Source organism: Lissotriton vulgaris, chromosome 1_1 (genome assembly GCF_964263255.1).
Source record: "Lissotriton vulgaris chromosome 1_1, aLisVul1.2, whole genome shotgun sequence".
In the NCBI taxonomy this organism is placed as follows: Eukaryota; Metazoa; Chordata; class Amphibia; order Caudata; family Salamandridae; genus Lissotriton; species Lissotriton vulgaris.
In genome coordinates, this window is record NC_141685.1 from 46,978,988 (window position 1) to 47,234,611 (window position 255,624).

Sequence of the window (255,624 nt, forward strand, 5' to 3'; positions counted from 1 at the left end):
TTTAACTTTGAAACTGCTGCTAATTAGAAGTGAAGAAAGTAATGTATCAATCTTGCGTCCGGTCCCGACATAGAATTATTCAGGTGCATCCCTGGTCTCCTGGGGTGGGCCAGGGGTGCTCGGGGAGAATATGTGGGTGCATCTCTGCGTGCTAGCGGTGCGCCAGGGGGTGCTTCGGAGACAATATTCAAGTGCACCAATGTCTCCCGCGCTATTGCTCCAGCTCGTGTCTTGGACTCACCGGGACCGGTCTTGTGCCTCTGTACATAAGGATCCAGAAGCAGATAAATCAAGGGAACTATTTATTTGAATTAATAAAGATCCACTATCAAATGCAGGTAGATGCTGCAGAGATAATGATGGCAGTTAAGGTTACTGGTGCCCCAGGTCTCTCTGGCAGCCCCGCCTGCTGGCCAAGTGAACAGTGCCTGGGAGCGCCCACAAGTGATCTCCTCACACCCCACAAGTGCATCACCGTGCTGCGAAGAGGACATGCACCTACAGCATTCACAATTCTATTAGGAACGATTAAACTGATCAATCCTTACTGCAAAAATGACAACAATCAATGAAACCTTTACATTCACAGCTGCCAAGGTTTCAGATTGCTTATGTGTGACATTTTCATAGTTTCAGTGTACTTATGAGTGACATTCAATGACCACATGAAGAGCACCTGAAGTGACCCTTACTCGCATGCCCGGCTTTTGGGCATTGCGACCGATACGGACACACTGGACACAGACCTGGAGGGGGGCACTGACCTCTGGAGTACACTGTGTTTAGTAACAACTTAAGATTTAAATGCACCTCCTGCAGAGTTTCTTGTGCTTCCAGTTTTCAGGCAGCAATAACAATGACAAGATAACTCTTGTGATCAATGTTCCTGCTGCAAAGAACAGGTCTGTATTTTATGTGGATAGCTGAGTGGATTAGTAAAGCCACCCTTTACCAGCACTTTAAAACACATTAAATGTATGTGAGAGATGGGCTATGGGGCGATGAGGGGCACTTTTGCCGGGTGGTAGTGAGGGGATTTGAGGAGGAAGTCGTGCTGAGGGGAGCCATAAACGTCTGTCGCACCACAAGTGTTAGAGCCGCCCCTGCTTTCTCATGAGCAAAATTAAGCAGTGAAGCCCAGGGAAACAGGCAACTAACAGAAATGACACCCATTTGAGCAATGAAAAACTCTAAGAAGATCTTTAAAACTGCGGAAAAACACCAGAAATGGAAGGGCACTAACCCGGTGTCCTTGTAAGTTGAACCAGGCATATTAACTCTGCGCTATTTCATCATGAGTGAAAACTGCCTCTTGACAAAACGCTGATTTTGCTGCAGCAATAACATTATTCAGCAGAGTTAACTTGACATTTTTATTGTTGCGCAAGCAATTCAGCACCACTGCCCCTTTCCCCCCTTCAGCTCAGCGCAAATGGCTGTGAGGCAGACGTATCACAATTAAACAAAAGAATCTCTGTGCGAAAAGCAATAACTCACTGCTATCCTCATAAAATACAGTTTTGCGAATATGCGCGGTGTCGCAAGTCATCACATTATACACAGGATCACATAGTATGATATGATTGATATGTTCATTGAAGCGACTCCCCCACAGCAGATGCAACTCACTCCCAAGGCATTCCAATTCTCTCCGCCCAGTGCCTCTCATTCCACAATCCACCCGAGCACTGATGCACGAGATTATAAGACATGTTCCTATTTTACAACAAATGCATTAAAACAAATATATATAAGGGGAACAACAGAACAATGAGAGTGCATTAAATAAACATGCATAACCTATAAATACTGTGAGGTATATAAATTGACCAAATGATAACTAAACAAAACAACAAGAGTGCACTATATACAAGCACAACATAAAAAATGCTGGAAGATCTACTAACTAAACAAATAATAACTTATTTTGCCACTCAATATGCAGAGGAAGAAGTTGATGATGGGGCACCATTCTTGATCCATCCCATCTCCTCTGCTAGGGTATTTGATGAGGCAGATGTCAGTGGCGCACAGAGGGCTCTAGCTGGTGGTAGGGCACCGGGTCTAGATTGCATTCCTGACGATATTTTCTTGTATGACAAGCCCAAATGGTCAATCAATCAATCACAGAATTTGTAGAGCGCACTACTTACCCGCAAGGGTCTCAAGGCGCTGGGGGAGAAAAAAGGGAAGAAAGAGGGGGGGGTGCCGCTGCTCATCAAACAGCCAGGTCTTGAGTAGCCTCCTGAAGGTCAGCAGGTCTTGGGTCTGTCGTAGGCCGAGTGGAAGGGTGTTCCAGGTCTTGGCAGCGAGGTGGGAGAAGGATCTGCCACCTGCAGTGGTTCTTCGGATATGGAGGACGGTGGCGAGGGAGAGGTCGGCGGAGCAGAGCTGGCGATTGGGGATGTAGAAGAAGAGACGTCTGTTGAGATAGGCTGGACCGGTCTTGTGGAGTGCCTTTTGTGCGTGGATGAGGAGTTTAAAGGAGATTCTCCTGTCGACGGGGAGCCAGTGCAGGTTTCTCAGGTGGGGGGTGATGTGGCTGGGGCATGGTACATCGAGGATCAGGCGTGCCGAGGCGTTTTGAATGCATTGCAGTCGTTTGATGAGCTTGGCCAGGGTTCCCGCATAGAGGGCATTTCCATAGTTGAGTCTGCTACTGACGAGGGCCTGGGTGACTGTTCTTCTTGTTGGGATCCACCTGTAGATGTTGCGGAGCATGCAGAAGGTGTTGAAGCAGTAGGAGGAGACTGCGTTGACTTACTTGGCCATGGAGAGCGTTGAGTCGAGGATGACTCCCAGGTTGGGTGCATGGTCGATGGGTGACGGGGCTGCCCCCAGTGTCGTAGGCCACCAGGAGTCATCCCAGGCTGAAGGGTTGGAGCCGAGGAATAGGACCTCCGTCTTGTCTGTGTTCAGCTTTAGTCGGCTGTTCTTCATCCAGTCAGCGACGGACTTCATTCCTTCGTGGAGGTTGGATTTGGAAGTGAGGGTGTCCTTGGTGAGGGAGAGGATCAGTTGAGTGTCGTCGGCGTACATTATGTGGATGTCATGCTGTCGGGCGATGCAGGCCACATAGATGTTAAACAGTATCGGGCTGAGGGATGTTCCCTGGGGTAAGCGGCTAGGCAAACGTCACTGTGGAGTGGAGCTTGGTTGCGGGAGGTCTCGTCCTTGCAGGATTTCTGTCGATGGGATTTAGTCGGGATCTCGCTACTGGAAGACGTGTGGGTGGGAGACCACATTCAGTCCTTTGTGGATTTACAGACACCACGCCCTTCTTCCTTCCCAATTCTATAAGTACCTCCAACTCAGGCACGCCCTACACACTCACATTCCATCCCCTGTCTCTCTCCCAGAATTCAGCCCTTTGGAGGCCCAGGTGATGATGAGGAACCTGGGGAGGGGTGGGGTCTCCTGCATATACCGGGCGCTGGTTAACAATGGTCCTGCGTCCCTAGACAGGCTCTGTGACCGCTGGGAGGGTTGGGTGGGTCCTTTGGAGGAGGCGGACTGGCGCAATGCCCTTATGGCACCCAAAACCTTGACAACATCCTCAAAGTTACGCCTTGTCCAACTTTACTTTCTCTATGCAGCATACCTCACTCCGGCGCGCCTTTTCCGGGCCCATATACGACCCCCCCAGCCTGCGCGCGCTGAGAGTCTGCCTTTAGCAGATTTCTATCACATGGTATGGCAGTGCCTGGCCCTGGCGCCGTTCTGGAGGGGGGTGGAACTCAAACTTACTCAGGCCCTCGGATGGGAGGTTCACCATGACCCGAAGCGCTTGCTGCTGGGAGTGTTCAATGGCCTCGATGGCTCTAGGGCTGATAAGAGATTCCTGGGACCAGCAGTGGCGGTGGCAAAGAGAGATGTAGCCACGTTCTGGTCTCAGGCTAAGGCCCCAACTGTGCAGAGGTGGAGGAAGGGAGTGGACTGGTGTGGAGGATTCTGAGGGTTATGGCCACCTTCGGGGAGGTGAAGAACACAGAAACCTTCTCAGGGGTCTCACTGATACTTGGTCCTGTTAAACCAAAAAAAGAAGAAATTGGCACAGAAGCTGAAATAGAAAAATAATACAATTCACCTCAGATGAGGGAGACTACGTCACACAGAAGCCTTAGCAACTGAATGAGGCAGTCTAAGGAGTACAGAAAACTGGGGTCTTATATATGCTTAGGGTTACATAGTCAGCCTAAGACCAAGGGGCAGTCCTGGAACATGTAAGTATGCAAAATGCCTAATACGGGCATGCAAGATCTGCTTGCTCAAGAAAGTGGGAGGAGAGTCACTTCTCCATATAGCAGCAAAAATAGCCTGACAGTTCTATAGGATGAGCAGGTGCATTCTACTAGCTAGGCCCTTCTGAGCAAGTGCAAAGGTGGAAGATGCTAAATATAGTTAGTTTCTAGGCAGATTACAAGAACAGTCAACACTGAGGGAGGACAGAGCACATGGCGAGCACATGGCTACCAAAAATGGCTGCCAAAATACAAAATGGCTTTCAGCTCATGCTAACCAATCCCTGCAATATTTAACAGAGGGGGTATCGGACCTCTTTATAAGTTCGGGGCGCCTAGGTTTTTTTAAGAAGGTTCGCCTAAAGGTATTAAAATCAGCCCTTGTTGTGTGGCATAAAATTAAGGCGAGATGGGGGATAAAATACTATTCAGACTTCACTCCAATCTGGGACTCCCCGGGACTGCCTGTGTGTCTAGAATGAAAGGGTAATTGTGCCGTCAAGGGTTTTGTTGAACTGTAGAGTATTCAAAATTATATATTATTTTGTGGTCCTAAGCATTTGACACCACTGATGCACAATTTGTGTCAGACAAAGTTTTTAAACAAATAGAGCTAATACCAAACGGTAATAAAAAGAGAGAGCAATAGCAGGGTGTATGGAAAAGTTCTGTTTGTTTTAATTATTCACAAAACAAAAATAAAATATACATGGGTATACCATTTGTTGCAAAAGCTACTATAGGAAAAAATATCAATAAAACAGCCTATTTGCAGCAATTGTTGTAGCTTATCCACCTATTTACAAGTTATATCATTAAAATCAGTGGAATAAGCGCAGTCGACGTTTCGGTCTCTAGACTTGCGTTATGGAGACCATCCTCAGGACAGACAAATCAAATCATGAATACCCTAAAAAACAGTAAAAAGGATAATTAAAAAACTGTTTTATTCCCATTCAAGGGATTTGCATATATTATCCTAAAAACCCTAAGCTCTCTACATGATTTAATAACAAACTATATTGCTTTTTGATTCATAATATTTCATTCAATGACACCTTAATACTCAGAAGAAAGGAGATTGTCAACATAATTCAAGACATATTACGGCATCATTATCTTTTGTACAGATTTCATTATTATTTTTTCATTCTTGATGGTATTGTCAGCTAACCAACAACATTGTTCGGTTATACATTGTAACACTCGATTCATCATATAGTGGATATGGTCTGTATAGAAACACAAAACAATCCAATTGCAATTAAGAAATAAAATTCTAATCCATTTAACCTGGTCACAATTAGTAGATTCAGCGGAAACTTTTACCTTTCTTATAGATAAATGAAGCTCACGGAGTTTTAATGGGCCTCAAATTCAAGTAGATGGTAGCGATGAGTACAATCATCTGTTTTCAGAAAAGCAAAAATAAACCATATGGCTGAGATACCCGCCACCCCCTCTCAACACAATCCCCAAAAGGAGGGAAACCGGAAACAGTTCTTGAAGTTTTTGGAAGTGGAGGGAGTGACCCTCCCGGCCGTATTTATTAAAACAAAATTAAAACATTAAACGTTTCATGTTATGTACAATTTCATTACCACATTGCGATGTTTGGCTAACCTTAACATATTCACTAATACAGAGGTTCTCCTAGCCGAACTAGCATCCTACAAAACATTCTCTAGAAATATTGAAATTGTACATCCTAACGTTTAAGGGCCAACGGCAAGGTCATAACCGGTGTCAAGATCCCTAACCAGACTTACCCCTCCCACTTGGGAGGGGCGACAGCACGGAGGCTTACCTCAAGTGCAACTACTACCAATTTCCCTTGACTTGACGGGGGCACTTAAGAACTCGACGCCAGTTAAAGGTCGTTCGAAGACTCGTGTGAGGTATCTAGAAGGTATCGTAGACCTCCCCCCAACCCCACACAACTTACCGCATCTGCCGTCGCAGATGACACTGGCCCCGGGAAATTCCCCCAGGAGGGGGCTGTAACCCCTCCTACACAGGAAGGGGCCTTGACCGCCTTTCCTTTACTTCCGGCGACCCATCCTTAGAAGGGACCGCCTCCCCATTGAGGGGCCAATGGCCACCTCTCCCGAGCGCTCCCATCCGTGTTGGGTGACGCCCACTCATAGGGATCTTCTAATTAGTGCTCACCGATCATGACCTTACCGCCTACCAAAATAAATACGACAATGCTAATAAAACCTACGAAACATTGGGCACTACGACTGAAAGAGCATGCTTAAAAAATCAACACTATCTGAATCACTTTAATCGCAAAAACCTACGCAACATACACCATTCTTTATTATAATCAACCACAACATGATATTATCACAACCTGTAAACGAGACAGAAACAGAATATTGATCAACTTTAATGCAAACAACTGGCTGTCCTCGGGGGCTGGTGGGTGGGTCAAAATTGGCTCTTCGTTCTGTCCCGAGCTCACGTGTAGCGAGGAGGTGCAGCTTCAGAGCACAAGAACAAGAGGACGTCTTCTGGTCTTGCGTCCCTTTTTATCCGTCTTCAGGGTGGGCGAAAACCCGCCCCTGCCTGCCCCGAGGGCGTGGCTGGCTGCGTCAGTGTCTAGGCCAGCCCACTCTAGGGCGGGAAAAAGCGCGCCCTGGCTACGCCGCTTCGGGCATACCAGCCGAGACGCGCCTCCCGCCCAAAAATGGCTTCCCGGGGGGATCGAGGCACTCCGCCATACGTTCGGGGGGACCGAGTGGTCGCCCCTTTCCATATGGCTGAGATACCCGCCACCCCCTCTCAACACAATCCCCAAAAGGAGGGAAACCGGAAACAGTTCTTGAAGTTTTTGGAAGTGGAGGGAGTGACCCTCCCGGCCGTATTTATTAAAACAAAATTAAAACATTAAACGTTTCATGTTATGTACAATTTCATTACCACATTGCGATGTTTGGCTAACCTTAACATATTCACTAATACAGAGGTTCTCCTAGCCGAACTAGCATCCTACAAAACATTCTCTAGAAATATTGAAATTGTACATCCTAACGTTTAAGGGCCAACGGCAAGGTCATAACCGGTGTCAAGATCCCTAACCAGACTTACCCCTCCCACTTGGGAGGGGCGACAGCACGGAGGCTTACCTCAAGTGCAACTACTACCAATTTCCCTTGACTTGACGGGGGCACTTAAGAACTCGACGCCAGTTAAAGGTCGTTCGAAGACTCGTGTGAGGTATCTAGAAGGTATCGTAGACCTCCCCCCAACCCCACACAACTTACCGCATCTGCCGTCGCAGATGACACTGGCCCCGGGAAATTCCCCCAGGAGGGGGCTGTAACCCCTCCTACACAGGAAGGGGCCTTGACCGCCTTTCCTTTACTTCCGGCGACCCATCCTTAGAAGGGACCGCCTCCCCATTGAGGGGCCAATGGCCACCTCTCCCGAGCGCTCCCATCCGTGTTGGGTGACGCCCACTCATAGGGATCTTCTAATTAGTGCTCACCGATCATGACCTTACCGCCACAGGTCCGGATAGTTGACCGGCTATCCGGACCCCCCACAAAACTCCTACCTAAAGGTCATGTTTTAACGTCTTTAACCATGCTAAGAAGTCTCCTATGAGTAACTCATTTCCCACCCGCGACAAATGCACACCATCCCCCAAATACATACTGTCATCGTTAATACAACCATGCGAGATAGAATGCAATGTCTTGGAACGGAACAACCTACTCACTTTGTTATTAAGTTTCCTAACAGAATGGTTCAAAGCAGGAATCGAGATAGCCCCCCGCCACACTCTCCGTGGGATCATATGAGACCACGCAATTATGCACCCCGGAACTTTCCTCGCCAACCAACTTACAGTGGAAAGCATTGCCTCTAGGAGAAGTCGTCTACCGGTGGTGACCAAATCATTGCCCCCTAAATGTACTATGACTATAGACGGCGGTGACCTCATCCGCCCTAACAAACCCTCAAAGAATATTTGAAACTGGTCAATACAGAGACCGCCTCTTCCGTAGAAGGACACCCTGTACCCGTATTCCCCAGCTACGTGAATCATGTCACCTGCTTTGAATACGTCTGCGGCACGCCTCACGTATGAGTGGCCCACGACCCACACCTCCTTTCTCACAGCCGGTGATGTCTGACCGCTGGCCTGGTGTTGGGTCGACTGCATAGTCCGCCCTGCCTCGTAGGCTTGCGCAACTGAAAACCAAACAAAAAACAAGAAGCGTGAGTACATTATTACAGCTTCACAACATGTGCAACCGCACATATCTCTTATAACAATTGGAGGACCAACGCCCCACTCGTTTTACTTGTTCAACATTAAGACCCCTGGCTGTAGCTTCAGTGGCAGCCCCTATTCGAAAGGAATGGGTCCCGAATTCGCCCGGGTCTAAGCCCGCTGCGGTAATTGACATCGCAAGCACCTGCTGAAACTGAAACCTCGTCAGTGGGGTGGCGTCCGCGTGTCTCAACAATGTCCCCCCCCATGATGCCACCCTACGTGCTAGGTAATCTTCTAAACACTGTACCGGACACATGGAGGACCCGGGAATCCTGCGAATGATCGTGCAGTCTCCCATCCCATCTTGATCGGTCTTGGACCTGACAAAGGAGACAATCATCGCTTCACCCCTGATCTGAACGTGTTCCCGGCACAAACCCCCCACCACATCCTGTTTGTTCCTTGCAACCAGCTCACCTATCCTCATCGCCCCGTGAAATGCCAGCGTAAAAGCAGCTCGGAACAAACACGTCTCGAACTGAGACGAGCATGTGGCAGGGAGTGTGGCCAGCAACTGGGACAACCTATCCAGACCTATCGGGCGCCTCTCATCTACTCTGCGACCCTCAAGGCGTTGCCACCCACGCAGCGCCTTTTGTACCACAAAAGACGCTGTCGGGTCCTGGATATTATGGGCCCTGGCAACAAAGGAAATGGCAGCACGATGCCTCTGGGCCGTAGCCACCGACTTCCCAGCCCTACGCAAGGACATCAGAAAATGTACTACCCATTCCTCTTGACCCCAAAGCCCCTCACTCTCAGACCCCAAAAAGGCTAAATAGGCCCGAAACGCCCCTTCATATGCCTTCCTCGTCCTTGGCGCTAGACTCTCTCCCACGAGGTGACGAAGTTCGGGGCACCGAGAGACCAGAGAGCATCGGGGAAGGGTGCCGGTTCTGGGTCCGCTGAGGGAAGGAAACCCGAGAAAGCCTGCATTTGAAAACGAGACAGTGCATCAGCCGCCTGATTCATCACCCCTGGGACATGTTTTGCTCTGAATATCACGTTCAGTTGCATACACAGTAAAACAATTTCTTTGAGCAGCCTTAAAATCAGTTTACAACGTGCTGCCTGACTATTGATGCATTCTACAACGGTCATATTGTCAGACCAAAACACGACAGAATGATCCTTGAACCCTTCGGGCCAGGTTCTGAGGGCCACCAGGATGGGAAACAGTTCAAGGAAAGCAATATTACTCGTCAGCCCCTCCTCGTGCCACCATGAGGGCCACCTTTGTGCTGACCATTTTGTGCCGAAGATGGCGCCAAAGCCCATGCTTCCTGCTGAATCTGTCCAAAGACCAAGCTCTTCAGAGGACACGGCTGGTTTGTTCCAGACGACTCGACCATTGAAGTCCGCCAAAAATGCTAACCAAATACGCATGTCTTGGCGGACCTCAGCCGATAGTCTCGTGCGATGATGACCCTCCTTTAGGCCAACCATCGCTTGGGCAATTGAACGGGAAAAGGGGCGGGCCATTGGGATCACCCTCAGGGCAAAATTCAACTTCCCGACCAATTGTTGCAATTGATTCAGCGTAACTTTAGATGCATTTATACATACTTGCAGGGCTGCCCTGAATTTCGACACTTTGGCAGCTGGTAAACGAAAACAACCCTCACTAGAGTCCAACTCGATCCCCAGAAACTCGAGGCAAGTCGTGGGACCCACAGTTTTACCTGGTGCCAATGGCACGCCAAATTGACCCATTAACACACAAAATTCAGCCAAGGCCTGGCCGCATTCGTGATTTCCGGCGGGCCCAAGGAACAGAAAGTCATCAAGGTAATGCATTACATTTCGGAAACCCGTTTTCTTCGTGAATACCCATTGCAGAAAAGTACTGAATTTCTCGAAATACGCACAGGATATAGAGCATCCCATCGGCATACACCTATCGATGTAATACGATCCCTGAAACATGAATCCCAGAAGACGCTGGTCGTCTGGGTGTACCGGGAGCAACCGGAACGCTGACTCGATATCTGATTTCGCCATTAACGTCCCGGGCCCCAGGCGATTCAAAATGGCCACTGCTTCATCAAATGATGCGTACCGCACCGAACATACCTCTGGATCAATTGCATCGTTCACCGAAAGACCATGTGGAGCTGACAGATTATGAATTAATCGAAACTCACCTGGGTCCTTCTTGGGGACCACCCCTAACGGAGAACAGACAAAATTCGGTACCGGGGGTACACTAAACGGGCCGGCGACCCGACCCCGGCTAACCTCTTTCCGGATCTTATCTTGCACTACGGTCGTATGCTGCAAGACGGAAAGTTGATTTTTGCACGTCCCTACGCCCCGAAAGTCCCCCACCGGGATGCGGAAACCATATGAAAAACCGTTCCGCAGCATCCCAGCAGAAGTACTATCTGGGTATTCACTGAGCCAGGGAATCATCGCCAAGGTATCAATCGGGGTTGGTAAAGGCGCCCCTCGGACTACATTAGACCTGTTTGGCGCCTCCCCTACCCCCATTCTCACCCGTTCTGGCTCTGCACGAGGACTCCGGATGGGACGACCCGCAACCACTACATTCGTGTTTGAACTTACATGATCCCGGAGGCCTGGTACATTTACCTTTGTTGAAATTGAAGCAGAAACCTCTTTTCCCTGTATTACCGGCAGGTCTCGAGTAATCGTCGGTACTTGTACCTGACCGAAAGGGCGTCCCCGCATTTTGGCGGGAGTATTCACCAACATTGCTCCCCACCAACGGCATTTTCAACATTCCTGACTCTTTCATTTTATCCCATGTCAAAGAATCATAACAGTCCCAGGTTAAACTTTTGTTATGCTCCTTTGCTTTCCTGAAAAGGTTGTCATAACAGAACCAATGGTTACCTTGATGCGATGTCGAGTATCCCATAATTCGTGACTGATAAATTGGAAACTCAGGAAGCAACTCAGGCCTACGTTCCCCCAAAATCGATGTAAAAATACCCCACGCATTGCCCCAGTTGCCAATATTCTCATTTACCTTAAAGGCGGCCATTTTTGCGCGCCAAACACTCGGATGCATTAGGTCCTTCTGACTCTTAACATGCTCCACTTCGTAATGATCGACAAGCAAGGAGAAAATGTTCACATACTCCCCCGCCCAAATCTTTTCCTTTATTGCCAAAGGAACATGCTGCCCCAATTTCTCTCTACGAGAGGGTGCTGACTCATCCCTCGCGATCGGCAATGGCCGCTTACCTGCACTGGACGCTGCTTCCGCCACTTGTGGCTTGTCTATCACCGCAGCCGGCGCGGGCACCTTGGCTGCATCTCTTTTTTCACGCAACTGTTTCATCAGCGCCTGTGCCTCGGCAGCCGTGGCGCCCTCACTACTATCGCCCAACCACGCTGCTAGCTGTGCTGCCAGCTCGGGGGGCATATCCTCATTGGATGTCGGGGTGACGACAACGGGGATCGGATTCCCCTCCATCGGTACCGGGGTCGGCGCCTCGAGCGGGGCAGAGGGAACCGGGACGTCTCCCCCGGCCGGACCCCTTCTTGGCCTCTTGGGTTTCCCTCCAGCCGGTGGACGCCCCGATCCCTCCTCCCCGTCTCGCTCCGCCAGTCGCTTCTTTATTTCGGACATCTCCTTAACGAGGACCCGAACCATCTGGTCAGTCGTCATCTTCTTCGCGCCTTTCTTGGGCATCTTTCCGACAAAGTATCTAGAAGACAAAAGAAAAGATCAAAACGCTCAAAATTGGCTCTTCGTTCTGTCCTAAGCTCACGTGTAGCGAGGAGGTGCAGCTTCAGAGCACAAGAACAAGAGGACGTCTTCTGGTCTTGCGTCCCTTTTTATCCGTCTTCAGGGCGGACGAAAACCCGCCCCTGCCTGCCCCGAGGGCGTGGCTGGCTGCGTCAGTGTCTAGGCCAGCCCACTCTAGGGCGGGAAAAAGCGCGCCCTGGCTACGCCGCTTCGGGCATACCAGCCGAGACGCGCCTCCCGCCCAAAAATGGCTTCCCGGGGGGATCGAGGCACTCCGCCATACGTTCGGGGGGACCGAGTGGTCGCCCCTTTCCATAAGTTGTTTATAGAGCATATATTATATGTAACCCTTGTTCATGGTAGAACAAATATCAGGATAGACTAATTAATGCATTCATATCGATCCTTTAATTGAAGTATAACTTGAATGCATTATTTGAAGATTAGGGCCAAACTATTGCTGATAAAAAGTTATTTTATTTTTTATTAAAGTTGAGTGAAGGAATCAACACATTAGATTCTCAAAAAAAAATCATATTCTTGGCCTTATTTTCTATTTACTGCAACAAGGGTATGGCTACCTCTCGACATTATCATGTGTGTTTAGTCGACCATATATTACATTCTGGTCCAAAGGGTCTTCAATATTTGTCACATCTGTTTGTTATGGTGGGCAAACTGATTACATATCTGTATACATATATGAAACAACGGTGTTGTTGCTGTAAGAGATGCAGAGATTCTCAACTGACACATACGGCTCACATTAAAAATTATCATGTCAGCCATTAATTATATCAGCCACGACATGGGGAACAAAGGTTTACCTGTAAAGACAGGAATCAACTGATTTTATATCTCCCTGTGTGACTTTGGAAGTGGCGCTGCTGATGAAAACGCACGGACAGTCTATACTTCAGTTTTCTAATGGAGATAAATCAAGGAGAACTTGTCACATATCATTTCAACTAAGACTTTTTATCTCAAATGTTAAAGTTACCACATACAGAAAACTAGCCTAGTAAGATATCGATGTTAGAGGACTAACATACCTGTGTATTTAAGTGATTTGCAGGCCCTCGATCACTTTTAAATGAAATTCACTTAAAACGGCGGTCCTACAAATGATAATAAGGAGATCACCATAAATATTATGAGGTGCCCAGGCTTAAACTAGCTCAAAGGACATTAAACTAGTTTCTCAACTATAGATCCTCAGTTGTAAAGATATACCATTTACCTGGTTAAACAAAGGTCAAGGCGATCCTCGCAGTTCAACAGGCAGCAGCAATTCGGCAGAGAACTTGTAATTCTCTCGCCTCATGGTTTTTATACCCTGTTCGTTTGGTAGTGGAAATAGGACTAGCGAGATGTGTCCATTCTTTATCTCCTCTAAAAGGAGAGTAGCGGCCATCTTGTAATATGCAATTTACCGACCTTAACAGTTGTGAATGGAGGTGATGCAGAATATATCATTACTCTGTTTCATTAAAAGGGGGGGAAAAGGCGCGACCAAATCAAATTGTATATTTAACATAGTGAAAAGGACTAGTTTTGTTTGTTTTTATTTTCTAAAGAATCGACTTGAATGACGACCAATAAATAATTAACAAACGGGCGCTTGTGTTATGTTTGTTTCAGGATTGTTTAGTATCCTACTATTTCGCGGTTAAAGTATACATTCAAGAATACTTATTCCTATTATTCTTTACTTATTCTAAGAAACTCGTAAATGAGTAGGTTTACAATTGGAGTTACCTACAATTTATAGAGTAATATCAGCATCTAATAGAAGCATTGATCATGAAATTACAATGTCAGATAGAACAAATTGGTTGGTGATGGTACATGTTTGTCTATAGTTTGTTGAACTCATTTAAATGCTATATATGTTTGTGTGTGTCTAGAAGACAATTTAGCTTTCCCTATTAATAAGGCAGGAATTATGATCTGGTTCGACCTAATATCATCCGACTGAGTTCTTCCTTGGGAGGTTTTAAGATCTAAAATTGGTGACTCCTTCTCTAGATTTAAATATGTGCAATTATGCTCTTGGTTTTCAGCAGAGAAGTAGCATATAGGCGGAAATTGGGAGATTGAGTACAGTCTTCAGAATGCAAATCCAAAAAAGAGGGAGGTTTGATTTTGGTATGGGAGTCTATTAGATGCTGAGGATGTAGAGCTCCCCCCCCTCGCATCTAGTATGGAATTCCTCTGTTTTGGGAGATACATCTGTAAATTTATATGCTTTATCTCTTCAAACCTTATACAACTTTGTTAAACCGGCTTCACTTTACCCGTTGGCCGCGGGGGTAATTCCACGCTGTGCTGGGTGGCGGGGGGCGCACACAGCACCCTGGTGCTCGTGACGAGCTCAACTCGCCATGAGCCACGGTGGCCGTGTGCTTCTAACGAGCTGAGCTCATCACGGCCACACCCATTTCTTCAGAACGTTCAGCACAGTGGGGGAATTAGCCCCGCGTGCGAGGGTTCTGACGGTTATGACGAGCTCAGCTCGTCATGAGCACACGGCCACCGTGGCTCATGATGAGCTGGGCTTGTCATGAGCGTCCAACGGGTTAAAAAGAATCATTTTTATGTAATTAATAGGCTGTATTACACGCCCAAGAAAATTGCAAGGTTTGCTCCCTGCTCACCTCCCAAGTTTCCTAGATGTGATCAAGTTGAGGCGGACAACATACATTTTTTTAATGTGTTTATTTAAGAGACTTTTGGCACAATGTGGAGAGTGCCCTGGAAGGCATTTTTTTTTATTTTAAAACAATTTTTATTATTTTGTCGAGAAAACATAGGGCATACATTCGTTGTACAGTGTGCATGTAGCGTGGAAGGTATTTTTAAGTTCAAGTTGAATTTAAACCTAGCTCAAGTTTGGGTCTGGACTCTGATTTTACAAGCCAGCTTTCAGCCGTGCAAGTGAGATTATTTCTTTGCTCGATCCTGATTGCTCGCAGGGAGATCTGCAAATTGTGGAAGGACCCTAGACCTCCGCTGTATGAGAGCTGGTTGGGTGCGGCATTAGGCATGGCAAGATTGGATCAGGGCCTGGTAAATGACAGTGACAAAAATATCTGGCCACCCTTGACATCTTGGGGCACTGAAAGGAGGCTTGTCTAAGGTCTCAATGGTCCAATGATTACACCAAGCCTCGCACAAAAGAAGCTGGCCTGGTTGGCATAAAGCAAATGCAATAACATAGGCCCAGGGCGCCCAGGTTGGAATGGCTTTTATTGTTAACCTTGAAGACGCTAATGGTGAAATGAGGACTAAAAAGAAAAAAGAAAAGAAAAAAGACCTCTCTGCACCATCGGTCCAACAATGGCTCGCTCGTCTAATGGCTGTTTATCAAATGGAAGTGGCAGTATATGCAAAAAAAAGGCGAGAGGCTAGGAGGAAAGGGTCAAAGGTGTTGCCACCTCTGACGGGTGGGTGGCTACACTTGAAGAGGGATAGAGGAGCATCTTTCTATTCTCTATAAGATGTGGGAATGGGGGTCAGTTGAGTACATTTTTCCACAGGTGTCTTCTACGTGGGAAAGATAGCAATATATGTATACATGTTTGATCAGTGTATAAGACCTGACATGAATTAATCTTAAGAATGGACTGTCCACTTGGAGAGGTACGTTAAAACGTAAGCTATAAAATGTGCAATAAAGATATATTTAAAAGAAAAAAGGAAAACATCAAGTCATTCTCAAAGCTGTTGCACAGGTAACCCATTAACCTTAGAAGAGGGGCTGTGAACTGTGCTTGGTAGAACCAAAGACCGATTTGAGGAATTATCAGCATCAGCTTTTAGAGATTGGTAGTAAACCAGTTTTACTCTTAGTTTAAGTGGTTTACAACCACTGCAATGGATATGACAAGTGCTTCTGGCAAAGGGTATATTTTTAAGGTTTTTTACTCAGTGTGGGTTCTCTCATGTCAAAAGGCATCCATTTTACAACTCAAGTGTTCCTGACATTCAGATCAGTGATAAGGATTTGGCACTGGACGTGTTCTTTCATTTTCATTGAAATTAATTTTATGAATAAAGCTTTGCTGGCATTCAGAACACTAATAAACACTTTTCCTTTATAACATGGATCTTTCAACAGAATCTTTACATGCCTTCATAACACTCATACATTATTTTAGCTAGTATTGGCTTTTACATGTGGATTGAGAATTGTTTTATAACTAAAGCTTCTCTGGAATTCAAAGCACCGAAGAGGTTCTTCCATTGTGTGTTCTCTCATGAACAGTAAGGTGACTTTTCACACTGAAGGTTTTCTGGCAATCAAGGCACTGATTAGGTTTTTCCCCAGTGTGAGTTCTCTGATGTACAATAAGACTGCTTTTATAACTGAACTTTTTTAGGCATTCAGAGCACTGATAAGGTTTTGCCCAGTATGGGTTTGTTCACGGTGAGTGAGACTAGCTCTTTCACTAAAGGTTTGTGACATTCAGAGCACTTTTATGGTTTCTCCCCAGTGTGAGTTCTCTCTTGGAAAATAAGACCAGTTTTCAGCCAATAGCTTTTCTGGCATTCAGAGCAGTGATATGGTTTTTCCCCAGTGTGGGTTCTCTCATGTTGAGTGAGAAGGTATTTACAACTAACGTTTTTGGGGCATTCAGAGCACTGATGGGATTTCTGCCCAGTATGGGTTAACTCATGCCGTGTGAGAACTCTTTTCCGACTGAAGGTTTTCTGGCATTCAGAGCATTTATGAGGTTTTTCTCCAGTGTGAGTTCTCTCGTGTCGACTGAGATGGGATTTTTGAGTGAACCTTTTGGGACATTCAGGGCACTGATAAGGTTTCTCTCCAGTGTGCATTCTCTCATGTTCAATAAGTCTGAATTTACATAGGAAACCTTTGTGGCATTCAGAGCACTTATGAGGTTTTTCTCCAGTGTGAGTTCTCACATGTCGAGTCAGATGGCCTTTGCGAGTGAAGCGTTTCAGGCATTCAGAGCAGTGATGAGGTTTTTCCCCAGTGTGAGTTTTCTCATGCTGACTGAGTCTGGATCGACAAGTAAAGCTCTTCTCACATTCAGAGCATGCATGAGACTTCTTTTTGGTGCTTATATCCCCAAGTTCGGGGTTCTCCTGTATACATTACATTATGAGAGAAGATACCTTTCTGAAGTTAATATCTCCAAGTTGGGATTTTTCTAGCAGAAACGCCATAAGACAATACTAAATCTTATTCAGCATGTGTTTAGCATCACCCACTCAAATGTGCTGCACTTGTTCAACTTAACACATGAAATCTTATTTAGCCAAAGATCACTTCTCTGTGGAGTTCACAGTGTATAACCTCTGTAGGCAACCTAATTCACCCTACAACCTTAATATCAGCAGACCCAGGTACTTATGGGGAAACCTGTCATGGGATTATTGCATGATTACATCCATGTGCATTCTCTAACCCTTTTATCATATTTATTTATGAGTTAATGAGGCACTGATTAGGGCTTTGGTTGGTGTTCAGTATTTCAAAGCTAGGTACATATTCACATAATGTATTGGCATGAACATTCAGAATACTATTGTGTATCAGTAGCAGCACATTGTTTCTTGTCACCCTTCTTACAGATGTCTTCTATGTCTGCATATAAGACTACAATGAGGATATTAAGGATTTTGCAGGTCTTGCCCGGTAACAAATACCTGAGTTCACTTCTAATGGGTGAGAATGGTAGTGGACATGTGGACCCGGACTACAAGCACAATGTGGTCATTGGTCACAGAGGTGCATTTTTTTTCCTTCATTCTCCTTCCCTTGGTCCCAGATATACCCACATCGCTAGTTTGTAACTAGTAGATATCTTAGTCCTAACCTGACTACCTGTCTTTAAAGCAGCTTTGTTTACAATGAATAAGTGACCAACAGATATTTATTTTTGATTTAAAGACAATTCACTGGATATGGTGCTCAAGTTCCATTTTGCTGAGGTCTGTTAAAAGTTCTTCAAGTCCCACTTGTTCTGTGTGTATTATCTTCTCTTGGACTGGATAGAACTTTAGACTGATGCTTGTCCTCGCTGGTTCAGACAGATGGTCTTCCTGCCCTGGGTTAGCATCTCTAGGGCATTCTTCATCTACCATTAGAGCAACAGGAAATCTATTTAGAAACACTGCTTTCACATTCTTTATTTTACTCTAATCCAAGTTTCTCACCACATCTTTTTCCTGGAAACTTTCCTCTTGTTGGAGCTCTGAAGCTACTTTACTTCTTTAGCATCGGTCCTTTAATAGTTTTCAATTATTTGCTTATTACTGATCACCATTTTGTCTTCTACGCCCACTCTTCAATCACCTGTGGATTTAAAACCAGAGATTGTTAAAGAATGCAAACTGGAACAAAGGAATAACATGTATTAGCTAATTCAGACATCCAGAGTCTGAGTTCATTTTGAGAGAGGGATGAGAGGGCTCTAGGCATTCTCGAGAAAGAAAGCTTGAGAACACTTGAACACTAGGTTGACGTCTAAAGATGGAAATTCTGATGAACAGTTTTGTGCACATCAGTAACCATCAGTAAGCTATTCAAGTGTCTGATCAAAACTTCCTCCCACTCACTGTACGGTATACCGCTTTGCAAACTCCCCAAACCAGGCAAGCAATATCTCAAAGAACAAGCATGGCCACCCTCATAAGAGTCTCCCCTTCCCAGCACCACAAACAATGCTACGTCTCCCGGGCAAGCATGTGTTAACAACTTAAAGTCGACAATAGACAAGATAAGACAAGAATTATGGAATATCATGGCCAACCTTAAGCTGGCAGTTGAAATAACTACGGCTCAGGAAACTAGGGGACCGCATAGATCTCCAACCACCACAGACATACAGTATCAAGCACACCTAGATGGATCTCTATGCCTTTGCGAAACACAACTATACGCCTCAACAGGACAACAAACCAGATGTTAGAGGTGGACATTGATGACCTTTCCCAATCTTACATAACATACCCTCACCACACAAAAACAACTTATAAAATACTCACTATAGCTATAAATACTTCTCTGGAGCAACAAATCATATTTTCTACTAAAAACCTCTCAAAATTAAGACCAATCACCTTCTTCCCAGGTAATCAAGACAGAAAAAGAGAGCCTAAAAAGACACTGAAAAGCTTACTGCACAACTGCAATCAGCAGCTTAATATGCCAAAGACATAGCCAACCCCATCCTGTCACATAATCTAGACCAGCGGTGTGGAAATTAATAAAAATATCTACTTTTCCAAGGGGCAGGTTGCTTCATTAATCGACTTGTCCTGTAACAAAATCCACTTGTCCCTTTAGTGCCATGAAGTGTAGAGACAAATTATGGCCGCAATCTCCTTATATAGGAGCTCTGATAGAGCCTCTCTGATTATGCCAGTGCTCTTACCATAGTAATGTTTGAATACTTTTTATAAGAACTTTATTCACAGCTGCATTATATTCAAGAGAACATTACAATAAAGCCATCAATGCAACAGCCGGGTTTTATATTTTCATCCCTGTGCATACTTCCTTATCTCTCAACAGTGGCAGTTAAAAATTACATCAAAATGTTACCCAAATCCTTGTCACATTGTTCCTCAGTACCATCCGGGCCGGCCGCGTTTTAAATAGTGTGGAGCTGTAATGAAAAACAGCAGGAACATAGCAAAATACCAACAAATATTAAACATTGGAGGTCATTTTTCTTTTTTTTTTGGTTGGTTGAACTGTAAACCTCTCGTAGTCGATTGTGAGAACCTAGATAGTTGATCTATGCCTATAGTTGTCCACCATACTTAGTATGTGGCTATGAGGAGCTTGTGGTGCAGCGCAAGGGTGTCTGATTTCCCAATCCTAGGATTTGTGGTCATATTGAGTGGGTGTGCTCTGCCGCTTATGAACCAACATGAAGGTTGTGGGGGGGGATGGAAGTGCCATCTGCGATTCTGTTAGCGCATTAGGTAGAACGCTGCGCGTTTGGAACCATTTGTAGTACGATGTGCGTGTCGCGGGGAGGGGTACAGCGACTGAGCCAGGGGTGGGGGTGGAGGTAGTCCACCTCCCGATCACTCAGAGCTGATGTAGTGCGTCGCTGCGCGTCCGAGTCATTGTGCCCATGCCCATGTGCAGCATCAGTATCAGTGTTGAAACCTACATCCAGTGGTGGAATGAAGGGCCGGAGGGAGGAGGTGTTGCAGCGCCCGACAGGGGGGGATCAGCAACATCTCTGAGGACAGAGGTTGGTGCACTGTGGCCAGCGCCTGTTAGATTGTCCGGCGTGGGTTCATCCCCAGGTAGGGTCTTGAGGAGATAGGCAGTGAGAGGGCCCCAGAGGTCTTTAGGGCGTGATTTATGGGGTAACAGATCGGCATAGTTATGTAGCTGTTCCTGCCAAGTAGACATGGTGGTCAACCAGAGTTTGAATTTAGGGGCTCTCCCTCTGCCCGATCTGCAGGCGATATGACGTTTCGCGATCAGAAATTCGAGCGCGAAGAATTTTCGGTGTTTCTTAAGCGCTGGAGAGGAGTGGCCCAGCAGAGCAATTTTGGGGCAGGGATCAATTGCCACTCCAACCATTTCAGACATGGCTTCGAAAATGTTTATCCAGTAGGAGGCCACAGCGGGGCAGGACCATGCCAGGTGGATGAAGTCCGCTCCCGGCTGTTTGCATCTTGGACAGCGGTCCACGTCACGCAGGCCAAATCGACGGAGTTTGGCAGGGGTGTAATACAGTTGATGCAAGAACTTAAAGTGGACCAGTCTAAGGCCGGGCATTACCCGTTACTGAATTCGTGTGTGCACAGCTTTCCTCCCATTGGTCGTCTGTGAGCGGGGCATCCAGGTCCTCATCCCAGTCGCGTCTCGCACTGAGATCCGGGGGAGTAGAGGCTGTATAAGCATTTTGGTATAACATGGAGACTACATGTTTCGCGGTATCAGTCTGGAGAAGAGAGTGCAAGGGGGCCACGACTTCCGGCTCATCTGGGAAATTGGGAGTGACAGATTTTATGTTTTGTCTCAGTCGTACGTATAGGAACGTGTCCATGACAGAGGGCGCGTGTTCCCCAAAAAATTGAGCTGCAGAGCGAAACTGCCCCTGTGTAAACAAATCGCCCCATGTATGAAGGCCCAGTTTGGTAAGTAGTTGGCGGCCTATCTCTTCACGGGCTATGCTCAATCTGGGGTCATGGGCTAGGATCATGCGCGGGGAGTATAAAAGGGCAACGTCCATTCGTGCAGCTAGTCTTCGCCAGGCTAGTACCGTGCAGTCTACAGTGGTGGGGTCCCGGACCGTGATATGTGCCTCAGAAAAAAGATATCCTGATGGCTTTTCCGGCCTCATGTAACCATCCTCTACGGCCAAATGGGCCATGAAGGGAGGAGGGTGAAGCCAGTAGGCAGCGAAATGACCCTGTGCGCAGTCATAATATAATCGAAAGTTGGGTACCTCGAAACCTTGGTGTTATGGCAACATGAGTGTCTTTAATTTCATCCTGGCTTGTTTCCCCCCCCCAAATCAGTCTAGACAACTGGGAGTCAAGCGCTTGGAAAAAATACGTGCCAGGACTGTATGGAATGGTAGTGAACAGGTATAGCAGTTTGGGGAGGATTACCATCTTTATCAGGGATATGCGTCCAGCCATGGACAGCGGGAGGTGGATCCATTTAGTGACGCTCTCCGTCAGTTTATCGAGGACAGTGCCATAGTTTTGCCCTATTTTGGGTGTCGCGGTCCCTAGTTATATCGATTCCCAAGTACTTTATCTTGTTCTTTTCCCATATTAGAGGGTAGTCAAGTGGGAACTGCAGAGTTTTATCTGTTAGGGGGAACAGGGCAGATTTCGACCAATTTATCTGTATCCCCGCTATGGCTCCAAATTTAGTTATTTCCCGCAAGAGGGGGTTCATATTTTCTTGCGGTTTGTAGATGTAAAGAGTCATGTCATCGGCGTATAGCGAAATGAGCAGTTGTCGCTCGGGGTAAATTAGCGAGCAGTGATTATGATGTTGCCTGAGCTTTGCTGCTAGGGGTTCGGTAGCTATGGCAAAGAGCACTGGGGATAGTGGGCATCCCTGGCGAGTGCCTCTTTGTATTTCAAAGGGGGCGGACCGAGAACCATTCAGTAGAATGGAGGCGCAGGGTTTAGTATATAAGAGCTTGATCCAGTCTAGGAAGCTAAAGGGAGTACCCATCCTCTCCATTAATGACAGTAGATAGTCCCATTCCAGGGAGTCGAACGCCGTGGTGGAGTCTAGGAAGACAGCTGCTGCCTCGCATCTAGGGTCAATGTCTTGAAGTACAGCTTGCAAGGTGCGGAGGTTGTGGGAGGTCGCACAGTTAGGGACAAATCCGGCCTGATCCGGAAGTATCAGTCGGTCCATAAGGAGGTTCAGGCGTGTCGCTAGGACCTTTGCTAGTATTTTGACGTCAGTGTTTAATAAAGAGAGTGGCCTGTAGGAATCGCACAATTCTGGTGGTTTGCCCGGCTTGAGTAGCGACGCTATCAGGGCTTCCCGCATACTGGCTGGTAAGGCGCCTTCCTCGAGTGCTGTATAGTATACCTGGTTAAGTATAGGGGCAAGCAAGTGTATGTAGGTTTTATAGAAGTCTATTGGAAGGCCATCCGACCCAGGCGATTTGCCAGATTTCATGGACATAATAGCATCTTTTATTTCATCCAGTTCTAATTCGAGATGTAAGAATTTTTGTTGTGTTGGTCCTAACCAGGCTATCGCAGTATCTTCCAGGTACGTGAGTAGGGCAAGGGGCGATTGTCTCTGGGAGGTGTAAAGTGATGTGTAATGGTCGGTAAGTACCCGGAGCTGTCCAGGTATGTCGTTCTGTGGTATCTTGTGTTCATCGAGCAGGGTAGTTACGTAGTTGTGGTGCCTGGGGGGTCGAACAGCCGAAGCCAGAGCTCTGCCCGGCCTGTAACCTTCACGAAATGTGCGTGCTGTGTAGGGTTCCCCCAGGAATTTACATTCTCTATCTGCAGCCTCTGTGTATTCGTTAACCTTCTCCCGTATCTGTGCTTGCCTTTCGCGTCCCTCCCGTCCCGAAGGAATATTACGCTCAAGTGTGCGTATTTCAGTTTCGAGCTTATGGAGATCGCTCCGAAGTGATTTAAGGACCCACCCCCCCTTTGGATATACACCATCCCCTCACGGCAAAGAAATCCTGTATGTCTAGCTCAAGTTCTGTCCTAAAGGCCGAGTCTGTGAGGTGCGCAGGGTTGAGGCGCCAGCTTAGGTAGGGAGATACGTCCAAAGGGGCGCGCAGGGTGAGAAGGACAGGAGAGTGGTCCGAGAGGGTGCGGGCCGGGTGCAGAGCCTTGACCACCCAAGGAGTGAGGCCTGCAGTCAGAAAAAAATAATCTATGCGTGCCCAGGTGGAGTGTACCGCCGAGAAGTGTGTACCTTGTCTTTGGATGGGGTGTGTTTGTCTCCAAGCATCAGTCCAGCGCTGGTCCTCCATGATGCCGAGAAGGGTGCGTTGGGTATTATTATTATTATTATTATGTTTCTTATATAGCGCCTGAATCGACCCCCGAAGGGGTATCTCCGCGCTTGCCTTGGGAACCCGTCCTGGCTTTTCCCTGCGAGATAGCCCCTACAGGGTATCCCCAAGGTGAAAGCCAGGCATCCCGCCGTGTAATGTACTGGCTGCGGGTGTGACCTATCCTCAGCAGGCTTCACAGCCGTATTGAAGTCTCCCCCTATTATGACGTGGGCTATACCTAGTGTTTGGATCTTGCCCCACATGGTAAGAAGTGTTGACGGGTCGTCAGTATTGGGACCATAATAGCAGGCAAAGAGTACCACATGAGAGTGTAGTTTCCCCCAGATCATACAGTATCTGCCTCCCAGGTCCGTGTCTGTGCCTGCTGGGGTAAAGCCCACCCCTTTCTTTACCAGGATTGTAACGCCTCTGGCGTAGTTTGAGTAGGATGAGAAGACTCTGTGCGATGCCCATCTGGACGCAAACTAGGGAGGGCAATTAGGCGCTAAGTGTGTTTCTTGCAGCATCGCTATAGACACCCCATGCCTGTCCAAATATCCCAGCACCTGACGTTTTTTCCTAGGATTATTTAGTCCGGGCACGTTCCACGACATCACCTGGAGTTGGAGCGATGGTTGCTCATCCGCTATCCCCCCCATCCCCACATTGAGTGAAAACAATGGCCAACTTTGCAGCATTCGACGTTAAACAGTAATCAAAGCACTTTCCGACTAGAGCATAGTTCAGTCCCCTCCCTCCCTCCCCCCCAGTTCTAGGTATCTGGGGAAATGAGTCCAGCATACTGGAAGCAGTTTATTTTCCTAACTTTCACGGCCTCCCCAACTGGCCGGTATACCATTAGACTATCAACCAAGACATTGAAGTACATCTCCGTTATAAATGGTGTATCTTGTGTTGTAGATTCGGAGCAAAGTGTCATCCCTCCCACACCGGCATCCCCAACTAGCCGGGCAGTCAATGACCCTCCCACCACCCTAAACCCAAATAGAACCAAAGTCAAAACAGTCAATACCGTTGCTCTTGCCCTAGAAGGGAAAGAGGCGGTTAGGGGCTCGCCCATTAGGGACGGAATCTAGGGGCGCCAGACCTGCCCTCCACACTTTCACCCACTTACAGCCAGGACAGAGCCTAGCCGACCTATGTGGGACGGAGGTGGGTGGCCAAGCACTCAACAGTGTCTCCAATCGATGAGAGAATACAACAGAATATGGTACCTCATCGGAGTCTTCATTGTCCAGATGTTATGGGAGCAGCGCACAATACCTTAGCGTTCAGAAAAGTCTTGATGCCAGCTAGTCTTGGTGGGACATCGGGGACTGCGACCTTGAGCGATTCCTCTCCCCTTCATCCCTCGATTGTTCCCGTCTGTGTTGTTTGAGAAAGTCCTCTACTTGTTGCTGGTTGTGAAAGAAATGTGGCGAACCGTGGTATGTTATTTTTAACTTGGCCGGGTGCAACATGGCATAGGTGATTTCCTGGGCTTGTAGTTTCTTCTTGACCACTGCGAATTTGCGCCTGGCGTCTTGGACAGAAGGGGTGAAATCTGGAAAGAAAGAGAGGGTTGTGTTTCCGTACTTCACTGTACCAGTTTCTCGCGCCCGCCGAAGCACTGCATCTCTATCCCTGTAGTTTAGGAAGCGGGCTATGATGGGACGGGGCTGGGCGCCAGGAGGAGGTCGTGCAGCTAGGGATCTGTGGGCCCTTTCAACAATGAGGTGTGAGGAGAAGGGTTCTTTCCCGAAAAGTTCCACGACTAAGGTTTCCATGAAGACCTCCATTTTGCCCGTGTTGGTGGACTCCGCAAGGCCTAGGACGCGGATGTTATTGCGGTGGGACCTCGCTTCTAAATCCTCATTTTTGTCAGCAATTATCTTAAGCAGCCTCTCCATTTGCGTGACTTGCTTAGTGGTAGATGTCGCCCCATCCTCTACCACCGAGATTCTGTCCTCGGTTTTCTTTATGCGGGTATCGTGATGTTCAAGTTTGGCCACAACGCTATCCATGCGAGTATTTATGGCGTCGATTTTGGTGTCTATCGTTGATAGGCTTGGCTTCATACTTAGCAGAATAGATTTTCGTCTTCATCCTGGGGGGTTGAGGCCCCAGGGCTGCCATTCGTCTCCGGCGTAGTTTTGGCAGTCTCTCGAGTTTCGAAGGGTATCTTGGACTGTTTAGCATCGTTGCGGCCCATGTCTCGCCTCGGGGTCCGAGACGACGCCGTGAAAGTGGTCGCCAGGACGGTGTCAAAGGCAGTGGAGGAGATAGCTGACACGGTTGTAGTCGAGCACCAGGGGTAGTTGCTGTCCTTTACTCCGAGTGCGAGGGTGATGTTTAGGCAGTGCCTTTAGCCTCCTGGCTGTGGAGCGCAATGGTCGGGGAGACCGGAGGGCGCAGAGTCTTGTGGTGCTATCGGTCTCGCCGGATGTCTCCTGGGCAAGACAGGGGGGTATCCCGTCGATATGCAATAGAGGTGGCGGGGGGTTCCAGTCTCTTCAGATGGACCTCGGATGCCCTTAATCTTGGGTCAGATGGCTGTAGCTACAAGGGCGTGGGCTTCTTGGCACGATTGGGTCAAGCCCGTCAGTGGGGGGGGTCACGCTGGTATGCCTCCGGCCTCAGAGTATCTCCCGGAGGCCTCTCCGTATCCCCGCGTTAGGGTTGGCTGATAGGGTGATGTCTGTAGGGGCAGCAATGACCTCCACAGGATCGGTGGGGGGCCGAAGAAGCTCCGATTATCGGGGAGGGGCTGGTGGTTGAGCGGGAAGGTAGGCCCTGCGAGATGGCGGCGTTGTTCAGTGCCCCCGGACAGTGTGAAACTCAGAAGCCGTAGGGGTTGCTTCAGAAGGATGTGTGCTGATGGCCGGAATCCTCGTGCGGCAGCCGCTGGAGGGTACCCTTCTTCCCCGGCTCCGTTAATGCACCATTTGCTGTTAGGCCGCAGTTACTTGGAGTGCTGTGATGCGCTGTCCTGCCCAAACGGCCTCAACCCTGCAGAATAAACTTAAGGCTACGCAGGAAAGATGGTGCCCCTTGAAGTCACTAGCTCATGGTGCCCCAGAGCTTCAGGGCGCTATGTCCGAGGGAGTTCCAGCCGCAGGGGGGAGGGGGCGGGGGGGCAAAGCAGCATGGTGGTCTCCGGTGTCCGGGTTAAATATTCGGCGGCTGTTGGCGAAATTCCCACTTCCAGGGCACCAATATGTGCCTTTAGTGAAAGCTTATCATCGAGACATTCTCTCTGAGAAGAAGAGTTATTTCGCGAGGAAAATTGAAGCTGCCTCTAATTCTTGTAAGGAGCTTGTGCGGGAGTTTACGACTCCACGTGCTGCGTCGACTCAGACTTCCCCCCTTGAGCCTTGGGTCAGTGCGATTGCTGACTTTTTTACTTCCAAGATCCGACTGATCCAGGACTCCTTCCCGGTGCAGGAGCCTGAGGTGCACTGCCTGGCAGAGAATGTCTCAGCCATCCTGTCTAGTGCAGGTCCGGCTCTGGCAGTCTTTCCTCCTCTCTCTATGGCCTCTTCGTTGGATTTGATGGCTTGTCTAAAATCAGGTTCTCCTCGGGATGCCTGCCCCGCCAAGTTTATGGCGAAAATGGCAGCAGCCATTAATCCTTATGTGAACCCCCTGCTGAATTGTTCTCTTGTACAGGGTGTGGTTCCTCGGTCCTGGAAGCAGGCGATGATCATTCCCCTGCTCAAAAAGCCCGGATTGGACACGGAGGTGCTGGCGAATTACAGGCCTATTTCGCTTTTGCCCGCTTTCGCTAAGATTATTGAAAAACATGTGCATAAGGTGCTCGCCGATTATCTGGAGTCCCATGATCTACTGCACCCCACTCAATCTGGATTCTGCACCAATCTTAGCACCGAAACAGCACTCCTGGAAGTTTCGGAGGCGATTAAGGATGTGCTGGATTCAGGTGGCAGGGCGATGCTGGTGATGTTAGATCTGTCGGCGGCCTTCGACACCGTCCCCCACGAGGGTCTCCTCGCAAGGCTTTTTGAGATCGGTCTTAGGGGGACGGTGTTCAACTGGTTTCGTTCGTTTCTGGCGGGCCGTCGACAAACGATCTGGGCCTCTGCTTGCTCCGCCGAGATGTCGCCACTTGGTGTCGGAGTCCCTCAGGGCTCAGTATTGAGCCCGACTCTATTCAACATCTTCATGACCCCTCTGGCGGCTCTGGCGGAGTCTTTCGGGGCTCAGATCGTTTCCTACGCTGATGACACCCAGCTCCTCTTCACCTGTGAGAGGGGTGCGGACTTCGACGGAGAGAGGATCCGGGGCTGCCTTGAGGCTGTTTTTCAGTGGTTCCAACATAACAGCCTCAAGTGCAACTCGGATAAATCCGAGGTCCTCTTCTTTGGGTGCAGTTCAGATCCGGACTGGAAGGTGTGGTGACCAGAGAACATGTTTCCACCAGCAAGTTCGTCCCAGGTGGCTAAAAACCTAGGGATTAAGATTGACAACGGCCTAACACTGCGCTCACAGATAATCTGCCTTACCGGCACTTGTTTTGGCCTGCTCCGGATGTTGCGTAAGTTTCTCCCTTTACTATCGGAGGAGCACAGGAAGATCACAGTGCAGGCGATAATTGGCTCGAGAATTGATTATTCAAACATTCTTTATCTCGGCCTGCCAGAATATCTGCTTCAACGGCTACAGGTGGTCCAGAACTCGGCAGCACGGGCAATTTTTGGACTATCTCGCCGTGCCTCCTGCAGGCACTGCACTGGCTTCCTGTCCGGAAGCGGATAATTTTTAAGACCTTGACTCTGGCGCATAAAGCTCTGCATGCCACCGGAGCGAAATACCTTAAAAAAAGGCTGGCTTTTTACCATCCAGCCAGACCCTTGAGGTCAGGATCCTTGTTCCTCGCCGCAGCTCCTCGTGTTAAGAGGGCACGCATTGGAGGCCGTTCCTTTAGATTGCTGGCTCCCCAGCTATGGAATACGTTGCCAGTGGCCTTGCGCAGTACTTCTAACTTGCTGGCCTTTAGGAAGGGGCTTAAAACTTGGCTTTTTACTTCTTAGCTGTTTCCTGTTTTTTTTTTTTCTTTTCTGGATTCTCTGTTTTTATCTGTTCTTTTCTTGTTATGTTATGAGATAGGTGTGCAAACCAAAGCGCCGGGACACTCTTTTGAGTAGCCGCGCGCTATACAAAACCAAGTATAACATAACATAACATAACATAACACGTTTCTAGGCCGCAAAGCCTCGGGGGTCTCGTGATGCTCTGCCGGTCTGGTGAGTGTCAGCAGGTTCGCAGCCCCGGCGGTCGGGCAGTGTGGGCTCCCAGGCAGCTGTAAGTGGCAGGGGGTCATGCTGCAATTATGGAATGCCGCCTGTCGGCCCTGTTGAATTGATCAGAGTGTCCGGCAGTGGGGTGGGCCGCTTGCGGCGGTTACAGGCCTTCCGGAGTGTGCCCTTGGGTTGGGCCTTCGGCACGGGAGGAGAGGGTTTGTGCAGGGGCAGCGCTCACCTCAAACCGTCTGTAAAGGATCGGCCACACCGGATGACTGCAGGAAGGCCACCTATCGGCCCTGCTTAAGTGTTCAGGGTGTCCGGCAGAGGGTGGGCCGCATGCGGCAGTTACCGGCCTTCCGGAGGGTGCCCTTGGGTCGGGTCTTCGGCACGGGAGGAGAGGGTTTGTGCAGGGGCAGCGCTCACCTCAGTAGCCAGTGGGGAGGTTAGTGAAGGATCGGCCACACCGGATGACTGCAGGCCCAAATCAGCGATGTTCGTCTCTCGCGGCCATCACGCAGGCCTCAAAGCAGCGGCCTTTCCTGGCGGGCGTCCCCGGCGTTCAGCAGGTCGCGGTCAGCTCTCCCCTCCCGTTGGCGGTTAGACGGCAATTTGTAAAGTTCCCCACGGGCAAAACTGGACGAATTTGGTGTTGCTCCGATGGACCCAGTGGTGCTGGTTTTGAGTCCGTTCGGTCATTCAGGATACTGCAGGATTTTAATGAGTGCACGGCCTGGCGGGAGCTTCACTCCAGTGCGTCCATCTTGGTTTGGCGCCACCTAGCGCCCCTGTAATGTTTGAATACTTGCAATGCCCTTATGTTGCCACGCTTCTGCAGATTTGGAATTTGGAATTTGGATTGGTATTTGTTAAGCGCAAGCGGTCGCTCCGGAAGGAGCATCATGGCGCTGTAGGACCTGATTCCAGTCAAGGGGAGGAGTGGGGGAAGCTAGATGGCGGCTTTAGACCAATCGTCAGGAAGCGTGAAGATCCAGGTTTTGAGCAGCTTCCGGAAAGGTTTCTCAGATGTTTGAAGCCTGAGATGCCTTGGCATATTATTCCAGGCTTTTATGGCTAAGTTGCTTAAGGTTTTGCCGCCTTTGGATTTAAGGTTGATTTTAGACAAGGTCATGAGGTTGTCTTGTGAAGATCTTAGAGGTCGGCACGGAGTGTAATGGGGGAAACGTTTGGTTAAATAGGAAGGGCCAGTTTTGTTGAAGGCTCGAAAAGCTACAATGAGAATTTTAAAAAGGATTCTCTTGTGTAGGGGGAGCCAGTGAAGTGCCCTAAGGGCTGCGGAGATGGAGGATTTACGTGGGAGTTTCAGGACAAGCCGGGCGGCAGTGTGCAAGACACTTTGCAGTTTGGCGAGGGTCGATTTTTTGGTCCCTGCCATGAGTCCGTTGCAGTAGTCAACTCGGGACAGGATGAGGGTTTTTCTCGCTTCGAGCGGGAGGAAGTCAAAGAATTTCCTTAATGATTTTATTATGCCAAAGCATTTACCTGCCGTGTTTGAGGCGTGGAGGTCGAAGGATAGCTCGGAGTCGAAAAGGACACCAAGGTTCCTAGCTGATGAGACAGTTTGGGGAGGGGCGGCAGAGTTGTCCGGCCACCACAGGGCAGGGCAGAAGGATGCATCCTTTCCGATGGGGAGAATCTCGGTTTTGTTCGAGTTGCAGCGAAGGTGATTGGTGTCCATCCACTGGAAGACTGCTGTAAGGCAGTGTTTCAGGTTGAGCTCGGCCGTGTTGGTATTATCTTCAAGGGGGATGATCAGCTGCGTATCGTCGGCATAAGAAGTGACAGTTATGCCGAACGATTCTATGAGGGTAAGGAGAGGGATAAGATAAATATTGAAGAGGAGGGGACTCAGGATTGAACCCTGGGGGACGCCGCAGAACACCTTTTTCTCCTTGGATTGATAGGGGCCAAGTGAGACGGTCTGGCACCTGTCACTAAGGAAAGAACTGATCCAAGATAGGGCAGTGTTGGAAATGCCGATATCTGAGAGTCTCTTGATCAGGATAGAATGAGAAATAGTGTCGAAAGCTGCCGTGAGGTCGAGAAGGATCAGGATAGCCTTCTTCCTCTGATCTTGAAGGGTTTTAATTGTGTCGGTCAGCTCGATCAGGGCCGTCTCAGTGGAATGTTTCGGCCGGAACCCGGATTGTTGGGGGTGAAGTGAATTATTTGAGTCCAGAAAGGTTTTAAGCTCCTTGTGGACCAGTTGTTCTGTTATTTTACCTAGTGCAGGTAGGAGGGTGATCGGACGAAGGTTGGTCAGGTCGGTGGGGGGTTTGTTCGCCTTTTTCAAGAGCGGCTTGACCACCCCTTGTTTCCAAGAGCATGGTACTAAGCCGGTTGAGAGGGATTGATTGATTATGGTGTTGATGGAGGGGTTAATTTCGTCGATGATAAGGTGGAGAATCCTAGGTGGACAGGGGTCAGAGGGGGAGCCAGATTTGCAAGCAAGGATTGCGTCCTTGGTCTGGGACAAGGTAACCGGAGTAAAGCTTTTGAGACTATTAGTGGGCGGGTTGGAATGGTCAGGGTCCCATGGTAAGGGAACTGGGGATGGGGAAGGGAAATTATTGTGGATGAGAGTGATTTTGTCATCAAAGTAGTCCGAGATTTTATCACAGAATTCTTGGGATGGGGGGATTTCCGGTTGAAGAGCTTTGGGTTTGGTAAAGGATTTAACTATAGAGAAAAGCGTTTTTTGCCTTTGGCTAGCGTTATTAATAGCATTAACGTAGTAGATTTTTTTTGCTATTTTGATAGCTGCAAGATAGGTTTTCCTTTGTAGGATGTAGTTCCTGCGGTCACAGTTGTCGTAGGTACTACGCCATTTCCTCTCAGCTTTTCTGCAAAGGAGATGGGCGGCGGTAAGGTCCGGTGTGTACCAAGGGGCCATGAGTTTAACTGATTTCGTGGCCTTGTCCCGTTTGTTGGGGGGGCAGCGAGTCGAGAATTCGTGAGTGAGCCAGTTGTTGAGGCCTATAGCGTCTCTATCTATATCGCCAGAGGGAGGAGGGGCATTAGATGGGGAAAAGGGGTGGAGAGTGAGGTTTTTCTGGACAGTATTCCAGTTGATGGAACGGGCGGACTGGCGAAAACGTTTATTGCCAGTGGGGATGACGCCATTAGAGATATGAAAGGGGATTAGACAATGGTCGGTCCAGATTAGCGGAATAGGGGATAGGGAGAAGAGGGACGGGAGGTTAGAACAGATACCGTCCAAGGTGTGACCTAGGGAATGTGTGGGAAGCTTGACGCTTTGTTGAAGGTTAAAAACGTCCAGCGACTGTAGAAAATTTCTGGAGTGCGGGTCTGCTATGGATTCAAGATGTATATTAAAGTCTCCAAGGAGGGTGAAGTGTGGGTAGTGAAGGAGGAAACTACCAAGAGCGTCGTCTAGCGAGTCTAGGAATTTCGTGGCATTTCCAGGTGGACGATAGATGAGGCCACCGGTAAAGGAGAGCGTTTTGCTAAGGTTTATGCAGAAACCTAAACCTTCTGCGTCGGTGAGGGGATCGAGGCTGAAGGTGTGGCAGTTAAAGGTGTTCCTAACGATAACTGCAATCCCACCTCCTCTACCCTTCTGTCTATCTTGTCTATGAAAGGCGAAACCCGGAGGGAGGGCAGTGGCAATGTCAGGGTTGCTGTCATCAGTGAGCCAGGTTTCGGTGATCATTAGGCAGTCCAGGTCGTGATCAATGATGAGATCATGGATGTCCTGGCTGTGTTTACACATTGACCTGGCATTTATTAAGGCCCCTGTAAAGAAAGGTCGTGAGGAATTGGGGGGGGTTGACCGTTCTGCTTCTAGGTTGAGGGTCCAGTGGCAATTCATGCAGGTGGAGGAGACTAGTATTGTAGCTAAGTCGAATTTGCAGGGGCAGTCGGGCTTACCTCGGAGTCGGTAGAGGTCGCTAGAGGTGTACCTCAGGATTGTAGGAGTTTGGGCAAGGGGTCTGGCGCCTGGCGCGGTCTTAGCGCGGACGGGCGCAGACGGGCTTGCCTTAGGCGCGCCTTCGGCGCGCAAACGGCGCTCCCGCTGCGCTCGTCCGCTGCGCTTCCTATGCTGGCACATTTCTAGGGAGAGTGGGCGTGGCCTCTAGTGGGCGTGATCGGCGAGCGCGCCAGGTGCAATGGCGGCCGCTTTTGAAATGTTAGCGCGACAGCGTCAACAGCGCTGTAGAGTACAAATGAATGCTTTTTTGAACGTGCCTGGTAGTTTTAAAAGCGGTGCTTACAAATAGTAAAGTGACACTAAACAGTTAAAAAGTTGTTGCAGACAGGGTCTGAATCTAGATCTACCTACTGGGGCTGAAGGTAGTGGTAAGCAATAGTTCTAGGGTTAGAATGCCCTTTTGAGTCTGTGCAAACCTACTAACTAGTATATTTTTAGGGTTTTCAATAACTCTTTTCTGATCTTTTCCCATACTGAGAAATGTTGGAACTTTACTCCTTACAATGGCAGACGTAACCCTTCTTCCATAGTTGGGGAAAAAAGTGGTTGGAGGGAAAGTAAACTTGCAAACACTCAGATGTTCGCTTGAGCAAAGATACACATGCATATTTGCTCATGCCAAAATGGAGTTCAAATATTTTCATGGGGTACTATTTTTTTGTCCTAATTCTTAGGATCTCAGGAAAGCTGTATAGCTGCACTTAATGCAAGGACATAGACTTCCTTTAATAATTGAGCCCCTAATTTGGTCTGGTGTTGACCATGATGTTTTGTGTAATGTTGCCTCTCTCTCTGTATCGGCTGGCTTCACTGTCAGTGACAGCATTCTGCTTTCATAAGGAGCATATCGGCACACAGTAGTTTTGCTCAATGCCAGTAACTACTGTGGCAGTGTATGCTATTTGAGACCAAAAACAATTGTTGCTTTTGCCAAAGTTTGTTATAATGGTGCGGGACAGACAGCTACCAGACCAATAAGGTTTTACAAAAACCATGCCAAAACAATTCGCACATTGACAAAACTAAAAAACTGACCAGGAATTTCAGACCTACTGGCTTTGCCGATGCTTGTTTATTTTTGTTTCCCATAATCTTACTGAAACTGGTTACACTGATTTCCCATAATGAATAGTTTTGGGAAATACTAGCATGCATTAACACGTTACTAAACGATGCTGCAGCTGCAAATAAACGGTACCTGAAATGTTACAGTTATATAGCTAAATGATTTTTTTTCTGCTTTCATTTTTTTATGAAGATTTTATTTTGAAAGCAAATGTAGGACTTGGCCTTTTTGGCTAAAGTTCCATAAACGTTTTGCTTTCCCCCTACACCGTTTTCCTGACATAGAGTTGCCAATTTAGATGCTTTGGGTACTTTGCCACTGCTGATCAGTGTCAAAGTACAAGTGTTCCCTTTGTAAAGTGTAATGGTAATTGACTGGCCATGATTGGAATGTTTGCCTTACTAGTAAAGTCCATAGTGATGTGCACTGTGTGTCAGGGCTAGTAATGCAGAGGTGTGTGGAGAAGGGAACTCAGGCGGCAGTGTAGGGCCTGTGCGCAATTTGCTAAGTTAGCATGTTGTACTGATAAGTGCAACCACTTGTTAGGCCTCATTTTCCCTTTTGTGTACACAGTGGGCACCCCTGTGGTAGGTCCTGGGTAACCCCTGGAAAGAGTGCAGTGTAAGTAAAAGGCAGGACATATACTGAGATGTGTGCTATGTCCTGACAGGGACAAACACTCCATTTCATTTTTCACTGGTGAAAGGCCAACCTGCCCATTGAACTGCATGGGGAAGGCTGGGTATTGTGTTTGTTAGCCTAGTTTCCCATAGGTTTAAAATGGAGAGGTGAAGTTCAGTATGTACGAACTCACAGTGTCATAACACATCTTTCTATGCAAGTGGTTTTGTCACTGTGTGTTCAGAAGCCACTCTTTTAGAAAGTGGCTGAGTTTTGTGCTTTAAACATTTCTGTGTGTCTCTGCTGAATGTGGATTGACTGTCTGGATCTGAGAGGTGAGAGGAGCTGGTAGAGGTCTTGACCCAGGGAGGGGTTGTGATGGCACCAGCTGCCCTGCATCTGGGGAGTCGGTGGAAGAGAAGTACGGGAATTGAAAAGGCCTGGGTTGCTGCTATAAAACAATTGACCCATCTCCTGCTGAGTGATTAAGGATCCAGACCTCAGTATCAAAGGGAGAAAGGTGATATTGGGAGGGAGACACCCAGAACTGATTTAGGCAGGAGTCAGGGACCACTGAGCACACCAAACTTCAAAGACATTTAGGGGTATAACTATGAGAGCTCAAACCCCCGAACGGCGGAATTGAAATGGATTGAGACTGAAAAGGCTTGGACCCATTTTGTGGTCAAAAGGAACCTCTGCTAAGGAAGGAACAACTGAAGAGACTGCTGGGAAGGACCAACCCCTGCTTTGTGATCAGGGGCTGGTCTGCAGTTTGCTGTTTTAACCAATGAAGAGGCTGTTGGGACTGTGCTTTGTGCACTGGGTCCCCCTGCTTGAAGAAGACTGTGCTTTGTGCTGGGTCTTGTTACCCCAAGGGCCCAAGGTGAGCTGGCTCCCTCTTTGTAAACACAGGAATATAAAAGTTTCCGGAAAAGTTTCAAGCAACGCGGTGGGTGCGCGTTGTGGCAGCTTGAGACCCTCAGATGGTGTGCTCTGTGATCTTGGACACACGGAGAAGCAAGAATCGAACGCGCTTGGTGCGTGTCGTGGTGCACTACAGGTGTTGGAAAAGAGCGCCTGGTTAGAGTGTGCATCGGAGAAGTGAGACTCAGACGCGCAGGGTGCGTGTCGTGGTGCACCGCAGGCACTGATGAGAGTGCCTGGTCAGTGTGTGCATCGGGGGTGAAGGGAGTCTCGGACGCGCAGGGTGAGTGTCGTGGTGCACAAGAGGCGTTGGTGAGGAGTGCCTGGGCAACATTTGCACTGGAAGTGGAGTGAGTCTCAGACATGCAGGGTGCGTGTCGGGGTGCACCAGAGGCGCTGGTGAAGAGCGCCTGGTCATCTAGTACACCGGAGGCGAAGTGAGGCTTGGACATCGTGAGCGTGTCTTGGTGCAGCCAAAGGCGTTTGTGAAGAGTGCCTGGATATCGGGGCACCGGAGTTGGAGTAAGTCTTAGTGAAGCAGTGTGCGTGCTTTGGTGCAACCTGGGACTGTGGAGGTGATCGGCTGACATTGTGTGCACAGGAAGAAAGTTAGACTCTGCAGCACGGTTGTTAGACCTGGCACCTTGGCGTGAGTCTCCCTTCCACTTTTTGCTGATGTGCCTCCGATGTTTTGCTGGTTTTCCGATACTCAGGGCACTGCGCCACGGCTGATCCGTGCCGCAGTGCAAGTGCTCCCTACTGTAAATTGTACATGCGATTGGTCTCCATGATTGTTTCTTTGGATTTACTGTTAGTCCCTAGTAAAGTGCACGAGAGAGTGCCGGGGCTTGTAGATGCCAATACTGCTGGTGGGCCTGCAGCGCTGGTTGCGCCACCCACCGAAGCAGCCGTAAAGATGTGTCTGGGAACTGCGACCGCAGAACCCGCGTGCGGTCTCGTACTGTCACGCTAGCTGGGCAAGTGTCCCCACTTGCCAGCACCGACCCTTCCCTTGACTACATGTTAGTCACCCCTATGGTAGGCCTGCGGGCAGGGTGCGTTGTAGGTGTAAGGTAGGACAAGCCCTGATGTGCGTGGCATGTCCTAGTAGTGACTTACAACCAAGACCGTATTTCACTATTGAAGGCTACCTGCTCCATTAGGCCAGACTGAGCTGCTGGAATTATTACACCCTATAATCCCCGCAGGCTCAAGGAGCATGGTAGCGAGTCATGTTTAGTATGCCTGAACTCAGGATGATAAAATATTTCTTGTAGTCAAGTTTATTTTAGTATCCTGGGTTTGCAAATGCTACTTTTAGAAAGTTAGCATTTGCTTGCTTAGCCATTTCAGCCCGCCTCTGCTGGTATGTGTATCTGACTGTCTGGGATGTGTGAGTGACAGGGCTGGAGGGATGACAGGTGGTGAATGCGCAGATTACACCTTAGTGGGAGGTAGGAGTGCCTCTTGACTCGAACTGTAGCTGTGCTCGACCACCACAATGCTGGCTCCACCCTCCTGGGGAGCGGCGGATGACTCTGCCGACGCCTGGCCCAGGAAGGGCGCAGCCCCCATCAACAAGGTACTCTGGCCACCCCTGTCCGGACAATGCTGGCTCCACCTCCTGTGGGGCGTCTGATGCGCCTGCCCCTCCCACTGAAAGCAGAAGCCGGAGTACACCCACTGGGGTACTCAAAGACTGAGAGTGGCTATGCAAAGGCCCCCCTGGCCTGCGAGAACAAAAGAATTGGCCTATAAAAGAAGGAGCCCTGCTCCTTGAAAATTAGATCCGGTTTGGGCCACAGAAGGACTCTGCCCTACGAGAAGGACCGTGAGAGACAAGGAAGGGTGCTGACTCTTGCCTGTGTCTGGTGCCTTGCTGCTGAAGGAGAGGAAGAAGAAAAGACTACGAAAAGACTTTTGCTTTACTTTGTGCCAAACTCTGCTAAAGAGATCTCCAAGGGCTTGCAACCGAACTTGCCCCCTGACCAGCGTCCCAGGACCAGTGGACGCTACCCCCTTGGAAGAAAGCGACTGCGGGTGCTGACCATCGCCGCAGCACCGACGGAGGAATCTCCTCCAAGGCAACGACATCCACCTGACCACCGTGACCGGGGCCCAAAGCACAAGCGAGAGCAAAGTAAGGACCAGCCGCCGCTGGCCCGAACACCGTGACCGCAGCTGCACCGGGAGCCCGAGAGCACAGCGAAGGAGGACCCGTCCGGTCCGAGCTCTCGAGGTGACTGCATAACGAGCAGCCACTCACCTGCAAAGACGGACAGTTGCCCTGGGAGAATCCGCAAGGTCGGTAGCCTGCCCGACAGCCCAGCTGTGACCCCACAGCTGCCCCGGCACTTGGCTGGGTACGTCCTGCACTTGGGGACCGTACTGCCACTTGCCACCGCCGCATAGCCGCCGCCTCCAGGGTCGGAGCGAACGACAAGGAGAGGACCCTGCCGCCACAGAACACTGCTGCCCCGGATGACCAGTGACCTGCTCGGCTGAAGAGCCGCAACGATCAGCGACCCCGGGAAGGCAACACGACGTGGGACAGATCCCCTGGAAGCCGCCGGCTCCACAAGAACTTTGGTTAACACCGGCCTACGGGCCTCAAGAGAACTGCATAAGAACTGTGGTAACCTGAACTGAGTAAACTTGCAACCGTTATCATAAAGTACGTTGACTGTATTCACAAGCCTGCTTAAAATCTATATAAAGATATATATTTTTACAGAATACAGTCTGGTCTCGTTGTGTGGTGGGTTGGTTGTAAAGGTGTACTATTGCAAGTGTTTAACCCTATGTGCCCCAAAGATTAGCCTACGACTGCTTAAGCCACACTACCTAGAGGGTAAGCAGAGGTTTTCTGGAAGGTAACCCTCAGCCCTGACGAGGAAGAGAGAGTCCCTGCTTGTCGCTAGTGTTGCACTGCGCCAACTAGAGCCTCCCCCTTCCTACATTGGACGCAGCGGTGAGGATTTCGAATTTACACTTGCGATATCTATACCTGAGCTTCTGACCACTACACAAGGATTACGGCCCACTTACTTAGCCACAGACTTTGCTTTTTGAATTTTGCCGAAAGAAGATTCCGAGTGCAGGAACCATGCCGGGCACAAAGAGCCTGGATGGAGCGGAGTCCACGACCTCCGAGGTGTTGGAGGTGGAGTGGGACCCCACCAAAGTGGATAAATATTCCAGGGACGAACTGAAGTTCTTTTGCAAGAAACTCAAGGTCCCGCACGCTGGCTGCAAAAATAAGACCCAGCTCTCCAAGACCCTGAAAGCCTGGATAGAGTCCCGGAAAACCCCGGAGGAGCAAGATGTCCTCGCCGAGCAGAATGCGACGGAGGAGCAGAATGCACTTGGGGATCTGATCGACCTCGAGAGGCAAGACAGCGAGCCCAGCTTTGGTAAAGGCCTGTCGCCAGAGGAGCTGGCGGACAGGAAGGAAACAAGGAATCACGAAAGGAAGTTGGCAGAATTGAAAATCCAGCTGGAGCTTGAAACGAAAAGAATGGCGCTGGAAGAGCAGAAGCACCAGATGGATTATGAAGTAAAAATGAGGGAGATAAGTCTCAAGGAGAGGGACTTGGATCGTCCTCCCTCTGGTGGCAGCGCAACGCCAGTGCAGGTAGAGTCAAGAGTGCACATCCCGAAGGACGTAGTCAAGGAGTTCTTTAAGGGGGATGACATAGGACAGTGGTTTAGGGCATACGAGGTAGCCATGTCCTCCCACCGGGTCCCTGACAAGGATTGGGGAGCGGGGTTGTGGGGAAGGTTCCTTAGCGAAGGGAGAGATACCTTGCTAGATTTGCCCGTAGAAAATCAGAGATCCTATGCCCACATGAAAGAAGCTTTACTGAACAGGTACGGGCTTACCCCTGAAATGTATAGACAGAAGTTTAGGGGATGTACTAAGCGGCCTGGGAATACGTATGTGGAGTATGTGACTTACTTTTGCAGAGCACTGGATGGTTGGGTGAAAGGTAACAAAGTTAATGATTTTCAAGGTCTCTTTGATTTAATTGCATGGGAGCACTTGTCTGATCACTGTTTTCCGGAGTTACGCCAACACCTGATCGATAGCAAGCTGTCCAACCCGAGGAAGCTTGCTGAGGAGGCGGACCGCTGGCTCAGCACCAGGGTCCACAAGGGTCCCGTGGGAGACTCCGCCAAGAGTGGGCAGGGTCCCCAGCAGAAGAATGGGGGGGACAAAGGGGGAAAACAGAAAGGGTTCCAAAAAGGCCCCCAAAGTAGTTCCCAAGGGAGCCCGCAGCAGGGTTCTCAGCCTCCCCCACCTCCGAAGCAGAATGGGGCCCCGACAGGTAAACCTGTTCCAAAGGGGCCCTTCAATTGTTTCAAATGTGGCGAGCCTGGGCACATATCCAGTGACCCCAAGTGTCGCCTGTTTGGAAAACCCGCACCCACTGGTGCTCCGCCCCGACAAGTGACTAGCGTTCACCTGGGAGAAGAAATGATGGTCCCGGGGGGTGGAGATCCCGTTCACATGACCCTAGTCTCGCTAGGAGACAGTGAGATGATCCCTACGAACTTCCTGCCCTCTAACACTAAGAAATATGGGCAGGTGGTGATCATCAATGGTAAGGAAGCTGAGGCTCTTAGAGACACAGGAGCCAGTGTGACTGCAGTGAGGCAGCACCTGGTGTCTCAAGAGCAGGTTGTACCCCATGCCTACTGTAGGGTTATCAATGCTGATAATTCAGAGAGTCAGTGTCCGATGGCTCAAGTTCCCTTCGAGTGGGGGGGGGGTCTCTGGTACTCTGCAGGTCTGTGTAAGAAAAACCATGCCTGTTGACTGTTTGCTAGGGAATGACTTGGAGCACTCCCCTTGGGAAAAGGTGGAGAAGACGACTCACCTGCGGATGGTGGGTCTGCCTGACTGGGCGTGCGTGACCACCCGGTCAATGGCAGCCAGTAGGGGTGATCGAGAGGTCCTGGGGCCTGAAGGAGAGGCCCAGGAACCGGCCTTAGGGAGAAGGCGCAGGGGGCGCGGGAAACCGGCTCCTGAAGTTCCCACGGTCCAGGAGGAAGCAGACCTTGAGGGGGATGCCCTGGAGCCTACAGGGGAACAGATCGCCGAACTGGGGGACCTGCCTGAGCTGACCCATTGGAAGCAAGAAGGAGGACCCTCCAGGCAGGAATTCTGCAAGGAGCAGAAAGAATGCCCTTCTCTCGTGGGGATGCGGCAGCAGGCTGCAGACCAGGCCAATGGTGTTCAGGCCAAAACACATTACGTGTACTGGGAGAACGACCTCCTGTATTCGGAGCCTAAGGCTGCTGAACCTGGGTCAGCCCGTGTGCTGGTGGTACCCCAGAAGTTCAGAGCCTTCCTACTGGGTCTGGCTCATGATGTGCCTTTAGCAGGACATTTGGGGATGGACAAGACCTATGACAGGCTTGTCACCCACTTTTACTGGCCCCAAATGCATAAGAGTTCAGATGCGTATTGCAGAACCTGTCCGACTTGCCAGGCAAGTGGGAAGACGGGAGGGAAGAACAAGGCTCCCCTCCAACCCTTCCCTGTGGTCGGTACGCCATTCCAGCGAGTGGGTATTGACATCGTTGGTCCTCTGGACCCCAAGACAGCCATGGGCAACAGGTTCATCCTGGTCTTGGTGGACCATGCCACCCGGTACCCTGAAGCCATCCCTCTGAGGACCGTGACGGCTCCCGTGGTGGGGCGTGCACTGATGGGAATTTTCTCTCGAGTAGGATTCCCTCTAGAGGTGGTGAGCGACAGGGGGACCAATTTCATATCGAAGTATATGAAGTCCCTTTGGCAGGAGTGTGGCGTAACGTATAAGTTCACCACACCCTACCATCCCCAAGGTAACGGGTTGGTTGAAAGATTCAACTGAACCCTAAAAGGCATGATCATGGGCCTGGAAGTTCCGATGAGGCGTAAGTGGGACGTCCTCTTACCATGCCTGCTCTTTGCCTATCGCGAGATGCCACAGAAATCCCTAGGGTTCAGCCCCTTTGAACTGCTGTACGGTCACCCCGTGAGAGGACCACTGAGTTTGGTAAAGGAAGGCTGGGAGCAATCTCCCAGGAAACCTCCCCAGAATGTATATAGCTACATGCTGGCCTTCAGAAACCAGACCAGACGCTTCAGACAACTTGCCGAGGCAAATCTGGAAGCGAGCCAGGAGGAAATGAAGCGGTGGTACGATCAGAATGCCACTCTGGTCGAGCTTCAGCCTGGACAAGAGGTGTATGTCCTGGCCCCAGTGGAGCCCTGTGCCCTTCAAGATAAGTGGACAGGCCCATTTGAGGTTGTGGAGCGCAAGAGCCCCTTGACATACTTGGTGGACATGAAGACGCCCAGGAACCCTTTGCGGGTCCTACATGTCAACCGCCTCAAGCCCCACTTGCGAAGGTCCGAAGTGGGCATGTTGTTGGCAACCGATGACGGAATGGAGGAGGAGTCGGAGCCTCTCCCTGACCTCTTGGTGGCCTGTGAGAAGGATGGGTCAGTGGATGGAGTTAACCTCTCACCCACCCTGACCGCCGAACAACAGGAGGACTGCCGCCAGTTGCTGGGGCAGTTTCCAGACCTGTTTTCCCTGGTTCCGAGTGTCACAGATTGGTGCGTCCATGATGTGGACACTGGAGACAGCTTACCTGTGAAGCACAAGGCTTACAGGGTGACTGACAGGGTCCGGGCCTGCATCAAGGAGGAGGTCTCCAAGATGCTTGCCCTCGGGGTGGTTGAGTCTTCCAGCAGTCCTTGGTCCAGCCCCGTGGTCTTGGTTCCGAAGGCTGCTGCGCCGGGAGCCACACCCGAACTCCGGTTCTGTGTGGACTACAGAGGACTCAATTCAGTCACGAAGACTGACGCGCACCCCATCCCCAGAGCTGACGAGCTCATTGATCGGCTAGGGGCTGCCCGGTTCCTCAGCACGTTTGATTTAACGTCTGGGTACTGGCAGATTGCCTTGACTGATGGGGCAAAGGAGAGGTCGGCATTCTCTACACCAGATGGGCATTTCCAGTTCCGGGTTATGCCATTTGGAATGAAGAATGCCCCTGCCACCTTTCAGAGATTGGTCAACCAGGTGTTGGCTGGACTGGACGAGTTCAGTGCCGCCTACCTGGATGACATCGCGGTGTTCAGCGGCACCTGGCCCGAACACCTGCGACACCTCTGGGAAGTGTTGATGACCCTGCGCAGAGCAGGCCTCACAATCAAGGCAAGCAAGTGCCAGATTGGGCAGGGTTCAGTGGTGTACTTGGGACACCAAGTTGGGAGTGGCAAGGTAGCACCCTTGCAGCCCAAGATCGAAACCATCCTGGCTTGGGAACCCCCCAAGACCCAGACTGCAGTGAGAGCCTTCCTGGGGCTCACTGGGTATTACAGGAGGTTTGTCAAGGGCTATGGCACGATCGTGACCCCCTTGACAGAGCTGACTTCGAAGAAGCAGCCCAGGAATGTGATTTGGACTGACACCTGTCAGAAGGCTTTTGACACCCTGAAGACTGCCATGTGCACGGCGCCCGTGCTCCTGGCTCCTGATTTCTCCAAGGAATTCATAGTGCAAACAGACGCTTCAGAGCATGGTGTAGGGGCTGTTCTTTCACAGATGACTGAGGAGGGCTTTGACCAACCCGTAGCCTTCATAAGTAGGAGGTTACTTCCACGGGAAAGTAGGTGGAGTGCAATAGAGCGTGAAGCATTTGCTGTGGTCTGGGCACTGAAGAAGCTAAGACCCTACTTGTTTGGGTCTCACTTCCGAGTTCAGACGGACCACAGGCCCCTCAGATGGTTGATGCAAATGAGGGGTGAGAACCCGAAACTGTTGAGGTGGTCCATTTCTCTACAGAGTATGGACTTTACGGTGGAACACCGCCCTGGCACCGATCACGCCAACGCTGACGGTCTGTCCAGATTTTTCCGCCTTAGTGATGTGGAACTCCCTGGGGAAGGGTAGTTCCCCCCACATTTCAGCTGGAGGGGACACATGTTAGACCTGGCACCTTGGCGTGAGTCTCCCTTCCACTTTTTGCTGATGTGCCTCCGATGTTTTGCTGGTTTTCCGATACTCAGGGCACTGCGCCACGGCTGATCCGTGCCGCAGTGCAAGTGCTCCCTACTGTAAATTGTACATGCGATTGGTCTCCATGATTGGTTCTTTGGATTTACTGTTAGTCCCTAGTAAAGTGCACGAGAGAGTGCCGGGGCTTGTAGATGCCAATACTGCTGGTGGGCCTGCAGCGCTGGTTGCGCCACCCACCGAAGCAGCCGTAAAGATGTGTCTGGGAACTGCGACCGCAGAACCCGCGTGCGGTCTCGTACTGTCACGCTAGCTGGGCAAGTGTCCCCACTTGCCAGCACCGACCCTTCCCTTGACTACATGTTAGTCACCCCTATGGTAGGCCTGCGGGCAGGGTGCGTTGTAGGTGTAAGGTAGGACAAGCCCTGATGTGCGTGGCATGTCCTAGTAGTGACTTACAACCAAGACCGTATTTCACTATTGAAGGCTACCTGCTCCATTAGGCCAGACTGAGCTGCTGGAATTATTACACCCTATAATCCCCGCAGGCTCAAGGAGCATGGTAGCGAGTCATGTTTAGTATGCCTGAACTCAGGATGATAAAATATTTCTTGTAGTCAAGTTTATTTTAGTATCCTGGGTTTGCAAATGCTACTTTTAGAAAGTTAGCATTTGCTTGCTTAGCCATTTCAGCCCGCCTCTGCTGGTATGTGTATCTGACTGTCTGGGATGTGTGAGTGACAGGGCTGGAGGGATGACAGGTGGTGAATGCGCAGATTACACCTTAGTGGGAGGTAGGAGTGCCTCTTGACTCGAACTGTAGCTGTGCTCGACCACCACAATGCTGGCTCCACCCTCCTGGGGAGCGGCGGATGACTCTGCCGACGCCTGGCCCAGGAAGGGCGCAGCCCCCATCAACAAGGTACTCTGGCCACCCCTGTCCGGACAATGCTGGCTCCACCTCCTGTGGGGCGTCTGATGCGCCTGCCCCTCACACTGAAAGCAGAAGCCGGAGTACACCCACTGGGGTACTCAAAGACTGAGAGTGGCTATGCAAAGGCCCCCCTGGCCTGCGAGAACAAAAGAATTGACCTATAAAAGAAGGAGCCCTGCTCCTTGAAAATTAGATCCGGTTTGGGCCACAGAAGGACTCTGCCCTACGAGAAGGACCGTGAGAGACAAGGAAGGGTGCTGACTCTTGCCTGTGTCTGGTGCCTTGCTGCTGAAGGAGAGGAAGAAGAAAAGACTACGAAAAGACTTTTGCTTTACTTTGTGCCAAACTCTGCTAAAGAGATCTCCAAGGGCTTGCAACCGAACTTGCCCCCTGACCAGCGTCCCAGGACCAGTGGACGCTACCCCCTTGGAAGAAAGCGACTGCGGGTGCTGACCATCGCCGCAGCACCGACGGAGGAATCTCCTCCAAGGCAACGACATCCACCTGACCACCGTGACCGGGGCCCAAAGCACAAGCGAGAGCAAAGTAAGGACCAGCCGCCGCTGGCCCGAACACCGTGACCGCAGCTGCACCGGGAGCCCGAGAGCACAGCGAAGGAGGACCTGTCCGGTCCGAGCTCTCGAGGTGACTGCATAACGAGCAGCCACTCACCTGCAAAGATGGACAGTTGCCCTGGGAGAATCCGCAAGGTCGGTAGCCTGCCCGACAGCCCAGCTGTGAGCCCACAGTTGCCCCGGCACTTGGCTGGGTACGTCCTGCACTTGGGGACCGTACTGCCACTTGCCACCGCCACATAGCCGCCGCCTCCAGGGTCGGAGCGAACGACAAGGAGAGGACCCTGCCGCCACAGAACACCGCTGCCCCGGATGACCAGTGACCTGCTCGGCTGAAGAGCCGCAACGATCAGCGACCCCGGGAAGGCAACGCGACGTGGGACAGATCCCCTGGAAGCCTCCGGCTCCACAAGAACTTTGGTTAACACCGGCCTACGGGCCTCACGAGAACTGCATAAGAACTGTGGTAACCTGAACTGAGTAAACTTGCAACCGTTATCATAAAGTACGTTGACTGTATTCACAAGCCTGCTTAAAATCTATATAAAGATATATATTTTTACAGAATACAGTCTGGTCTCGTTGTGTGGTGGGTTGGTTGTAAAGGTGTACTATTGCAAGTGTTTAACCCTATGTGCCCCAAAGATTAGCCTACGACTGCTTAAGCCACACTACCTAGAGGGTAAGCAGAGGTTGTCTGGAAGGTAACCCTCAGCCCTGACGAGGAAGAGAGAGTCCCTGCTTGTCGCTAGTGTTGCACTGCGCCAACTAGAGCCTCCCCCTTCCTACAACGGTGTGCATGCCTTGGTGCCAACTGAGACCTGCTTACAATATGTAGTATCTACTAAGTAGAATCTTTACCCTGTTGGAATCATTCTCTGTAGAACCAAAAAATGTGAGTCAACTGTCATCTGCACACAGAATTATTCTTCAGTGCAAAGATTTATAAAGTGTTCAATACCTCTACATACCTATGATGTATTAAGAGCACGAGTTTTGTAAACACACCCATTATCTAGATACAGGCTGTACAAAACTGGGTAGAAAATAATATGGTAACTACTCACCACTGTGTGAACCATAAAACAAACTAACATACTTTGAGAGCTGTCATCAGTATTGTCATAAATTATGTTGCAAAACATGTCATGAATGATGTAATATGTGAGGTCATAAGCACTGCATGATGGGGGCACAGGTTATAGTTAGCTGTGCTACCTATAACTGGTGAATTTTGTTGTTTATTTAAAAGTTCAAACGATCTGTTTTGTTTTTTTTTTAAAACAAATTGAAACTTTTGCAGAGTGAACTCGCCCAAGGGGAAAAGAGCTAATTGTCCAAAAAGAATGCTCTATGTTTTAATATTGGGTTCAAGGTACTCTTGCAAGAGTCCCTCAAACCCAACCGTCCAGATATACAACCATTTTTTAACCTTAATTTTTTTTAAACTACTGAATAGATTTACTTTAAATCACAAAGAGCACAGTATGTGGACCAAGGTCTAGCTTCGTGCAGAATTTGGTGTAATTCCATTAAGCAGTTTTTGCTGTAGCCCATCTTAAAGAAGTCTATGAAAAATGCATGGGGATTTTGCGATTTGTGACACTCCCTTTTATCTTGACCACTGCTTGCTGGGTCACCCAAAAACTTTCCAGGAAGGAGCTGAGGTGGATGAAATCTTTTTGTGAAAGTTGGAAATTAGGCCAGAGTTTTTACCAAAACACCCAAAAACATTCTATCTAGGAAAACAGACCTATCTATAACCTCCTAGTGACAACACCGCTAGGTAATATAATATAAATATATATATATATATATATATATATATATATATATATATATATATATATATATACACACACACATTTAAACTAAATGTTTTTAATGAATGCATTTATGTTAAAATTAGCAACTTGAGTTTGTAAAGCTTGTAGATATTACATTTTAGTGCACATAAAGCTTTACTGAAATTATTTGCCAGAAGCGTTATTCAACTTGAACATTAGTGGCACTGTTACACAATACCAGGGCGCAGCCCCTCCAAGTTGATGAATTGATTAAATGCATTGATCAGAAAATTAAATACCAAAAGCAATTTTGACAGGTAGAGCCAAAGCTTCAAGAAACCACTTTTGAAGAAAATATCAGCCAGCAGGAAAGTGCAGTTATGAGAAATACTGATGTGATTACAGGACGTAAAAACCTGTATCAGTTGTGGTGCTGGGTGTGGACACCACAAAGGACTGCAGAGTAACTTGTGACCAAACTTTAGAGTTGTGCCAGAGGCGGTAAGTCTTGAAAAAGCAGTTTATTGTTTCCTGGAATTGCGATTCTCCTATTAACATGACCAGAGAATCTGGATTTCATTAAAGACACGGAGGCTAACATTATGCTTACAACTTTTAATGCAGACCCAAGCAGCCGCATATGTCACAAAGTAAAAGTTCTATACTAGAACACAACAGACCAAACAATAGCAGTAATCACTAGGCAATCAGCCTCTTTTAAATGTGGAGCAAAGGAAGTCCAAGGAGCATCCACGAAGTACAGCTTGAATGAAGATAGAAGAACTTGCAAATCCGAAAAACAGGAAGCAAATCCAAAGGATGTAGAACAGGAGCCATAAAGTAAACTCATGAGAGGTTATCTGAAAAGAAGAAAGGTATAAATGAATTCAGAAATATGAACAATTTTATGCAGTAAATCATAGAGCAATTGAAGGTAAAACCTGTAAAAAGGGATAAAGCAAGCATGTGAGTATAACATGAGAATGAAATACAAATGCAATAGAAAATGAATTAAATACGACCATGAAATTAAACACAACCACCCAAGGGATGGGTGGGAGGGATAATGTTAGCCTCCGTGTCTTTAATGAAATCCAGATTCTCTGGTCATGTTAATAGGAGAATCGCAATTTCATTACAAGACCGGAGGCTACCATTATGCTTGTTGGTAGTCATGTAAAACAGCATCAGACATATGAGTAATACGTTTGCAATAATGATGAGCAAAGGTCCTAGAATTTGACCAATCAGCAGATTTAAGAATGTCTTCTAACTTACCACCACACCAGAAAGACTTACTTGCCATAGCACCTCTAATGGAATGTGGTTTAAAAAGATCCAGATTGACGCCAGCAAGTCCCATAACAATTTTAACCCATCTTGCTATAGAACTGGAAGAAATACCTTTATGAGGTTTAACAAAGGAGATAAGTAATTGATCAACACCCAGAGGACGAAGAGAATTCATCCTTAAATCATATTCTTTCATGCAGTGAACAACACAAAGTTTATTACACATGTCAAAACGTGGATAAAAGATACTATCAGACATAGTTTTGGTTCTCCTATGTAGTTCAAATTTGACCCCAAACATATCATAGCAACTATATGAAATGTCAAGAGCCCTAACATCAGAAACTCTTCAACATGAAATTAAACAAAGAAGAGTTGCCAATTTCAAAGAGAGATTCTTTCTACTTAAAAGAGAGTTCTCAGGCCAGGAGCAGAAAAGGTCAAGGACTAATTTAACATCCCAAAGAGATTGATATCTTGGTTTGGGAGGTCTTCTGATTCTTACACTTTTAAGAATTCTACAAATAATAGGATTCTTACCTACCGTCTTATTGTTGACAAGGGAATGACCAGCAGAAATTGCAGACCTATAGCAGTTGATAGATCTGTAACTCAGACCTCTATCAAATTGTTCTCCCAGAAAATTAACTATATCAACGATAGGTGCCTCCACGGGATCCAGGTGCCTTTCCAAGCACCAACGTAACCATATCTTCCAGATGTTGTTGTACCGGTAATGTGTACCGGGAGCCCAAGATTCTCCAAGGAGAGTAGAAGCTGTTGACGAAAGTCCTGCGAGATGGTTAGATCTCCTGACACCTTCCAGGCAAGAAGGTTCAAACTCCCTGTCTGAACGAGAGGGTGAATTTGACCGTCTACGTCTGTAAGGAGGTCTAAGAGTGAGGGAATCAGGAACGGTAGATCGTAAGTTAGTTCCAGAGTAGTGGGAAACCATGCCTGGGACGGCCAAAACGGAGTTATCAGAATTATTGAGGAGCGTTGTTGTCTCACTTTTTGAAGTACTCTCTGGATCATTGCAAAAGGAGGGAAAGCATAACCGATGATCCCTTCCCAGGATTGGAGAAAGGCGTTCACCGCTAGAGCACCCGGATCGGGCATCCAGCTGTAATAACTTTCCAGTTGGAAAGTTAGTCTGCTGGCAAAAAGGTCTATTTGGAAAGGACCCCAGAAGTGATTGAGGGAATTGAAGACAGAAGTGTTGAGTTTCCAATCGCTGTAATCTATGAGGAACCTCGAGTTCCAATCTGCACAGAGGTTGGATTTCCCTGGAAGGTATTCTGCTCTGAGAGAGATCTTGTGTTCCAGACAGAATATCCAAAGTTTCTTGGCTAGGTTTGACAGATCTTCCGATTTGGTGCCACCTAAGCGGTTTATGTAGGCAACTGCGGACATGTTGTCCATTTTCAGAATGACTGATGTGCCTTGAAGATAGTGTTTGAAACTCATTAGAGCATATAGCCCTGCAGTCAATTCCAGATAATTGATGTGTTGAAAGGATTCTTCTTGAGACCAGATCCCACCAGTGTTTTGATCCTGGAGACAGGCACCCCAGCCATGAAGGCTCGCGTCTGATTCCAAAATAAAGTCTGGAGCTGAACCAAAGATGGCTCTGCCATTCCATGCGTCCAAATTGTCTAACCACCAATTCAGTTCTAAGACCGCTTCTTGGTTCAAAGAAACCCGGTCGCCGTACCAGAGACCTGATCTGAGAGCTTTGGTCTTTATTCTTTGAAGGGCTCGATAATTCAAGGGGCCCGGAAAGATAGCCTGAATGGAAGAAGAGAGAAGGCCCAAGAGTCTGGCTAGTTCTCTCAAGGAGAGATACTGTTGTTTCAGGACATGTTTTATCTCTTTCCTTATTTTTGAGATTTTCTTTTGAGGAAGGAGAAGAAGACAATTCTCTGTGTCTACTGTGAAACCGAGGAATTCCATCGTTTTGGAGGGGGAAAGAATGGATTTCTCCTTGTTTATAATAAAACCCAAACTTTCTAGAAGGTCTACAACAGTTTTGAGATCTTGAATGATCTGATCGTAATCTTGAGAAAGAATAAGGATGTCGTCTAGATAAATGATGAGACGAATACCTTTTTCTCTTAAGGAGGAGGTCACTGCCCTCATCACCTTGGTGAAACACCAAGGGGCTGAGGAGAGGCCGAAAGGAAGGGCCTGGAATTGGTATAGATGGTTTTTCCAAATGAATTGAAGAAAAGGTTGATGAACCTTGGCCATGGGGATTGTAAAGTAGGCATCTTTCAGATCCAGTTTGACTAACCAGTCTCCCTCTAATAAGAGGTCCCTGAGAAGATGGATTTCCTCCATCTTGAAATGTCTGTAAACAAGGTATTTGTTGAGTTCCCTGAGATTTATAACGGGTCTCCAACCTTTGTCCTTCTTTTCTACAAGAAAAAGAGTGCTTACAAACCTCAGAAATTCCATAGGGACTTCTATGATAGCACCTTTTCGAAGCATTGAGGAAATTTCTTCCTCTATTATTTTTTCTTGGTCCAGAGTAAGTGGAATTGCTTTCGGAATTGAATTCTGAACTGGGGTTTGAAAGAAATCTACATGGAAACCAACTACGGTATCTAGAACCCAAGGATCCTGTGTGATAAGTTTCCAGTTGTGGTAAAAGAACTTCAGCCTGCCTCCCACTTTTGGATTCGAAGAAAGGGGAAGAGAAGGAGTACTCACTTTGAGGGTTGGTGTCGGCAGGAGCTCCTCTTGCTCTGAAACCTCTGGAACGAAAGCCTCTTCCTCTGGGGGGATAGAAGGGAGGTTGGCTGGGGGGTTGGTATCCTCTTCCGCCATAACCCCTGGATCTAGAAAAGGGCCGTCGGTTGAAGCGGCCGAAAGATTGGCCCCTTCTTCCGGCCCTTCCAAAAAGGTTATTAGAATTGAAAACTTTCTTCATGTTTTGATGGGCCTTATCCAAGGCGGTAAAGGTATTGACATATTTACCAAGGCTTTTAATCAAGTCTTCACCGAAGAGAAGGCCTTTGGGATTAAGGGAGGGCTCTTTGTCGGCCAAATCGGTTAGTTTTGGGCTAATTTTAGTTAAGACTACTCTTCTCCTCTCGGAGTTGAGTCCTGCGTTAGCATTGCCCAACAAGACTAGAGCTCTTTGACTCCAACCACGGATTGAAATAGTGTCAAGAGGGGAGTCGGTGAGGTAGCTTTCCTCTGCTGCGTTAATTATTTTAGTCCAGTCCTTTACGAGGGTCCCTGCCGAGCTTGAACAGATAAGTGATTAGCTCGGGGTCGAGATTTGGGGTTTGGCAAACCTTACCCCCTATAGAGGGTCTGGAGCATTCGGCTCTCAAAAGGTTTCGAGTCTCCCTCTCCAAAGGATTCCTGATCCACTTAGTAATAAACTTACAAATGTGGTCATGGGGGGTCCATTCAGAACTTCTAGGGTGCTTAATATTAAGAGGGGAAAACATTTCTTCTCCCAAGGGGTCTAAAATACTATCCTTAGAAGATGACGGAAGGTCATCAAAGAGAAGTGAGTCAAAATCTTCATCATTTTCATCTAGGTCAAGGATATATTCATCTTGGACATCTGAGGCATCATCATTGAGATCATCGTTGGTATCATTCTGAGCACTTTGGTAATATGTGTCGCGGGGGACACCCAAAACTTTTGTGCCGCTAAGGACACCTCTTGATTTTGTGCCGCTAGGGACACCTGAGGCAAGTGAGGTGAGATTACCTCCTGTAAAATTTGAGGTGCTAAGACCTCCCGTGCTCTCTGGGGTAAAATTAATATTCTTAGATTTTTTATGCCTCTTACCCCTTATTTCAGTGTTCTCATTTTCAAGGTCATCGCTATTAAAGTCATCTCCTCCGGGAGGGAAAGATCTTTTGGAAGACATGACCTGAGAGAGAGTAGAGAACATGCAAGATCTCATTTCTTTATGTATAAGATTTCTGATGGACTCATCATTAAAATTAGATTCAGCTGCGTTAGCTTGATCTGAGTCGGAATCAGACATGAGTAAAATTATAATAGAATATATGATGCCTTGATGCCTTAAAGGATAATATATATTTTTTTTTTAAATATAGTGCCAAAGGTTTATAAATCACTACTCCCACTTTTTTTTTTTTTTTTTTTTATATATTTCAATATAGCAGGGTGGGGAGGGTCCAGTAGGACGAAGAGACTCTCAGAAATAATCGGTATGTAAAGGAAGGATTTTTTAGAGTGTTAAAATATGAAGATAGGGTCGTTTAATCGATCGTTTTAAATGAATTATAGGTAAAAGGTTAAATCTGGGAACAGCGCTATCAAGAAACGGTAGTTGTGCTCAAAAACAGCTGATCGCGTCAGAAAACTGTCTGTCTTCTCGAGCGCGATCAGCTGGTTGCTTAGAGACAGCCACCGTGAACATGGGGGCCGAGGAAAGTACCTTAGGAAGCAAAACACGCAGCGCGTGTGTAGCTAACGGTCTTTCCTCGGGTCCAGACATGGGCGTCGATGAGAGTGGAAGCCCGAGAAAAGCTTCACGAAGAGGCACAGTAAGAGCCAAAATCGGCAAAAATAAAAGGCATGCGCGCGAAGCGAAGAGAGCGCGATTACCAGTGAAAATAAAACAGACAAGGACACAACATAAATGGAAGCCGACCTCCGTAAATTGGAGGACGGGTGCCCGAATCAGGGAGGGGGGAGGGAACAACAGTCCTACAATCGAGCTAAACTTTACTTGAAAAAGTTAGATAAATGTCAAAACAAGTGTAGGCTATACAATCGACCAATATAGGCTATACAATCAACCAATATAATTAACATAGGCTATAATAAGTAAATAAATAATCGAATAATGATAGACAAAACTAGTAATGTTAAGGAGGATAAGAAAACAGGACTTATCTGCTTGGAGCCGCATTTAAAAGAGGCTGATTGCCTAGTGATTACTGCTATTGTTTGGTCTGTTGTGTTCTAGTATAGAACTTTTACTTTGTGACATATGCGGCTGCTTGGGTCTGCATTAAAAGTTGTAAGCATAATGGTAGCCTCCGGTCTTGTAATGAAATTACAGTCCCTGTGCAGACATACAAGGCCAGGAAACAACAGCAACTGACTAGCCTACGGGCAGAAGCTCTTTATGTACACACAATGGAGATGGAGCATGCGCTGCAATAGAGCAAAGGAAAAATAGAAACAAACACATAAGAAAATAAACACCTACCAAACAGAAAGTGAAGGGAGAATTGAGAGTGAAAGCACAGTGAATGGAGATAGAGGGTGGAGAATGCCTTATAAAGGAAAACTAAGATTTGAACAAGTTGTACATAATTATATTACGAAATAACAAGGAGAGAGGTAGGGAGAGTAAGCAGACACTCTTGTTCCCCGGTCAGTAATCAAAAATCAAAAAAAGAGTGTCTATCAGACAGGCTAGGCCGTTATAGGGACCTTCGCTATGGCGGAGTCTCTTCTCTTTGCAGAAGTCAACCACGCCCAAGGCGTAGGCTAATTATTTATAGTATTAAGCTGACGTTGCATACGTTGGACCAGCCCACTCCGCTTCTGCTTCAAGAGGGGGGGACAATACAGCTACATGACCGAAATATTCCCCAGTATCTGAGGTATGGTTGCCCCCACTGTGCAGTACACTACATGTATTAATAGTATATCTACACACGGAAACGTTTTTGGTTTCTATAGTGAGTTATGTATAGCATTTCACTGGTAGTCTTGGCATTGTGTAGATTATTGTTGATGTGCGAGTTCCTTCCCATATACATAGTTGGTTGCCATATCTCTGAACATTGAGCTAGTGTGCTGTTGAGGGGATATATTATTTTGGGAAGGTCCGTTGTCCTGTTTTGCGCTGCCTCTGAGGTAGTAGAGGGGGAGGGGACAGTAAGGGTGGTTGTAGTGGTGGTGGAGCTGGGTATTGTAATGTTGTTGGGTGTCGAAAGTTTATACTTAGTACCTCTATCACATATTCCTCTTTAAATATGGGTATAAGTTGAATGTAATTCATGCAGTACATAGTCAACATCCTTACACTAGTTAAATGTTGATGTTAATTTGTTAGTGGTAAGTGGAACTATTGCCTGTTTTTTTAGGTAGCAGTACAGATTTGGCTTCTTGTTGAAAATATGGAGAAGTGGTGAACATTATAATTCGGAATTGTCATTTAAAAAACCTTATAGGTAGTTGGACATTTCACTCGTACAAAACCATAGAAATTCCCCCTTTATAGTTAGTTCTGCTAACTATAACTCACGTGACCGCAATGCACTGCTGATGAGGTCACATATTACATCACTATAACGGGGGAATTTCTATGGTTTTGTACGAGTGAAATGTCCAACTAACTATAACACCACTGAAACTTATGTTTTTTTTGGTGAATTTCTAAGGTTATTTAAATGATAATTCCTAACTATAACCTGCTTGAAACCGATGTTTTTTTCCAGTGAATATATATATATATATAGTCACACACATTTAAGCTAACTGTTTTTAATGAACACCTTTATGTGAAAATTAGCAACTTGAGTTTGTAAAGCTTGTAAATTTAAGATTTCAGGGCACATAAAGCTTTACTGAAATTAATTGCCAGAAGCGTTATTCAACTTAAACATTAAGTGACACTGCTACGCAATAACAGGGTGCATCCCCTCCAAGTTGATGAAATGCATTGATCAGGAAATTAAACATCACAAAGCAATTTTGACCGGTCCAGCCAAAGATTCAGGAAACCACTTTTGAAGAAAATATCAGCCAGCAGGAAAGCGCAGTTATGAGAAATACTGATGTGAATACAGGACATAAAAACCTGTATCAGTTGTGGTGCTGGGTGTGGACACCACAAAGGACTGCAGAGTAACTTGTGACCAAACTTTAGAGTTGTGCCATTGGCGGTAAGTCTTGAAAAAGCAGTTTATTGTTTCCTGGAATTACAGTCCCTGTGCAGACATACAAGGCCAGGAAACAACAGCAACTGACTAGCCTACGGGCAGAAGCTCTTTATGTACACACAATGGAGATGGAGCATGCGCTGCAATAGAGCAAAGGAAAAATAGGAACAAACACATAAGAAAATAAACACCTACCAAACAGAAAGTGAAGAGAGAATTGAGAGTGAAAGCACAGTGAATGTAAATAGAGGGTGGAGAATGCCTTATAAAGGAAAACTAAGTTTTGAACAAGCAATACATAATTATATTACAACAGAGAGGTTTTAAACAGAGGGACACAAAGAACAGAGCAGGTGAATTTTTAGAGAGAGGACACAATATGCTTGGCGAAGGTAGCAAGTTAGCCATTGTTATAACTGCAAAGTTTCTCAAGTCCTGTCGTGATATGCTGTGCCAATTTTATTTTTTATTTTCACTCTAGGAGTTATGGTCTTGTTTTTCCATTAGAAAACAAAGACGTCAAGGACTGGGAAACAAAGTAAGGGTGCACAGTTTGTTTGGTAGTTGGTCCCGTGCTCCTTCATGATTTTCTCCTCCAGCATCAAGTATTCCAGGGTTGCTGGAGTCATCTTTAACGTCATCTCTCATCACTAACTTACGCTCTCCTCCTAGTAGAGCTTTGAAATATGATGAGTTGCGAGTGATGGTGTGTTCATCTCACCAGGCTACAGTCATGGTGCCATGGACATTGGTGATCACAAAAAGCTGAGGGGCTAAATCTGTATCATCCTTGTGATGAATACTCGACTAGGCAAGTACCAGATCGCCTAGTTGGAGCTTCAACAACTTGGCAGCATGGTGATTGTCAAAATGTTATAAAATGTTGGCATCCTCATCCGTTTGTTGAATTTGACATGATATTCAAAAGGGTGGATGTCCACAAAGGCAGCAGACAAGGAAGAAAAAAGACAATGCAAGTGGAGACTTACAGTTCATCGTTGAAAAAGATTCCAAGGTTTGTAACTGATTTATTGGGTTGGGAGAGAGGAACTAGACAGAGTCTATAGCTTTGCTGCTATTCGGACATAGCCAATTCTTTGTCAATCATTTCTGTATTTGTTGGAGGCAATGATGCAGTTACCTTTTTTCTCTAGTTCTTTTAGGATTTTAATGTGTATTATGGTATTGTCAGCATGGTGGTAGCCACTGCTGGTGTTGTCGAGGATAGAAGTGAGTGGAGTCTTTGTCGGTGAAGAGAGTTGGTCTGAGAGATGAACCCTCAGAAACATCACTGGTCATTGCAGTTAGTAAAATCCGATCAGAGCCACTGGAGTCAAACACATTTGAGTCCAAAAGAGGTCTAAAGTTGAGAAGAGAGAATGATGTGGTTGTGTGTATACAAAGCTGTAAACAGGACTAGGAGGATCAATATGCAGCTTTTACTGTAGTCCCTGGCAGAGAGGGATGCTTACCTGAGGTTCAATAGGATAGTTTTAATATGTCTTTGGTGCCTGATGACTGGCTAGAAGTCACTACGACACTTCCAGGATTTAGTAATACTGGTGCAGGCCAGAAATCAGTCTATAATTGGCAAGGACATTCAGGTCACTGGCAGGTGTCTTTACAAGAGGTGTCATTATAATAGCATGTATGTCTGAGATGTTTCCTACCAACAGAGATGTTTTGACAAATATGGTGATTATTGTCACGAAGGCATATTGGTCATGTTAAATGGTTTTGGCACTGTAGGCTTTTGAGCAGGTGGTAACAGGTTTTAGTTTGTTGATTTTATTTACAAATGCTTTCAACAGGTGTGGCACAGGAATTTATTTATTTTTTATTTATTTTTGGAGTTTTCTATAGCGCTGACCAGACCTGAAGGTATTGGAGCGCTTTACAGTCGATCTGGGGGGACAAGTGTGGAACAATACAACAAAAAGACAAATATTCATACGAGTTCAGGGATTAACAGAATTGTCTTGCTCCTGAGGGGCGTCTTTGAGGTAGTGTCTTTGAGGTAGTTCGAGTTGCAGGGTTAGCTGCTGAGATAGAGTTAGGGAATGCACGGATGAGGTGGGGGGGGGGAGGTTTAGGCGGTACTTGAAATCCCAGAAGGGGCGTCGGTCTGCAAGGACAATGATCTCATTCTGGCGAATATTGGACATTTATATTAGTGAGCATATTAATGATCTTGCCATTGGAAAACTTCACGTCAAATATGTAAAACAAGGATCTGAGGTATATTTCTTTCTCCAAACGTCCCTCAGAACATGGGTGGTGCCTAGATCCAGCAGAGACTGAAGAACCTTAGATGTACGACCTTTATACTTTCTAGGGCCCGTGCCTATCAAATCCACATTCAAATTGATATAGAAATCCCCACACATGATAAGAGGGAGTGGCCATAATGAGAACTCAGAATTTAAACACACAAACACCGCTGGGTCATCTAAGACTGACCCATATACTGAACAAAGTGTAAAACCCTCTTAGGGGAACTGACACTGAGCGATGACCCAGCGCCCTTTTTTGTTTACCCAAACCCTTGGGAACATGCCCCGCCTTTCCACGCCAAAATTGCCACCCCCGTTTACGTGCTCCTTGTGAAGTACTACCGACCACTTGGTACCCTAAACACTCTAAGAGTGTCTTCCTAGGACCTTCAATATGTCTCTTGCACACATGCCTGCCTTGAGATAAAGCATATTAAGGGCTACCCTACGCCTTTTAATGGGGTCATTTAACCCATAAATGTTAATAGTTGCAATCTGAAAATGACTCATTGATAATGTGTGAAAAACCAATTGTCACCCCCCTTGTGCATGACTGTCCCCGTCTACTCTGATGACCTCCCCTGCCCCTACCCCACCCGACATCTCCCCCAACCCACCCGAAGGCACTCACCCCCTGACCACCTCCACCAGAAACAAGCAAATACATCAGATCTGATCCTGTTGATGCCACCCACTCCACCTTCCCCAGGCTCCAACCCTCATGGAAAAATCAGGGCAGAAAAAAAGACAAACGAAGGAAAAGAGAGATTCGGTGGTAAATATAATATAAGTAAGAAGAAGGAAAAAAAAAGAGCCCCCTTCTTAAAGTCCATAGACTGCCGGCTGCAGAAATCCTCACAGAGTTAATATTATGGGCAACTTTTCATTCTAATCCTGGCACCTGGACCTGCTTTGATCTCCTTCAGATACTATTCAGCCTTCATTTCAGAAATCTGCACCCTCCCATTAGAGACTTTAAGACGGGCTGGATATAACAGATATGCCTCTCTACCAAGTCCCTGAAAGTATGAAATCAGCTGGCGTAGTCGGCATCGCCTTTTTACAATAGTGTGGCAAAAGTGCAAGCGGACAAAGAACGTATGCACCTCGGGTGCGATTGCCTTCTGCCTTGTTGAATATGGCTTACCGGAGTAGGAAGTTACCCAAGAAAAATAAAACTGCCAGAGGCCATTCAGGTTGTCCTGCCACTTGTTTTTTTCTTAGCGTCATCGGAAAACTATGAGCTTGCTGCACCTCAACTTCCCAGCTCCACTGAGGTAAGTCTGGAAAAACTTCCTTAAGAAGTCTCACCATAATACATTTGATATCACTCCCTTCAATGCTTTGTGCTAGACCCAGAAACCTTAGATTGTTTCAGTGATGTTGGTTCTCGAATTCCTCAAGTTTCCACATTACATCCGTCATGTGTGAATAATGTGCCTCGTTATGCTTTTATAGTTTCCCGCCTTTCCCCTCTGTTACTTCGGCCCCTTCCTCTACAAGGGTCACGCTCTTCTTCATTTCTGAGCACGTTTTACAGATTTTCCAAGTTGACCATAGCAATTTTTTGTGGCCTAGTGAGCCCAACAATTTTCCAACCAGGCATCCAGTTGCATTTGCTTTAAGGTGGAGTAAATAAGTTCAATAGAGGGAGGTCTTTAAGATCAGGGAAGTTGCCAGAGCCAACTTGTGTTAAGCTTTTTCCTCCCCCGTCCTCACTGTAAACCTGATGGGTAGTAGAATAGTCCCATCTTAGTTTGCGGGCAGTGCTGGTATCCGTGTCTTGGCCGGTTCAGCTTGTTCTGGTCTTCTTTCTCCATTTTTGAGTAGCAATTTTGTCGGGGACTACCCCCAGGGCTGACTGATTAGCATCAGTCCCTAATTTTTCAGCTCCACATAACATTTATGCAAGGCTAGACTATTTTTTATTTATTTCCCTAGATCTTTTGCAGGGTTGCTGAATAGAGAAATATCCCCCAGTCACGTCAGACCATAACCCGTAGGTACTAGAGGTCCCTAATCTAGATAAGTTGGGTCAGTCGTGGGGTTGGTCTTTTGAACGGGCTCTGTTACTGGATGATGCATACCTCAATTACATGCAGGAATGGATTTTGGTTTCTATGCCAAAAACATGGGTAGTGCTCCCGTTGGGATAATCTGGGATGCCTTCCATGATGGGGTTCGAGGCGAGACTGACTGGTACAGCTGGGCCGGTCAAAAAAGAGAGACTCCTTCTGGGTGACCTCTATAAAAGGCTGTCACTCGAAGAAGCTATGGTGAGGGAAACAGTGGCCTTGGGTATGGAGACTCAGACGGCACAGCTGAAAATGGCGGTGGCTAAAGCAGCAACAGTGAGTTTTTGGACAAAGAAGGCCACAGACACATTTCTGGCACAGAAATATAATTTTTTTAAATATAGTTAGGGGTGGGTCATCTGTTGGCTGTGTGGGCTAGGCAGAAAATAACCCAGTCCCATATTCAGAAAGTTCAAGATCCTTTGTCAGGAATAGTCTCAGATCCAGAAGGAATAAAGGCTGCCTTTTAGAGATTTTACTAAAGGTATATACCGAGGATGTGGGAGAGGAGTCTGAGGACTTGATAAGATATCTGAACTCCGTGATGATGGGGAATATAGGAGAGGAAGACCAGGAATATTTAGGTCAACCAATCACTGCGGAGGAAATTGAGTTAGCAACTTCCGCCCTCGCAGCTGGGAAGGCAGCTGGAACGGAACTCATTCCGGGAGAGTTCTATAAGATTTTGTCCCCCTGCCTTAATAAGTACCTGCTGGAACTTTTGCTGATAGTACAGGGAGGGGAGGCGCCACATGGGTCTTGGGCCTTAATAAATATTGTGGTATTCCTAAAATAAGGAAAGTCTATATTAGAACTAGGCTCATACCAGCCGATTGACCTAATGAACAGTGACTCTAAAATCTACTCCAAGATCTGGGCTACAAGGCTGTCTGGAACAATTAGCAAAATCGTGTCTGCTTGGAAACACAGCTTTGTTCCGGATCAAGGAACAACTGACCACGTCAGGCGGGTAATTAAACTTTGACGCAGCAGCAGTGAAGGGAGACTCAATGGTGCAAATACACTTGGATGTTGAAAAATCATTTGACAGGGTCTCCTGGCACGGTCTCTGATCAAGCAGATTGGTTTAGGGGCCAAACTTTAAATGGCCTTGAAAGCATTGTATCAGCATCTCAAGGCTAGGATTTCCATTATGGAAGGCCAGTCAGAACTAATAAAAATACAGTGAGGTACTACACAGGATGTCCCTGCTCTCCCTTGTTATTTGCCTAGGATATTGATCCTATGAGAAGGAGGATAGGAAAAAAAATTTATTCAGCCTATTGGGTTGCATGATTGGGAAAGGAAAATACTGGCCGATGACTTGGCAGTAGTTACTACAGATCCCAGGGAAGGATTAAGAGAAATAAATGGAGAGGCTGAGCAGTTCGGCAGATATTCTGGATATCCATTAAATCAGGATAAGAACCAAATTGTTAAAAACACAGAAGTAGAATGGGAGGATTGGCGAGTGGTTGAGGGGGCTACCTATTTAGGGGTAAAAATCATAGTTGAGGTAGATAAAATTATACAGACAAATTTGGATCCATTAATAAAAAGTACAAGGGTAGAATCTGGCAGAATAAACAACTTACAAATGTCTTTAATAGGTAGAATCAATTTGATCAAGATCCCTAAAATACTCTACTTTTTAGGGCCATCCCTGTTGAAGTAGGGAACCAATGGTTTAAGGTTATTGATGGGACGATCTCTAGATTTGTGTGGGCTTATACTAGGCTTATAATGGTGCTGAAATATCTGACCCTCCTGAGAGAGCGCAGGGGGTTAGCGGTACCTAACATAACAATCTACTACTGGGCCACTGCCCTGCAACAGAGATCTATTTTATTGGGGATAAAATGAGAGGCTTATCAAAGTACTAATCCTGTACAGGCTTCTGATAGGGGATGCGGCATGGGGTGTATTTTGGAGGCAGCTTTAGTATGGATACTATAAAAGAATTCGATTTAAGAACCTCCATTGTTTGTTCAAAATATGGGCCGCGGTACTGAAGAAAGTAGGCCTGGGTTGGATGAACTTCTACACTGCATTACACAAACATTTTATCTCCCGGTAATTTTTTGGGACTCTTATATGAATTGTTTAAGACCCTACGGCACAGGTTTAATCTAGGGCATCACAAGTTTTTTAAAATATCTTCAGCTCTGATTTTTTTAATGAAAAAAGCAGGAGGCGCAAAGGTATTTATAAGGTTGAACTGGTGGATAGAGTCGATTAGCAAACCCGAATAAGCTCATGCCAGATGATATAGAAAAGCAGATAATGTTGTGGGAAGAGAAGGTTCAAGCAGGAACAGACGTCCTCTCAGAGTCCAGAAATCTGGCACAGACAATCTTAAGTTTTGCCTTTCTCAAGTACAGCATTTTAAAACAGATTACAAGTTGTACTACACTCTGGGAGAAATAGCTAAATGGGGTGGAACCAGAAAAAAGCATTGTACCCAATGTCATTCACACGGGGTGCATTTGATACGCTGTTTGCAACCTGCCCAGCCCAAGGTTGCCTCATTGGGGACATTACTGAGTTCCTGGAGGGAAGACTGGGACTAAGTATAGTACAGAGCCCACAATTTATATTACTGGGGATTAGTAATGAATCAATCCCTAGCCAGGCACAGGCATTTGTGTTTATTGTAATGATGGATTTTCGGCCAAGCTTGGCTACGGCATGGCAAGACGTCCCTACACCATCGGTCCAACAATGGCTCGCTCGTCTAATGGCTATTTATCATACGGAAGTGGCAGTATATGCAAAACAAGCATTGGTATAGCCAATAGGTCTCGCCTTTGGGACCTTATAAGTATTTTGTTATGCAGCACAATATCCTTACTGCAACATTAACTGTTGCATGGCAAAACACTTATAAGGTCTCAAAGACGAGACCTATTGGCTATACCAATGCTTGTTTAAAGGGGGCCTCGAAGCGGGTCTCTATCGAGCTCTGTTTTATGCTCTGGCGCAGGCGGACTGTGCTTTGTCTGGACTGCACGTGCTCACACTGCTCATTAGTGGAGAAGTTACAGCATGAGGTCATGCCAGGTGAGTGTTGGAGGGCAAGGGAATTCCTTTAAAGAGAGTAATTTTCTCTCTGGATTTCCCTTCTCTTTTTTAAACTCAGGAGCAGCAACATTGTTGTGGTGTCACCAGGGCTTTAAGTGGAAGCTTTTTCAATATTTTATACAAGCCATAGTTTCTGCTTATTTATCTTATTCAACTAACAACCATTGACACAGCCAATAGTTACTTTAATGAGACCTCTACTATAGGAGCGGCACGTCGCTTGCATGCAATGTGGAGCTGTTTCAGTTAACAGAAATATTACTTCCCAGTGAGTGAATCTATTTTTCAGAAGTTCATATTGCCCTGTGTGACTTGTAATCGCCACCTTTATGTTGCTACACAGAGCAGAGAATGATTCAGCATTTCCTGCATCAATACTGCTGAGTAATGCCAGAAAGGGACCATACTCAAGCCAGGTGTTCTCAAGGTAACAACTGTACACACAATGCCTCATCTTGTCGGCACCCAATAGTTATGTCATAAGGGATTAAATAATGTTCCTCAAGCATTACTCAGGAGCGCACGCATTCGGAATAGCGTTCAGTACATTGCAAATTTTGTGTCGGGCAGACGAATACTTGAGCCACAGTTCCAAGCTTATATTTATTTCTACCTGAGAGACCCTGGAATAGTGCTTCGTGTTTCATTGTTTTAAAATTTGATTCCAAGAGAAAAAACAAAATCACAAGACAGCATATTAAACTGGGTTCTGTTAAGGCTTTGTGGATCCAACATAAACCCCCCATGATTGCTTGCCACTCAGCCTGCACTACTCATATGCATGGCTGGCACAGTTCGCAAATAAAAACAAGAATTAACAAGGACATTATTTTCAGCACTGTGACATCATCATTTAAAAGGAGGCTTTGAAATAGATCGGATACTTCATGAAATCAGGTTAAACTGGACCTTTAACAGTTAAGATACTAACCAGTACTTATTAACAATAAATGAACACTAGTGAAACTGAAACCGGTGCCTTCCCCCTGTCACTGCTGCAATTGCAGGTCCCGGCGAGCCTGTCAATCATACCAGAACTCGAAGGAGCTTCACTGTTTTTCCCAAACATTGTCCCTGTTCGGAGGTTAGTGTTGGAGTGTAAGAGACAGTACCCCTGGGAGCGCTTAGACTGCTGCTGCGGTGCTCAGAAGACACAAGCTCCCACAAGCCATCCCCCGGGCAATGTCAATGCCCTTGGCTATATGTTTGGACCAAAATGGCTACTTAGTTTGAAGGCATGAATGAATCTCCCCACCATGCCTGCACAGTAACATGATGACGCTATCTCGCAAACACTGCAGCTGTGGCATTTAGTACCAGCTGCAGCGCAGACCTTGCAGTGCCTCGTAAGTCACCACTGTTGGATTTGGCCCTCTGTGCAGGGTCATCCCTGAACTTTTTGCCTTCCTCCAATATTCTCTCTGACCTGTTTTTGTTGGTTTAGGACTCTGGGCACTTTACCACTGCTGACCAGTGCTAAAGTGCATATGCTCTCCCTACTGTAAAATGTATATGTGATTGGTTTTCATGATTGACTTATTTGGTTTACTGTCAGTCCCCAGTAAAGTGCACCAGGAGTGCCAGGGCTTGTAAATACAAATGCTGCTGGTGGGCTTGCAGCACTGGTTGTGCCACCTACAGAAGCGGCTGTGTAAAATGTGTCTAAGAGCTGCCATTGCAGAACCTGCGTGCAGTCTGGTACTGTCATGCTGACTGGGCAAGTACACCTACTTGCCAGTCCCTAAACCTTCCCTTAACTTCATATTAGTCACCCCTATGGTAGGCCCATGGGCAGGGTGCATTGTAAGCATAAGGCAGGACAAGCGCTGATGTGTGTGGCATGTCCTAATAGTGAATTACAGTCAATTTCGTTTTTCACGATTGTAAGGCTACCTGTTCTCATAGGCCAGAATGGGCTGCTAGAATGATTACACTCTATAATCCCAGCAGGCTCAGGGAACATGGTAGAAAGTCAAGTTTAGTATGCCTGAACTCAGGATAATAAAATATTTCTTTTAGTAAAGTTTATTTTAATATCCTGTGTTTGCAAATGCCACTTTTAGAAAGTTAGCACTTGCTTGCCTAACCATTTCAGCCCGCCTCTGCTCTTATGTGTATCTGCTTTCTGGGTTCTGTGAGTGACAGGGCTAGGGATGACAGGTGGTGAATAGAGGGATTACACCAGGAAGGGTGGAGGGAGTGCCCCTTGACTCTGAATAGGGCTGTGCTCTGCCACCACAATGTGGCTCCGCCCCCTGGGGAGAGACCAATGACTCTTCCCTGCACCTGGTCCAGGAAGAGGGAAGACTGTCAACAGAGTGCTCCTGGCTGTACTTGTCATCACAATGCTGGCTCCACCTCTTGCAGAGTGTCTGATGTCCCTGCCCTGCACACTGAAAGGAGAAACCAGAGCCTGCAAAACAAAGTGCTCAGAGACTGACTGGACTAAGCAAAGGCCCCCCTGGCCTGCAAGAACATAAGAAATGACATATAAAAGTAGGAGCCCTGCTCCTAAGAAATCAGATCCTTTTTACGCCAAGAAGAAACTCTGCCTGAAGAGAAGGACCTGGGAAAGCTGCATGGAGGACTACTGTCTCTAATCCTGAGAGACTGGCCTGTGGTGGGTGCCTTGCTGCAAGAAGGAGAGAGGAAGAAAAGACTGAGAGACTTTTAAATTCAACTTGTGCATTTGAACAATCTCCAAGGGCTTGCTGGTGAACTTGCCCCCTTGAACTGCGCCCCAGGAACAGTGGGTGCTCCCCCCCTTGAAAAGAGAAGCTGCTGTGAGTGTTGCATCTTCCCCGCAGCTCTACCAAGGAGAAGCTGAGCGCGCCGTGAGGAAATCGCTGTGCCCTCCGAAAGGCCCTGGGCACCCTGTACCGTCGAGCAAAGCATCTGCTATCTGACAAGTCCCAGCTTACACCGCAAAGACCAGCCACGCTGGCTCAAGCACCGTGACTGCCGCCTGCCTAACTGTTGTCTGCACCGCAAGAACTGACCTCGCCTTGTGCCCGTCTTCCCCGAGGTGAAACTGCCCTGAAATCCGCAGCTGCCACTGTTTGTGAACAGCAGCGGCGCGTGGAGAGAAGGAGTACACGATGTACTCGTGGAGGCCTTTGTTCGCCCCTCACACTGCTTCCCGGGGCCCGCCCCCTATTTTCAGAACCAGAGCACACCGCAGAAAAGACTCGGCCGCAACGCAGCACAGCCCTCCCGAGCCACGAGCCGTAGCTCGCCACAAAGGAAGACTGCACCGCGACGTCGGACGTCCCCTCTACGCCTGCTTGTGTCCGCCCCGTACCCCTACGATCAAAATGTACTGTACGCTATAACCAGGTGTGAGTCTCACTGCCAACCAACGAATCGCCCCGCCTCGCTCTACACAAATCTGCACCAAGTACGCCTGACCGTACCCCGCGCTCCTGACTGCAGTGTCCGTGCGGTGCTTGTGCTCAAAACGCACTGTAGTACGAGTCGCACGAGTCTGGTACGACTCGTACACCCTGTTTGGTCCACTTGCAACGTACGTATCTCACGCGGGAGTAGTGAGATTCAGTAGGGCCTTTGTCCGGTGATCGTACGGAGTGCACAGGAGCGCTCCAGAGGGCCCAGACCTTGAACGTACAGTACATTACCCCTAAAGACAGTGCCTAAAGAACAGTGAAGGGGTGTTTAGAGGTACTCAACCCTTCCAAAAGACTGAACATTGGGATATTAAGAACTGTGGCATTTTAAGAGTAACTGGAATCATCCTGAAATCGTTAAGACTGTATTTACAAGCCTGCTTGAGAGTTTCTATATAAAGGAATATATTTTTACAAAACTAGTCTTGTGTCCGTCCCTGTGTGGTGGGTTGATGATGATTTATTGTGTGTGTTGCACTAAATGCTTAACCGTATGTGCTCAGGAGTTTAGCCTAGTCTGCTCGCGCCACGCCGCCTAGAGGGTGAGCAGGGGTTATTTCTGAGAGTAAGTCCTTTGCCCTGACTTAGAGGAGAGGGTTCCCGCTTGTCACAAGTGAATAGTGGAGAAGTGTGGCTCAATGGTTAGAGCGGCAGACCCTGATGCAGAGGTCTGGCCCGGGACCAGGGTTCAATTCCCGCTTCGGCGGGTCTTGGGCTCAATTTCCTCGGACCTGATAATTCTCGCCTCTGTGCCTATTCTAATCATGGGTCCCACTCTGCAACTCTGGGCAATAGCTTGCTTAATCTCCACAACAGCCCCAACAGCGCTGGGATGCCTGGCTTCACCTTGGGGGTGCCAATGAGTGGGCATTTCACAGGGAAAAGCCAGGAAGGGTTCCACAGCGGTATGCGTACAAGCGCCTGATATACCCCTTCAGGGGTCGATTCGGTGCGCTATACAAATACTACTACATTTACATACTACAATACTTGCGCCAACCTGAGTTTCCGTGAGAATCGTAACGACGTTTTGGGCATGTTCGGATATGGACGAGTTTGGTATCTACGAACCGCAAATGACGAGTTTAGTAGGTGTACGCGTTTTCGCTACACTACTTTGCAGGGTTCGTCTTATTCGTGGGTTTCTCCATCTGAACCCTCGGGTTCCATTTTAGATACGGCATCCATTTTGTTTCTTGCCCTCACGTAGCCGGCGAACGGACAATGTCCGCTTCATGACCCTGGGATTCCCAAGCTCCTGCGGAAGATGCATATTCCTTTGAGTGTGTCTTTATGACTAGGGGGATGACACGGCAAAGGCAGATGGCTCCGCTCGAGGCTCATCTTGCCGTGCCGGTCTATTGTTTCAGCCTTGCATGCATTAGGCTCGAATCCTTTGATCCTGTGATCACGCCTCCGATATTGCCCCTACACTCTTTTCAATCTGTTGTCTGTCTTTGTCTTCCTTGCACTTGTTTCTGTCTCTTCTCTTAGCTCGTTTACAGCTAGAAAGGAATGTGCCTAATGGTGAGATAACGTGCTTTTACAGTTGGGAACCGGCAATGTTAATGTAATTATGTTCCGGGCTTCTGAAAACATGAATGCAATCCTTTTGAAGTTTACTGTGGGAACTGAGTTGTAACCTTTTGTTCGCTATGTTGTTCAATGACGAAAATGTGTATAAAAGGAGCGATCCACTTTTGCAATTCGAAGCAGACTCTCAGAACCTACACTCTGTTGTACTTCTAGCGATTTCTGTATCCATGCAGTAAATAAACGCTGATCTTTGACGCCGAAGGAAGTGTCCCGTCTCTCTGTGATTTGTACGCCGGAACAGGTAACCCACGAAGGTTTCAGGTGTTGTCCCCTGGCACCGCTGGGCCTTAGAATAGCCCAGTCCTTCAGTTGGCGCCCAACGTGGGGCGACATCAGCGGTACCGGTCCAAAGCCTGACGATCATGAGGAACTTCGTGTGAAATCTCCGAGGGAAGGTGCACCCCGCTTCATCGATCCTGTTGTCGACATAAGTGGTCCGAAGATTTTTCCCGCGAAGATTCCCGCCTCCTGACGGCTGCGACGGACTGATGCCCTGACTGTCAACCTGTTTTGGCGCCTGGCGTAGTCCTTTGTACAGCGAGACGATTGACGGGCCTTCCTGGTGACGCCATTGTTCTCTCAGGTAAGTATTTGTGGGTCGCTCCCAGTTCTTAGGTTAACTCTTTGGTTCCTTCTTGGAACATGTGTTGCTTCGTATTCTGATACTTGGTTGTTGTTGTTGAAACTTGGTTGTTTGCATGGTTCCATTGCATTTGTGGTTCTTAGTTGTTGGTTCTCTCCTTTGGGTTTTTCTTTGACGATTGCAATTGCCAAAAAACCGAGGGTCTCGTATTTTTGCGAGTATATCGTAATTCGATAACCCTTGAAGTTTGTAAACTCGGTTAGTGTGCACGATGCCTGGCCGTAGTATTTTGTTTGGTTTCCTTAAATGTTGCAACACGGATTCCCGGTTGGAGGACTCATGTCCGATACCTCCAGTTGGAACTCCGATTTATGAGCTCTATAGTCGACATGGAGTGGGCCCTAACGTATATAATGAATGTTGGATCCGTTATACGAAAAACGATGGTGTCCTTAGTTGGCCACCCCATTGTAGTTTTGAAGTTGAGATTTTAGATAATCTCGAAGCGAAATTGTTTAAAAAGAAAGCTAGGCCAGCAATGTTTGATTCCTTTCGGTTATGGCGCAAAGAGGCCAGACAGAAAGAAATCAAGCAGATAAAGAAAAATAAGAGAGACGGTATCATTACGATGATGCAAAGTGCAGAACAGTATCAGCGAGACTAAGAAAAGAAGGAAAAGGATGTTTCTACCAGATTGCATCGTATGGTGGTGGATAAATGTTATCCGGTTTTACCGTCAAGTTCTGAAAAGAAGGGAGAAGAATCGAAAGAGGATCCTTTGTTATCCTATTTATTAAAATCACCACCTCCTTATGTACAGGGTACTACAGCCCCTGTAGTTCCTCCTGTTCCCCCACCTGTTGTTCCGGCGGCTGCTGGTCAGCCTGTTGTTGGTCCTGTTCCTCCGAATCCCCTTGTTCCTCAAGTGGGCCCTGCTCCTTTACCTCCCCTTCTTCCTACTGCTCCTTTGCCTGTACCTTTTCAGTCTATTGTTACTACTACTCCTGCTATCTTGGCTACTCCTACTGTTCCTACGTTTACTCCTAATATTTTTGCTCCTGTACTTCTCTCCTCTTCTCCTTCTGTTCGTAGCCGTATACCTCATACTGTTGCTACTCTCTATTCTCCGCTTTTCGGATCGTTACTTGAGTCCGATGCCGCTGACATCTCTCAGAGACGGAGTCAAATTCCAGGTGGAAGGGAAAGCGCGACGTTAGTAACTATGGCGCGTAGGTGGATTAGACATCCTGCTAAGTACACTCCGCGCAGTTTTCAATACGTTTTCTCAGTTTAATGAGCCCACACAGAGATTCGTGTTTGAGGAGATGTGTAAATCCTTGAGAGAAGAGTGGGATAATGATGAGCTAGATAATGTACCGCCTGATATGACTGAACTTCAGAATCAGTTTTCGAACGGCATGATTGTAGGCGGTGATGTACGACGTGCCTTAGAGCGTTTGTTAGCTTTTAGTTCTACCGTGCCTCCTCGAGTGTCGTTTGATGACGACTCTGATGATCCGAAAGCGACATCTGGTCAGTATCCTATGCGAGAAGTTCCCCCAGTGTGGATGCCAGGTGATGCTACTGTCGCTCCTCCAATTTTGCCACACTTCCAGAGAGTTTGGATACACCTCCCATGGAAGCGATCGGAAGTTTTGCAGGTGAAACAATCTTTGCCTGGCCCCCGAAAGAATCCGGCAGGTTATTACAAGGAGTTATCCCAACTTGTGGATGCTTCTATTATGAACCTTGCTGATATCGATATGTTGTTTGGTAATGTCGTACCGCAACCGATTTGGGCGAAAATCCGTCAAGAGAATCATGCAGCTGAGTTGGGTGGTGATTGTGCTGCTCTTGTAGCGGCCGACGGACGGCAAATTGGTGGGGCTAAGCCTGAACAGTTGATTATGGACCTGCCCCAGAGAATTATTACGCTCATGAAAACGCTCATGCCAGCGATGAGGGTGAACTGGGATAAATTGTCTGCTTGCAAACAAAAGAAAGACGAGAGTGTCTCCGATTTCTTAACTAGATTTGAGGAGGCATTCATCGATCATAGTGGTCAGGATATGAGCACTGAGGGAGGTCAGCGACTGTTTGTCGATAAGTTTGTATTAAATCTGTTTCCTGAGCTATGCAACAAATTGAAAAATTCTGAAAGTGCATGGGCTGTTTCAACCACTGCTCAAATATTAGCAACAGCTCAATATTATGAAAATAGAGAAAAAGAAGAGAATGATCGTGCAGATAAGAAAACGAAAGAGCTTAAAACTAAGGTCTTATTGCAGCAAGCATATCCTCCGCGATCGAATCAAAATGACTCGCAACAGCAATATCGACCACAAGCGCAGTCTTCTAGGATGCAGTCGCGTTCTGACTCCTCTACATCCAGATCTATGCTTGGGTATAATCAGTGTGCATATTGTAGGGGTGAGGGCCATTTGAAGTTTAATTGCCCTGTTTTACGTGACCGAAATAATGGTGTCTCGGGCCGAGGAGGTCGTAGTGGTCCTCAGCAGGCATCTCGAGGTAGAGGTCGTGGCACCTCTCAAAATCAAAATGAGCGTTCTACTCCTTCATCGGACGCGGACAATTGTTTTGATCAACGAAATACATCGTCTGGTAGATCTGCATAGTATCATGTGGATGACTATTATGTCGAGCATGAGATTGATGCAGACAACAATTACTAGGACAGCCATGGACAGAGAGAGGGAGTAGTATCAGTTCCGGTTGATCAGAGAGGGTCTTATGTCGCAGTTGCCACATCGGGCGTAGTTGAGCCTTTTCTGTTGGACACTGGTGCATCAAAAAGTTCCATCATGCATTCGAAACTCCCTGGCGCACCTTTGTCTGGCTTAACAAATGTTTCTGTTGGATTCTCTGGCGCCCCGGTTAGCAATCCAGTTTCTAGCCCTTTGTCCCTTATGATCGGGCCACGTGAGCTAGAGGCCCCTTTGATTTTAACTACTGGTTGTGGTGAGAATCTTTTGGGTCTGGATTTGTTGAAGCGGTTATATGCGACTCTGTTATACACACCGAGCACAGGGGTTTGAGGCTATACGATATTGCACCTATCCACTAGTGTCACACTAATATCTGCAAATTTTAGGTGCTAAGGACAGGAGATCCAGAACCCCTAGGTCTCCCTGAGACTGAAGAAGTCTCAAACAAACATAATTTTTCACAATGTCCAGCACTCTTTAACAATGTAAGAACGATCTATTTCTGTATAGTATAATAACAAAGAATTTTTTTTTCTTTTTGATGTACAATATAGAGTCACAATATTTCATTCAGTTAATCCTGGTAAGTTATGAGTCTTCAGTGGATGAATAGTAAATTCTTTATTCGATTCAAAAAGCATGGATTCTGTCTTCATAAAAACAATGTTGTAGCCGGTGCCTATGCGTTTCGTCCAAAAGGACTTCTTCAGGGCTACAAATGACACATATATCTACATTAATTACAATTTATACATATATACATTTTTCATAATCTACTTATGCTATCTATTTTTTTATAAAAACCAAAAACATATATACTATTTACATACTTTATACATAATTTACATTCATTTAACATTCAGTTTTGAACTAAAAACAACTCCACTGAAGCATTTCCTTCTTTCCAACATAGTTTCTAGTTTGTTCTATTTTGGGATTGAAATTTCTATATTCTTTGCATAAGAACAGGACTAGCTAACATATATATTCACGATCTGGTGGGTAGAGCAGAGATTATTACCGATGCTGGAATGAGCAGTAAAAAGAACATTTAGGTGACCATAATATTTTCTTGAAAAGAGAGAACCTTTAAGTAATCATAACATTTTCTTAAAAAAGGTGACCATGACATTTTCTTATAAAAGGGAGAGATTAGAGTCTTGTTGTTATAGCTATGCACCTTATTCTTTAATCCTTTGGATGTTGGATGTTTCCCTATTGATCATAATCTAGTCAGAACATGCATGATATTTCTTACCAGGTAAGTCACTGTCTGGATTTAAGTAGGGCTTATCTGTTTCTTCTCATGAAGGATTAATTGTGAGTCACTTCCTTAGTATACTTTCGCAACCATTGTGACGAATATCTATGAAAAATATTTATACAATTTGTTCAGTATTATGGGAAAGTCCCTCCTTAATTTAAGTGCAATGGTGATGCAAGACAGAACAGAGTGTCATACAAATTTTGTTGTGAGACACATGAATATGTGTCTGCTAATACATTATATACCTTGTAATGTGTCAAATAGCGTCTTTCTGTTGGGGGTCACGTTTCTGTGATGTATATCTCACAATGTCTTGAGCAATGGTCTTTAATGTGCCGGATTCTTATAGATCCAACATGCTATAAAGGTAAATAATATGTGCTTTATTCAATTATATTTTAAGCTAAAAGAGCGAATATTTGCATTATGTAAATATGTTTTAGGCTAGAAAATACATCCTGCGTCCACAGTTTAATTTTAAAGAATGGTGGATATTATAAGTTTAAAAGCGCCTTTTAGGCAGGTGCCACCATGAGATTAACATCCAATAATAGAGTATGCAACTCTGTATTGCTCTCCTACGGGAGTGGAGCTTACATTAGGTCAGAGAGTGATCTCTCCTATGTACTTGTCAACTGATAAGCTCCCACCGGAATTGAGTTCCCTTCCGGAGTCATTATGGGCAACTGGTCCCAATGATGTGGGCCTACTGGACATTCCACCTTATGTCGTCCAATTGAAATCGAATGTGAGATTACCACGTATTCCCCAGTATCGTATCTTTCTTGATGGCGAGCGAGCGCTCTTAGCGATCATTTATGATTTGATCGAAAAGGATGTCATCGAAGAAACTCGGGGAAATGTGTGTAATAGTCCTGTGTTACCTATTCTGAAACGAACTGACGCATCCAAGCCTCCTGTGTACCGTTTTGTCATTGATTTGAGAGAAGTGAATAAAATCGTGATCCCACAGTTTCCCGTGGTGCCTGACATTACAGCTTTGCTGACCCTGATTCCAGCCTCTGCCTCCTGGTTCTCGGTGATCGATCTAAAGAATGCTTTCTTTAGAATTCCAATTGCTGAGGAAAGCAGGGATCTATTCGGCTTCTCATTAGGTGGTCGCAGTTTTAGGTTTAAATGCGCACCACAGGGCTACTGTGAGAGTCCATCGATCTACAGTCAAGCCCTTAAGAGTCAACTAGATGCATTTGTGTTACCGGCTGGTGCGGCCTTGATTCAGTACGTTGATGATCTGTTAGTGGCTGCTGACACTGAGCAAATTTGCAAAACTGCTACAGTATCGCGACATTGTTGCCGATTAATGTGGAATCAGGTGATGTAGCACCACATGACTGTTACTAAAGAACTGAAGAAGAAACGAAGGGTCGTATCGACCTGAAAAACACTCCATTGGTAGATCCCGATGGTACTTTGTATGTTGATGGTTCATGCTTCAAGTTGCCGAATGGTGATGTGACGACTGCATATGCTGTAGTGACGCTGAGTACGGTTGTGGAAACTGCGAGATTGAGTCAGAATTCAGCGCAAGCGGCAGAGTTGATTGCGTTAACGAGAGCGTGTGTTTTGTCTAAAGGGAAGCGAGTGAATGTGTTTACCGACAGCCAGCATGCATGTGGCGTAGCGCATAGCTTTGGTCGATTGTGGAGAGAAAGAGGATTTATGACGTCGCATGGTACGAAGATCCAACACGGACAGCTCGTGAACGATCTTTTGGATGCACTTACATTGCCTAAGCAGGTGGCAATCATTAAATGCAGCGCGCATCGAAAGATTACGGATGATGTTGGTCGTGGTAACGCGTTTGCGGATGAGATTGCTAAGGAAACGGCTAAGAATCTGACAACTCGAATGTATGTTACGAGTTCAGTGAGATGGCCGACGGAGACTGGTATGTGTGAGGACACAGTTGAGAGTGTGAAAGCGATTCAGAATGAGGCCACCGAAACTGAAAAGACTAAGTGGAAAGAAAGCACGGGGAAGTTAGACGTGAATGGATGTTGGGTTGATTTGTCAGAATATCAGAGATGGATGTTACCGGATGCGTATGTGCTTGCCGTTGTTACTATGGCCCACGGCATGTCACATATTAGCGCGAAAGGTATATGTAAGTTGTTGTCTCCTGTATGGAAGAATGATGGGATTGCTAAGTGTGCTGAGAGAGTGGTTAAGAACTGTATGGTATGTGTGATGTATAATCCTGACAAGGGCACCCCCACTCCACCTGGTCATTTTGCTCCTCCTACATGCCCCTTTGAAGTTATCCAGTTGGACTTCATCCATATGGAGAGATGCAATAACCTGAAATATGTCTTGGTTGTGGTTTGCGCGTTCTCCAGATGGATCGAGGCCTATCCTCTTAAGGATAATACTGCCCTGTCCACAGCAAAAGTTCTACTCAAGGAATATTTTCCCAGGTACGGCATGCCACGGATTGTATGGTCGGATAATGGAAGTGAGTTTGTGGGAAGTGTGATGAAGAGTGTGTGTAAGGGCCTGGGAATCTGTCAGAAATGTCATAGTGCTAACCATTCCCAATCGGCGGGTTTAGTGGAAGGGTACAATGGTACTCTGAAACTGAAACTTGCCAAAATTCAAGCAACGACTGGTTTGTCATGGCCTGATGCACTGCCTCTAGCTCTCTTATCGACCAGGGCGACTGTGCACTCTCGAGTAGGGCTTAGCCCATATGAGATTGTGTTCGGCCGTCCTGTGAACATTTGGGGAGTTCCGAGGCCTAAAGAGTTTGACAGTCTTGAATATCCAATGTTGATTGACTATCTTTACGATCTGACTGCTAAATTGAGTTTGATTCATCAACAGGTTTTTGAAGCTCTACCGGCACAAACAGAGGGTCCTGGTCATCGGCTCCAACCTGGCGACTGGGTGGTAACCCGCAACTTTGGGAGAAAACGTAATCTTGAGCCAAGGTTTGTGGGACCCTACCAAGTCTTGCTGGCAACGAGGACTGCAGTTCGGCTGGACGGCAGGAAGCATTGGGTGCATGCCACCCATACGAAGAAAGTCCCGCTTCCTTTGCCAGCAGATAACTGGGTGAAGAAAGGATTTGCCCCGACCGAGGCCGATGCCCTTCCACGCTACGTGCCATTCAGTGATGCTCAACTTGTAGAGAACGATTCAGTTCAGTCAGATACACCTGTTGAATCATCTGGAACTGTACCTTCATCTTCAGCATTGGAGAATTCAAGTTCTGAACTGTCATCTGAACAATCAAACACTGTTTTGCCATCTGAACCGTTGTTTGAAGAGCAAACTCGACCTGGAAAAAGTCGATATTTTCTTCGATCGCGTGACAAGGACTAATAAAAAATTCCTTTTTTGTTTTTAAATTCACATTACCCCCTCACTGTTGCTATGAACATTGTGGACATTTGCATTTTTTTTTCCTGATTTTTGAGTTCTTTTTTCACGTGTGTTCCTCTTCTGTGCAGCTAGGAGACTTATATTAAATTGAATGTTTATTTGATTAAAACCTATCATCCGGGTTGGCCGTAGGGCCGTGCGGGTACCTACTTCTGTTTAGCAGGTTTCTGACACTAGGTCGGTTACTTTTGTCGATTCCTGGGAACTCCTGGGAATTGATAATCGCTACTCAGAACCAGGTGCGTCAAGAACGTTACGGACGGTCTTTAGAGGATGGAGTTCTCTAAGCTGTCGGAAATAGAGAGGATGTTGGCGCAAAGATCCAAATTGCATAAGCTTTTGCGAACAAAATGTTTTTTGTTTCAGGTTTTCATGTTATTCCTAACTGTTTCTATGCTACTGGTGGGTGGGGTGTATCTTGGGATTCAGTCGTTATTACCTTACACTTCACCTACTTCTCCTTCTCATGATCTGAATTCTGTTCCCACTATTTCTCCACATTTCTTTCATCTTCTGCCCCAACATGAACAAGTCAGACGTGCGGAATTTATGAACAACTCCTTTGTCCAACTTCTGCATCAGCATCAGTTGGTGATGAATACTACCAACTGTTGGGTGTGTGGGTTAATGCCACATACCATGGATAAGGGTATTCCGTATTTGGTTCTTCCTTATAGCTCCCAGGGATCAGCTCGAGCATTCCAAACTATGTTCTGTAGTGCACTAGATTCCTACCCCCGTCGAGAGCCACGCTCCGCAGACCTTGGTCCCGGCCCGTACCACAAGTCTTTGGCGATAGCGATTGCTGATCTAGATAGAGATATTTTTGATGCATCGCTTATTCCAGAGGAAGAGGTGCGAGCATACAAGGATCTGAGTGAGGCTGAGTATAGTATGTCAGTGGGTGATAGACAGCTTAAGAGCTCATCTCCAATCTGGATCGTACCCCATCTTGGTCATTTCTGCCTGCAAGGTCTTGGTCGAAATCCGAGAGCTCAGCTTGGGAAGAGTGCTTGTACTGAAACGTTCGTTTTACCGATGCTCTCTTCCCCTGTCTTCCTGACTGCCAAGGGTACCTATTTTGTATGTTATGATCGCGCTTATACGTGGTTGCCCCGTGATTTCTCGGGTACATGTTATATCGCGAATCTTTTGCCACCGACTTTTACAGTTGCCTCAGACTATCACAAGACTAGAGTTGTGAGAGGCGTTATTAGCAAAGAGGACACTGCCGGTCAAGAAGCAGGAGACTTCTTTATGGGTTTCCTACCGTTTTGGGGACCTATGGTCAATAGTAGGAACCTGAGACAGTTGACTCGTGTGGTAGAATCGACTGCTAACATAACTGCAAGTGCTCTTGGTAACCTGACAGCAGAGCTTCAAGCGGGTAGACTTATGACGTTGCAGAACCGTATGGTTTTAGACGTTGTACTCGCAGATAGAGGTGGTGTGTGCAAGGTGATCCATTCGAGCTGCTGTATTTTCATACCTGATAACGCTCCAACTGTTTATCAAGCCATCTCGAAGTTGCAATTGGACGCTTCTAGGATGGTTTTGGGGTCTGATGTCGACTTGGGGTTGGAAGATTCTGATGATTGTAGGGGTTGTTGTGACGTTCCTGTTCACGTGTTGTCTTTGTGTACAGTGTGGTCCAGCCTTATGTGGCCTCTGTGCTACAACGTGTATAAGAAGGCCATCTGTTACCAAAGAGACATTGATGGATAGAATAATGTTCCAGCAACAACTGAACGATCTGATGAATATCGAAATTGATTCTGATATCGACTAGTGCTTGCCTACATGAGGGCAAAAGGAGCGTCTGAGGTTCCGTGAGAATCGTAACGACGTTTTGGGCATGTTCGGATATGGACGAGTTTGGTATCTACAAACCGCAAATGACGAGTTTAGTAGGTGTACGCGTTTTCGCTACACTACTTTGCAGGGTTCGTCTTATTCGTGGGTTTCTCCATCTGAACCCTCGGGTTCCATTTTAGATACGGCATCCATTTTGTTTCTTGCCCTCACGTAGCCGGCGAACGGACAATGTCCGCTTCATGACCCTGGGATTCCCAAGCTCCTGCGGAAGATGCATATTCCTTTGAGTGTGTCTTTATGACTAGGGGGATGACACGGCAAAGGCAGATGGCTCCGCTCGAGGCTCATCTTGCGATGCCGGTCTATTGTTTCAGCCTTGCATGCATTAGGCTCGAATCCTTTGATCCTGTGATCACGCTTCCGATATTGCCCCTACACTCTTTTCAATCTGTTGTCTGTCTTTGTCTTCCTTGCACCTGTTTCTGTCTCTTCTCTTAGCTCATTTACAGCTAGAATGGAATGTGCCTAATGGTGAGATAACGTGCTTTTACAGTTGGGAACCGGCAATGTTACTGTAATTATGTTCCGGGCTTCTGAAAACATGAATGCAATCCTTTTGAAGTTTACTGTGGGAACTGAGTTGTAACCTTTTGTTCGCTATGTTGTTCAATGACGAAAATGTGTATAAAAGGAGCGATCCACTTTTGCAATTCGAAGCAGACTCTCAGAACCTACACTCTGTTGTACTTCTAGCGATTTCTGTATCCCTGCAGTAAATAAACGCTGATCTTTGATGCCGAAGGAAGTGTCCCGTGTCTCTGTGATTTGTACGCCGGAACAGGTAACCCGCGAAGGTTTCAGGTGTTGTCCCCTGGCACCGCTGGGCCTTAGAATAGCCCAGTCCTTCAAACCAGAGACCCACGATTACCTTTTCTCGTACCCAGAGTGCCCCAATCTGTCACTTCAGCACATGCACACACTGTTCGCCATAAGCCCTGCAAATCTGGCACCCCAACAAAAAACATGCGAGCAACGCACGATTTGCAGGTTGCATATGTTTTTATAACTATATGTCAGGGATACTTGCTAGCAAACCAGAGTTAATATTAGGAAACTGCAACAAATATTACTTCTACAATGTATTAATATTTATTTCCAAAAGACGTCACACGCTTAGAAAATACTTCTTTGATGCTAGCAGCATGCTGCAATAGTCCTTCCAAATAGAGTTGCATTCTAGGAAAGCTGTGCCTGGCAAGCAGAGGGAACGCCGGCTTCCCTGGCTGTTTCCAAAGTCACAGGATTAATTAGCGCCTGTGACAGGTCGCTGCATTCACTTGTTTTTGTGATGTTTGCTGTTTGCCAAATTACAGCCACATAACTATTTAAAAGGTCACGGAAGAACTACACCTGCCACGGATGGGGCTGACTGACACACCAGCGTGTCCGTGCAGGTGGGATCTCGGTACCCATCATCTGCACACCAGTCCCACACGCGGAAATTGATCCCGCGAAAGAAAACAGTATCCTTCCCTGCGCACAGTAACAATGGAAAGCGAGCAGTTATGCACCCAGAAAGGGGTTGGAACAAAATCCTAAACGAATAGTTTCTTACCTGTCGGTGTAGTTTTGCAGCTTGAAAGATCTTTCTGGATTCACAATGCTGTGCATTATTCCGCATTCTGGTGGTTGGGTCCGGAATCGTAGTCTTTTCTATTTTTTTTTATTTTTGTAGCCCAGGTGGGCGTCGACGTCCCACCATTTGGTGCACCTTTCGAGACGTCGGCATGCTTCCAGCAGAAGCTCCCACCCTTGGGCACCATCTTCGGATTCTTTTTTCTTGTGTCTGTTCTGTTGCTGAAGTTACGGCAATGTTCAACTAAGTTATTCACCGCTTTCAACCATCAAAGGCTTGTTTTTCACGAATATTCCTTGTATTTTCACCCCATTCCGCCCCAGCCTCATCTTTTCTGGCGGAGGTGAGTGGGTTCGCTAGTGAATCCAGAAAGATCTTTCAAGCTGCAAAACTACATAGATTTTGTAGCGGTTTTGTTACATCTGTGGCGGCTGGGTGAAAGATGAGCATTGGTTGTTGAATATATGTTGAAGCACTCTTTGTCCAACTTGTGCTTCCTTGTTCATTTGTATATCCACGCAGTAGTGCTTAGTGAACGTGTGCACTGAAGCCCATGTTGCCGCCAGGCATATGTCCTGAATTGGTGTATTGGCCAGAAAGGCGATTGTTGCCCCTTTCTTCCTGGTGGAGTGGGCCCGTGCCCCTCCTGTTAGTTCCTGCCCTGCTTGCTTGTGGCAGAATTGTATCGTTTGTGCGATCCATCGAGCGATGGTGCTTTTTGTCACTGGTCTACCCAGGATTTTTTTTTTTTTTTTTGCGAAGGACACGAATAACTGTTTCGTCTTCCTGTGGTCCTTTGTCCTTTCTATGTAGTGCATCACTGTTCTTCTTGCGTCTAGAGTGTGGAGCGCCCTCTCGGCGCTTGTTGTTGGCTTTTGGAAGAAGCTCGGTATCTGTATACTCTGATTCATATGGAAACATGACACCACCTTTGGCATGAAGTGTGGGTCCGTTCTCATCACGACCCTGTCACTATGTATCTGTATATAGGGTTCTTGTCATGTTGGTGCTTGGAGCTCGCTTACAACGCATAGTGAGGTGATTGCTACCAGAAAAGTCGCTTTCATTGTTAGCCATTGTAGTGTTGCTTTGTGGATGGGTTCGAAAGGTACTTTCATGAACTCTGTCAGAACCACATTGAGGTTCCATGCCGGAGGCGGCATCCTTTTTGGTGGCGCTATTGTTTTAGCCCCTTCCAAGAATCTTTTTACTACTTGAGATGTAAAGAAGCTTCTCCCTGTTTCTCCTCTTGTGTCTGAACTGGGGTGGCGGAGTGAGCTAAAGAATGGTGATGGATTAAACCCAGATCAGTTGACTGGGGGCGAGTGTTTGATTTTCTCAAATGCTCTGTCCATCATCCCCTTTTGTATCGCTTTGTTCGCCCTAAGTGTGGCAGGGTATGCTGAGACATGAGTCCCTTGCTCACTTTGCCACTGGATTCAAGGTAGCCTGGCTGATGAGGATTATGAATCCGAAACCGGTCCCAGGATGCTTGTTTCCGGTCCCGGGAAGATATGGCTTGGCAATTCGGGCTGGACTGTTCCCATGAGGCACAGGGTCAGACTGATTTGCATATGGTCATGTCTGAACTGGGGTGGCGGAGTGAGCTAAAGAATGGTGATGGATTAAACCCAGATCAGTTGACTGGGGGCGAGTGTTTGATTTGCTCAAATGCTCCGTCCATCATCCCCTTTTGTATCGCTTTGTTCGCCCTAAGTGTGGCAGGGTATGCTCAGACGTGAGTCCCTTGCTCACTTTGCCACTGGATTCAAGGTAGCCTGGCTGATGCGGATTATGAATCCGAAACCTGTCCCAGGATGCTTGTTTCCGGTCCAGGGTAGATATGGCTTGGCAGTTCGGACTGGACTGTTCCCATGAGGCACAGGGTCAGACTGATTTGCATATGGCCATGTCTGAACTGGGGTGGCGGAGTGAGCTAAAGAATGGTGATGGATTAAACCCAGATCAGTTGACTGGGGGCGAGTGTTTGATTTGCTCAAATGCTCAGTCCATCATCCCCTTTTGTATCATCTCCTCTTATGTATGCCACAATCGCTGCCAGGTGTACCCTCAGCGAGGATGAGCTTAGTTTGGCCTTAATTAGGTGCGTGAGGTATATTAGCACCGTTGATTCTCTGGTCAGCTTTCTCTGTAGTTTTTTCTTGCAGCACCATTGAGTGAATCTTTTCCATTTTTCTCCATAGCACTTTCGTGTGCTGGACCTCCTTGCCTCTCGCAGCACCCGCAGGGTGCTTTCTGGTAGTTTTAGGTGCGCAAACTCTAAGTCCTCAGGAGCCAAGCTGCTAGGCTGAGGCTCTCCGGCTCTGGGTGTAGAATTTCTACGTTTTCCATGGAGAGTAGGTCTTTTCTTTTTGAGAACTTGTGGGGTGGCCCCTGCGCCATCTCCATTATCTGTGAGTACCAGGTCTGCCTGGCCCATTGTGGTGCCACCAGGATGAGCGTCATATTGCTCGTCATGCATTTGTTGAGAACCCTGGGGTTCAGCGGTATCAGGGGGAAAAGCGTAGGCAAATGTTTTTGACCAGCTTATCCATAGGGCATTCCCCTGGGATAGTGCCTCTGGTTGTCTGGATGCAAAGTACTGGCATTGTGCTTTCTGGCTTGTTGCAAACAGGTCTATTGTCGGGGTGCCCCACCTCCTGAATAGTCTCTCTGTCTCCTGTATGTTGAGTTCCCAATCGTGGGATGCTGAAGTCTGTCTGCTGAGCCAATCCGCTTCTACATTGTCCTTCCCTGGCAGGTGTATGGCTAGCAGGTCTATTTTGAGTGGTGTTGCCCATCACCAGACTTCCTGTGCCAAGTTTGACAGAGGGAATGATTGAGTTCCCCCCTGCTTGTTGATGTAAAACATTGTTGTGGTGTTGTCTGTCTGTATCAGCACCCTCTGGTTGTACAGTTGTTTCTGAAAGGCCTTGAGGGCCAGCAACACTGTTTTCATCTCTAGGTAATTGATGTGCCTGACCTTCTGGGATGCGTCTGTGGTGATGGTCACTGTTGGGTCCGGTGGCGTTAGACGCTTCCCTATTGTTATGTACTCCACCACTTCATTTCTTCCTGCACCATGTGCGTTACAACCACCAGATCCTCCCAACTTCCTGTAGCTTGTGACCATTGCTGTTGCAGCCACTCTTGCAGTGGTCTCATCTGCAGGCATACATTGGGGACCAGGTGTATGCATGACGCCATCATTCCCAAGATCTTGCTCACTGTCCTCACTGTCAGAGCTCGCCCCTTCTGGTAGTGACGTTTCTCCCTCAGGAGGCTGAGTGTCCTCTTCTCGCTGGGCAACACCCTGCATTGGACGGTGTTGATTTGAGCTCCCAGGAAGATCTTCACTTGCTCCGGATTCATTGAGCAATTTCCCCAGTGTATGGAGAACCCCAGGCTTGCTAACATTCTTGTGACCTGCTCTGCATGATCCCTGCATGTCCTGTAAGAGCTTGCTTTAATGAGCCAGTCGTCAAGGTAGGGGTATACGTGTATCCCCTCTCTTCGTAGGTGTGCGGCCACTGCTGCGAGGCATTTGGTAAATACCCTTGGTGCGGACTTTAGACCGAAAGCCAGGGTTGTGAATTGATAGTGATCCTTGTTTACTGTGAATCTTAGCATGTGCTTGTGTTGCCTGTTCATAGGGATGTGAAGGTACGCATCTTTGAGGTCTATGGTGGACAAGAAGTCCCCGGCCCTTTTCTGTGGGATGACCTCTTGTAGGGACGTCATCTTGAATTTTTGAGTCTTTACATATTTGTTTAGGAACCGTAGATCCAGGATGGGTCTTAGGCTTTCGTCCACTTTTGGCACCAGGAAGTAGTTTGAGTACACTCCCCTGTTTCGTTCTTTGAATGGTACCGGTTTGATGGCTTCTTTGACGAGGAGTTCTTGAGCTTCCTCTTGGAGCAATTGCAGCTCCTTTCCCGAGTGCTGCTTTCTCTTTGGCTTTCTGTTTGGTGGTCGCTTTTCCAACTCTATGCAGTATCCGAACTGTATAACGTTGAATACCTACTTGTCCGTGGTTATTTTTCTCCACTCTCGGAGAAAAAATCTCAGCCTGCCTCCTACTGGTGTTACATGCTCTTTTGTGTCCTGTCCGTGTAACCCTCTCCTCCTTGCTTTTCCGTGTTTTTCCCTCGGAGGGTTTGAGTGGTTGAGCACCCTTTTCCATGTGAAGTCACTTAGGGGGGGGTTGTTCACCGCCTCTCCTTTGGCCCCGTCGGTTTCCTCTCCTGCGAAAGGACTGGCCCCTGTTCTGGTAGTTCCAGTTTTGCTTCTGCTGGCCCTGGTGACCTTGGTTGTCACTCTGTTGACCCTGGTGGAACGCTTGGTGTGACTGTCCTTGCTGGTTTCCACCCCTTCCGTTCGGCCTCCGCGTCGGAGTGCCTCTTCTCATTTCCCTGGATTGCAGGGCCCCCATGCAGTCTCGTTGTCCTTTTCCAGTTGGTTGAGCTTCTCATCAACTGGGGCCCCGAATTGTGTTTCTCCATTGAAAGGGGTGTTCAGGATGTTATTTTAAACCTCCGTCTTGAAGCCTGAGATCCTGAGCCAGGCTTGCCTTCTCTCTGTGATCCCTATAGCCATCAGCCTGCTGGCTGTTTCAGCCCCATCTAAGGCGGTCTTTAGGCATGAGTTTGTGATGCTTTTCCCCTCTACCACGAGGTAAGCAGCTCTCTGCTGGTATTCCTGTGGGAGGTGTTTGAGCAATTGGTTCATCTCGTCCCAAATCTGGTACTGGTGTCTGTTCAGGAGGGCGTTGGAGTTTGCCCTCCTCCAGTGCATTGCTGCATTTCTCACAATTTTCCTGCCTGTTAGGTCCATCCTCCTGCTTTCCTTGTCAGGTGGTGGCCCAGATGTTGTTGGCACATTGGCCCTTCTTCTGGCTGTTGCGGCTATGATTGAGTCTTCTGAGACTGTCCCCTGGATGTAAGGGGGGTCCTGGAAGGAGAACTTGTACTTCTCCGTCCTTGGCGTGCAGACCTGCAGGTAGCTGGTTCCTTGAACGCCTCTTTCCCTTGTGCCGTTATACTCTTCAGCATGAGTAGGAAATGGCTTTTTGTCTGTGAGGGGAGCAGGAAATCTGTCTTTGCTTTCTCCGCCTCCAATTTGACTCCATAAGCTGCTGCAGCCTTCTTGGCCACCTCATAGTAGGCCCCAATGTCATCTGGCGGCGAAGGCCTCGAGGGGTATGTCTCCACAGCCTCCTCCGGGCTTTCGGCCTCGATGTCCTGCCAATCCAGGTTTTGCGCCGTCGAGGATCCCGAGTCGTAGCTCGAATGCTGGTCCCCATAGTCACCCTCTGTGTAATAGAGGTCTTCCTCTTCTTCCTGTTCCGAGGGCTCTGAAGTATTCGGCGGCTCTTCGGCGTCAAACTCCTCCTGTTCTTCTATCTCTTCGAGGGCCGTCGTGGGCCTCGAGGGAATTCTGAAGCTTCTCATTTTGTCATTGAAACCCTTCTTCCTCTGGATGATGTTGTCCATCTCGGCTTCGAGCCTTCTCTTCTTTCTCTCCATCTGCTCGGCCTGCTCGGCGTCGAGTGTTTCGGCAGCCCTCTTCAACGGCACCATCGACGTCGAGGCGGTTCTTGGCTCCTTCTCTTTGAAAGTCGAGGGACCCTTTTCGGGAGCTTGCTTCGATGACCTTTGCTTTTCGCGGGTCTTCGCCGCCTGGGAGTCCTTCTCGAAGGTTCCGCTGGGCTGTTTTTCGAGGCCTGCAGCTCCAGTCGTCGAGGCTTTTGACGCCGGTGGTCCCCTCGAGGTTCCTTACTCTGATTTTCGAGAGTCAACTTCAGGTTTTCGAGGCCCTGTCGAGGGTTTCGGGTTGTAGACTCTCCTACCTTGTCTGTTTTCTTATCGGTCTCTGCGACCGTGGAGTCATCTGGACCTTCGGCGATGTTGTCCTCGTCGTCGGTGGAGAGGCCCAGTTCGTACAGCGATGGGGCCTTGCCCTTGCCCTGCATCGTATGGTGAGTTATCCTCTGTTTCTCCCGATTCTTCAGTGTCTTCGGCGTGAAGACTGAGCAGGCGTTGCAGTCCTCGCTTCTGTGTACGACCGGCAGACAGAGGTTGCAGACTGAGTGCTGGTCTCTCTGCGCGTATTTGTGGTGGCAATTACGGCAGAATTTGAACAGTGTGTTGTCCATTACTGCGCTCAGGGGGCCCCCTGAGTACGCATTTTCCGTTGGACGTCGAAGATCGCGAGGTTCCTCTACTCCTTCGTCGTCCCGGCTCTGGTGATCTTTTCCTCCTGGTCTTCTTGATGTTCTTTCCCGAAGAAATCCGCTTATTTCTCTCCTTTTCTCCTCCAAAACTTCTGGAGCTTCACGCGACGATCCAGACCCAATGGCGGAAAAAAGAATCTGAAGATGGTGCCCAAGGGTGGGAGCTACCGCAGGAAGCATGCCGACGTCACGAAAGGTGCACCAGATGGTGGGACGTCGACGCCCACCTGGGCTACGAAAAAAAGGGAGAAAAGACTACGATTCCGGACCCAACCACCAGAATGCGGAATAATGCACGCATAGTGAATCCAGAAAGATTCACTCTGCAAAATCTCACTTACCTAGCGCCGAGAGCCAGAGCCGGGAGAAAAGGCAGCAAGTAAAACGCAGAGATGAAATCCATGGTGCAGCGCGCCTGCTTTCCAAGCTCCGTGGCTTCGGGGTTCTCCCCGTTCCCAGCGTCTCTCCTTGCAGGCAGGCAGCTTCCTGTGCTGGGGTCTGTGGACGCGGATGAGCCGCGGAGAGAGCGGACAGCCTGGAGACGGGTGCTCGGAGAGCGGTCTGAGCTCCACCGGTGATGTCACGGGTGACGGAGCCGCCGCTGCGCCTGCTGGAAGCCTCCTGCCTGGGCGCTGTGATTATTCAACACAGTGACTCTATTGATGTCCTGGGAGGTTTGTTATTACTACCAGTTTAAGTGGCAGCCGAGGCGGGAGGGGCCCTGGTGCACGACTCCAGGCGCCGAGGCTAGGCATGCCGTCTGTTTTTTAGTGGTGTGCACTATATCACCGCTCCGTCTGAGAAAAAAATGCAGCAATGGCCAGAAAGCTGCTTTGCTTGGCAGGTGGCTGCTTGTGAATGTTGTCTCGAGATCAGGGTGCTCCGCTCAGCGCGCACAGTGGAGTTCACTCGCCATTTTCCAAGACAGAACTAATGTAACAAGAAGCCAACATTTTAGAAGTGAGCGGCCGCGCTCCTAAAAAAACCAAGAAAAAAGCGCTCGCGCGGCAGCAGGGAGAAGGGATTCAGTCGCGGGATAGAAAATTGCGACCAGATGGGCCGCATGCTCCCGCGAGTGAATCTCCTGACGTATACGCGTTGCCAATGAAGGAAATAGAACGCGTGCACGTGCTTGGTTGAAAAGCCTAAGTGCTCGGAAAAGGTTTTTTTTTTTTTTTTTTTTTAATGCAATTTTTAAAGCGCGCAAATACCCGTACGGGTGCCTCGGCGCTATCGTTACAGAACTCACTTCTTGCGATGAGGGGGAATTAGGCAGAGAACAGCCATGTTTTAAGGCTCTTTCTGAACTTGAGCAGGTTGTTTTCCTTTGCAGCGCATGCGCGCTGCGGAGGCTCGATCTAAAAAGGAGAGGCGGCAAGGAGAAAAGGTTCAAGGTTGTGGCCACCTCTGTCGGGTGAGTGGCTATACTAGAAGAGGGATAGTAGAGCACCTTTATATTCACTATAAGATGTGGGAATGGGGGTCAATTGGATACATTTTTCCACAGGTGTCTTCTACGTGGGAAAGATAGCAATATATGTATACATGTTTGATCTTTGTATAAGATGTGACATGAATTAATCTTAAGAATGGACTGTCCACTTGGAGGGGTGCGTTAAAACATAAGCTATAAAATGTGCAATAAAGATATGTTTAGGAGAAAAAAGGAAAACATCAAGTCATTCTAAAAGCTGTTGCGAAGGTAACCCATGAATCTTAGAAGAGGGGCTGCGAACTGTGCTTGGTAGAACCAAAGACCTATTTGAGGAATTATCAGCATCAGCTTTTTGAGATAGGAAGTAAACCAGTTTTGCTCTTAGTAGAGATGGTTTACAATCACTGCAATGGGTGTGACAAGTGCTTCTGGCAAAGGGTATATGTTTAAGGGTTTTCACTCAGTGGGGGTTCCCTCATGTCGACGGGCATCAATTTTACAACTCAAGTGTTCCTGACATTCAGAACAGTGATAAGGATTTGGCACAGGATGCATTCTTTCATGTTCATTGAAATTAATTTTCTGAATAAAGCTTTTCTGGCATTCAAAACACTAATAAACACTTTTCCTTTATAACTTTGACCATCCAACTGAATCTTTACATGCCTTCATAACACTCATACATTATTTTAGCTAGGATGGGCTTTTATATGTGGAGTGAGAATTATTTTATAACTAAAGCTTCTCTGGAATTCAGAGCACCGAAAAGGTTCTTCCCCCATTGTGTGTTCTCTCATGAACAGTAAGATGACTTTTCAGACTAAAGGTTTTCTCGCATACAGAGCACTGATGAGGTTTTTCCCCAGAGTGAGTTCTCTCATGTAAAGTTAGACTGAGTTTATAACTGAAGCTTTTCTGGCATTCAAGGCACTGATAAGGTTTTTCCCCAGTGTGAGTTCTCTGATGTATAATAAGACTGATTTTATAAATGAACTTTTTTAGGCATTCAGAACACTGATAAGGTTTTTGCCCAGTGTGGGTTTGTTCATGGTGAGTGAGACTAGCTCTTTCTCTAAAGTTTTTGTGACATTCAGAGCACTTATATGGTTTCTCCCCAGTGTGAGTTCTCTCATGGAATTTAAGACCACTTTTCAGACAATATCTTTTCTGGCATTCAGAGCAGTGATATGGTTTTTCTCCGGTGTGGGTTCTCTCATGTTGAGTGAGAAGGTATTTGCGACTAAAGTTTTTTGGGCATTCAGAGCACTGATGGCATTTCTGCCCAGAATGGGTTAACTCATGCCGGGTGAGAATGGTTTTCCGACTGAAGGTTTTCTGGCATTCAGAGCACTTATGAGGTTTTTGCCCAGTGTGCGTTCTCTCATGTCGAGTGAGATCTGATTTACATTGGTAACTATTTAGGCATTCAGAGCACTGATACGGTTTCTGTCCAGTGTGAGTGCGCTCATGTTGACGGAGAAGGGTTTTACAATTGAAGCTTTTCAGACATTCAGAGCAATGAAAAGGTTTTTCTCCAGTATGTATTCTCTCATGTCGAATAAGGCTGCATTTAAAACTGAAACCTTTGTGGCATTCAGAGCACTTATGAGGTTTTTCCCCAGTGTGAATTCTCACATGTTGAGTCAGCTGTTGTTTGTGAATGAAGCGTTTCAGGCATTCAGAGCACTGATGAAGTTTTTCCCCAGTGTGAATTTTCTCATGCTGACTGAGTCTGGATTGACAACTAAAGCTCTTCTCACATTCAGAGCATGCATGAGACTTCTTTTTGGTGCGAATATCTCCAAGTTCGGTTTTGTCTTGTATACATTCCATTATGAGATAAGATACCTTTCTGAAGTTAATATCTCCAAGTTGGGATTTTTCTAGCAGACATGCCATAAGACAAGACTAAATCTTATTCAGCATGTGTTTGGCATCACCCACTCAAATGTGCTGCACTTGTTGAACTTAACACTTGGACATGTATTTAGTCAAAGATCACTTCTCTGTGGAGATCACAGTTTAAAATCTCCGTAGGCAACCTAATTCACCCTACAACCTTAATATCAGCAGCCCCTGGTACTTATGGGGAAGCTTCTCATGGGATTATTGCCTCTTCATTACATCCATGTGGATTCTCTAACCCTTTTCTCATACTTATTTATTAATGAGTTAATGAAGCACTGATCAGGTCTTTGGTTGATGTTCTGTATTTCAAAGCTAGGTACATATTCACATTATGTATTGTCATGAAATTCAGAATACTATTGTGCATCAGTAGCAGCACATTGTTTCTAGTCACCCTTCTTACAGATGTCTTCTATGTCTGTATATAAAACTACAATGAGGATGTTAAGGATTTTGCAGGTCTTGCCCGGTAACAAGTACCCAAGGTCATATCTAATGGGCAAGAATGATAGTGGACATGTGGACCTGAACTACAAGCAAAAGGTGGTCATTGGTCCTAGAGGTGCATTTTTCTCCCTCATTCTCCTTCCCTTTATCCCAGATATACCCACATCGCTAGTTCGTAACTAACAGGTATCTTAGTTCTAAGCGGACTACCTGTCTTTTAAGCAGCTTCGTTTACACTGTATAAGTGACAAACAGATATTTGTTTTTGATATCAAGAGAATTCACTGGATATGGTGCTCAGGTGTTCCATTTGCTGAAGTCTGTTAAAAATTCTTCAAGTCCCACTTGTTCTGTGTGTATTATATTCTCTTGGACTGGACAGAACTTTAGACTGATGCTTGTCCTCGCTGGTTGAGACAGATGGTCTTCCTGCCCTGGGTTAGCATCTCTAGGGCATTCTTCATATACCATTAGAGCAGCAGGAAGTCTATAAAGAGAAACTGCTTTCGCATTCTTTATTTTACTCTAATCCACGTTTCTCACCACATCTTTTCATTAGATACTTTCCTCTTGTTGGAGCTCTGAAGCAACTTTACTTCTTTAGCATCTGTCCTTTAATAGTTTTCAATTATTTGCTTAATACTGACTACCATTTTGTCTTCTACGCCCACTCTTCAATCACCTGTGGATTTAAAACCAGAGATTGTTAAAGAATGCAAACTGGAACAAAGGAATAACATTTATTAGCTAATATAGACATCCAGATTCTGAGTTCATTTTGAGAGAGGGATGAGAGGGCTCTAGAAATTTTCGAGATAGAAAGCTTGAGAACAATGGAACACTAGGTTGAGGTCTAAAGATGGAAATTCTGATGAACAGTTTTTGTGCACATCAGTAAGCTATTCAAGTGTCTTCTCAAAACTTCCTCCAACTCACTGTGCGGTATACCTCTTTGCACAAGTCCCCAAACCAGGCAAGCAATATCTCAAAGAACAAGCATCCCCACCCTCATAAGAGTCTCCCCTTCCCAGCACCACAAACAATGCTACTTCTCCCGGTCAAGCATGTGTTAACAACTTAGAGTCGACAATAGACAAGATAAGTAAAGAATTATGGAATATCATGGCCAACCTTACGCTGGTAGTTGAAATAACTACGGCTCAGGAAACTAGGGGACCGCATAGATCTCCAACCACCACAGACATACAGTATCAAGCACACCTAGATGGATCTCTATGCCTTTGCCAAACACAACTATACGCCTCAACAGGACAACAAACCAGATGTTAGAGGTGGACATTGATGACCTATGCCAATTTACATAACATACCCTCACCACACAAACAACTTATAAAATACACACTATAGCTATAAATACTTCTCTGGTGCAACGAGTTATAGCTTGTACTAAAAACCTCTGAAAAGTAAGACATCACCTTCATCACAGGTAATCAAGACAGAAAAAGAGAGCCTAAAAAGACAATGAAAAGCTTACTGCACAACTGCAATCAGCAGCTAAATATGCCAAAGACAAAGCTGACCCCATACCGTCACATAACCTAGACCAGGGGTGTGGAATTTAATAAAATATCTACTTGTCCATAGGAAGGTTGCTTCAGAAATCTACTTGTCCTGTAACAAAATCCACTTGTCCCTTTAGTGCCATGTAGTGTGGTGACAAATTATGGCAGCAACCTCCATATATAAGAGCTCTGATATGGATTCTCGGATTATGCCAGGGTTCATACCATGATAGCGTTTGAATATGTGCGATCCCCTTATGTTGCCACATTTCCGCAGATCTACATACTGGGGCTTTAGGTAGTGGTACACAATAGTTCCAGGGTTAGAATGCCCTTTTGAGTCTGTGCGAACCTACTAACTTGCATGTTTTTAGGTTTTTCAACAACCCTTCTCTGATCTTATCCCATACTGAGAAATGTTGGAGATTTACTCCTTACAATGGCAGACGTAAACAATCTTACAGAGTTGGGAAAAAGAGTGGTTGGAGGGAAAGTTCAATTGCAAAGCTCAGATGTTTGCATGAGCAAAGATAGACATGCATATTTGTTCATGCCAAAATGCAGTTCACAAATATTTTCTACGAGTACTATTTTTTGTCCTGCTTCTGAAAATACTTGGGAATTCACAAAAGCGGTATAGCTTCAATAGTGCACCCATGGTCATATCCCATGGGTGCACTTTTTAGACTTTCTTTAAGAATTGGTTCCCTAATTTGGTCTGGCGTTAACCAGGACGTTTTGCGTTTCTTAAAATGTTATCTCTCTCTCTCTGTATCGGCTGGCTTCACTGTGAGTGACAGCATTCTGCTTTCATAAGGAGCATATCGGCACACAGTAGTTTTGCTCAATGCCAGGAACTACTGATTTTCCATAATGAATTGTATTGGGAAATACTAGCGTGCGTCAACACGTTACTAAACGATGCTGCAGCTGCAAAAAAAATGTATCTGAAATGTTACAGTAGTTTAGCGAATTTATTTATTTTTGCTTTCATTTATTTGTTGAACATTTTATTTTGAAAGCAAAGACTCATCAATCTTGCTTTCGATTTTCTGCAAATATTTGCATCAAATAAGAGAGCATTCTGGGGGCATTATACGTAGCCTCATATTGCTAAGCTTTGAAAACGTGTGTACACGTTCCTATAGTGGAACCACGGTCAGTAGTGCAGTTGGAGCTTACAACAATTACTCTCACCCTAATAATAAATGCTTTCAATTAATGAACCATAATTACAAGCTTGAACAGCTTGGACAAAAATATTACCTTAACTGCAGACAGTGCCCTTTCCTGATCCATAATGTGGTACTGTAAACTGGCAGCCAAGGGGATTCTGCTGCAGGGGGTTGGGCCTACTTGTCCCAATGACAAAATACAAATGAAAACGTGTTGCCCACTGCGGCATTAGCCAGCAACAATTACAGTTACCGAGTAGGAATTCAATGTATAAGCATACTATGCACAATACATATGAGCTTGAGTATTCCAACAAGGCCACTACAGATTCATTGAATCCATTTCCATTTTCAGTGTTAAAGTGTTGGTGTAAATAGGAAGTGCTTTTTGTGCGCATGCGTCGTGAAAAAGGCTTTAGAAGTTTAAATGCGTCTGACGCTGCACACTCTTTGATCGGCCGTGCCGAATAAACAACGTACCACTACTTGGAGTGTCGTTCTGTAATTTAACTTCTACAGAAGTACTTGGTGTGTGTGTGTGTGTGTGTGTGTATATTTATATGGTCCAGTAGAAGGCTGGGTGCCGAAATACATAGGCTGTACGTCTTTTTGCACTAAGGAAAAAATAAGAAAATAAAGAAAGTTTAAACTGCATCCGAGTCTGCAGTGCTGTGTCTTCTCATTGGAGGTAGCAAGATGGTGTGGATATATATATATTCCAAACACAACTCCTCAGTTTCTGGAAGCCCACACCCCTAGCAGAGCAGAATTGGTGGTGAGAAACTGCAACGCACCATTTATTAAAACAGCGTCTAAGACAGAAAAAAAGCTGTTCACCTGGTTCCAGGAGTTTACAAGCATGTGAGATGTGACAAAAAGAGTGAATGAAAATATAGAAACAGCTCTTTCCTACTGTATTTATTTGTTTGTATTTGTTCATGCATGTGTAAGTACAAATAGATAGGAGTGAGATTGAAATGATGTGGGAAATATGTCTGAAAGAGATAGTGGGGGATAAGAGACATGGCTTATATACAAAGGAAAAAACGACATTTTCTAAGGATCTAATTACAGATTGTCTAGCGTTAGATCATAGTATGAAAATACCATGGCTGTGTCACATTTCAAAACTTTTGATAAAATGTGAAATAAGCACAGACAACCCCATAAGCATACGAGAATATTGTAAAAGTGACCTGAAATTTAGATATATTACTGCCACAGAACATGATAGGGATAGGACGATTAGGCAAAAACAGACAGTGGCAGCTTACTGTGAACGCCCATACATGAGGCGTACTCAGTTATATCTTATCTTGGTTCAGAACGTCCAGCACAGATTTTATCTGACCAGGCTAAGGATGAGCACTTTACATTATTTATTTGCCTTTCCATGAACTGAGAAATGGCACAGAACTATGCCCCCTTGCCCATGTGATGGTAAAACCTCACAGTCCACTCTGCACTTTATTCTCTTTTGGCCCTTTTATATGGATATTCGAAAAACTGTATTAAAACCACTATTTAAAAAAAATATGCTTTTTAAGTATAAGGATGCGTTTTAATTTTATTTGCAGCTTGGACACTATAAAATTATAAGCTCTGTAATCTGCTTCATACAACAATCAATTAGAAAAAGAAAATATTATGCACTTTTGGACGCTCTGCTGTATGAAAAAGATGAGTAATACCTTTCATTAATCGCATTCTTTTGCACTGATCGCACTTGCACTTTATTGTATGAACTAGTGGTAGATTGTATTTTTGAAAAATAGATTTGTTATTTTATTGTGTTATTTTCCCCCTGAAGCCTAAATTTGCATATATTTTATCATAATTAATCTTACCTCCTGAAATATAGACAGAATGTATTTTCTTTTAGATACATATGTGTTAGCATGCTTTTATGGTGTTTGCCTTGTTGTCACCGAATACAGCTGTTTTGATTTGAGATAGGAGTTTCCATAAAAGCTAAATGTGTGCTTGTATGTGTGAGAGACAAGTTTGTATGTGTGGGCCACAGAGAGGGGGTAGATAATTGTGCAGTGTGTGTGAGTGTAAGAGAAAAATGTAATGTGTGTGGGTAAAAGAAAGCTTGAGTCAGTTTGTGCATATGTCAATGTGTGAGTGAGACAGAAATGCAGAAAAGTGTTGCTGTAGGTGTCTGTGAGAGAATAGAACTTTGTGTGAAAGTTATTCAGAAATGATATATTGGTGTGTGTGAGAGAAAGGAGACAGAAGAATTGAGTAGTGTGTGTGTGTGTATGAGAGAGATAAGAGAACAAAGCTATAGAGTCTGCATAAGGATGGTGTATGTGTATATACGTGAGGCAGAGGGTGTGTGAGAGAGGAAGATTGAGGTTAGTGGGTGTATGAGAGTTTGTGATTCTTTGTGAGAAACTGCATGTGTGTGTGAGGTAGAGTGTGCTTTTGTCAGAAACCAAATATATTATGTGTGTGTAAGACGGTAGTCAAGTGGAGGAGTGTGTGTGAAAGTGAAAGAATGTATGAGAGCAAGAGACTTAGCTTGAGGCGGTACATATGTGTGTGCGTGTATTTGTGTGTAAGGGCAGAGGTAGTTGGTGTGTGCTTGCAAGATAGAAAGAATACATGTGAGGCAGGTGGTGTGTGAAAGAGAAAAGAGCGAGCATAGAGAGTAGTGCATCTTTATGTACAAGATAGTGAGAAAGACATGTGAAGGGTGCGTTTTGTGAGAGGAAGATAAGGTAGTGTGTGTGTGTCTATGAGAGACAAAATAATGTGGGTGTACCTTAGCATAAGAGTGTGTTTGTGAGAGATGGTGAGAGCACATGTGTGATAGAGAGTAAGATTTATATGTCTGTGAAAGACAGTGAGCGTGTATTTATGTAAGAGGGAAATTGTGCCAGGGAGACAAAATAGTGAGTAAGTAAGAGGTAGAGTGTGGATCTGTCAGAGTCAAAGAGGGTGTGTGTGAGTGAAAGATATGGTAGACTGTGTGAGACATTGGGATGTGTGTGAGAAGGAACGTGTGTGTGTGTGTGTATGTGTGTCTCAAAATAATGTGGGTGTACCTTAGCATCCAAGTGTATGTTTGTGAGAGATGGTGAGAATAGGTGTGAGAGAGGAAGATTTGTATGTCTGTGAAAGACAGTGTGTAGTTATGTGTGAGGGAAATTGTGTCAGGGAGACAAAATAGTGTAAAATGTAGAGTGTGGGTCTGTGAGAGTCAAAGAGGGTGTGTGGAAGTGAAAGATATGGTAGAAGGAGTGTGAGATTGGGATGCATGTGAGAAGGAACATGTGTGTGTGTGTGTGAGCAAAAGAGAGTTAGGGGGTCTGTGTCAGTGGGGTACAAAAATAACCTGTGCGTTTTTAAAAAAGCGATTGGAGAACGATGTGTCATGTGTGCAGGCGTGTTAAAAAGGGACATAGAAAGGAGGAAGAGCATGTGTGTATATGTGTGTGTGCGAGCGGCGGGGTGGGGCTTTTGGGGGTGTAGACCATGACACTAAGTTTATATGCAATACATGTGTTCAGTCTAGAACTACAGTTCCTGATTTATGCTAGTAATGTGCTGTGATTTGGGCAGACGTGCTAAGTTTCAATGCCCGCTCTCCCCTCTGAAGGTACCGATACATACTTATGAGAGAGGAGGGTGTTTGCGTGTGAGAGGGAGAGGGAGGGGGTAGGTTTCAAGTTAGGTTTGTGGAAGGCATATTGAGCACTGAATATTTAGATGAGAACTTTTTATTGCTACTGTGGGATCATATGATGGTTAGAACTGTTCAAGTGACAGCGCTGTAATCACGGCTTCGAATAGCCAAGCAACTTGCTTGTGCGCATACACGCTCATGTGTGCGTGCTTCTTAGCCATTTTATACATAATTACTTGAGATGGTAAAAAGAGTGTATCACAATATTCAAAAACAAATGATGAGCGAAAGTTCGTATGTTTACGAATACCTGTAATTATTTGTAAATTACATCATGTTGGACTTGGCCCTTTTTCCTGAAATATTTAGCTTTTCGCTCCCCTAATTCAGGATGTCCCCCCATTGTAACGAAGTTGTATAGGCCTTGTGAGGTTGAGATGTTAAAATCAAGGCTAAGGTGCAGGTGCTCTCTTCCCCTAAGATGGCTGCCACTGACCCCTGCTACTGAGGCGTGGTCTTTTTAGGTGCACTCTAGTAGCCAGGAGCTGGCTGGAACCCTTAAACATTGTTGCAATGCCAGCCTGCCCATAGCTGGAGTTAGGAAGCTCCTGGAACCTTCCAGAATAGGGGAGTAGACACCAACTGCCAACTGTCGCTATAAAAGGAAAGGGACGGAAACTTTCTAGTCAGTTGGGGCATCACTGACCTGGGGGACCCTCCGCAGGAGACTTAGGCGGTAGGGCCCAGTCAGGAACCTATGCTACTGGGGGAGACAGGGTTGAGGCGCTGTCCACCAAGCTGTGTGAGGAACACTGAACTAGCCCACTGATTTGGCCCAGCGGGAGGGGAACCCAGGGACCACCTGAAGTGATCTGCTGAGGAAACTTGACCAGCCTTCAACTCAAACCCCCCACCTCTCTTCAAGAAACTTCTACCAAGGGAGTAGGAACCAGCTAGGGCCAAAAAGACCTTCTCACTGCCCACAGGACTGGTGGGAAATCAACCAGGTATTGGCGCTGTGTCACCCCCCTGCGCTCCCTGACTTCACCTGGGTCCCTTCTGCTGTTCGTGTGGCCTGTCCTGGGCTATCTGACCTGCAAATCTGTCTGATCCCCCTTGAGAAGCGCTTTGAACTGCTGACTGGCTAGCGCTGTGCCCCCCTTGAGAAGCGCTACTGCGTGGAGACGCTCGGTGGGCCCTATGAGTGCGGCCCGAGGCGCGATTGTGAATTGCCCCCAAAGCGATACGAGGACCGAGCGCTTTAACTACCAGGCGCTCCTCAGCGGTGCCCCCTTGTTGCGCTTTCCACCGAGCGTGCTCCTGAACCTACTGCTTCAGCCCAGGAGCCCTTTGAGCCATGTCGACATAGTTGCGGCCCAGCACCTTCTCCGAGATGCCAGCGCCACCTTCTGCACCCCTCGGCGGACCCCGGAGCCAGAAGAGGGCCGCATTGAAATCTTGTCAGGCCGCAGTAGGCCTCGCTAGACCTGAAGCCGGGATCTGGCGTCACATGACGGGGGTGCCTGTGTTGACTCCGCCTCCGCCGTGTGCTGATTGGATCCCTGTGCTGTGCCCCTGCGAGCCGCTCTGCTATTGGCGGTCGCTGGGCGCCTTGGCCTCCCATTGGTTCCCGGTCCCTGCAGGCAATGAGGGAGGACCGGGACCGGCACTGACACCTGCGCGGGGGCTTGCGAAGAGGACCGGAACCCCCGCCCGCCCCGACTTCACCGGAGGGCTCATAAGGAACCCAAGAGCCTTCAATACCACCGCAGGGCGCAGTAGGGAGAGCGCGCTTCCGGGAATCACCCCTCAGTGTACTGAACCTTCGCAAGGGCCCAAACAGGGGCCGAAGAAGTAAGGTAAACCCCGGACCAAGACCGCCCTCCCCGCGGGAGGCTGTAGTTGGGCCCCGTTGGCCCCAATAAGTACTGAGGACTGGGCAGGAGCCCTGTGTCATTAGTGGAGCCCTAAAAGGGGGCTCTTGTGACTATCCATAAGGAAAGTTAACCCCTTAGTAGGGGAAAGGTTATTCTGTTATGGTGGCCTGATTGTTAATGGAATTGTCATGCTTAGCTCCTGAGAGTAATGTCCTGCCTATTCTGACCAATAGAAATGCTAATTTCTAATTATTTAATTGCTTTATTCCAGCCTGGTGAAATGCACTACATTTGCTGATAAATGGCTTATCTTTGCAGCTAGGAAATGTTTACCCTCCATTTAGTGACTGCTGCTGAAAAATTAAATGTTATTTAAATGTCTTAAAAGGGAATTCCTTGCAGGTGCTGACTAGGAGCAAGGCTGTTACCAGGCCTACAGTTATTTGATATTTAATATTTATTTATTTAAGTATTTTTTGCTGAGTAATGCAAAGCCTGTGCTTTAAAGGAAAGGCAATGAGTTAATGCTGCTGTGATTTTTGACTGCCCTGATTCTAATCCCAGATAAAACTTATTTATTTGAATCAAGCATTCTGGTGTGGACTCAGTCTTTGCGTGCTCTTATTGGCTCAGTGGATGTGTGTGCTGTATAGTCACTTAACACCTAAGCTTTGGGTGCCTGCCTGCTCGGTCCAAGCTACCCCTCCCAGGGACCTAGCGAACCCAGTTCCTACACGTCACATCTGTAAATAAGTCTGTATTTGTGTCTATTAGCCATCTATAGACATCTATAATTGGGTACATTGAACCGCACAGGAAACAGACTTCCCGCGCTTTCATTTACGAGTGGCGCAAAGGGGACGTTGGGGAAATCTATGGCAAAGGAAGTAGCAAGCCATATAATTGCTGAGTTCCAGTCCCTTCTGTTTGGGCCAAGGGCTGTTTTTAGTGTGTTTTGCACATGGCACTGAACGAATAGTTTCTTACCTATCGGTGTAGTTTTGCAGCTTGAAGATCTTTCTGGATTCACTATGCTGTGCATTAGTCCGCGGTCTTGTGGTTGGGTCCGGAATCGTAGTCTTTTCTTTTTTTTTGTAGCCCAAGTGGGCGTCGACATCCCATCTTTTGGTGTATTTCCGGTGACGTCGGCATGCATCCTGCGGAAGCTCCCACTCCTGGGCGCCATCTTCTGATTCTTTTTTCTCGTGTTTGTTCTGTTACCGAAGTTATGGCAATGTTCAACCAAATTATTCACCGCTTTAGCCTCCAAGGTTTGTTATTCCAAGTATTGTCTTTGTTTAAACCCCCTTTTCTCTTCAGCCTCATCTTTCTGGCGGAGGTGGGTGGGTTCGCTAGTGAATCCAGAAAGATCTTCAAGCTGCAAAACTACACTGACAGGTAAGAAACTATTCGTTTTGCAGCGTGAATCTTTCTGGATTCACTATGCTGTGCATAGACTTTGCAGCGGTTTCTCATGTTTGTGGCGGCTGGGTGGAAGATGAGCATTGGTTATTGAATATGTGTTGAAGCACCTTTTGTCCGACTTGTGCTTCCTTGTTCATCTGTATATCCACACAGTAGTGCTTCGTGAACGTGTGCACTGAAGCCCATGTTGCCGCCATATGTCCTGAATGGGTGTGTTGGCTAGGACGGCTATTGTAGCTCCCTTTTTCCTGGTAGAGTGGGCACGTGTCCCCCCTGCTAGTTCCTGTCTTGTCCGATTGTGGCAGAACTGTATTGTTTGGGCGATCCATTGCGCAATTGTTCCTTTAGTTACTGGTTTCCCCATGAAACTGTTAGCGAAGGGCACAAAGAACTGATTTGTCTTCTTGTGCCCCTTTGTTCTCTCAATGTAGTGCATGACTGCCCTTCTTGCGTCTAGGGTGTGCAGAGCCCGTTCGGCGCTTGTGGCCGGTTTCTGGAAGAAGCTTGGCATTTGTATAGTCTGGTTCATGTGGAACCTTGACACCACCTTTGGCATGAAGTGTGGGTCCGTTCTCATTACCACCCTATCGTTGTGAATCTGGATGTAGGGTTCTTGTAGCGTTAGCGCCTGTAGCTCGCTCACTCTGCGGAGTGAGGTGATTGCTACCAGGAAAGCTGTTTTCATGGTTAGCATTTCTAGGGATGCTTTGTGAATTTGCTCGAAAGGCTCTTTCATGAGCTCCGTTAGGACTAGGTTAAGGTTCAATGCAAGTGGCGGCACCCTTTTTGGTGGTGCAATCCTCTTTGCTCACTCCGGGAATCGCTTAACCACCTGTGATGTGAAGAAACTCTTACATGTTTCCCCTCTTGTGTAAGCGACTATCGCTGCCAAGTGAACTCTCAATGAGGATGAGCTTAGTGTTTTGTTGAGCAGGTGTGTGAGGTATTTTAGCACTGTTGAGTCCTTCTGCATCTTATTGTGCAGCCTTTCCCTTCTGCACCACAGTGTGAATCTCTTCCATTTTGATACGTAGCATTTTCGTGTACTGGGCCTCCGTGCCTCCCGAAGCACCCTCAGGGTGTTTTTTGGTAGTTCCAGATGCGCAAATTCTATGTCCTCAGGAGCCACACTACTAGGCTCAGGCTCTCTGGCTCTGGGTGCAGCACCTCTCCGTTTTGCATGGAGAGTAGGTCTTTTCTCCTCCCGAACCTGTGGGGTGCACTCTGTACCATCTCCATGATCTGTGAATACCATGTCTGCCTGGCCCACTGCGGTGCGACCAGTATCAGTGTCATGTTGCTCGTTCTGCACTTGCTGAGTACCTTGTGCATCAGCGGTATCGGGGGGGGAAAGCATAAGCAAATGTCCTCGACCAGTCTATCCATAGGGCATTCCCCGGAGTCCCCTCCCCGGGTAGCCTGGATACAAAGTTTCGGCAGTTTGCATTCTGGCGTGTTGCAAATAGGTCCACCGACGGTGTCCCCCACCTGTCGAACAGCCTCCTTGTTTCTTGTGCATTGAGTTCCCGCTCGTGGGATGCCGGCGTCTGTCTGCTGAGCTAATCTGCCTCTACATAGGCCTTCCCTGGTAGATGTATGGCTAGCAGGTCTATCTTGAGTGGGATGGCCCATGCCCATATTTCCTGCGTTACCTTCGAAAGCGGGTTGATTGCGTCCCACCCTGCTTGTTGATGTAGAACATCGCTGTTGTGTTGTCTGTCTGTATCAACACTCTCTGGTTGTACAGCTTTGTCTGGAAGGCTTTTATAGCGAGGAAAACTGTCTTCAACCCCAGATAATTGATGTGTCTGACCGCATCTGCTGGTGTCCACAGACCCCTCACTCTGAGTTTCTCCATGTGAGCTCCCCATCCTTTCTGGGATGCACCTGTGGTGATGGTCACTGTTGGCGTTGGTGGCGTCAGAGGCTTCCCCCTTGTTAGGTTCCCCATGTTCCACCATGCCATCTCTTTCTGCACTGAGTGCGTTACAACCACTAGATCCTCCCAACGACCTGTAGCTTGTGACCATTGCTCCTGCAGCCATTCCTGTAAGGGTCTCATGTGTAGCCGTACATTTCGCACTAGGTGTATGCATGATGCCATCATGCCCATGATTTTGTTCGCTGTCCTCACTGTCCGAGCTTGCCCCTTCTGAAGCGCCAAGATACTCCCTGGAGTGAAGTCTGTGCTAAATAAGAGTCCATTACATTACTTTACATTACATTCTGGTAGAGCTGCGTCTCCTTCACTAGTGCTGCCTCTCTCTTTTTGCTCGGAAACACCTTGCTTTGTAAGGTGTCGATCTGTGCTCCCAGGAAGATTTTTATTTGCTCTGGTTCCATTCCCCCAGTGGATGGAGAATCCCAGGTTCATAAGTGTGCTTGTCACCCTCTGTGCGTGCTGCTTGCACGTTCTGTATGAGCTTGCTTTTATTAGCCAGTCGTCCAGGTAAGGGTATACGTGTATCCCCTCCCTTCGTAGGTGTGCTGCGACTGTTGCGAAGCACTTTGTGAAGAACCTTGGTGCTGATTTGAGTCAGAACGCCAGGGTTGTGAACTGGTAGTGAGTGGTCTTCTCCGATGATGAATCTGAGCAGATAATTGTGCCCTCTGTTCAATGGGATGTGCAGGTAGGCATCCTTGAGGTCTATGGTGACCATGAAGTCTCCGCTTTGCAATTGAGGAACTACCTCTTGTAGGGAGGTCATTTTGAACTTTTGCGTTCTTATGAATTTGTTTAAGAATCTTAGGTCTAGGATCGGTCTCATCGTTTCGTCTACTTTTGGCACCAGAAAGTATGTTGAGTACACGGCCATGTTCCTTTCCCTGTAAGGCACTGGTTCTTTGGCCTGCTTTTGCAGGAGATCTTTTGCTTCCTCTTGAAGTATCTCTAGGTCTTTCCTTGATAGCTTTCTTCTTTTTGGCTTTCTGTTTGCTGGTTTCCTTTCCAACTCTATGCAGTACCCGAACTGTATGATGTTGAGTACCCATTTGTCTGAAGTTATCCTCTTCCACTCCTGGAAGAAGTGCTTTAGTCTTCCTCCCACTGGTCTTACATGCTCGCGGGTGTTTAATTCGCGTAACTCCTGTGTGTAGTGTTTGTGCTCTACCCTGGGAGTTTTTGCTTGGGTGGGCACATGGACTTTGATTAAGATACTTAGAGGGGGGTTGTTGTCCCCCTCTCCTATTCTGTCCACATCCATTCCCTCTCCCGCGAAAGGACTGGCCTCTCTGCTGGTACTGCCAGGACTGTTTTTGCTGCCCTTGCTGTGACTGGGTGTCTGCCTGATGGACTTGTTGGAACGCCTGGTGTGAAGTTCCTGGTTGGTTACCTCCCCTCCCGTTAGGTCTTCGCGAGGGGGTGCCTCTTTTAGTACCTCTGAACTGCAATGCTCCCATGGATCTTGCTGTCTTGATATCCTTTTCCAGTTGGCTGAGCTTCTCATCTACTGGGGCCCCGAACAGCGTCTCTCCATTGAACGGGGTGTTCAGGATGCTGTGTTGCACTTCTGGCTTGAAGCCTGAAATCTTGAGCCAGGCTTGTCTCCTTTCCGTGATGCCCATCATCATGAGCCTGCTGGAGGTGTCTGCTCCATCTAGGGCGGTTTTGATGCAAGAGTTTGCCACATTCTTCCCCTCCTCGACAAGGTTTTCAGCTCTTTGCTTGAATTCCTGAGGCATGTTCTTTATTAACTGGCCCAGTTCATCCAGGATCTGGTACTGGTGCCTGTTGAGCAGCGCGTTGGAATTTGCCATGCGCCAGTGCATTGCGCCATTCCGTTCAATTCTGCCCACGAGGTCCATTCTCCTGCTTTCTTTGTCTGGAGGTGGCCCTGAAGTAGTAGACACATTGGCCCTCTTCCTTACCGTGGCTGCAATGATGGAATCTGCTGAGACCGATCCCTGGATGTAGGGTGGGTCCTTGGAGGAATGCTTATACTTTTTCTCCGTCCTGGGAGTGATGGCTTTGCATGTTGCAGGCTCCTTGAAAGCCTCTTTCCCCTGTGCCATTACGCTTTCGACAATGGGCAGGTACTGGCTCCTAGTTTGTGTGGGGAGCAGTGTCTCTAGAAGGAAGTCTGCCTTCTGCTTCTCTTCGTCGAGTTTTACCTTGAAAACTGCAGCCGCATTTCTGATGACTGTGTTGTAAACCCCAATGTCATCCGGCGGCGAGGGCCTCGAAGGATACGTGTTGACGCCCTCTTCTGGGATCTCCTGAGTCTCCGAGGATGCAGACCCGAGGAGCGTCCTGCGGTCGTCGTCTCCTTTATAGTCGTAGTAGGAGGCTTCTTCTTGTTCTGGATCGTCAAAATCCTCGAAGTTCTCAGACTGTCCTTCAACGTCGTAGTCCTCCTCCTCCGCTATCTCGACCACCTGTAGCTTAGGCTTTGTCAGGATTATGAAGTCTTTCATCCTGGCGTCGAATTCTTTCTTTCGCTGCAGGATGTTCTCCATCTCGGCCTCGAGCCGTCTTTTCTTTTTCTCCATTTCAGCAGCGTGGTCTGCGCCGAATGGTTAAGCCGGCCTTTTCGGCGGACAGGTCGGCGCCGAGCCAACCTTCGGTGTCCAAGGTTTCGGTGCTGAGCTGACTTTTGGGTCCTTTGTCGGCGCCAAAGTGCTCTTCGGGTCTTTTTCCCCCAGCATCGAACGCTCCTTTTCGGGGACGTTTTTTGACGTCTTTTCCTCAGCTCTCAGCGCCGGGGAGTCCTTCTCAGAGGATTCACTGGGCCTGGGTGTAGCTGCGGACGCCGAAGTCTACGGCGTCGGCGCTTTCAAGGTTTTCGCCTCATTTCTTCGAGACTCAGGGTCTCTCGGGAGTCTAATGATAGCCCCAGGTCTCGAAGGGACGGTGGCTGGCCCTGGCCCTGCATGCTGGCGTTGGCTACCCTCTGTCTCGCTCTAACTCGAAGAGTCTTTGCGTGAAGGCAGAGCAGGCGTTGCAGTCCTCGCTCTCGTGGTCGACCGGTAGACAAAGGTTGCAAACCGGGTGCTGGTCCTTCTGCGCGTACTTGTGGTGGCAGTTACAGCAGAACTTGAAAGGAGTGTTGTCCATCTCATGCGTTCAGGCGTCCCCCTGAGCGTGCATTCCCCGATGGAAATCGAAGTGCTTGAAGTTCTTTTCTTCCTTCGTCGTCCTCTTCGATGATGTAGTCTCCTGTAGTCTTCCCAATATCTTTTCGTCCAAAAACTGCGTGTTTTTCATCTTCTTTCTCCCAAAAAGTATGGAGCCCTTTCGGGAACGATCCAGACCCAACAGCGGAAAAAAGAATCTGAAGATGGCGCCCAGGAGTGGGAGCTTCCGCTGAAGCATGCCGACGTCACCGGAAATACACCAAAAGGTGGGACGTCGACGCCCACCTGGACTACAAAAAAAAAAAAAAAGGCTATGATTATGGACCCAACCACAAGACCGCAGAATAATGCACAGCATAGTGAATCCAGAAAGATTCACGCTGCAAAACTTGCATTGTCCCTGGAACCTCATGTCCCCCATCTGTCCACAAAAAAAACAAAATCACTTCCACTACCACAACCCAGTTCCCTATGGTAGATGAAAACATGGCAGTGAGAAAGAAATTCTGGGTTAAATAAAACTCTTCTCTTTCGTCGCCACCAGGAAATAAACTTTAGTCGCATGATGAGAGTTCAGATCAACCCTGTTTCATACAAGACACCAAAGAAGCAGAAGGCATTGGAATGTGCTTGGAGCAAAAATTGTTAAATTTAGAGTCCAGCCTCTCTCCAACCAATACCATCTTCCAGGCTAGTGAACTCTCCAGGGCACACATATAGCTGTCTACCAGTCACGTGGCATGATGAAGGCTTTTAGTCAATCCTAGTTTTACAGCAAACAGCACCGGGAATCTTGGTACTTGTAGGCAGCTGTTAACAAAAATGAAAGTGGCATTCCCAGGAGGCTCATATATATGAAAATCATGCTTTGTGACTTGGTGCCAGTTAATAACAGATATATCAGCAGAATCTCAAAATCCAGAATGCACTCAGATACATTTAATCCTGACACGTGGCTGACTCTGCCCAGCCCCACCAACTTCTCAGATGGAATAGTGTGTCAGAAACTCTGGAGATCTCACAAAAACCCGGCTGCCTGCCTCAGACTTACCCTCTCAGAAAACTCCCTTCGCATTGACAAAGCTGCCATTTCTATAAACCAAGCGTGGCTATTCCGTTATTTTTCTCAAAATGCTCCGTAGTATTTTTTTGGCAACGCGCTTTGCAAATAGGTGTCTACATATATAAAGGACGCACTTTCACTACTTATGTTAATTATTACTGCTTCTTCTAGGGGAGGGGGTGAAAGAAGATAGGCATATCTACTCTCTGTATGGGAGACGGGGTGCAAACAGGTGAACTCTCAATCTAGGACATTATCAATACTCCTGGAAGCCATGAACAATCACATTTGATTGTTTGTGGCTATCATCCTGGCCTGACCCCAGAGTTCAGACAAGAGATACTTTTGCCAACTAACTGGGTGTCATTGCGATCACAACTGTCTAGCCACGACCTTTCACTTTACAAACAGCCACCATGTCCCAAACAGGGTCCATTGAAATGAAAAAAAAGACGACTCCCAGAGTGCATTAGTTTTATACATTATATCACATTGTACTTTATTTTGCGTATGTAAAACGCGCTGCTGCCTCTAATTTGGTATCGAAGGGATGTGCAGATTTTGTCCGTTTTGCAAGGTGGGATGTGTGTGCATGAAAACCCCCAACATTTCGGCCTCGCTTCACTAAGGAACGATTCTTTCAGCAACAAGTAGGAAGTGGGATAAGGGAGGGGGTGGCAAATGGTGAGCACTTTTGCGTCCGCTTTGATGTTCTCAGTGGCCGAGCGGCTCACTGAGAACATCAAAGCGGCTGCGAAAGTCCTCCCAAAGGCTGCAGGCGGACAAATGGTGCACGCGCCCGGCGCACATGCACTGTGCCTGATCCGCCTGCAGACTTTGGAAGCATTTTTGAGAGCCCTTACTTAACTTTCGCAGAGCAACACATGCACGTTGGCTCAGCGAGGCGTAAAAAGGGAGGAACACCTTTTATTCCTCTTCCATTTTCTCATAACGGTTGTCAAGCCTGGTTTGCACTTTTATTTGCTTCTGAAGTGACTAATATTACTGATATGGGTGTGGGGAGATTAATCTATTATCTTAATAAAGCGTGTTATCCTGATGAATAAGGTGATCCGCAAGCTAAAAGGGACTAAATGGGAGATGGAGGAGTACCGATGAGGAAATGCTTCAAGACATTATGTTTACCCAAATACTCAAACTGCAATGGGTAATAGACCATTTGTTATAGCTGTAACTAGAGCCCAAGCAGATCTATGTGCGAGTAGTGTTGGGAAAATTCCAGTGGGGAAAAGTGAATGTACTTTAGTTCTGAACATTGCTGGTAATAATAATAGTAGCTTCACGTCTTCACATAACACCTATTTTATATGTGGAAATAAGGGATACTACCATCTACCTGTTGGATGGTCTGGAGTTTGCTATGTGCCTTTTTTATTGCCCTGCATCATATCACAAGGACTCAAAACTGTTTAATGACTTTTCCAAAAACAGATTTAAGAGGACAGCAAATCACGATGAGGTGGATCAGACTGACACCTCACAACAGCAATATGTTGATTTTAATTTGAGGCTGTTCTTTGTTGGTGCTGCCTTGAACAGTAGGAATCTCACACGTTTGACGCGGGTCGTAGAGGTTGTAACCAACCAGACAGCTATGGTACTTGGAAACATCACAGAGGAACTACAGATTGTGGGGATTGTGGTGCTCCAAAACTGTATGGTCCTGGACGTAGTCCTGGCTGATCGAGGTGGTGCATGTCGCATCATCGGGAGTAGTTGCTGCGTGTACATTCCAGATCATGCCCCTTCAGATTTTGATGCGATATCTAAACTACATAAGATTGCTGCTGAGAATCACCCTGATACTGGAACATGAACTTTAACTGGTTGGCTATGTACATTGTTTGTCACCTGGAAACTGTTAACAGTTCTGTGTATATTGCTTGAAATTCTACTGACATGCTGCCTATGTATACAATGTGGTCCAATACTTTGCTCCATCTGTATCACTGCTTGTACACCTGCCAGACGTGATGTTAAACAAATAAATGCCCAATGTGTACTAGACAAAGAAGTTGATGAAATGATGCAGATCATTGTACATGATGTATACTTAAGACTCTCCTAGATTATAGATGTCTTCAGCTAATGCTAAAAGGGAAGTCTGTGGAAATTTGGCAGAGCGCTGTTAGCATTGAGCTGAAGCCACCTTGTCCGACCATGTGCTCACCATGTGCTCTCTCCTTCTTTGCTGTTGCTGGCCCTTGTGCTTTGCTCAAGAACTGGCTATACTTAGCCCTTGCTACTCTGCACATGTTCACAAGAATCTGTAGCTGCCCATGCACCTGCTCTAGTCTGTTACTGTCAGGCTGTTTTAACCGGATTCAGCAACTTATCGCCCCTCCTTCTTTGTTGACTGTGCATTCTCTGTATGACCACATGTATGAAACTCTTCCTATGTGAACTTGTACCGCTTCCTTTTGAGCTCCTGTGTGGGTATAAAAGACCCATGGTTCTTCTACTCCTTGTGCTACTTCATATACTGCCCAAGGGTGATGTGTGAATGTAGTTCCACCTCATGAGGTTTAATAAATTGTTATCTCGACATTTCAGTTTCCGTGCTAACTTCTATTTGCTGGTCTGAGGACTTATGTGCAGAGAAGGGCGAACCCTTAGCACTGGTAGGCCTTGCTGTTTTAGGTCTTCATGTGGAAGGTAGTGTTTAAGTTTCCGCAGAATAGTCAGCTCCTAATTTGCTCCTTTGGTGACTGCGCTAATGTGATCCTGCATATTCAGATGTTTATCTAATACCCAAGGATCTAGCAGAGTGTATGATGTGAGGAGAGCAGTTGAGGGCTGTGAGATGAGAAAGAATTCAGTTTTCGCAGTATTGAGTTTGAGATGGTTATCCGTGAGCCAGTGATGTGTATTTTGCAAAGTGGAATTTTTTATTTATTTTTTTATTCCTCATATACCAATAGTGGGTGTTCTGGAAAGGGATCCTCTCCTCCTCCCCAACATCTCAATATTCCGGCCACATGATTTGATGTCTATGGGGAGAGGTGAAGAAACCCCCCTCCAGTCTTTACTGTTTGCTTATCCACCTCAACCTGCAAAACTTGACAGCCCTCGGTTTGGTTGAGTACCAAGCACCAACAGTACCCAGGTGAAATCATCAGAATATTCTCATCGGTTCGGCCATGCCACTAGGAGCTCCCAAATCTTATCCTGAGAGGAATTCTCACACGCTATGTCTGACTCACTAGTATATATGATATACTTCAGGCATTCAGAAAAAATGGGAGCATTTTCAGACTTCCATATCTTGCATATCTCTTGTCTTGCTAATAAAATTACATAAAAGATAAATTTAGTCTGCAAATCATTCAGATGGTACTCTGCTTCTAGGCCAAACAGAATCGTTCTAGATGATATCACAATCTGCGTGCCCAACACATCTACCAAGAAACCCTCAATTCTAGTCCAGAAAGGATTAAGACTTGGGCATTCAACAAACATATGTAAATCATCAGCCTCTGGTAATTTACACCGTGGGCAGCCATATTGCAGGTTTGTGATCTTTGCCAGTTTTTTCGGAGAAAATATACTCTGTAGAGAGTAAACAAATGATTCAGTTTGAGAGGAGCTGGCTTTACTATTGCGTTCAACAGACTAAAGGAATCCACCCATAGGTCGACTATGTTATTGCTATCCAGGCCCTCTACGTTTCCCCAGAGCTTGTTAAGTTCCACCTCAGTAACTCCATCCTTTTCAATCAGGGCCTCATACCAATAAGAAAGCTCTTTATCCCAACGCCCCTTCCTATTTACTAGGCCAAATTTGGAGTTAGATATATCATCCCATGTTATAGTAGACCACCAGCTTGATAACTGGTATTATTTAAACCTAGTAAGGGTTCCTCCTGTCAACCTAAAGAGGGAATCCCATCCCAATAGCTGCTGATTATCTTGCAGGTCTTTCCATTGAATCAACCCAGCTATCTTAAGTGGAGTTGACAGTTGGTCATTTAGACAATCCGGAGTACCTGGCGAATCCCATATCGGGGCCTGGGATGCATAATATGAGATTTCTAGCTTTTTCCTGAAAAAAACCCAATTCTTCAGAGCTGTAAGTAATATCTTTAGTCTGACCTTTTTATAGAATCTTGGGTCTTCAAACTTAAACAGAAAAAATGCATGGCTTTGGGGAATACCATGCAATAATGCCTGAAATAGACGTCCCAAAAAAGATGTATCAGCTTTATCTGCCATTAACCTGAAGTTTTTAAAATGAAAAGAATGGCAATAATGGAGAATATCAGGTAACGCAAGTCCTCCCATTTTCAATTGTCTTCTTAGCTTCCTAGTAGAAATTCTAGGCGATTTTGAGTTCCAAATAAAAGACCCGATTTTTCCTTGTAGTCTAGCTATATCCTTTCAATTAAAAGATAAGGGTACTGAATTAAACAAAAAAGTTACCTTCAGCAGTATTATCATTTTTATGAGGTTAACCCTCCCAAAGATGTTTAATGGAAGCCCGGACCAACGCTGTAACTGTCCACATATATCCTTATACACTCTATCTAAATTTACTTTCGATGTCTATGTGATGTCCTGGACCAAATGGATTCCAAGGTACCTCATCCGTAACTTCACTTCAGGGAGCACCACCTCCTGATTCCACTACATGATTTCCGTCTTTTCTTTATTAATTTTGTATCCGGAGGTCCCTCCAAAAGCAAAGTGGAATTGAGGAAAATAATGTCCTCTGGGAAGGTGATTTTGAGATACAGCAGAGTGTCATCAGTGTACATATTATAGTGGATGGTAGCGGATTGTGAGTGGTTTGCCAGTGGTTCCAGGAATAGATTGAAGAAAATGGGTGAGAGAGCAGATCCCTGTGGAAAGCCAAGAGTGATTGCATGGGGCTTAGACAGAGATGGATTCATTTGGACTCTCTGAGATCTGTTCTAGAGGAATGAGGAAAACCATTGCAATACGACCCCTAATAAGCCCATCCTTTGTTCCAATAGTTTCAGTAGTCTATCGTGATTACCTATCAAAGGCAGCCATAAATTTGAGCAGTATCATGAGGGATGATTCATTAAGATCCAGCATTAATATGTCATCCACAAAATGAGTAAGTGCAGATTCAGTGCTGTGACCTTGACGGAAAACTGATTGGTGTTGGTCAAGGAGTTAAAAGTTGTCTATGTGGTTGCAGAGTTGGATCTAGACACATTTTTCTAAGAGATTCGCAAGAGTAGGGATGTTGCAGTTGGGCTGAAAGTTATTAGGATCAGAGCAGTCTGCGTTGGTTTTTTAAAAAGTGGGGGTGTCCTGCTTTTAGGCAATCAGGGATAGTGCTGTGATTTAGCGAGGCATTTACTATCTTAGACCATAGGGGAGAATGAAGGTGTTGATCTCTTTGAATATAGATGGAGGTGGAGCGTCAGGGAAGTGATTAGATGGGTTTAATGATGAAAGGATTTTGTAAATGTCACTTTCATTCTTTGAGGAGAAGGTGAGGCAAGAGGCATTGTTTTTGGAAGGGCGCCTGATGGATCACTACCTTCAGTATACTGCGTGGTGAGTGAAAAACTGAGTGAGGAAGCCGGTAGTAGTTCATTCACTAGTTGTAGCTCATTTTCTATCTTTGTGGTTTTTTTCCATGAAGAAGGCAGCCAGTTCTTCACAGTTTGGGAGGGCGCTGGTTCCAGCGTGACTGCTGCTTGACTATTCCAAATAGTTTTGGGGCGCATTTCTGGCTTGGTCAGGCTGTGCTCTAAAGAAATTAGCTTTCACATAGCTTATTCTTCTGTTGTACGTGTTCCTCGTTGATCTTAAGCATTTTAGAAGTTCTATGGATGGAGAGGATCTCCAGGCTCTTTCTGCTAATCTTAGATTACGTCTTTCGGTGTTCAAGTTGTGGGTGAAATACAAAAACTGAATGGACAAAGAAATCCTCAGCACACAGTCATAGGTGTATCCACAATTTGTTAAGTGCACGATGTAAGCACAAATTATACACAAGTTATTTCATTTCTTTTAATTTTTATTCTTTTGGTCTTGCTTCAGACAGCCAACACGTATTTCATTGCTTACAAAGGAAAATCATCCCGCTACTTTCTCAAGGCTATGTCCTTTTTGATAAAGACCTTTCTTTTGTGGTGATCTTTCCAACCCACAAAGGGATTCAGTATCTTGCGCAATGTCAATAAGGCAGTCCATGCATCTGAGGGATCCTATTTTGTCCCCAAATCTTGAGCTTGTGAGTCAGACGGTCTCGTCCCAAATGTCGCTCTCTGTGTAGCTCGAGGACGATTTCCCTTTGCAGCGGTGGCTGCAGATTGTGCAGTTGCATATTCTTGACCATGCTGGAGTCAAGGAACAGTTGTCGTTGGACCCCTGTGGCCCCCTGGACTGTGGGCAGAGAGGTGGGGCCTTGATAGCTGCTGAGCAAGGCCAAAGGGTGAAATCTCCTGGGGTGCTGGGGACCGAACATCTCCTTGAGGGTGCTATGCGGAGCATGGGATGCTGCACAATATCACAGGCAATTACAATACATTTGACACAAAGGGTTTGCAGTCGAGCTGCACGTGGCCTGGTCCTACTGCTGCAGGTCATTTAGGTCGGCCTGGGGAGGGGGTGTCAGACAGAGCTGCCTCCCCTTCTTGTTTCTTTCTCCACCCCCACCATACTCCAGAGAGGATAGTACAGTGACTACAGTGCCCAGATTGACAAAGACGCAGAAGCCTTTGGTGGCTGATGAACTGAGGTGGTTGATGCAACCTGGATCTAGAGCACGGGGCACCTGGTGTGAACACAATGGACAAGGACAAAACGGCCTGCTTTGCTAGGGCCAACACAATCACACAGTATACTACCCCTCGACACCCCCCCGCAAAGAATAACAAGACAACCCGGCACTGGTAATGAGGGGGAAGATGGCGCAACTTGCAAACTACCATGTGTGGAGCTCTGGCGGCCTTCCGGGGTTACAGGAAGCTCCTGGAAAGACAAATTGAAACTGTGTCTATTGATGTGAACATATTGAGAGCCGATTTATGTAAAGTAGCAGATAAAGTATCCACGGCGGAGGGAGATATAGTGGACTTAAAAGGAGAGATGGCAGCATTTAAGCAGCACGTGGCCCAGATGTCCAGTCACAAGGGCCCTTGAGTGCCGGGCCAAAGTTGCGGAGGGGCAGGCAAGGCACAGCAACATAAGAGTCATAGGGTTCCCTGAACAAGTTGAGGAGGACATGGAAAAGCAATTCCTGGAGCGATGGATACGCACCCAGTTGTGTCCGTGAGGCTTATCCGAAATCTTTGCAGTGGACAGAGAACACAGAGCCTTGGTGCCTTCAGCCCTACCCATTACTTCCCCCCAGGTTCCCTTCCAGGCAATAATTCCCTAAATATTGATCTATCAAATAGGGACTGTATCCTCTGGGCTGCAAGAGAGACTTAGAATCTCTGCTATGAAAACAGTAAAATAGTCATACTACTGGAGTATACCAAGCAGGTTCAGGAGCAGCGGAAAACCTTCCTGGCTGTAAAACGGAAGCTCTGTGATATGCAACTACAGTACTTGCTGCTATATCCAGCCAAACTGAAGGTAATTGCACAAGGCAGGGCCAATTTCTTTGAGATGCTGGAGGTGTGTGAATGGCTGAAGAAACGAGGTGATGCCCTCCCCCCGAAGAACAGCATAACATAAGACGGGGATGGGGCACTTGGTCAGGTGGAAGAACTCGAAATAAAAGGTACCCAGGTCAGTCCGCTGACAAGGGCCCACCAGATAAACATAGAATTACGGTGGGCGAGGACGGCACCATGCATCTGAAAACCATCAAGCTGGGTGCCTCCTCCTCACCGAACACTGAATCTGGGCCTGACACAGAGGATACCCCGGAAACACTGAACCCAACGACATACATAGTCCTTGAAACCATCCTGGAAGCAGCTCCAGCGACAGAAGCTACATGAAAAAGGGGACATTCACACAGGCACTGAACTACTGTTGGCTGCTCTGAAATTTAACATAATTAAAGAATGAAGTGCATGTGGGCCACACATTTACTACTGGGGTGGTGGGGGGAGGGGCAGAATGAGCGTGAACAACCTGGGGGGGTGGGGGGGTGGCGGAGGTACCTGGAGTGGCAAGAGGAGAAACGACAATCCAATGGAACATTGAGAGTACTGCAACCTTATTGGGGACCCCCGCTGGACTACACTTTCCTCGACGGGCATTTTGTAGGTATAGTGATGGGCGGGCTAGGTCGTGAGGCTGGTTAATTTGGGAAGTTCAGTGGCCCCTGTTGAACTGCAAGGGAAGCTGCGCACATCCTGGAACAAGCATGGGGAGGGAATTGAATATAGCGCTGTTGCACGTTACTGGTCCTTGGTGGGTGGAGGGAGCATGGCACAGTTTTCTTTGTTTGTTAGTCGTTGTTGTATGCAGCACATGTGGAATGTGGGTGGAGTGCACAGCTGGGGACTGGGACAACACCAAGCTAGATATCACTATGGCAATGGAGGTTAAGTTCCTTATTGAGATGTAAGGGAATTGGGTACAAAATGTAACAGAGTACTTGCGTTTCTTAAGCGACACCACGTCTGAGTGGCCTGCTTGCAAGAAACCTACCTGGATGATGTGGGAGCCAAAAAAAAAATGAAGAGGCCAGATATTTCACGCCTCCTACTTTACTTATGCGAGGGGTGTACTGATATGGGTGGCTCCTAGGACGCTGTTTGTCTTGCAGTACATGTAAGCCAACGTGAACGCCCGCTATGTCCTACTCAGGGTGATACTTGACAGACAGGATAACACGATCCTAAATATCTATGCCCGAACGTAGATGATCCAGGCTTTTATCAGTCCATACAAGACATACTGGCCCCGGACCTGGACGCTCCTCTTCTCTGGATGGGGGATTTTAATTGAGTGTTGCATCCAAACTTGGAAAGGCACCCTCCTAGACATGGAAATAAGCCGCAGATGACCAAGAGGCATTGGAAGGTAATGCAGGACTTGGGAATAAGGGACATATGGAGAGATAGGCACCCAATGCAGAAATTGTATACCTGCCCCAAACTTTATTCCCAAATAAGGATTGGAATAGGGGAAGTAAAGAGAGATCTGCAGTTAACTTGCCCCCAGATGCGGGCCCCTTTGTGGTAGTTATGACTGGGGTCCCAGAGGTGGCAGGTCATAACGATGAACCTACCTGGTCCCTACAGAATAAAGTCCAACCTTGGCTAAGTCGTAACAGGCCATTACCCCCTCACTGGTCAAGCAGAATTCTAACGGTGCGCAGAGTGCCCTGGGTGGGACAAGAGAGGAAGAAAACCCAGGGTGACTGTGTTATAATTAACTTTGAGGACCCACGCACGGTAGACTACATATGCTCTTGGAGAACCCAAGGGTATAATGAAGGCATTGAAACCAAGCGTCTTTCTTTTTTCTATCCGCCTAGGAGTCATACCGGGTCGGGTTATTATGATCATGAATTTGATGGGGGTTGGAGCAGGGTAGGTCACTGGGATCAGGGAGGTAATTGGGGAGAGTGGGGAGGAAGCTTTCAGAGAAATTGAGTATTTAGGGATACATTCAAAGGGATCCCGACCTTCAACAGGTTTATTTGTCTGGGGATGGTCGATTGACTCTCACCTCTTACTGAGTCCCCTAACAGAACTCGGAAGGGACCCAGAAAGCGTAAGGAGAGCGAAAACGCGATGGTCATTAGTAACCAAAGGCTCCCACCTGTAGAGAGTGGCGTAGTTGTACAAACAGATGTAGTTCCTATCAGACAGAAGACATCAGCTATAAGGGTGGCAACTGAAAGGAGCAGTAGTTTTGGAGATAAGGAAGATAGTGTTTCAGACAACTATAGTCTTTTAAAAGATGTGGCCATACATAGGAAACCTGAAAAACCCTGTCCAAAAAGGACCACTAAATCTGAGCTTAGGATCCTCAGTTGGAATGAAGCAGGGTTGCAACAGCGATTGTCGGATCAGGATTGGCTAAAGATCCTATCCGACAAAGATGTAATAATGCTGCAAGAGACATGGGCTACTGCTGACTTCGATATAGAGGGTTTTCACTGCAATAGTAGCACTGCCACCAAGCCTGATTTTGGCCGCCCAATTGGTGGGCTACTAATTGGGATTAGGATAACTGTAGGTGGCACCATAAAGAAAATACCAACTAAAAGCCCGAATATCCAGATCATTGAGTACACAAGAAGGTTCCCTTTCTACTTGATTAATTTTTATAATAACGATTTCCATTCAATCCCAAATAAAATTTCATAGAACTTTTTAAAAATTTAACTGAGGTAGTAGAGTTATCAGATAATAGCGTGGGCAACAGGGTTATTTTAGCCAGGGATTTTAACGCAAAGTTTTCACATTTTAATTCCAAAGAGGGAAATACCCAAATGGACAGAGCAACCAAAAGGGGCAGGGAACTGGATTGCTTCATTCAGGATCATATCCTAACTAATGTAATGGATGTAAGCCCTACCCCTATAACTAATTATGTTCCGACCTTTAGAGGCAGAGATTATTCTACCATCATAGATTATATTTTTTTGTCACCAGAATTAATTGATAATATCACAAAAAGTTTTAGAAACCGCCTTTGGGGATCACAATGCACTAGTGGTGAACATTAGACTGGGACCTTCTACTGAATTCACCCGCACCCCAGGAGCAAGGGATATCACCCCCTCGACAAACAATTTGAGGCTGAAACGGAGGGGGTTGATAGTGGACGCATTGTCCATTCTTTCATAAGTAATCACCAACATTTAATTGACTCATGCACCCTCTCCGATGGGAATAATTTAAGGGTAATTAAGGACTTCTCTAGTCTGTGCACCGTCATAAAGTCACTTCTAAGCGTGCCCAATCAGAGAATAAGTAGGGATCCGAGGTGGTTCGATAGCAATTGCTCAGCCGGAAATAGGGACCTTCGTAAGGCCTTGAGTGCTAAACCTAGATGCCAAATGGAGGTTAGGGCAGCAAGACAGAAGTATAAACTAACAATAGGGGAGGGAAAGGCAGCTATCTGGACAGAGCACTGGGAGGAACTATTTCCGCTGCCGGGAGGAATGGTGCGACTTTCTGGTCCGCAGTAAAAAACATGCGGAATATGGGTAACCAATTATCCACAATTAGCTGCACCCTTTCGAGTCATCAGTGGGAAGAACATTTCTCCAAAATATATGCTACACCGCTTAATGTCAAAGACAACTATATACCTGGGCAACTGCGACCCCTAGAGATTACTTTGGGTGAGGTGACCATGGCCATCAATCAGAGCCTTGGCAACAAGGCCCCCGGTCCAGATGGTTTACCAATAGACATTATCAAATGGAAACCTGCACTTTGGAGACCAATTTTAACAAACGTTTTTAACAGCTTGCCGTTAGTACCAATGCCAGATACATGGTCCACAAGCATAATAGTGCCAATATACAAGAAGGGTGAGAGAACAGATCCCGCTAATTATAGACCTGTTTCATTGTTGGATAAAACCCTGAAAACCCTGGGATGAGTCCTATATAACAGAGTGAATGACTGGGCTGAAGAATCCGGGGTTTTAGATCGCTGTCAAATGGGCTTTAGAAGCAAAGTTGGGACTACAGAGCAGTGTCTGAATTTAAACTTAATAATCGGTAAATATAACATTGCCAGGTCATCACCAAGTTATTTAGCCTTTATGGACTTATCATCCGCATTTGACTTAGTAAACATGTCTAAATTGTGGTCCATCCTTCTAGATTACGGCCTAGATGAGCCCCTTGTACATTTTGTGGCCTATTTGCATACCGACACAAAAGCCCAAGTGAGGATTGGTATGGCAGGGGAGATCTCTGGGGCCATAAAGGTGGAAAGAGGAGTCAGGCAGAGGTGCGTTTTAGCACCCCTGTTGTTTATTATCTACATTAACGGGCTGAGTGACTCCCTGAAACAGGCAACTATGGATGTCCCAAAAATAAGGGGGGGCTGTTACCATCACTGCTCTATGCTGATGATGCGGTGCTCATGGGCCTTACACCAAATGCCTTACGTGCACTGGTCAAAAACTTTGTACAATACATGGAAAATCTAGATCTTAAAGTAAATTTTTAAAAATCTTTTATCATGTCTTGTGGGCCTGGGACAAAACAGCTTTATGCTATTTCCGTGCGGAAGGATAAACTACATTTTACAAAGACCTTCCCCTATTTAGGTATGGTTTTTGCTGCGAACGGCCTGTGGAGTGGACATTTGGCCCACGCCACAGGCAAGTTCTCAAAAGCCATCAACTCTATTCTTAGTCTCCCACGGCCTAAGAAAATAGGCGCTACCAAAGCCATTTAAAAAATGTTTAAACTACAGTGTGCTCCGGTAGCCACTTATGGGGCTGAGATATGGGGCATGGTTAAAGCACCCAGTATTCAAACCGAGGAAAATCGGTTTTGCAGGAAAATTCTGGGAGCCCCTATCTCAACCTCAGAGTATATCTGCCATTGTGAACTAAATCTACATTATTTATCTGATTTTATTGCAACAAGGCCTGCCTTGTTTTGGTTGGCTATTTGGGGGAATACATCCGCCTCCCTAACTCATGATATTCTAAGGGATTGTTTGACCTGCGAAAAAGGGATGAACATCCCATGGCTCTCCGGAGTCTACAACAAACTGGCTAGTGTGGGCAAAGGTTATCTTTTTACTGATCCATCTAGGATTAAGCCCACAGACAAAAGGGAAATAAAATTTGAATTGTATGCACTTTATAGCAAACAGAGACTGGAAGGGAAGCTGTGTTAATCAACTGTTCAGTCCTATGTAAATCGAGACCTGAACAATAAACAAATCCCGTTATATCTTACTCTGCCAATGACTAATTGGGAAAGGTCACTTTTGATTCGCCTAAGAGCAGGCACTGTTAGATTTTTATTATGCTTCCCACTGGGTTATTTCTCTATGAATTCTGAAAATAAATTTTGCCCATGTGATGGAGTGAGCCGACAAAATGATCTACACTTCTTTTTTTTATGTGTACATTTTATTTGAAATATATTAAATGGTTTTTAGCCCCATATTTTAAGAAACATAGACCACTTTCCCTGGAACAGTCCTATCTAATGTTGCTCAATCTGGATAACGATGAATTGATAGTCCGCGTCAGCACTTTTCTGAGAGTTATTACCTATGTACGCAAAACTATAGAAAATCCTTGATATAGCTCCTGTATTATTGCTGCTAAGTTCTATGTAAATATGGAAATCTGTAACATGTTTAATATGTTGGTTTTAAATGTACCTTGGCCAATTATTTTATTTTTGGGATTATATGATGTATTGCTTTTATGGATGTGTTGAATCCGAATAAAGATTTTGAATCGAATCGTATACCTGCTCATAACACACACAGCAGGTTGGACAGGGTCTTGGTGTCGGGGATGGAGGCCTTCCTAACGTGGAGGTGTCCCATCTGGCTCGATTGCTGTCTGATCATGCCCTGATCAGTTGTGTGGCCTGCTGGGTCATTCCCACTCACCTACCCAGAACATGGCAAATGCCGGAAGACATTCTAGAAGACCTGGTTGGGAAGGAGATCATATCCCATGTGTTGACGGACTACATGACAATCTACTGGGAGGGTGCGACCACCAATAGGGCAACGGAATGGGAGGCACTGAAAGTGGTGGTACGGGAGGCCTGTATGAGACTGACATGCGGCGTTCGCAGGCAGCTGCAATGAGTCCTCAGGGCAGAGGAGATGGCATTAGCGGGAGCACGTGCTGAAGATCTGACCAAACCAGCTGCTGCTCTGGAGTGGGTTGTACGTACACGCATCAGTGACATATGGGAAAGACTAGATTAAATATACGCTCCGTCAGTATCAGCAGAAGCTGCATAGAGAGGGGGACAGGACCGTACGCCTTCTAGCTTGGATTCTCCAGAGGGAGCAGGCCCCTACCTTGACCACTGCAAATTGACAGGCCACAATCCTGGAGGTGTTCCAATGACACCGACAGACAGTCTATGCAGCTGACCCGGCGGTCAGGGAGAACCGATACATACCATTCCTGCAAACAATGACCCTGATGCACCTCCCCTCATTTTTCCTCTAAAGAGCTAGACGCAAAGTAGTTCCTTGAGGAAGTACAGGAGGCCCTACTGATGCTCCCGGGAGCTAAGGCCCCTGGAGATGGGTTGCCACCTGATTTCTATCGAGCGTACACTGCCACTGGCATTACTGTGGTTTTTTTGGGCGACCTTCGAACGTGGAATCTTACCCCCACCATGAGACTGGGAGTGATCTGTATGATCTTGAAACCGGTAGGGGACTGGTTCGGGATCAACTCGGGCGCGATGACCTACGGAAATTGATCAGGAAATATTTCCAGCTTAACATAACCAGGTGACTCCCCTTCCTCAAACACTTGGGATGCCTTTAAGGTTGTGCTAAAGGGGTATTGCATAGCTTTAAATTCCTCCCTGAATAAACGAAGAGCTGCAGAAAAAACATTGGAGGCCGAGCTTGTGGGGGCATAAAAGTCTCAGAAGGAAACCCCTCCAAAGAAAGGTCACTGCCCTAAAGGGGGGGAACTAAACTCCATCTATACCAACTGGGCTTGAGCTCACTCTTCTAAAGCTTGAGCAGACGATGTATGATCAGGGGAAAAAGGTGAGCTCCCACTTGGAGGATGGGCGGAGCTAGCCACGCCTGCTAATGGCCGCTCTGTAAGCGAGCTTGCGCGGTCGCTTCACAATCCTGCAACTATCCTACAACAGCAGTCTGTCTCGGGTGATGAGACGAACGGATAATGATGCTGGAAGACTGCAGCGATAAACCTTACCAGCAAAGGCGGACGTCGTGGCTCCTGTAACCCCCCGACAACTGCTCGCGACTTGCGGCCGCCGTGAGGCCTGGGAGAAGCGTATGCACGAGACCCTGTGGCCCGCGGTGGCGTAGCTATGGAGATCGCAGGCCCTAGATCAAATCGTTGTCTGCAGCCGTGCAGTGGAGGTGAAGTGCTGCTGTGCGATCCCCGTGACCCTCCTGCACTGTGCCCCCGTGGAGCGGATGGCCTAATTTCGACGTAGAGACCACTGAGGAGATCGACGGGATGGAGGTGCCCGCCCTCTCATGAGTGGTATTGGGTCCTGAGAGGTTGCAGCCATGCGGCGTGTATGCGGACTGGGGACTCAGTAGAACCAGCGATCGGCACGATGCGGCAGCGAGTGTCGGACTGCCCCAAGTAACAGACGCGCCGACGTCCCATGCCGCAGTGAGAGCTCGCACACACCTGAGAATCCTTTGAGCGCTGGAGGGTGATAGCAGTCAGTTTTAATCAGTGACTCCCCCATGACTGCGGTTGCACACAGGGGAGAAGACAGCCGTGACAGGGACTGGGCTGCGAGATTGAAACCCTCCCCAAAACCTAGCTTTAGCAGCGGCAACAACTGAGATGCACACATCGGGGGAGGCTCTGCACGGGGCTACAGAGGTATTCCCACTTGACTCTGCATCGAGCTACAGAGAAATCCCCACCTGGCATCTGAAACTGTACATTACTGAGGCCCACAATCACTGCTCGGGAGGGTGGAATTGTCTGAGAGTGTTGTCCGGGGACCATCATGCGTCTCCGGACGCGGGCATACCACTGCTCTGAATTCTTGGTGGCCTTCACTCATTGAACACGGTTAGCGCCAAGTTTAATCTAGGGCGCCCGAGCACCACAGTGCCTGGCCCACTACACACATGCTGACTGGGGGCCTATTGTTCTTCACAGCTGCAGAGGATACGTTGCAGGAGCGGCGTTGTGGAGTTCGTTGCGTCTAGTACTACCCTCGCCACCCACACAGTGATAGTATCTTGGTCCCACGAGATGCAGCACCCCGGCACGGCCTCAGACAGGCCGCACAATGGGGAAACTGGATAAATCTCAGCCAAAAATACATTTTGATCAAGCCAAGAAAACAACAGATTCAGGCACAGCGGAACAATCCTCCACTCAAGCGCCTATGGGGGACGCGAACCCTGCTGCGTCGGTGGATTTTCAGTCAATGTTCACGACGATCCAAGCCACGCTGACTAACATAGATGGGAAGATCGATACCTTGACCTATAGAGTGGATCATATGTCGGAACGGCTCAATCCCACAATGAGAGGATAGATATGTTGGAAAGACGGATACCGGATTCAGAAGACGCACAATGCCACATGGACACAAAACGAGAAACGGTCAAGAAAGCATTGGCTGCTATCATGGCTAAATCAAAAGATTTAGAGGCGAGATCCCGCAATAACAACTTGCGCGTCATGGGTGTAGGGGAAACGACAAACATGTGAAACATGGAGCGCTACATCAAAAATTTACTAGTGACCTTTTTTGGCAAAGACACATTCTCGGATGTCTTCATCGTTGAAAGAGCACACAGATTACTTGCCCCACCGCCTCCGCCGGGGGCCAGACCGCGTCCGATCATTGTAAAACTTTTTAACTATAGAGATCGGTTTGCGGCGCTTCGAAAAGCCAGGGAGCTGGGAACCTTAACACATGACGGGATGAATATTTCCATATACCCAGATTTCACGCAATAAGTGCAAGAGGCGCGGAAAAAGTTTGTAGCAGTCAAGAAATCACTGAGGGACCAGAATATTCCATAAGCGATGCTCTACCCAGCACGGCTTCGGATCACCGAAGGGGGAGAAAAACAAAAACTACAATGACCCTAAGGAGGTCCTTAAATTTTTGCAGCTGAAGGGCGCGCCAGTACCACTTAGAAAATCATCGAAGGGCGTGCAGGAGGAGCAAGGACACACTTCAGACGTTGAATGATTGACGGACCCCCTCGACCCTTGTACAGTACTGGGTCATTGCAGCGTGTCTGCAGCCGAGGACGAGCTGCATGGACACAGATAAGTAAACATCATGAACACACGTCATGATGTATGGTTCCTGAAATTTTACTTTGGGGGCATGCACATGATGTAGAGCTTTTCTTGGTGCTGTGGTCTGCATTTTTCATGATAAGTGGTTTCTTCACTGAGGTCAGAGGTCTGCAAGGTGGAACTTAGATGATTAAGCAACCCCCCCCCCCGTGTGACTAGGTCACTGGGGTTTCCGGCGGGCGGCTCCCGCCTCCATGTGTGCACCACATTATCATCTTGTTTGTAATGGGGTTTGTTTGAAGGGAGGTTCTAGAGTTTGTTTGTGGGATGGCTATAGCAATTTGGTGCGGCTGAAGTGGGTGGGGGAGGGGGGATGGCAAGTTTCAAAATCTGGGTTTGTTAATTTTATTTATTTATTTATTTATTATAAAGTTTTGTATAGCGCGAACAAGACCCAAGGGTATCAGAGCGCTTCACATAAAGGGCAAGTTACACGTTAACGGTGTATGCACAATAATAACAACATACTGGTATGAGGTAGAAAGTTATAAGGTTTGGGTGCATATAGATCTATATCCATTCCAAATGTGCAATATGTGATAAGAGGTAGGTTAAGGCTAAAACTTATATCGTATTCTATTACGCTAACATATAAAGGTAAGAATTATCTGGATTTACCCAGTGTGATAAAATATAAAGTGATGTGGATATATACGATTGTCTTTACTTGAGGTAGCATTTTGTTTACAGTTTAGTCTCGGTGGAGTCACCAGTCTCATATCGTCTCAACAAAGTTCAGTAATCGGACTGCACTTCATTGTAATCGAACGAATCTATGTGGCGAATTTCTTCATCATGAAGCTCTTCACTTCCCGTTTAAAAGTTGAGGTATTTTGGATCATCCTAATTCGTGGGGGGAGTGAGTTCCAAATTCTGGGGGCAGCTCCCGAGAACGCTCTGTCATAGGTTTTCTTCTTTCGGAAGAAGGCTGGCCTCAATAGCAGCTCCTTAGCACTCCTAGCTGGTCTGTTACCTCCTGACAGCTCAATTTTCTTGGCTAGGTATCTCGGCGTGTTGTAGTGGAGCGCTTTATGGGTGATACATGCTATCTTTAGTTGGATTCTGGCTTCAAAGGGTAGCCAGTTTAATGCTTTCAAGTGTGGGGATATATGGTCGAATTTTCTTGATCCCGTGATGAGTCTTGCCGCTGCGTTCAGGCAAGCTTTTAGTGGTGCTGTCGACGTGCTTGGTAATCCGGCTAAGGTGGTGCAGCCATATTCAATCCGAGAGATGACTAGGGATTGGATAGCCAGTTTAAGATCGGCGTCTGAGATGAATGGTTTCAGTTTTCTTAGATAATTCAAATGGAAGCGGGCACTTTTAGCCATTGAGTTAATATGGGTTTTCATGTCAAGATTTTCGTCTAGAGTTATTCCTAGCGATTTAGCTGAGTTGACTAGGGTGGGGGTGCAGTTTAGCGCCGTCACCAGCTTGATCCATTCCTTTATTTCTGCTTGGCTCCTTGTTGGTGAGATTAATAGGAACTCTGTTTTATTAGCATTGAGTTTCAGATGATTGGCCTTTAACCATTGCAATGCCATATTTAAGGTCTCGTTCATTAGCTCAATGTCTTCAAGGGAGGCGATCTTCATGTATATCTGCGTGTCGTCCGCATACATGTGATAGGATATCTTTGAGTTTGGGAGAATTTCTGTGAGGGGTTCGACATATAGGTTGAACAGGTCAGGTGATAGTGACGATCCTTGTGGAACTCCAATTGAGTTAGGGCATATAGGTGAGATTGATTGGTTGATCAGGAATCGTTGTGTTCTGTTTTGTAAGAAAGACTCGAACCATTTCAGAACATTTCCCTCCAGTCCCATCCTGTTCCGCAGCCCGGTCAGTAAAGCTTCATGATTTACTGTGTCAAATGCCGAGGACAGGTCTAGGAGAATTAGTAGGCAAGCTTGGTTTTGGTCGAGGGCCTGTAGCGCATCATCAGCAATATGGAGGATCGCAGTTTCCGTACTATGCCCTGATCGGAATCCTGATTGGCATTCATCTAGTAGGGAGAACTTGTTGATGTGTTTGCTCAGTTGGCACTGCACACATTTCTCAATTACTTTGGCCAGTAAAGGAATGTTGGTAACTGGACGGAAGTTGTTCGGATCTGTTGCATCCGCTGTAGGTTTTTTGATTATGGGAACAACTTGTCCTGTTTTTAGGCAGTCAGAGAGGTTCCCTTGTGATAATGATGCATTTATTATTTTGGTCCAAATTGGGACCACAATATAGTTGATTTCTTTTACGCACTTCGCAGGTAGAGGATCATGATAGTGGTTATTAGGCTTGATTTCCGAGAGCGTTTTGGGGACCTTCTCCTGGTCAAATAGTTTGAATGTATCCCAATATGCTTTGTTTTTTGATTCGCTACGCTCTATAGCCCTGTCGTGCTTGTTCGAAGTCAATGGTTGGATTGGCAAGGTAGCCGCTGCGCTTGTGAGCTCCAATTCCAGTGCTTTGACCTTCTCCGTGAAAAATGTCGAGAAATCCTCGCAGCTTAGAGGAGTTTTTGAGTTCTCATGGGCGGTTTTGGATAACTTATTTGATTGTTGCTTTAGGATCTCGAAGAGTTTCCGTGGTCTGTTTTTGGCATTGTCCAGTTCGGATCTTATATATTCCCTTTTGGAGTTGATGACCTTTTTGTTATATAGGTTTCTGATTTTTCGGAGTGCTGTCAGCTCCGGGGATGACGGGTGTTGTCTCCATTTTCTTTCGGCCATTCTCAATTTGCGCCTCTCTTCATTGAGTGATCCATTGAACCATGGATTTTTTTCCTTTTCGGTGACTCTTTTCAATTTTAGTGGCATGGCGTCATTGACGATGTTCCCGACTGTGGTTATGTAGTGTTCTGTCATCTCATTTACTTTCTGCAGATTGCTAGGTACCTTCAGGTCTCTCTCACACCTTTCTACGAGTTGCTCCATATTAGCCTCTTTTGTAGCTCGACTCCATTTTCTGAGTGTGAAGGGTTGAACGGTGTTACCCTTTTTCACTACCGGTATCAAGAAAGATATGGCATGGTGATCTGACCAATCACACGGGTCTATGGAGAGGATTGATGTGTCTTTGGCTCCTGAAATAATCCAGTCAAGCGTTGCTCCTTTCGAGTGAGTAGGTTGTGTGCATGCTTGATTGAGGTTTAGCTCGACGAGGAAATCCTTAAGCGCGTTGACTATTTTGTCATTGGAGTCCTCCCAATGTAGGTTGAAGTCGCCTAGGTATATATTATTGGAATCGATGTTGGAGTTGGCCGTAATGATCTCCATTAACTGTTCCGTGAACTTTGTGTTCTCTCCCGGTGGGTGATAGAACGCATGCAAGTTGCATCTTTGATTGGTTGCAGATCTTACATTGAGACCTAAGTATTCACAGGATTCGAGTGGGTCCGATTGTATTAGGTTGACCTCTATATCCGATCTATGGAGGCAGGCTATCCCTCCTCCGGTCTTTTTCAGCCTATCTCGTCTCATAATGTTATATTGGGGAGGTACCAATAGATCCAGGGTTGGCGATGATGATTCTGGGAGCCATGTTTCTGTGAGGATCGCCAGATCAATTCCATTGTTGATGATGAGGTCTGCTATATCGGACGCATGTTTGGTTGCCGAGCTACAATTGAGTAGGAGGCAGTTCATTGCAGTCCCAGAGCTGCTAAGGTTCATCCTTTCTGTTTCGGTTATTAGCTGGATTTGATGTAGGTTATTGAGGTCCGGTTTTCTATCGTTCTTTCTGGATGTTCTATTGGAGTCGATTGGAACTATTTTGATTCTTTCCTCTCTCATATGCATCGCGGGTTCATACGTTCTGAGTGAGGCCTGCGATTCCTCCTTCGACCAGGGCTTTGTTCTGTTTGGTCTGTTGTGCCTATTTGCTGCTGGCATGGCCATCTCGTTGCTCCTTCTTTGCGAGTAGTGTACAAGGTTTTGTATATGCGTGACTTTGGAGTGCGTGCTTGCCGTCATTTCCAGTATTTTTTCAATCGCTAGTCGAGAACTAATTGTGTCTTGAGCCATGTAGCCAACTAGTTTCTGAAGATCTTTGATATCTTTCCGATATTGGGGGGACTTCTTAGAAATGGTTAGCCTGCCTGCCCGTGTTCTGCCTTTTTCTCTTTTCTGTTTTTGTTCTGGTCTTACTGTCGTAGTCTTTTTCATTATGTTCACTGTTCGATTGTTTGTTCCGCTTCTTTTTGATATGTTGTGTATGATATCTGGGTTTGGAGATGCTAGTCGATTTTTTGTTGGCGATGCTCTCTCTGAGTCTTTTATGGTATCGGAAGGAGGTAACGGGAGCTTGTTATCTTCGATCATATTTATTTCCCGATTCTCATTATGTGGTTCTTTCAAGCTAGGTGTGCGCCCAGCGTCGGAAGTCCCAGCATATGAGATTGGCGTCGGCTCCTCCATAAGGAGTAGGTCTTGTTCGTTGTTCTCGTGACTAGTAGACCTTCCTGTCTCTTCAGCCTCCTCATTCGATACTGTCAGACCTGTTTCATTTCTATAACTCGTGTTAATAGCCAGACCCTGTGCCTGGTGGCCTCCATTTTGATTGGCGTCTCTGGAGGTAGAGCTGGTGTTTCCGGAGGCGACTTCATGTGTGCTCAGATCTGGTTGGTGTCTTGGTCCCACAAGCCGCTCTTTTACGGATGGGAACATCTTGTCGAACTTATCTAGTTCGCTGTTCGCTGCTTGAATCAGCACTATCCCTGTTTTATATATAGTAATATATAGTTCGGCTCCACATCTTATTGAAGGCGAGGACGTTATTTTTGTGCCATATGGGATGTTCTTTATAGCTTTTATGTTAAGCGTATTTGTGAAGGCATCACACCATTTAGCCGTTTTATATGAGAAGAATATTAAGTCGTTCATTATAATTCCTTTGTCTATATTAAAGTATGGGTCAGAGAACAGTGTGTCTGGGTGTTTCCTCAGGGTATCATGTTTAAACTTTTTCGCTGCGTTTTTGGATAAGTTGGCTGGATATTTTAAGCTCAGGGCATTCGTGCCAGAGGCCACAGAGTATCTTTCATCCATGTTTGCGCCAAGTTGTAGGATATATGTTGAGTCTCCACCCTTTGTATCTTAAATTCTTCCCCTGCTGATGTTATAGAATAGTTAATGTAGACCTCTCTTTCAGGTAATTTTATTATGAAGTCTCAGCTTTCCCCTATCGGTATAAGATTAGGGTGTTAGCTCCAGGGCCGGTCCTAGGACTTCTGGGGCCCCGGGCGAAAGGGAGGATGTGAGGCCCCTCTAATTTGCATGTAACATCACAAGGATTGACATCACAGAAAGTGACATCGCAGGATAATTGATCTTATTTGGTGTCACTGAAGAGACCCAATGTGGACATCAGTAACATGGACAAAAAGATAAATATACAAATGCAATAAGTCCATATATTTTAATACTGTATAAAATGGATTACATTTGTCACATTGGATGGAAAAGCTAAGTGCAGGTCTCAAAATAATGGATATTTTTTACTCCATGTTAACTGATTGTTTCCAGATGAGTGCATGATAAAAATCCCACAGCATTGTGGAAAATAAATTGAATGGCATCACTGGGAAAAAATGTGCAAAAGGGAATATAAAGCAAGATTAATTTGAGTTCAGATACATGTATTTTTCATTTTACTTTGAAAGCTATGTAACTCACTGACCATAACACAAAAGGGCAGCTGAGAACCAAGAACCAGTGCTTTTGGATTTAGAGTACAGAATTATTCACTTTTCCTCACAAGGCTTGAGGTGATGAGAGCATGGAAAACAAGTGAGCAAATCTACATTTCTTATAAAAAGCAGATAAAAGGAAAGATTGCAATCAAACAATGAAGATAGGGTAACTCCAACATTCTAGATTATTCTTGTTGAGTGGCTCCCTGGTATTGAATCATTAGGGAAGGTCTAGTATCTGGGTGTGTTTAAAGTAAAGGTATGCTGAGTAGGTTCAAGGGGTTTTCAAATCAATGTTTTTGATTTGGTATTAAACTGTAGGAAGTGGTACTGGCCGGCTTTAGCGCTAGTGAAGCACTGTGCGACAATGTCTGTTGGTGCCCTCCAATGACGCCCTCCGCTACAGATTCCCTCACTAACACCCTTTAGCAGTGCCTCTCAAGTCTCCATAACCACACTCTCGGTCAGATGCATTTAATTTGATTTACAGTGCCACTGATACCAGTGTAGGGTGTCAGAGCCATTTTTCCTTTTTTTATTGCAGAGTTTTATATAGCGCAAACTTGACCCGAACCGAATCGGGTATCAGAGCGCTTTACATAGCACCAGTTACGTTACATGAGGACACACATTCATTTTTGTTAGGCACGGGGAGATTAAGTGATTTGCCCAGAATCGCAGGATGTTTGGCGTTGTTACCGAGACTCGAACCCAGATCCCGAGGTCGAGCGCCCTAGCCGTTAGGCCAACTCCTCTCCCCCACTTAATATCGCATACATTACACAGAGACAATCAATCATACGTGTGTAAATAACTCTATAGGAAATGTTAAGAACGGCAAAGGACTCACATGACAACCATACAAGTAGGAAGTATAGTTTAAAAGTGATTGGTCAGGAGAAACACAAACTATGAATTTAGAATGTAACACCATGGTTGAGGGTTCTCCTTAATAACCAGAATTGATTTCTACCTAAAAGAACTCATTTTGCAACATTAGGATAATCACAGACTGGGGGAAAAACATAATGCTCTAATTTATACCTTGCAGTTTGCATCAAACTCTAAGATGACAGTTAACAGCTCACTGTTCTTTGTTAGGATTTTGACTTATAAACTGCAACAAACAAAAGGCTCTCTCTGAGAAAAGCAGTAACCCACTGACCTATTTATATTATGTGCACTTGGTGTTCTGCATAGTACGTGTCCTTTGCAGCAGGCACATTAACCGTCTGTACTACCTTTTCACGAATCAAAACTTCCACTTAGCAAAACTCTATCTCTGACTAGGAAGAATATTAATCACCAGAGTTATCATTATATTTTTATTGTTGCTGAAAATTGCTGGAGGCCAGGAGGAGGCATTAAGTGTTTTTCAAAAACATAATATACCTGCAAACATGACACCCCACCCGAAGTCAGCGCCAGGTGCGATTGTACCGGTCGCAACGCCCTAGAGCCTCCCTGCTTAAATGTAAATGTAAATGTCCAGTATTTATAAAGCGCAAACAATTACCCGAAGGTGTCAAGGCGCCGGGGGCCGTCGGGAAGATTAAGCGAGCTATTGCCCAGAGTCACAAGGTGTTCTCTGACCTCAGTGACAGTCATAGTCGCACTATGATGTGCTGCTTCGTAGGCCTCCGTGCAAAACTGGAGGTGAACTTCAGTATGGATTACGATTGCCAGACTTTCAAGGTTAACCCATGCTTGCCACTGTTAGGGTCCACCTGCTGGTGCTAAGACACCAGAGCTTCTAAGGTCTTGCAGGGCCTTCGACAGTCTAGCATGGGAATGTGCTCCCTCAGGAGAGTTGTCTAGCGGACAGGTCATGAAGGCTGAACTTGGTTCCCCAGTTACAAATTCAGCAGCTCTGGCCTTTGTGCCACATCTTCTTCCCCACTAAACACCATACTGCCCCACTGAGAGAAACTCGCATTGCTTTCAGCTACAACCCAATTGTGCCCCGCAATAAACACCTGGTTGTGACTCAATTGAAATTATGCACTAGACAATAGTAATATGCTGCTGAAAAAACAATTAGTTACAACATCCTGGAGAAAGCAAACACTCAATGGAAAGCAAGATTAAGAAACACATGCGAAATGTAAGAAGGAACAACATAGTTAGTTACCTTAACACTTTTGCACTTATTATTCAGAACTCAGTGAGTGCTTTTGCCTGAAAAGTTAAGGATGTGACTACAAGTCCCAGAAGGGACATTTTGTTATCCAATCCACCCTTCAAGTAGGTATTTCAGTACCTCCAGGAGTGGTGCACTTCTCTACCGGGGAAAACATTGTTGTTCAAAGAAAGACTAGAAAACAAAAATAGCGCTTCACTGGTAAACTCTGTAATGTGGTGCTAATGTGTTTGGATTTGAATAAAATCAATCAGGCCACTTTGCAACCCACTGTGTCTTGCTTTATTTGGTTATATTTCCCATCTTGAAACTTATTTCTCTCCGTCCTGAGACTGCACTTTGGAATAGAAAAACTTCTAAAAAAGACGAAATTTCCAGCAAAAGTGTTTTTCTTTTTGGATTAATTTCACTGAAGAACAAATAAAGGAAAAGAGATAAGAGGGAGTGATACCCATTTCTTGAAGTTACGGTTTTCAGTAAGTGCGGAGGAGCAAGAAAGAAAAAGAGGAGGGGAAGAAGGGGGGGGGAGCTGCCAGCGGCAGAGCAGAAGTGGGCACTGTCCTTGTCCTCTCTGGGCATGAAGGAAAATGACAGAGTCTGACCTCCCTGCCCCGAACAGCCAAGCCTTATCTATAGGCTTTGGCTATTTCTGCCATCCTGGGAGGCGTGTTTAAAATGAAAAAGTATGGGGAACGAAATATATTAAATTAAAGAAGTAAGGGCATGCCCCCAAGGCTCTAGACATGAGACCTAAAGACAGGCAAAATACTTCGAAGTAAATCTACAGGCCATCATGACATGCCTGGGGCTCATCTGCTCTTAGCATCTTAGCAGCACTACAAAATGGATATAAGGTCCAGGGAAGGGGGCCCCCACACCAGGGCCTTGCAGCTTTTCCGGCGATTAGAGGCCCAGGGAAGGGCCCCCCCCCCCACACCTGGGCCTTGCAGCTTCTCCGGCGATTAGAGGCCCAGGGAAGGGGGCCACCACACCTGGGCCTTGCAGCTTTTCCAGCGCTTAGAGGCCCACGGAAGGGCCCCCCACAGCTGGACCTTACAGTATACTCCAGTGTTTTGAGACCCAGGGGAGGGGGCCCCTCTCCCCTGAGCCTCGGAGCAGTAACGAGCAGGCACATTTCCATAAAATAAAATTCGGTATAAGTGATGCGATCTGGCTGCTCCCTCTCCTTATCTAAACAAAGGGGCCTTCTGTCACCTAGAATGGCCGGTACTTAACAGGGGTGCTGCGCCGTCCCCGCACTGTGAATTAACATAATTGCTGGCCCCTTCCCATTATACTTGTCTCTTCCCCCACTGCAACCCCTGGAATGCCACCACTACCTCACCAGCAAGATCAAGGCACCTCTTTTTGTAATATGATAGTGTGGGGCAGGGGGCCTCAGAGGAGCAGGGCGGCTAACTGTGGAAGTGTGGCCTTTCACACGGATGCGGTGGCCCCCCTGTGTTTTAGCTTAGCGCGAGGCCCTGGGCAGCTGCCCACACTGCCCATGCCTAGCGCCGGCCCTGGTTAGCTCTGTCCAGCGTTTCGTTATTCCCTATATTATTTCCTTGTCTTCCTGCTATGGTTCGTCTTTCCTGCTTCGGTTATTCACTAGATTTGATGCAGGTTATTGAGGTCCTGTTTTCTATTTCTAATGACTCTCCACACGCAGATGAGATCTCTATGGGCGATACTCAGTGGCATATGCGGTCACTATTTGCGAGTCAGGCATGACGTTTCCTCACTGTTTCCTCACTTGCAGCATTCACTATAGGGCCATTCTAACAGTCTTGTACGACTTTCACTGCCTGCTCCACCTAATGATGTGATGGGTCTCCTCCGTTTCTCCCAGTCTTGTCACGAGCATTCTAGTCTCTCGATGTCCTGAACAGCCGCCATGCTTGGATCCGACGCGCTTTTGTGAATGAGTATTTCCACTTCTGTGGTATACTGTAAGCTAAATCTTATAGGCTGTATGAGCTTTTAAGCATGCACATAATTCTTGCCTACTTCGCCATAGGTGTGGTTGTATTTCTCCGCTTTTCCCAAACGTCGCGTGCTTAGATAGGAAACCAGACTATGTCCTAATCGGCCGCCATCTTAAGGTCAGGCGCGCCGCTTCAGCCCTTCTCACTGTTGTGTTGGAGTTTATCTTTGTTCTGTTGTTCTCTCCACCTACGTCGCGCTGCAGGCGGTGGCTCCCTTCCGATTCCCCGGCTCGTCGTCGTCCCTCCGCTCTCTCAATCCTCGTCGTCTCAGCTCCCCGCCGCCTCATCAGTCCACGTTCTCCTCTCCTAGCTCGGTCCTCGCTCCTGGTCCGGCTCTCTCAGTGATCCGGTGCAAGTTCCTCGGTGGGCCCTCCGCCGTCTCCGCCTTCCCTTCTTTCGTCCCCTGAAGATCTCCGCAGACGATCCCTGCGCCGACCCGAAGTCCGATGGGCAGCAGTCAGAACTGGACTCCGGACCCTCCCCTGCCGAGGTAAGTCGCCGTAGTTCCTTAGATTCACGTTATTCTTTGTCCGGGTCCTAGAGGGGGTGGGGGGGGGAGGTGGTTGTTGTTTTCTGTAGGGTTTACTCGTGGATTTAAACTATAAATTAGTTATCCCGAACCCTGGACCCCTGGAGCTCTAGCAGTGAGCTCTTACAGAGCGGCCATCTTGGTTACCAGAGACGCTTGAACTTACACGGATTGCATCCTTTGACCTTGGCGGCAGGACACTGACACAATTACATTTAACGCCTCGTGATGACAATGAGCAAGAAATATAACTGTATGACATGGAGTGTCAAATGGCTTAATACCCCCCAAAAGAAATCACACAAGTGTTTGCCTACTTAGACCGCCACAGCGCACAGATCGCCCTCCTGCAGGAGACGCATCTGAGTATGTCCACTGAGGTTAACATCGCAGGCAAATGGGCAGGATACAAGCTAGCCTCCTCGTACTCCTCATATGCAAGAGGGGTACTCATATTAGTGAAGAGAGGCATTGCATTTACGCCTATTAACACATACATGGACAAAGAGGTGTGATGCGCCATGGGGCAAGGTAAGCTTGTACCCTCCCTTGTCACCATCATAAACACTTATGGGCCAATAGCGGACGAGCCGTACACTTTCCTACGGCTGGCCTGAAGCGGTCATTGTGTGAGGGGGGACCTAAACACATACCTAGATCCTCATCTGGATAAATCAAGCTCGCTGGGGATACGTACACCCAAAATAGCAGAGTGCATTAATGATGCTATACTTAAACTTGGTCTTGTAGATGTCTGAAAACTGCGTAATGGTACAGCTAAGGAGGGTACGCCTACTACACCTGCACACAATAGCTGGTCCCGATTGGACTACTGGCTTCTCAGTGAGAGGGCCAATGACTGGGTTACGGATGTCACGATCCTCCCACGCACATCGTCGGCTCATAATCCGATGCTGCTCTCCTTTAAACATGCAACTAATGTACATCGCCCATACATATGGCGCTTCCGTGCGCAGGCTCTTTTGGTTCCACTGTATAATAATACTGTGAGGGAAGCCATTGAACAATATTTTGCTGTAAACACAGGTACGGTGGACAGTGCATCCACACTGTGGGAAGCTTTCAAAGTGACTATTAGAGGGGTTTGTATTAGCACCACAGTGGGCATTCTTCAAGATCTTCGAGGCCAACTAACACAGGCCGAACACAAACTAACAGGTTTAGTACGGCAATACACAGACAATCCCTGTCCTGAAACCCTAGCTCGTATACATGAACAAAAAAGGGAATACAACTCACTGGCAGAATCTGAGATCCGCTACATTGCACGCAGACATGTGGTGCGAGCCTATGGGGAGGGAGGGCGCCCGGGCAGAAATGTGGCCACTAAAATAAGAAGTTGTGAATATTATCACCACATACCTAAGCTCATAGACCAGCAGGGCATGGAGCATTACGCCCCCGAGGTGATAGTGTCTATTTTAAACATATGGCTGTCTCTGTGGAGGGGGGGGGGGGTCACTGCATCTCAGAGTGAAGCTCTTATTTCAGTTATTATACTCATTTATTTTAAAAGTTTTATATAGCGCTGGCTAGACCCAGAGGTATCAGAGCGCTTTACATGATCATGATAGAATAAGGCCACAAGTAGTAAAAAAGCATAATAACAAAGTAAAAAACAACCATATTACAAAATCAAGGAGGAATGAAGCAATAGACAAAGCAGTATTCTTTTCAATTTTTTTATTCAGCACTTCAAAAGATACGATAAAAGTACATAAAAATATTGAGAAATATAAAAAACCCGATTAAAAAGTTAGAAAGATAAAAAACATTACATTCTTATCAATAATGTCCATATATCCAGTGTCTCAATATACAGGGCGTTACAAACCACTCATCTGTCTCGAGTTCCTTAACCTCATTGCCATCTTGATGAAACTCGTGATACAGGACAATGTATAAGCATCAGTAGCCTTCTGCAAAAACAATAGAGCTACCTTGGCATGTCTTAATTTAGCTCGTTTCAGGATTCCCACAAGGAACTTACGCCTAGGTAATGAATAAAATGAGCATAACAATACAAAGTGAAGGGGACCTTTAAATCTCTGCATGGAATTGGTGCAGCCTATTTACGGAAGCATGTCCAGTTTTATCACCCTTCCAGATCATTACGCTCGGCCACACAAGCTCTAGCTGTCGTCCTAGTAGTAAAGCGCGCGCACTCCGGAGGTCGATCGTACAGGGTGTGCGCGCCGCAGCTCTGGAACAAGCTCCCCCTTTCTTTGAGGAAAGCAGACAGCCTTCTGTCCTTTAGAAAGGACCTCAAGACATGGCTTTTTGGACTTTAGTTTGCTATGTTGTGCTCAGACCCCCACTATAGATCTGTACAGCGCCGGGACACTCTGTTTGAGTAGCCGCGCGCTATATAAAACGCCATTTAACATAACATAACATAACAAGGGTATCCTGCGGAGACCTATTGTCGCAGCCGCAGGTACCCTTCTGCTCAACCGTTAAGGTAAAACCAAGAGCATCAGACAGTAAGTGATGAAACATGTTAAACCTAAAACGGGTCATATAAAATCTGTCCTGTGCGGTAGGAGTCACTGAAAGGTAGGGTTCCCTTCCGCTTTCCGTTTTCAATAGTCTATAGGACACAACCGTAGATTTACGCTCTTCTGTAGCTGCCCTGCGCATGGTTGTCCATTCACCAAACAGTTTCTTAACGGTTGTCTTAGTCTGGGCAATAAGGGCTTCAGGCGCGGTATAGAAGTTCTTACAACCTATAGCCCCTAGAGTGGATTTTACATATTTTATCCAGGGGATGGAGCACCCTTTGTCTCGATTCAGGCAGTCTGTGATGATTTGCCAACTCAGGCCAGCCTCTGGGTTGGACCAAATTTTGACCCAGGTCAAAAGCGGCCTGATCTTGATTTGGTCTTCAATATAAGGTTCTCCCAGTTCCTCATGTATAATGTAGGCAGACGTACTATGTGGTACTTTCAGGATACTTCTGAAGAACTTATTTTCTTCTGCCTGAACCTGGTATGTATTCGCGAAACCCCAGACTTCTGCCCCATATGCTGCTTTAGTACAGCATATTGATCTATATAAATTCATCACTTGCTCAGGGACCATCTACCCAGCCTTCTCCCATAACCCATTATCGCCCCAGCAGAGGCCACCAATTTTGCAGCCCGTTTGTCCACCAGAGGTTTGAACTTTAAGAGCCCATCAAATAATACACCTAGGTAGGAAAAAGACTGAACCTGACCAATTTTGTAAGTTCCTATCTTATAAGAAAATTTTGTGTCTGGCCTTGCCCCCGCTAACATAACATATGACTTGTCCAGGTTTGCTGACAAATCAAGTGTTGCCATAAAGCTTACAAATCCGTTGATCAGCCTCTGCAGCTCCCGCGGCATCCGGGCTAACAACACCGCATCATCCGCGTAAAGCAGGACGGGGACTGGGCGGGAACCTATTTGTGGGGAATCCACTCCAAGTTTTCGTAGTTCCCTGTCCAAGTTGTTAATGTACAATGAGAACAAAAATGGAGCTAGGATGCAGCCTTGCCGCACTCCACTAGTGCATGGAAATGATGAGGTCTTGCTTCCATCTTGATTAAAGCAGACAGACGCGGTTGTGTTCCAGTACAGGGCCTTGAGGGTGTTAACTAAATCTTCTTCTGCCCCTAGGTCCATCATCAAGGCCCATAGCTTCTCCCTGTTCACATGGTCAAATGCCGCAGAGAGGTCCATGAACCCCAGATAGACGCCTCCTTGCTGGCTATAGTATACTTGGCGATCAACAGATAGAGGTTCAGGCATTGGTCCGTGGTTGACCTTCCTGCCCTAAACCCATATTGGATATCTGTTATTAACTGGTGGTCGTCAACCCAGTCAGACAGGCGGTTTAAGATGACACGGCCCAGCACCTTCGCCGTGACATCAATCAAGGATATTGGGCGGCAGCATTGAGAGTCATCCCGATTCCCTTTTTTAAATATTGGAACTATAGTTGCCGTGGACCAAGAGCGCGGCAGGCCCACCTCCACCGCTGCGTTCAAGAGCCTTGTGAGGATGGGTGCCCACAATTCTACATTACTAAGATAAAGGTCGGAGGGATGCCGTCTGGCCCAGGTGCTTTATTTTTGGTTAGCCCCAGGATTGCCCCTTCCACTTCTGCCAGGGTAATCTCTAGCTGTGCCGTCAATTGTAGCCTCTGCCCCACATCATTATTAATTTCACCTGTATGATTAGATAAATTATTGAAGTGGGCATGCCACTGCTCTGGTAAAATGGTATTCAGAATTTTTGGGGCGTTTTGAGTCCTGGAAACATGGTTTATTTATAATTTTCCAGAACTTAGTCAGATCTCTTCTCTTCGCCGCCTCCCTTAAGTCCTCCCAGGCCAGCCTTTGGAGGCTGGTTTTGCGGGTTTTTAGGGCCTTCTTATATATCAACCTACATTGGACTATGTGAGTGTTATCCCTGGGATGCGTTTTTAGGCTGTATTTAAGATCTTTATGTGCCTTTGAGCATTCTTTATCAAACCATCGAGGTGTAGTGGCTATTGTCCTAGTCGTGGTGGTCTTTAAAAGTCCCTCGATGAGGTTGGCCAGCTCTTCAAATGCGGATACTACCGGCACGCCCTTGTTATTTAGGTCGAGGCATACATTTATTGCATCTGACCCTGTGGTTATTAAGATTTTATAAAACCTGTCCCCATCTATTTTGGACCATCTAAGCCTCCTCCCTTGGCCTGATATTCTCTCTATCGTTCCTACTCTAGATGGTGCATTTTAAATTTTTAGTCCTTTAACTCCAACACCAATGGGTTATGGTCGCTAAATATGCTATTTTCAATATCCACCCTACTAACCCATGTTTTAGTATAAGAGAGACCATGATATAGTATATATATTAGAATTACATCCTCTGCCCTTAAAGTTTGGATTAAGCTCCCCACCGCTACCCATTTCAACCATGTCCATGGTATGGACCAGATTATGGCTTTTCATCACCCTATCTATCTCCCACCCCTCTGGAGAATGCAGGAAGTGTGGTCCTTTCTCCACTGTGCACCGTGACCAGTCCCTGTTTAGTGGTCTTAGGATCCCACAAAGATGGCAATTAAAATCACCTACAAGAACCACCGATGGGGCAACTGCTGCCTTTGCCACCGATAGCTGGGCACTTAAGCAGGAGTCCAGTTCTTTTACTGTGTTTCCCTTGCCATTTGCTCCCACCGCGTTGAACCAATTAACCAGGGTGATGTTTACCCCTTTTGAGCGGAAACCTATCGCCTGCATATTATGTGATGTCCAGTTTAAATTGGACCAGACCCCTTCTATACGAAGGTCTACATATGTGATTAACCCTCCCACCGCTCTCCCTGAAGATGACCTTTGAGCAGGGACTGGGAAGCACTTAAACCCCTCCATGGAGAAGTGATTGGAGTCAATCATCCAGGTCTCCTGAAGGCATATAACATGAAACCTAGTGATGTATTGCCTCCATTCTTGGTCCTCAAATTTAGCAGCAAGTCCTGCTACATTCCAGGACACAATTTTTAGTGTGTCCTGCCCAACTAGAGTACTTGCCCAACCCCAACGGGGTAGGTGGTCATATTTCCCTCATTAATCGTTATTTAATTTGGGGCAGTTTCCTTATTTAAGTTTATCTCTTCCCTTTTAACTGGGCTGGGTAAATCCCAAGTATCTTTACTAGGTTCCTCATGGGCTGTGATCTGGGTCCCCCGTTGGTGCTCCAATTCACCCGTCTCTCTGCTTCCCTCGTGCTTACTACTAGGGTGGTGGTTGGAATAATTCCCTTCAGTTCAGGCCCTTTCGTAAACTCTTCACTGACAATTTCTAGTGAAGAATTCCCATCCTGTAGTAGTCAATCCACCTCCCCCAGCACGCTGAACCTGTTCCAATGGGCTTGTAGTGGGTATGTGGGGTTGTGTGGAAATGTGCCTTCCCCAGACAATCGCCAATGTTGCCTTCTATTTGGTGGATCATAATGACCCCTACTGCAATGAGCCCTGTTCGTGTAAATTGATGTCTGGTGGGGGGTAGGGTAAAAATATGACAGATGTAATGGATACATTTGGGTGTTTGGTCTACCAGGCGGGGCATTAGAAATATGGTCCACAGCAGAGGTGTCCCTAAAGTTAATTACTATAGTATCTCCTGCCACTGTCATCGGTCCCCTCCCAATCCAATCTACTCTTCTGACCGCAAGAATTTCCCCTGAGGCGTTTGGGGGTAATGGGGGGACAAAGCAGTATAATACTGGTAATATAGGTAATTGGATTACAGTAAGAAGGCCACTATATTACAGGGACAGATATGGTATAGTGAGATGAGATCAGAAGTCAGGCACAAGATTGGGATCCCCAGTAGTAGTTAAGGAGGTGGGTTTTGAGGCCTTTTTTTAAGCTGGCGTACGAGGGGTTACAGCAAAGGTTTTTCGGGAGGGAGTTCCAGATAGTAGGGGCATTTCCAGAGAAGGAACGAGATTGTGTTGCTTTCTTTTTGTGCAAAGGTGGGATTAGGAGGAGGGCGTTGGAGCTTCTCAGAGGACGAGTGGTACCAGCGATAAGGAGTTTCTTGGATATGTACTGCAGAGAGTTTTGTTGGAGAGCTTTATGGGTAATGCCGGTCGTTATGTAAGTTGATCTCCCTTCAATTGGGAGCCATTTAAGCAATTTGAGAGCTGGGGAGATATGGTCGAAGCGTTTGGAGTCTGTGATGAGCCTGGCTGCAAGGTTGAGCACAGCTTTAATAGGAACAAGGTGGACCTTGGGGATTCCGTTGAGGATGGGGTTGCCATAGTCAATACGTGAGAGAACCAGTGATTTAACTGCAAGTTTAAAATCATCAATGGGTAAGAATGGTTTGATTTTCTTGAGGTGATGGAGAGCGAAGAGGGCACCTTTAGCAGATTTTTTGATGTGAATGTTTAGGGTGAGGACGTTATCGATAGTAATGCCAAGCGATTTGACTGAGTTGGACAGTGTGAGTGGGCAGTTGAGTGCATTATGGTCTGAGATCCACGATTGAATGGGGAGACGGTTCTTTTTAGGGGCGAAGAGGAGGATTTCAATTTTATTTGTGTTTAGTTTGAGATGATTTGACTGGAACCAGGATTGGATCTTGTGAAGGGAGTTGTTAAGGTGTAAGATGTCAGCGTGAGTTTTAATCTTGTAATAGATTTGGGTGTCATCAGCGTATAGGTGGTAGTTGATGCCAGCTTGTTTAAGAATGAGAGTGAGAAGTTCCACAAAGAGGTTAAAGAGGGAAGGGGAGAGGATAGAACCTTGGGGGACTCCAAGGGAGACGGGAGAGGGGTTAGAGAGACAATTTAGAATTTTTATTTTCAGAGTTCGGTTTTGAAGGTATGAGGTGAACCATTTGAGGGCAGTGTCGTTAAGACCGAAACGGGTCATAAGAACATTGAGTAAGGCTGAATTATTGACTGTATCGAATGCTGCGGAGAGATCCAGGAGGATAAGAAGGGAGGACTCTCCATTATCAAGTGATTGATGGATGTCATCAATGACATTGAGCATTGCCGTTTCGGTGCTACAGCCTCTCCTGAAGCTAGACTGAAGGGGGTCAAGTTGGTTAAAGTTTTCGATGTGTTTGTCAAGTTGCAGTAGGACACGTTTTTCAAGGACCTTTGAGAGATGGGGGCGGTTGGAGATAGGTCGGAGATTGTTAAGGTCATTTGGGTCCGCGTTTGGATTTTTAATTATGGGCGACATTTGACTCAGTTGAAGGGAGGTGGGGACACAGCCCGTGGAGAGAGAGGTGTTGATAATTTTTGTCCAGAAGGGGGCGATGATGTGTTTAAGGGAGGGGACAAGGTTGGAGGGTACAAGATCATTTGTGTGAGAGGACGGTTTAAGATTGCCAATTATTTTGAGGACTTCTAGCTCTGTGACAGGGAGGAAGTTGAGCAAGGATGCATTGTTTTTTAGTTGTGAGTCGGGGGAGTTGGTAGCCGGAGCAGTGGTATGAGGGAGGTCAGTGGAGTGATTGGGGGGTGTTGAGTAGAGGGAGGGTGAGAGGGGTTGTATGGGGATGGGTTGGAGGGTAGTTTTGTGGGAGGTAAGGATTGATCAATTTTGGCAATTTTTTCGGAGAAGAAATGGGCAATTTTGTTGCATCTGGCCGAGGAGGATGTCATATTAGGAGGAGCTGGGGATGTTTGCTTAGGTATTATATTGAAGAGTTCCCTGGGTCTGTTTTTGGCACGATCTAGTTGAGTGTGGAAGAAGGATGCCTTTTGCTTGAAGATGTGCTTTTTGTACGTGGGTCTAGAACGTCTAAGTTGAGCCAGATGGACGGCAGAGGGTTGGTGTCTCCAGGTTCTTTCAGCTAGTCTGAGTGCCCGTCTTTCATTATTTAACTCAGTATTAAACCAAGAGTTAGAGGGGATGTTTCTTTGGGTTTTGAGTTTAGGTGGAGCCAGTTCGTCTGGGGGGATACCCTTTAGGTCTGTTAACTTTAGAGGTGGGGAGGCTTGCCTTTGTATCCATGGTGAACAGTATAAGGTGGTGGTCAGACCAGTCGGTGGGGATGATATTGGTCACGGATGTCAGATCGTCATTGGACAGAATGATGTCAAGTATGGAACCTTTGGAGTGTGTTGGGAACGAGCAAAGTTGTTTGAGTTCGCTGATCTCAAGGAGAGTAGTGAGGAGGGAGATAGTGGGGTCATTGGTATCATTCCAATGGAGGTTAAAATCCTTAAGAAAGATATTTTTTGATTTGGATAAAGCAGATTTTGTTAGGAGCTCAGATAGATCCTCAATAAAGGGCTGTGGTGCACATGGGGGCGATAAAAGCTGTGTAGGCGAATTGGGAGGGAGTTTAGGGTTGATAGTTTCGCTTCTAGGTATTCGCAGGAGGAGAAGCCTGGGTTAGTAACAAGGGATAAATGGAAATTATTTTTGAAGATAATGGCGAGACCACCCCCCACTCTGATTGGTCTGTCTTTTCTAAGAATAGAGTATCCAGGAGTGGAGAGTAGGTCAAGTATGCTTGTTGAGTGGTCATTTAGCCAGGTTCCTGTGAGGAATGCGATATCAATGGATTCACTCAAGATTGTTTCCGAGATTTCCGTGGCGTGTACGACAGCCGATCGGCAGTTGACGAGCATGCACTTCAAAGGTGTGTGGTTGCATAAGGGGGAAGGGCATGAGGGGATCAACATGAGTTGGGGCAGTAGTCTGGGGGAAGAGGGGGAGGAAGGGGTTCTATTTGTATCTATAATAACCGTGATGTGGGGGTGGGAAAGTGGGGGATTTGTGGTTGGTACATTAGGGGGTAGGAGTTGCATAGGTCGGTAGTGTCAGAGGGGAGAGATGGTTAGAGGAGCGGCGAGGTCTGTGTGCATCGCGGTGGAGAGGGATTGATCTTCAAATGTTGTGTGTGGTGTGACGGATTTTTGAGGGATGGTGGGAAGGGGATTTATGGTAGGGGAGGGTTTTGGCACGGAGGAAGATGAAATCTTTCCTGAGTCAGGTCAGTTCGGTGGTTACATTAACAAGGTCACGTTCAATGTTTTGTAGGCTTTGGGCAATTAAGGAGAGGTGAGATGTCGAGGAGGTGCGGTCTGAGTTATTTGTGGAGGGTAGATTTGTGTGTGAGTGGGGAGATGGGGTAATAGACGTGTGGTGGAGGCAATGTGGCTGGGAGTTTTGAGGGGTTCGGTGGTCACGTTAGATCGGTCAGGTTTGGAGTTGTGTGGGTTCTGAGACATGTAGTTCAGGGGAGGGATGGAGGGGGCGTAGGAGAAACAAGGAATATGGCCTGGGTAAAGGGGGTGGTCTTGAATATTTGCAGAAGGTAGCGAGATGAGTGGGTGGTGAGATTGGGTGGTAGGTGAAGAGCGAGGGGAGATGGAGTTGTTAAGTGTCAGTAGAAGGGTTATGTTGTTGGGGGGCAAAGAGTTTCAGGTGAAACGGGAGATTGAGGGGAGAGGGCGGTGGAGTGCGTGAGTAGTTGGGACAGGGGGAGGGCGTTTGGCGGGTTGTGGAACTGGAAAAAATGGTTTGCCCATGTTTCAGCATCCATTTTGTTGTCACCGCCATTTTAGGTTGCCTTCACCCAGGCAGCAAGACGAAAGCGATGTTTTTGTCGTTTCTGGCATCGCGTGTCAGATGACTCCTGTGACCTTGTTTACTAAAGAAGTGTCTGGGACTGGTCGAGTGCATTAAGCCGTTGTTTGAGCTATGTAATCCCTTGCCCAGACGACTGTTGATTCACACCATTCTTTCCTCTTTACTATCTTATCTGTAGTTTTCTGTTACACATCTCGAAGCATTCTATAGCCTTATGTCTGCCCTTGTAGAGCGCACCTGTGTTTTCGTTAGCTGTAAAACGTATAATGGGGATTCTCTCAGTAATTTGCTTAAGGGCCAAAATGCAAACATGGTTGTTGATATTTAGTTACACAGAGATCAATTTATTGTGTTTCTCGTTTGTCGAAGTCTCAACAATGTGCGTTATTGCTTTTCGTATTGTATTGTACTGTATTTAAGCTTGTCTGTTACAATGTTAAGGAGCAGTCTCTTGCGAATATCGCTCTCCTAGTGACTTCGCAGACAACTGTGCTAGCTGCAGCTAATAAATCGACTTGTTACGCCAAGACGGAGTGTCCATTGTCTCTGTACGTGTCCAGTACTCCTTGTGTGGCTGAGGCAGAAGAACCCGGGGAATTTCAGGCGTCTTGAACACCGCTTGACCCATATGGTCGAGTTTCCTCAAATGGCGACCACGAGTGGACAGCATCGGTGGTAGCGGTGTAGCCTGAAGATTGTGAGGAGTCCCGCAAGCAAATTCCGGAGGAAGCGCCCCACGTCATCGATCCCTGTATGTCGAAAGTGGACCGAAGGTTTTTTCAGCGCGACTTCTCCTGCTGGACGGCTGCCTGACGCCTGCTGCCTCGACTGCTGTCCTGCCTTGGCCCCGACGTTGGTGACGATTTTGTAGAGCGAGACGATAATTGGACCTCCGGTTGGCGTAAGAAGATCATATTTGAGTTAAGTATTTTGTGGGTCGCGCCCAATTAGTAACTGCCCAATTAGTAACTGATGAATTAGTAGCTGATGAATTAGTAACTGATGAATTAGTAACTGATGTACTTTGGTAACTTTGTTTTGGTAACTTTGTTTTTGGGATCCATAAGTGACTTTTGGGTTTTGAGGTCATTTTTGTGAAAGACGATAAACGTTCTTGGTAAGTATTTGTTTGAATAAGAAATACGATAAGCGTTCTTGGTAAGTGTTTCATTGAGAAATTAGTGATGCCTGCAATAAGTAAGTTTAGGCGCTTCTGCTGTTTAGGGTGTACTAGGGACTCCCGGTTGGAGGACTCTTGTCCAATTCCTCCAGTTGGAACGCCCACTTATGTACTATATTCAAAGCATGGTATGGGTCCTATTACGTTTAATAAAACATGGGTTCGATACACGGAGAAGAGTGGAGTCTTAAGATGGCCAGAACATGGTAGTTTTGACTCCGCTATTCTCGATAATTTAGAAGCGGTTTTGTTTAAAAAGAAAGCCCGGCCAGCGATGTTTGATTCTTTCCGCCTATGGCGAAAGGAAGCCAAACAGAAAGAAATTAAAGAAGCTAAAAGAGATAAGAGAGAGAGAGGGAAATGTCAATTGTTCAAGCTGCTCAACAGCTGAAGATTAATGAAGAAGAGAAAGTCATGGAGGTTGTGGAAAGACAGCATCGTATGGCGATCGATAGATGCTATCCGATGATGCCTGTTTCTCTTCCAGAAAAGAGTAAGGGTGACGAGGAAGATATTCTTATGTCATGTCTTCTAAATTTTCCTCCCCCTTATGTTCAAACCCCTACTGCTCCTCCTGTCCCTCAGCCAGTACCTGCTCAGGTACCAGTTGTACAGTTACCTGTTCCTCTTCCTCAGCCTTTGCCTCCTGTAATTCCTCCTACACCTCCTCTTCCATTTACTTCTAATACGTCTTTTTCCACCATTCTTGTGAGTAACTCTCCATATTCACATAGGAAGCTTACTACTGCTGTCACTGGTTTATATTCTTCATTGGTTGGGGCTCTGAATCTGTCCCCGTCTTTTTCTAAACGACAATCTCGTGGTCAACTTCCGCTTACAGAGCAGCAAATGGTTTTGGATTCGCTTGGTCGTAAGTGGATAGAAAAGGGTTCTATGTATACTCTACAAGATATCGTGAGTACCTTTAGTCAATGGTCAGAACCTGTTCAAAGATATGTATTTAATGTTATGTGCGATGTTCTCATTAAACATTGGGAGAATGTTGAGTTGGATGTGACACCATCAAAGTTGATTAAGCTTCAGGCGGATTTTGAGAAGGGTTACATAATAGGGTCGGATGTTGAGAAAGCACTGATTATGTTACTAGAATTTCGGACTTTATTTTTTTCTCAGAAAATCACGGCTGGTGATTTAAACGAACAGGAAGGGTTTAAGCAGTTTCCGATGCATGAAGTTCCTCCTGTATGGAGAGAAGCCGTGGCTGGTGCTCATCCGGTCCCTGCTCACTTTCAACGTATATGGGTACATGAGCCATGGAAACGGTCGGAAGTATTGGCGTTAAAGCAAACTCTTCCAGATCCCCGTAAAAATCCGGCAGGATACTATAAAGAATTATCCCAGACGGTAGACGCGAGTATCACGAATCTAGCCGATATTGACATGTTGTTTGGGAATGTGGTTCCACAAGCACTTTGGGCTAGAATTCGCAGAGAAGATCATAATGCCGAATTAGGTGGTGATTGGGTCGCTCTGAGAGCTGCTGATATGGCACAGGTCGGTGGTGCGAAACCTGATGATTTGATTACGGCATTACCTGGCAGAATAATAGAGTTAATGAAGACTATGATGCCAGCGGTACGAGTAAATTGGGATAAGTTATCGGCATGTAAACAGAAAAAGGATGAGAGTGTTTCGGATTTCTTCACTCGGTTTGAAGAAACGTTTTTTGATCATAGAGGCCAGGACCTGAGCGTTGAGGGAGGCCAACGATTGTTTGTTGATAAGTTCGTATATAATCTGCTTCCCGAGTTGTCGAATAAGCTCAAAAGTTCAGAGAGTGCATGGGCTGTTTCCTCCCCTGCAAAGATATTGGCTACGGCACAATATTATGAGAATAGGGATAAGGAAGAAAAAGAGAAACAGGAAAAGAAGAATAAGGATTTAAAGACGAAGGTTCTGATACAACAAGCATATCCTCCGCGCATGGTTCAGCCTCAGTTTGCACAACCACAGCAGTCTCAGAAAATGTTTCAGAGGCCTGATTCATTTGGTCAGCGTCCTTTGTTGGCACCTAACCAGTGTGCGTATTGCAAGGAAATAGGTCACTTTAAAAATAATTGTCCTGATTTGGCGCAACGCAACAGTGGTGTAGTACCTCCAAAAGGTCGTGGTACTTATCAGTCAGGCTTCAGAGGTAGGGGACGAGGAATGCCTTCTCAAGAGCAACGTTCTAATTCTTCCGCCGCTGCGAATTGTTTCGATCAACAGAGAGCTCAGACTACGCAGTACGTTAATACTGATTGTCATGTTGAGGAAAATTGGGAAGACGCTTATACTGAATAGGACAGCAATGGACGAAGTAAGGGAGTTGTATCGATTCCAGTTGACCAAAATGGGCCATATGTCACTGCTGATGCTATGGGTGTCTTAGAGCCATTCCTTTTGGATACTGGTGCGATGAGAAGTTCAATCATTCATTCTAAACTCCCAGGCGCACCTTTGTCTGGCTTAATAAATACTTCTGTTGGTTTTTCTGGCGCCCCGGTTTCAAACCCGGTTTCCAATCCCTTACCCATTTCGATTGGTCCTTATAGTTTGGATGCTCCATTGATTTTGACGACTGGTTGTAATGAGAATTTATTGGGTTTAGATTTGCTGAAGAGACTTCATGCGACACTGTATTGTTCTCCTTCTGGGGTACATCTTACATTAGGGAAAAAGTTGATGTCTTTGGTATATCTTTCTCGAGATAATTTTCCACCTGAGTTGCTTTCCCTACCTGAGAGTCTTTGGGCTACGGGTCCTAACGATGTGGGTTGTCTTGCAATACCGCCATATGTGGTTACACTCAAGGAAAATGTTTGGATGCCGCGAGTACCACAGTATCGCATCTCGAGCGAAAGCGAGAGAGCACTTTTGGATATTGTTCACGATTTTGTCAGAAAGGGTGTGATTGAAGAGACAAGAGGTAACGTGTGCAATAGTCCTGTTCTTCCGATTGTCAAGAGAACGGATCCTTCACAGCCTACTGTGTATCGATTTGTGATTGATCTTCGAGAGGTAAATAGGATTGTTAAACCACAGTTTCCTGTTGTGCCAGATATCACAACTCTGTTGACGATGATTCCTGCTTCGGCAGCTTGGTTCTCGGTTATTGATCTCAAAAATGCTTTCTTTAGTATTCCTATTGCTGAAGAAAGTAGAGACATTTTTGGTTTCTCTTTAGGAGGTCGTAGTTTCAGATTTACGAGAGCTCCTCAAGGCAATTGTGAGAGTCCTTCTATTTATAGTCAGGCTCTAAAATCACAACTTGACTCTTTTTTCTTACCTCCAGGTGCTGCACTTATTCAGTATGTGGATGATTTGTTGGTGGCTGCTGACACGGAAGAAGTGTGTAAGAGTGTGACTGTTGGTTTGCTGCGACACTTGTCTGAATTGAACCATAGAGTATTACCCTCTAAGTTGCAATATGCCCGCCAAGAGGTTACCTATTTAGGTCATCTTTTGTCGAAGGAGGGAAGACGATTGACTCCAGAACGTATTCAGGTTATCTCACAGATGTCTGTACCTACGACACAAAGGAAAGTACGTGCCTTCCTAGGTATCCCTTCCTATTGCAGACAGTGGATCCCTAATTTTTCACTTTTGGCCAAACCATTGTTGGCCCTTACGTTGAAAGATACGCCCGATCCACTCCCTTGGACGAACGAATGTCAGAAGAGTTTCGTTGATTTACGTAGAGCTTTGTGCTCTGCTCCAGTATTGGGCACCCCAGATTATAGTAAATCTTTTACACTTTATGTATTTGAGAGAGAAGGTTGTGCTTTGTCTGTCCTGACGCAACAATTTGGGGACAAACAAAGGCCATGTGCGTATTTTTCTGTTACACTTGATCCGGTAGCTAAAGCTTTGCCAAGTTGCCTGAGAGCTACTGCCGCTGTTGCTATTTCCATTAGACAATCTGCTGGATTAGTATTAGACAACACACTTACTGTCATGGTACCACATGCAGTGGATACTTTGTTAAACAGAACAAAAACCCAACACCTTATGAGTGCTCGATTGTCAGGATATGAGTTGACACTGTTAGCGAGTCATGTGCATATTAAAAGATGCAATACATTAAATCCAGCTATGCTTTTGCCACTCCCGAATGAGAAAGATGATCAGGAAATGCACGATTGTTTTCTTCGTACAGAGGAAGAAACGAAAGGTAGAATTGGTTTAAAGGATACTCCACTTAAGGATCCGGATGGAATCCTTTGGGTGGATGGATCCTGCTATAAACTACAGAATGGAGAAACTGTTCTGCCTATGCTGTCACTACTTTATGTACTATTGTTGAGACAGCAAGGATAGAATACAATTCAGCGCAAGCAGCTGAGTTGATAGCTTTGACTAGAGCATGTGTGTTATCAGAGGGAAAGAGAGTGAATGTGTACACTGATAGAGACCGTACGGGTATGTAGCGCGCTCTATAAGTGTCACTGATTGATTGATTGCTTGACATACACATTGAATATGCAGTATACAATGACACACAACTACAATCTTGGTTTGAATGATATCTCTTATTATAGATACCAGTCCTGTCAAGAACTATTGTTTTTGTTTAAACATTAGGACCCAGGTTTTGAGGGTCACTGGGCTACCCCATAATAGCTAATGGCAAGGACGGAAGCCGGCAGACCAGTGAGCTCTCCTGCTACCAACAGCGGGACAGCCTTCTTCAAGCTGCAGCTCGAGGCAGGGAACCGTGGGACACCCAACTCTTGATTTATAAAGCGGCCCAACGAAAAGCATCAGTGACTGCCAGCCATCAGTCAACAAACCAGGAAGGACTCTAATGGACTTTTTACTTTTTCGTTTGTCCTGGCCGCCATTTTGCTGCTGTTCTCGGCCACTTTTCTCTGGACCCCGACCCGCCATCTTGTCCATTCACTCGCCCTTTACCCTTTTCTCTCATTTCCCCCTTGATGATCCTCTGATTTGCCTTTTCTCCATACCCTTGTATCCCTCCCTCCCTTGGTGCTGTGACTGTGCGCCCAACCCCCCTCCCCCCCCCCCGCCCCACTTAATGGCACTCTGCTCTCTTGGTTGTCGTTTTTTTTGGGGTCTTGACCTGAGAAAATCTGCTATGTGTATATATATGCATACAGAGATAACTCCAATCACTAGTATATGCTATAGACCTTTGTACTCTCTACCATTCCTATGTGTCTCTTAGAGTTTATCCATTTGTATCCCTTCTTTGAGTGAATTTACAACTTGTACATTGGCAATGTTTTCCTGTTTGTATCCTTTATGTAACGTATGCATTCCTAAGTCCTTATGTTTTGAACCTGGTTCTTTTGTAAAGCGCTCTGACACCATCGGGCAAAGTTCGCGCTATAGAAAATCACATTATATACATTTTTTTAAAAAAAAGAAAACCCCCGAGGGTGATGGAGTCTGACCCCTCCCGGCCCCCCGACAGCTCCGCACGTACCCGCGTCAGCTGCGCGCCTGCATGAACGCGGTGGCGTGGGCCTCGCGCGCCCCTCCTCTCTGGGGTCAGCTGTTGACGTCGGACTCGTGCCCCCCCCTCGTCTCTGGGGTCAGCTGGCCTCGCGCGCCCCTCGTCTCTGGGGTCAGCTGGCCTCGCGCCGCGCGCCCCTCGTCTCTGGGGTCAGCTGTTGACGTCGGCCTCGTGCCCCCCTCGTCTCTGGGGTCAGCTGGCCTCGCGCGCCCCTCGTCTCTGGGGTCAGAGGTGGACAGCTGAGCATCCGCGTGCCCCGCTCCTTCCGGGTTCTTCTCTTCCTTGTTCCAGTGACGTGGACTATCGGTCATGACGCGATATCCAGTCAGGCTGCGGGCCGCGCGCTCCGGTACCACAGGGCTCCAGTGCCGTCGACTAAAGACGTGTAAAGACGGCGGCGCCGCAGCTCCCTCCCCGCGGCAGCCTCCTGGTCAGACCCCTGAGTGCCCCGTCCGTCGGCCCCCACGCCACCCCACCCCGGAACGACCCCCTCCCAGGGAGACACACCGACCGACCGCCCAGGGTCACAAGAGGCGCCGAGATTCAAACCCCAGAGCCTCGAGCCCCCTCCACCCCTGCTGTAGCCCTGCACCCCCGGCCCGAGGAGCCGGCCTGCGGTGGGGGGGGGGGAGGACACCGTCCTGCCTGCCGAGGATCACCGCCTCACACGCAGAGCTGCAGTCACCCCCCGGAGGCCCCTTCCCCCCTCTTGTCTCTGCCATTGACTCGTCTAACCCGAGAGCCAGCCTCCCTCTCGAGCGTCGCCCCTGCCTCTCCTCCCCCTCCTCCTCCCCCTGGGTGCCCCCGTTGAGGCATTTCACCTCCCTGCATTGTCCTCCTCCTGTGCCCCCCAACCCCCCAGACACACACCCGCATCCAATTCACTGCACTGCCTCCAAACGAGGCGCGGGTCTGCTGTGCCCGGCTCAGGGAGGCTCTCATTCCACTCATGAGTTTCTACTGCTATATTTCCCCAACAAGTGCACGCGCGTGGAGGTATATTTTAGCCCTTTGGTTGCACATTAAACACAGTTTCCGTGCGCCCTGCTGTCAGCGCCTTACTTCTTCTTTGCTACAGTCTGTATAGTTCCTTCACGTTTTGTTTTTTGTTTCCACCTCCGTTCGTGGTGACACATTATCTTTGCCCCTCTCACAACATTAGCATTCTCACAAACCTAAATAAACTCTGTTGCTGTCTACGTGTCCTTAATAGTGACGGCCCAGCCACAAACAGCATCTCACCTCCCCCTCACTTTGACGGTACTTCATCCCTCCCAAGGCCCACTGCTCCCCGGACCATCCCCACCCCCTCACCTCACACTCTGCAGCACCTCTTCTCTTGTGAAAATTCCCCGTAGAAAGAGGGGCCTGTGCCAGCCACCTCCCTGCCGAATTCCGGAGATTACATTTATGGCTGAGCTGACCCATCCCTTGTCCACACCCTGTCCTGTCCGGGGTCTGACCCAGCGCTAGTATCTGCTGCTCCAGCTTTTCCCTGCCTCCCTTCTCTTTCCCTACCCATACCCAATCCTCTCCGGGGTGTGACCCAGCGCTGTTATCTGCTGCTCCAACCCTTCCCTGCCTCCATTCTTTTGTCCCCTCCCCTCCCAGTCCTGTCCGGGGTCTAACCCAGCGCTGTTGTATGCTGCCCCAGCCCTTCCCTTGTCCACACCCTGTCCTGTCTGGGGTCTGACCCAGCGCTGTTATCTGCTGGTGCAGCCCTTCCCTGCCTCCCTTGTCCCCCACCCAGTCCTGTCCGGGGTCTGACCCATCCCTTCCTGCCTCCCTACTCTTGGCCCCACCGAGTCCTGTCTGGGTTCTGACCCAGCGCTGTTATCTGCTGGTGCAGCCCTTCCCTGCCTCCATTCCCTTTTCCCCACCCAGTCCTGTCCGGGGCCTAACCCAATGCTGTTATCTGCTGGTGTTATGTTGTAAGATCTTTTATAGCGCACAATTCACCCTGGGGCATCTTGGCGCTGCCTAGGAAAAAAAAAACAAATAGCTGAGAGTCAAGTGAGCAGCTATTTTAAAACAGGAAGGCTTTTAGTTGTTTCCTGAAGGTGCAATAAGTCAGAGTTTCCTGCAGGGCCATGGGCAGTCTGTTCCAGTACTTTGGAGCAAGGTACGAAAAGGCTTTACCCCCAGTGCGGCTCAAGCATATACGAGGGATCTGTAGCAGTCCTAATGAACCAAATCTGAGATTTGTACCTGGTACTTGTTTTACCGGTTTCTTTCGTAGATAGTAAGGGCCTCTGCCAGTAAGAGCATTACAAGTAAGGCAGCATATTTTAAACAGGCATTTACAATGCAATGGTCTCAGCATTGTTAAAGTTTGAGCTATTGGCATTGCTCATGACATTTTTAGGTCTTGCCTTCCGATGCGCATGCGCATTGAGCTGGCGAGAGATATAGGGGCTTAACCAGAGTTTAACGAGAAATCCGACTTGATGATGTGCACGCGCTTTAAGCCACGCCCATCAAATCGGCTTTTTCGTTAATCTTCTTGGTTGCACGGCCGCTAGGCCGTGCCTCCTTTAATTCTCCTCCCCCTGCCTCTCCTCCCCCTACTCTACTTGCATCACTTGCACGGCCGCTAGGCCGTGCCTCCCCCAGCTCCGCCCCCTGCTCTACGCCCCCTCGCACGCTTCTGACCTAGCACTTTGGTACACACATCCGGTTGCACCGGAAGTAACTTCCCCTGCCTGTGCCGACTTCCGACATAATTGTGTACACGCGAGGATACGGCTGGGAAATCGGAGAGGTATATGAAAAGAAGAATGATTACTATTATTTGTGCTTTTTAAATGCAGTTTTAAGGTACTAGAAGCTCTAGCATTTCAGCCTCTATTTCCTAATTTATGAGGTAAAAACAAGATAACCCAATTAGTAGGGTTGCAATCCGAAATGACGGGCTTCCGGTTACAATCGCAGGACTATTGTGTTTTGTTTCGTTTTAGGATTGTAACGCTTCAAGAAAAAAACATACCTTTGTCCTGTAGTTGGAGCTCTGTGCATGAACAACAGTTACATTACGCAAGGTCACGTTTTTTCCCGATAGGCACGGGAAGCTTCCAGAATCGCAACTCCATGCCTCAACCTGGCTCCTCAGTTCCAAATGCAATAGGTCTCGCACCATTAAGAATTAAAAAACAAAAAACATTTCTAAAAGCTCTAACTCTAATGGTGTGAGAGCATTTCCAATGCTTGTTATTTATGTTTTTGTTTTTAAAACATAAATAAATGGCATTGTCATTTACAATGCCAATAGCTTAATCGCTCAGAAATGCGAGACCTATTGCATTTGCACCCACACATAGCCACACACACAAAGCCAACACACACACATAGAGCCACCCACAGTCATTCACACAGAGCCACCTACACAGAGTAATCTACACAGAGCCACCTACACAGAGCCACCTACACAGAGCCACACACCCACACAGAGCCACACACCCACACAGAGCCACACACCCACACAAACAAAGCCACCCACACACACATACAGAGCCACCCACAGTCATTCACAGAGCCACCTACACAGAGCCACACACACACACAGAGCCACACACACACACACAGAGCCACACACACACACAGAGCCACACACACGCACAGAGAGCCACACACACGCACAGAGAGCCACACACACGCACAGAGAGCCACACACACGCACAGAGAGCCACACACACAAACACTTCTCTGCCCAGTAATGCCCTAGGGAACAGAGGCACGAAAAACCGGATCACAAGCAGGGCACAGAGGCAAAAGCAGGGCACAGAGGCACAAAAACCGGATCACAAGCAGGGCACAGAGGCACAAAAACCGGATCGCAAGTGGGGCACAGAGGCACAAAAACCGGATCACAAGCAGGGCACAGAGGCACAAAAACCGGATCACAATCAGCGCACAGAGGCACAAGCAGGGCACAGAGGCACAAAAACCGGATCACAAGCAAGCACAACCGAGGGGCGGGGGGGGGGCAGGACAGCAAGCACAACGAGGGAGGGGGGGGCAGGACAGCAAGCACAACAAACGAGGGGGGTGGTCAGGAGAGCAAGCACAACCAACGAGGGGGCAGGGGCAGGAGAGCAACACAAAAAATGGATCACAAGCAGGGAACAGAGGCACAAGCAGGGCACAGAGGTACAAAAACCATATCACAAGCAAGCACAACCAACGGGGGGGGCAGGACAGCAAGCACAACCAACGAGGGAGGGGGCTGGACAGCAAGCACAACCAATGAGGGGGCGGGGGCAGGAGAGCAACACAAAAACCGGATCACAATCAGGGCACAGAGGCACAAAAACCGGATCACAAGCAAGCACAACCAACGGGGGGGTGGGTGGCAGGACAGCAAGCACAACCAATGAGGGGGGGGGGGCAGGACAGCAAGTGCAACCAATGAGGGGAGGGCAGGACAGCAAGCACAACCAACGAGGGGGGGGGGGGGCAGGAAAGCAAGCACAACCAACGAGGGGGCAGGGGCGCAACACAAAAAACGGATCACAAGCAGGGCGCAGAGGCACAAAAACCGGATCACAAGCAGGGCACAGAGGCACAAAAAACGGATCACAAGCAAGCACAACCAACGGGAGGGGCAGGACAGCAAGAGCAACCAATGAGGGGTGGTGGGGGGGGGGCAGGACAGCAAGTGCAACCAATGAGGGGAGGGTGGGACAGCAAGCACAACCAACGGGGGGGGGGCAGGAAAGCAAGCACAACCAACAAGGGGGCAGGGGCGCAACACAAAAACCGGATCACAAGCAGGGCGCAGAGGCACAAGCATGGCACAGAGGCACAAAAACCGGATCACAAGCAAGCACAACCAACGGGGGGGCAGGACAGCAAGCACAACCAACGAGGGGGGGCAGGGCAGCAAGCGCAACCAATGAGGGCGGGGGCAGGACAGCAGCACAACCAACAAGGGGGGGGGGCATGACAGCCAACATAACCAACAAGGGGGGGGGCAGGACAGCAAGCACAACCAACGAGGGGGCTGGGGCGCAACACAAAAACCGGGTCACAAGCAGGGCACAAAAACCGGATCGCAAGCAGGGTACAGAGGCACAAGCAGGGCGTAGAGGCACAAGCAGGGCACAGAGGCACAAAAACCGGATCACAAGCAGGGCACAGAGCCACAAAAACCGGATCACAAGCAGGGCACAGAGGCACAACAAGCAACGAGGGGGCAGGGGGCCACAGAGGCACAAAAAACGGATCACAAGCAGGGCACAGAGGTACAACAAGCAACGTGGGGGTAGGGGGGCACAACGAGCAACGATGGGGCAGGAGGGCACAGAGGCACAAAAACCGGGTCACAAGCAGTGCAAAAGAGGCACAGCAAGCAAAGAGGGGGCAGGGGGGCACAGAGGCATAACAACTGGATCACAAGCAGGGCACAGAGGCACAACAAGCAACGAGGGGACAGGGGAACAAGCACAAGCAACAAGGGGGCAGGACAGCAAGCACAACCAACGAGGGGGGGGCAGAGGCACAAAAACCGGATCACAAGCAGGGCACAGAGGCACAACAAGCAACGAGGGGGCAGGGGGCCACAGAGGCACAAAAACCGGGCCAGAGGCACAAAACCGGATCACAAGCAGGGCACAGAGGCACAACAAGCAACAAGGGGGTAGGGGGGCCCAACGAGCAACGATGGGGCAGGGGGGCACAGAGGCACAAAAACCGGGTCACAAGCAGTGCAAAGAGGCACAACAAGCAACAAGGGGGCAGGGGGGCACAGAGGCACAACAAGCAACGAGGGGGCAGGGGAGCACAGAGGCACAAAAAGCAGGCACAAAAACCTGATCACAAGCAGGGCACAGAGGCACAACAAGCAACGAGGGGGCAGGGGAGCAAGCACAAGCAACGAGGGGGCAGGGGAGCAAGCACAACTAACGAGGGGGCAGGGGAGCAAGCACAAGAAACGATGGGTCAGGGGAGCAAGCACAACAAACGAGGGATCACGAGCAATGAGGGGGCAGGGTAGGACAGAGGCACAAAAACCGGGCACAGAGGCACAGAAAACGAGGGGGCAGGGAGGCACAACAAGCAACGAGGAGACAGGGGGGGACAGGCACAAAAACCGGACCACAAGCAGGGCACAGAGGCACAACAAGCAACGAGGGGGCAGGGGAGCCCAGAGGCACAAAAATCGGATCACAATCAGGGCACAGAGGCACAACAAGCAACGAGGGGGCAGGGAGGCACAAAGGCACAAAAACTGGATCAAGGTGAGCACAGAGGCACAAAACCGGATCACAGGCAGGGGAGCACAGAGGCACAAAAACCGGATCACGAGCAAGGCAGCACAGAGGCAAAAAAACCGGATCACGAGCAAGGCAGCACAGAGGCAAAAAAAACGGATCACAAGCAGGGCATAGAGGCACAACAAGCAACGAGGGGGCAGGGGGACACAGAGGCACAACAAGCAACGAGGGGGCAGGGGGGCACAGAGGCACAAAAAAGGGCACAGAGGCACAAAAAACAGCACAAGCAGGGCACAGAGGCGCACAAAGGGGACAGGGGAGCAAGCACAATGAACGAGGGAGCAGGAGAGCAAGCACGAGCAATGAGGGGGTAGGGGAGCAAGCACAGCGAGGGGGCAGACGCACAAGCAACGAGGGGGCAGGACAGCAAGCATGACCAACGAGGGGGGGGGGGGCAGGACATCAAGCACAACAAACGAGGGTGGTGGGGGGGCAGAGGCACAAAAACCAGATCACAAGCAGGGCACAGAGGCACAACAAGCAACGAGGGGGCAGGGGGCCACAGAGGCACAAAAACCAGGCACAGAGGCACAAAAACCGGATCACAAGCAGGGCAAAGAGGCACAACAAGCAACGAGGGGCTAGGGGGGCACAACAAGCAACGATGGGGCAGGGGGGCACAGAGGCACAAAAACCGGGTCACAATCAGTGCAAAGAGGCACAACAAGCAACGAGGGGGCAGGGGGGCACCGAGGCACAACAAGCAACGAGGGGGCAGGGGAGCACAGAGGCACAAAAACCGGGCACAGGCACAAAAACCGGATCACAAGCAGGGCACAGAGGCACAACAAGCAACAAGGGGGTAGGGGAGCAAGCACAAGCAACGAGGGGGCAGGGGAGCAAGCACAACGAACGAGGGGGCAGGGGAGCAAGCACAAGCAACGAGGGGTCAGGGGAGCAAGCACAAGCAACAAGGGGTCAGGGGAGCAAGCACAACGAATGAGGGAGCAGGAGAGCAACCACGAGCAATGAGGGGGCAGGGGAGCAAGCACAGCGAGGGGGCAGATGCACAACGAGGGGGCAGACGCACAACGAGGAGACAGAGGCAAAAACACGGGCACAATCCGGGTAGAGAGGCAAGAAAAGCGAGTACTCACTGGAGGACTCAGCAGCTTCTCAACTTCTTGCGGCGGTCGGGCAGAAATAGCGCCACAAAAGCGGCGCCATTTTCGCATTCGGGGCGTGGTTTTTGCAGTTGAGTGACTGATGATGTCACAGAGTTAAAAAACTGCTAAAAACACGCCCCTGAATCCGAAAAAGACGGGGCTTAAACAGAGTTTAGGAAGCCAGCCAATGGAGAAGAGGGGCGGGTTCAAGCCCCCGTACTAAGAGACATAAATTCTCAGCTGCGCAGTGTATGCTAGGCCGAGACCTAAAAAGGATCTCTTCCTTTCTGGCAGCCTTATGGCCACATGAGTTTCGGGTGGCACTATCCCTATGTATATGAAGTTCGCGCCAAGGGGATGGAAGGTTTCTGACGGCCTTATGCGTAATTTTTTATGGACTCTTTATGGTTGAGACCCGTGGAGTGTCCGCCATCCAGTCAGCATCGGCAATAAAGGATGTGACATTGTCGATCTATTATATTTGCGTGGTCACTTGATCTGTGACGCATGTGCCGGATGGGTGTGGTGTGTATGCAAACCTGCCCTCAGGGAGTGGCCGTAATATGTTGAGAACTAGACCACTGACCTGCAAACCTGCAGCGAGTATGCCTGCGACAGGTAGCTATGTGGGGCCAATGTCAGAAGGTAATCGGAGTGGCGTGGCGTATGACAGAACAGGGCAGGGATAGCCACAATGACGCGGACGGCTCGTAGAACTGCATCTGTGAGTCGAGCGGATGGGCCACAGCGGTCTCTTTGCGAGCCTGGGTGAAAACTATTCATAACTCACACTACATAAGTAGTAAAGAATCATTTTGTGATTCAGTTAATCAGCTGGCATCTGTCCGAGGCATTTGTGAAAGAATATTGGAGTTCTTTCTGTGAGAGATACCCCTTTGACGCTCCCTCTCCCCACATTAGCAGGTAACATACCCTCTTCCCACATTACCAACATACCCCCAACACCCTTCTTGGGCCCGGAAGTGTCCCTGTGTGGTTGGACAAAAAAGAATCTTAGTCATGTATAGATTTGCATATAAAAAATGTATGTAAAGAAAACAACAAATAAGACTGAAGGGAGTCTGGTGCTGTGGTCGCTGCCACAAAGTTGGGGTCACTGCCATTCAGGACTCAGGACACAGTTACACATATGGGATCGGCTTGTGTTAAAGAGGGTTAGTGGGACTACGTGTCACCAGCCTTGCATATGGAAATATGCCTCACTGATCAAAGGGAGTCTGGTGCTGTGGTCGCTGCCACTCATGACTCAGGACACAGTTACACATGTGGGATTGTTTTGTGTTAAATAGGGTTAGTGGCACCAGAAGCATTGAGACTGTGTGAGCCTGGGATGGTGCCTGGTGTGGATGACCTCACTGGGAGTAATGAGTGTTGCCTACTGGACTGCGTCATGTGGAGTCAGGACTGTATCTGAATTGTGAGGCCGGCTGACTGTAGTGTAGGCCTGAGGTAGCGACGAGGAAGGGCCCACAGCCATGTGCATGTGTTGGTGGCCCTACCGGCCTGCATAGTGCAGGTTCAGTGGCACCTCTTGTTGCCAGCCTTCAATATGCAAATACTCCTCACTAATCGAAGGGAGTCATGTGCTGTGGTCACTGTCACGAAGCTGGGGTCACTGCCAATCAGGACTCAGGACACAGTTACACATGTGGGATCGGCTTCTGTTAAAGAGGGTTAGTGGCACAACGTGTCACCGGCTTGCATATAAAAATATGCCTCACAAATTGAAGGGAGTATGGTGCTGTTGTCGCTGCCACAGACTTGGGGTCACTGTCATTCAGGACTCAGGACACAGTTACACGTGTGGGATCGGCTTGCGTTAAAGAGAGTTAGTGGGACTACCTGTCACTGGCCTTGCATATCGAAATATGCCTCACTAATCTGAGGGAGTGTGGTGCTGTGGTTGGTGCCACGGACTTGGGGTCACTGCCATTCAGGACTCAGGGCACAGTTACACATGTGGGGTTGGCTTGTGTTAAAGAGGGTTAGTGGCACCACGTGTCGCCGGCCTTCTACAGTGTAGGCCAGAGGCAGCGGTCAGCAAAGGCCCACAGCCACGTGACGTTGACTTAAGTTGCACAGATTGGGAGCATTTGGTCTACTTAACCCATTATAGTCACTTACACAATTTGCATTGCTACTAATCTTGACTTGCGAACCGTGGTAACCCCAGTGTAGGCCGGAGGCAGCGGTCAGGATGGGCGCACAGCCACATGGCATTGAGTTGAGCTGCACAGTTAGCAGCACCTGGAGCACTCAGTGTGTGCGCACCCTACAATGATACGTGGTCCTGGCGGGCTGCACTGGGAGCAATGTCTTTTGTCTAATGAATTCTGCCTTAATAAGGCCATGTGGCGATGACTTGTGGCGCAGTGAGTTAGTAGCACCTGAAGCGTGTGCACAGCCTGTTACACATGCGCGGTCTGTGTGGGCCACACTTGGAGCAACGTGTCTTGCGTACTGGGGTGCGTCATCTGCAATCGCCACTGCATCTAAATTGTGAGCCCTGCTGTCCGCATCGAAGGCAGTAGTCACGTCTGAGCATACCCTGCCAACTTATGGCGAACAAAGTGGTACCGGTCCTCAGAAGCTTGTTTCCGGTCCAGGGAAGGCATGGCTTGGAAGTTCGGGCTGGCCTGTTCCCATGAGGCACAGGGTCAGACTGATTTCCATATGGCCATGTCTGAACTGGGGTGTGTAGGAAGGTGGATATCTGACTATGGTTACCCCCAAATTTTTGCCTAATGTTTAGCTGGTTTTTGACTTGGTTGGCCTGGGATCCTGCTAATCAGGGCCCCAGGCTAATTGCTCTCTCCCTAAAATGGACTCCATGTACCGTAGGTACATACCAATGCACTTTAGGTGCATTACCAATTGGAACTGGATCACCTTGTGAGCCCCTGTACTAGTGTACCCTAGGTACCCAGGGCATAGGTGTATCTGAGGCCTACCAGGGGCTGCAGCATGTATTATGCCACCCCTGGCCTGGCCTATCAATTTGACACAACTGGCTGATCACTCAGCTGGGGTAAGTTGGTGTATCCACCTCTTACTTAGGTGTAGTATGCCTATACCTAACCTTAAATGGAACACATGTTAACCTATAAGTCACTTCTATTCTATGGCAGGCCATAACAATCCTGGAGGCAGAGTGCTTGGTTTTATGTGAGATGGTGCTCTGGCATGAGCTGAGCCTGTCTGCAGCTTTCGGAACCATGTCCTTTAGCTGTTTCTAGATATTGCCATACCATATACTCTTAAGTGCATTATGAACCTCGCGGTTAAATGCTATCTTTGGTTTGGCTTTATCAAAACATGTCGGGTAAGGTGTCATACGAATTGGAATACTACCCCCTCGCCAGTTCTGGCGACGGGGGTAGCTTTCCACCCTTTTAGAGGGATACGACATGTACATAACCTGAACCCCAGTTAAACTTAAACACAGCCTCAGTGTTCACAAAATGGATGCTGCCACCGCGACACAAGTCTGCTCTCCTGCTGCTGGGAGTCCTTCCAGCTTGGGAGACGTGGACAAAGGGTTTTCTGCCAGGGGAGGTGCTAGCACCACCCCAGACAGGATTTTGTATATTGGTCAGGCAGGGCTTGGGGCCCACAAGGTGTCCCCGTGCATAGTCCAGTTCAAACCGGTGCTGGGGCACTCCAGCCCCAGCTCTGGCGTGAAACTGGACAAAGGATAGGGGGTGTAACCACCCCCCTTCCTGGTCCCACCCATATGAGGGACCTAGCAGGTAGTCCAGCCCCTAGAATTCGTTTAAAGGTAGGAGCTGTGTCCTAGGACTTCAGTCATCCTGAAATCAACTTAATACCAAGAAGAAAACGGGAACTTCGAAGTTCTGCTGCACAGAATACTGAAGAAAAATTTCCCTTGTGGTCAAGGAGTGACCACCCAGCTACTCGACGTCTGCTTTGCCGCCGCCTCCCGCCGGAGCCCAAGCCCAGAGACCAACAAGAACTGGACCTCCAGACCTTTCACAGCCCGATCCACAGTCCCTGCAAAGAGACCCGTGGAGGCACCGAGACACGTGGAGCCAGCCATCTTGGAAGACACCCGAAAAGCTGACAGCGTGACAACCGAGGCTCCCTCCAAGTTGTGCTTTGGGACTGAGAAGCCCCAACCCCGGGCAGCATTTGCACCAAAGGTGAGCACTCCAGCATCTCCACGATCTGCATGGGGCCCTTCTGCATTTTGCCACTCGACGCGCCTAACCGGTCACTGGTCCGTTGGCTAGTGGCCATCTTGGCGACGAACTTTGAAAACTACGACACTGGTCTGGTTGCTCCAGACTGGCATAAACAACAAGAAAATTTTTGGGTGGAGGGTCCCAGGGAATATTTAACGACCACACAGTTACAGCCCCCTACTCAGATCAGTAAATACAACAAAGAATAACTATGGGTCAGAAAATGTGTCAAAGAAATGAAATGTGTCTAGATGAGTCAATGTGTGCTAGAAGTTGTTAAAAAAGCACACAACCATACATCGCACTGTTTGGGAAGGAAATCCATCAGTTACTCTTCCTTTTCCGCCCTTTCATCCTTTGAACCACTTCCCATAGTGGAGAGTCTAGGTTGTTGCCACCTAGGCAGGGAAAGGTTAGTGTTGTACAAAATGGTGCAAGCGGAAGTGCTGTATTTGTAACTGAGGAGCAGTGCAAAAGAAAGTTATGAAAATCAAAAGAAAGATAGTGACGTGCTCTAAGATAAAATTGAATAATGAACGCAAGAAAACTTTATTCTGGTGCCGTTCATTTTCAAAATTAAAACCATTCAGTGCAAAACAGTCAGTGATTAACCCTAATAGTCACTGACCCTAGATGTTGGTCGACATGTTTCTGCGGTAGTTTAAAGATCACTACGTATCTCCCGCTTCTTCAGGACCTATAACATTTGCTACTGCTCAAAAAGTGCGATATAAAAAGGTTTCTGATACAGATATCACCTGCTCAAACCTGGTTGTCCTCTCAATTCTGCAAGGGATGTCCCAGGAACAAACGTCATCAAGACACAATAACATAGATATTAGACACAAACAAAGACAAAAACGACATTACCAAAATTAGTGTAAGTCATCTCTTTTGGACACATGATTATGTGGAAAACCTAAAGCAGTCAGTATCTGGTCGCCAGGTAGATAAAAGCCCTCTCGCTCACCTATAGGGTAAGAGGAACGTGCCACTCCTCGCCTGGCCACAGCTCAGGAAGATAGCGCACTGCTCTAAGATATAGAGAAAGTGATATGTGCAAGTCAAAATAAAAACAACGCGAAGGCCAGTAATTACAACACTTCCTCTTATTCAGAAAAGGTATCAAAGCCCATGTAAAATGTCTCTTGTTCATATAGTCGCATAACCTTTACCCAACCGCTTATGTTGCTTATTTCTGCTCGGAGATGTCTCCCGGATTAAACCAATTTATAAATCAAGGTCACTTCATGTGTTTAACATCGGTCTAATTGAATGTCTAAAGGACAAACAGCTGCCCTGTGCGCTTCTCATCCCTCTCTGGCTCATCTCAGACTACTTTTGTTCTTTCTTTTTACCCCGATGATCTACCATTATCCATATTATGGTTCAGGTCGTAAAGCGCTACATGCTATAAATGCACCGTTCAGAACCTTATGCAAGCGGTAGTGGCTTGAATGCAAGTTATCACATCAGTGTACATGATTGCCCCAGCGTACATGTGTTCGTTTTTCTGACCCAGCATTCATTCTTTTGTGTTATCACTTGTACTCGAGGTCTTTGCATTGTATTAATGCTGCATTTGTAGCGGTAGTCACTAAGATAATTATAGTACCGCCAACGTTAGTTTAATCGAGCCGATCTTAGTTTTGTATACACCTTTCACACACAAGCCTATCTGTTTGTGCGCCCACTCATTCCAAACACGCAAGGAGGTATAGGGCTTACCTGCCCGTCGGTACACTCAGCAGCCGTCTGGGCTGTCTGGGGAGGTACCCGGGCTCGGTTTGTCAGCGTCATTAGTACGCTTCGAAGGTGCTCGTGCGCGACTAGGTTTGCCGGGAATTGTAGTCCGGTTCTGTATTCTCCGTGCAGTAGACGCATACGCGCCAACGTCTGCTGGGAAATGTAGTTCGGTTCACATTCGTGTGCCGATTTTTGATCTGATCATAAGCATGTTGTTCGGTTCACATACATCTGCCAATCTGAAGTTAGGAATACAAACATGTACTGATCATTACGCTGGTCGTGCCACATACCTGTTGCAGGTTACTGTTGTTTATTTATTGCCAGCATATTCAATATGGTAAAGGTATTAGTAGTATTAAAATGAATTAGGCATAGCTGTAATCATTAAACATGCTATATATGCCTCAATGTGTGTGGAAGTTAATAAGGGAGAAGGAGAGCAGTGCGCAGTAGCCTAGGTGCAGCTTTTGACATAGAGCCACTATACCTAATGTGTAAATTGAGCAGATAAGCCTGGAGCAATAGTATCTCTTGGCAGTTATGAACAAGAGATGTCATATTTATCATCAGAGGTGGGTCCAAATGCATGGAAGAAGGCGCATGTATGTAAAACTGATCATTTTATTACAGTCCAGAATTTTAAGCTTTAACCTAAAGGAATCTACAATGACATCCATGGGATATCCTCATTAAGCCCAGCCTTATCAGTGTTAAGTTTGTAATGTATACCCATTTCTGTTCTAATTTGAACAGGTATTTTGACACATCAGTGATATGAGTTGGAATGACAGGTTGTTCAATCACTGTCCAAACGAAGTCTGTGGGTTTATGGTTGACTTCCAAGAAATGGTTGGTTAGGCGGGTCGCCTGTTTTTCGCAGCGGATGGTGCTTTTATGCTCAGAGATCCTAGTTCTTACTTTCCTGGTCGTCATTCCGACATATCTCAAAGAGCATGGGCAAGTGATTAAATATATTAGATTGCTGCTAATACAATTAGTAAAACGTCGTTGTTCCCAGGCTCTGCTTGTCCCAATATTGATGCTTGTAGATTTATTTGTTTGCGGGCAAGCTGCACAATTTCCACAAGGGTGGTGTCCGGTCACTGCAGGCATGTCCCACAGTGTCCCAATCTGGTGGATGGTAGCCGGACGTGGTCTTGTATGTATAATTTGATCTCTGATGCTGGTACCCCTCTTGAAAGCAAATAGGGGTTGTTCTAGCTCGTCAGCACCAGTATTGAGGATCTTCCAATGTCTGCGGATGATCTGTTGGATGGCATTGGATCTGGTACTGAACGTGTTAACACACGTGATTCTCTCGTTCTGTTCTTTAGGTAGAGGTGGTTCCAGCAGAGCCTCACGGTTGTTGTTAGAAGCCCTCTTCTGGGATGTGCGAATCAGTTTCTTGAGATATTTCCTCTCAAGGAGTTTCTCTTCCAAATCATGGGCATGCTTTTTGAAAGACTCTGTTGTAGAACAATTACGTTGGACACGTAAAAATTGTCCCAATGGGAGATTGTCCCTCAGAGATTTAGGATGACAGCTCCCATATTCCAGGAGTGAGTTGCGGGCCATCGGTTTCTTATACAGCTCTGATTGCAGTCCATCTGGGGATACAGTTATCAGTAGATCCAAAAAAGCCAAAGATTGGTGATTGTACTCTATGGTGAACTTAAGAAAGTTGTTGCAGTTGTTCAACCAGGAGTGAAAATGTAAGAGATCTTTCACCTCACCCCTCCAGACCACCAGAATGTCATCTATGTACCTCTTCCAAACCCGTATAGATGATTAATACGGGTTTGCGATATTCAATGCATGGTCTTGTTCAAATTTGTGCATATAGAGGTTTGCAGGCTTGGCGCAAAAACGCTGCCCATACTGGTACCTGACGTTTGTAGATAGACATCGTCCTCAAACTGAAAGAAATTTTCTTTCATCGCTAAGGATGCAAGGTCCATGATAAATGAGACCGGCGTGATGGAATCCAAATTGCTCGCATTGAGAAGTTCTTCAATTACTTCAAGTGTCTCATTTTGTGGAATAGAGGTGTAGAGCGACTCCACATCGAAGGATACAAGTATGTCCGATGTGGAGTCGAATTCAATTCCCGGTAGTAGCCTGAGCACGTCTTTGGTGTCTTGTAAGTAAGACGGCATAGTTCGCACCAGTGGTCTCAGAAAAACATCCACAAATGATGAAAGAGGTTCCATAAGTGAGCCAATGCCCGAGATTATCGGGCGTCCTGGGGGCGGCCGCTGTGCTTTGTGAATCTTGGGTAAGATGTAGAAGTATGGCATGGTGGGATGTGTTCTGCGTAGATAGTTACTTTCATTGGAGGTTATCCAACCTTCAGAGAGTGCTTCTTCCACCAGATGGCCAATCTGTGTCATCAGTCTAGGTGTGGGATCTTCCGGTAGACGTCTATACGCTTGACTGTCGCTCAATTGTTTCATGCACTCTGTCCTGTAGGTTGTAGTATCCAGCAGGACAGTGGCTCCACCCTTATCAGCCGGTTTTATCGTGATAAGAGGGTCTTTGGACAATTTTCGAATTGCTTCCTGTTCCGCTTTTGTAATGTTAACAAAAGGTTTGTGTCTTTCCAAAAAAAGATTTTGCACATCATGTTTGACAGCTTCTTCAAAGGCTGTAACTTTGGCTGGAACTGTAGTATTGAGAGGCGGGAAAGTTGAAGGGTTTCTTAAGCCCGTATTTAGTTCAGTCGTGGTTTGTTCAATGTTCTTGCCGGTGTTTTTTTCAAAGAAGAAATGTAACCGTATTTTACGGAAGAACTTGGAGATTTCAATCTGGGTTTAAAAAGCATCACCTTGGTTCGTTGCTACAAAACCCAGACCACGATTTAGGACTTTCTCTTCAATGGGTGTCAGTGTCCGTGAACTGAGATTCACTATGAGCCCTTCTCCGTGTTGGTGCTGGTGCTCGCTTGATCCTGGGGTATTTTCCTCCCGCTCCTCAAGTCCATCGACTGTGGGGGCAGATTCCACTGTACCTGACTTTGCTGAGCTCTTCACCTGCCACGCGGTCTCCCTTGGCCAAACCCTAAAAAAGGAGGTAGATTTTGACTTGGTGGAAAATTTTGACCTGGTGGGAAAGGTGATGGACCATAGGGTCCTGCTTGATGCGTAAAGGGAAATTGACCCGGAGTCCATGGGTTGGGAATCCACCATGGATTGAATTGCCCTTGATTAAAGGTATTGCCTCTCCTTTGTCTTCTATTGCCTCTCCCACGGTTGTAATTCATATTGGAGCCCTGGTTTGAAGAATCAGAATCACTGGAAAGATCTTCGGACGTTGAGGTGCCATAAGTTGAACCTCCTTTCCTCCCATTTCTATTGTATGGTGTTGGTGTGTATGTGGCGCTAGTGTAGGGATACACTTTCTCCTTTGAAAACTTCTCTAAGTCTTTTTTGCATTTCTCTAGTTTTGAGAACAACACTGAATCTTTAAAATCTTTGTTAGCCTTATTGCTCTCATCTTGTTGCTTGGTAAATACTTTGGATGAAACTGTTGTCTTCATTTAGCAGTGATAAAGGGCGGTATTGATCACAGTATTGAGATGGTTTTATCAAGGTAACTAGGATGGCTTCACAGAGGTTCAGGGAGAACATGTTTTGCTCGTGATTCTTCTTACAGTGCTAACGGATGTGGGGCTTTATGTGTCAGCTGGCCACAGATCACCTCCTCGAGTTCGTCCAATGTGATAGGCTGAGACAGGAACTGATGCTGCGTTGACGTACGCCAGCCCAGCGTGACATTGTCTAAATATTCGCTCACAGATTGGTACTGGAGGTTCCTCAGATGGTATAGAGGTTGGAATAATGTGTGTGGAAGTTGTGCAGGATCTGTGGAGTCTCATAATGTGCGCCATGAAACCGACTGGTGACCGTGCGCGGTAGAAATAATTTTAACATAACATAACATAACACCCTGATAGACTACAGAATGATGCCCAGGGGTGTTTAATTTGTTACGCCAATGATCTACCTTGTCATTCTCCAGGCATTTAGGTGCCAATCACACCCTCTCCAGGACAACGCTTCATGCAGAACAACCAGGGAATGCTCAGAAAATGTATGAGCGAGGAATTGCACACATGTGATCCACAGGCACACGTCCAGAGAAGCAAGCCAAAAAACAATTCTGGACCACACCTCATGAACAGCTGAGTAGAAGGTGACCTCCCGCCCATCAGGATTTTGCGGGAAACAACTGTTGCAACGCATGCGTTACAATGCATGCCATTGCCCTGCATGTCATTGCAACGCAAAAGGCTTGTTGCAGGGGGTAGAAGGTGTTGGATTTAACTCCAACACCTTCCCTATAGTAAATTACACTATTCCAACTTCCAGAGCGCCCCGACAGCAAGTCGGGGTAAAGATTTGCGTTGCAACGGCATGCGGGGGTTGGCATGCATTGTAACATCATACAACCTGATTTCCGTCTCCCAATCTCAACCACCATATGATCTTCAACTATATCTCTCAGGCACCTGGTCCCCAGAGCTCTGTCATGAGTGAGACACCAGGATATGTCCTGGGTGTTGTTGAGGGGCAGTTAAAGTCTCCTGCCCAAAGTATGGAGGAGGACGCTATGATCCCCCATAGAGCGTTGAAGAAGTGAGGGTCATCATTGTTGGAACCATAGCAGTTCACAGTCGTGAGAGGCAGCGTCCCCCATCTACCTTGCACCATCACATATAAACCCTAGTGGTCCGAGTGTGACTCCTCCACCCTTAAGGGAGTTTTTTTCTTAATAGGTAGGGCCTCACCTCTCACATATGAGGAGTAGGAGGATAGTTATATGTGCAACGCCTACTTCCTGTCAAAGGCAGGGCTGCCTTTGGGTTGAAATGAGTTTTCTGCCGTAGGCCTATTGATAGCTTATGTCTATTAGAGAAGGCGCTTTTAACGTGGACCCCCCCCCAACTATCGCACATTCCATGTGATGCACACCATCTCAGGAATCTGAGTGTGCCCTGTGTCAGTCATGATGGGAGCATGTATAGCTGAGTGTGCTCCTGTGTGAGCCATAGCTTCAGTAAATAACATATCGCCCATAGGTAAAATGCTGTGGCAGGATCTTACGCCTGGCCTCCTGGACTGCCAGTGTGAAGTCTGGGTAAATGGAGATGTTGTTTCCATCAAAGTTTATTTCCCCTTTTCTCTGGTGCGGCTTAGTGCTGTATCTCAATGGCAAAAGTTTAGCAGAAGTGCTGTTATTGGCCGTGCAGGGTCTCCTGGTGGCACTGTGTGTCCTCTCCACCACCAGTAGTCGAGAGAAGCGCTCCCCACCAAACAAACCTAGGAGCAGACTATCGATGCAGTCCTCCATCAGGTCAGTATTCACTGATTCGTGAGCACCTAGCATGTGAATATTATTGCAGCACAACCTGGCCTCTAAATGTTCATTTTTTACAGCATTGACTCAGAGGACCTTCTCCATATTTTGAAGCATTTTTCTTTTCGACGCAAGCATGTCCACAGTTGTGGAAATGTGGTGTTCAGCCTCCGTCAAGTGGTCCTCATGCTTTTCCATCTTGCTTGTTATGGAATCCATGCGATACGTCATGGCATCCATCTTGGTGTCTATGAAAACGAGCCTGTGCTGTGTCACCTTGAGCAAGACGTTCATGTCCTACCCAGCCGGGTCTAAAAAGGACGGGTGTCGATCTCTTTCAGAGGCGGCTGTCCCTGAGAGGTCAACTTGGACTCACACCATGTTTCAAAGGGCAGTTTCATTTGCCTGTTAGTCACTTTACCCGTTTCCAGGTGGCCCAGAGTTGCTGCTGTTTTGTCTTGGTGTTAGCAGGTTACGCAGAGTGTCTCACACTCACCTGGTTCCAACCGTGGAGACACTTGAGCTGATGCTAGACCTCCTATCCCTCGCAGGGCAAGACCTAAACAAAGCATGGCCACTGGGGAGAAGGGAGGTTGTAACAAAAAAAGTAAACTGCGACTTGCGGTGCTAGTTACGGTCAGCAAGTGTGCGACACAGCAAAAACTAGAGAGCGGCTGAGTCTTCAAAGGTAGATGAGCGCAGGACATGGACCTCTGGCTTGCAAAGACGCAATGCACTGGAAAAACAAGAAGACACAATTACCATCATACACCAACAGGCCTTATCATGCAAGTGCATTGCATAAACTTACATGACATTCACTTACACGCTTCTTCTGCATATGGCATGAAAGGTGAATGATAAAATTCACAACTTGGAATCTCTGAGACTCTCGAGGAAAAGTCATAGCCCAGCTTGGAGACTCTGGGACTCCTGGGATAAAACTTGGAACATGAGTTGGAGTTTTCTGGCACTCTCAAGGTCACACTTAAAACATGAGTTGGAGAGCACACTTGAAACACAAGGTAGAGTTTCTGGCACTCCCAAGGTATACAAGGAACACAGGCTGGAGTTTACACACTCCCAAGGTATACAAGGAACACAGGCTGGAGTTTACACACTCCCAAGGTATACTAGGAACACAGGCTGGAGTTTACACACTCCCAAGGTATACAAGGAACACAGGCTGGAGTTTACACACTCCCAAGGTATACTAGGAACACAGGTTGGAGTTTACACACTCCCAAGGTATACAAGGAACACAGGCTGGAGTTTACACACTCCCAAGGTATACCAGGAACACAGGTTGAAGTTTACACACTCCCAATGTATACTAGGAACACAGGTTGAAGTTTACACACTCCCAAGGTTTACAAGGAACACAGGCTGGAGCTTACACACTCCCAAGGTATACTAGGAACACAGGTTGAAGTTTACACACTCCCAAGATATACTAGAAACACAGGTTGGGGTTTACACACTCCCAAGGTATACTAGGAACACAGGCTGGAGTTTTCACACCCCCAAGGTATACTAGGAACACAGGTTGAAGTTTACACACTCGTAAGGTATACTAGGAACACAGGCTGGAGTTTACACACTCCCAAGGTATACTAGGAACACAGGTTGAAATATACACACTCCCAAGGCATCCTAGGAACAGAGGTTGAAGTTTACACACTCCCAAGGTATACAAGGAACACAGGTTGGAGTTTACACACTCCCAAGGTATACTAGGAACACAGGTTGGAGTTTACACACTCCCAAGGTATACTAGGAACACAGGTTGGAGTTTACACACTCCTAAGATATACTAGGAACACAGATTGGAGTTTACTCTCTCCCAAGGTATATTAGGAACACGGGTCTGGCATGTAGTATCGAGGTCAAGTGTCCGCACTCCAATGGAGCCTACGTCTTGTTGTAGAGTAGTGAATTTGGAGTGGAGGTCTGTCTGCAAATTCTCCAGAGAGGTAGCGAGGTCTTCTTTAAGTTCTTCTCGCAATTCTTTTTTAAAGTCCTGAGGGGAGGATAGGAGATCCTCCTTAGTTAATTCCATTTTGCCTTATGTGGTTGCAGATGAGTGCAAGTCTTGTACTTCAGTCAGTTCAAAGTAGCTCGACACACTGTTCTTTTGTGGGGTTTTCTGAGGCCTGTGGAATATGGCTTCTGATGCAAGTACAAGGTTGGCGAGTTAGTTCCCCCAAGCGATGGGCCACGGCCTTCTTAGATGTCTTTGTGCCCTCTAGATTGCTGGAATGTGTCCATTTAGCTATAGTGTGGCCAATATATCCCCTGGAAAGCTCTTGTAGGGCTGAAGTATACTGCATTATCAGGGGATGCAGTTCCTGTTTACTCTAATTATGGAGGTGGGCTCTGCCAAGACAGGAAGGTTTGTAGCTGGTTGGTCAGCACAGACCTGTTGGTGCTCACTGTAGCACGCTTGTTGTTCTGGGCATGTTTCACTAGTGCCTGATTGTATTTGCACAGTACACAGATGCAAAATTAGCGTTAACACGGCAGGTGTGTCTTTTAGTTTAAACTCTCCCGTAAGCGCGAGAAAGGGAACCCCCGATGTATACCCTTTAGCTCATGTTGTGCCCCCTGCCTTGTCTCCAGATGGGAACAGGGGCACCCCGGGCCCCAGAAAGGAGAGGAGCCCTGGGTCCCTAGTGTAACTGGAGAGGCTGAGTTACAAGGCAGCTAGTTGCGGGAGAAGCACCCTGTGCCGACATTACCTCCCATATGTCAGTACCTGGGCAGTCATTAATCCACAGTGGAAGCAAAGATAGTGCATGGAGAATGACTCCAGGCCATCAGTGCAGTATCGATGGAGTTTAGCACCCCCTCAGCCAAGCACTAGATGGCGCGCCCACCATTTTGAAAACAGACAGCAGGGCCTTCCCTGGAACTACAAGGCCTCTGTGGGATGCGACACAGCACCCCCAGGGGCCCCACAGCCGAAGGTGCGCCAAAGGCAAGCCCGTCTGCGCCCTTTCGGGACCAAGGGCCATGAACCTGGTCAAATATTTTATTAATCTGACACCTCAATACATCATTCTGCTGAACAACTGATCCAATTATTGATCGGACTGCAACGTTTGTCTGCCGTTAGACAATGCGTCTTGCTGCCCTTGTTATAATTTTATGTTTTACACAACATCCTTAAAAGCCTATACAAGTAAGATTTCAAATAACTCACCTCTTTTAAAAAACAGCTTATCATTGGGCAATAACCCTATTAATAAAGCTTTTACTTTTTGGAATATTTATTGCCGTTCCCTTCCTAAACATAGGATGGACATATTTGACTTCTTGAATAGTGAACATCCTGATGCCATCTTTGTAACTGAAATGTGGCTTCATGATAGCTCCGGCCCTGATGTGGCCTCAGGCTTACCATCTAACTATGCTATAGTTAGAAATGATAGACTTGACGGGAAAGGCTGAAGAATTGCTAAAATCTATGATAAATCCTATCAATGTAAACTGTAAGATTCATCTTTTCTGAGCTGTGAAGCAGCTCTATTTAAAATTACAATGACCCCGCAAATGACCTTTTCTGTTATTCTTATCTATCGGCCTCCCGCACCATCAAGCTCCTGGGTTTCTTCACGTCCAGACTTGTCACCCCCCATCTTCTTAAAGCGGCAAATTTCACTATTTTGGGTGATTTTAATTTACATCTCGATAAACCAGACTGCACGGTCAGCAATACATTGATCGCTGAGTTTGTTGCATTAAATCTCATTCTTTGTAATACTGGTTCCACACATATTGCTGCCCACCTTCTAGATCCAATTTTTTCAAACTTATCTGATCTGCAGTGTGACCCTGCTCTTCCTATCTGCTGGTCAGATCATTTTGCAGTTAAATTTTATTGTATTTTTTCGGTGACTCCAAACGTTGATAATACTAGTATTCCACAGAAATCCTGGAATTGGAGTAAGCTGGACATGGATGCTTTTAACAAACACCTTGCTAATAGTACACCTTCTATTGATCATATGTCAACCACTTCATTGAGGTCAATACACGATTGGATCTTTAATGCAGTTGAGTACTGTTTTCCTTTATCTTTAAAAAAAATCTATAATCATCGTCTTCCAGCTCCTTGGTTCACGGAGCAATTGAAAATTGAAGAAAACAAATGTAAAGCTCTGGAAAGAAGTTGGAGAAGAAATTACGCACAGGAGGCCAAATTAAAATATAAGCAAGCGTTAAAGTACTATCAAGCACTTTGTAAAACAGCAAGGAAGGACTATGTGTCTTCCACTATTTCTAAAGCCCAGAACTGTTCGCATACTCTGTTAACTTACAAATAACCCAATTTGTCGAATCTGCTGACTTTCTGCACTCCTCTCAATCTGGCTTTAGGGTCGGCTATTCGACTGAAACTACTCTTCTTGGAGTAACAGAAATGCTAAGACAGCGACACTGTGTTAATTAAGTCCTTGCAATCTCTTGGCATCACCGGTTCAGAGCTCGACTGGCTTTCATCTTTTTTAACTAAATGGACATTTCAAGTGTTTTCATCTAGAGCCAACTCTAAAATACAGACCTCTTCTTATGGGGTACCCCAAGGTTCTATCCTTAGTCCTCTCCTGTTCAACTTGTATGTTAAACCTTTGACGACCTTTGCAGAAGAGGCAGGGTTGAGCCTTTTTTCCTATGCAGATGATACTCAAATCATCTTTTCCCTATCTATGGATAGGATGCCTGGACCTTCAGTTCTTCAGATTGGCCTGAAAAACATTGCATCTTGGATGCAACTAAATCTACTCAAGCTTAACAGCGAGAAAACTGAAGTCCTAATTTTCGGAAAAAAATAAAAATCTTGGGGGCCCACAGCACTGGCCTAGTGAAATGGGTGCTCTACATCAGCCCACTGATCATGTCCGTAACTTGGGAGTCATCATTGATGACAAATTATCTGTGAAGCAGCAGGTAGTAAAAGTGGCAGCTACTTGTTTCACCATTTTAAAATGGTTGAAAAAAATCATCTGGATGCTCCCGGTCTCCACTAAAAAAAAACGTAGTCCAGGCACGTGTGACATCTAGAATGGACTACGGTAACATCCTTTATTTGGGTTCAAATAAGGATGTCATGCGGAGGCTGCAGGTAATACAGAACTCTGCTGCCAGGCTGCTCTGTCAGCTTTCTAAAACATCTTCCACCTCCAGTGTTTTGCGTAACCTTCATTAGCTCAGGATTGAAAACCACGTTAAGTTTAAGGCCTGAGCTACATGTATAAAATCAAGGCTGGCTCTGCTCCTAAATACTTGCAAACCTTAGTTCAACTTTATCAACCGTCCCGTCGATTACGATCGACCACTCAGGGAAAATTCCTGGTGCCGAGGATTAAACTTTCCAGAATGGGAGGTCGCTCATTTGCTTCCCTTGGCCCATCCATATGGAACTCTCATCCTATCGCACTTCGTAATAAAACTTCTTACATGAATTTTCGGAAACTTTTAAAAACGTGGTTATTTAACCAATAGTTTGCTTCCCTCTGCAGTCTTGTTTTCCTTTGCTCTCTGTCAGGTTTAGCGCTGCGAAACCCTTTTTGGGTAGCTGTGTGCTATACAAAATTAATTTAACATAACATAACAGCCCTCAGCTTGCGGGGTTAGAGCTGGTGAAGGCGTGCGATCCCCTGAAGCCCCTGGAAGGAATGCATGTAGATCTTTGCATGCCACAGTCTCTCGACTCTGCTACGCTGTGCTGATTTCATTCATTCATTTCATTTCATTTAAACTTTATTCGGCTTCAAAAATTAGTACCATAAAAGTTACATTTACACAAGTGAACAAGCGAATTTAAAAATGGACATCATGGATCAGGTTACATGAGTTCAATAGAGTCGGTACACATTAAGTAAGAGTATAAAGGCAATATATAAAGTTAAAAGCAATTCATAGTAATACATTTTATCCTAGTCATTTGAAATCCAGGCTTTTTCTGTATCTTAAAGAGCATTTTAAAAACCCTACAATCAGCGGTATACAGTCGGGTTTTAACAATTGCAGGTAAAACAAAGCTGGGCGTGCCTGTGAAAAATGTTGTTTTTTAAGAGAGATTTTAAAAACAATCTACGGGGCCGCATAAAAGTCGCAAAAAAGGACAAAGTGTAACAGATCCTGTGGAGACAGGTTTTCGCAGCCACAGGGTGCTAACACCTGTCCTTTATGGCTCCCCCTAGGTACTGCCAGTAAGAGGTGAAAATAGTCCAATCTAAACCTTACCTGCAGAAATCTTTCGTGCATTGATAGAGTCCATGCAAGATAGTGCTCCATTCGTGCAGAGGTTTTGAGCATTAGATGTCTGCGTGCTCCAGATTTCTGGAGTTCCTATTCCTCATGCTTGATCTGCTTACGCTCTAAAGAGGATTCCTTTTCAAAGGCCACGCCTTCCTTTGTTATGCACTCTGGAGTTAAGAAAAGATCCAGGCGTCCCAGCTCATTAAAGGATCTCATTAAGTATTTGAACCAAGGTATTACAGGCATGTGGTCCAAATTCAACAAATCCCTGTATATTTTGTGTGTAAGAACGAGATCTTTGTTTAGCCAACTTTTTAGCCAGAAGAGCATGGGGCGCAAGCCAAGGGTGTCGCAGTGTCGTAATTTGACAGTGATCGGGTTAGCGTTAAGCTTTGCTACACGGATTTCCCCTTATCTTGACTATGGTGTTCGGAGGCCATTTTGAGAACACTGGCGTCCATTTTATATGAACGCACTGCCTCGTGGTCAGCATGCCCTTTTGTCCTTTCTCTGTACCACTGACCACTTAAACTTGCCCAGCAACAGGCTATTTTTAGTACTGGTCAAGCTCGCATATGCGCAGTTAAACCCTTTGTACTAGTGAACAGTCATCACTTAGGAATGTTCTCCGAACTGACCAGTGGTGTTGTAACTCCTCCCATAAGTTGGCTGTGTTCCAAAAATGACCTTATATGTACCTAAACTGAGCAAATGTGTTCCGCCTACTCTTTTTATTACTGTAAAACTGTATAAAAGAGGTCCCGCACCGATGTTCGGGGTGATACTTCTTGCATTGCTGAAGGGTGCTGTAGGAATGTACCTCCACCCCATGGGGTCTTAATAAACTTGTCTTTTGCATTTTCCAGTTTCCGTGCCAATTTCTCTTTATGGTGTAAGCGGTTTTGCGGAATATGTAGACCTGGAGAACCCAATACCACAGCAGATGTATTGAACACCAGTTTCTTCGTGATCGGAGAAGTTTGATGTCCCTTGGGGGACCCCCAGCAGTTGTTTTAGGAAGGTATTTTCGGCCACCTGAATCCCTTCAGCTCTGGTGTACCCCCACAACTCACTCCCTCCCGTATGTGGCTATGGCTACGCTCCTGGCTTGATACATTTTCAACATTGCGGCCACTGGGCGATTGCCCATCTTGCTCGCAAAGTTACGAATTGCAGCGTTGCTCCTGGTCACCTCCCCCCGCTTCTTCTTAATCAAGGGGGCCCAGTTTTGTCTCTCGTCTAGGAGAACGCCCAGATTCGAGAAGGTAGAGGTTGTTGGCACTCTCGTTCCATTTACCATTAATGGGTATTGGCGCTTAGATCCAGGCCCCACCTGCATTATAAAAGATTTTGCATTGTTTATGGCCAGATCTCTTTCTGCCATAAACCCCCAAAATGTGTTTAGCAGAACTTGTAGGCTTTTAGGGGTTCGTGCTAGGAGATCCGCGTTGTCTGCGTATAGCAAGACGGTAAGACCCCTGTCACCCACATACGGATAATCCACCCCAGTTGCCTGCAAGATTCGGTCCAAATCATTTATATAAAGGTTCAAAAGAAAGGGGGCTTGGATACAACCCTGACGTACCCCCCTTTCTGTGCTAAAATCCCTCGAGACCCTTAGATCCTGCGAGTACCTGACGTTTGCCTTGGCCTCTTTGTGGAGATCTCTCAAGAAATCCACCAGGTTAGCGTCAACCCCCATGGCATCCATGGACCCCCACAGCCCCTCCCGATTAACACAGTCGTAGGCTGAGGATAGGTCCATGAATGCCATGTAGATTGTTCCCCCTCGGGCTACAGTGTATTTTCCCAGAATGAGATGTAAATTGACACATTGGGCCACAGTAGATCTTCCCGGGCGAAACCTATACTGCACTTCTGATATAATTTTATTTTCTTCGGGCCAAGCACTCAATCTGTTCAACACTATTCCCCCTACAACTTTCACGACTGAATCGATCAGGGAGGAGGGTCTGTAATTCATTGTACAATTTCTGTCCCCCTTTTTAAACACAGGGACTATTGTAGACAATCCCCCCGGTTCAGGGCATCCAGCCTTTACTGCTGCATTCAACACTGCCACCGAGACTGGCACCCACAGGGATAAATTGGATTTGTAGAGATCAGGTGGACACCGTCCGGGCCTGGAGCCTTTTTACACGTAAGGTTATTAATGCTATTTTCCACTTCTTGTGCTGTAAATATGATATCATTTCCACGCTCTGAGTTTATTTGAAACACGGGGCAGATGTTGTGCATTCAAAGATAGCCCTGAAATGGTCCGTCCATTCCTCCTCTGTTACGTTAGTTCCCCGATCTTTAGATTTTTTAGATGGAAATAACGGACTATTAATAATATTCCAGAATCTGGAGCTACTTGATAGAGTCTGGGGCTCTAAGAGTTCTCGCCATATGTCCTCCTTCACCTCCCTCTTACGAACCTAGCTGTGTTTTATATGCAGCTCGAGCAGAGCGGATTAACACATGGTCCCTAGGGGTACTCTTTAAAGCATCTTTTAGGTTCCTGGCAGCTTTTGAACAACTGTGGTCGATCCATTTTGGATCGTCATTGATTTTATTCTGGCCACCAACGGTTAACAGGGTCCCAACTTTGCTAATTATACCTTTGAAGGCAGGTATTGTGCCCATGGCAGAGGACTCGGGGTCTAAGCAATACAAGAATTCTGCCTTAAATAATTCTTGCAGATTTTCATAAAACAATGGGGGAGTTACTTGGGTCCACTTAAGGCGCCGCCTGTTATTAGTTGTTTTAAGGGTCCCCACTGCCTGCACAAGCTCCTTCCTAGGCAAGAGATTATTGCTTATTCTGGTACAGACGGGGTTATGATCACTAGAGGGGCTTTCCAAGGTTGTGTAACCCGTTATCGAGGTATAGAAATTAGTAGAAACTAATATATGGTCAATAAATGACCCACCATGACCTCCTTTAAAAGTGGGTAGCTTTTGAATATTTAGTGGGGATAATAGACTAGCGGCTAGGAAAAGATCAAAATCGTCTAGCATATCGTTTAGTGCATCACCTTCTGTTGAGTGCTCGAAGTGTAGGACCTTCACCTTCAGGCAGCCCATTTCAATCATTTTGGAGAGCCCGGGCGTTCCGCAGGGGTGTATATTAAAGCCCCCATGATCATTATACTCTTTCTTTGTAGGCCACAGTGCAGCTTAACAAATGTATCCAGCTCCGTGATCTTACTGCCTTCTTCCCTATTAACAGCATCATAAAAATGTATTAGGCAAAGGCTAAGATTTCCCCGTTCAAGAACAATTGCCTGTATGTCACTATTCAAAGAGGGGATAGACCTGATTTTACAGTTTAATGCTAGGGAGGTAAAAATTACCAAACCTCCCCTAGCTCTCCCTCTAGCTGCGGGGACCGCAGGGACATAAAAGGCTTTGTACCCTTCAAGAGAAAAGTTACAATCAACTAGCCAAGTCTCCTGTAAACATATAATTAAAAAATTACTAATAAACTGGGTCCAAGTGGGGTCAATGATCTTATCAGCGAGCCCTGCTACATTCCATGAGATTACATTAAAGTTATCAATCTTACTGGGGTCAAGTGCGGGTGCTGAAGATAGAGTCTGAGTTGGTGTGGCCATGTAAGTTCCAGCCAATACAGAGGGTGAATCGTTCTGTGCCTGCACTGGCGGTGTTAACTTAACACTTAATATCGCGTGTGGGTCAAAATTCACATGTTCGATACCCTGTCTAACTGATGAGATAATTGCCGATGGCAGAGCTAACTGATATGATACCTGGGATCATACCGGGGCAGAGGGATGTACGAGCAAGGTACACGGTTCAATAGGAGGGGAGTAACTGGGCAAGTCATCCCGCCGTCAATCGCAATCATTAAGGCCCGAAAGGGCATTAAATCTATTTGTGACCTCCAGAGGTGTGAGTTGTCCTGATGCACTCCCCATCCTGGCTCCGTTAAACCTAGAGGGTATAATATCCCACCCATCTAGTCTTCCAGGGTGAGGTGGCTTGGGTGTGTGTATCGTATTCATGTATTTAAAGGTGTCATACAACCCTGGCCTATAAAAAAAACCCAAGGGGCAGTATAACTATACCCTGTCTCCCCTGTGATGTACCTCCCTCTGCTTCCCTGAGTATCCTTTCCACTGGTACCGGACTGTTAAAATTGATCACTATACAGACTCCATCCCTAGTTTTTCTTGACCGTCCCAGCCATGCTACTCGGCGGGCAAGAATTATGTTGTGTCCTACTCTATATCCTTCACTTGTGTTTCGATGTAACCAATGTGTTACCTTGTTTTTAATCTGATGGAAGTCCTCTCTCTCTCCTTGTCATAATGGGGGAACGTTTCCCAGGATTATCACTAATGGGGTACTTTGAGGTGGTAGATCTAAGATGGTTCGGTCACCCGCACCCATGGCTAGTTGGTCAGTATGTTTCGAGCCTCCCTGTTTGTCCCCTTCTTGGGGTATCTCAGGTAACCTCGTTATACTACCACTACCCTCCGTTCCCTGTGATCTCTCCCTGGTGCCACCCAAACTAATTTCCCCCGTCACTCTCTCGGTCAGCGTTACATGCTGACCGATGTTTGCGGCATTAGGTTGTTCAGTGTTAATCAAGTTGTTAGCATGCGTAACTTGTCCTTCCGACCTCCTGCTATCTAGTACAGAATTTAGTATTTGGGTGTTATCTGCTGTAGGCTTTTGGAGTTTACCCAAGTTTTCATTAATTATTTGTAGCCTTTCAAAGATGGGAAGCATTAGGGATTTTACAATATGTTCCACTTGCCCAATCAACCCACCCTCTCCTGGCCCAGTCACTAGCAATCTTTTCAGTGACTGCTGTTGACCATTGTTGGTTGTAAAGTGGGCACCCTTATTCTGGGCAGGGGCGGCATCTAATATATGGATAAGATTGTTTGTACCCTTTGATGTAACTATTTTTTCCCCTAGTTTAGGGATCTTGGCCTGTTTGCCTTTTTGTCCGCCGCCACCCCGCTTTCTTTTCCCGGTTAGATTCACACTTGTAGGTATTGCTTTTACAGCAGAACATTTGTGGATCTTCGAGGGATCTGTATTACGTTGCCCATTTTCCTCCTGGGCGATAATGCTATCTCTTGTGCTATTCCCCGCGGTGACACTACTTGGTGTGCCTGACCCAATACTAATCGCTGGCAGTTCTAAGTCAAGAAGAGGCTGGCTCAAACGATTTTCAGGAGTAGAGCTGTTCTTGATTGGGCCCAGTGACGAATGTTTGGAATTAAAGACTTCTAAGGCGAGCCGTTTTTCAGTATTTTCTATCACTCATTCAAGGGCGGTGGCTGCCCTAGTGATGAATTTGTCAATAGTTCCGGATATGCTTCCACAGTCTGATTTTGTTGTAGACTTCCCCCCTTTGTCTTGTCTCAATGGCTTGATGAACGATCGTCCGCTTGTCTAGGGTTAAAGTCGGGCAGGAATCGTAAACCTTAAAAGGGTAGCCTGGCCCCGCCTTCTGCGGCCTCTGACGGCCGTAGACGGCCCGCCCTTTGCCTGGGCTTAGCCCGGCGCGTCCCGCGCGGGTCCTCGCGGGACGAGGGACCTGTCGCAGCTTTATGCGCCTTCTGGCGCGCTCACTCGTATGTCAGGTCCGCGTTGCCCCAAGTGATCCTGGGGATTGTAGGCAGGAAGCAATGAACACGGCAAACAACGGCAAACAACAGGTAAAACCCCAACACCGTCCGATGAACAACAGGGGACTCAGCCCCTGTTGCAGCTTTATGCGCCACCTGGCGTGCTCACTAGTCCGTCAGGTCCGCGTTGCCCCAAGTATTCTGGAGATTGTAGGCAGGTGTGAGGTGATCGGTGGACCGGCGGACCCAAGCCCGGCCGGTCATTCGCAAGCAAGGGGGCGGAGCCAAGCCCGGCCGTGAGGAAGGAAGCAATGGACACGGCAAACAACAGGTAAAGCCCCAACACCGTCTGATGACTTAAGGAGTCACAAAACTCTTACTTTGGCAGCATTGAAACCCCTCCTGTCAGGGTCCAATTCCTGCTTACAGGTTCAGGGGTTTAAGTAATCTCCTTCAGGGAAGATCTTAGCGCCATGCCACTCCTTGCTACCACCTTGCAGCGCTTCTCTAGGTGGTTGTAACTCATCCGCTGCTTTAGGGTCCTTCTCCCCTCCGCGTCAGTGTCTTTAGGGGGCCTCTCCCGACTCCCTCCACCGTCCTTCTGACCAGGTGGCCGAGGTCGGTTGGCTGAGTGTCAACACAGCACGGTAAGGAGCTCAGCGTTTTAAATGCCACACTGCAGTTCGCACATTACCGGCGTCCTCACCCGTCTCCTGGCTCCGCTCGAAGGAGGGAGAGAAAAACTGGAGCCAAGCAGGGAATGGTCACGGGCGAGTAGATGTCACCAGGAAAAGCTCCACTGCTTGCTGCAGAAGTTCAGGGGCAGGCAGCGATTTTAGGGATACTCTAGATGGAGTTAATACAGTCTATTCGCCCCGTTCAGGTCTCCAAGCGCCCAGCGTGCATTCAGCAATTCCTCACATTGAACTCCCAGCCCCGCAGTCGGCGTTTTTAGCGGTCAGGACATTTCCTGGAAACAGCCTGTGCTGATTTAAAGCTGGGGTGTCCAGTAGGGGTGTGGTGTTTACTGCAAAGCTCCCTGACTCCGCCCCCACTTCCTGTTTCTTGAGCTGAGTAGTATCTGATCTGGTTAGTACCCTCAGTAGATGGGTGCGTCCCCACCTGGGCCCTGTGGCAATCAGCAGTCTCGATATAGATGGTGCCCGCTGCGTCCCTCGTCTGCGCCTCAAGGGGTTAATATGCAGCCCCCTCAGTATCTCCTATTCCCGGCTTCCTCCACTTTAGGATAGGACTTTGAAAGGTGCTCTCTAAACATTGATTTTCCGAGCTAATGCAGTGGAGCTCATACGGATCACATCCGTGAGGCCATGGTGGTTGGCCGACATCAACAACTTTCATTTACATTTCCTCTGCTTCCCTGGACGGGCATCTCCTCCTCTGCACCCCTGGACAGGTCTCACCACCTCCTCTGCAACCGTGGACAGGACACACCTCTTCTGCACCCCTGGACAGGTCTCTCCTCCTCTGCACCCCTGGACAGGCCTCACCTTCTCTGTATACTGGACAGGCCTCACCTTACAGCACCCTGTGGACAGGCCTCACCTCCTCCTCTGCACCCCTGGATAGGCCTTTCCTCCTCTGCACCAATGGACAGGCCTCACCACCTCTGCATCTGGATAGGCCTCACCTCCTCTGCACCCCTGCACAGCCCTCACCTCCTCTTCACCCCTGGACAGGCCTCTCCTCCTCTGCACCCCTGGACAGGCCTCTCCTCCTCTGCGCCCCTGGACAAGCCTCACCTCCTCTGCACCCCTTGACAGCCTCACCTCCTCTGACAACCACACACCCGAAAGGGACAACCACACACCCAACAAAGAGAACCACACACCAGACAGGGAAAACTACACATCAAACAGGGACATTCACGCCAGACAGAGACAACCACAAACCATACAGAGAAGACTAACCATCAGACAGGGAGAACCACACACCAGATAGAGACAACCACACACCAGACAGGGAGAACCACACACCAGACAGAGACCACCACACACCAGAAAGGGGCAACCACACACCCAACAGAGAGAACCACACACCAGACAGGGAGAACTACACACCAGACAGGGACAGCCACACACCAGACACGGAGAACAACACACCAAACAGGGAGAACCACACACCAGACAGGGAGAACTACACACAAGGCAGGGACAATCACAAACCAGACAGACACAACCACATACCATACAGAGAAGACTTACCATCAGACAGGGAGAACCACACACCAGACAGAGACCACCACACACCAGAAAGGGGCAACCACACACTGAACAGAGCGAACAGCACACCAGACAGGGAGAACTACACACCAGACAGGGACAACCACATACCAGACAGGGACAATCACACACCAGACAGGGACCAGACAGAGAACACCATACACCCGAAAGGGGCAACCACACACCCAACAGAGAGAACCACACACCAGACAGGGACAACCACCCACCAGACAGGGACAATCACACACCAGACAGAGACAACCACAAACCATAAAGAGAAGACTAACCATCAGACAGGGAGAACCACACACCAGACAGAGACAACCACACACCAGACAGGGAGAACAACACACCAGGCAGAGACCAACACACACCAGAAAGGGGCAAACACACACCCAACAGAGAGAACCACACACCAGACAGGGAGAACTACACACTAGACAGGGACAGCCACGCACTAGACAGGGACAACCACATACCAGACAGGGACAATCACACACCAGACAGGGACCAGACAGAGACCACCACACACCCAACAGAGAGAACCACACACCAGACAGGGAGAACTACACACCAGACAGGGAGAACCACACACCAGACAGGGAGAACCACACACCCAACAGGGATAATCACACACCAGACAGAGACAGCCACAAACCATACAGAGAAGTCTAACCATCAGACAGAGAGAACCACACACCAGACAGAGGCAGCCACACACCAGACCGCGATAACCACACACCAGAGACTACCACACACCAGAAAGGGGCAACCCCACACCCAACAGAGAGAACCACACACCAGACAGGGAGAACCATACACCAGACAGGGAGAACCACACACTGGACAGAGACAACCACACACCGGGCAGGGACAACCACATACCAGACAGGGACAATCACGCAAAAGACAGGGACCAGACAGAGACCACCACACACCCGAAAGGTGCAACCACACACCAGACAGGGAGAACTACACACCAGGCAGGGACAGCCACACACCAGACAGGGACAATAATACACCAGACAGGGACAACCACATATCAGGCAGGAACAACCAGACAGGGGCAACCAGACAAAGACAAACACACACCAGCCATGGACAACCATACACCAGACAGGGACAACCACACACCAGATAGGGACAAGCACACACCAGACAGGGAGAACAACACTCCAGATAGGGTCAACCCCAGCCCAGACAGAGACTACCACACACCAGAAAGGGGCAACCACACACCCAACAGAGAGAACCACACACCAGACAGGGAGAACTACACACCAGACAGGGACAGCCACACACCAGACACGGAGAACAACACACCAAACAGGGAGAACCACACACCAGACAGGGAGAACTACACACAAGGCAGGGACAATCACAAACCAGACAGACACAACCACATACCATACAGAGAAGACTTACCATCAGACAGGGAGAACCACACACCAGACAGAGACCACCACACACCAGAAAGGGGCAACCACACACTGAACAGAGCGAACCACACACCAGACAGGGAGAACTACACACCAGACAGGGACAACCACATACCAGACAGGGACAATCACACACCAGACAGGGACCAGACAGAGAACACCATACACCCGAAAGGGGCAACCACACACCCAACAGAGAGAACCACACACCAGACAGGGACAACCACCCACCAGACAGGGACAATCACACACCAGACAGAGACAACCACAAACCATAAAGAGAAGACTAACCATCAGACAGGGAGAACCACACACCAGACAGAGACAACCACACACCAGACAGGGAGAACAACACACCAGGCAGAGACCAACACACACCAGAAAGGGGCAAACACACACCCAACAGAGAGAACCACACACCAGACAGGGAGAACTACACACTAGACAGGGACAGCCACACACTAGACAGGGACAACCACATACCAGACAGGGACAATCACACACCAGACAGGGACCAGACAGAGACCACCACACACCCAACAGAGAGAACCACACACCAGACAGGGAGAACTACACACCAGACAGGGAGAACCACACACCAGACAGGGAGAACCACACACCCAACAGGGATAATCACACACCAGACAGAGACAGCCACAAACCATACAGAGAAGACTAACCATCAGACAGAGAGAACCACACACCAGACAGAGGCAACCACACACCAGACCGCGAGAACCACACACCAGAGACTACCACACACCAGAAAAGGGCAACCCCACACCCAACAGAGAGAACCACACACCAGACAGGGAGAACCATACACCAGACAGGGAGAACCACACACTGGACAGAGACAACCACACACCGGGCAGGGACAACCACATACCAGACAGGGACAATCACGCAAAAGACAGGGACCAGACAGAGACCACCACACACCCGAAAGGTGCAACCACACACCAGACAGGGAGAACTACACACCAGGCAGGGACAGCCACACACCAGACAGGGACAATAATACACCAGACAGGGACAACCACATATCAGGCAGGAACAACCAGACAGGGACAACCAGACAAAGGCAAACACACACCAGCCATGGACAACCATACACCAGACAGGGACAACCACACACCAGATAGGGACAAGCACACACCAGACAGGGCGAACAACACTCCAGATAGGGTCAACCCCAGCCCAGACAGGGACAGCCACATACCAGACAGAGACAGCATACCAAACAGAGACAACTATCCACTAGACAGGGATGACCAGACACCAAACAGGAACAACCACACACCATAAAGGGACAACCAGACAGGGACAACTACACACCAGACAGGGATAGCCATACACCAGACCGTGACAACCACACACCAGACAGGGTCAACCACATACCAGATAGGGACAACCACTCACTAGACAGGGACAACCACGTACAGAGACAACCACACACCAGACAAAAGACAACCACAGACCAGACAGGGGCAACCACAACCCAGACAGGGTCAACCGCTCACCAGGCAGGGACAACCACACACCAGAAATGGACAACCACACACCAGACAGGGACAGACACTTTCCAGACAGGGACAGCACATCAGACAGGAACAACTACACACCAGACAGGGACATCCACATACCAGACAGGGATAACCACACACAAGACAGGGACAACCACATACCAGACAGGGACAACCACACACCACACAGGGGCAATCACACACCCGACATTGACAATCACACACCAGACAGGGACAACCAAATGCCAGACAGGGACACCCACACACCAGACAGGGGCAACCACGCTCCAGACAGGGACAACCACACTCCAGACAGGGACAACCACACTCCAGACAGGGACAACCACACACCAGACAGGGCCAACTATATAGCAGTGCAGAGCAGACAAATGCGCATTCAGTAGCAAACGTGATGGTTTGTGTCCAGTCCACACACCTCAGAACATCTTTAACATACAGAAGCCAGAGTTTGAATTAATTCTCACGTAGATTGCAAATGCCACTGTTCATTTGTTTCCAGGGACACCCAGACACACACAGGTACAAAACCCACAGGCACTCAAAGGCACATACATGCACACATAGAGGCACACACAGACACTCATAGGCACACAGAGACACATACAGGCCCTCACATGCATGCACAGGCACACACAGACACTCATAGGTACACACAGTTATACACAGCGGCACAGAGGCACTCATAGCCAAACAGGCACGCCAGCCACACAGAGGCACACCAAGTCACTCATAGGCTCACCCAGGTATACAAAGGCACACACAGGCACTAATAGGCACACACAGGGGTACACAGATACACAGAGGCACACATAGGCACACACATGCACACACAGCCACACAGAGGCACTCATAGCCACATAGGCACGCCAGCCACACAGAGGCACACCAAGTTACTCATAGGCTCACCCAGGCATACAAAGGCACACACAGGCACTAAGAGGCACCCACAGAGGTACACAGATACACAGAGGTACACATAGGAACACACAGGCACTCATAGGCAAATACAGGCATACAGGAACTCAGGCACATGCAGACACACAGAGTCAGATCAGATCAGAATACGCTTTATTTGTTAAGCCATAAAAGCACAAAACATAATAAACAATAAAAACATACATTTCATTTATATATACAAAATACAAATTCAAGCGATGCTTTAAGAAGCAATAGGACCATCCATTGACAGCCGTTGTCTGACCACCCCTTTCAAATATTTAGCAATGTGATCAGTCACAGATCTGTCATTCAGATATTGCAGCTTTAGAAAGGCAGGGCGACATTGTCTCAAGCTTAACTCATTAAAATGGGTAATATCCATTTTTTCCTTGGCATAGAACAAAACTTGCAAAAAACATAACATGGATTGTCGACTGAACAGAGATATTGTCACACAGGCATAAACATAAGGTGCGGGACCAGTCGTTGATTTTTGGGATGGTAACCCTAGTGTGAAAAATGCCAAGGCGTAGGCGCGTCAATAACAATCTATCATAAGCTCCTGCAGTGTTCAGTAAATATGGTTGTATCCCTGGTTGAGTCAAGAGTAGTTGGTGTGTACTCACTGACGGTTTTACAATGTTACTGGATAGATTAATGAACTCCAAATAGTCCAAACATAATGATTTATATTATTTCTAGTAATATTGTTCAAAGTGTCAGGATTAGAGAAATATTCCGCATGTCCTAAACTCTCTAAAAAATGTTTAACATAAGTCAACCAGAAGATACGATCAACCACATCAAGGGAAAAAACATCTTTAATCAGGTCCCTGTTCAAACCAGTGGAGACACCAGTCCAAACTTTATGCCACAGCAAAATGGCCTACAATTTAATCAAATCTAAAAGATAAGGCAACCCCAACTCAAGGTGGCATACGAATGCGGCTGTGCTACTGGGTACAGCTACAAGATATCTCAGGAAACTGTTTTCAACTATTTGCAGGCACTCGGCATTGGCATAATCCCAGATGCCTGCTCCATACATGGCAACAGGAATGCATTTCGCTTTACAGATTGGTATTAAGTCTACAACAGGGCGCCTCCCCAATTTCCTTGCAAAGTTGATTATAGCACCAGTGGCTTTACAAAATAATAATTTCCTAGATTCAAAAGCTTTAGCCCGTAAACCCCTTTTTTAAAAAACAATGCCCAGGTAAGAAAAATGAGCTGTGTATTCGAGTTTCCTCTTTTCGATGACGAATTCTCGGCACTTGATACTGGGCTTACAACATTTAATTGTAAATGTTTTGGTTATATTAACGCAAAGATCAAGTTCTAACATATAGGCGGAAAAGCTGTTAATTACATTTTGTAGGCCAATGGGGGTACGAGCCAATAAGACTGCATCGTCAGCATATAATAAAGCTCCTATTGGCCATCCATTTATGCATGGCAAATCAAGACAGTCATTGCCTAATTTTGCTCCAAGGCTATTAATATAAAGAATGAACAAGAGGGGTGCCAACACGCACCCCTGCCTCACCCCCTTCTTTACCGGTAGGGTCTTACTGAGATCACCGCCCCTTCTGTAGCGCACCCGGGCCCTAGCATCTAAATAAGACTGTTTTCAAAAATTAAGAATGGGTGGATCAACCTGCATGACATCTAAAATGCTCCATAGCTTCTGATGGTTAACCCAGTCAAAGGCTGAACTCAAATCAACAAAACATAAAAATTAATTCCCCTTTTTAGCCTTTAAATAGTTTCCTACCAGTAAGTTCAGATTCAGACATTGTTCAATGGTTCCCACACCTTGGCGGAAGGAATACTGTAATTCAGAAACGATACAGTTTTCGTCTGCCCGTAACTGGAGGCGGTTTAAAACGACACGCCCAGCCACCTTTGCAAAATAGTCTAGTAATGATATTGGTCTGTAGCAGGACGGATCGCCTCGATTACCCTTCTTGTAAATAGGGACAAGTATTGATTCCATCCACGTGGCTGTGAATCCCAGGGAGAAACAAGCTTTTAAAACCAGGGCTAGCAGGGGTCCCCATAGCAATGAATCGGATTTAAATAAGTCCACTGGTATATTGTCGGGGCCTGGGGCTTTCCCCCCCTTACTTTCATTAATGGCCAAGATAACATCCTGGGTGTCAAAGTCAATTTCAATAGGAAGATGGTTTGGAGGATTTAAACATATAGCCACCTCATTTTGGGGGTCCACCTGATTACTATAAAGGCCAAAAAAGTGGGACACCCATTTATCCTCCCCTATTGCTATTTCGATACTAAGCAGGTTACCTGGGGCAAGGAAAGGGGCATTCACTGCCTTCCAGAAACCTTTCGTATCTTTCAAGGCTGATGCTCATTTTAGATCTTGTAATAGTTCCGACTTTGTGATCCCCTTGCGTTCCTTAAGAGACGTCTTATAGGCTAGTCTTTCCCTTTATATATCTGCTCGATCTTTTATGGGCTTGTATAAGGCGGTTATCAAGGCTGTATGGGTTTGAGAACAATTGGAATCAAACCAACCACTTCTCTTATCAGCGCCTTTCTTACTTTTTGCCCATAGTCTGTTTTGTATAGTCGGAGTTATTTTCCCAAGCGAACTAAGAATATCTGTTTTATTTGTATTTTCATCGAGGCAGGCTATAAAATCATCTTTGTGGATGTTCAGAAGATGCTTACAAAGTTCAAGTTGATTTACACCCGCCCATTTGACTGTGTAATCATTTCGTCTATCAATAGCTATATCTCCTGCCAAGTGAGTTACCGATGTCTTACTTGTTAATACTTTGGAAGGGAGTTTTAAAAGGATACTGATCGGATAATGATCGCTAAAAGCAACAGGATGTACTTTAAAATTGTGTATTTTGTCCGCATATCTGTTTGATACCAATATATGGTCTATGGCTGAAAACAAGCCATGTCCTTTAAAGGTACTATTAAAAGCGGTTGGGGGTAAACAGACACTGTTTGCAAATCCCAAGTCGATAGAATATTTTAACAAATTAAATAAATCTCCAGGAGCGGTATCCAGAAAATGGGACGAATCATTTGCATCATCTGGATCTACACCACAAACATCTCCCACGATATATGGGCAGGGTCCACAATTAAAATCCCCGCCCCAGATTATACAGTAGTCTTTACCAGAACTTCTTTGGGTCTTGTCCAAATCTCTCTGCAAATGCATCAAGATTTGACTGGTGTCCGCAATTGGTATATTATAAAAATTTGATAAGACTAAATAATACTTATTATCTAAGTTGATTTTTCAGACCTGATAATAGGTTTTAGACTTTATGAGATCTATCTTGTGAGCATTTAACCTATAGGACACATAAATGCAAAGGCCGTCCTTATTCCTTCCCTGATGGCACTGCTGGACTGGAAAATGTCTTAAAACCATTAATATGTAAGATGTTATCAGACCAAGTTTTTTGAATACATATAATGTCAATATTATAGATGAACTCCAGCCAGGCAGGGTTAGACGGTTTACCTTTGAGGCCTGCCACATTCCAGAACAAGATCTCTATTTCTTTCAGTCTAGGGCCAGACTGTGATGTGCAGTCAAAGGGGACAGAAACTACATTGGGGCCACCAGAGCTATTTAGTCTTTCACTATAAGAAATGCTGACCTTCGATTGGGTTATTTTACTCTGGCTTTTACAATTATTACAATTATTAGTGGCATTTCTTTCCCTAATGTCAGATTGTTCAGTATTTACAAATAAGGCTGTGTGTTGCGAGGATGTTCCTTTTGATTGGCATTGTATTTTTTTGCTAATACTGTTACTGAGTCAATTGTTGTCTTCCAAAGAAGAAAGGGCCTCAAATCTCTTGGTCAAGGGTAAACTGAATTGGGTATGGTGCGTGTTGTTCATGTAGTGGGCTGGGGGCTGAATCTCAAGTCCTGCACATTGGAGGTCGTTAGTAGGGGGATAAAAGTAACCCAATGGAAGTACATTTATACAATAATTGGTCACATGGAGAGAGCCCTGTCGGCGCAAAATTTCTTGTCTTAAACTAGGTGATCTAAAGGTGAGAAATATACAGTCACCCGGGAGCCTCTTATCACGGTTCCCCACCCATCCCACTCTCCTTGCCATTTTAAATTCCCTAAATAGGGCATCCGTTAGACCAATGTTAGACCCAAGCCAACCTAGAGACTTATTGCATAAAGTCTCCCAGGATTCAATTAAATTAGACGTGGATTGTGGTACATTTGCCAGTATTATTGTATATGGTGTAGCTTCTGGAGGTAAATTCAAGGTCAGGCCTTCTTCACTCACCCTATCCCTTTCCCTATATGTGATCTCTGGGTTGGGCAATCTTTGATTACTAACGGGTGCTATATCAGATGTCACTTTGTTATGATCTAAATTAAGATGGTTCATATGTCCAACACCCCTCCCAGATTGTACGGCTGGTTGTGAGATATCCGCTATATGTGGGTTGGCTATATTTTCACCGTTTGATGCACTCGCTAAGCACCCTAGATGACTGGATGGTATGTTGTTTGTGCCTACACCCTGTATTTTAATCAACAGATCCTTGATCGCCAGAGACGTTGCCCACAATTTCTCTAATGTGGCCGAGACCACTGATGGAGGTTGATGGTGAAGGGCATTGCCAGAGTTCTGCCCCTCACTGGGCAACTAAGAGTTCACAGTAGTAATATGCGACTCCGTGCGCCGAGACAATTCATCTTCCAGAAGCTTTAAACGGCCGTCCAATGAGGCAAAAATTTAGTCTATTGATTCCCTGATCCGACCAAGGGCAGTGTCCAGTACAGTCATATCGGTGGCACTAACGGCTGTGCCATCCTCCTTGGGTCAAGATTGTATAGACAATGAAACATCCATGGTCTGAGTACCTATTGAGCAACTCTTTACCTCCGTATTAGTCTGTAAGTGGCACTGGGATTCTTTTTGAAGTTTTTGTTTTGACAGACCCTTCCCTTCTTACGGTTTACGGTTGCCTTTGCCTTTGGCTTAGCCTTTATGCCCCCACTAGATAAATTGCAAGTCCGAGTTCTAGAGGCTATGCTTGGTCCGTTAGAGGTATCCATTTGTAGTTCTAGCAGCTCGTTGTGTACAAGGGCCAACAATTCCAAAGCCACCAGTGCTGTCCCCAAGTTATAAGGTGATGAGTAGGATTGAATTGAATTTTGGGAGATACCTGCCGGATTATGTAATCCTAATGAGGTTCCCCTTGGGTGCGATGAAGGGTCTAGAAACAACCTCCTCTCTGTTAGTTCTATCTCGTGGCATAGTAAGGATTCTGCCCTCGTTATAATTGCATCCAAAGTCCCCTTGGCCCCCTTTCTATTTGTCATTGCAAAATGACTCATTTTTGTGCATCAAAAAGTCACTCCCCCACGACGTTGAGTATCAATCTCCCTTCACACAGATCAATAACGCGAGAAGGTGTAATTAAAATCTGTACCTGGGATTTGTTATAAAGTTTTTATAAAGATGGTATGATGTAGGACCAGTTGTTAGAGGGGAGGCCCAGCCCAAGCCTCCTCCGGGCTTCGGCTTCGCTTCGCCCGCTCGGTGCTTAGTGCCGCTTAAGTACACCTCCCCTTCCTCTTAGCACTTCCAGGCGCTTGGCCTTCTGGGGAATGTAGTCCTTCCCCCGAGGCACAAGGTGCAGCAAATCTGGCTGGAACGGCACCCACAGCGTGCAAAGCGGAGAAACTGCCCCAGAGGCAAAGTGGTGAGGAATGATCAGCAGCGTTCAGAATAGAACCTCAAAGTCAGAAACTCGGTCCCTGCATCAATGCGCTCAAGCGCGCTTTCAAGCAAGCTACACAGCACCCCGGTAATCAGCAGACAGGCAGGTGGGTAAAGACTCTGAGAGACCACCGAGAGGAGAGGCACCGCTATAAGCGCGATGGCCACGCCTCTCCCTCACTCGCGGTAGCTGTGATATGGAATGGTGCACTCTGGGGGTTGCAGTCCTCCCCAGAGTGAAGATGGAGGTGCGGGCAGGGCAAACAATGCAGACAGGGCAGCGTATCCCCTGGGACCCTCGTCCCACCAGAGGAGATTCCAAAGGCAATAGTTGGCGTTTCCTAGCCGGTAATTAGCAGACAGACAGGCAGGTAAAGGCTCCAAGAGACCGCTGTAGCCCGGTCTCAGCAGCAGAGCCCGGCCGCACTTGGCTGCACTTGGCTGCACTTGGCTCCACTTCCCACCGGCTCCGCTTCCCACCACGGCTGCCCGGGAAAACCAGCGGTTGCGGCCCTATCAAGTTTAGCCAAGAACAAAACGCTGCGTTTTCTTCTGCGTTTCCCTCGGCACTAACCTCGGTGCACCATCAGCGCCAGTGTGTTTACAAACATCCGCAGCAGAATTTTACTATTAATTGTGCAGAGGGGAGTTAATTGAAAAGAAAACGAGGTAAGACAGGAGCAGCGTATACACCATTATTGCTTTCATGACCGGAGCTGCGGCGTCGGCTTACTTGAGGCCTCCTACGGCAGAGCTGCCCCGGGAGTGGTTGAGGCACATTGAGGAGGCTGGAGAAGGAGCAGCATGGCAGCACTCCACACGCTGAACATGAGGCTTGCTTTCTCAGTTAGTCACACTCAACTACCTGGTATTATCAGATCATAACATCAGACAGGAGACAACAAGTCACAGTTGGGCAGATTTAGAACAGCATCCAAGAAAGTGTTTGCATCACCTGATGTTTTATCATTTTATGTATGACTTTTATGGTTTTCTTATATAAAACCGAATGAAGTTTGTTGATAATAATCACTAGGGGTTTCATTTACAGGGTAGCATAGTATCCCTCACAATAACACCAGGAGTCACAGTCGACACAATGTACATGCGTTGTTCCCCCTACTCCAACTTTACATATACCCCCAATCACCTACCCAAACCTCTCCCTGCTGATGCCAATGTGGTCCTCCGTCATCCCGCAGACCATCTTTTTGAAAGTGCCCATACAATAAAAATGCTGCAGTTGTAAATACATATCAACTACCATTTGTTGTGTTTGAAACATTTTATTGAATAATAAAACATAATAAACATAAGCTGATTATTAAAGCAAAACAAAACATCAGTTGCTATACACTTAATTGACAAACGTTATACATAAAAATCAACATACTATAACACAGCAAAGTAAGGTATAGCACAATTCTTAAATTTGGGCAATCTTTAATGCTTCCTACATATAGAAAAACAAATACGAATTATTTTCCTAAAGCAATAAAGTCCCCACATTAAAATACTAAGAGAAATATATTGAACAATGAACATTTCATATGTAATTAGAATTCAATTAGAATATTTTAACCTCCTCAGCATTCTTTGTTTCATGATTACAACCTGAATGCTTTCTGGAAAGGAACCGCCTCATGGGGTTCAAAATCACATCTTATCCAACAATAGGAGTCAAAGGATAAACTTGAATTTCAATTCAATTTATTGATTTAGGCCTTTTGGAGATCAACAATTTGAAATATATACAACATCCATACACTTTTGCGAAATTGCCACCTAAACTTTAATTCAACTGACCTTCTAATTAAACACTTCCCATTCCAGCAAGCATCACAGGACCACGTGTTGTTATCCTCTTAATTAGTGATAATTTTTTGGATGGCAACAACAATAATTATGTTTTGAATTTTACCTCAGAAAGCAAAAACATGCCATTTCTGGATCATGGTGCACAATAAAATATAGGAACAGAAGGGCATCTTTTGCTGTAGCATTCATTAAGGTTTGACCAGGCTTGAAACTAGAATTCCTGAACTTTTGGAAATTTAAATGCCATATTTTAAAAGAGTTCAAACAGACCCTGCACGAACTCCGGAAAAAATAGAAGATGAGTGAATTGTACTTAGAGAAAATGTACTGATAAGTAATCTATTGATGTAAAATACAGTGGTCAGGCAATGCTTGTGGATCTAATCTATTCAGATTTTAACTCCATAGTTTGTTCAATAAATTGACTGAGCATAATACTTGAAGGTCCATCTCTCAGATCGGTTCTATTACCGTTTTATTTGCGATAACACTAATAGAGTTCATTGATAAATAGACTTTAAAAGCCATGGGTGGAATTGATCCTTGGTCTGAATCTAGATTATTGTCTGCAATAGAAACCAGTACAAACAGATCAAATCTAAAAGGATTGAATATGTTTATTATAGTGGTTTAGAGTAAACCCAGAAGACACACATTGTTCCTGAAACTCAGAAAATGTATCTAAAGATTATGATTACATCCTATTTTATGTCCAGAGGCTGCTTTTGCTGCTTTGCTGTTTAAGTGACAACATTTGCAAATATATTTAACAAAACATTAAAGCAGGATGTCAGAAATTCTGTCTTTAAGTATTGTGTAAGTTATGTGTGGTGGTTTTTATTTGATCTGAAGCAACACTAACCCTAAATAGGTACGTGCACCGGTTATCATTCAACCAACATTATTAGCAAACTTAATTTGGAGGGAATTGTGAAAAATGGCCTCATGTACCAAGGGTTTTATTGTTAAAAAAATCCACTGGTTTGGTAATTCACAGAGTTTACAAATGCTAAACCCCTTTTTGAAATGTACTAAGCCCATTTAACAATTCAGACTTTGGAAGGGAAATGTTAATAGCTTCTCTTCTAAATATTTAATACATCTTTAAGGTTTGTATTAAGCTTTGAAACCATATGTGGGCTGAAAACAGTAACAGGAGGTAGTAACCCAAGGGGACATTTGTGAATCTGAAAGTAAAATGGGGTGCATTAAAAATGCCTTTATTTAAAAGCAATCACAGACACAGGAGTGTGCTGACTCCACAAGCAACCACTTTTTACCAAATTGATTATTAGTACATGAACCTCAGAATTTCCTATATTGCCGAAATGTAGTCTGTAATATTTTTGTAATATGGTGTAAATATTTGTTCCTGTTATTTCCCATTTCAATATTGTCATGAAATGTAACTATTTTTTTGTCAAACATATTGAAGTATCTTTTTAAAAAAAATCTGTTTTATTGTCTAAATCAGGAGTAGAACTTATGTCCAGATGTACACAGTATTAAGCCCACAACCCATTTAGGGCTGGCCGCGTTGCTTTCAAGTGTTTCCCAGCATAGAAAAAGGCATTAATAAACTAGTTGGAACACAGCATGTCGCCTACAACCCATGTTAGGCCGGCGCGTGATCTAGTACATATAACAATATTAGCGTGTTGTGAGAAGTCTCAGGACCTGTTTAAAACCAATAACATTGAGAACACGGGCTAGAGGCCCATATAAAGTAAATAGCGGTAGATGGACAGAAAAGAGTCAGCAAAAGAGATAGTAGAAAGGAGAGGTATACAGCAACGTAGGCGGTTGGGTGGACGGACGGGATTAGCTGTGTGACGGTGTCAGGTGTGGAGAATGAAGGCCTTAATGCTTATTGAAGGGATTGGTGTGCACGACTGTTCTAATTATGTGAGAAGCCTGTTAGGATCTGGCGGGAGTATAGCATCCTCAAAGAGTCGCAGCGCTCTAAGCTTGGAGGGTAAATAACGGGCATGTTCTATTTTACAGAGGTATTTAACTAAGGGTCGCCAAACAGCGGTGAAGCGGGTGTCTCGTGATTGCAGTCACGCTGTAAAAAGTTCCATAGTTATTAAATACCTCAAGCACACGAACCAAGCGGCAATTGGGGGAGTCTCCGCTTTTTTCCAATATAGTGCTATAAGTTGTTTAGCCGCCCCAAGCATGTGAAGTGCTATAGTCCAATCGCTGTGAGTGAGTGATTTTAGGTTATCAGGTTTAAGGCCCAAAAGGATCGTATTTGTGGACTCAGGCAGGGGGTAGCACAGTACCTCCTTAATATGACTAAGGACTTCCTTCCAGAGCAGGGTCAGGAGCAGACAATCCCAACAAATGTGAATGAAGTCTCTAGATGCATTCCAGCACAAGGGGGACGTTGCAGGGAACATTTTGTGCAGTCGAGCGGGCATGTAATACCATTGTGTCATAACTTTGTATGCATTTTCCCTCTGTGAAATGCTACGATAGGCCTTAGTGTTGTAATTTGGCAGCGATTGGGTTAGCATTAGCAGAAGCCATCTTGTATTTAGTGGCTATCTTGTCCGTTTTATGGAATCCATTTTGTATTTTTGGCAGCCATTTTGCCATGTGCTACCATGTGCGTGCCATGTGATCTGTCCTACCTTGCTGTTATCTGCTCTTGAAATCTGCCTAGAGAAAGGTTATATTTAGGCTCTTCTGCTTCGCACATGCTCAGTTGAGCTTGCAGCTGTCCCTAGTATGTAATTGTCAGGATGTGTTCACGAGGATTAGCAACTGCTAGATCCTCCCATTTGTTGACTGAGCCTTTTCTGTATGACCTTATATGTACCTAAAACCTTCTTCTTGTACTTGTACCGCCTTCTTTTGAGCCCCTGTGTGGGTATAAAAGGACCAAGCTCCTTCTATTCAGTGTGCTACTTCATACACTCCGAAGGGTGTTGTGTGAATGTAGTTCCACCTCATGAGGTTTAATAAACTTTGTATTTTCTATTCCAGTTTCTGTGCCAACTTCTATTCTATTGGTCTGGGGACTTGTGTAGAAAAGGGCGAACTCCTAGCACTGGTAGGCCTGGCTGATGCCCACCTCTACAAATTGGCGCTCCAACACGGGGTTCATTGGCGACTCGGATGCCTGAAGGAGTAGTCGAAACGAAGGATTGGAATCTCGTTTTGGACACGATTGCTGCCAGAGGAGACCCGAGTCTTGGCAACCACAGTGTTTTTCCTTTCTTTCTGATCTGACCATCCAGGTGGTGCCAGTGCACGACTGCGATCTCTTCTGTTGATTCGCAGTGCAGTGACCATTTGGTCGATTTTGAGAACTGGCAGTTGGAACCTGGACACCAAGTGATTGGTAAGAGTTGTTCTGTGGCGCTTGTTGTTGGTTTTGATGCCTGGGATTGGTAAACTAGTTTAGCCACACTTACTGTGGCTTTTGGAATTTGTGTTGGCCAACTTTGTATTTGTATGTGATGTATATATAAATTGCAATTTATATAGGCAGGTAATGAGGAGACTTTTCTATATTTGACTTGATTTGAATGGCACATTGTACTAAAGGTACCTTAAGTGCTACTTTGGTTATTATACTGCATATTTTGCACTTTTATTGGCATGCCTGTTTCTAGCACACTTCGTAGGATATGTTGCTTTTGTAGTGGTACCAGTTTGAGACTTGATGAAGTACAACCGGCCGCCCCGGAGGGGTCGCCTAATAGGGATATGTAGATTAAATATGGTATTTCTTCTGTAATGTACAGTACGTTATGGAATAAATATACTCATAAGGATCCTGTGTTGCGTTGGCCTATGCATGGGTCATTTGATTTGCGAAAGATTCAGTATGTGGAACAATGTAGGTTTGAGTGAAAGACTAGGCAAGATATGTTTGACTGTGTGCGAATGTGGGAGAAAGAAGTGCGTGAACAAATGAAGCGTAAACAAGCCTAGATTGAAAAAGAACAGCGAAAGAACATCCATGCGAAAGCATTTGAAATTAAAAATAATTAAATAAAAGAACTAAAAGAGAGAGAAGAGAGGGAGCGCCATTTACAGGTAACTGGCCAATACGCTGTTTGGCGACCACTCTATCCTATTCTGAATAGATCGTTCTCCGCCTCCGTCTATTTTTTCTTCTGCTCCTTATGAGTCAGATGAGGATTTTCCTACAGATCGGGATAAAGCACGAGCTACTCGTTCTATGTTGATCACTGCGCGTTCTGCTGAGCTTAGATCTACTGCTCGCAAAGCCGACCGTAGTACTGCTTCTGCTTCTGAACTTTTAGGTGACATGAAGGATTGGCAGGAAAGGGAGCAAGTATATTTTACAGAAGTGTTTGCTGCAGAAGTTGTTGAACGGTTTAGGAAACATTCTGACGATTTGGAGCCTGTTGATATAGCAAATGATTGTAAGCAAATGCGTGATGGTCTTTTTGTCTTTTCTCAGGTGGCTGACTCAATCAGGAGTTTGGTTAAATTGCGTGTTGAGGCAGTCCGTTTGCAAGAGGAGTAAAAGGCAGCGAATGCAGCTGCACAAACATCTCAGACCGGCGTAGCACAAGCTTCTATCTTCGAAACAGATAAGACTGATAGTTCATGCGAAACCTATGCGGGAAGCCGCACCTTTGTTTGTTCCTCCTAAAGGAGCTGGTACGAGTGATGATAAGGCTTCCTCTGATGCAAAGGGTCATTTTATTTATAATTGGGTTTACACTCCTTGGAATAGAGCGGATGTTATGGCTCTTAAAACTGCATTACCTGATCCGCTGTAAAATCCAGCAGCTTTTTATGAGGAAGTTGAGGGAGCCATTAGCTCTTGTACTATGACTTTGCCCGATATAATTTGTTTTTCAGATTGATATTACCCCCTGATATGTGGAGAATTGTACGTAAGGTTGATGATCATGCGACTTTTGGGCCAGTATGGAAAGATTTAGAATGATTGGATGTAGAGAGGGAACCCGCACAGAAACCATGTCAGTTAATTTTAGATCTTCCTGCAGCCATACTAGTGAAGTTAAAAACGATTATTCCGCCCAAAAAGATAGATTGGACTGTATTATTGTAGTGTAAGCAAAAGGCTGAGAAGTCAGTGCCAGATTTCTTTATGCGCTTTGAGGAGGCATTCCACGATTTTTGTGGCCAGTCCTTGACAGATGACACAAGCAGGCATCTGTTCATCGATAAATATGTCGCAAACCTGTTGCCAGGAATAGCTAATCGCCTAAAGGCCAGTGAGAGCCCATGGACTACCTCTTCTCCGGTTTCTCCTTTAACTATGGCTCAATATTATGAACGGCAGGAATTAGAAGCAAAGGGTAATGAGGATAAGAAGACTAAAGAATTAAAAATGAAGGTTATGATGGCTCAGGCTTATGGTCCGCCTTCTAGAGGTAGTGATAGAAGTGGACGTGGATTTTATGGTTCGTCTTTTCCTTCTTATACTCGTTCGAATTTGTCTGTTGACCAGTGTGCGTACTATAAGAGATTTGGACATTGGGCTTCCGATTGTCCGGCACTGCATGCTCAGCAGTATCCACGTGGACGGGGACAAATGAGGAATCGTTCAGGATATTCAGGGCCTAGAGGAAGCACAGGTGATCGTGCTAGGTTTGATGCTAATACACGTGGGCAGGATGGGTTTAACACTTTTGATAGAAGGAACCAATATCAAATGTCCGACTATGTGCCGTCTGATTTTCAAGATTATGCTTATGCATAGGATTGCCTAGGATGGGGTAAGGAATCAGTTGAAGTTCCCGTAGATCAGAGGGGTCCCTATGTTACAGCACATGTTTTGGGTTCTACTGATCATTTTCTGGTTGATAAGGAGCTACTCGTAGCGCCTTATCTAAATAATTGGTTCCAAGGGCTCCCCTGTCTGGCTCAACCAATCAATCGATAGAGTTCGATGGAACACCTTCCCCTAGCCCATTGTCACAACCACTTGCATTCCATGTTGATAAGTCCACTGCTCCATGTCCATTTTTGCTCTCTCCGAACACACCAGACAATATTGTGGGTCTTGTTATGCTCGAGTATTTCAGGGCTACGATACGATGTTCTCCTGAAGTAGTACATGTTATTTATCCCACAATTGAGAGATCTTATCTTGTTAAAGAGGATACTGCATTAGCTTCACTCCCTAGTACTTTGTGGGCTACTTCAGACACAGATGTAGGACAGATGGTTATCCCACCAGTGCACATTAGTGTCAAGGAGCCCGATTCACAGAATGAACTTAAGACTCAATCCTAAACTTACTACTATTTTGGTATTCACATGATGAACTTACTACTTTGGTATTCACAGAACTTAGGAATTTGTCTTAAGTTTGTCTTAAGACAGAAAGTAGTAAGTTCATTCTGTGAATACCAAAATAGTAGTAAGTTTAGGATTGAGTCTTAAGTTCATTCTGTGAATCGGGCCCAAGGAGGGCACTTCATTGCCACGATTGCCCCAATATAAAATTTCACAGGAAGGCATAGAAGCACTTATACGCATTGTTCATAATTTGATTAAGGCGGGGTTGAGGAGGTAGTCCCTTACAATGTTTGCAACAGTCCTATTCTTCCTATTTTGAAAAAAGATACTGACACAAGGATTTACAGATTCATTATTGATCTGCGAGAAGTTAACAAGATTGTAGTACCGCAATATCCTGTGGTTTCGGACATAACGACACTACTTACTTTGGTTCCTCCGACAGCAACTATATTCTCCGTGATAGACTTGAAGAACGCTTTCTTTTCGATCCCTATTCATCCTGATAGCCGATATTTGTTCGGTTTCACTTTGAATAATCGATCGTATAGATTTTGTAGAGTTTCTCAAGGTTATACTGAGAGTCCTAGTATTTACAGTCAAGCATTGAAGAGACAGCTTGATTCTTTCGTTTTGCCTAAAGCAGTGGCTCTCATAAAACATGTCGATGACACCTTGTTGGCAGGCAATACGCCTGAACTGTGTGAAGAGGTGCACTTTGTCTTTGCTTTCTTCTCTTGCTACACACCATCATAAAGTGTCAAGGAAGAAATTGCAATATTGTAGACCGAAGGTAACCTACTTAGGTCGCCTTCTGTGTAAGGAGGGCCGTGCACTGACACCATATCACATTCAAGCAATTTTAGACACACTAGTACTTTCTACTCAGAAAGATGTTTGTGCCTTTATTGGTTTTACTTCGTTTTGTAGGAAATGGATATTAGGATTTTCACACATTGTTAAACCTTTGCTAGCGCTTTTGACGAAAGACACTCAGTGCCCCTTAAATACAGATGAATGTGAGAATGCTTTCCGACAGTTACGACAAGCTCTTTGTTCAGCACCAGTGTTAGGTACTCCAGATTATACGAAGCCTTTTACAATCTATGTACATGAGAAAGATGGATGTGCATTGTCAGTTTTAGTGCAGACACATAGTGATAAGCAGCGTCCCTGTGCATATTTTCCTGTTGCTTGTGGGTTGCCTGGATGCTTCCGTTCAGTTGCAGCAACAGCTGTGTCCATACGTCCGAGTGAAGGGATAGTTTTGTCACATAAACTGTTGGTGCTAGTACCCCATGCAGTCGATGCACTTTTGAATCAGACTAAGACACAACACTTAACTAGTGCTCGCCTGACAGGATATGAATTGACACGTTTAGCACCTCATATTACCTTGAAGAGGTGCGCAAAACTGAACCCAGCCACTTTGTTGCCATATCCTGCGACTCAGTTTCAGTCAAAGGAGCCTCACAACTGTATATTTCTTAATGAGGAACAGACAAAGGGTTGCATCGACTTGCAAGATATTGGGGTCACACCCGGCGTCTGGGGCGTCTCCACTGGAATCGGTGCCGGGGAATGTACTGTGAGGCGACCAGCACCAATCCGGATCCAGGCCTGGATCCTTCGGGACCCTGCAGCGCAAGGGCCGGAGCCGCCGGCATCGAAGGCCTACAGCACCTAGCCGAGTATGTGGGGACCAAAGGCACGCCTGTGGAGTCGGGTTGCCCAAAGTTCCTGTGCAGTACTTTGTTAAATTGACGAAGCTGGGCGGGGGACGCTCTAGGAAATGTGCTCCGAGGAAGAAGCCGGAGAGTGATGACGCTCCGGTACCCACGTCACGTTGGCCGACGGACAGAGAGAAGGCGAAAAGCGAAGATGCTTCTTTACCTTCTTTTTGTGCATCAACTTACTTGAGGAGTGCGAAGACTTCGAAGAGGAATGGTGATGACTTTCCTCTCGATGAGGACTTCAAGCTGCGCGGTGCAGACTGCCAGGCCTTCAAATGCAAAGACTTCAGGTTCATGGCTGGGCAGTCAGAGCACTACTTCGCATCGTGGTCATGCTCCAGGCACCAAAGGCACACAAGATGCGGAGCAGTGACAACATCAAATTGTGACAGTCATAGGGCTTGAAGCCGGTCCAACGATGGGACATCCCTTGTGCTACCAGAAGTCGAAGACTCAAAAAAGAGGTCCTGCACAGAATATATGTAACAGGGCCACGACTGGTTCAGATGGGAAAGACAGAGAGTGCAGAGTGTAAAAGAGGGTGTGGAGAACCAGGGACGTTACTCCACATACTGTGGGACTGTCAAGATATATAAAATCATACTGGAGACACATACATGACACCTTGCGGGAGGTATTGGGGGTAAACTTGCAGCCAGAGGCGCGAAGGTGTATCCTCAACGTCTGGGAACCTACAGATTTAAATACCAACACGACGCAATGGGTAACCCTGGCATACATGATTGCGAAAAGAAGCATTGCACAGCAGTGGGGTGCACTCCAGCCACCCCAATTAAGGAAATGGGAGGAAGATCTAGACTGGAGTATGTATAGGGAACAGTAGGTCTATGTGGCCAGAGGATGCCTGGGAAACGGAGTAGGGTGTGGGGAGCGTGGAATCACTATAGAGGCGACATTTGCACCCCACCAAATCGACAGGTCAGTACGGACACTCCAGAATCCCCTTGATTTATTCAGCTCATTTATCCTCATTTATGTTGCAATATCAATGTCAACAATGTAAGATGATGATGTTGCTTGCCTGACTGTAATTGCTGTGATGTATGTCGAAATTGTTTAATAAAAAGAAATATATAAAAAAAAATGAGGTCGATAAAAGTCGAAAAAGGGTTTAGTCAAAAACTGACTAAGAGGCACACTCTCTCCAGATCTGGGCTGGCTGGCGCAGAAAAAAGAACGGACGTCAGCGCGCAAGTGCGGCGTCTAAGTAGACACCACAATGTCATGTCACGACTACTAAGCCGGACACGGAGTCGACCGACCCCTCCTACTGAAGCGCAGGGGTACTTCTAAGAAAACATTTCTCTGGATCCAGTCGGAAGCCTGGGGGTAATTCTAAGGTAACAAATCTATAGCTAATAGTCTCTTTCAGATACAATCATCCTGGGACAAGGTTCGGGGTAAAGCCCCTCATCGGCCAGGCTAGCTTGAATCCAGTGGCAAAGTAAGCAAGGGACCCATGTCTGGGCGTACCCTGCCAACTTAGGGCAAACAAAGCAAACACAAGGAGATGATGGACAGAAGGCTGAAACTTTTCAGACACTCACCGCCAGTCACAGATCTGGGTTGAATCCATCATCGTTCTTAAGCTCACTTCTCCACCCCAGTTAGGCCCAGCCATGTAAAAATCAGTCTTGACCCTGTGCCTCATGGGAACAGTCCAGACCGAACTACCAAGTCAGATCTTAACTGGACCAGAAACAAGCATCCTGGGATTCAAGCTAGCCTGGCTGATAAGAGGTATTAATCCAAAACCGGTCCCAGGATGCTGGTTCCCGGTCCTTGAAAGACCTGGCTTGGCAGAACGGTCTGGACTGTTCCCATGAGGCACAGGGTCAAGACTGATTTGCACGTGGCCTGGTCTGAACTGGGGTTGGCGAAGTGAGCTAAACAACGATGATGGGCTCAACCCAGATCTGTGACTGGGGGTGAGTGTCTGAAAAGTTTCAGTGCTCCGTCCATCATTTCCTTGTGTTTGCTAGTAAAACTTATTTCAAAAAGCAACCACTTCTGCTCTAAAGTACGTGCAAAAAAAAAAAAAGCAACAGAAATGAAATCACAATGTAAAGCTTTACACAAAGTAATGAAAGAAGGGCAAGATCAACCACCTGTAAAGAAAAGAAAACAAAAATGTTTGAAGTAAATTTGTACAAACCGAGTTTAAATATAGCTGCACAGCAGTCTATTGCAGTCAGGAAAAAAACAGAATAAGATCAGGTGACAAGGGGAAGATGAATTTCAAATACAAAGTCTGCCTTATGGTAACCCAACATGATTAGGAAAAAGTCAGAGTAAAAGTGCATAAGGAAAGTCCGAATTCATACCAAAATCACCCTCAGCAAAAAAGGGAAATAAATACTGAAACTATGCACTATGCAACATTGGTAGAGCCAAAGAATGGAAAGAAATTGTGAACAGTTTGCAAAAAATCCACAAAAGAGGGTGAAAACATATCAACTGAGAGAAAAAAAATTAAACCTCGTCAATTCACGTTCTTAGAAAATGTTTTTAAAAACACCAAAAAAAGGAATACAGTGTAAACAGGAATACAGTGGACACATAAGAACTCAAGATGTAACATGCATTGGCATAGCCAATAGGTCTCACTTTTAACACCTTATAAGTGTTTAGCCATGCAACAGTTGTTGTTGTTGCACCAAGGATATTGTGCTGCATAACTAAATACTTATAAGGTCCCAAAAGCGTGACCTATCAGCTATGCCAATGCTTGTTATTATAGTAATTTGGCAATTCAACTGGCCTCAATTAAACAAGCAGTAGAATATCTCCAGAAATCCACTGCCAGCGAAATGTAACTGTCTTATAAATGCAACTGTAAATTCCTTACTAACGTTGTAATACAATGCCATGTTTATTTATTTTTTCAAAGGCTGATTAAGAGATTTGTTTTAAAAATGAAATACTATGTTCTGGTAGTAAAGAATTGTGAGATCAAATAATCAGGTTATGGATTAAAAAAGCAACTCCACAATGTTTAATAAAGTTTGATAGCCCTCTGCCTAAAACTACACTGCGTGTTGAAGGTCCTGAACCAGAGTGATGGGGGGTTGGTAGCTAGAGGGTTTTTAACAACCGCTATAGCCTGAGGCTGAAAGTCTAGTCCATCCACTGAAGGTAAAATGTTATATATTAAAAAGGGAGAAAAAGAAAGTCAAACCTTGGAATGTCTGAGCAGAAGGTCTATACCAGTCACTATTGGCCTGAGCAACTCCACTGTCTTCAGCTCTAAGCATTCCAATATTCTGATATTCATTTTCTAATATGTCACCATCTATCAGAACATGAGCACCCTTGGCATCACCTGCTGTCAAAGACCCCCCTCGCTCTGTCATAATCCTTTAAAAAAAATCTTGCTATCGAAGTGTTCTCAGTAAAAAATATAAATTAGCAGGATGGAAGAGAAAAAATATCGAAGCAAGATTTAAATGTAGAAATTGAAAAATCGGACACAAAACGCCTAGTTCTTGAGTCAAACTGTGTTAATGCTATAGTTTTATATAATGGACTAGAAGCATTCAAAACCCTCATCCTGTTTGTCTCAGGTAATACCAGAAAGGATCCAGGAGGTTGTACTGTGGCTGACCTGGAAAGCGAGACCTGTCATCCTTTACCACAGTAAAATAGTCAGTGCACCTCTAGAGTTGTGGATTGTGATCCTCCTTAAGAGATCTCGTAAGAGGTTTCAATGACCCCCTCACACCTGTGGACTTTAATCCGTAATTTAACCCAGTGAACACTAGCTTCTGCCTCAAACGCAGGATGGATTTACATTGGAGGCTTCCTGAGGACATGTTTCTAAAGATACCTAAGCTTCGTTAATGGACAAGCTATTCGATGGCTCTCACCTTTTAAGCAAGAAAATGGACTAGGCCCCAGACAGATTACTTGGGTCTGTCTGCCTCCGCCACGCAATTTCATCACATATCTCGTCCCCTTTTGGCTACAGTAGTGTTTTTCAACACTGCCAGCGCCAGACCCTGCTGCAAACCCAGCAGGTCTCACAGTTCTTTCATGGCCATGGCACACAAAGGCATCGTCCAGGACATCATGCCACTGTGTGACCTGCTGCTACAGCTGGCACAGCCGTAAAACCTCTTCGTGTCCTTCCAGACACTGACTCACCTTATTGTAGGCAGTATCCAACATTTTCTCCGGTGAAATAGATTGTGCCAGTGGCAGACCCCTCTCCCTATTCCACCCAGACTTAACAGTGGAGACGGATGTATCACTTCTGGGATGGGAAGGCCATATGGGAGACATAGATTAGGGAACCTTGATCACAGGCAGAGACCCAACTCCACATCAAGCTGTTGGAGTTGCAAGCATTTCACTTGGCGGTGAAGGTCTTCCGGCCCACCATCACAGGAGGGCTGGTGCAGCTTCTCACAGATAAGACAGTCAATGACGGTGGTCTCAGCAGGAAGTGTCACACAAACTTGTTTGACAGCAAGCCGAGGATTTACTGTCTGCAGTTGTTTGGTCCGGCGAACAGGACCTGGAACTGCTTAGTTGAATTTGACTTCCTCCCAGGTACGCTGCCCCGAGATACAGAATCCTTACTGGGTTGTATTGAATATAGTTGAGAAGTATATTGGAGAGGCCGCGATCTACCGTCCTGATGAGACCACGGTAATTAACTGGAACGGTCGAAACTTTGACTATACAGGGACTATTTCGTAGAAATGATGTCTTCTAAGAATAGCCTTTGCTTAACTTGTATTGTACGAAAGTATTTACAGCCCTGATTTTGTGTACAAAATGTGGATCGGACGGTTTTATCATCATATCTCTTTCATCTTGAGCACTGCGCAGTCATCACTCAACGATTTATATATACACTTGCTGCTGAGAATACAATTACAATTTTTGGAAATGAAAAGGCCTCATCTAAATTCTAACCATGATAAAAACGGTGAATTAATATCTGTCCAGGGCCTGCATATGTGATACAGACCTGTGAGATAATGAACTCATAGGCCTCTGTATTGTACACAGTGCACATGGGAAGTGCTTCCATGCGTCTACGCTTGTCACTTCTGGAGCAGGATGATGTCAACACTGAGATGCATGATGTCTCCTACTGCATGCAGGAAGACTGCTTTAAAGTTTGAGGATCCAGTCTGGCGTGTGGGGAATATTCACACGGTAAGGAATCTGCAGGTAAAGGAGTATCCACCAGAAAGAGCGTTATCAAAGGTAAGTAACTGATTTGTTATGTTTTCCTGCTGTCGTATATTATCTCATTCTGGGTGGTGAACTTTGCTCGTGGAGTTTTCTGTACTCGGAGGAGCTCGCATAGTTCCTAAAAACTCTGCTCCATGGAGCGTAGCAAGGTTTTTTTTCACGCTCGCGCTCTTCAACGTCATTTGCCGGAGCAGGGAAAATCCACCTCCTGGTGAGATTTTTCCTTGCTCGCGCTCGCCAACGTCTAGTTGGCGAGCAAAATCAACCTCCTTGCGCGATTTCTCTAAGCGGGTCGTCGGATTTCTCAATGTGAGTGGTCGCGGCAGGTCACAACCACCTCGCGTTGAGAAACCTTCCTTCGCATTGACAAAGCTGCAGCTCGACTAGAAGCAGCTGCACCCTCTTGTACGGCACAAGGTGCTATTTACGATTATTTTTACAGGGCGGGGCAAACACCAGGAGATCAAAATCACCACGAACAGTATGACCCTTACGCACTCCGCTGCTTGCGGAACTCCGCGTAGACCGCCAGAGTTTTCTTGTCACTTCGCGGAGTTCTTCACTGAGGAACTCCGCCTAGGCTTAATCTTATCATGAAAATATAGATATCAGTCATATGTTAAGAAACAAGGGTGAGTAGAAACCTTTTGGGTGGAGTAAAATTTAAGACATTATAATTGTGATTTTTTTGACAATTAGTTGATTTTTGCAAGTACTAACACTTCTCTGTGTAAAGTAAAGACCTTGAGAGTTTTTAACTTTCAGATACTCAAATTGTGGATACTGTTGCAATTAAAAAAAATTCCAGGCCAGAAATTTCTTTGGAGGTAGCATGCGGGCAGCCTTAGTTATCCTGCAAGAGTTTCTTGATGAATCCTATTGCAACTACAATATGTGCTCTCTCATCTAAAGTCAGGTTGTTAGAAGCTTTTCTGCAACTCAAGATATGCCTTACTTTTCACCTGGTGTGGATGCATTTCTCATGTGTAGTGAGATCTCCTTTCCGAGTATTACGTTCTGGCTTTCCCCTCCTGTTTAAGGCTTTAGACCAGTGTGAATTCTCTCATGTGAAGTGACATTGTATTCGTGATTAAACCTTATCTGACATTCAGAACACACATAAGGCTTTTTTCTCCTGTGTGAGTTCGCGCATGTCAAGTGAGAAGTAATTTGTAACCAAACTTTGCTTGCATTTCGAGCACTCATAAGGTTTTTCCCCAGAGTGGGATCTCTCATGAAGCATAACACTGTCTTTCAGATACAAGCTTTTATGGCATAAGGACTTTCTCCAGGGTGGAGTTTCTCATGGTGAGATATCGTTTTTCTCTGCAGATTTTCTGGCATTCAGAGAACTCATAAGGTTTTTCAACAGTATGGAGTCGCTTATGGTTAGTGAGGCTGTGCCTATCAAACAGGAATTTCTGGCTTTCACAACATTGATGATGTTGTTCCCCTGGGTGCGTCTGCTCATGTAGAGTGAGATTGAGTTTAAAATTGAAGCTTTTCTGGCATTCGGAGCACTGAATTATTTTGACAGTGTGTTTTCTTATGGCGCTTGTAACCATCTCTACCTCTGAATCTTTTCTGACATTTAGAGCACTGATATTTTTTTTCACCAGTGTGGATTCTCACATGTTCAGTGAGATGAGATTTTTGGCTGAAACATTTTTGGCATTCGGAGCACTGATATGGTTTTTCCCCAGTGTGGATTCTTATATGGTAAGTGAGACTGTTTTTTGCATTGAAACATTTGTGGCATTCAGAGCACTGATAAGGTTTTTCCCCAGTGTGGGTTCTTCTATGATGAATGAGATTGATTTTTTGACTGAAACATTTGTGGCATTCAGAGCACTGATAAGGTTTTTCCCCAGTGTGTGTTCTTATATGCTGAGTGAGACTGCTTTTTTCACTGAAATATTTGTCGCATTCAGTGCACTGATAACGTTTTACCCAAGTGTGGGTCCTTGTATGTTTAGTGAGTCTTTTTTTGTCACTGAAACATTTCTGGCATTCAGAGCACTGATAAGGTTTTTCCCCAGTGTGGAATCTCACATGTGCAGTTAGAAGTGATTTAAGTTTGAAATATTTTGGGCATTCAGAGCACTGATAAGGTTTTTCCCCAGTGTGGGTTATTGTATGTTGAGAAAGACTTCTTTTGTCTTGAAAATATTTCTGGCATTCAGAGCACTGATAAGGGTTTTCCCCAGTGTGGGTTTTTATATGCTGCGTGAGATGGCTTGTTTCACTGAAACATTTATGGCATTCAGAGCACTGATAAGGTTTTTCCCCAGTGTGGGTTTTTATATGCTGCGTGAGATGCCTTTTTTCACTGAAACATTTCTGGCATTCAGAGCACTGATAAGGTTGTTCCCCAGTGTGGAATCTCACATGTGCTTTTAGAAGTGATTTAAGATTGAAATCTTTTGGGCATTCAGAGCACTGATATGGTTTTTCCCCTGTGTGGGTTCTTATATGCCGAGTGAGCCAGCTTCTTTCACTGAAACATTTGTGACATTCAGTGCACTGATAACGTTTTTCCCCAGTGTGGATTCTTATGTGCCGTGTGAGACTACTTTTTATACTGAAACATTTCTGGCATTCAGAGCACTGATAAGGGTGTTCCACAGAATGGGTTATTGCATGTCGAGAAAGACTTTGTTTGTTACAAAACCTTTCCTGGCATTCAGAGCACTGATAAGGTTTTTCCCCAGTGTGGAATCTCAAATGTGCAGTTAGAAGTGATTTACGATTGAAATGCTTTGGGCATTCAGAGCACTGATAAGGGTTTTCCCCAGAGTGGATTCTTGTATGTTCAGTAAGTTTGCTTTTTTCAATGAAACATTTCTGGCATTCAGAGCACTGAAAAGGTTTATCCCCAGTGTGGGTTCTTCTATGCCGAGTGAGACTGTTTTTGTCAATGAAACATTTCTGGCACTCCGTGCACTGATAAGGTTTATCCCCAGTGTGGGTTCTTCTATGCCGAGTGAGATTGTTTTTGTCACTGAAGCATTTCTGGCATTCAGAGCACTGGTAAGGTTTTTCACCAGAGTGGGTTATTACATGTCGAGAAAGACTTTGTTTGTTACAAAACCTTTCCTGGCATTCAGAGCACTGATAAGGGTTTTCCCCAGAGTGGATTCTCATATGTTCAGTGAAATAAGATTTACGGTTGAAACTTTTTTGGCATTCAGCGCACTGGTAAAGTTTTTCCACAGAATGGGTTAATGCATGTCGATATAGACTCGGTTTGATACTAAACCTTTTCTGGCATTCAGAGCACTGATAAGGTTTTTCCCCAGTGTGGATTCTCATATGCTCAGTGAGATAAGATTTACGCCTGAAACTTTTTTGGCATACTTTGCACGGAGAGTGGTTTCCCCCAGTGTGGATTCTCATATGCTCGGTGAGATAAGATTTACGCCTGAAACTTTTTTGGCATACATTGCACTGAGAGTGGTTTTCCCCAGTGTGCATTCTGTCAAATTCTGTGAGATAAGATTTATGGCTGTATCTTTTTTGGCACAGGTTAACTTTTTTCCCCAACTTCGGTTATTTTGCCTCGAGTGAGGCGAGTTTGAACACTGAATTTGTTTTCACACTCCGTGTTTTTATAAGGTGTATTCCTAGAGTTAATATCTCTACTTTTAGTTTTCTCTTGCTTATATGCCACGGTAAGAGTGAACCTGATTTTAGAGTCGGGCTTGTTTAGATAATTTTCAGCATTTATCCATAAAAGAAATTGTGTGTAATTTTCTTAACACTTGAATTGAGCAGAATATGTCTGGAAGCAGCCCTGTAACACCTGTTGAAATTTTTCTAGCAAATAATAGTGTTTAGGTAATAGCCTCTCCGGCAGCTTATTTTGTGACTAAAGTTTTTCTCAAATCTATTTGTATAGGTTCTTAGCAATGCAGAAATAAGGTGTTAGTCTGATATTTAATGATTAAACTGATAAGTACCTTTTTGCACTGACGTAATGGCAGTAACTGAGGGCGTTAGAACGGCACAGTACTATTGTGGATCATTAGTCGCAGAACATCAGTTCCTTTTACCCTTTCTATGTTTGGTGTAAGGTTAAAGTTTGTAGTTCTAAAGACGAGGATTTATTTACATTAGCTATAGCGCAACAGTGCTCCTTTAATGCATTTTTATATTTAACAATATTACATATCACTCCTGCACAACAGATAATGTTGAGGCGATTTACATAGAATTACAGAACAGTACACAATAAAAAGGAAACAATCTGAGATGGTCATGAACACAATAAAGTGGTGAATTTTTAAGGTTTTTGCAAGGGAGCAGAGTGGGTCGAGGTGTTATATCCCGAGGCAGATAGTCTCAAACTTGCGTAACTGGTTAAAAACGGTTGTTGGACAAAGGTGATTTTCCAATCTTTTGGCTGTTAACGTGTCAGCTTCGGAGTCTTCTTTCAGTGTCTTTTCTTTGATGGTATCCAGAAGAAACCTTTAGTTGTAACTTTCTTTTATGTAGTGTGTGCTTCCTCTCTAGAATTACATGATGCTTTAGATGAACTTTATTCTGTCATGCTGAGGCAATTTGTCTTTCTGATAATATTTCAGATGAGGATGCTGAAGTGGTGTTTCTACATATTTCTGATATTGTGTGCACAGATATGGCTTTGCTCTGGGTTAATGAAATGCAAAATTAGAGACTTCACTTACAGGTATAGTACTTTCCTCGCCACACTTAGATTTTTGGAAATTGTTTAAACTAAAATGCTTGATGTCCTTCAATTTTTCAAAATAATCCTTCTTATGGCACTGACATTCAGTTGCTTAGTGCTAAATCTTGCGTTCTTCGTCCGTAATTTCAATCACCTATAGTATTAAAATTAAATAGTTAATACATGTACATTTCCAAAAATATAATTTACAAGCCAAATCAAGGCACAATTTCGAAAATGTTGAGCTGTTTTTCAGACAGTGCAGAGTGTAGAATGGTAGCATGAGAGTACTTGGATGTAGGAGTGAGGATTTGTAGAATTTTCAGCATTTTATTAAGCTCACAAAGGATACATGTACCCTATGGAGTTGTAACATAGAATCCCAAAGGCAGATATTAAAGTCATATGGACTGGCACCAAACTGATATTAAAAAATATACACTATTAATTAATTTGTAATGCAGATTTCTGGGACGCTAAGGACTCCGCCACGGACAACAGGCATTCTCCACTGCCCTGAGTTACCACCTACTTGTATCTGCTATCCTGACTTTTGAGTTTTGGCTTCTGCCTCAAGCAAATCTATTGTGTGCTGCGAGGACTATGCCAGACCTATCCCTCTACTATGGCCCAGAGTATGAACTTAAGGGCAATGAAATTATGGTGTACTTTCATGTGTTCATTTTATTCCACCTGATTATCAGTTGTTAGGTTTTTCTGCACCAGTATTTACTAGGTGCAGAAAATCAGGACACAATTTTTTTCCAGTCAGAAAAATTAGACTGAAAAGACGTATAAGACTCTGGGTGCAGCAGAAGGAGCCAAGATTTATGCTGTTTTCTTTACTAACTGGGGGAAAAACACAATTCTTCCCTCTGTTGGTGTTCACAGTCGTTGTCTGCCTGTGATTCGGCATTGAGTGCAGAGCGTACTGATTAGAGCTGAGAGGCCGAGCCGAGGAGGAGTTAATGAGCAAGAGAAGCGGAGCCTGGGACGACTGCCCGGGTTTGTTTTGTGACCGGTTCCCGCTCCCGAAGGTTTCTCCCGCTTCTCCTGTGTCCTGTTATACCGGTGCTTTAAGTTTGACGGATCTGCTTTGGGGGCAGGAACGGCCGCTGCCGGCCCTGCAGTGCTAAGGCACTGCTGGTGCTGCAGGTGCGGCAGCCACTGCAGGAGTCAAAGTAGCCTTGGCCTGCGGTGCTGCTGGTGCGGCGGCTGCTGCAGGGCACAGAGGAGCACAGAGGGCCCAGAGGAGCCTTGGCCTGCCGCCTGATTTGACGTATTTACTAAGCATTGAGCAGAGCAGAACTGAGCCGAGGAGTGGAGTGAAGTGCATACATCTGCTGTCTGTAGTGGGACTGGCTCTGGATCCCGCACTTGCTCCTCAATGATTGCCAGCATTCTCCCTTGTACTCTTGACAGCGATGAATAGCAACGAACAAGCAATGAACAGTGAGTGGTGCTTGGTACTCCTTAGCACACACTTCTTATCAACTGTTGCACATATATACATGTGTTTCCACCATACACTTGACACACAAATTTGAATATCAGTCCTTTTGTTCAGGGTGGTTGGAGTTTATTTCGGGAGACGTCACAGCCGACACGTGTTTCGTCGTTTTGGGGAATGTAAACCCCGACTTTCTCAAGGCTATTCTCCAATGTGTCGTATTTTGTTTTCCGAGGTGATAATTCCAACCCTCGAAGGGGTTCTCGTGAGGATGTTGTCAATATGCACGAATCTTCTTTAATTTCAAACGGATAGTTGTTCGTCCCCTCTGCTGTTTATCTTGCAGACTGCAAGATAAACAGCAGAGGGGACGAACAACTATCCGTCGAAGACAGCGACTAAAAGCTGCAAAATACCGAACCATTATTTTGGTTTCCATAAATTAAAGAAGATTCGTGCATATTGACAACATCCTCACGAGAACCCCTTCGAGGGTTGGAATTATCACCTCGGAAAACAAAATACGACACATTGGAGAATAGCCTTGAGAAAGTCGGGAGTTACATTCCCCAAAACGACGAAACACGTGTCGGCTGTGACGTCTCCCGAAATAAACTTCAACCACCCTGAACAAAAGGACTGATATTCAAATTTGTGTGTCAAGTGTATGGTGGAAACACATGTATATATGTGCAACAGTTGATAAGAAGTGTGTGCTAAGGAGTACCAAGCAGCTTGTGGCATCTGCCTAACCAGAAGAGGATAGTGGTTCTCTCCTCCTTTTAGCATCATTGAAAAGTCATAATTAAAGTACCTATAACTAGGCAAAGTGTACACTCCTCTATAGCGCCAGTACCTAGTAACATTACCACTAGCCTAGCAGTAGAACAGTGAGTGGTGAGTGACAAGTGGCAAGAGGTGTGTGGCGTATGGCAAATAGTTAAAGTTGATCAGTCCGTAAGTCGCTGAGCCATTGGAGTCTGTAATAAGTCTCTAATACAAAATCTGAGAAATTATTCAACGGGGAAAGTGACAATAGACTTTGACCCTGTTGAAGCACCCCTCAACCCCTGAATTACTCTGCATGCCTACACTGCACTCCTACCAGGAGCCCGGATATTAATCAATCGATTAATTAATTAATTAAGTAACCAGCAGCACCGGTGGATTCTGTACTGAGGTGTGCCTTGGGGGTGTTTTCCCTTGGAGGTGTTTTTGTCCTACCAAAGCACCCTTTGGTCTTGTCACTGGCCCGTTTGATTCTCTGAAAGAAGCAAGGCTTCTTCGCCTTAGAGGGTGTATTATGAGGTCAGTAAAGGAGCGGCCACCTTTCCCTCCTATCAAAAGGAAAAGAAAAATACAACAAACACTTATATTAGATATGTTTAAAATAAAACAGGCAGGTGACATACAGTCCTTTAAATCATCTAAGGTCCATACATTTGGGAAACTGGGAAAGTCGCCGTCAAAGTTTGATTTTATGAAAGATCCAACTGCTATGCTATGCTAACATTGCTAACGGACCCATGTGATCTTCAAACTCCAATTAAACCACTGAGTAGAACAAATATTATATTCCCTAAGCAAGGAGTAAGTGAACCAGGCCACCCTGAGTCTGAAACTGAAGTCGAACAAATGTCAAATTCAACTAAGGACCAAGGCAACCATTGGGGTCAAATAACAGGCCTAGAGATGTTAACTATTCCACTTACTGGTCGTTCACAACAAGAGGACGCAAAATGCACAAATCTAACAATGTGAGATACTCAGTAATTACTACCAACTAAGCAGCCAACGCCAATAGGAGAGCTAACAGTATAGGGGAACCGTCTAATTTGGGCCAAATAAATCAACCAGAGCACAAAGCTCCAAATGAACTAAATGGTGGGGTGAAAATCATAAGGGAAGCCAATACCCCACTGAAATCGGATCTTACTCTGTCTAAAATAAATTCCGTTCAAAAAACTGGACCAGCCGAAATGTAATCAAAATAACGGATCTCAAATTAATAGTTGACATGCCTCACAATCAGTGGTGCCGTGATCTTCCCCTAACACCACATTCAAATGAGGTGAGGGTCCGTCGCCGACATAAGGCGCCCACACGACGTGCATGTCTTGAAGCCCAAAGGCATTCGCACAGTGTTCACCAAAAGATATCAAGTCAATAGAGCTTTATTTCGGCAGTTTTCAACCATAAAAGCAGAGTACAAACACAATCTAAAATCAAAAATGTTGAACTGTTGATCCAAAGGATTATATAAAGCTTTACATGAGACCAGATTAAAAGTATAAGTAAAATCGATATACAAATATAATATATTACAAAGTATTAAAATTAGAATTAAAAAATAGGGAGGGTGGCGAGCACCAGATGACAAGATTATTTATTATTTGCACGCGGAAAAGGAAAAAACTGACGTAGTGGCGCCGGGTGGGACTTAAGTGACCTCGCTTACGTCACGTACGCGGACGACGCCTGGGCGGAGTCCCGTGATGCCGTCTCCCCGGCACGCAGGGGTGCTGTGGCAAAAAGTTTTCCGGATCCAGTCTTACGCCTGGGGATAATTCTACGTTAAGGAATCTGCGGCTAGTCGTCTCTATCAGATACTGAGGCTTGTGGGTTTAGTACAGGTTTAATCTTGTGTGTGGGTTTAATTGAACCCTGTGGTTTAATCTGAACTTGTTGTTTATGCGGTGTTGTCACACCCTTGTAATTATAAAAAGCATGTTACAGGCGACCAGGTGTCCCTTGCCCGTGACTTCTGAGGAACTAATGGTACACAGTTAACAGCAGCAACATTGCAAAGTGTCAAGAGCCCGATTTGGAGTTCGCTGGCAGGGTTACTCAGACACAAACGTGACGGATATCCTGGCCGCCGTATTACAAGCACTACTGAATTTAATATATGAGAGCCTTGTTTCTTTCTTTCGTGCTTTCTATTTCTCTTGTTTTTATTATCTTTATCTTACTCTTTTTTTTCTGTTTCTTATTGCTTTTTCTGTTTCTCTCTATTCCTGGTTTATCTCTCATTCATTTCTTAGTTTAAGAGTGCTTAGCCTCCTAAAGCATTTTATTCATTCATTTCCATTTCTTTTTTCCTGTCATGGGGATGACTGCACAGATATCCTTACAAGTAGGATGTTTTGAATTCTGCATGAAAGTTTTTACTAATAGTCCTAGTTGAAGGTGTCATTTAGCAGTTAAATATAGGTTTCTGATGTGAGGTAGGGTGGGTATGTGTGAGAATGTGTGAGAGAGAGAGACAGAGAGAGAGTGTGTGTGTCTGTGTCTGTCTGTCTATATATGTTGGAGTGTGTGTGAGTACTTGAGCGTGGGGAGTCGGCTCTCACTATACTATGCCAAAAAGAGGTATAGTGTGCAGAGCGTCCAGTCGATCCCCAGAGATTTTACAGAGGCTAAAGTAGATAATACTAATGCTCTTTTGTGGTAGTGTGGGGGAGCAGTTAGACGTATACGAGGGTAGTTTTAAGCATTTGTTGTACACAAAGTGGCAATAAATGACACACACTCAATGAATAAATCTGAGACCAATTTATAAAATGACACTTGGTTAGATTTATTTAGAGGAACCGCATAATTTCATCTAGAGTAAATACGTTTTGTAATACAAATTCTGTTCAATATAAAAGTGAACAATTAGTGCAATTTCCAGACTTTGCAATGTTAACCTATGGGGTGAAGAAAACATTCAACATACATACAGGCAACATCTACTTACAAGACCATTCTTCGGAAGTTAAGGTTCGTATTGGACAAGGTTCAGTTCAGAACCAACAGTGCACCACCAGCAGCACGTGGGTGCCCGGGTGCAGGTGCAAGTTCAAGGTTGGAAACCCAATCCAAATTAAGGGGGACTGGGGCAATCGGACAGAGGCTGCTTACAGGTAAGTAACAGCGGCTTGGGGGAACTAGTCTCTGGGGGTTGAGGCCAACATTGGATATGGCCCAAGGCAGCACCATGACTACACCACACCACCAGCAGCACAGGGACACAGGGTTCAAGATGCCAACACAGCATCAAAGACAGGCCAAGTTGGAAAAGGTCTGCAGGCTCAGGCCAGGAGGCCGGTCGAAGGAAACCAAAAGCTGTCATGGTAAGTTTCGATTCTCAGGGACGTAGCAACACCCTTTGTCCTCTTCACCAAAGCCCAGGACGGATGGTTGCAAGGGTGCCTTTTGGTGTCAGAAAAGGCAAACCAGAGCACGTCAAGGTTGAGGGGTCTCCTTGCAGAGGCTGCAGGTAACGTCGAGGAGTCCAGATGAGGTCACCTCATGGTGGACTCTCGCTCTGGACTGACTGGGAGCGATCCTCTAGCAAGGAGCTAATCTAACTAAGGGCTGAGCTCTGAATGCCAGCCTCCTTGACATGGTCCAATAAGATCCCATGGTCGACCCTGTCAAAGGCGGGTGAGAGATCCAACAGCACCAGGGCCTGAGGAGTACCCGTCAGACCTCTCTCGCAGTATTACGGTCTCCATTGAGTGGGCAGGCCGAAAACCAGCTTAGTGTGAGTCGAGATAGTTGGATTGTTCAATAAAATTGGACAGGCACTTCACCACATGAGTCTCCAGTACCTTTGCCAGGTCAGCAAAGAGATTGGGCGGTAATTCAACAGGATCTGGGGTTTGCCCCTGATTTCTTCAGAAGGGGAACCACAATTGCCTCTTTAAAGGCTTAAGGGACACAGCCCTAGAATAGGGACTCATTCAGAAGAGAGAGGTCTGGACCCGGGAGACGGTGAAGGCTTCTTTTAGGATGTGTAGTGGGCAGCAGTCCGTAGGGGATCCAGATTTTACTTTAGACAAAAGGTCCTGGAACACCTGTGTACAATACTTCTCTGCAATCTTCTCAGCTATTGCACATCGGTAGTGCCCGGCTCTTCTTAGGTCATCAGGAACTGAAGTTCAGAAACTGGGGATGCCACCTGAAAACTAGATTTAAGGGCATTATAAGGGAGTGACAGGTGGTGTCCAATGGACCCTTTGCCTGGGGTGCCTACACCCTCTGACATGCCCACCTTCTGTTAGAGGAGGACACAGTCCTAGCCCTAACTGGATAAGTCCCATCATCCTCAAGATGGTGGGCACTGGAAAGTGTACTTGACCTAGTCTCCAGCACCTGAAGGCTAGAGTTGGCAGAGGGGGGCACATCTCCTCTTCTATCAAAGGTTTCCCACCTGTCCTGCCACCAAAAAGGGGGTAAGGACACGATGGAGGCCAGCTCCTTTGAATAGGAGAGGCTGGGGTCGCATTACAAAGGAGGCAAGACCTCTGAAGCTCCCCACCACGGATGGCTCTTCCTGTCCAGTGGGAGATGTGAACACCTCCACCCTGGAAAGGCATTGTTCTCAGCCTCAGAGTGCACAGGCACTCTCCCCTGAGGTCAGAACACACTCTGGTAGTAGCAAGCTGGCTCGGGCCAGTCAATGACCACACTAAGGATTGGTAGGTTTCAGGGGACGCCCCTAAGGGGCCGGGCCCTCTGTGTGCAATTTATAGTAAAATCTACACTGGAATCAGTGCAAGTTTATTATGTTGAGATGCTTGGTGCCAAACATCACATATTTCAGTAAAGCCATCATGGAGCTGGCGAACTCATAATGACGAGTGTCCAGCCTATGTACTTACTATGACTTCCCTGGTCACTTACAATATCCAGGAATCGACTAGGATATTGCAGGGGCATCAGGGGAATTTCATGCAGATATGCCCTCACAGGGGGAAGAGAATGTGGTGCAGCAGCCAGCGCTGCCGACTCGGGAACTGGGAATCCAGTTTCGAGTCTCTGCTTCAGCGCAACATCCTGTGATTCTGGGCAATCACTGTATCTCCCGATGCCCATAGACAGCGTCTGTAAACCCTCACAGGTGATGAGCTGCAATATATAAATCTGCAAACTTTAACTCACTGCCTGAGATATGTATAAGACATCCCTGTAGCAGTGTTCATGGGAATGGCACACAGGGATGTGTGCCAGGTCGGCTCTTCAGTTTTGTCAGTAGGTGACGGAGTCAGAATTAAATAATTGTCCCACTCAGTAAGGAGGGATCTATCACCCACTCCCCTTCTTCTCTGTTGTTGTCAGTTGTGTGCGCGTCCTCTGGGTGATGAGACATCGATGCCACCGAAGGGGGAGGCCAGAAGATCGATGAAGGTAGAGGAAGAGGCTTCTGTGGGACAGATACCGAGGGAGGAAATCTGCGGTAGTAGTCATCAAGCGCATGTTGCAAATTAGAGATGAGAGACATGGGTATCTGCACAGTTGGATTCTCAAGTGGTGCTTGAGTATTAGGCTCAGGGTAATAATCATATCCTTGGTCGTCATCAATATCTTGTCATTTGATGAGAAGCTCGGAAGGAGTACGAGCAGCACGGAACCGGTCATCCTCTTCCGAAACCTCCTCATTAACCCCATAGTCAAAAAGCTCCACAGAAAGATTTGGAGATGGTTGAATTGGCAATGGATCCAAAGAAGAGTTCCTACGTTGAAGTAGGGAAACATCCGTCGTTCCTGAAGGTGGCAAAAGTGTTGCTGAAGATTTCAAGGGGACTAGAGACATCAAAGCTGAAGGTGGAACTAAGGATGCTGCTGCCGACTCAGCGGTCGACAACGAAGAATGTGGTTGAAGTTCCGTAAGGAAAGGCTTCTGTGCTGTCGACGAGGCAACCGTCGACAAAGCAGGTAGAGCCTTGAGAGCCATCGACCGTCTCATCAGCGAGGAGGCATCTGTCGACGACTGACCGGAGACAGATCTCTTTTTTGTCAACGACGAAGTGAGGGAGGTGGCAGGCGAGCGAGGATTCACCGACACCATGACAAACTTCGATGGAGAGGACGCTGACGACATAATCATTGTAGGTTGAGGAGCAGAGATGGTGGAAGTCGTTGTTGTAGCAGTGGCGACGGAAGTCATCGTCGACAAGGAACCCATTTTTTTAGGCAAATTTGTCTCTGGAAGAGACTTAGACGCCTGAGACTTAGAGGCAGATCTCAGAGACATAGAGGTAATAAGTAGTCCCTTAGAAGGAGCAAGAGCCCTTTTTGAGGAAGAAGTCTGGCCTTCATGAGTAGAGGTGTGGTCTTTCTTGAGCACCTTAGCCTTAGCAGATACCATCTCCGCCTCACAAGTTGTTTTAGCCTTAGTCATATCTCACATTGACTACACTGACTCTATACTTTGGCATTCCGGCATATCAATCTAAAAGACTGCAACTAGTGCCAAACCAGGCTGCTAGATTAATCTATCGCCAGCCTAGAATGCAGTATGTAACCCCTCTTATGAAAAAGTTACATTGGCTTCTGGTAGTCGAACTCACTGCATTCAAGTTGGGATGCCTCCTCTTTAAAGCGCTCCATGGAAACTGCCCATTGTCTGCATCTACTCGGGTCCAGAGATATATCCACATTCAGGATCTTAGGTCTTCTCATTTGAATCCCCTAGCTACTCCGTCCTTTAAACGCTAGAAATTGGGGGGACTAAGATTTGCAGTCCTGGCCCCTCAATTTTGGAATTCTGTCCCTCAGGACATTAGATCGAGGATATCATATCCTCAATTTTGCAAACTCTTAAAGACCTGGCTCTTAAACCAGGCTTATGAATGAATCACTTAGCGGCAGGACTCCCTTGTCCACAGCGCCCTGAAACCTTGTGGTGTACGCAAGCTTTATAAGTATTTTTAACATAACATAATATTTAACATCGTCTAAATGGGACAACCTTGAAAGTCCATCTGCATTGGCATTTCCAGGTCTCTGTTTCACTTCAAAGTCTATTCCCTGTAGGGAGATGGACTACTTTAGCCGTTTGGGATTTCCACCTTTCATTTGCATTAACCATCGGAGAGGCCTGTGGTCGGTTTGAACTAGGAAGTGAGAGCCAAACAGGTTTGACCTAAACTTCTCAAGGAACCAAACCACAGCAAAGGCGTCCATCTAAATGCAGTTCAATGCTGCTCCCAGGGGATTAGCCTTCTACTGATGAAAGCCAGTGGCTGATCTTAACCTTGGTCATGTTTTTGGGATAGCACTGCTCCTATACCATGTTCAGAGGCATCAGTCTTTACAATGAATTGCTTGACATAATCTGCAGCTTTCAGAAAAGCTGCAGAGCACATCGCTTCCTTCAGCGTGTCAAAAGCCTTTAGACAGCTCACAGTCCAGTTCACTATTTGTGGGCATTCTTTTGGAAGTCAGTTCTGTGAGGGGTGCCACAATGGTGCCATAATCCCTCACAAACCTCCTATAGTACCAGGGAAGCCAAGAAAGGCCCTCACTTGAGTCTGTGTAGTTGGAGCCGCCCACTCCAGAATGTTCTAGATCTTGGGTTGTTAGGGTTGAACCTGGCCTCCACTAACAAGGTGACCCAAGTATGCAACCTTTCCCTGCCCTATCTGACACTTGCATGCCTTGATAATGAGGCCTGCACTTCTCAGAGCCCACAGTACTTTCCTAAGGTGGATCAGGTGATCCTGCCAGGTGGAGCTAAAGACAGCAATATTGTGTAGCAATGCTGCCCTCAAGGATTCCAATCCAGCAAGGCTTAGTTCACCAACCTTTGAAAAGTGGCAGATGCATTTTTTAAACCAAAGGGCATTACCGTGAACTGATAATCTGGGGTTGAAAATGCAGATATTTATTTTGCTCCTGCAGTCGTCAGTCCTATGATGTGAGATCAAACATACTCAGATACTTGGCTGCTCCCAACTTGTCAATAAGTTCATCTGCCCATGGAATTTGGTATGCATCGCTTTTGATCACAGAATTCACGCCCCAATGGTCCTAAACCTCATTTCTTTCTTACCATCCTGGTTATGAGGCTTGGGGATTAAGACAACTGGGCAGGTCCAGGGGCTCTCAGAAGGCTTTAGAACTCCCAATTCCAGCATCATGCTTACTTCAGCTTTGATGTTTTCTTTTACATGTTCAGTCGGCCTGCATGTTTTATTCTCGAAAGGGAGTCTTTCATCAGCGTCTACATCATGGATACACCAGCTAGTCTGGCGAGAGGTCAAAAAGAAGAGCTCAGCAAACTGATTTAGGACTTGCCTGCAATCGGTCTCCTGATGGGCAGCTAAGGTGTCTGACAAGACCACACCTTCCACTGACCGATCTTTTGGATTGTTGGACAGGTCAGGGACAGGTTCACTCTTTGCTTCCTGATCCTCATCTGTAACCATGAGCAAGGTCACATCTGCCATGTCATAGTAGGGTGTGAGGCAGTTGACATGGATGACCCTCTTATGATTCCTGTCAGAGTCAGGATCTACCAGGTAGGTGACCACCAGTTTTCTTTCTAGGATAGGGTAGGGTCCACTCCACTTACCTAGCAGAGCCCTAGGAGCCACAGGACCCAAACCCCACACCATCTGCCCTGGCTGGAACCCAACCATAGCAGCCTTTTGGCATTACCAGAGCTTCTTGAGCACTAGGCTGGCTGCAACGTTTTTGCTTGCTTTTTCCACGTACTCATACATCCTGGAGCAAAAGCCAAGCACATAGTCCACTATATCTGCTAAGGTTCAATAAGAGGTTTCTCCAATCCCTCCTTCACAAGGCACAGTGGTCCCGACAGGAAACCCAAACAGAAGCTAAAATAAGGAGGACCCCACTCCCTTCTATGGTCCTTCCCAATAGGCAAAAAGCAGGCATGGAAGTAAGACATCCCATCTTCTTTTGAGTTTTTCAGGAAGTCCACCGATCATGCCCTTCATGGTCTTGGTAAATCTTTCAACAAGGCCATTACACATAGCAGAGTGGCTTTGGCCCCACTGGCCAGGACTTATGCAGCGGGGGATTGGAGGTCCCACATTTGGACCCCTAATTTTATGCCGTTCAATTGCAACACGCAGCTCGATGGCTCAACACAGTCCCTAAGTGGGAAATGCGGCTCTTGGCGGGAAGGGTGGACGCTGGTTGTCTTCCAGAGCTGTTAATGGAGGAATCAGGTACATCGAGTGATACACCATATATTGTGCGACAGGCGGCCAGAGTATGGCAATGGTTTGTAGTGAGAGTACTTAAGCGCGCACCATTCCATAGGGAGCTCCCAATCTGGATATTAAAACCAATCAGGCAGATAGCACTCAGTATTTCCTTCCAGGCATGGAGTGAGGGGGCTGCGAGCAATAGGGTGAATTGTACCCAGATGAGACTTATCGCCTTTAAACATGCCTGCAAAGAGTTTGGTCTAAGCCAGGGGCAATTTTTACAACATGCAGGCTTGGCAGACACAACTAAGCACAACTGGCCATTCCATCCGATAGGTCCTACGCATACTGAAACCCTTGAGATACTGCTAACGTATGGAGCGTGTAGGCACCTAATTATGCATCTTTACAGAACAATGTGATCAAGTACAGTAGGCTATGACAACAAAAACTTGAAGGTCTAGAAGGCTGAGCAAGAAAAACACCAAAAGAGAGATACACAAACAACAGTTCCAACTTACGGTGAAGGACCATCAGATGTATATAAGTCCTATCAGCCCACCCATATGGCGGAGCGTCGTCCTCTAGGACCTTTCCAACAGGTTCTGTTTGACCAAGCCCAGGAGTAGTGGCTTAGTATCAGTAGACCCTTGTTCAAAGGAAAGATGTATCCTCACCGCAAGTGGTGCTGATAAAGTGCAGTGCTCAAAACAAGCAATGTATGGTGGTGATTAAGATGACGGTCAGGGTAACAAAATATGTTTATTGGTATCTACCTTGACGTCAGGTTTAAAAACAGTGTAACGACAGTGTGAGAATATCACTGTACAGTATGCTTTTGGAATTTTAGGCCAACATGTTTCTGCCGTCTTGGTACAAGTTTACAGGCATTCTTCAGGGCCAGGCTGGAAAATTAGCTACTGCAAAATACACCATAGTCAGTGTGAAAAAGAAATAAAGTAAATTGTTTCATCAGAAAACATGATTATTTCTGAAATAGATGGGTGTGGCCAACTTGACCACCCTACCGTATCCTCGTGAATAACTGTATAACGCATGATATACTCCTGTGCACTTAATGTTCAGTTATGCACCCTTTACGACACAGTCCCCTCTTATACTTCTGGTACGCAAGGAAGACATGGGCTTTTTTGAACAACCAAGTTATCTTGTTACGGAATATAGAACATATTTATAGAGTGATAGTTATAATTTCCTGAAACTGTCCCTCTTCATATGTTCATTAGAGCGGGGCCTCTTTGTCCAAACCGTTGCCGGGTGAGGTTAGGCTTTCTTCCCACACAAAGCTGGGTTAGCTGTATGTGACCATTTAAAGTGCACAGGGTTATAAATTGTCGTCATAAATGCTGACTGGCCTGCTGAGTGATGGTATTTGCCCAAAATTGAGTTCACATTCACTGTCATACAACGCCACTAATTCGTTGTTGATATGATTTTCTTTTGATGTTTACAGGAAAGGACTCCTCGTTATACAACATGCGGTGCTTGGCAGACACAACTAAGCACACCTGGCCATGCCATCCGACAGCTCCGCCGCATACTCAAACCCTTGAGATACTGCTAACCTATGGAGCGTGCAGACACCTAAATATGCATCTTTACAGAACAATGTGATCAAGTACAGTAGGCACTACACACGGGCCTTACATTCCAATAGAAGATCAAGACTGGCAGCGGGCCTATGAACTAATACGCATGGTTTCTAGTAATGCCCATTTTCGACTGATACATTATAATTTTCTGCAAAGAACCTACTTAATGCCACAACACCTTCATCGAATGGTCGGGTCTTGCCCAGATATATGCTCGCGCTGCAACACTGTGGGGTCTGATTTCTTACATTAACCATGGTCCTGCAATGAAATACACTCCTTCTGGCAACGAGCTGTCAAAGAAATGGTTCATGCCACATAACTAAGTATTGAGCTGACACCCAAATGCTGTTTATTAGGCCTCTTTAGATGCCAGAAGGGCGCAAGATAACCTATAAATTTGGTCAGTCACCTATGGTACTGGCATGACGTAGAATTGCATTCACATGGCTGCCCCAGATTGCCCCAACGATTGCGCTCTGGCATAGAGATGGGCCTCTTCCTCTATGGCAGATGCTTCTATCTCGGCTTATTCAGATTCTTCCCCGAAGATATCCAGAGTGTGTTGAATGCTTTGACGCTGCCTCTCTCGTCATCGAGCCTGATGATCGGTTAGAGTTGTCTAGGACCGAAACGACTTACAAGCGACGCAGGCTTCCTTCTTGTGCTCTGGAGAGAGGCACAGTTTACAAACTTGATGTACGTCGGTGCCAGGGTACATGGCGTGGCACCCAGGACAGAAATAGAATGGAGTCCATTCCATTTGCAGATGGCTGGCCCAAAGCAGCATGGCCCGACGGTTGCCCACGAGGTTTTCTATCAAAAATGGAGAGTTTTTCGATCTATTTGAAACGCGGAGAACAGGGAAACAGGTACTGAAACAATACCGTTGAGGGTAGAGTGGACTGCGGGGAACCCAAAGAGCGGTTTCGGAGCGCAGCAATACACATTCGAACCCGTTGGGGGTAAAAACAATCTAACAATGGAGTTGATGCCCATGCGCACTATCACCGAAAGGTGGAGTCACCTTACCTCGTGATTGGAAAGCCTTCTTCAAAGAAAAACAACTTGCAAATATCCGGACGGAACACAAGATGGCAGGAGTATGGAAAACATGTGCAGCTACAGCATACATTCCTAGAACAGAGGATTATTGGCCCCCAAATCCCTGCTGTGGTATCTTGTCATATTGTGGCTGAGTGTGCCTTGTGATGTGGCAGGCTATAGTGCTTGGTGTGATTTGGTCATTTTTGACTAGGTGGAGTGCTAGAAGCCTTGACAACGTTTGGTATTGATTAAATGCAGGATTCCAGGTCACAGGAGGCACTACTGAATACAGCTGGATAGCAGCAGTGGTGGCCTCTAGGAAGAAGGTATTGAGAAAGCATAACTGGATATACTGGTTTCTTCAATACCGACAATTGGTTACACATGAATGCCACAACGTGCATTGATATATTACATTACCAAATTACAATATTCTTATGTTAATTTGATGTGTCTGTTCGCCTTAATATGCCTGCAAAGTTACATGATTCAATTAGGGCCCAGAACCGTTTTATTTAGTGATGTCCATCTCCACACTTTCCTGCACCTTGTCGTAAATTGAACATTGACAAACAGAAGTGTTATTTCCAGAAACAGTGAATTCTGCAGTTGTCTGTGTATCTTTTATCTGCACCTCACGGACTCCTCACATTCATCTCGAGAGAAGATCCTGCCTCCTACTCATTAGTGTTGTTTCAGTAACTGTTTCTATCACGTGTTCACGTTTCATTGACTTGTATTAGGAGAAAAGTGTATAAAAATACATTGTGTAGCATTCGCATTATATACACCAACTTGCTTTAGGGTGGATGCTCTCGTCCATTGCAAAGACAATTGTCACTTGGTAGTTTGCTTGGCCTTTTGCTATTTTTGCATTAAATGTATGATAGATTTGTTGGCCTCCAGGTGTGTTGTGTTTTATTTTACATATCATAAGAGATGATGAAAAAATGACAGTCCAGTATACACATTCTTCATATAAATCAACTCACAGTATACTGTTCTGGAGGTTCAGTCCCACAGACATTATCTCTAACTGAACGCAGGCACCCTAGGAAGCATGTGCTTTTCAAACCAGTTGCCCTCTGATGCGGCGTTCTCGCTATTGGACAAGTCAATATGCCCTGGATTTTAGGAGGGTTACCGTATCTAGTGCACTCTGTTAGACAGCGCTCACCTGTGGTAGTAAGATGGTAATAGGCACCGTATCACCTATGCACGGTGCAGGACTTTGAGTTACAGAGCTCCTCACGCTGTGGAGATTAGTTCACATTTACCTATTTTCCCATATTTGGTCGTGATGAAATGCCAACAGATTGCTCCATGACTACACAAGGCATGAAAAAAGTTGACCTGAAGTACAGACCCCAGCTTACCAGCAGGTCCATAGGTGATCAACACTTTCACACAGTGATAGGGGCCCTTAGTTCCTCAATTTCTCTGCCACTGTTTTTAATCTCAACATGGACCAGGAAGATCACATTAACTATATTGTGGCAACTGGTCGATAGTTGATCTTATATTCAGACTTTCACCAATCTCACATCTTATGACACAACATCCTCTGTCCTACTATGCGCATTCGGCGAACTTAATAAAAGATCTCTGACAAAGTGCCCTCTTGTGGTGCCCGCCAGGCATTGTAGCGTCGGCCTGGTGAGGAGTATAGCCCAATGATGAAGCATGTCACCTTCAGGTGAGTGAAAGCAACTGGTCTTAAAAGCACCTGCTTCCTAGGGTGTCTGCGTTCAGTTACAGATAATATCGCTGGGACTGAACCTCCGGAACAGTATACTGTGATTTGATTGTGTTTTATTTTAACAAATGTACATAGCAGATATTGGCGCTTGCTCGTTTCACAAAAATGATCGGATACCTGCCTCAGAGCGCACTTCTTACAGACAAGTATGGGGTTATCATGTTGCTGCTACAAGCTCCTTACCTATGCGAGTTATCGGGAACGATGCAGGGGGCAGACCCAAACCAGCCACATGTGGAGATCTATGACAAATACTGAAGAATTAACAAAGCTTCCAAGCTGGTGACCATTACTTAATTGACCCTGAAAATAAAAGACACGTTTTTAGTATTCTGGTGACTCATGACCATAAAAAACAAAGGTTATAAATTCAATATTGTGTCAAATACTTAAAAAATGGAACTGGATGTGCTGAATCTGATGTTGCCCCAGGTCATGCGTGACACCTTCCACCACTATTGCTTATGGGACTTGTAGTTTTGTTTTTCTCATTAAAAGGATGGGCTCTAAAGTCCCAGTGTTCTACGCGATGTTGGTCAAAATCAGAGGCCTGACAGAGGATGACACATGACATGGCTCTGCTTAGCAGTGAGATGAATGACAGTTCCCCAGCCCTTCCATTCTTTGACCTACAGAGGCTCGTCAGTCGGTCATATTTTTTTGCAACGAGAAAGAAACTTTTATTGCAGCGTGTGTCAACTGAAGAGATAAAACCCCACGGCGTGTTTAATTAACTACTGACAAACATGAACAATCAAGAACATGAGTTTCTGGAAAACTATCAAGCACCCAATCAGAATCAGCCGCCATTCAAACCCAGGAATTCTTGTGGCTTTGGAGAGGATGAATTGCACATGGTATAAGAGGAACACCACATCGACTCAAAGCTCACTTGTCAGAGATGCACTGAACTGCCAGCCTCATGACACACTTAGCCAGCTCTTCACCTCCTCCTCCTCAAACTGTTGACCAGCTATCAGGGCAAATGAGCCTGCAGCAAAGCATCGCTGGCTTGGTTCCACACCGGACCAGGCAAGGTGGTCAACTCCATACTCCTCCGAGTCAGCAAGCTCTCTGGTCGAGCCAGTCCTAACCCCACATGAATGTTCCACATCACAACTATTTTAATGGTACTAAGTTATGTTTCTGCCAAATGACCGAGTCAAAAAGTGAAAGGTTTTACTCTGAAGTGCTGAAAGAGAAATCATTAAGTTTTTTAATATTTCTGAGTCTGCCACAGTACACAGGAGCATTATTTAGCTACATCAGCAAATCATGTATGTGCCCTGTGTAGGAAGGTGGCTACCTGACTATGGTTACCCCCAAACTTTTTGCCTGGTGTTTAGCTGGTTTTTGACTTAGTTGGCCTGGGATCCTGCTATTCAGGGCCCCAGGCTGATTGCTCTCTCCTTAAAATGGACTCCATGTACCTTAGGTGCATAACACAATTGGAATTGGTTCACCTTGTTGGCCCCTGTAACAGTATACCCTAGGTACCCAGGGCATAGGTGCACCCAAGGCCTACCAGGGGCTGCAGCATGTATTGTGCCACCCCTGGCCTGGCCTCCATATTTGACACAACTGGCTGATCACTCAGCTGGGGTAAGTTGGTGTAATCACCTCTTACTTAGATATAGTATCCCTATATGTAACCTTAAACTGGACACATATGCTCCTATCAGCCACTCTTATGGAAGGGCTCTTCAATCCTGGAGGTAGAGTGCTTGGAAATATGTGAGATGGTGCTCTAGCATGAGCTGAGCCCGTCTGCAGCTGTCGGGAACCACTCCCTAAGCTGTTCCGGGATATTGCCATACCATATACTCTTAAGTGCATTATAATCCTCGCGGTTAAATGCTATCTTTGGTTTGGCTTTATCAAAACATGCCGAGTAAGGTGTCATACGAATAGGATTACTATCCCCTTGACAGTTCTGTCGACGGGGATAGCATTCCACCCTTCTAGAGGGACACGACATGTGTGTAGCCTTAACCCCGGTTAAAGTTAACCAGAGCCTCAGCATCACAAAATGGATGCTGCCACCACAGACACGAGTCTGACCTCCTGCTGCTGGGAGTCCTTCCAGCGAGGGAGGCTTGGACAAATGGTTTCCTGCCTTGGGAGGTGCGAGCACCACCCCAGACAGGGTTTTGTGTATTAGGTAGGACAGGGCTGAATAGAATCAGACATGCCCGGGGCACACAAGGTGTCCCCGTGCATAGGCCAGTCCAAACCGGTCCTGGGACTTTCCAGACCCAGGCCTGGCGAGGAGCTGGACAAAGGAAAGGGGGTGTAACCGCCCCCCTTCCTGGTTCCTCCCAGAGGAGGGACCTAGTAGGTGATCCACCCCTCAGATTGGGAATAAGAGTGGGAGCAGTGCCATTGCACAGCAGATCATCCTGAATCAACTTGAAACAAAGAAGAAGACTGGACTTCGACATTCTGCTGCTCAGAAGACTGAAGAGAATCTCCCTTGTGGCCTAGGAGTGGCCACCCTGTGAAAGCAGGCACCAACCAGCAACTCGACGTCTGCTTTGCCGCCGCCTCCGGAGCAGAACCCAGAGCCCGACAAGACCCAGACTCCCAGACCTCTCACAGCCCGATCCACAGTCCCTGCCAGTGCTTGGTGTGGTTGTGTTTGTGTGTGGTTGTGTGTGTGTGTGTGTGGTTGTGTGTGTGGTTGTGTGTGTGGTTGTGTGTGTGTGTGCGGTTGTGTGTGGGGTTGTGTGTGCGCTTTGGACCAGAATGGGGGAGGTGGACGCTCTGGGTTCTGCCGGAGGAAGGAGGTAGTTCAGTCCAGAGCCTTGTCTCTGATCCCTGCGGCATGGAGGCGTGCGCGTAGTGTGCGGTGGCAGACGGTGTCGAAGGCGGCAGAGAGGTCTAGGAGGATGAGTGCTGCGGTCTCTCCGTTGTCCAGCAGGGTCCTGATGTCGTCGGTGGCAGCGATGAGGGCAGTCTCGGTGCTGTGGTTGCTGCGGAACCCTGACTGGGAAGAGTCCAGGATTCGGTTTTCTTCGAGGTATCGGGTTAGCCGTCTGTTGACGGTTTTCTCGATGACCTTGGCCGGGAAGGGGAGCAGAGAGATGGGCCAAAAGTTATTGAGGTCTCTTGGGTCTGCCTTAGGTTTTTTGAGTAGGGCGTTGATCTCGGTGTGTTTCCAGATCTCTGGGAAGGTCGTGTCTCAAGGGAGAGATTGATGACTGTGCGCAGGTGGGGTGTGATGGAGCTGCTTGCTCTGTTGAAGACGTGGTGCGGGAATGGATCTGAAGGAGAGCCAGAGTGGATTGTGCACATGTTCTTGATGGTGTTATCGATGCTCACGCTGGCCCAGGCTAGCAGGGGGTCATGGTCGATGGTGTACGGAGGGTCTGTTGTGTTGCTGTCTGTTGGGGCTGTCTGGGTGTTGAAGCTGCCGTGGATGTCTGCTATCTTACGATGGAAGAAGGTGGCAAGGGAGTCACACAGGGTTTGCAACGGCGGGATGTCGTTGGTGTTGGAGCTGGGGTTGGAGAGTTCCTTTGTGATGTTGAAGAGCTCCTTGCTATTGTGTGCGTTGTTTCGAGGCGGTCTTTGAAGGAGTTTGTTCACGGTGCCATTTTTTCTATAGGTTCTGGGAGGCTTGCTTAGAGGCTAGGAGTTCTGGGGTGAACCAGCTGGCCCTCTTGCCGGTGTCTCTATGAGGGGGGGGGGGGGGGGGGGGGGTTTCTTCAGCAGGCGCGGTGTTGGCGCAGTCCTCGATCCAGCGTCTGAGGCTGTGGGCAGCAGCGTCGTCGGTGTTGGAGGGTTCGGTGGGTGGGCTGAGAGCGAGCTTTGCGTGTAGTTGGTCTTCAGTGATTTTGCTCCAGCAGCGGCGGGAGATCTGCTGGGTGCGGTGGTGTGTGGTTGATTTCTGGAAGGCGAAGTGGATGCAGCGGTAGTCAGTCCAGAGAAGTTCTGTGGTGTGGCTGACGGAGACGTGCGGACTTGAGGAGAAGACGGGGTTGAGCGTGTGGCCAGCGGAGTGGGTGGCTTTGTGACTAGTTGCTTCAGTCCGAGGTTGGCGAGGTTATCGATCAGGGTTGTGGAGTTGTTGTTGTTCTCAAGGTGAAAGTTCAGGTCTCCGAGGAGGATGTAGTCGGTGGAGGTCAGGGCGTGCGTGCTGATCAAGTCGGTGATGGAGTCGCTGAACTGGGGGTGGGGTCCGGGGGGGTCGGTAGACAAGGCTGCCTCTGAGGGTGGAGTTAGGGTCTGTGTGGATCTGGAAATGCATGTGTTTGGCGGTGCTGAGCGCGTCGTCGGTGCTAGTCGAGATTCTGATGTTGTTCTTGTGGACAATGGCGATTCCTCCTCCGACTCGATTGGTGCGGTCTCTGAGGGTGATCTTGTAGCCATCTGGGATGGCTATGGCGATGTCGGGTGCGGAGGGGTTGTTAAACCAGGTCTCTGTCAGGAAGGCGACGTCCGGGGATGTTTTGTCGATCAGGTCCCAGAGCTCGACGGCATGCTTGCTTGAGGAGCGAGTGTTCAGTAGTATGCATCGGAGGTGGTTGGGGTCTTTCTTGGCTGGTGGTTCGTTGGCTCCGAGGCGGGTGTAGCTGCAGTTCCAGCAGGTGAAGGGGCCGTGTGTACATTTCGGGGAGGCCTTGAAGCAGGTGTGGCTCCGCACGGAGTTGGGAGTGTGCAGAGTGCTGGAGGCAGCCAGCCGCGGGTCAGTCAGTAGGAGCGGGGGCTGCCGAGGCTCTCCAAGCGAGCTTGTATCGATATCGGTATCGATGTTACTTGGTTTGAAACTGACAGGACCGGAGCTACGGCAGGCACAATCAGGTGGAGTTCGGTGGGGATTTCACTGTCCGGGAGTTCAAAGGGCCAATTCAAGTCGCAGGTCAAATTCAGAGGGGATTGAAATTGCTCTTGGCACGGCTGATGTAGAAATAAAAATCCACCAGCACCATTTTGCACGTAAGGTCCCGAAGATCTTTCATAAGTGGGCTCAACCGGCAGCACTCAAAAAGCCTGTGCACTTGAAATCACAGTGTGATGATCGACAGCAAGGCATATCGACAGAGAAAACCGTGCCCTCGAACATCAAACCAGCCGCAAAGCAAGGGCCACGGCAGCTGCGGGGGTGGTCCTGTGATCAAGACCACAAAAAATGCGAGCCCAGGCGTGATGTGATGCAGCAGGAGACTCACCTCGCAAAAACTGCTGCGAGACTCAGCGTCCACTCGACCCAGACTAGCCACCTCATATTATTTGTCTTTGTAAGACGGTTACAAATTATGTTTGTGTATATGTATTAATGTGCTTTTTCAATTTAGACCACATTTTGGCTCTGTCATATCACATAACAATTGAATTGTACCTAAATTATGATGCACCACAATTTTGCTTTGATTTTTCCGTGTGAATTTTTTAAAAAAATGAATAAAATAAATTTCCTATATGTTTTAAAGTAGTTATTTTACTTGCCCCAATGAGTTCCTGTTATCATGTTGTCTGTGTTGATGAGTTAGTGAATTACAGGGGGTCCTAGTTAGTGGCACTACCTCCCTCCTATCCTGCCAGGGATGTCTCGTACAGTGGCAGGCTTGAAATATGTTTAAAGGGCTACTTAAGTGGGTAGAACAAGCAGTGCTGCAGCCTACTAGTGGCCCTTAGTTTACAGGTCATGAGCCTATGTAGGGCTACCTACCGTGCAGCACAAGCGCAAGCGAGATAATTGAAAACAGATGGTGCTCTTGCAAGGGAAACACCAAACGTGCACAAGTGCCAATAGAGAACAATGCAAAACATTCATGAGTTTAAACAAAAGTCCTGAGCGATTCCAAGAGGTCCCGCCTTCACAGTGCTTGTGCGCTGCGTAGGCAAGACCTAAAAATATTTGCAGCAAGCCCCATGTATCATCCCAGATCAGCCAAATTAAAAGATGCTCATGTGGACACACTTGTGTCAAAAAACATCATTTATAGATGCGGGCAGCAAGTGGGTAAAGTCCGTGGTGCGGTGGCCCAGGAGAAAGATAAGAATGTGCAACTTGAGATTCGCTGACTACTGCGGTATTCAGAATCATGCCTGAAGCCTCCAAAAGCAGCCCGCCGGAGCTTGAGGAATTAAACAGTTCTGAGTTGCAAACTGCAACCGTCTTTAGTCTACAGACCTGAGGACGTGTGACTGGGAGCCCTAAGGCCGAGACGAGTCTCCAACAGCCTGGTCGCAGGGCATTGGATTTATTTAGGCATTTTTTATAGCGCATACTTGGTGTCAGAGCGCTTTACAATAGAGCGAAGTATATAGGATTAGATATTATGGCAACATATTTACAGAGTATAAATCCGCTAAAAATGACACACTGTAAACTAAAGTTGGAGCGATTCGGGTTCCAGAAAAACACATTCCACAGTTGAAGCGTAAGGACAAACTAGTCTCCAGTGAGGAACACGAAACAGTCAGAGTTATTGGTCGCCGTGCCTTTGAAAGAGAAGAGTTTTAAGGTCCTTTCGAAAGATGCGGAAAGAGGTGGCGGTGCGGAGGTATGGAGGAAGCGAGTTCCAAACTCTGGCCGCACAGGCACAGGCGTCGGTGCACGCAGGAAATCAAACTCAGAAACATATGGCGCCCGCTCCCTATATAATGCAACGCCCCCAGGCTGGCAGGTTTATGTTTTATAGCAACACTTTTGACCCTGCCCTCACACCCACAGGCCCCGCCCCCACTGAGCCAGGCTCCGCTCCACAGACCCTGCCCATTCACATACCCTGCCCCCACACACATACCTCGCCCCCCACAGGCCCCGCCCCACCAACATTCACTAACCCCGCCCCCACTGACCCAGACACCGCCCCAATTCACAGACACCGCCCCCACAGGCCCCACCCCCTCAATCATAGACCCCGCCCCCACGGGCACCGCCCCCTTGCAGATCTCATGCGTTAATGCTCTTGACCGCTGCCTCGAGGCCATGTCTTACCTTAACTCCCCTTGTGCGTTCGGCCTGTGAGAGAGGAGGGGCACTGAAGGGGACAGCAGAGCCCGGCGGAGGGGGCTCTGGAGGCACCGCTGGGACAATAAACTGCTTTTGCACTTATTATTCAGAAATCAATGAGTGCTTTTGCATGAAAAGTTAAGGCCATGACTACATGGCCTGAAGGGACCAGCTTCAATGTCCATTGTTTATATCCTTACAAAACGTAAGCAATATGGTTTAACCTCATAGATGCTCGTAAACATCCCTCCCCAGTGCTCCGCTGTCCATTGGAACTAGTGCTGAATGGACGTCCAATGGTCGTGCGCAGCACTGGGGAGGTAGTGCTGCCGTCGGCCAACGCACCGAGGCAGCACTTAAGGGGTTAACAAGACTGCATTCATGAATACAGAGCTGTGGTATGCATTTTGTTTTTGAATTCATCCATCAAGCAGGTATAGCAGTACATCCAAGTATGGTGCACTTCCCCAGCCAAGGAAAACAATGCTGTTCAGAGAAAGACAAGAAAACAAAAGTAGCGCTTCACCAGCAAACTCTGTAAAGTGGCTTTAATGTGTTATGGGTGTGATTAAAATCAACCTGGCCCCTTTTCGACCCACTCTGTCTTGTTTTAGTTATTTTTTACATTTTGAACATTTTATTTCTTTCCATCCCAAGCCTGCACTTGGGAAGTGAAAAATGTCAGACAAAAGACGACATTTCCAGCAAAAGCGTTTTTATATTTTGAATATTGAAGGGGGCCCCACACCTGGAACTTGCAGTTTGCTCTAGTGCTTAGAGGTCCAGGGAAAGGGGGCCCCTCCCCATGGCCATCGAAGCAGTAAGGAGGCATTTCGTAAAACACTGCCCCAGCACTGATGCAAACGTTAACAAAAGCCAGTTTATCTGGCTACTCCCTCCTCCCCTCACCCACCTCTCTTACCTGTGTCTGGCTGGTCCTGGAAACAAAGGGGCCTTCTGTCACCTAGAAACAAAATGCTGAAAGAGAATGGCCGGTACTTAAGAGAGGTGCAGCCCAACCCCTGACACTCAGTAGTATTTATGTAATCCACTCATCGCGTGCCAGAAGGAATATGTGTGTGGCTACAGTTGTTTATCTAGCGCCAGACTAGATCTGGTCTGTGTCTCCTGCTCCACAGCTTGTACCCGTAAAAGTGCATCAATGTCTCCTTCACTTGGAAGCAAATCCACTTGTATTCCAGTTTAAGCATATTTATTCTCATAGAATCACTTTCAAAATCTACTGTTCTGCAGGTAAATTCAAATTCAGTCTGCCCAAATTCATTTTGGGGGTTCTCCCTTCATCAGGGGGCGCGTGTGAGGAATCTATGTTGTATGTTGTGTGCGAAAATAGTGACACAAGAATTGACTTGCAATGCAATCTAATCCTACATATACATAAATTAATAGTTTACTACATCCAGGTAGAGCCTAACCGCATGTCTGCGTTTGTGTTAAACCAGGGTTTCCACCTTTTCGATAGTGAGAGCTACTCTGATCAAGGAGAATCATCCTGATCTACTGCCTTTATCACATGGCTTAGCTAAGGGTAGATAAATGCCAAGCAACTTAATTGCTGCCCTAGAGCGCCCAGTCCTGCTGCAGTGAGTGAGCACATAGCATTTGTAGCACTGGGTTAGAAAAGGTTTACCTGCGGGACCCCAAGCCTTTATAGTACTGTTAGGAACCTGTGGGTTCCTCAGAAGTCACGAACAGGAGACATCTGGTCGCACGTAACACTTTATAATAATAAGGGCATAAACAAGTGTATATTAAAACGCAGTGTATCAATACACCTACATTCTCACACACACATACACACACATACACACACACACATCAAGATTAAACCTGTACTAAACACACAGGCCTCAATAACGGGTAGATAATACAAAGACTGATGGACATAATGAAGCAGACCTAGAAATACATGCATAGCACAGACAAGATGAAGGTCTTGATTTACAGTTTGGTGAGCTGGGTACTCCTTCACAAGCGTGGTGGAGTATCCTGTCCAACAAACGGATCGTCTGCCTGACCTAGTGCAAGTCCGGTGGATTGTTTTGCGTCCAGCCTTACTTGGGTGCCGTCGATGTAAATACATAGGGCTGCCCATCCTCTTTAGATCGGGCTGTCTGTATTTTTCTCTTCTTGGGGACTACCAGGGAAAACGTGGTGGTCATGAACAGAAAAACTTTAAAATGACCCCACTCCCTGGGAGAAAATGTCAAGGGTGAGTAGTTATTTGTTTTTAGAAACAAACACCCACTTTGGGAGCGTGTTTATAAAAAATACCAACGTTGGTGAGTGGCCGTCTGAAATATTGCAGCCGCTCACCAATCTTCCCATGCCTTCAGAGAAACCACTGTGGCTCCTCTGAACTGACAGGGCCAGTGAAAATCTCGAAACAAGGCAGGCGGCCCGTTGGACCTAAAATCAGGCCCAGAGTATTGATCATTGACAAATAGAAGAGTAGAGAAAAGAAAAAGATAGAAGGCTGTCTGTATGTGACCTACTGCATAGGAATAAGTGAATGACAAGACACTGCTATGTCCCTTGCCAAGGATCAAAGGCCTTAGCTTGACAAACCCTAGCAAGGGATTTTCCTTCCAGCCTCTATGTTCAGTCCAGTTCCGGAGGCACGGTGTAAGCAGGGGCTACTGGGTTGAGGTCATTTTCCTTTGATGGCCCAAGACCTATCCCAGAATGACTGTGCAAACTGGGCTGAGTAAATCCTTTTTGTACTTGACTCTCAAGGTAGCGAGGGTGAGCAGTTACAGAATTCTCAGCTTGGTAATGTCGGCTGCTTGAACTCAGCGCTAGCAATAAACCAAGAGTCGCAATAGAAAGAATAACCAGCACACTGCTTATCTTGCCAAAAAAATGTACTTTACTCTCTCAGTTGCACCCAGTACTACATAAATCAAAAACAAGTCAATATCTCTAGCCTCTTAAGTTAGCAGGTGCTGCGCTCCCGCCTGTCCACCCCTCTCCTCCCTAGTATCAGATTTGTTCTTCCGGTCTGATCCCCTCTTATCCTCTTGGTGCATTTAGGAGTGGCATGAATATAGTACAGGTGCAGTTCATTCGCACTCATACACATGTGCTCTGTTAGACCTGGCACCATTGGTGTGGGTCTCCCTTCCATTTTTTGCTGTTGCCGCCTATGTTTTTGCTGGTGTAGCCGCTGCTGGTGGGCTTGCAGCACTGGTTGTGCACCCACAGAAGCAGCTTGTAAAATGTGACTCAGGCCTGCCATGGCAGAGCCTGTGAGCAGCCTGGGGCTGCCAAGTCAACTTGGCAAGTGCACTCACTTGCCAGTCCCTAAACGTCCCCTTTTCTACATATCAGTCACCCCTAAGGTAGGCCCAAGGTACCCCCATGGGCATTGTGCATTGTATGTAAAAGGTAGGGCAAGCCCTGATGTGTGTGGCATGTCCTGATAGTGAATTACTACCAATTTCGTTTTTCACTATTGCAATGCTACCTGCTCCCATAGGCCAGAATGGGCAGTTTGATAATAACATCTTATAATCCTAACTGACCCAGGGAACTAGGTAGAAATTGGAGTTTTGTATGCCTGAACTCAGAATGATAAAATACACCTTTTCGTAAAGTTGGTTTTAACATTCTGTGTTTGAAAATACCACTTTTAGAAAGTAGGTATTTTCTTGCCTAACCATCCAGCCTGCCTCTCCTAGGTTATGTATTCCATGTCTGGTTTGTGAGTGATAGAGGCTGGGGTGACTCCAGGAGGGAGGGTGAGTCAGCACTGGGCTGAATAGACCTATATGCATTTGGAGTGGTTGGAGGAGTAGCACACGGGCCTGAAAAGGGCTGTGCCTGCCTTCCACAATGCTGGTTCCACCTCCTGTGGTGTGTCTGATGACCCTGGCCCACACTGACAAAGGAAGAAGTTGTGCACTGGCATAGTGCACCCAGAACTGGTTTTGGCTGAACACAGGCACCCTCTGCATTCAGAAGACAAAGGATTTTGCAGTATAAATATTGGGGACCAGATCCCAGAACTTTATATCACTTCTGGGAATCGGGACACACCTTTGCCAAGGAGAAGAACCAAGGAAGCTGAAGGAGGAGTGCTGTTGGCGTTGGCCTGCAGTGGTTACTTTATTGCCAAGGAAAGGAAAAAAGGAACTTTATGTGTACTTTTACTATCTTGAGGACGATCTCAAAGGGCTTGAAGCTGAGCTTGCCTCCTGTTCTGAAGTCTCAAGGACACAAAGACTTCACCACCAGCTCCCCCTGAATTTCACATTCCCTATGAGATAAGCTTGTCTGCTCGTGCCAAGCTACCAAGGGGGTGTGCAGGGGTTATGTTAGAAGGGTAGCCCTGTACCCTGACTAGAAGGAAGGGTCCCTATTTGGTCAAAGGTACCTACCTCTGCCAACTAGAGACGCCCATTTCTAACATTGGTGGTCAGGAGTGAGGATTTGGACTTGCATTTGTGGCTCATATACAGTGATTGGTGTACACTACTTGTGAGTGCAGACCATAACGCAACCACATACATTTTGGTGGAAATTTCCTTGGAACCTCTTTTTGCTTTTTGAGAACTACCAACTGTTTTTCACCATGAGCAAAGCAGCATCCATTGCATCTGTTGACATTAATTTCGAAGAAGATGGGATTAACACTTACACTTATCATTTTTAGCGTTGCCAGCTTTCTGGTAGCTGTAGCTAGAATAAATAACAAAAAAAAAACATTGACATGCACTAAGCAAAGCAATGTAGTGGGAGAAGAGGAGGGGGGTATCGAGTCCTTTTTATTCCGGAAAATGAATTGGGGTTTTTAAAAAAATATATTTTTAACATTGTACACAGTGTGGTCAGATAAATAATGTATTGCTTTGCACAACACATGTATTGTTTTGCACATCATATGATCTGTAAATTGTGTACATATATGACTGCTCACAAGTGTATATATATTTATTTATTGTATTAATTCCTTTAATTTGTATTCATTTTATGTATAGATGTTTGTATGTCTTGCTGCTTCTTTTATGATTTTAATTAATCGAAATAAAGAGTTTTGACTGACTGACTGACTTACATTGCATCTTATCTCAAAGCTGCTTAGAGGAAATTTTAAAGTCTCTATGAAAGGCCTCACCAAGAATGAGGAATACTAGAAGGCGCTGAAGGCCTGGGTAGAATGTAGGAATGCCACTGAGCCTCCTGAAGAGCCTAGAAAGGAGGTAGAGAATTTAAATGGGCAGCTAGAGGGGCCAGTGGGCCTGGATGGGAGGAATGTGCCTTCCAGAGCAGGCAGCTGTGATTCTTCAAAGGACCTGTCCCCAAGAGAGTTGGAGGACAAGGAGAGAGATAGAGTGCATAAAATGGAGCCAGTGTAATGGAGCGATTTTTGCCAATAATCAGGCCATGCAAGTTCATTCCGCTTGGGACCAAAAGATACAACACACCACTCCACACTACTTACCCAAAAAAAAGGGATGTATGTCATTACAATGCATGCTTTCACAACGCATGCCATTACAGCGAAACTTTTACAATGCAGGATCCATTACAACGCATGCCATTCCAGCGTAGCTGCTATTACAACGCATGCCATTACAACGTAAGTATGGGTAAGTAATTTATAGTGTAAGTGTTGGATAGTGTAGGGGTTAAAATTATTATTCTAACTCCAGGGGGACGTAATAGTAGGGTAAGTGTTGGATGGTGTAGGGGTTAAAATTTAATTAAATACTTACCCATACTTATGTTGTAATGGCATGCATTGTAATAGCAGCTGCGTTGTAATGGCATGCATTGTAATGGATCTTGCGTTGTAAAAGTTTTGTTGTAATGGTAGTGCGTTGTGTTAGTTGCGTTGTAAAGGATGTTTCCCAAAAAAAGGACTAATAATAATACTATGCCTTGCCGAGAGGGCTCATACACACTACAATCTCCCTAGAGACAGACGTTGTGTGTGAGGCAATTTGCTGCTCCACTCCGCTACAGAATACTCACCTAGGAAGAACAACATATAACCAATGCACAAATACACACAATGCCTCTTACAACAATGCTGGGGGTGGAAGAATTAGAATTTCACTCCTTGCTGGGAGCCGGTTTCCCTCCCGTATCAACAATTTCCCATTGGAAGAGAATTCACCCATCCTTCCGTAAGCACTTGGTAAAAAAGGGGCCCGACCTTCCTCCACAAGGAACACAAACAAACAATGATATACTCTGGGGTTTCTTTATTAGTATCATGAATACACGGTAGGCCAAATTGTATTATAAGCAAATATCCATCCTCAAACTAACACCTAGGCAATTGCTAAATGCAATCAGTAAAACATATATAGAACTCATATGTATATAAATGTATAGAACCTGAAAACAGAAGATAGTTAGATAAGAATAATAGAAATATAAGAATTAGTGGAACACCTCACCAACTGTCTGCTCATCCCGCTTCCACTTTGCCAGAGGGGAGCCCATTTCTCCGGCCGAATCAGGAGACAGAGTGACGCCATTTGTTCCACCGTCACAGCTGCACGTGTGCCCTGTGATGGATTTCCAACGAACAGAGCTCAGACACCTCCTTTAGTACTAGTGGAAACATAAGACGAAGCTCCTGTGAGCCTCGCCCCCTCTTTCCCATCAGATTCCGTACCACTCTGCACCAAGGCCACAGCTTCAGCTGGCCAGGCGTCTGTTATGACTTCGGAGCAGAGCAAGTACATTCCTCTGACAAGAAACGGTTTCTACCAACAAACAAAGTGCAGAAAACAAGTGAAAAGCAAAACATGGTTTCTCACCTAGAAAGGTTCAGAAGATGGCGACAGCCTAGAAAATGGAGTCGCTCAAGCATAGGTCTCTATTACCGAAAACGAGCAAAATTAGTATGCAAGACAGCATAAGAGTATGCCAAAGCTGATAGGCAAGCATTGCCATGAAGTAAGATACATTTGGAAACAGAAAAGGCATTATTAAGCCCTACTTTGTAGCGTATTCATACTATGCAGGCCTATACATCACTATATTGGGTCAGAATATACTGAGATGGAGATAAGCAATGGTCATAATTGGGCCATTCAACCATATAAATGGCACATTCATTACAATCCCACCCATGACCATTGTCCAACAACATCGAATCAAATAAAAACATTAAACAGTACGCAAATCATTGCCAGAATAATAGGAAACATAACTGAAAGATCTAGTTGAAGTACCAGGTCGAAACATACTTAAAACATTAGGTACACATTGAATCCAACAACATATTGCAATTAGAAAGCAAACGACCAATAGTGCACCACCCAAAATGGAACGAAGTAAACCAAGATGAGGTGACCACCCGAAGAGCCAATCCCACCATCCCTGATTCAAATTTTGTCGGACTTCTGAAGATAATTCAGGTAAACCATTAATATGAGACTGGATAGATTTAGAGTGGTCAGAAAGATTTAAAAAACATAAACCTTCGATAAAACATAGATCCCGGGGGTGGGACCAACTAACATGGCCGATTGGACGTGAGACCGATCAGCTCCGTCCCGGGCCCTATTGACTAAGGGGCATGAAGGCATCTTGACAGCCGCGGATTTTGAAATGCGGCAATATCGCTGCCCTGTGTGGGCTTGATCATGGACCATGAGGCTTCGAGAGATACTTGGTAGAGTCCCGGACAGCAATTGATTGATTGCGTTGATTGATTGTGTTGATTGCGTTGATGGCGCCGCAGAAATTGGCAGGCTCATCCAGAGAAGGCGCAGGAGTAACGGGCCCCCAGAGGCCCACTATGCTGCCACTTTTAGCGATGTCCAAGAAGGAACAGATCTTCAGTGTGTGAGGGACGATCGCAGCCTGACCTGGTGGAGGGCCCCATATGCCACCCAAGAACCACCTCAACAGCAGGGATTCCATCTACTTCACCTCGGCTGGAAGGGGGACGACGGTAGAGGGAGCGACCATGGCACTGACTTGAGAGGATCTCCTGTCCTCCCTGCGTGACTTCAAGCAGGAGCTACGCACCGAGGTTCGGGAGGACATTAAGGCAGACTTATAAGCCTCCTTTGAGACCTTCTGCGCGGAGGTGCGCGAAAAGCTGGTCTCTATCCAGGCAGATGTCGACTCCGTGGGTACACGCACGCTCAATTTGGAGGCACAGCAACAGGAGGCGGCGGGTAAGTTCAAACTTTTAGAAGACACCACAGCCGACATTCACAAGCAACTACGCAACTCACTACTTAAAGGCGAAGATTTGGAAAATCGTTCTGGTTGCGATAATAAACGAGCCCAAAGCCTTGAGGAGGATAGCGAGGGTCCAGATTCGGAGGCGTTCATGGTGGGACTCTTCTCCTCTGCCCTCGGAGAAGACGGCCCGGAGGTTCGACTGGAAAGAGTACATAAAGTTGGCCCACGCCTACCAGGGGGGAAATGGTGCCCACGTGCTGTCCTGGCTAAAGGAGACAAAGGCAGAAAAATAACTATTCGATCCAAACTCAACGAAGTAGCAGAGAAGCCGAGGAAGGCCAACTTCCGGGGTTCAGTGTGGGTTAAAGTACGGAGAATACATAGCTTAATACGCATGCGCAAGTGGAAAAAAACATTTGCAGATCTGAGCATGCACACAATGCAGATTGTTACTTCTGGGCATGCGTGGGAACATGCATCTCTGAGCAGTCCAAGACAGCTTTGTACATCTGAGCATGCGCAAGGGGGAAAGAGCACTTTGTGCATCTGAGCGTGCACAGGAGACAAATTTGCTGGATCCTGTGTAACAACTAAATTAAAAGGGGCCAGTAATCATGGGCGGTTACAAATGAAGACAATGCCGTACTAAGGAGGGACTAACAAGCCTATTAATGAATACGAAGTCAACATTTACGAAAGACAATGACACAAGCCAATGTAAAATATGGGTGGAGAGTGGGCGTGGCTTCTCTCCCATACTCTCCTACAGCAGTCTTTCAGAGTGAGCAGTGCATGTGCGCTGCCGCTCGGCTCGACCTAAAAAATGAACCCATTTGGAGAATGTTAGACTTGCATTTAAAATCTGTAAACCTAATGTTTTAAAAAAAAATCTAATTATTTTAACTATCTATGATATGCAACCGTATCTTGAAGCAGTTCTAAATGCAAGACGCAGGTTTGTGCTGACTCGTTTAAGATTAGGCACTTTCCACTGATTGGTCAGTTTTCCAAACATGAATGATTGGTCCACAATTTTACCTAGTTGTCCCTACGGTGATGCAATGGCGCAGAATACTATGCATGTGGTGTTCTTCTGAAAGTTTTTTAACCACTAGAGGAAGCGCCATATTATACCTATTATACGCTTTACGCAATGTCGACCTGTGTATTTATACCTACAATCTCTCCCCACTTTAGAGATTTGCTGCAATATGACATCTTTTTTATGGGCTGTCTTTTATGCCAGAAAACAAATGTCTTTACCTCTTCCATAGTAACAAGATACAGTGCATAATCTTATGCTGCAACGCTGGGTGGTATTATGCACTCAAAGTGTATTTTATCTACTGTATATACTGTTCATCTATGGTCCTCAATTGAGAAATGTAAGTGTGTTTGCTGGGGCAGATGGGGAGTGCATGGCGGACCCATTATGAGGTTTTTATTCCCCCTTCTCTGCTCTGGTTTCGCTGAATTTCAGCCGACTATGCTGTAGGAACTCTGTGTGAATGTGGAGAAACAATCCATCTAGATGTGAAGGTCTTTTATATTCTGCCCTTTCTACTGATGCACATCTGTCTTTTATCAATGTTATATTGTGGTATTGTTATTCATTTTAAACTTCTATTATTTATGTGGTCTTCTGATTCGATTGGGCATATATTTTGACTTGGTGCCATGTGTTGCTTTTTATGCTTTTTAAACGTATGCTGTTTTATATATTGCTTTTATGGGTGGCTAACTGCCACTGAATACAGTTATACTGATTGATTGATAGTTTGCCTCCTATCGTAGTTGGTTTTGAATTTTGTCACTAATTTCTTTACAGCGCTTTCTTGCACCCAAAGCTGAATCCACCCTTTTAAAATAAAGTCAGGAAAGAGAGAGAAGGAGCAGAGAGACGGCGGTGAATGCAGGTATCGCTCAGCCGTTAGCTCTCAAAAGACGTAGGTAGTATGTACACAAAACATATGAAGGTTCCACCAATGAGATGAAAAGCAGGAAGTGGAAGAGTTAGAAACAGAGAAATAATACATTGAAGTGAGTGAAGAAGAGAAGAACGGCTTCAGGAAAATAAGAAAGGAGGGGCTGGCAGGGCCGAGAATGAAAGGTAAACTGCCACGCGGCTTAACTTATGCTGTTTATGTGGTTTACCAACAGACGGATTATTTCTTGGGCTCGGCTCGTGCTTTGGCTCTTAGAGCCGAGCCGGCCGCTTGGCTCGGCTCTGGCTCGCCCCTTCCCATGAATTCTCGGGCTCGCCCACCTCTAGCAGTCACACAGACAACAGAAGCATTGCAGGTCTGACCCCCAGTGACCCTGCCGTGGCTCGGCCCTTCCCATGAATTCTCGGGCTCGCCCACCTCTAGCAGTCACACAGACAACAGAAGCATGCAGGTCTGACCCCCAGTGACCCTGCCGTGGCTCGGCCCTTCCCATGAATTCTCAGGCTCCCCCACCTCTAGCAGTCACACAGACAACAGAAGCATTGCAGGTCTGACCCCAGTGACCCTGCCATGGCTCGGCCCTTCCCATGAATTCTCGGGCTCCCCCTCCTCTAGCAGTCACACAGACAACAGAAGCATTGCAGGTCTGACCCCCAGTGACCCTGCCATGGCTCGGCCCTTCCCATGAATTCTCTGGCTCGCCCACCTCTAGCAGTCACACAGACAACAGAAGCATTGCAGGTCTGACCCCAGTGACCCTGCCATGGCTCGGCCCTTCCCATGAATTCTCGGGCTCGCCCACCTCTAGCAGTCACACAGACAACAGAAGCATTGTAGGTCTGACCCCCAGTGACCCTGCCGTGGCTCGGCCCTTCCCATGAATTCTCTGGCTCGCCCACCTCTAGCAGTCACACAGACAACAGAAGCATGCAGGTCTGACCCCCAGTGACCCTGCCGTGGCTCGGCCCTTCCCATGAATTCTCTGGCTCGCCCACCTCTAGCAGTCACACAGACAACAGAAGCATAGCAGGTCTGACCCCCAGTGACCCTGCCATGGCTCGGCCCTTCCCATGAATTCTCAGGCTCGCCCACCTCTAGCAGTCACACAGACAACAGAAGCATTGCAGGTCTGACCCCCAGTGACCCTGCCATGGCTCGGCCCTTCCCATGAATTCTCGGGCTCGCCCACCTCTAGCAGTCACACAGACAACAGAAGCATTGCAGGTCTGACCCCCAGTGACCCTGCCGTGGCTCGGCCCTTCCCATGAATTCTCTGGCTCGCCCACCTCTAGCAGTCACACAGACAACAGAAGCATGCAGGTCTGACCCCCAGTGACCCTGCCGTGGCTCGGCCCTTCCCATGAATTCTCTGGCTCGCCCACCTCTAGCAGTCACACAGACAACAGAAGCATAGCAGGTCTGACCCCCAGTGACCCTGCCATGGCTCGGCCCTTCCCATGAATTCTCAGGCTCGCCCACCTCTAGCAGTCACACAGACAACAGAAGCATTGCAGGTCTGACCCCCAGTGACCCTGCCATGGCTCGGCCCTTCCCATCAATTCTCTGGCTCGCCCACCTCTAGCAGTCACACAGACAACAGAAGCATTGCAGGTCTGACCCCCAGTGACCCTGCCATGGCTCGGCCCTTCCCATGAATTCTCAGGCTCGCCCACCTCTAGCAGTCACACAGACAACAGAAGCATTGCAGGTCTGACCCCCAGTGACCCTGCCATGGCTCGGCCCTTCCCATCAATTCTCAGGCTCCCCCACCTCTAGAAGTCACACAGACAACAGAAGCATTGCAGGTCTGACCCCCAGTGACCCTGCCATGGCTCGGCCCTTCCCATGAATTCTCTGGCTCGCCCACCTCTAGCAGTCACACAGACAACAGAAGCAGTGCAGGTCTGACCCCCAGTGACCCTGCCATGGCTCGGCCCTTCCCATGAATTCTCAGGCTCGCCCACCTCTAGCAGTCACACAGACAACAGAAGCATTGCAGGTCTGACCCCCAGTGACCCTGCCATGGCTCGGCCCTTCCCATGAATTCTCGGGCTCCCCCTCCTCTAGCAGTCACACAGACAACAGAAGCATTGCAGGTCTGACCCCCAGTGACCCTGCCATGGCTCGGCCCTTCCCATGAATTCTCTGGCTCGCCCACCTCTAGCAGTCACACAGACAACAGAAGCATTGCAGGTCTGACCCCCAGTGACCCTGCCATGGCTCGGCCCTTCCCGTGAATTCTCAGGCTCCCCCTCCTCTAGCAGTCACACAGACAACAGAAGCATTGCAGGTCTGACCCCCAGTGACCCTGCCATGGCTCGGCCCTTCCCATGAATTCTCAGGCTCCCCCTCCTCTAGCAGTCACACAGACAACAGAAGCATTGCAGGTCTGACCCCCAGTGACCCTGCCATGGCTCGGCCCTTCCCATGAATTCTCTGGCTCGCCCACCTCTAGCAGTCACACAGACAACAGAAGCATTGCAGGTCTGACCCCCAGTGACCCTGCCATGGCTCGGCCCTTCCCATGAATTCTCTGGCTCGCCCACCTCTAGCAGTCACACAGACAACAGAAGCATTGCAGGTCTGACCCCCAGTGACCCTGCCATGGCTCAGCCCTTCCCATGAATTCTCAGGCTCGCCCACCTCTAGCAGTCACACAGACAACAGAAGCATTGCAGGTCTGACCCCAGTGACCCTGCCATGGCTCGGCCCTTCCCATGAATTCTCGGGCTCGCCCACCTCTAGCAGTCACACAGACAACAAACAGAAGCATTGCAGGTCTGACCCCAGTGACCCTGCCATGGCTCGGCCCTTCCCATGAATTCTCAGGCTCCCCCTCCTCTAGCAGTCACACAGACAACAGAAGCATTGCAGGCCTGACCCCCAGTGACCCTGTCAAGGCTCGGCCCTTCCCATGAATTCTCAGGCTCGCCCACCTCTAGCAGTCACACAGACAACAGAAGCATTGCAGGTCTGACCCCCAGTGACCCTGCCATGGCTCGGCCCTTCCCATGAATTCTCAGGCTCCCCCTCCTCTAGCAGTCACACAGACAACAGAAGCATTGCAGGTCTGACCCCCAGTGACCCTGCCATGGCTCGGCCCTTCCCATGAATTCTCTGGCTCGCCCACCTCTAGCAGTCACACAGACAACAGAAGCATAGCAGGTCTGACCCCCAGTGACCCTGCCATGGCTCGGCCCTTCCCATGAATTCTCAGGCTCGCCCACCTCTAGCAGTCACACAGACAACAGAAGCATTGCAGGTCTGACCCCCAGTGACCCTGCCATGGCTCGGCCCTTCCCATCAATTCTCTGGCTCGCCCACCTCTAGCAGTCACACAGACAACAGAAGCATTGCAGGTCTGACCCCCAGTGACCCTGCCATGGCTCGGCCCTTCCCATGAATTCTCAGGCTCGCCCACCTCTAGCAGTCACACAGACAACAGAAGCATTGCAGGTCTGACCCCCAGTGACCCTGCCATGGCTCGGCCCTACCCATCAATTCTCAGGCTCCCCCTCCTCTAGAAGTCACACAGACAACAGAAGCATTGCAGGTCTGACCCCCAGTGACCCTGCCATGGCTCGGCCCTTCCCATGAATTCTCTGGCTCGCCCACCTCTAGCAGTCACACAGACAACAGAAGCATTGCAGGTCTGACCCCCAGTGACCCTGCCATGGCTCGGCCCTTCCCATGAATTCTCAGGCTCGCCCACCTCTAGCAGTCACACAGACAACAGAAGCATTGCAGGTCTGACCCCCAGTGACCCTGCCATGGCTCGGCCCTTCCCATGAATTCTCGGGCTCCCCCTCCTCTAGCAGTCACACAGACAACAGAAGCATTGCAGGTCTGACCCCCAGTGACCCTGCCATGGCTCGGCCCTTCCCATGAATTCTCTGGCTCGCCCACCTCTAGCAGTCACACAGACAACAGAAGCATTGCAGGTCTGACCCCCAGTGACCCTGCCATGGCTCGGCCCTTCCCATGAATTCTCAGGCTCCCCCTCCTCTAGCAGTCACACAGACAACAGAAGCATTGCAGGTCTGACCCCCAGTGACCCTGCCATGGCTCGGCCCTTCCCATGAATTCTCAGGCTCCCCCTCCTCTAGCAGTCACACAGACAACAGAAGCATTGCAGGTCTGACCCCCAGTGACCCTGCCATGGCTCGGCCCTTCCCATGAATTCTCTGGCTCGCCCACCTCTAGCAGTCGCACAGACAACAGAAGCATTGCAGGTCTGACCCCCAGTGACCCTGCCATGGCTCGGCCCTTCCCATGAATTCTCTGGCTCGCCCACCTCTAGCAGTCACACAGACAACAGAAGCATTGCAGGTCTGACCCCCAGTGACCCTGCCATGGCTCGGCCCTTCCCATGAATTCTCTGGCTCGCCCACCTCTAGCAGTCACACAGACAACAGAAGCATTGCAGGTCTGACCCCCAGTGACCCTGCCATGGCTCAGCCCTTCCCATGAATTCTCAGGCTCGCCCACCTCTAGCAGTCACACAGACAACAGAAGCATTGCAGGTCTGACCCCAGTGACCCTGCCATGGCTCGGCCCTTCCCATGAATTCTCGGGCTCGCCCACCTCTAGCAGTCACACAGACAACAGAAGCATTGCAGGTCTGACCCCAGTGACCCTGCCATGGCTCGGCCCTTCCCATGAATTCTCAGGCTCCCCCTCCTCTAGCAGTCACACAGACAACAGAAGCATTGCAGGCCTGACCCCCAGTGACCCTGTCAAGGCTCGGCCCTTCCCATGAATTCTCAGGCTCGCCCACCTCTAGCAGTCACACAGACAACAGAAGCATTGCAGGTCTGACCCCCAGTGACCCTGCCATGGCTCGGCCCTTCCCATGAATTCTCAGGCTCCCCCTCCTCTAGCAGTCACACAGACAACAGAAGCATTGCAGGTCTGACCCCCAGTGACCCTGCCATGGCTCGGCCCTTCCCATGAATTCTCTGGCTCGCCCACCTCTAGCAGTCACACAGACAACAGAAGCATTGCAGGTCTGACCCCCAGTGACCCTGCCATGGCTCGGCCCTTCCCATGAATTCTCTGGCTCGCCCACCTCTAGCAGTCACACAGACAACAGAAGCATTGCAGGTCTGACCCCCAGTGACCCTGCCATGGCTCAGCCCTTCCCATGAATTCTCAGGCTCGCCCACCTCTAGCAGTCACACAGACAACAGAAGCATTGCAGGTCTGACCCCAGTGACCCTGCCATGGCTCGGTCCTTCCCATGAATTCTCGGGCTCGCCCACCTCTAGCAGTCACACAGACAACAGAAGCATTGCAGGTCTGACCCCCAGTGACCCTGCCATGGCTCGGCCCTTCCCATGAATTCTCTGGCTCCCCCATCTCTAGCAGTCACACAGACAACAGAAGCATTGCAGGCCTGACCCCCAGTGACCCTGTCAAGGCTCGGCCCTTCCCATGAATTCTCAGGCTCGCCCACCTCTAGCAGTCACACAGACAACAGAAGCATTGCAGGTCTGACCCCAGTGACCCTGCCATGGCTCGGCCCTTCCCATGAATTCTCTGGCTCGCCCACCTCTAGCAGTCACACAGACAACAGAAGCATTGCAGGTCTGACCCCAGTGACCCTGCCATGGCTCGGCCCTTCCCATGAATTCTCAGGCTCCCCCTCCTCTAGCAGTCACACAGACAACAGAAGCATTGCAGGTCTGACCCCCAGTGACCCTGCCATGGCTCGGCCCTTCCCATGAATTCTCTGGCTCCCCCACCTCTAGCAGTCACACAGACAACAGAAGCATTGCAGGTCTGACCCCCAGTGACCCTGCCATGGCTCGGCCCTTCCCATGAATTCTCAGGCTCCCCCTCCTCTAGCAGTCACACAGACAACAGAAGCATTGCAGGTCTGACCCCAGTGACCCTGCCATGGCTCGGCCCTTCCCATGAATTCTCTGGCTCGCCCACCTCTAGCAGTCACACAGACAACAGAAGCATTGCAGGTCTGACCCCAGTGACCCTGCCATGGCTCGGCCCTTCCCATGAATTCTCGGGCTCCCCCACCTCTAGCAGTCACACAGACAACAGAAGCATTGCAGGTCTGACCCCCAGTGACCCTGCCATGGCTCGGCCCTTCCCATGAATTCTCGGGCTCCCCCACCTCTAGCAGTCACACAGACAACAGAAGCATTGCAGGTCTGACCCCCAGTGACCCTGCCATGGCTCGGCCCTTCCCATGAATTCTCGGGCTCCCCCACCTCTAGCAGTCACACAGACAACAGAAGCATTGCAGGTCTGACCCCCAGTGACCCTGCCATGGCTCGGCCCTTCCCATGAATTCTCGGGCTCCCCCACCTCTAGCAGTCACACAGACAACAGAAGCATTGCAGGTCTGACCCCAGTGACCCTGCCATGGCTCGGCCCTTCCCATGAATTCTCAGGCTCGCCCACCTCTAGCAGTCACACAGACAACAGAAGCATTGCAGGTCTGACCCCCAGTGACCCTGCCATGGCTCGGCCCTTCCCATGAATTCTCTGGCTCCCCCACCTCTAGCAGTCACACAGACAACAGAAGCATAGCAGGTCTGACCCCCAGTGACCCTGCCATGGCTCGGCCCTTCCCATGAATTCTCTGGCTCCCCCACCTCTAGCAGTCACACAGACAACAGAAGCATTGCAGGTCTGACCCCCAGTGACCCTGCCATGGCTCGGCCCTTCCCATGAATTCTCTGGCTCCCCCACCTCTAGCAGTCACACAGACAACAGAAGCATTGCAGGTCTGACCCCCAGTGACCCTGCCATGGCTCGGCCCTTCCCATGAATTCTCTGGCTCCCCCACCTCTAGCAGTCACACAGACAACAGAAGCATTGCAGGCCTGACCCCCAGTGACCCTGCCATGGCTCGGCCCTTCCCATGAATTCTCTGGCTCCCCCACCTCTAGCAGTCACACAGACAACAGAAGCATTGCAGGTCTGACCCCCAGTGACCCTGCCATGGCTCGGCCCTTCCCATGAATTCTCTGGCTCGCCCATCTCCAGCAGTCACACAGACAACAGAAGCATTGCAGGCCTGACCCCCAGTGACCCTGCCATGGCTCGGCCCTTCCCATGAACTCTCAGGCTCGCCCACCTCTAGCAGTCACACAGACAACAGAAGCATTGCAGGCCTGACCCCCAGTGACCCTGCCATGGCTCGGCCCTTCCCATGAATTCTCAGGCTCCCCCACCTCTAGCAGTCACACAGACAACAGAAGCATTGCAGGTCTGACCCCCAGTGACCCTGCCATGGCTCGGCCCTTCCCATGAATTCTCAGGCTCCCCCTCCTCTAGCAGTCACACAGACAACAGAAGCATTGCAGGTCTGACCCCCAGTGACCCTGCCATGGCTCGGCCCTTCCCATGAATTCTCAGGCTCCCCCACCTCTAGCAGTCACACAGACAACAGAAGCATTGCAGGTCTGACCCCAGTGACCCTGCCATGGCTCGGCCCTTCCCATGAATTCTCGGGCTCCCCCTCCTCTAGCAGTCACACAGACAACAGAAGCATTGCAGGTCTGACCCCCAGTGACCCTGCCATGGCTCGGCCCTTCCCATGAATTCTCTGGCTCGCCCACCTCTAGCAGTCACACAGACAACAGAAGCATTGCAGGTCTGACCCCAGTGACCCTGCCATGGCTCGGCCCTTCCCATGAATTCTCAGGCTCGCCCACCTCTAGCAGTCACACAGACAACAGAAGCATTGCAGGTCTGACCCCCAGTGACCCTGCCATGGCTCGGCCCTTCCCATGAATTCTCAGGCTCGCCCACCTCTAGCAGTCACACAGACAACAGAAGCATTGCAGGTCTGACCCCAGTGACCCTGCCATGGCTCGGCCCTTCCCATGAATTCTCAGGCTCCCCCACCTCTAGCAGTCACACAGACAACAGAAGCATTGCAGGTCTGACCCCAGTGACCCTGCCATGGCTCGGCCCTTCCCATGAATTCTCGGGCTCCCCCACCTCTAGCAGTCACACAGACAACAGAAGCATTGCAGGTCTGACCCCCAGTGACCCTGCCATGGCTCGGCCCTTCCCATGAATTCTCTGGCTCGCCCACCTCTAGCAGTCACACAGACAACAGAAGCATTGCAGGTCTGACCCCAGTGACCCTGCCATGGCTCGGCCCTTCCCATGAATTCTCAGGCTCGCCCACCTCTAGCAGTCACACAGACAACAGAAGCATTGCAGGTCTGACCCCCAGTGACCCTGCCATGGCTCGGCCCTTCCCATGAATTCTCGGGCTCCCCCACCTCTAGCAGTCACACAGACAACAGAAGCATTGCAGGTCTGACCCCCAGTGACCCTGCCATGGCTCGGCCCTTCCCATGAATTCTCTGGCTCCCCCACCTCTAGCAGTCACACAGACAACAGAAGCATTGCAGGTCTGACCCCAGTGACCCTGCCTTGTCCATTCAGGGTGGGGACCAAGAACCATCACTCCTTACCTTGTCTCGGTTTCATCGTGCGAGGGGGGGCGGTGAAAGGCAGGGGCAGGGAGGAGTCAGTCTCTGGAAGGCTGCAGGGAGGAGAGACAAGAGCAGGACAATAAATAACTCTTCGATCCAAACTCGTCGAAGGAGCCGAGGAGGACGACTTCCGGGGTTCATGAGGGTTAAAGCACAAGGAATACGCAGCTCAAAGCGCATGCGCAAGGGGAATGGTAATTGCAGATCTGAGCATGCGCAAATGGCGAATGTGCCTTCTGGGCATGTGCGGCAGAAGGCAGTGCTGAGGGGCTCAAGACAGCTTTGTACACCTGAGCATGCGCACGAGACACATTTCCTGGCTCGGCTTGCCACTTCAGAGCATGCGCACGAAGGAGACTTTTTTGTACATCTGAGCATGCGCAGAGAAAAGAGAGCCACGTACCTCTGAGCATGCGCAGAGTTACTGTTTACTACCTTGGAGAAGACGCTGCTCCCCACTTCTGACCTTGCACGGAGGGGCCCCTGCTCGCAGCTGAGCATGCGCAGAACGACACTACACACCACAGCTGAGCCAGGAGTCTGGACCCTTTAATGCAATAAGACCCCAACCTTACAGGTACCTCCTGCAGAAAACAGACCCCTAAACTAAACACAGGCCTCAAAGCATTACAGAGCGCGAGAAAATATATGTATATATGTAGATTTCTCTCCAAGCACGCAAAACTGAACCAAACAGACTATCCACATATATATTAACAGGGACAGAGCAGCAAAACTCATCTTCGAGCAATTATACAGATATATGGGCAAGCAACCAGCTACTGTCCAAACATTCCCCGAAAGCTCCCCACAGTAGGCAGAGGCCTGCACTCATCTCTACCCCCACAGTAGGCAGAGGCCTGCACTCACCTCTACCCCCACAGTAGGCAGAGGCCTGCACTCCTCTCTACCCCCACAGTAGGCAGAGGCCTGCACTCACCTCTACCCCCACAGTAGGCAGAGGCCTGCACTCACCTCTACCCCCACAGTAGGCAGAGGCCTGCACTCATCTCTACCCCCACAGTAGGCAGAGGCCTGCACTCCTCTCTACCCTCACAGTAGGCAGAGGCCTGCACTCACCTCTACCCCCACAGTAGGCAGAGGCCTGCACTCACCTCTACCCCCACAGTAGGCAGAGGCCTGCACTCACCTCTACCCCCACAGTAGGCAGAGGCCTGCACTCACCTCTACCCCCACCTCTACCCCCACAGTAGGCAGGGGCCTGCACTCACCTCTACCCCCACAGTAGGCAGAGGCCTGCACTCACCTCTACCCCCACAGTAGGCAGGGGCCTGCACTCACCTCTACCCCCACAGTAGGCAGAGGCCTGCACTCACCTCTACCCCCACAGTAGGCAGAGGCCTGCACTCACCTCTACCCCCACAGTAGGCAGAGGCCTGCACTCACCTCTACCCCCACAGTAGGCAGAGGCCTGCACTCATCTCTACCCCCACAGTAGGCACAGGCCTGCACTCACCTCTACCCCCACAGTAGGCAGAGGGCTGCACTCATCTCGACAGCATGCACTCATAGCAGCTCCAACAACCAAGGAAACCATCTCGAGAATCCTTATTTCACCATTAGTCCCCCTATGTGACCCAACCCGAGGCAGTCGCCCCCTCATGAAAGTCGGGGGCCCAATAATATCCAAACCACATCTGGTCACCCAGATGTTCTACAGCACTGCATGTTCGAATCAGGGCTTCCCATCTCATGTCAGTCAATATGTATACTCTGTATTTTCTGTGGCGATAAGTAGTTAAAGGGCAATGCGTATTCAGTACATGCTTAAAAATCACATTAAGGCATTATATATTTTAAACAGGACTATCAATTGCATATTCATAACCGTACATACCTGTACACACCAATTCTCAATAAAGCGTTGTGTATTTCAAACCGGGCTATCAGTTACATATGCATATCCATGTTAGCGAGTAATGGGCAGGGAGTGAGTGGGTACGTGTAATAGGGGATGGAAACGCAGTGCTGGGGGAGTGCATGTAACAGGCTGGTCAAGCGTCGTGTTGGTCAGGCAACTGCTGCTAAAATCTGCGTGCAGTGTGAAAGCATAGCAACGGGCCAGCCCAGATTTTTCAGTGACGCCATCCTTGTCATTATACCTCTGTGCAGTTTATTCGTTTGTTGATACAGACAGTGGGCCTGCCAGCGCGGCAAACAGATGACCGCAAACAAAACATGGAGAGGGCGTTGCACATGGTGCGGATTATGTAAAGTATCTCTTGCAACACATCACCCAGAGAAGTGCTGACATTTAAAAGAACTGTTTGCAGATTTGGACTTCCCATGGGGCCGCGCGACAGCTCTTAAACTCTGCTCAATATTTTTGAATGTTTTAATAGCCCCTGGCAACCAAGTAGAGCCAGGACCTTGCCAGTTTGCTATATTCATTAATTATTTGTATATCTAGCTCATGCACATATCCTGAAAATTTGTCTGGATCCAGCCTTCCAGGGCCTGTGTTGGACACACCTGCACTAACAGATGTTATGTTATGATCCCGGGGTGTGAGAAATTGCGTTTATGTGACACCTGATAGTTCTGTCTCATGACTTTATTGTGACTACAACCTGATTCTTTCCTTGTTTTCTTGAGTGATCCCCTGAAGGGGGAGGTGAAAAGAAAGCAGCACAGAAATTCAACCCCTAATGTGGTGCAAAGCAGCGGGAGAGTGTTGATTATCGGAGGTAGTCATTGTGGCGAGGTCTGGCCTGTACAATTGCTGCTCCTCGAGAGGTATCAGTTTTTGTCAAAGTGTACTTTACATTTTATTAATAGCGCTAGAGCGCTGCCAGTGCTGCCGTTCCTAATACTTTCAGTGCCAGATTGTGACCTGAGTTGTTTGTACTAAATAGTAAAAGTTTGTGCTGCTTATTCACTGCGAAACCCTCTTCTATGCAGTCCCGGCTATGTTTTTGCTTACTGGAGAGGCATCGTACAATAAGAATGGAAAATATCTTCAATTTGTAGCGTTCCATAAAAAGTAAAAAAAAATGTAATTGCAAATTGTCCTTGATTTATGTGTGGTACGACGTTCCCGTTGGGCGCTCTCTTTCATCATGTAACTAGCATGTGTGACAGAGCTTTTTTTTTTTTTACAAGACATGCGAATACATTGCAGGTGTCTTATTCCATTGTTGTAAAGACAGAGGCCTCATTTGTCACAATTGTCTAAGCTATTCAGCTTAGTTGGGCCAATGTAGCTTTGTTTTTAGACTGAATTAATCTATTTAGTAAACGGGTT

At 47.0% G+C, this 255,624-nt stretch overlaps 2 protein-coding genes and 1 pseudogene across 2 annotated transcripts; all 3 read right to left on the reverse strand.

Moving 5' to 3' along the window:
* Positions 1 to 16,398: 16,398 nt before the first annotated feature.
* On the reverse strand, positions 16,399 to 84,534 carry LOC147737157 (uncharacterized; annotated as a pseudogene).
* Positions 84,535 to 86,350: 1,816 nt separating this feature from the next.
* Positions 86,351 to 149,048, reverse strand: LOC147737158 (uncharacterized). The gene is made up of 2 exons (XM_086918930.1): positions 148,740 to 149,048; positions 86,351 to 89,659 (listed from the first exon to the last, which is right to left on the reverse strand). The coding sequence occupies exon 2, from the start codon at positions 88,519 to 88,521 to the stop codon at positions 87,376 to 87,378; it is 1,146 nt and encodes a 381-aa protein (XP_086775056.1). The 5' UTR covers positions 88,522 to 89,659; positions 148,740 to 149,048; the 3' UTR covers positions 86,351 to 87,375.
* A 1,645-nt stretch (positions 149,049 to 150,693) lies between these two features.
* On the reverse strand, positions 150,694 to 209,609 carry LOC147737159 (uncharacterized). The gene is made up of 4 exons (XM_086923008.1): positions 208,038 to 209,609; positions 164,005 to 164,923; positions 163,310 to 163,585; positions 150,694 to 150,749 (listed from the first exon to the last, which is right to left on the reverse strand). Exons 1-4 carry the CDS (start codon positions 209,607 to 209,609, stop codon positions 150,694 to 150,696), a joined length of 2,823 nt encoding a protein of 940 aa, XP_086779134.1.
* Positions 209,610 to 255,624: the final 46,015 nt, after the last annotated feature.

What these genes read in the sequence shown, in the direction of transcription:
- LOC147737158 (XM_086918930.1), bottom strand. Translation starts at nt 88,521, where the DNA reads ATGGCATGTCTGCTAGAAAAATCCCAACTTGGAGATATTAACTTCAGA.
- LOC147737159 (XM_086923008.1), bottom strand. Translation starts at nt 209,609, where the DNA reads ATGAGAATCCACACTGGGGAAAAACCTTATCAGTGCTCTGAATGCCAG. An exon ending in AATGCCACAAATGTTTCAAT is followed by an intron (nt 164,924 to 208,037) that starts GCAAAAAACAGT and finishes TTTTAAACCCAG; the next exon opens with ATTGAAATCTCCAAGTTCTT. An exon ending in TGTCTATCTACAAACGTCAG is followed by an intron (nt 163,586 to 164,004) that starts GTACCAGTATGG and finishes GTTCTACAACAG; the next exon opens with AGTCTTTCAAAAAGCATGCC.